The sequence below is a fragment of the Triturus cristatus genome, chromosome 12 (assembly GCF_964204655.1).
Source record: "Triturus cristatus chromosome 12, aTriCri1.1, whole genome shotgun sequence".
In the NCBI taxonomy this organism is placed as follows: Eukaryota; Metazoa; Chordata; class Amphibia; order Caudata; family Salamandridae; genus Triturus; species Triturus cristatus.
In genome coordinates, this window is record NC_140595.1 from 767,147,079 (window position 1) to 767,421,391 (window position 274,313).

The following is a 274,313-nucleotide window of genomic DNA, read 5'->3' on the forward strand; positions in this document are numbered from 1 at the left end:
CCGTGCTCGGTCCCCACATGTCTCCTTCCTGCCAGGCACCGCACCCCCTGCCCCTGTCACCACTGCTGCGGTGAGTGCGGAGTCTGTGGACATCCTGAGGCAGTTGCAGGTTGGTCAGACTGCGATGCTAAATGTCCTCCATGCCCACACCCAGGTGCTGACCCAGATGGAGGCATACATGGAGGGCATGTCGGCTGCGCAGTCTGACCAACGGCAGTTGCTGAGGTCCATAGACTCCACACTGACTGCAGCACTGGATCTCCTGCAGCGCTGCGTAACACCCCCTACCCCTGCCCCATCCACAATTCCCACTCCCGTGCCTGTCCCACGCACATCCAGACGTCAGCGTGCACGCACCCCAACAGACACAGGCACCACACCACCAGGGAAGTCGAAGCGCACACCTCCTGTCACGCACACACAGGGTGAGGAAGGCACACCCACTGGGTCGGGGGGGAAACGTAGAACACGCAGCCACAGTGGGAGTCCGCATTCCACACAACCCACTCCCTCCAAATCCACTCCCCTTAGCTCTCCTGGCCAACAGTCAGTGACAGCATCATCCACTGCGAGTGTGCCCCCCAGCCCCAGGATGACACCACCCCGCAAGCGGTGGAGGCGGGACCCGGCCAGGGGAGTTGAGTCCCCCACCCTGTCCACACCCTCCCCCAGTGGCGCTGCGACCCATCCCTTTGCCCCCCCCCCCTCCTTGGGGCCTGTGGTTGGATTGGGTACGGGGGAGTCGCTGGGGGAACTTGCCGACGTGTGCAGCGCCATTCTGTCCTCCACCTTTGGCGCTGGCACCCCCCCTGTGGCAGATTCATCCCTCCCTGCACCCACAACACCTACCCTTTCCCCTCCTGTCCCTGCGGTGCCTGTTTCCACCCTCCCCCCTGATGCCCCCTCTTCTGTGGATGAAATGGACTTGTGAACTGTGCAGGCAAGCTAGGGGACACACGTCCCGATGTGTACCCCCCCCCCGGACATTGCTGCTGGGCTGGCCCATGGCCCTTGTACATAGTGGACATTTTCTCTGATATATTTTCCTGCTGAATAAAGCCTTTTCTTTTTGTTTTGCACACTGATGCTTTCCTGGACTTGCTGTTGGTGCTGGTGCTCCCTGCGTTGGGGTGGTGATAATGTGTTAGGGGTCTGTGAAATGTTGGAGTGTGCTGCTCATGGGGTGTACCCTGCCATCTGCGTGCCATCACAAAGGTCTCTGCAAATGGTATTTGGTCATGTTTGCTCTCACTGTATGGTGACATTGTCCCAAGGTGTGTTCCGTCCTCTGTGGCCCAGGCCATTTTTCCTGCAGGGTGTCTCCCAAATGCTGTGCTGTGCTGTGTCTACATTTCCTGGATGTGTGAGGGTTGCCTTTCAATATAGCCATGCTGGCTCAGCGATGGCTCCGCCTGCATCTGGGGTATCACCCTTGTAGGTCACTGAACTTGTTGATGGGGTATATTGTCCGATGTCTGGGCACTGCTGGGAGTGATAGGTACACACCCCTCCTGTGTCTGGGCACTGCTGGGAGTGATAGGCACACACCCCTCCTGTGTCTGGGCACTGCTGGGAGGACCCTGCACCCACCCCTCCTGTGTCTGGGCACTGCTGGGAGGACCCTGCACCCACCCCTCCTGTGTCTGGGCACTGCTGGGAGTGATAGGTACACACCCCTCCTGTGTCTGGGCACTGCTGGGAGGACCCTGCACCCACCCCTCCTGTGTCTGGGCACTGCTGGGAGGACCCTGCACCCACCCCTCCTGTGTCTGGGCACTGCTGGGGGTGTTTTGCACACCCCATTCTTATAGCAGGTTCGGTGCGTACATGCACGGGTGGGGGTTTGGTGCGTACATACACGGGTGGGGGTTCGGTCCGTACATACACGGGTGGGGGTTCGGGGCGTACATACTCTGCTGGGGTGGGGGTTCGGTGCGTACATACACGGGTGGTGGTTCGGTGCGTACATACACGGCTGGGGTGGGGGTTTGGTGCGTACATACACGGCTGGTGTGGTGGTTTGGTGCGTACATACACGGGTGGGCGTTTGGTGCGTACATACACGGGTGGTGGTTTGGTGCGTACATACACGGCTGGGGTGGTGGTTTGGTGCGTACATACACGGGTGGTGGTTTGGTGCGTACATACACGGCTGGGGTGGGGGTTCGGTCCGTACATACACGGGTGGGGGTTCGGGGCGTACATACTCTGCTGGGGTGGGGGTTCGGTCCGTACATACACGGGTGGTGGTTCGGTGCGTACATACACGGCTGGGGGGGGGTTCGGTGCGTACATACACGGGTGGTGGTTCGGTGCGTACATACACGGCTGGGGTGGGGGTTTGGTGCGTACATACACGGCTGGTGTGGTGGTTTGGTGCGTACATACACGGGTGGGCGTTTGGTGCGTACATACACGGGTGGTGGTTTGGTGCGTACATACACGGCTGGGGTGGTGGTTTGGTGCGTACATACACGGGTGGTGGTTTGGTGCGTACATACACGGCTGGGGTGGGGTTTCGGTCCGTACATACACGGGTGGGGGTTTGGTGCGTACATACACGGCTGGTGGTTCGGTGCGTACATACACGGCTGGGGGGGGTTAGGGGGCGTACATACACGGGTGGTGGTTTGGTGCGTACATACACGGCTGGGGTGGGGGTTCGGTCCGTACATACACGGGTGGGGGTTCGGGGCGTACATACTCTGCTGGGGTGGGGGTTCGGGGGCGTACATACACGGGTGGTGGTTCGGTGCGTACATACACGGGTGGTGGTTCGGTGCGTACATACACGGCTGGGGTGGGGGTTTGGTGCGTACATACACGGCTGGTGTGGTGGTTTGGTGCGTACATACACGGGTGGGGGTTTGGTGCGTACATACACGGCTGGGGGTTCGGGGCGTACATACCAGGGTGGGGTGGGGGTTCGGGGCGTACATGCACGGGTGGCGCTTGGGTGCGTACATACACGGGTGGGGGTTCGGGGCGTACATACCAGGGTGGGGTGGGGGTTCGGGGCGTACATACACGGGTGGCGCTTGGGTGCGTACATACACGGGTGGCGGTTCGGGGCGTACATACACGGGTGGGGGTTCGGGGCGTACATACACGAGTGGGGGTTCGGGGCGTACATGCACGGGTGGGGGTACGGGCCGTACTTCCACGGGTGGGGGTACGGTCCGTACATACCCCTGCCCACGCTCTGCGTGCCTGGGTACGGGCCGTACCCATGCCTTTGGTGTGTGGGTACGGTGCGTCCCACCATTGTTGCGGGCCGTGGGGTCCGCACCGTACACAGGCCTTGGGGGCGTGGCTACGGGTCGTACCACGCGTACCCCTACATGACCCCAGCAATGCTGGTACGAGCTGTACCAAGGCCTTTCTGACGTGGGTACGGGCCGTACCGCTATTGTTGGAGTGACGTAGGGGGACGCGTGGTACGTTCCGTACCCACGCTCTTGCGGCCTGGGTAGGGTACGTACCGGTTCGCGTGACCATCCACTTCCGTTGTGGCGGACGCTTGCGTTGCTGGCCTTGCCCCCACCCCCTGGAAGTGACCAGGCCCTGATGGTCAGGTATGTCCAGGCCATGTGTGATTTGGTACCATGTGTTGGTGTTGTGTGTCCTGCCCCTGCCCCCCCCTTTGCCCCTGGTTGTTGTGCTGACCTTCTGCGGCGTCTGCGTCGGTTCCTGTACGCCAGGTGGACTGCTAGGAGGGCAGGGATGGCACGTAGGTTCGGGTCCATGTCTGTTCGTCGCGTCCAGCTGCTCCTTGCGTGTGTCGTCCTGATTTCCCGGCAGTTTTTGGCAGCCGGTAAATATTTTCCGTGCGGGATGACGTCGGTTCGAATCGTACTTCCTGGTTCGTGAAACGTAGGCTGGATGCGTACCGACGTCACGTCGGCTCCTTTCAGGATCGGAATTGTGTTTAGTTTCTGTTCGGTCGGTGTTTTGTTCGAATCGTACGGAAATGGTGTTTCCGTATGAATCGTACTTGCATTTTCGGATGGATTTCGCACCGGGTACGAGTCGGACGGAGAAAAGGCTCCGTCCGACGGTTCGTACCCGGTTTTTACCGGATCGGAATTGGCACCTGAGTGTATTATCTATTCCAAAAAGAAAAGTACTTGGTTCGGGAACTGAGTTTATTTTGAGCTTGTTGCTAAGCCAATGAAATATTTGCTTCTAAGATTTAATTAGAGCTGGACATGAAAAGCAAATATGAAACCAGTCCCCAATATGGCATCTACATCTGAAAAATGCTCCCGAAATAGAGGGTGCATTTTGCAGAGGCGAGATGGGGTATAATAAAGTTGCCATTTGCAAAAAAAAAACATGCGTTTGAAATTGGCCTCCCTTATGGCTTTATGTGCCCATATATTGTAAGCTTTCCATGTTTGCGTACCCAACCTACAACCTATAGAGCTTTGAATCTTATGTAGTGCTTGTGGCACAACATTATCCTGTAGTTGATCAAGTAAAATGTTGGACCTAATTCCTACCCCTCTTTCACATAATAGTTGAGACTAATCAAATTTGCTGGAGCATCTGGGGGGACTTGTAAACTACCTAAAAAATTCCGAAATTAAAAAAAGGAAAAAAGTAGTGAAGGTGGAGGTCCTGGAGTGGACAGTTTAATTTGATTCCAGGATTTCATTGCGCCTCCTTCAAGGGAATCCTTAAAGCAATATATCCCCACCTTTTCCCAAGTTTTTTGGCTTATTTAAAGACCTATCCCACTGCTATGTGAAATTAACATTTCTGGATGAAAGGCGATATACTGATTTTTGAGGTGTCTTAAATCTGCTATGCTTTGGGAGCCTAGGAATTGTGATGAATGGGACAAGCTGGGTGCCGGATTCTAAGAGCATTTGCTTCAGATAGAAATTGCTACCAAGATCACATCTAGTAATTGACCTTGTGCAGCAATTAAAAAATGCTGCCTGATAATACTTTTTAATGTGTGAGAGTACAAGACCACCCTCTAGGATAGGTAGCTGTAAAGTCTCTAGTTTTGTGTGAGGTTTCTTGCCAGACCCAAAAAAATGACGTAGCATTCGATCTACCTCATTAAAAACTTTTGAAGGGACTTTAATGAATACATTTGAAAAAATAAAACTAAATAAAGGCAGAATCGTAATTTTTATAACAGCAATTCTCCCTATCAATGAGAGATTTCCAGCCTTGAAAAACGTAGTTTCATACTTAAGCTGATATAACTGTGAAGGATCATGTGATAGATATATCCCTAAATATCTAATTGACCCAGTCATACAGACCTGATTCCGCATATCTAATGGAAGGCCATAATCTGAACAGTTAAAAAGCAACATTTCAGATATAGAATGATTAATTTTATGTCCCCCAGTTCCGAAAAGGATATGATTTTTTTTAAAACATTCAAGATATTTTGCTTCTCAGCAGGCTAATATAAAATTATGCTGTCTCCAAAAAGTTTTAGCTTAGGAGCTCCCTGCAAGGGTGCTCTAATTTGTAGATCCTGTTGTAACAAGGATACTAGAGTCTCTATGAATAACGCAAAGAGCACTGGTGACATTGGGCACTCTTGCCGAGTTCCTCATTTGATTTGTAATGATCCTACAGTTTGGACATTTATTATGTACTTCGCTTCAGCATTGCTATGAAGATTCTTTAACAAAGAGGAAATTAAATTTCAAAAGAATTGCAAACAGAATTTCCTATGGAACTAAACCAAAAGCTTTTTCAGCAACTATCATAATTATTGTAGCTTCTATCTTTTTATTCGAGTAATAATCAATCTATGAACCACTATTTGGGCAGAAATGGTTATTCTTGCTGCCATAATTTTAGTGAACAATTTGTCAGAGTTAAGTAAGCTGATTGGCTGATATGATCCCGGATTGTCTGGGGGTTTGCCTCTTTAATGAAGCTTAATATAACCACCTCAGAAAAAGTCCTAGGGACATGTCTTCCTCCTAATAACCAATAACAAGACTGGGTTTTGGCTGATGGCAGTAAAGCTAAGCCAAACATAATAAGTAACAACAGATTGCTAATACTGCAAATGACTTCGTTATTCTCAATCAATTAGGAGAAGGAATTTTGAACCAAACAAAATAAACCTTAGACAAAATACTTTGTCAAATGAATAAATCAATTCTTTAATTAAATTTTAGTTTAGTTGACCTTCCACTATTTTAATTAGTCGGAGAATTCAAGAAAACACTTAAGAGACAATACTGTGCTAAAATTAGCAAACCACCACAATCAATCCATCATCGCACTTCAACTCATTTATTCTCATTCACACATTCATTCATTCAAGAACATACAAGAGATTGATTCATCAAATATTTTCAAGAAGAATCATTCTATAAAAACCACAGAAGAAAAGACTAAACAATATTTCTCTAATATCCAACACAATTGATTAGATTTGAGTTCTTGTGGCAACAATAAGGTCTACGCGTTTCGAGTCCCCATAAATACTAGGACTCTCATCAGGACCTGTAGGCTAGAAACAAAGAAGATAGTTCAGTATAAATAGACGCCCGGACCATCTTTAAAGCAAATATACAAGTGCACATTGGTACACTGAATTTTTTACCTCTGTTCAGTAGAAAGTAGATCAGCCGATCTACATTTGAGATGATTCTAAAAAAACTAAATCAAAAGGGCTGTCAGGTGATATGTGAAAAGCAGTCATAACGTCAAACATTCAACCTTTTGTTTCAAAATTGACTTACATGGTGGATGTTGAGTCTTTTTTAGAAACCTGGATAGGGATTGAAAGGAAGTTTTAGCTACTACTTCGGTCAAATGATGAAGCTCGTTACAAGCTGTTTGATTAGCATGAACTTACTTAAAGAAGAAACATTTAAGGTCCGTGCTTCAGGGCAGTTGGCCGAACAAGTCTTTTTATGCTGCAAGAAGGAAGTACGAGCATTGTGTCTATGTCGTGCCAAAAACAAAAAGGCCAAGCGAATGGTGCAGTAAGTGTGGCATTACCTTAGTTAACGAGGGTGCGCAGGTCAATCAGAATGATTCACTTAATCTTTATCCTTATTTTCAATCAGGGTTCACTGCAAGGAAGGTGCAGTGATTTAGTGTGAGGAATAATTGGAAATATCTGGTAATAAAGTTCAAGATACGGGGAAGCAGGAGCATACCTTGAGGCGTCCAGTTGTTTGTCGCTCACTCCGTCTAACAAGTCCGGGAGTTCCGCTCACGTGACTACACCGCTTGTTATGTGAACGGAAACCAATGTGACGGAGTCATGGAAAAAAGACTATTCATTAAATGCATCTTTTTTCTTTTTAATTCCGAATAAGAACAGAAATTATGACACAAGAATTATAGAAAATTCTGGGGAGGTGAGGCGCGATGCTGTTAGACTAAACGCTGTGGTTAGTCATCCTAGTGCAACACAGTAGCAATTGCTCAGGGTATCATTGAACATTATTCAAGATACGTTGTAAATTGGTAACCCTCGATCGTATATTTGCAGCTTAAGGCCTGCATTGAATAATGTTGAATCCCGCACAACTTTATTGATTCTCATACAGCCTATTGATGAGAATTATTGCAGAAAGTCTGCATAAGTTAAGTCAGTTTAAATTATTCTGAAAGTTCATTCAGGCCATTAGTGACTGTGTTAAATTTCAAAATGAGCATCGCTTCGCGTCTTGACAGTTTAAGTTCGAGATCACCTCCTCTCTCATCTTGTTCGACTTTTGAAATAACTGTCCATATTATATCTTTGATTGAATGATTATTGGTTTTCCAGTGAGTGACCAATGGGGCTGTTTGGACGTTTTTGTTAATCCTTGATTTATGTTGGGACATTCTTATTCGGATCTCTTGACTTGTTTTTCCTATACAGCAAATTACAAGGGCATCGTATCCCGTAGATTACGAATTTGCTTTTGCAATTAGAGAAGGATTCATGTTTCCAATGGATGGAATTGTGTTTGAAGAGAGACCCTTCTTCAGTCGATGAACGAAAACACACAAGTGCCACATTTATGATGGCCGCGTAGTGGAGGAAGTCCAACATAATCACGTATAGTGTTCTGTTTTTTCTTAGGCATAGCTGCCCGGATTATTTGGTTGGCAATATTGCGATCTTTTTAAAAAATTCAGTGTACCAATGTGCACTTGTATATTTGCTTTAAAGATGGTCCGGGAGTCTATTTATACTGAACTATCTTCTTTGTTTCTAGCCTACAGGTCCTGATGAGAGTCCTAGAATTTATGGGAACTCGAAACGCGTAGACCTTATTGTTGCCACAAGAACTCAAATCTAATCAATTGTGTTGGATATTAGAGAAATATTGTTTAGTCTTTTCTTCTCTGGTTTTTATAGAATGATTCTTCTTGAAAATATTTGATGAATCAATCTCTTGTATGTTCTTGAATGAATGAATGTGTGAATGAGAATAAATGAGTTGAAGTGATTGATAGTGGTGATTTGCTAATTTTAGCACAGTATTGTCTCTTAAGTGTTTTCTTGAATTCTCCGACTAATTAAAATAGTGGAAGGTCAACTAAACTAAAATTTAATTAAAGAATTGATTTATTCATTTGACAAAGTATTTTGTCTTAGGTTTATTTTGTTTGGTTCAAAATTCCTTCTCCTAATTGATTGAGAATAACAAAGTCATTTGCAGTATTAGCATTCTGTTGTTACTTATATTCCTCCTGATAATGCATTGAATAACTTAACTAAGGTTTCTGTCAATTGGGACATAAATACCTTATAAAACTCGGCTGGGAAGCCATCACAGCCACATGCTTTCCAATTAGGGGACTCCTTGATGGCCTCCTGGACCTCTTCTTCTGTAATGGGAGCGACTATATGAGCTTGCTGAAAGTCGCTGAGTTTAGATACCTCTATAGGATTAAGAAATTAATCTATAGAGGCAGAAGAAGTAGAAGATCGAGATGAACATATTTTCTTGTGATGTGAAAGAAAAACAGCCCGATATCAGCCATTTGACCAACTACTTGATTTCTATTGTGATCAAAAAATGTTTTGTTCGAGGCTTTAGTAGTTCTCTTTTTAAAGACCACGCCAGGAACTTGCCAGCATGTTTGCTTCCTTCATAGAGTTTTTGGAAGCATGCCTGGCTTTCTCCAAATTATTTTTTGTACTTTGTAAATTGTCATTTATGTGTCTCTGGACTGTCAGGCTATACGGCCAAAGCAGTAATCCTTCTTATTTTCAATACGTTGGCTTTGTACGATATTATCTCCCCCTTATGTAAGCTTTACAAGCTTCCCAGACTGAGATACAAGAGGCAGACCCCTTATTTATTCTAAATATTCCTTGATCTTGACCTTCATATTTGTAACCTATTCTTCCTCGGTTAATAAGGTCTTATCTAAAGTCCACCAGAAATATTCTTGTCTAGCCGGATTGACCTTGATCTCTATCACTGGAACAGAATGGTCCGAAAAAGGATGTGAAAGAATATGAGCCTTGCCCCATTCCCAGTGATAAGAGATTTAAAAAAAAGTCGATTCTCGAGGCAGAGTTGAATCTTTTGTAAAAACAAGTATATTCACATCCCCGGGGATGCTGGATTCTCCAAGGATCCAGTAAAGAGAAACCATGTATTAAGGTGGCCACACCTCTTGGTACTCTGTGTTTGTTTTGATCTTTATTCTTGCACGAGGATTCGAGTTGCAAGTTCTGTATTAGATTAAAATCTCCCCCCATGATAATATAACCAGGAAGTTGGGAGAGAGCATCTTTAAGACCTTCGAGGGCATCTGTATCATGTACAATAATCCAACTAGCGCTGGGATCTTTCAAAATCTGTAATGCTGCTCCGTGGCAATGACGCGTAAACAAGATTGCAACCAGCCTTACTGTAGCCCCTACTGAGGCAAAAAAAGCTTGAGAGATGTAACTTGGTAGCCTGCAAGGGGACAAGTCTCTTTTTAAATGTGTCTCCTGAAGAAAAATAATCTGAATGTGTGCTGACACCAACCACTGAAGTGTGGATTTAAAAATGGTCTGGTTATTGACCCCATCAATATTACATGAGGCTAATCTAATTATTTGTTGTGTTGCCATTTGGGTTCAATATTGCACCAAGATGATAGAACTATATTAAAATTCAAAAAGCTTTTTTCCCTTACTACCTTCAATAACCAACATGAAATGTTTACTAACTGCAACTTTTCTCTTTTTCTCTCCAAACCCCCATACCCCTGTAAACTTCCCAGCCCCCAAGACCCCCATTTATAGGCTCTTTTTCTACATCACTGTACACAATGTTCCTTTAATCAGGAACCTTTTTGATATTAATTCAAACTTTTCTGTAATGATCAATGTATCAGAAAAACAATACCTTAATTCAGTTCCATTTGTGGATGTCTGTCATTTTCGTGGTCCTTCAATAATTTGTTGAGATTAACCTTTATACTCCTAAAACAAATGTAATAAAACAAAGTCAAGCCTTTACGGCCCAACTGAAATGCCTGACATAAAACATTCGAATTGAAAAATACCACAGCTTGATGTCCCTAACAATAAGTCAACATTCAGTACAGATTTCTCCTAATGAAAAGAGATTAAAATCACCAAAGTCTGGTACTCTTAAAGAATACAATGGACAACATTATACATCCTTAGTAATGTTTCAAAATAATCCAACGTACTCATAGGTGAACTATGTCACTTCTATGCAATGTTCCATACAGGGTGCGTGCATAGTGTATGAGCACCACAACATGCAAAAATCGAGTACAATTAAAGGGTACCTTTGAAAATATTATCCATCCTTGGTAATGTTTCTAACTAGTCTACCATACTTGAAGGTGTACTATATTATTTCCAGCAGGCGATTCATACAGCATGTGCATGGTGTATAATCACCACACCTTTCGTGATCTGCTTTTGAATATGACTAAAAAGAAGTCTCTTTGACATCTCCATGGAAAGGTTACAAATTAAAGTTGAATTTACATCCTAAACCCCACCATCTTAGACAACATTGATGATAAACAATCGTTGTGATGTTTTAAAAATCAATGCAGCGCTTACTAGTGAACAATGTTGTTCCCATCTGCCATTCCATGCGGTATTAGCATATCGTATAAAGCGCTGCACTGTTTTGGAATGTGTTTTTATACACAATTAACAGGAAATCCTCTAACATCTCAAGGGGAAATGATCTACAATTAGAAGTAGGACTACTTTCAGGGACACAACCGCCATACTTGAAAGAGAGAGGCGTTATATAAACAAGTGTGGTACAAGAACATTAGTACCCCCAAAACTACAATTGAACATTTACAGTACCTATTAATAATGACAATTTTAGCACAGTTAACTGCATTTTAATTAGTAATCAGTTGTAAACGTGAGGTCCAGGTAAAACGTAACTGCCTTTCGTCATCATTATTGTAATCAGGAGACAACTCCAGTGCTAAACGGAGTCACCCTATGTGGTGTTTCACCCCATTTTTGTAAATTCATATTTTTACTCTCAAATTGGAAGAACCCTCTGTTGCATGATATATACTATGTCTATTTTCTTTAGATTTACATTATTACTGTCAAATTAGAAGAACCTCATATAGCATGATACATAATGTATTAAGGATGTTATACCCCTATATGCTTATTCATTAGTGACAAATTCCGACAGGAGAAATCTAAGGAAATCTCCAATAACATCTGTCCTAGATATCGCATTCAGTAGACAACTCCTGTATTAGATGGTATAGCCCTCAGTGATATTGTACCATTTTCACTCATAATTTAAAGAAGCTTCATATTGCATAGTACATAATATATCTGTGGTATTAAGGATTAAGTAATACACATCAAATTCATTTGCATATGTCCCATCAAAGCAAGAATACTAAATACCACTAAATAGTTGATCCATATGCGTAGGGAGAAATTTCCCAAAACAAGTCAACAGTTTCATATATTATGAAATTTATTTTAACTAAATAAAGTATTAAGAATGCATGTGTGCATGCATGTTTACTTTATTTACCCATACTCTACAGGTGCATATGATAAGAAGTTATTTAATTCATGATTTGTATTCAGGCCAATAGTCACAGTACTGAGTCTATTTCACCTCTGCTTATTTCAGTATGGTTTACCTATTACCTCTTCTTTCATTGTGTTTGATCTGCTCTAAAGAATTAAACCAAATCCCAGAACTTTGAGGATGAACAGTCAGGATATGGGTTACCACTGGGTATCCTTCATCATGATTTTTAACTGCCCTTACACGTTCTTGTATTCATATTTTCAGATGACGTATGCTGCTACCTACACAAATCTTGTTGCAGGTGCAACCTAACTCATATAGAGTGAAAGCAGTGTTACAGTTTCTGAAGGAATTGATGGTGTATTTCTTCTTTGTGATGTAAGAAAGGTCCTTGATCCTATTATGTCCCAAAATGTCATACATTGCATTTCACATAGTTAGGACATAGGGAATTCATGACGGTCATACCCCATTTATATACCACCCAGGTGTTTTTTTTGTACAATGCCAACCAGCATTGTAGCAGCCATCAATATGTGCCAATGTTTTCTCAATAAATTATAAATTTGTCCAGTATAAGAATTGTATTGGGTGATGAAAGATTTCACTCAAATTTTCCTCTCTGTCCTATCTCAAATGTGGAGCAAAGTTTGTCTATGTTCCAATTTGAGTGCCCTATTCTCTGCATGTTGTAAGCATTTCTTATCATACCCTCAATCTATGAATCATTGTTTTATTTGGAAAAGTCTCACTTTAAAATGCATGTCTTGGATACAATTTTGTCTGGCCCGCATCATTTCCCCAGTGCAGAATTGCTTCTATTGTGGATTTCGAATGTGATCTAGACGCCTGTAAAACACTATTACATACTGTTTTCTTTTTGAACATGTCACAATGAATGCTATACCTGAAGACCAAGAAAATCAATCTCACATCTGTATGTCTGAGTGGCAATTGTGTGTTGAACCTATTAGTTTTCAAATACATGTGGTAGGCCAACAGATCATTCTCCCACTCTTTCATGTAATAAGAATGTAATCTTTGTATCTCCCATAGAAGAGGATGCTCTCTGTCCAAGAATGAGCGCCTGGGTCCCAGTTTTGCTCCCTCTCAAACAAACCTATAAAAAGTTTTGCAAAAGATGGGGCAAACCTGGAGTCCATTGCTGTACCCTGTTTTTGAAGATACCAAGCATCATCATGTAGAAAAAATATTTTGTCTGAAATAATCTTGGAAATTTCTAATAGCATTTGCTAGTGTTAAAGGTGGCTTGCACTACATTTATACAGAAAAAACCTCAATGCTTTCAAGGCACATTCCAATTTAATGCATGTACATAAGCTTGCGACATCCATTGTCACAAACATGAAGTCTTGGTCTTCCCATCTGTGGTCTCCTAATATGCACAGGATATCTTTACTGTCCGGCAGATAAGAAGGTAAATTCACAAAAAGAGGTTGAAAATGCTAGGCAGGGAAGCATTTTTAAAGCTAAGCTTCTACCGGGTGGAAGTAGACATGCCATCCCTGCTCACAGGAACACATACATGAAAGGTATCCCTGCTACCACTCGCAAGAACTTTAAAAATAATCCTGCTGGGTGGTAGCACACTTTGGTTTTCCTGAACAAACCATGCCCTGACTGGGTGAGGGTTCTACCACCCTTGTGATAGACTGGAAGTAGTAAAAGTACCTACTAGATGCAAAAATTAAATTAATCACTCCACCTCAGACGTTATGTTATGTTATTAACATTTATAAAGCGCACGATTACCATTCCGGTGTCCTGGCGCTAAGCATTAACTACCTAAGCAGATAACATACCTAAAACTGAGAAAAAAAACAAGTCTTGAGACCCTTCCTGAACACACTAATGTCAGGGGAGTTTCTTAGTGAAAAAGGAAGTTCATTCCAGATTCTGGATGCACTGGTTACAAAGCTTCTGCCTCCCCAATTAACTTTTTTGAAGCAGGGTTTTTTTTACTAGTTTTGCACCCATTGATCTAAGAGATCTAGATGGGATGTACCAGGAAAACTTGTTTCTTAAAAACTGTGGACCTGTCCCGGTCAAGGCTCTGAACACAATACATAATGCCTTGAATCTAGATCTCAGATGAGTAGGGAGCCAATGTAGCTTTTTGAGTTCTCCTTTAACTGAGACTGACCTAGGGGTCTTGGTTAACATTCTGGCTGCTGCATTCTGAATAGTTTGGAGCCCATTTTGATGTTGAGCTTGAATATTGACATAAAGACTATTACAATAGTCAAGACGTGACAATATCAATGCAGTCACCACGGTTCTTAGGTTCCCCTCCGAGAGAAAGGACCTGATTTTCCTGATCATTCTCAATATAAGCGAGCATCCAGATATTACCTTGCTGACCTGGTCTCCCATATTGAGTTTTTCATCTACCACCACACCCAAGTTTTTGGCTTTCCTACGGGGTGTGGGACAGAGACCAAGATCCGCAGGCCACCAGTCTGGTGTCCACATCAAGGGGTTATTACCAAACCTCAAGACCTCAGTTTTAGCTGAGTTCAGCTTGAGGCAATTGGCCGACATCCATCTGGAGACGGCGCCCATGCAGTCTGAGAAGCGTGCCCCTGTTTCTTATTCAGCTCCCTCCTTCACTGACAGTACAATTTGAGTGTCATCCGCGTGGGAGGTAAGCTGAAATCCAAAAGCTCTAATAATGCCAGCCAGGGGTGCCACGTAGATATTAAAGAGAGTGGGACTAAGAGATGATCCCTGCGGCACCCCGCATGGCAGTGAAAAAGGTTCGGAGGTATTACCATTGAGTTCAACGGTTTGTACCCTGTCCTTAAGAAAAGAGTTGAAGAGATCCCATGCTTGACCTCTGATTCCGATCTCTGATAGCCGATTAAGTAGTACCGTGTGATGCACGGTATCAAAGGCCGCAGATAAGTCTAAGAGAATCAGCATCGCGTTACCTCCCTTGTCCATCACCTCTCTGATCTCCTCTGTAGACTTAAGGAGCGCCAGCTCAGTACTATGGAGAGCTCTGAAGCCGTATTGTGCGGAGTCCAACAGGTAGTTGTGCTGGAGGAAGTCACTAAGTTGCCTATTTATGGCCTTTTCCAAAATTTTGGCTGGTAGTGGGAGTCTAGAGATGGGACGATAGTTTGAAGGGTCCTTAGGATCGAGAGACTGCTTTTTCAGTAGCGGAAGCACTGAAGCTTTTTTCCAGGCATTTGGGAAAAGACCAGATTGAATTATGCCATTAAGTAAGGGTGTCAGGACCCTACAGGTGGTATCGGCTAGTTGTTTAATGATCCATGTGGGGCAGGGATCACTCGGGGCCCTAGATTTAATACTATTCATAAGTTTCACGGTGTCCTCAATTTGCAAAGGAGAAAAGCAGTCCAAAGTGGTGGCAGGGGGATGAGAGATTTCCGTTTTGACATCATTAATATCAATCGAATCTGACAAAGAGATAAAGATTGACTCAACTTTAGATTGGAAGAAAGCCCCGATGCTATTGCACAAATCCGGATCACCAGAGTCACTTGGCGTTCTAGTTTTTGACAGTTTGATAACTGTTTTGAACCGCTCCTTAGTATTAGATTTAGCTTTGATAATTTGGGTACAAAAGTATTCTTTTTTAGCAGCCATCAGAGCTTGTTTATAATTGAAAATGGTTAATTTATAATCTGATTTATCCGGTATGGCATAGTTTTTCCGCCATATCCTTTCAGCCTGTTTACATAACAGTTTTTTCTCCCTAAGTTCTCCTGTGTACCAAGGGGCAGTGGGAGAGGCCCTTTTCGGTATACATTTTTTTGGAGGTGCCATTTTAAGACAGGCATCCATTATCCAACTGTTATAAGTACATGTGGCCTCTTCGATGTCCTGTGGGGCTGTATATATAGTGTCAATGAGGGAGGATTCAAGACTTTTGATATCTAATTTGCCCCAAGCTCTCGCAATAATTTCCTTTTTTGGTTTAGAGCCAGTGGGATATCTCGAGGTGCATTTTATCTCAAAATTCACTATAAAATGATCTGACCAAGTAATAGGAAGGGTAGAAATATAAGCCAGATCACTATTATTAGAGAAAATCCCATCTAAGGTATGTCCTTTATTATGGGTCGGAGACGAGACCAGTTGTGCAAGACCTCCTATGGCCATGATATTATTAAGCCTGACAGTATCTAGATCGTCAGATTTTTCTAAATGAAAGTTGAAATCGCCAAGCATTACAAATGATTTTAAGCTCAGACCTTCTTCTAGTATCCCGTTAAGGGAATCCATAAATCCCTTCCTCTCTCCTGGTGGACGATAGATTAGGATACCAGAGAAAGGTTTGTAATGTGCTGAGAAGATTTTAAAAGAGAGTGCTTCGCAGCCCTGGACACAAACAGATGAGAAATGTGGGGTGAGCGATTCATGGTAAATTACCGCGAGCCCTCCACCCCTTTTTTTGGGTGCGATCCAGGGAATGACAGTAAAAACCCAATGGGGTGACTTTTACCAGGTCCGGACCCGAAGTGCTATCAAACCAAGTTTCTGTGACAAACGCCAGCTTGATATCGTTGTCCTCCAGAAACAAGGCACATTCCGAGGCGTGTTTCACCAATGACCTAGCGTTCAGTAGAGCACATTTCAAATTGGCATCTCTTCCAATACCCCTATCCAAGACGTAATTGGAAGGACTAGGTTTAACGGGTAGGTTTAGTAACTTAGGGAGGGGGGTGAGACATTCTCTACACACGGAGCTCCCTCTGGCTACAACTGCAGCAATGTTCTTATTATAGAGGAGACACGGGGACAGTTTATGACAATGAAAGACTTTGTCCGCCTTATCTAACCTGTGCAGTTCCTCTCCTGTGTAGTGTCTTCTATCCAATGGCGAAGGACCAGGGGAACAGGCCCTGCGCCCGGCCAGAGCGCGGACGGGCGCAATATAAAGCAGATAATTTCAAACATCCTCCATCCAAGAGACATGTTCACAGCCTACTTAGTAAGGTGACATTTGGACAGATACCTAGGGGTATATTTACAAGGAGCTAGCACTGCCACAGCATGGTTTTTTTTTATTGCAGCAGTGGCACAATCAGAGCTCCTCACCTATCCATATTTACAAACTGTCAAATGGGCCCAATGCGTCAATTCACAGATGCCTGCATCACATTATACCTGCGCCAAGAATAATATATATAGTGTCGGAGTTCCCATGTTAAAAGCCACACAGAACTGGTGCACTGAAATGTACAACTTTTCACTATGCATGCTACGACTTGACTGCGTCAAAAGACCTACGCCTTCTCAAAGCAGGAATATGGATCTACATAGGGGTTTTAAAATGGGGCTAGCTTATGTGTTTTGCTGCATTGTTGGAGTTGTGTCAGTCTTACGACCAACTCCAGAAATGTGTCAGTTTAGCGCCAAAAGATGCATCAGAATTTCTGACACACCTGTGAATATTTGCGCCATGGAGCACTGCATTGCAAATATAGCACATCCATGGCATCGTTAGGGTATTTGGAGCAGGCGCAAGAAATCTGATGCATCACTGCTGATGCGTCAGTTCAAGTGTTATAGGATGCTACAGACAAAAGCAGAAATATTGCCCAGTAAATATTAAAGAATCTGTGAAATTTCTTAATATACCTTAGAGATGACTATGAGCTAATAGTTATCAACTGTGCATGTCATACTCCTTAATTATGTTGAAATTGGTTCAGTGCAGACAGAAATGAGGACCTTGTCTCCTATTTTTGTTCATTACTTCTTAAAAATCACAAATGCATCCATATCTGATGTCTAATATTAGTAGTTCCAAGATGTCTCGCTTCCAAAGTCTCAGGTTTTCTCGACTTTTTCAGTGTGTGGGAATGCAGCAGTAGATCATTAGAGCCCTTGTTAAAACTATGGGATACATCAGGACACAGAATATGCTGGCCACATCGAGGGTACATACGTTACACATAGGTTGTCAAGGACAAATGTCTGTACGGGAATACAAACTGAAATACAAGATGCAGCAAAACATAAAGGATTTGTCTATTATTCTACTAACATCTAGGACATTCAGTAGGTAACAGACAGGGCTTATCTGGAGCACTTTCCAACCCACGCTTGTAGTTAATGTTAGTATGGAAGGGATGCCAATGGCCATGCAATCCTGACACATGGGGCATGAGCATGGTCATTGTGAAGCTTTCCTTAATCTTCACCAAGAATGTTTAGATTGGATATCAGGATGCAAATGACCATGTTCAGTGATTATTGTTTTCAGCAAATCATTTCTCCTGGCTGCTGTAGTGGAGAAGAATCAAACCCTTGACTGAAGACACATAAATAGCAATCATGAAGTGTGTTTGTGGGGAAACAGCCATTAGAACGCAGCTGTAACCACACAGTACCTTTACCATGCATGAGTTACAACACATGCACTGTTACCACGCATAGCCATTACCATGCATTTTTTACAACGCATATGCCTTTACCATGCCTGCCTTGGCAACAAATTAACATTGAAAAGGTATGAATGGTAAAGACATATACGTTGCACTGGTGTTAAGGGCATATGCTGGTAACAGTGGTAAAGGCACTGGTTTGGTAAAGGCTATGGGCATCGTTAGAGGAAATAGAGAGACCCTTCCTCTTGATGAACTGTGCCCACCTCACCTCAGAAGAGCAGCCTCGTTATCCTGTAGAGGTAAGGGGGATTGGGCCTCGGGGGTACAGATTTAGGGCTTTTGACTGGGGGTGGGCTTTTTTCTTAAAAGTTCCTGGGAGGCGGGGGCCCAATTTTAAGGCTCAGGGGAGAGGTGTATTTAAAAAGGGCTGGGGGCAGGGGGGGGGGGTGCTCTAGGGTATACTTTTAGGGCTCAGGGAAGGGTTGGGTATTTTAACAAGGGCTGCGGGGTGGTGGGGTAACAGGGATGGGTTCAAGGGCAGGGCTCAGGATAAACCTTTACCATGCATAGGCCTTTAACATACATGCCTTTCATTGTAAAGGAATGCGTGGTAAAGGCATATTTGTTATAAAAAAAATGTGTGGTAAAAGTTATGCATGGTAAAGGCATTCACGTTGTAACACATGCGCGGTAAACATGTGTTGCAACTGAATGGGCTGTACCGGCATACATTTGTGCCCTTCAGGAGACATCCTGCAGTGACCCGTCCTGACAACTATAGAAAGATCAGCTGGATGATATTGGCAGTCCGATGTCACAGTGGTCCTAAGAATGGGACATTGGTCAACTCCCCTCCCAACAGTCGGAGCACAAAGGTATATTAATGACAACATAGAAGAACTTTGAAATCGTCCATGATTAGTCCAAAAGGTCAAAACACTCACAGGTTACAAACCATGAAGTGAATATGCTGAACGATGTCTGGGAATTATGTTATGTCACTGCTTCATAATCTGCCCTTACAATTCTTCACAAAAATGGGTGCCAACATGTAATTTCGTGGTACACTTTATACACCTTTACAGTGTTTATTGACTAGGCATGTCATCAATAGACCTCCAAATTTGATATAATAACGATAATATATTGCAATGAATAAGAAGTTGTGACTGTAGTATGTTATGGGATAACACATTTGATATCATATATATCAAACGTTGCCAGTGGGGGCCAATGTCTGAAACATTGATGAGGAACAGTGTTTTTGCTTAACTGCTTTATCTTCCATGTCTATTTGTGCATGTCACTCTTCCTGGATCAATCCCTTTTAAAGTCGATTCCTTCATCATGGAGAGTCTATTGCCAATATTTAATCTTCTTGCTTTACATCCTTTTCACCTTCATGCTCTTGCCTGTATCCCGCCCCATCAGATATTCCTTTGTGTTTATCTCTGATCTAAACAAGATGATGAAACATTTGGGGAAGAATAAGCAGGAAAGCAAGGATGAGCTGGAAGATAAGATAGCAAAAATCTCCATGGCCACCATGTACTTGCCTCGGGTGCTGAGATAGGCTGGAATAAATGAAAGCCATACGCTGAGGAAAGCGAGCATGCTGAAGGTGATGAATCTGGCTTCGTTGAAGCTGTCAGGCAGCTTTCTAGCCAAGAAGGCCATTATGAAACTGATAGTGGCCAGAGAACCAAGATATCCCAGCATGCACCAGAAAGCAATGGGAGATCCCTCATTGCACTCAACTATTATCATCCCAGGATGAATGTGAATGTTATATTCTGAGAAAGGAGGAGCAAAAGCCAGCCAAAGGGCACAGAGAACTACCTGAATGAGTGTGCCAGCAACTATGATAACACACGAAAGATGGGTTCCAACCCATCTTTTTAAGTTACTGTTTGGTTTGGTGGCATTGAAGGCGATGACCACCATGACAGTTTTGGCCAAAATTAAAGAGACACAAAGTGCAAAAGAAATGCCAAAGGCCGCCTGTCTCAGAAGGCATTTCATTTCTGTGGGGCAACCAATGAATATCAGTGGGCAGAGACAGCACAAGGTGAGGGACATGAGCAGGAGGAAGCTGAGGCTAGTATTATTTGCTTTCACGATGGGCGTTTTCCTGTAGTAAAAAAAGAGTGCAATAATGATAATAGGAACCACTGAAAAGAAAATGCTGCTCATTGCCAAAATAGCTCCAAAGGTTTCCTCATAGGAAAGAAAGTCTGTGTTCTTTGGAATGCATTGATCTCTGTCATCATTGGACCACTGATCCCAGGGGCATTCAAAACATTCCATGGAATCTAGAAAAGGAAACATGGAGAAGTACATAAGAGCTCTTTTCTTTACAAATATAAGACTTCAACAGGAGGTTACTCTTGTGCTGGGCCTACCTGTTTGGTTTGATATCTCCCCTAATCTGCATGGAACACATTGAAAGCAACAAACTGACTTTCCTGGTCTGATTGCTTTTCGGAATCCTTTTGGACAGCTGGGAGAGCACACAGAGACAGGGACCTGAAAGGAGAAAATAGGGCCATTTTTAACCATAATGAATATGATTGGCTGAAGCAGTGATCAATATTGTCTTTGCAGCAAAACGGAGACCTGCTTTGAAAACAAAATATAGCAAAGCTACAAAACTATGATCCCTAAGGAAAGACTGTGAGTCTTTGGTATTCATCTAAGAAAGTTCTACTTAGTTTTCCTTCTCATAATGAGGTCAAATGTATTGCAAATGGCGCTGGTTGGCCGACCATTGCAACAGGTGACAATTATTTTGATGCTGTCAGACGAGTGAAGGAAGCTGTTCCAATTGATGACAAGAAACAGGTGACAACAGGACTAAAGATGCTCAGCAGGACTAGCTTACAAAGTTCAGTCAATTTTGAAAAACATAGTTACAGAGAAATGCATCATGGTTGTCTCTTTGCTGTTTTTGCTTCACCAATCAAGCGAAGGACATTATACCGATACGGTGGTGGCTTAATACAAGTGTGAAGGCTCTCTCAAAGTCTTTCTATCACAGGCCATGACTTTCAACATGATGTTAAAGGTGGGCAGGTCAGAGCATTATGAAGCAAAGCTATGTCATGGGTCTCAATCTTCTTCTCCGAGTCAAAGTGCAGCTGCTTGGTGACCAGGTTACATTTGTTTGCACTAGGACCAAGTATAACACAAATATTTACACAATAGAGATTTAACCTGTCGAGAAATGAACTCTTAAGGGCTAAGTATATTTTGAGATGGTGGGGGATCTGCACTCAGGTAAATTGGTACTTCCCTGGCATCTCATCGATATATTAGTAGGATCCTCACCCACAGGTACTAACAGTGCTTCATCATCAGATCCTCACCCACTGAAAATAGTGTGTGTGGGTAGGCTCAACGCAGTTTGTGAGAAGAGCTCTTTGTCTGAGGAATAACCAGTGCAAGTTAAAATCACCTTCATGATCCTAAATCCTGTTTACTAGCAAGGTCCTTTGGTGAGAATAAAAGCAGTGAAATGTTTAGTGGGTATAATGATGCCTAACTTCAATGGGTTGACATGTTTCAGTCTGTATCTTGTGACACCAACACTCAATAGGCTTTCTTCAGGACCAGAGAAGTACATAGTAACCTATGACATATAGTTGGTAACTACCAACTCTGAGTAGTAGTTTATACAACCATCATGAAGCATGCACATATACTGCTCAAAGTGGTGCCTTTGCTCTAATGGCCTCTAAAACAATCAAGCACAATTATATTGCTGTTAGGGGTAATTCTGACGCCATGTTATTGTACTGTCTCTTGCTCAGGTACACATTTGTTGACATGTGCGACAAGGTTGGGGAAATGTAGTCCCGGCTCCAGTTCATGCACCAATGCTATTGGAGGTAAGGAATAAGGTAACCACTAAGCTCTTTTATTGGTGAAGGGAGAGTCACAAGGGGGGCTAGGGAGGTAGGGAACATCCCTTTGCCACCTGGTTACAAATGGCTAAATGCAGAAACTAGAGATTTGTTGTCTATTGTACATATAAGAACCCCATTGTTGAAACATACACTAAGGTGCCTTAACAATGTGCACAAAAATACTGATGAAAGTGAAACCTCACTGTGAGGTTGGCACAGTGAGAACTAACAAAAAGGGGGAGTTAAAAAGATGCAAAAGGAAAGTGGTTTAGTGCTGATTTCTCAAAACGTCTTATTGCTTAAACATGGAGTATTTTGTTCATTACAGTATATTTCACAAGGGCATTTTGTTGATTAGTTCTTTTTTATGCTTGGATAGTTTGTAAATCTAATGCTGTTCCTTCTCAAAGAGGATTTTCTTTAGGTTTCCTTTTCCTACATTAACTTGTTCTAGGGTGATCCACTTGAGATCTTTAACAGAGTGTCCAGTCAATATTTAATGATCTGCCATTTTTGTAGAGTGGTGTCTGCACCTAATATTGCTCCTGTGATCACATATCCTGATGCTTAGTCTTAGTCTTAGTCTTAGTCATGCCTATGTATTTAAGAGTGCATGGGCAGGCAATGAGGTATATCACTTGTATCATGTTACAGTTCGATGTTTTCTCAATTGCCTGGGGGAGTGTAGAGCTAAATCTATTTCTTTAGTGGGTACGGTGAAATGGCAAACACTGGCCACATGGGTAGTGAACTACTACTCCTGGGACAACACAAAAAGATGATGTACGGAATGCTGAACATTATCAGACACTTACCCCCAATTCAGAGATCTGGCGCTAAATCCGTAGGTTTTTTGTGCTCACCATTCAGTTTGGACCCAGCCATATGCAGATAAGTCTTGAGCCTGCTCCCCATGGGACCAGTCCAGCCTGAACTGCCAGGCAAGGTCCTCCCTGGACCGAAAACAAGCATCCTAGGACAAGTTCCGAAGTATCAGCCCTCATCAGCCAGGCTAGCTTGAATCCAATGGCATAGTGAGCACGAGACCCGCATCTGGGCATACCCTTACCACTTAGGGCAATTATAACAACACAAAAAGATGTTGGACCGAATACTGAAAATATGGGTGTATTTATTAACACAAAGGTGATGCAAATCGATGCAAAAAAGTTTTAGATGTAAAACCCTATTTACCTAAAAAATGTAGACAGGGTTTTACAGCAAAAAACTGCACCCTTTTACAATAGGCGCAATGAAGGACAAGTGCTTTTATTTCCCCTTTCTTTCCTGACAGAACACATGCAACGTGGGAAAAAGTTTAAAGTTAGTATAAGCATAGTAGTTTGCAATGGAAGGGTATCCTTCCAGTCAAACACCTATGCTAGACCCACGGAGACACCTTTGCACTATGTTGTAAATATGTGTCTGTGGCACATTTCTGCACCAACATTAGGGAGAGGGGAGGAGAGTGCCATTTTTCTGGAAATAGTGACTCACGCTCTTGCCTTCTCATGCAGCACAGCATTTGACGCAGCTGCACTGCGCTGCATGATAAACTAGTAAATCTTGGCCTATCTAAATATGGCTGATAAAAAATAAGATAACATAAACAGATGTATGAAATTTCCTCCTGAAATTTTCAAACTCCTACCTGTCTGTTCCTTGTTGCCCATTGAACAGCACTGTCATTGATTGTAAATGTTTTTGGTGCACTGGAGTCATAGGTGCCCACCTTCATGTGAATAATGGTCCCTTTGGGATCCCGCTGCCAGTGTATAATGTCATACTGTGCAGGGGGGTTGCCATGTTCATCAAAGAATGCTTCTGTGTGTTTGCTTCTTAACCTCACCTTCTTGATGTAGTAAAGGAGCTGTGAATAAAGCAGTGTGGAAGTGGGATTAAAGAATTCCTCTGCAATTCTTGCTCTATTAAGCATGCACTTTTGAACCACCCTTCTATTATTTCTATGATGGTATTTTTCATAAGAAATGTGAATGTTTGAGAGTAGCATAGCTTTGCATTATTTCGTAAATGAAATCTTCCTCATGGGATATTATGGAAGGCAGACATATAAGATTCAATGCACTGAGTCACAGAAATACAGCTTTCACATGTTTCACAGAATTCTTAAAACCCACTGCTTGTGAGCATAGGTAAGATGACGCAGCAAGAACAGACTCTACACACCAAGTTGCTGCCCGCTGCACAACAAAGCGGATATGGACAGAAGTGATCTGTATTTCAATTGCTTCCATGTGCCACATGAGCGTGGAAAGGGTGCGGAAGTTCAGAGTAACCGCAATGGCGCTGAAGACACAGAGACTTTTGGTGCAATCTAGTACAGTTCACCAAGGGCTAATTAAGCCTCTTGGTTTGCTAACATTTTAGGGCTTCTCAACAGCCCGCACCCCATCTTCCTGATACTTAGGCTTAACTTTGTATCCATCACAAACATCAAATCTTCTTATAGTTAAGGTGAAAGAGCTGCAGACTTTCATCAATACTCTCTGAAGAAAATTAACCACATCTCCCCAGATCATCAGAAAAATGCTGTTCATTCAATGACCATTTTGATAATTGACTTTGGATGCGCATTCCTTGAAAGTCTTCACCAATCATCACTTGCTCTGATTAAACTTGTACCACAATCCACTGTTACAAAGATTCATTCTACAAATACATTCAGCCATATTACCCCCATACTGTATGACTTTTGCTGGCTCCCTGTCTCTGCCAGTATCCACTTTAACATTTGCGTTCTTGTTCATGAAGCTAATCATGGCACATCCCCTCTGCATCGGACATACTTAAAATCTTAGGAGGTTTAAAAAAATTGCCAAACCCACTGCTTACACTGACACCAAAGTATCCTGTTACTATGGAATTGATCCCAAAATTCATAACCTCTTGGTATGAATTCAGAGAAATCATAAAACCTGAGCTGTGCCCAACAACAACACATCTGAAATGTTCTACCTTCCTCACAGACCCCGCTCCTTCCTGCAAATTCACAGACATCTGCCCCTTCTTAACACCATTCTGGATAAATTGAATTCATACTTCAATATCACAAGACATCATCCCAGATTGCCTATAAGCTGGTCAACCCATCATCCTCATGAACAAAATCAGTGGTAGGACAATTATCAACCAGTAGCAAGCCTTCTCTTCCTGGCCAAGATCCTAGAAAATTGTGTTAAAATCCAACTAAAGTTGTTAATTACCCATAAATACCTTCTTGATGATTTCCAGTCAAGTTTCAGGACAGGTTGAGGCACTGCAATCGGAATGTTTCAAACTGTGAATGATGTACTCCTCGACAAAGTGACTTCTACCTTATCACCATCCTTAATCTTGCTAGGACACTCAACACAATTATCCATCCCTCTGGCCCTAAGACTCTTCATGAGAGGATGGATCTCAGTGAATTGTTATTAAAATCATGCTTTTTATATCCGCACCACCTCTCTGAACACATAAAAGTCCTAAATAATAGCTCCAGCCTCACTTCTCCACAGCAATGGGTATCCTATCTTCTATAACCTCCACGTTCTTTGCTAGTCAGCTGTCTAGTGTCTACTCACCGCCTCGCCTTGGACCGCTATTTAATGGGCTGGGAGCAGACGGGCAGCGGGCGCGCCAATGGCGTGCCGATGACGTGCCAAAGCAAAGCCCGTCTGCGCCCATCCGCCTGCGACCAGGAGCCATGACCCCTGGTCCAACAAAGACAAAGAGACTTAGTTACTCTGCTAAACTACTACTAGAGTTCCGCCTAAATCCTCTTTCTAACTGCACAATGATTAAACTAGATGAAGCCCTTTTCAAGTGCGTACATTGCAGGTTCTCTCTTACTGGTGCAATAAATAATGCTTATAATGGTAGGGCTCGAGTGAAAAGCAGTGAATCAGGGATACAAATTTACACAGATTTACATGGGATGACTACGCTTAAAAGTACACCATTATTGATTCAGAAGTTCACATTTTACAGCATTAATTGTTGTTCACTCCAGAAACACAAAGCTGACATGTTTGACCTTCTGCTCAATAACCAGCCTCATGCTGTTACTAACAGAGACCTGGCTACACAATAGTTCAGGTCCTGACGTGGCTGCAGCACTTCCAACTAATTATTCCATCTTCAGAAGGGATAGGAAATTAAAGCTAGGGGGGCATTGCTCTTATCTATAAATGTTCTATTGAATGTAAATTTGAGGATCTACCTACTACTGATTGCGAAGCTTCATTATTTAAAATCACACTCACTCGCAAGTTCACTTTTTTGGGTTATTAGTGTATTGTCCCCCTGGTCCAGCAGGACCATGGGCATTGTCCTTCCCCGACCTAATAACCCCTTATTTTCTGAATGCCACCAAGATTACCATTCTGGGTGATCTGAGCCTCCATCTAGATGACACTGCGAGCACTAAAAGTGCTGCATTCATTGCTGATCTTGAACCAATGAATATCCAACTTCACAATTCAGGTTCAGCCCATGTAACAGGTCACCTGCTTGACCCCATTTTCTCGAATTTGCCTGATCTCTGTTACCCCCTGCTCTCCCCTTGTGCCGGTCAGATCATTTTGCTGTTACTCTTTCGATGAAAGTCGCTCACTGCCCTCCGTTAGCCTTGGCGGGACCGAAGCCTAAAGCCGAAGCCTAAAGACAGAAATTGGGCAAATCTCGATATTGGAGCTTTAAACAATTCTCTAGCTGACAGCAAACCAGCTATCAAACAGATGGCAACTGCGGATCTTGGCTCTATCTAAAGTTGGATTTTACAAGCAGTAGATACCTGCCTCCCTCTATCCAATTAACAGTTTAGCAATCATCGGCCTCAACCCCCTTGGTTCACTGAGAGGCTTAAGAATGAAAAAGCTAGATGTAAATCTCTAGAAAGACAATGGAGGAAACACTACCTGCCTGATGCCAAATTGGTCTCTAAAAATGTCATAAGGGACTACCATACTCTCTGTAAAACAGCTCGAGCTGAGTATGTTTCTTTTAAAATCTTTCAAGCTCAGAATTGCTCTAAGACCCTGTTCAAGGTGGTTAAAGAACTATCCGGGACTGAAACTCAGACTACCCCTCTTGTCCTTAATGAAATGCAATGTGAGGATCCTGCCGACTATTTTGTGAGCAAAGTCAAAAAATTATATTCTGCACTGTACAGTGACAATCTGTAAAATACCTCACACCCGGCTGATCCCAACCCTAATGCAACCAGTGTCAGGATGTTGGAGACCCATAGGAATATTACATTCATCAACAAACTAGAAGCTAGGTCTTTCCTGGAAGCTAGTTCTTTCAACCAGCTTCTGGCATGCATCAAATCTGGTTCCCCTTGTGATCTACTTCCTATCTCAGTGATGAAACAGCTTGAGTCCCCTATACATGCTTTAATTATGTATCTACTCAACACCTCCTTACAGGAGTGCTTTGTTCCTCCAGAATGGAAACATGCCATGGTACTCCCTCTTTAAAAGAAAGCCAATGCTGACCCAACTATGTCATTGAATTTTCTCTCAATCTCGTTGCTCCCGGCCTTTTCCAAAATTCTTGAAAAAAATGTTAACTCCCAGTTGTCTTCCTTTGTTGAGTCTCAGAACATCCTTCACACCTCTCAATCGGGTTTCAGAGCTGGATTCTCCAATGAATCTGCTCTGCTAGGAGTCACCGAAATGCTGCAACACCGACTGGACCTAGGTGACATGGTGGCCCTCATTTTATTAGACCTTAGTGCCGCATTTGACACGGTGTCTCACACTGTTTTGTTGAGAGCCATGCAGTCCTTGGGTCTTGAGGGCTTGTCCTTACAGTGTCTCCACTCCTTTCTAACTAACCGTACAGTTCAGGTTTTTTCTTCCACTGCCAGCTCTAAATCTCATTTGTCAACCTATGGAGTGCCCCAAGGCTCTGTGTTGAGTCCTTTGTTGTTTAATGTTTACGTTCGCCCTCTGGAAGATGTTGCTGAGGACACACAGATAATCTTTTCCATCTCTTCATCTAAGAATCTGAATCATCGGCTCTTCAGTCTGATTTGAGGAAAATTGCATCTTGGATGCAAAATAATTTACTCAAATTTCATGGAGAAAAAAATGAAGTCATGATCCTAGGGAAGAAACAAGATCTCTGGGGTCCCCAGCACTGGCCCCCTGAAATGTGTGCCTTACCCCGACCTGTATTTCAGGTTCGTAACCCTGGATTTATTATCCACAGCCAATTGTCGATGAAACAACAAGTCACTAAGGTGGCTTCAACTTGTTTCACCTTTCTAAAACGGTGAAAGAAAATTCTATGGATGGTACCCCTCTCTGCTCAGAGAACAGTAGTCCAGACCCTTGTTATATCTAGGCAGGTCTACGGTAATGTCCTCTATTTGGGCTCTAACAAAGCTGTGATACAAAGACTGCAGGTGGTGCATAATGCGCTGCCAGGCTGCTTTGTCATTTTCCAAAGACTGCACCTATCTCTGGCTTCCTCCGCAATCTTTATTGGCTAAAGGTGGAAAATCGTATCAAATTCAAAGCCTTGAGCTATATGTTAAGAATCAAAACTGGTTTGGCTTCACATTATCTGTAATCTTTAGCTGGATCCTATATATACCTCCATGTCCTCTGCGCTCTGCTGCACAGTCTTAGTTTACTATTCCCAGAATCAAACTCACGCAAATGCTTGGTCGGTCATTCTCTTACCTAGGACCTTCTCTTTGGAACACTCTCCCTATTTTGCTACGAAAGGAAACCGTTTATAGGAAATTTCTCAGAAGTTTGAAAACATGGCTGTTTAATCTGTAATGCCCTTTCTTCCTTTTTCTTACCTACCAGGCTGGCGCCGGCAAACCCTCCAGGTAGCTGTGCGCCCTATAAATTTAAATAACATAACATAACAGTATGGAATCATGCAACACCTTGCTAAACTCCAAAGTCTCCTTGCAATTTAGATTACACAGAGCTGGATCTATGAGTATCTCCCCAAATGACTGGATTCCTCACTTTAGAAATGCACAAAAATACATTATTCGATGAACAACCACCATCGCAAAGTGAATCCTTAGAAAATTGAACTCCTACTAATTTCACTACCTAACTGCTCAACACATGGGCAATCTTGACTAAATGCCCTCAATATCCTTGACTTTCAGTTCTTCATATTCCATTGAGCAGAATTATTGGACATCCAGTTAGACAAGTGTGACAGTCTTTAAACCCACATCAAACCCCTTTCAAGGTGCGTATTTACAAATAGGAATTTTTAACAGAATTAAAATCTTCCTGCCAGCCAAATACTAAGCCAAATACTAACCACATTGTCCAATTCCTGGACATCTCTAGATTGAACACAACATTCCTTGTTAACAGTTATAACAAGCCTTCACCTCTCTACACTGAAAGCTGCTCTTCATATAGCTCTGGGGCTAGTTTAAGACTCTAGGATGTTTGGCCATATTACACATGTCCATATTTCATTGAACTGGTTGACAGTTGAAAAAAGAAGTACCTTGAAAAGTGATTGATCAAAATATTGAAATAAAACATTGTGTGACCAGAATTTCATAGAAAGAATATAACAATATTGAGGATAAGATCTTTGTGCTTGTACATTTCTATGGGTAAGCAAAGTTTTACTATGCTTAACACAGATATATGCTCCTTGGTAACATATATGCATCTTCAAGAAGCATGGGTTTAGAGTTAATAAAGAATCTATACTCATATATTTGCATTTACCTTCTCAATATTCTTTTCCCCCATCTTTTGGCCACACTATATTTTTTTCCTAGATATTCTGACAGACAAACATCCTGAAATTTACCTGCATTATTCATAAATCTCTCCAGTCAAAGACACTGAAATATTTCTCTAACCAACTTTTGTTCATTGTCTGAAGAAAGAAAAAACTCCTTTAACCAATCATTCACTGGGTGGACATCATAACTGTGGAATTCAGTTTCACCAATTAACAGGAGAAACTCAATCCTTTAAATCTTTACCAGCAAACTGAAAAAAACAATTAATTAATCTATAGTGTCTTACTGAACTAATCGCCTCTCTACGCAAATGAAATTTGCTAATAAATATTCATGCCTGTGAACTGGACTTATATTTGCGATTAGATCTTACCCTAAAATGTTCCTAATGCAGTTTGCAAACAATCCAATTGTTTGAAAAGATAGTTGTCATTTAAAAATGGACAGATGCATCAATGCTCATCATACCCTTCACTGCTCTACTTCAGGTTGTAAATACCTTTTAAGACTTATTTGTATGTCATCTCATTCTTATGTCCTCTTTTTGTTTATAAATCAGAATCTCAGTGAGGTGATTTTCCTTTCCTTTGGTCTAATACATCTTAAATAAATAAATACACTTTTTTAATCGACTGTCGAAATTTCAAATCAAAGAATCTCTTCGTCCGGATCCTGGTCTTCCATCCATTGTAACTTGATTAAAGTGTTTTTTCCCCATTAGTTACTTAGCTGACCTTTAGAAGTGTAGTGGCTCTCTTTTATCACAAAGGGTAGTATGTAGAAAACAACAGTTTGATATACTAGGGCTGGTGTTTAAATATTAAAAGAACAAATGGGAAAGCTCTATGCAATGAAAATATATCCCAGTATGTTTTCGCAAAATTAGTTAGAGCTTGGAACTTGGAATGGTTATGAAGATCTACATTTTTTGGGAGAACACACTCTCTCTAAATAGGAATGTCTTTGTTCATATATTCTGCCTCCTTGTAAAGTACGCAATTGATATTCTTTGGCTCACATGCATCTTACTCCTTTTTTTTGGCTTTACAGATACTCTTACACACATACAGTGAGCTTGTTTGTTCCAAATAAAAATGTTGATAAAGTAATAGAGTTGAAAAATTCACAATGCCACTGCGTAAAGTTTTAAAGCAAATTGTTACACCTGTGTTTTAAGATCCTATTGCAGCATAGAAGTTTAAACATAGTACCAACAGTACTTCTCATTTCAGCTCCAAACTCAATGGTAACAGAAAACATCTCGATGGTGCCAGCTTTGATGGTAGTGGAATTAATATTTTCAGAGTATTTGATTGTTCATGTCCATAATCCAGCCTTTGTCACAGTCCACAAAGACATAGGTGGGACCGCCATTGTCAGCCCGTCAGTGGCAGTTCCACCGCCATCGTACTGATGTTTCCCGTCCGCCACATTATTAGGATGGGTGGCAGTCGGAGAGATCAACCACCACAGATCTGATGGGCTCAAGGAGCCCTTCAGACCATCGGAGGGATCTGCCTGGCACCACCATAGGGATTATGATGTTCCTCCCTGCCGGCCGTTTCATGTCAGTTTACCCGCCATGAAAAGGCTGGCAGAAGGGGAAGTTGTGGGCCCATAGTGGGCCCCACTTACCCCGTGGCCTACAGTTCTGGGTTTCGGGGGCCACCTATGGTGCCCCCCTACATGTCCCAGCACCATGTGGCAGGCACTGCATGGTGCCTGCAACATAGTGCAGGGATACGTACAGGGTGCATTTTGCACTGCGAGTGTGCTGCAGCACCCACCTCAATACAAAGAATACACGGTGCAACCACATTGCAGGCAATCGCATCGTAATACCTATGGCGGGAGCGTCAACTGGTAGTCGGTCGATTCCAATCCGGCCGCCATCCTAATCAGGCCCTTAGACATGATCCTATTGTTTTTTACAAAAATTGCTTCTTACCCTTTGAATACAGTATATTTTTCCCAGGGAAAAAAAAATGTCACATAGAAAATTTGCAGCAGTTAAGCTAGTAGGCATCAATTGTTTTACATCTTTGTTTAGGTCTCACAGCAAACAGGAATTGGTATTCAGATAAATATTAGCCAGATTATCTATCTGTAAATATGCCCTAATGTATACAATTCTTAAACATCTGTCACAGGTAGTTTTCTCAGAATTGTGTTGATCTCCTCAAATTTCCTCTGTAGGACATTCTGAATATTGTGCCATTCCCATATTTGAGGGCAAGGATAGCTTGTGAATTACCATGCAGCATAGTTTTTACTTGGACCAATCATACATAACAGAATCAGAGAATGGGACTCCTACACAACATCCTGAAATAAACAAGCCTTTAAAAAACATTAAAAAAGACTCCCCTTGACAGCACCAGTATACTGCCTACTGCTTATATTTAATAACCTTCCCCAGACATGTACCTTGACAATATACACATCTTTAAGGTATGCATATGTAAAGTTAATCATAGTAAATCTATACTTTTCTGTATATACTTCCATTTATGATATTTTATTAGTAGATATTTCGACCACCACATTTTTGTAGTGTAATAGTTTTATCCACAGTATTCTGACATACTAGGCTAAGCTTTCACATTGAACATTTAGAGAGATATTGGGGCAATTTAAACGAATTTGGTGCAGACTATCACCATTCAAGTTATTTGTAAAGCTGAGGAAAATAGAGTCTTTAACCAAACTCTAACAAAAAAAACACCACTCAGGTCAGATTTGTAGGAGAGATAGCGCTGTCATCTGAAACAAGCAAAGCCAATTGAATGCATTAGTTCATTAGTTACTTATACTATTGAAGTCCATGCTACTTCTGGTTGCCTGATCCCAGACTAACTAAGCAACATGTGCTCTTCACAGACAACGGGTATATAGCTGTATGCATCTTTGATAGGAGCAATGAACTGATAATAGTGGGGTTACCCTGTGCTAATTGCATAGCAGTGTAATGGATAGAGCGCTAACCAGTGGAGGGACTGTAACTGCTTTCAGCATGTTTACAGTGATATGATATATATTTTATGGCCATGAGACTGTCCAGGACTGGGTGAGAATGCCTCACAATATTAACTCACACAAACTGTATGCAATGGCAAGAGTAATCACAGAAGTAAGTACGGAAGGCCTTCATTTCCAGTGGCTGAGCTTCTGAATCAGCACCTGCCAAGGAGCCTTAGTAGCATCAAATCAGCTTATGACCAAACAGCTCAGTGGATAGCCTTCATGGGCCCCATTGGTAGTCAGGTTAAAATGCCAAAAACGTGCAGTCAGCAAAAGTGATGATTACAAAAGCTTTCTTCTTAGTGCTGTGAATGCAAACCTCTGAATGTAAATGTATGGAAATTAAAGATTTTATCCTGATGTTTCAATGTCATTGTGGAGATGTTACCTGTTGCTCTTTGTTCATAATGTATGGGTACTCATTGGGGCCATGGTCAGCAAACACATAAAGCACAATGTTTCCTGATGTGTAACTAATAAAATGGTACATATTAGTGGTTGAACTATCTGTGCTATTCCCTCTTCACTTCTTCACATAAAAAAATAGATTTCCTCATAATATGCTTAAAGTGAAAACATACCTGCCATGGGTGGAAGTCTGAGATATTTGCACAGGTCTCTTGAATGAAAGGCCCGCCACCCTTGATGCACAGCGTCAGATCCTTTAAAGCCAGTGCTGTGGCATAAACTGCTTTGTAGATATTGTAGGTGTTTCTAAAGTCCATAGTGCTACTGATTGGAAGGCTTTCTAGTTTCTCATCCCCTATGCATTTCTTGGTTTTATTGTCCTTTATCAGGAGTGTGTCCTCATCTGACCACTGACAGCCAAAGGCTTCTTCCCAGAACCTCCTCACAAATATATCCTCTGGAGTTTTAGAAGGGTTAATTCTCATGAAATACTCTTGAAAGCCCACCATCTCTCCACTGTATATTGTAAATCCTATGGTGCTGGCCAGGATTTCCAAGTATTTCTCAAATGGAAAGAGGAAAGCTGTTGACCAGGCTTCGCTGGCAATCCAGGTCTTCCCAGTTACATTTTGCCTCACCAGCTCATCTAAGAGAGGAATCAGGAATGCAACAGAGGAAAAGATCACAATGGCAGTAGCAGCTGAGTTTTTGATAACTTGGGCTATATGAAAAGCATTTTTGTCCACTCGGCTCAAACAAATGGTCTCGATGAAGGCCACACAAGCGCCATTCTTGGTTATTGCTTCTTGCACTATTTGACTCCCCAGCTGTCCATAGGTGTCATCTGTGGCTACAATGCCCACCCAAGTCCATCCAAAATATGTAACTAATTGGGCGAGTCCTCTGGACTGGAAGTCATCACTGGGGATGGTGCGGAAAAAAGAAGGAAACTGGTTCCGGTCACTTAGTAGTGGACTTGTTGAATGAGGACTGACCTTTCCCAAAGTAGAAAAAGACACCTTTTATTACAAGTTTACTTCAAATGCACACATCCTCAACAATTAACTGTCTCCTGAACCTATACTTGAACTGGATACCTTACATAAAAAAAAGCAAGACACATTGATAACAATAAATTTAAAGCTGCTACAAGTGGTAAAATCAATTAAAGATGGAGCAGGGATAATGATCAAAGCAACTGAGGAACTTCAGCTTAGGTACACATTGATGTATTTATTTGGAATCCATTATCATAAGTCAGTGGCAAATAAAAATGACAAACTGCTGATAGTGCAACAATGGAAAGTGTTACATATTGTTTGATCCAGTCGGCTCTTCAAAAGGTACTTTACAGAAGCCATTTTGTCTAACAAATTTATATAAACCTTTTTACCTATAATGCAGCACTGCAATATAATAGAAATCCCAGACAGGACTACATCTTGAAGTTTCATCACAAGCACATACATATGAAGCAATAATGTCTAATACAATTTCAGATAAAGTGAACCTCAATAGGCATTCAATATTACATCGATGGGAAATTTCTTTTTTTCAAAATGATCGGTCAATACCATTCACTATCTTAAAGACAATCAACAAAACACAGTGGTTACTTATTATCTTCATACGTTAGAAAAAATACATGACGACCTTCTGTTTTAGGTTCTTTTGGTATGATCATCTATAGAAGAAATATTAAGAAAGTCTCCATCTTTTGTAGACTTAACTCTCTGTTACCTCTTTTTGAATTTACAGTTTCTTTATGAAGTCGCACCACATTAAAAAATGTGATTCTGCTATTCAATCTTTCAGCAAAGTGGATGGCAACAGGGTGACTAGTATCCACATTTCTTATTGCTTGCATTTGTTGAAGTATTTGAACTTTCATTGGACAAATGGCTCTCCCAATATACATCTATCATTAAAGAGAAATCATAGCACAGACATCACATTCTGTCAAGCAATCAATAAAATGTATAATCTCAAAAGGTTTCACATAGACAGAATTTTAAGCTTCCTACATTTATTGATACTAAAAAGGAATCATTTTATACCTGCTTCAGACAAACATTGGTGTTCTATCATTCATCTAATCTGTATTTATTTTATTTGTCTCCATTAGATGAAGATCTCTTGTAAGAAACACACAGAAAGGCGGAAATACAATCCTTCCTATCAGGGTCAAAATCTAATATTTTTAAATATTTTTCAATCTTTACTTAATGTCTTGGATATTTCAGATCTTTATGTTGCATGTTTCTTTGGTCTGGATGAACAGGCCCCAATGCTGATCCACATTCTTCACCAGATAAGAGCTGTTTCTCTAGCTCGCCCTCGCACTCTCACACAGAGTGTAGAGCAAAATAATGCACCTGTTGTGATGGGTGACTCAGAAGTTGGGTAACTGCTTAGAAATATACACACGCATTTCTATTTTATTCTCAGATTTATAAAGCACATGGCTCCTCACAAAGGCCTCCCAGCACTAGCAAAACACATGACAACTATCCTGCAGAACTATTCAAATCGTCTAGTCTTTAGTACTTTCCTAAACTTCGCTTCTGATTCGGTTTGTCTCATATGCAGCGGGAGCGACTTCCAAAGCCTCTGGGTGGTATGAGCAAAGGAGCGACCTCTGACTCTTAATTCTTGGAACATTGATCAGTAACTGATTCGAATAACGCAGTGATCTCAAAGGCTTATCAAAGGTAGTAATCTCCTGAATCAACTAATAGCCTTTGCTGTGGATCGCTTTATGTTCCAGACATAAAGTCTTAAAATGGACTGTCTTGTCTATGGGGAGCCAATGCATGGCTGCATGTGTTGTCCTTGTTAACTGGTGTTTGACACAGTGCTTGTAGAACCTCATGGGTGAGTAGCCCTGCTTTATAAGCCCCTGGTTGATTGATTGATTGTGTATTTTTTTGATGATGCGTGCTGCAGTGTTCTGTATGACCTGCAATCTTTTCAAGACTATCTTAGAGCTTTGAAGATATAAAGAATTTCCATAGTCCAATCGAGAAATCACAAGAAATTGTACCACCAGTCTGTGTGTTAAGTCTGATAACCATTTTAGAAGTTTTCTTAAGGATCAAAGCAGGCTGCAACAGGAGGCTGTAAGCTTCTTGACCTGGACTTCTAATGCCAGTTTTTCATCCAGCCATACTCCTAAACTTTTACCTCTGTTTTGGGGATGGGCTGGTTACCCAGGGCATCTGGCCAGTTTATTTCCTTCCACCTTATGAGATTATGGCCCACAACCATCAACCATCACCTCTGTCTCATCACCATTTAGCTTTAGGCTGCTAATTGCTATGCAGTTTATAACATGTATAAGGCTGGAGTTAAGAAGAGATGAGGTCTTTTCTGTTTGATCAGATAGACTTATGATAATTTCTGTGTCGTCCTCATAGAAAATTGAGGTTATAATTTAGGATTTTATAATCTCTGCTAGCGGAGCAGCATACTAATTAAATTGGGTGGGGCTAAGGGACACACTTGAGGGAAAAAGGATTAGATTGCATCTTCTTCTCGTACTTGATAGGTAGGCTTGTGAAGAAAATAAGTTAACCATTTCATGGCTATGCCCCCAATGCCCCCTTCAAGTAGACTTTTAATTAATGCTGGGTGCGATACCATGTCAAATGCAGCACTTAGATCAAGTAAGATTAGAGCCATGGTGTCACATATATTTAAAATTGCCCTAATTTCTTTGGTAGCAGCTTGGAGAGCAGTCTCTATACTGCTCCCTGTCCTAAAGCCTGCTTAGGTGGAATTTAAAATCCTGTGGACTCTAAGAATGAGGAGCACTTGTATAAATTGCGTAGGGGGTATGGGTGGTTGGTAGATTAGTAATCCAGAGAAATTGAAAGTGGGTGTTAGCTCCCAAACAAATACTAGCCCTTCGTACCCCATTAAGTGGTATCGGTTCATTCCTTCTTTGTATAAAATAGCGGCCCAGCTTCTCTCTTGCCTCCTTCTCTATCCCTTCTATTGATGGAATTTCCATGCCTATGTCAGACATGAATTACCCCTGAAGCAAAGTTTCAGTAAGGAACATGGCATTTAGATTTTATTCCTCTATAATTGTAAATAAAACTAAACTATGTTTGAGTAGGAATCTACAATTAAGTTAATACATCTGCCTGTGAACATTTTAAAATATCCCCATGTTAGTGGGTAATTGCTCACTGAAAAATCCTATTGGACTCCATTTACTTACTTAAGGGCCCAAGCACAATCCTTCAAAGCCTCTGCAAGCATGGCTGGCCAAAGTGAAGTCTATGCAAAAAAGGAGAAAGGCGCTACGCTCACCACTCCCGGGGATTTGCAGCGGTAGACCAGCTTAAGCATTTAGGCATACTTGTGGTGCAGATGACAGAGAGCCATTGGGCAGGTGGCAGCAGAAGGACAACAAGGGGCTGCAGGGCGCATATTGAAGCAGACTGAAAGAAAATGAGTCAGTGCATCCAGTGAAGTGTTTAGTTGTCTGACAGGTAATGATGAAAAGGTTGTTTGGTTTTATAAAATCTGTTTTAAAATATAGTTTAGTCCAATTTTAGTTGTGCTATTTTATAGCATTCCTTTGTGTAGAGTGTGCATATCACCAGGAAGAGTATACTGGAGCCTGAGAAGGTGAAGTTCTGGTTTGTCTGGGACCTATTAGCAGACCCAGGTTTTCAGTTTCTTCCAAAATTGGAGGATGGAGCTTGTGGCTCTGATGTGGTCCCACTTTAATGAGTTGTTTGAATGTGTTTGTGTTGCCCAAATTGGCACAGCAAACAACTAAATGCACTTGAAATAAACCTTAACAAAAAAAAAGTTTAACAAGAGTAACGTGAAGTGGAGCAGAGAACATAGTTAGCTAGTTGGTAAGCGGGGATTGGGTGATGAGGGATTGCACCACTGTCCCAGACAGGGACCTCGGAGCATGAGATGAAGGGGGTGGTATAGCAGTTGCAGAGATGCAATAGGGCACTGGCAATTAGGGGTGGAATTCTGGTCACTCCTCGTTAATCTTTAATGCATTGCTCTGACCCAATTCCCCCAATCGCCGTGTGGCAGAATTTTTCTCCCACAATGCTCCAGAAAATATGAGCTGGTACATGCAAGCACGATTTGGCATACCTAGTGAGAATTTCTAACATGGCAGGCGGTCCTAGTCAGAGGTCTTCCATTTGAGTAGATTTGCTGCCGCTCGAGTAGATTTTCTACTTGAGAGGTAGCAAAACCAGCTCAAAGGGATACACGCTCTTGCGCAATGCATGATGCCGTGTGCGCTAATTTGTAGCGTTGCTTGAGCAACTGGTGCTGAATTGCAGCACGTGCAGCATGTGCAGCACAACCAGCGTGAGCTGCATGTTTTTTTACTCTTAACGGAACTTTGTAAAACCTCACTGAGTTTTTATATTTTGCTACGGAAATCTGTGGAAGTAAACTCCATGAGTTCCACCCACCCAAAATGGCAATGCATAGACCTGGCAACTTGCAGTGGTGTGAGTGGTGGAAAGAGGAAGAGTAACTAGCAGGTATTATACAGGAAGAATAAATGTAGAATATTGGTTATTTGTGTATCAGATCTATAATACTGTGAGATATATGCACAGCATAACATTGCAATGTTTAAAATCATTTATTATTATACAAATCTCAAATCAGTATTAGGTTCGCTGCTCTGGAGGAATTTGCACTGGCAATTGTCGAGTACCAGGCAACTTGTTGGATCAATGGTTAAAACACAATGGAGGACAGGCAGTTTTCAAATGTTTCAGATCGGCATTGCTGGTCAATGGAATCATGTTTATGAGGGGGAGAGAGATAAGGAGTGGGGCCATGGATGCATTAGCAAAGTGACTTTCAAAATTGACAGACAGGCTGATTTGCTGAGGGCAGGATAATTGGAGATCAGCAGATGAAGAATGCCAGAATATGATTTTGAGTGTCCCTATGTTTGGGCTGATATTTATATAATAATGGGACTGATGTGTTGCTGCGTATTTCACCCAAAATAACCTGTCCCCCTCATTATCATGCCTTTGAACACCAAAGTGTAATAGCTTATTTTCTACATTCTGTGTTATAAACTTTTGCTACAGGAAAAGTCTTTGGTTGTGTTAATTCACAACTAAATGTAGGTGCCCACCATAAACGGAAACATGGACCAGCACCAATGAGTACACTTGTACAACACACATCTGCAAAACACAAAGATCTATAAAGACCTGCTAATGCCCTCTCTGGCAGTGACTACAACGGATTTCATTCTACAAGGTCTGGAAGTACAGGACAGAACAGAGTCCAAATCACCTTCTGTCAATTCTGGTAGCACAAATGTCTCCAGCTAATTTGTTAGTGCTTCCATCATTTGAAATTTTCATTTTCTACAACTTGGTAAAAAAAGTGTAGGCAATTTCAAAGACTAAAGAACAAACCTCTTCCATGAGGTCCCTCAAGCCATTGCTGCTGTTTTAGACAAGGGTTCAATCAGGACTTTGAAGAATTTGTGTCACCATGCTGTGTAAAAGGCCATATTCCACCTCTGGCTTTCAATGTGGTTGGAGAGTATACCTCTGTGTTTATATGAAGAGCAAGCATACATCACCTCCAAGCTGCTTTATGAAGGGCAGAGCTCTTTCAAACCTAGCTGCAAATTTTAAGGATGAGAAGAGTCTCCTGCATATCTGCACTTCACAATATTTTTCAGACGTGCAGGCAATCGTGAAAATATGATCCTTTTAACTTAGACTATACTCAGCATTTAAGAATTTAGCATTGATGGGCGCATACAAGGACTTCGCAGGGGCATTACAATTAAATATTGACTTCATAGATTTTCAGACCATTATAATGTGGTGTTAGAATATCATAATGAAACAAATATCGTGGACCAAAAATTTCAGCGTTAAGATTTTTTTTTTTTTCAATAATTTTAAAGTTTAATATATAATATACTATAATGTTTTATTTTGTTGTTTTATAGTATTGTATTTTTCTTCATTTTGTTTTGTTTAAAAACATTATAGTAATGTATACATATATTGGGTAGGTGGGTTTATAAGGGGTTGGGTGGATAGTGTTTCTTTAAATATTATTTAATGTTAATTGATTAATATATTGATTGTTATGTATTATTATTTTTTTTTTCATGTTTAATATATGTTTTAATTATGTAATAAATTTACATTTCATGTTGCAGGGGATATTTTGGGGAATGGGTAGGTACATTTTTTGCAATACAATGTTTATAAATATGTATTCATTGAGTACTGTATTGTCATGAACATTTTGCAATTGGAAATTATTTTTAATGTTTTCATTATTTTAAATTTAAAAACTATTCATGTATATGTTTTTTAGAATTGGTTTTATGAATTCTGGATTGCATTGTGGTTTTGGTGGGTAGCATAGTTTAAAATGTATTTTAACATTTGTTAAATGTTTAATATTTATTTTTAAAATAAGATTTAAAAGTGTAATGGATAAATTGTTCTTTTACTTGTTTACATATTTTATAATTTTACAATATGCATTGTTTTGTATTTTTGGGATATTGGTCAATTGGGGAATTGGGTGGGTAGTCTTGTACCTAAAATATATATTGAGCTACATTAGTTGAGTAATCTATTATTATGTTAATTGTTGAGCGATTTCTTTAAATAAGTCTGAATTTTAAGTCTATTGCAATATGTATATGTTAATGAAAACAATAATGTTCTATTGGCAAGTTTATTGTGGAATGTAGGTCTTGGAGGCAAAAATATTTATATAATATTAGATTATTTCTCTTCTTTTAGATTTGTTGGTATAAAGGAGGTTTCAGGCATATTGTCTATTAAAAAAATAATGTATTACAATTTCTTTCAATTCTAAATTTTCTAAAGTTTTTAAATTATTTTAATGATTTTTCAAATTATGTCATCAAAATGTAGGTTCTTTACAGGTTTTTGGATCATTTCTGAAATTATTTTAATGAGCACTGATAAAATTTGGATGATGTGAACTTTTTAAATTTATTAATTTTAACCAACATTTGGAGGACTTAAATAAATCGAACTCTCCACCAAGTTAGGCCCTTTGTCCGATGTTATTTAGACTGGAACTAGAAGCCCAAATCTGACCTACCCTCCTATGTATGCATTCTCATCAATGTTTGCAGGACTGGTGTTAGAGTAGTAAATCCCCCCAATCTTACGCCAATATATGCTATATCTACTCACTGCAGCACCTTTTATAAAGCACATAAAGAAATATGATCACATCAACATAATTCTGGTGGAACTATATTGGCTTCCTTTCCCAGCCTGCATCATCTTTCAAATCAGCTGCATCATTCATAATTATCACCAGTAAACTTGCATATCTTGCTTAATCCCTATTGGTTCTAAGCAAAACCCCTGGACATCTTCAGAATGGAGACTGAGAAGTGTACAAAAGAAAAAACACAAGGCTGCTGTCTTTTTCCATCAATGCACCCAGGATCTTGAACGACACCCCTATGTCTATCAGGATCGCACCCACACTGCTCTAATGTAGGAAGGAGTGGAAGGCACACATCAATAAAGAACACTACATCACAATCCATTAACCTTCCACAAACTAGCTGCTATTACTCATTGAATGTATGCTCGCCTTGGGCCCTATACAGTGTTCTGCTGCATTTTGGCTTGCTCCAATGTATGCTGTCCCCAATATTTTCTCACCCAAAGTTAGGATGATAAATATAACCCTATCAAATATATGTACTTTCTCCTAAGTATTTTAGACTACTGTTGAAATAGTAAATCTACCCTTCCCAAACAATTTATGAGGTTTCTCCCATATTTGTTAGATCAAAGTTAGTATAGTGGATATTACTATGTCCAATGTATGCTCTGGAGTTAACATAGTAAATTTGACCTCCCACCACAATGTATGCATTTTGTTCACTGTTTTTAGGATTGTGAGTAGAACAGTGTATTTGAATTACTCTGTATTTGTTTACTTTTATATGGTTTTGGATTAGAGTTAGGTTTTAGAAATATTTAATTATTTTCAATTGTGTTTTTACAATTATTTTCTATTTTTGTTATTTTGTCATCCTTGTATTATATTTTTGAAAATATATAAAATGGTTTAGTATATTGAATAGTTGTCTTTATATATATTTTCAAAATTATTCACAATTACACATTTCTGTGTTGTTTTTATTCAATGTAATTGAAAATATTCATTTCTTTTATTTAGGAATTAGCTTTACTGCATTTAAAATGTAATAATTATTTCCTTAATTGGTAAATGTATTTTAAAGTTGCATTTAGTTTCAAGGTATATGTTTATATGTTTAAGGAATATTTTAAGGATATTAATTTACAAATACAATTTTGTAACTTTTGCAATAGTGATAATTACAGTTAACTATATATGTTTACCAGTATAATATTGATATTTTCGACCACCCAAATTTTAGTTGAGCTTTTTCTACTTTATATGTTTGTGTGTGTGTGTATGTGTGTGTGTGCGTGTATGTGTGTGTCTGTATGTGTGTAAAGTCGATATTGCAGTTGTCGATCTTGTTAAAACAACATCTTGTACCACAATATTTTTGTGGCCAAAATTGCTTCATAAATAATTTCCAGAATAGATCACATATGATAGTCATGAGTTAGCACATTTTGAGCCAAGCCTGCAATAAGGTGGAGACTAAAAACAATGGCAGGTATAGCCATGTAAGACTAATTTCATGACAAAATAAAGGTATACAATAAGGCCATTTTGGCCTCATAGTAACAGGGCTGATGCACCATTAACATATTTGACCGTTACGGAAAACAATGAACTCAAGCAGGCCTATATGACCAGACAAAGGAGGCCTGCTAAATAACACAGCTTTAATACAAAAATGCTAAAATGAAAATCAACAGGGCTACGAAGGTTGGAAAGTTATACAGCAAGCACACACACACATAAAACAAAGGTATTTATTTATTAACACACACACCCAAAAAGTAAAATACACCCCAACCAAATTTAGCAATTCAATCCAATGCCATCCATGCCCTACATGATGTTTAAATTCAACAGACACCACAGAAACATGCACCCATGGGTACCTCTGGGCCTACTGGCTGATATTTCAAAGAAAAACAACTTGGCCCCTACTGAAACTACAGGCCACCCACAACAATACATTTTAAAAAATGATGAAAATCCCCCAAAATGTAGGACAAACAAGCCCCAATCAAACAAACAAGTACACCAATTCTCCAACTTACTTATAAAATCTCTAATCCAAAAGTCCTCAAATCCAATCCAATGATATGATGCAGCAGACAGACAAAAAAAGTGACCCTTCCAGCTCCAAATCCAAATGAAAGTGAACAGCACATGGACAAAGCACTGGGAGGAGCCTTCTGGACAGGAACAGGAAGTTGGAGACTCATGGGTACTTCCTTCCTCTTGAAAAAAAAATTACAAAAAGAAAAAGGACTTCTTGCACAAAAAACTACAGCTAAATCACAATCTGAGGTGTTTTTTTAGCAAAATGATAATTTTCGAGAAGGTTTTATGATGCTCGAGACATATTCTTCGTTAGATTGTAGTTTCTGCGTGTTCGGGATCGTGATCTTACCAAGACTGCCGCCGAAAGTCAGGTCGCGGGATCGTGCGGCCGGATTCCAAATCTCGTGGCGCACGCGAACGAATAGAAAATCGAGTCAGCGAACGCAGAATCACGGTAAGTCGTTACCACGCATGCGAGAACACATATTGAGCGCGCGAAGAAGAAAAACAGCTACGTTACGTCGCAGATTGCGTAGTATTCGGTAACTACGTGTTCTACGCGAACCGCGAAGTTACCAAAACTCCGTAAACTCCGCGAGCGGAGTATAGTTCACCGCCCAGGGTTAAATTGGATACATGTATGAATAGTGCCTGGCTGATTGCATGAATGTATGAGTAGTGCCTTAGAGATTGAATGAGTGCATTAATAGTACCTGGGTGATTGCAAAACTGCAAGGGTACTGCCTGAGTGATTGGATTTGTGTATGGGTAGTGCCTGAGTGAATGCATGAGTACATGGATAATAATAATAGTAATAATAAGTACAATTTATAGAGTGCACAGCTACCTCCAACTGCACCGGGTTGCAGATTCACAGTGAGGAAGGAAAAGAGGTGAATTACGGGAGGGTAAAAAGCCAGGTTTTCAGTGATCTTCTAAAGGTTGGTTCTGACTCCTTCATGCGGAGTTGGAGAACCATAGCATTCCAGAGTCGCAGTTCTCACCGAGAATGCTCTGCTGCCTATCATAGCCTTAAAGAAGCGAGGATCCCTGAGTAGTTTCAAGTGATTAGATCTCAGAACCAGATCCTGATGGTAGTTTTGCAGTCTATGTCTCAAGTAGCGTGGGCTCCTATCTCTAGAGGCTCTATAGGCAAGGGTGAGCACCTTAAATTCGATCCTCCTATTGATAGGTAACCAGTGGAGGCTCCGCAAGTGCGGAAGATGTGATGGCGGAACGGCACCTTCCTAACTAATCTGGCCACCGCATTTTGTATTATTTTCAGCCTGCGGACCATATAGGCTGGTAATCCAAGATAAAGACTATTAGAATAGTCCAACCAGGATGTGTCCAGTGCATGGACCACTGTTTTCCTGCGATCCATCGGAAGGAAGTGAAGGAATTTTCTTAAAGCTCTCAGCTTCCAGAAGCATGAAGAGGAGACCTGGTGAATCTGGTTCTTACAGGAGAGGTCATTATCAAGTTTAAACCCCAAATGTCTGGCTGAATCAGCAGGAATTGGTGGGGGGTTCTGCTCTGAGGGCTACCAGCACCCAGACGGAGGGGGTGTTGGTTGGTTGAAGACTAGAACCTCTGTTTTCTCGGTGTTTCATTTTAAGCAATTCTCAGTCATCCAGGCCGAGATGTTAATCAGGCATTGCTTAAAGTTGACAAAGGCAGCCTCTGAGTGTTCTTTGAAAGAGAACACCAGCTGAGTGGCATCATCATAGGAGACCACTCTCACTTTAAATTTCTCGGCCAGGGTCGCAAGGCGATCAGGTAAACATGGGTAGTGCCTGATTGAGTTGATACCTGCATGAGTAGTGCCTGGGTGATTGGGTGACTGCATGGGTAGTGCTTGGGTGATTGGAGGACTGCATGGGTAGTAGCTGGGTGATTGCCTGACAGCACAGGTAATGCCTGAGTGAATGGATGAATACAAGAGTAGTGCCTTGTTGACTGCATGAGTGCAAAGGTAGTGTGGAGTTGATTCTATGACAGCAAGAATAGTGCCTGAGTGACTGGATGAGTGTAGAGGTAGTACCAGGATAATTGGATATGTGCATGAATAGTGCCTGACTAATTGCATGAGTTTATGAGTAGTGCCTGGGAGATTGTTTGACTAGTACCTGGTTGACTGCAAGAGAGTAAGAGGAGTGCCTGGTTGGTCGACAACCTTACCAACCTCGGACTCAAACAGCTCGTGACGACACCCACCCACGCCGCCAGACAAACATTAGACCCCATCTTCTCCACAAGTCCCCACGTCTCCTTCAACCACACCACCGAACCCCACTGGACCGACCACCGATGCATCCACTTCACCTTCAAGAAACCCACCACACACCACCGCACCCAACAGCCGCCAAGCCGATACTGGGGCAAAATCACCAAGGACCAAATGACCACTACCCTCAGACCACCGGCCGACTCCACCGACCCCGACACCGCCGCCACCAACCTAAAACAGTGGCTGAACAACTGCGCCGACACCCTCGCCCCTCTCAAGACCCCGGCAACAAACCACACCAACAAGAATGCCACATGGTACACCGAAGACCTCAGGACCTCCAAGCACACCTGCTGAAAACTGGAGAAGAAATGGCTCCGAGACCATGCACAAGACAGCTACACAGCCCACAAGAACGCGATCCGTAAACACCACCAACTCATCAGGACCGCCAAGATGACCGCCTTCAAAGATTGCCTAGACAACAACGCACACAACTCCAAAGAGCTCTTCAACATCGTGAGAGAACTCTCCAACCCCAGCGCCAGCACCAATGACGTCCCACCTTCACAGGACCTGTGCAACTCACTGGCCACCTTCTTTCATCGCAAGATCACCGCCATCCACGACAGCTTCAACTCCCACACCCCTTCACCCACCGCTGAGACAACCACCCCTACTACCCGCACCAGCCGCCTGACCAAATGGACCAACGTCAGCGACGAAGACACCATCAAAACCATGAAATCCATACACTCCAGATCCCCTTCTGACCCCTGCCCCCACCACGTCTTCAACAAAGCCAGCGCATCCATCGCACCCCATCTCCGGAAAACAATCAACTCCTCCTTCAGGACTGCAACCTTCCCGGATAGCTGGAAGCATGCCGAGATCAAAGCCCTACTGAAGAAACCCAAGGCGGACCCCAACGACCTCAGGAACTTCCGGCCCATCTCCCTGCTCCCCTTCCCGGTGAAGGTCGCAGAGAAGATTGTCAACAGACAACTGACCCGCTACCTCGAAGACAACAACATCCTTGACCCATCGTAGTCAGGATTTCGCAGCAACCACAGCACCGAGACTGCCCTCATCGCCGCCACCGACGACGGCAGGATCTTGATGGACAAAGGAGAAACAGCCTCCCTTATCCTTCTAGACCTTTCAGCAGCCTTCGACACGGTCTGCCACCGCACCCTAACAGCTCGCCTCCACGACACCAGAATCCAAGAGAAGGCCCTGGCCTGGACCACATCCTTCCTCACCGGCAGAACCCAGAGCGTCCGCCTCCCACCCTTCCACTCCAAGACCACCGAGATCATCTGCGGCATCCCACAGGGATCCTCCCTCAGCCCGACCCTGTTCAACATCTACATGGCACCACTCGCCCACGTTGCACGACAACATAGCCTCAACATCATCTCCTACGCAGACGACACCCAGCTGATCATATCCCTCACTGGAGACCCCATCACCGCCAAAGCCAACCTCCACAGAGGAATGAAGGCCGTCGCCGAATGGATGAAGCACAGCAGATTGAAGCTAAACTCAGACAAGACGGAGGTCCTCATCCTCGGCTCCACCCCCTCGGCCTGGGACGACTCCTGATGGCCTACTTCGCTAGGAACAGCACCTTCTCCCAACGACCACGCACGCAACCTAGGGATCGTCCTAGACTCCGCCCTCTCCATGACCAAGCAGGTCAATGCAGTCTCCGCTTCTTGCTTCAACACCCTCCGTATGCTCCGCAGAATCTTCAAATGGATCCCCCCCGACACTAGAAGGACCGTCACCCACGCCCTCATCACCAGCAGACTGGACTACGGCAACGCCCTCTATGCAGGAATAACAGCCAAGCTCCTGAAGCGGCTGCAACGCATCCAGAACGCCACATCACGATTGATCCTCAACATACCATGATGCAACCACATCACACCCCACCTGAGAGACCTGCACTGGCTCCCCGTCAACAAGAGGATCACCTTCAAGCTCCTCATACACGCACACAGAGCCCTCCACAACGCCGGACCAGCATACCTCAACCACCGGCTCAACTTCCACACCCGACCCGCTACCTCCACTCTGCCAACCTTGCCCTCACCACGTTACCACGTACCAGAAAACCCCCCACCGGCGGCAGATCCTTCTCCTACCTCGCCGCCAAGACCTGGAACACTCTCCCTACCAACTTACGACAGACCCAGGACCTGCTGGCCTTCAGAAGTCTCCTCAAGACATGGCTCTTCGATCAGTAGCAGCCCCCCCCCCCCCCCAGCGCTTCGAGACCCTCACGGGTATGTAGCGCGCTTTACAAATTATATTGTATTGTATTGTATTAGATGAGTACATGAGTACTGCCTGGGTTATGCAAAACTGCATGGATAATGCGTGAGTGACTGGATTTGTGCATGGGTATTACCTGAGTGAATAAATGAGTAGTACCTGGGTGATTGCATGTGTGTATAGGTAGTGCATGTTTGATTGCATGTGTGCATGGCTAGTGCCTAATTGAATGGATGAGTGAAATTGTAGTGCTTGGCTGATTGGGTGACGGCATGGGTACTGCTTGGGTGAATGGATGAGTGCATGGGTAGTACCTGGGTGATTTGAGGAGAGCACAGGTAGTGCCTGAGTGAATGGATGACTACAAGGATAGTGCCTGTATGATTCAATGAGTGCATGGGTAGTGCCTGGTTGATTGGATGAGTGCATGAGTAGTGCCTGGTTGATTGGTTGAGTGCATGATTAGTGCTCGGATTATTGGATGAGTGCATGGGTAGTGCCTAGGTGATTAAATGAGTTCATGGATAGTGCCTGGTGATTTTATGAGTGCATGGGTTGTCCCTGGGTGATTGCATGAGTGCATGGTTATTTCCTGGGTGATTGGATAAGTGCATGGGTGATGTCTGAGTGACTGGATGACTGCAAGAGTAGTGCCTGGGTGATTGAATGAGTGCATGGGAAGTGCCTGGTTGATTGGATGACTGCATGGGTAGCATCTGAGTGATGGGATGAGTGCACTGGCAGTGCCTGGTTGATTGGATGAGTGCATGGGTAGTACTTGGTTGATTGGATGTGTGCATGGGTAGTGCCTGGGTGAATGGATGAGTGCATGAGTAGGGCCTGGGTGAATGGATGAGTGCATGGGTAGTACCTCAGTGAATGGATGAGTGCATGGGCAGTGGCTGAGTGAAGGCATGAGTGCATGAATACTGCCTGAGTGAATGGATGATTGCAAGACTGGTGCCTGTGTGATTGGATGTGTGCATAGGTAGTGCCTGAGTGAATGGATGAGTGCATGGATAATGCCTAAGTAAATGGATGAGTGCATGGATAGTGCCTGAGTGAATGGATGAGTACAAACATAATGCCTGGGTGATTGTATGAGTACATGGATAGTGCCTGGGTGATTGCAATAATATATGAATTGTGCCTGGGTGAATGAATGAGTCCATGGGTACTGTCTGGGTGATTGGATGAGTACATCAGTAGTGCCTGTGTAAGTGGTAGTACCTCTGTGAATGGATGCGTGCATGGGTACTGTCTGGGTGAATAGATGAGTGCATGGGTAGTACCTAGGTAAATGGATGAGCAGAAGGGTAGTACCTGGGTGATTGGATGTGTGTATGGGTAGTGCCTGGGTAAATGAAGGAGTACATGGGTAGTGCCTGAGTGAATGGATGAATATACGCATAGGGTGTGAGTGAACGGATGTGTGCAGGGGTAGTACCTGGGTGATTGTTTGAGTGCATGAATAGTGCTTGGTTGATGTGATGAGCGCATGGGTAGTACGTGGGTAATTGGATGAGTGGAAGGGTAGTGCCTGAGTGATTGGATGAGTATATAGGTACTGCTTGGGTGATTGGATGAGTGCATGTGTAGTGCCTGGATGCTTGGATAAGTGTATGGATAATAGCTGGGTGAATGAATGAGTTTATGGGTAGTACCTGAGTGATTGGATGAGTGCAAGGGTAGTAGCTGGAACTTTCTATGCTTTCACAGCTTGCAAGGATCCAAACCTGGTAAAGTACTTATTTTGTGTTTTAAAGTTTGCCTTGGAAATATACATAGGAATACCCTTTAATATAGCAAATGATTGCTGTCTATACTACAAACACTACTACAATTCCATGTGTATACAGGGGCCTGACTACACCACCCTTGTACCTCTTCTGCAATAACGTCTTCTACATTTCCAGATACCATCACCTCTTTTGCTATAGGACTGCCATTCTTAATTTCATAAAATTGTGCACTTTCATCCATAGCATGAACTAATCTGTTATGCTGAAGATAGCTTTCTTCTAAAGAAAGGCTCTGTACTAGAAGTATGCATCCATTCTCCACTAAAAACTGTACAAATGTTACTTCTATTCCCTAATCTTGTCTTCTGGTTTTGTCTCTTTATGCACAACACTATTTTGTCAATAGTCTTCATTCTATTTAGAATCAAAATGAAACTCTTCCTCTTCAAAGCAAAGGCCCTATCAACTACTAATTCGACTCGTTCTTTCTGTTTCCGTGCCTCTCTCCTTCTTCTATACTTCATCATAGTTCTTTGTAGATTTATAACCACTCTACTATGAAACATTCTGGCTCTGATTTTCTTAAACTATTTATGTCTCCTGCTTGACATGGGTCCATGTCTTTTACAATCTTTTCTGTTCTTGCAATGTGCAGTTTGTCCACTCTTATTGTTTCTCATAGGCATAATTTAATTTTCTTTCTTTTGTAATCTTTGTAAATGTGTACATATACTTTTAAAAAAATGTCTTTGTTCTCTTACCAGTAGCTCTTTTTTCTTTCATCACTTTTCCTGCATTTTTCCCCTTTTGTAACTCATTTCTTCAAACATACTGTAGTTGCTTCTGTAGCTTTTTTGACTGAGCTTTAGTAGGCATTGTAACTGTATGTAGTAATGTAGCTAGTGTTCTGTAAAGAAGTATATTTACATTTTTACCTTAGCCGATCTACTTTACTAGTGACTTACACATAATACAAAAACAGTTTTCATTTTCTGTTGCAGTTTTAAATCTACAGATAAACCTAGAACTATTACTACATGCACTTACTTCAATACAAAAAACCCAGAGCAAAACACAAAACCTTAGTTATTAATTACCTTTTTACATTTTAGCACCCTCCGGTACAACACAGCTACAGTGTATCTCACTTCTCACTTATACTTGGTGAATGAACCATTTATCCCTTCTGCAGTAAATTTTACAATGAACTTCAAGGCAAGGAGGCATATTTACAAGCCTGTGCACTTTCCAGGGCATCATTTTAAGACCCCAGCACCGTAATGTGGTGCTCCATATTTACAAAGCCATGTAAAGCCACTCTGAGTAGCTTTTAGTGGCCTTATAAATAAAGGTGCTTTCCAGGCAGCACTTTCCGTGAATGAAGCATGCCAAGGGTGTTGCAACACCCATGGTTTCTACCACATATCAACATTTACATCAATTTGTAAACCTGGCAATACATCAGAATCCTACACCTCCCCAAGGGAGGTATAGGGAGATGCAACGAGGAGAAATACTTTTCTTTGCCCTCATTTTTTCCTATTTGTATGCATGCTGCATTCTACAGCACGCATACAATCTTGTGATTGTTTCTGTAGAGGAATGTGTCCTTTCCTGCACAAAAACAATCATCCCCATTACACAGGCACTCTTGCACCATGGTGCAAGGGTGCCTAAATTGTTGCATAGCAGCAAGTTCTGTGCCAGCACAGGGGACAGCATAGGGATCCATCATATTGTTGTAAATATGTCGCATCCCTGTGCTTTGAAAGTAATGCAGCATGGCACAGCCAAATGGCTTACAGCTCCACACTGCATTACTTTTTTCAAAATGTAGCCCCAAGTGTACAAGTACATACAGTGTCTCAACACTATAAATACAAAAACACATCACAAGAGCTATTGGATGCCTATCTACCACTATGTTAGTGGTCTATCTACTATCTCACTACTGTTGCACTTAAATGTATCAGATTTACATTTTTGGAAAACAGTGCATATAACAATCTGCACATTAATGTCTATCAAAGCATATACCTCACTAATTCTTCCAGCTACATCCCAACAGTATGTCACAACGTGCGTAAATAATTTACCAGATGCTTCTAAAAGACTACATATTCTTCCGTAAAGCTTATAAAAACATGTATTTGTGGTTAAATACATGAATGCTCCCTGGATGATTGAATTGGTGCACACACTGTACCTAGGTTAATCTTTGAGGATATAGGTACTGCCCAAATGATTGCCTGAGTATATCAGAACACCATTGGTAGTTCGATATCTGCACAGTTACTGCCTGCATATATGCAGGAGTATATCACTACTGTCTGGGTGTTTAGATGAGTGCATTGGTTTTGTCTGAATGATTAGATAAGTGCCTAACTAAGGCTCAATAAATCAATACATGCATAGGTATTGGTTGGATGATAAAATGAGTACAACTTCAGTGTCTGGATAATTACAGGAGTGCACAGATAGTATGTACATGATTTATAGAGTAAATGGATAGTACATACATGATTGTTTATTTACATGCATGCATAGCTCCTAGCAGATAATATGAGTACATGAGCTGTCTTTCAGTGATTGCATGACTATTTGCCTGCTGCCCATGTGTTCTTGGTTTAATAAACAGGTAGGGCTTGGGTAATACAATTAGTACATCAATAATATCTGGCTGATTACATGTGTGCATGATTAGCGTCCCACTAATTGCATGACTCCGATGTTAAACTTTGAGAGATTGGATTAAAGTAAGTATACTGCTGGGGTGATTGTATTAGTGCTAGACTATTCCCTCAGTAATTGAATGAGTACATAGCTACATGATGAATAACAAGTTTACTACAATAGTACTCTCTACGTAATTGGATGAGTGCATGAGTAGTAACTGAGTGTTTGCATAAGTTCATGTCTGTGCCTTAGTATTTTAATGACTTCATGGGTTGTAAGTGTATGCTTAGATGACTGCATAACGTCTAAGGACTAAAACGTTATTTACATACCAGTGAATTCCGTATGGAGATTATATTGTGGTTTTAGCTCTTTCTGGTTAGTTCTGACACTGTTAGCATTTGTAAAAACTAAGCACAAGAATGATACACAACTCTCATACAAAGCAACCATGAAATGGCAACCTCTTTGACTTTGTACTCTGTGATCATGAGAAAGGCAGCAAATGAAATCATGTCTTTCATTTTAGATTGCACAATCTCCACTTGTGAATGGTTAGTATCTGTTAACCCTTTCCTCCCTTTCAAAAAGAGATTTCTATCTATGGGGCCGATTACGATTATGGAAGGCCCGTAACTGACAGCCATGCAGTGGAGGTCCTTCCGCAATCATACCGTGAGTTTTCCCCGCCACATTATGATGGCAGAGGGAATCACACTCGGACTGTGGCGGACACTAAATTAGGATGCTGGCTATTACAGGCCTTTCCATGCTGGTGATGCCGCCATGGAAAGGCTGGTGGGGATTTCTTACGGGGGGCCATTGCGGGCCCCCATGTGTTGGGGGAGGTGAGGGTGCACTTGCGGGGTACCCATGGTACCCCCTACATTTCACAGAACTACGTGGCAGGCACCACATACGTGGCAGGCACCGTGTGGTGCCTGCCACGTAGTGCAGTGAAATACACAGCATGGCATTTTGACGACGCCGCGAGTGTTGCTGTCAACAGCGCCTGCCGCAATGTTAAAGAGCAAGATCCGACCGCCATGGTGTGGTCGCATCCTGATCGGGTGTGGGGGGCCGCAGCATGCATGGCTGAAGGTCCCTGTTCCTACCAGGATGGGGGACAGACTCCAGTCCGTCCGCCATCCTAATGACCCCTATGTGTGTTCGCAATGTATTCATGATGATCGCAGAAGAATCGCTGAAATAAACGGGACTCCAAACTATATATAACTTCATTTAAAAAAAATGGAAATACTACACAGCAGTTTACTACATAGTCCTGAGTTGGAAATGAAATCTTTGTAAACTCAATGCCCCACAATGCATCTGGATGTTATGGAATGTGATGCGGTATCACATGATTCCAAGCACCAATCAAGGGCAGGCGTCCTTAAAAACCAGGAAGTACAAAACGTGATCTCTATTATGTGATGAGGGATCACATGATCCCAAATACCAATCAGGAGCGTCCTTACAACCAGGAGGTAAAACACTCGAACTCGAACATGCAGGGAGACAGGGGCACTCCTCGAGGGTTGAGCGGACCGGTACCCTTGACGAATTAAGACAAAACCTGATACTTACTGAGTCTCTGATTCCAACAGAAGCATCTAAACTAGGCCTGGGCTAAAATTCTGTTCCGCTCGCGGAAATTGCGATAATTTGACATTTTTGCGTTCCGCGGAGAGCGCGAAAATGTCAAAATTTCCGCAATCCGCATTTTACCGAAAATTTTTTGCTTGCTCGCGCTGTAAAATAATACATTCTCGCGTTCTCCACAAGATGTTGGATTTTTGGTAGCCATTTGCGCTGTCTCGCGACAGTTCGCGCCCGCAGTAACGTCATTCGTCGCGCAATCGCGTCTTTCTTCTCACGATCATGCACCGCGAGACAAGTGAAAACAACATGGCCACGCCCGCGAGCAACCGCATGGGTAAGTTGGCGAGCCGCGACCACGCAGAAAATACCGCGAACGGGCAGGGAAAAAAACTTCTGATATTTCCACGTGTTTGCGGAGATTTTTAACATTTTCGCGATAATTTGCGAAAGTGAATTTCACAAATCCCGCCCACCCCTAATCTAAACTGTGAGTAAGAACATTGATATAATTATTGATGTGTCCTTTCCCCCTGGTGTGTGACTATAGGGACTGTCCATCTCTGAAATTTTCCTATGATGTCTGTAAATTGACCTAGACATGTAGGTATTTCTTACTCTATATTGCCATTTTTTGTTATCAGGTGTAAAACACCACTGTCTGTCTGCTGTTTTTAAATGTTGTGTGTCGGTCATGTGTATTAATACTAAGAAATGTCACTGGATACAACACAACAACCACTTAGCACTTATTAGGCAAAAAATTAAGTGTGCACATAAAAAATTTAAGGACGCCCAAATTTGATTATGAATTTCTCTCGTTTCAGCAGTTGACCATACAAGGAAATGGTCCTCAGTGTATGGTCTGTATGTAAATGTGCATGCTTTAAAAAAAAAGATATGATTTGTACATGCCAATTGGCTGTCTATTATAACCAGCAGGGAAAACACAGGTCCTGAAGAAAGCCAATTGACCTTTTGGGGCAGTTTGTGACTAAACATTTCAACGGATTATACACTTGGGACCATAATATCCTAATATAGTGTCATTTTTCATACTTTAAATCTACAATGGTAGACGGACTGGAGTTCATCCGCCATCATAATCAGCCCCAAATTTAACAAGAATTAAGGCTAGAACAATCCCTAACTAAAATAGGTTCTAAACTTGGTAAACAAACAAAAACAATGTACGAATGCCTACAGTACAAAACTAGACTCTACCCAAGCACCAAAGGACTAGAATATGTAGATATAATAGCCAAATCGATACTTTAAAAATAAGAGAATAGAATCAAACAACATATTTCTACTCTTTTTAAATGAATAATTATAATTATGGAATTTAATAAATAAATACATATATAAAAATATATGTCATGACATAATTAGTAAAATAAAAAAGAAGGAAGCAAACATAATGTTAACCAAAAGATTTCCCACCCATAATTATTAAAAATAACCTACAGTTCTGTAGCAGTAAATGGTCTTCAAAAATGAAAAAATCCAGAGGGGCAGATTTATGTTCCCTGGCGCATCCCTGCAAATCAGCATGGATGCGCCAGGGAAGATGCGTCACGCAAGTTTGCCCTTGCGCCACCGCAGATGCGCTGCATTTACAATGCGGTGCATCGTGGCACAAGGACAAACAGATACGTGACGCATCTGCCGGCGTAAGGTTGGCGCAGTGCTGAAGTTGTGTCGCCGCACCCAACAGCCGCCAAGCCGATACTGGGGCAAAATCACCAAGGACCAAATGACCACCACCCTCAGACCACCGGCCGACTCCACCGACCCCGACACCGCCGCCACCAACCTAAAACAGTGGCTGAACAACTGCGCCGACACCCTCGCCCCTCTCAAGACCCCGGCAACAAACCACACCAACAAGAATGCCACATGGTACACCGAAGACCTCAGGACCTCCAAGCACACCTGCTGAAAACTGGAGAAGAAATGGCTCCGAGACCATGCACAAGACAGCTACACAGCCCACAAGAACGCGATCCGTAAACACCACCAACTCATCAGGACCGCCAAGATGACCGCCTTCAAAGATTGCCTAGACAACAACGCACACAACTCCAAAGAGCTCTTCAACATCGTGAGAGAACTCTCCAACCCCAGCGCCAGCACCAATGACGTCCCACCTTCACAGGACCTGTGCAACTCACTGGCCACCTTCTTTCATCGCAAGATCACCGCCATCCACGACAGCTTCAACTCCCACACCCCTTCACCCACCGCTGAGACAACCACCCCTACTACCCGCACCAGCCGCCTGACCAAATGGACCAACGTCAGCGACGAAGACACCATCAAAACCATGAAATCCATACACTCCAGATCCCCTTCTGACCCCTGCCCCCACCACGTCTTCAACAAAGCCAGCGCATCCATCGCACCCCATCTCCGGAAAACAATCAACTCCTCCTTCAGGACTGCAACCTTCCCGGATAGCTGGAAGCATGCCGAGATCAAAGCCCTACTGAAGAAACCCAAGGCGGACCCCAACGACCTCAGGAACTTCCGGCCCATCTCCCTGCTCCCCTTCCCGGTGAAGGTCGCAGAGAAGATTGTCAACAGACAACTGACCCGCTACCTCGAAGACAACAACATCCTTGACCCATCGTAGTCAGGATTTCGCAGCAACCACAGCACCGAGACTGCCCTCATCGCCGCCACCGATGACGGCAGGATCTTGATGGACAAAGGAGAAACAGCCTCCCTTATCCTTCTAGACCTTTCAGCAGCCTTCGACACGGTCTGCCACCGCACCCTAACAGCTCACCTCCACGACACCAGAATCCAAGAGAAGGCCCTGGCCTGGACCACATCCTTCCTCACCGGCAGAACCCAGAGCGTCCGCCTCCCACCCTTCCACTCCAAGACCACCGAGATCATCTGCGGCATCCCACAGGGATCCTCCCTCAGCCCGACCCTGTTCAACATCTACATGGCACCACTCGCCCACGTTGCACGACAACATAGCCTCAACATCATCTCCTACGCAGACGACACCCAGCTGATCATATCCCTCACTGGAGACCCCATCACCGCCAAAGCCAACCTCCACAGAGGAATGAAGGCCGTCGCCGAATGGATGAAGCACAGCAGATTGAAGCTAAACTCAGACAAGACGGAGGTCCTCATCCTCGGCTCCACCCCCTCGGCCTGGGACGACTCCTGATGGCCTACTTCGCTAGGAACAGCACCTTCTCCCAACGACCACGCACGCAACCTAGGGATCGTCCTAGACTCCGCCCTCTCCATGACCAAGCAGGTCAATGCAGTCTCCGCTTCTTGCTTCAACACCCTCCGTATGCTCCGCAGAATCTTCAAATGGATCCCCCCCGACACTAGAAGGACCGTCACCCACGCCCTCATCACCAGCAGACTGGACTACGGCAACGCCCTCTATGCAGGAATAACAGCCAAGCTCCTGAAGCGGCTGCAACGCATCCAGAACGCCACATCACGATTGATCCTCAACATACCATGATGCAACCACATCACACCCCACCTGAGAGACCTGCACTGGCTCCCCGTCAACAAGAGGATCACCTTCAAGCTCCTCATACACGCACACAGTGCCCTCCACAACGCCGGACCAGCATACCTCAACCACCGGCTCAACTTCCACACCCGACCCGCTACCTCCACTCTGCCAACCTTGCCCTCACCACGTTACCACGTACCAGAAAACCCCCCACCGGCGGCAGATCCTTCTCCTACCTCGCCGCCAAGACCTGGAACACTCTCCCTACCAACTTACGACAGACCCAGGACCTGCTGGCCTTCAGAAGTCTCCTCAAGACATGGCTCTTCGATCAGTAGCAGCCCCCCCCCCCTCCAGCGCTTCGAGACCCTCACGGGTATGTAGCGCGCTTTGCAAATTATATTGTATTGTATTGTATTAGATGAGTACATGAGTACTGCCTGGGTTATGCAAAACTGCATGGATAATGCGTGAGTGACTGGATTTGTGCATGGGTATTACCTGAGTGAATAAATGAGTAGTACCTGGGTGATTGCATGTGTGTATAGGTAGTGCATGTTTGATTGCATGTGTGCATGGCTAGTGCCTAATTGAATGGATGAGTGAAATTGTAGTGCTTGGCTGATTGGGTGACGGCATGGGTACTGCTTGGGTGAATGGATGAGTGCATGGGTAGTACCTGGGTGATTTGAGGAGAGCACAGGTAGTGCCTGAGTGAATGGATGACTACAAGGATAGTGCCTGTATGATTCAATGAGTGCATGGGTAGTGCCTGGTTGATTGGATGAGTGCATGAGTAGTGCCTGGTTGATTGGTTGAGTGCATGATTAGTGCTCGGATTATTGGATGAGTGCATGGGTAGTGCCTAGGTGATTAAATGAGTTCATGGATAGTGCCTGGTGATTTTATGAGTGCATGGGTTGTCCCTGGGTGATTGCATGAGTGCATGGTTATTTCCTGGGTGATTGGATAAGTGCATGGGTGATGTCTGAGTGACTGGATGACTGCAAGAGTAGTGCCTGGGTGATTGAATGAGTGCATGGGAAGTGCCTGGTTGATTGGATGACTGCATGGGTAGCATCTGAGTGATGGGATGAGTGCACTGGCAGTGCCTGGTTGATTGGATGAGTGCATGGGTAGTACTTGGTTGATTGGATGTGTGCATGGGTAGTGCCTGGGTGAATGGATGAGTGCATGAGTAGGGCCTGGGTGAATGGATGAGTGCATGGGTAGTACCTCAGTGAATGGATGAGTGCATGGGCAGTGGCTGAGTGAAGGCATGAGTGCATGAATACTGCCTGAGTGAATGGATGATTGCAAGACTGGTGCCTGTGTGATTGGATGTGTGCATAGGTAGTGCCTGAGTGAATGGATGAGTGCATGGATAATGCCTAAGTAAATGGATGAGTGCATGGATAGTGCCTGAGTGAATGGATGAGTACAAACATAATGCCTGGGTGATTGTATGAGTACATGGATAGTGCCTGGGTGATTGCAATAATATATGAATTGTGCCTGGGTGAATGAATGAGTCCATGGGTACTGTCTGGGTGATTGGATGAGTACATCAGTAGTGCCTGTGTAAGTGGTAGTACCTCTGTGAATGGATGCGTGCATGGGTACTGTCTGGGTGAATAGATGAGTGCATGGGTAGTACCTAGGTAAATGGATGAGCAGAAGGGTAGTACCTGGGTGATTGGATGTGTGTATGGGTAGTGCCTGGGTAAATGAAGGAGTACATGGGTAGTGCCTGAGTGAATGGATGAATATACGCATAGGGTGTGAGTGAACGGATGTGTGCAGGGGTAGTACCTGGGTGATTGTTTGAGTGCATGAATAGTGCTTGGTTGATGTGATGAGCGCATGGGTAGTACGTGGGTAATTGGATGAGTGGAAGGGTAGTGCCTGAGTGATTGGATGAGTATATAGGTACTGCTTGGGTGATTGGATGAGTGCATGTGTAGTGCCTGGATGCTTGGATAAGTGTATGGATAATAGCTGGGTGAATGAATGAGTTTATGGGTAGTACCTGAGTGATTGGATGAGTGCAAGGGTAGTAGCTGGAACTTTCTATGCTTTCACAGCTTGCAAGGATCCAAACCTGGTAAAGTACTTATTTTGTGTTTTAAAGTTTGCCTTGGAAATATACATAGGAATACCCTTTAATATAGCAAATGATTGCTGTCTATACTACAAACACTACTACAATTCCATGTGTATACAGGGGCCTGACTACACCACCCTTGTACCTCTTCTGCAATAACGTCTTCTACATTTCCAGATACCATCACCTCTTTTGCTATAGGACTGCCATTCTTAATTTCATAAAATTGTGCACTTTCATCCATAGCATGAACTAATCTGTTATGCTGAAGATAGCTTTCTTCTAAAGAAAGGCTCTGTACTAGAAGTATGCATCCATTCTCCACTAAAAACTGTACAAATGTTACTTCTATTCCCTAATCTTGTCTTCTGGTTTTGTCTCTTTATGCACAACACTATTTTGTCAATAGTCTTCATTCTATTTAGAATCAAAATGAAACTCTTCCTCTTCAAAGCAAAGGCCCTATCAACTACTAATTCGACTCGTTCTTTCTGTTTCCGTGCCTCTCTCCTTCTTCTATACTTCATCATAGTTCTTTGTAGATTTATAACCACTCTACTATGAAACATTCTGGCTCTGATTTTCTTAAACTATTTATGTCTCCTGCTTGACATGGGTCCATGTCTTTTACAATCTTTTCTGTTCTTGCAATGTGCAGTTTGTCCACTCTTATTGTTTCTCATAGGCATAATTTAATTTTCTTTCTTTTGTAATCTTTGTAAATGTGTACATATACTTTTAAAAAAATGTCTTTGTTCTCTTACCAGTAGCTCTTTTTTCTTTCATCACTTTTCCTGCATTTTTCCCCTTTTGTAACTAATTTCTTCAAACATACTGTAGTTGCTTCTGTAGCTTTTTCGACTGAGCTTTAGTAGGCATTGTAACTGTGTGTAGTAATGTAGCTAGTGTTCTGTAAAGAAGTATATTTACATTTTTACCTTAGCCGATCTACTTTACTAGTGACTTACACATAATACAAAAACAGTTTTCATTTTCTGTTGCAGTTTTAAATCTACAGATAAACCTAGAACTATTACTACATGCACTTACTTCAATACAAAAAACCCAGAGCAAAACACAAAACCTTAGTTATTAATTACCTTTTTACATTTTAGCACCCTCCGGTACAACACAGCTACAGTGTATCTCACTTCTCACTTATACTTGGTGAATGAACCATTTATCCCTTCTGCAGTAAATTTTACAATGAACTTCAAGGCAAGGAGGCATATTTACAAGCCTGTGCACTTTCCAGGGCATCATTTTAAGACCCCAGCACCGTAATGTGGTGCTCCATATTTACAAAGCCATGTAAAGCCACTCTGAGTAGCTTTTAGTGGCCTTATAAATAAAGGTGCTTTCCAGGCAGCACTTTCCGTGAATGAAGCATGCCAAGGGTGTTGCAACACCCATGGTTTCTACCACATATCAACATTTACATCAATTTGTAAACCTGGCAATACATCAGAATCCTACACCTCCCCAAGGGAGGTATAGGGAGATGCAACGAGGAGAAATACTTTTCTTTGCCCTCATTTTTTCCTATTTGTATGCATGCTGCATTCTACAGCACGCATACAATCTTGTGATTGTTTCTGTAGAGGAATGTGTCCTTTCCTGCACAAAAACAATCATCCCCATTACACAGGCACTCTTGCACCATGGTGCAAGGGTGCCTAAATTGTTGCATAGCAGCAAGTTCTGTGCCAGCACAGGGGACAGCATAGGGATCCATCATATTGTTGTAAATATGTCGCATCCCTGTGCTTTGAAAGTAATGCAGCATGGCACAGCCAAATGGCTTACAGCTCCACACTGCATTACTTTTTTCAAAATGTAGCCCCAAGTGTACAAGTACATACAGTGTCTCAACACTATAAATACAAAAACACATCACAAGAGCTATTGGATGCCTATCTACCACTATGTTAGTGGTCTATCTACTATCTCACTACTGTTGCACTTAAATGTATCAGATTTACATTTTTGGAAAACAGTGCATATAACAATCTGCACATTAATGTCTATCAAAGCATATACCTCACTAATTCTTCCAGCTACATCCCAACAGTATGTCACAACGTGCGTAAATAATTTACCAGATGCTTCTAAAAGACTACATATTCTTCCGTAAAGCTTATAAAAACATGGATTTGTGGTTAAATACATGAATGCTCCCTGGATGATTGAATTGGTGCACACACTGTACCTAGGTTAATCTTTGAGGATATAGGTACTGCCCAAATGATTGCCTGAGTATATCAGAACACCATTGGTAGTTCGATATCTGCACAGTTACTGCCTGCATATATGCAGGAGTATATCACTACTGTCTGGGTGTTTAGATGAGTGCATTGGTTTTGTCTGAATGATTAGATAAGTGCCTAACTAAGGCTCAATAAATCAATACATGCATAGGTATTGGTTGGATGATAAAATGAGTGCAACTTCAGTGTCTGGATAATTACAGGAGTGCACAGATAGTATGTACATGATTTATAGAGTAAATGGATAGTACATACATGATTGTTTATTTACATGCATGCATAGCTCCTAGCAGATAATATGAGTACATGAGCTGTCTTTCAGTGATTGCATGACTATTTGCCTGCTGCCCATGTGTTCTTGGTTTAATAAACAGGTAGGGCTTGGGTAATACAATTAGTACATCAATAATATCTGGCTGATTACATGTGTGCATGATTAGCGTCCCACTAATTGCATGACTCCGATGTTAAACTTTGAGAGATTGGATTAAAGTAAGTATACTGCTGGGGTGATTGTATTAGTGCTAGACTATTCCCTCAGTAATTGAATGAGTACATAGCTACATGATGAATAACAAGTTTACTACAATAGTACTCTCTACGTAATTGGATGAGTGCATGAGTAGTAACTGAGTGTTTGCATAAGTTCATGTCTGTGCCTTAGTATTTTAATGACTTCATGGGTTGTAAGTGTATGCTTAGATGACTGCATAACGTCTAAGGACTAAAACGTTATTTACATACCAGTGAATTCCGTTTGGAGATTATATTGTGGTTTTAGCTCTTTCTGGTTAGTTCTGACACTGTTAGCATTTGTAAAAACTAAGCACAAGAATGATACACAACTCTCATACAAAGCAACCATGAAATGGCAACCTCTTTGACTTTGTACTCTGTGATCATGAGAAAGGCAGCAAATGAAATCATGTCTTTCATTTTAGATTGCACAATCTCCACTTGTGAATGGTTAGTATCTGTTAACCCTTTCCTCCCTTTCAAAAAGAGATTTCTATCTATGGGGCCGATTACGATTATGGAAGGCCCGTAACTGACAGCCATGCAGTGGAGGTCCTTCCGCAATCATACCGTGAGTTTTCCCCGCCACATTATGATGGCAGAGGGAATCACACTCGGACTGTGGCGGACACTAAATTAGGATGCTGGCTATTACAGGCCTTTCCATGCTGGTGATGCCGCCATGGAAAGGCTGGTGGGGATTTCTTACGGGGGGCCATTGCGGGCCCCCATGTGTTGGGGGAGGTGAGGGTGCACTTGCGGGGTACCCATGGTACCCCCTACATTTCACAGAACTACGTGGCAGGCACCACATACGTGGCAGGCACCGTGTGGTGCCTGCCACGTAGTGCAGTGAAATACACAGCATGGCATTTTGACGACGCCGCGAGTGTTGCTGTCAACAGCACCTGCCGCAATGTTAAAGAGCAAGATCCGACCGCCATGGTGTGGTCGCATCCTGATCGGGTGTGGGGGGCCGCAGCATGCATGGCTGAAGGTCCCTGTTCCTACCAGGATGGGGGACAGACTCCAGTCCGTCCGCCATCCTAATGACCCCTATGTGTGTTCGCAATGTATTCATGATGATCGCAGAAGAATCGCTGAAATAAACGGGACTCCAAACTATATATAACTTCATTTAAAAAAAATGGAAATACTACACAGCAGTTTACTACATAGTCCTGAGTTGGAAATGAAATCTTTGTAAACTCAATGCCCCACAATGCATCTGGATGTTATGCAATGTGATGCGGTATCACATGATTCCAAGCACCAATCAAGGGCAGGCGTCCTTAAAAACCAGGAAGTACAAAACGTGATCTCTATCATGTGATGAGGGATCACATGATCCCAAATACCAATCAGGAGCGTCCTTACAACCAGGAGGTAAAACACTCGAACTCGAACATGCAGGGAGACAGGGGCACTCCTCGAGGGTTGAGCGGACCGGTACCCTTGACGAATTAAGACAAAACCTGATACTTACTGAGTCTCTGATTCCAACAGAAGCATCTAAACTAGGCCTGGGCTAAAATTCTGTTCCGCTCGCGGAAATTGCGATAATTTGACATTTTTGCGTTCCGCGGAGAGCGCGAAAATGTCAAAATTTACGCAATCCGCATTTTACCGAAAATTTTTTGCTTGCTCGCGCTGTAAAATAATACATTCTCGCGTTCTCCACAAGATGTTGGATTTTTGGTAGCCATTTGCGCTGTCTCGCGACAGTTCGCGCCCGCAGTAACGTCATTCGTCGCGCAATCGCGTCTTTCTTCTCACGATCATGCACCGCGAGACAAGTGAAAACAACATGGCCACGCCCGCGAGCAACCGCATGGGTAAGTTGGCGAGCCGCGACCACGCAGAAAATACCGCGAACGGGCAGGGAAAAAAACTTCTGATATTTCCACGTGTTTGCGGAGATTTTTAACATTTTCGCGATAATTTGCGAAAGTGAATTTCACAAATCCCGCCCACCCCTAATCTAAACTGTGAGTAAGAACATTGATATAATTATTGATGTGTCCTTTCCCCCTGGTGTGTGACTATAGGGACTGTCCATCTCTGAAATTTTCCTATGATGTCTGTAAATTGACCTAGACATGTAGGTATTTCTTACTCTATATTGCCATTTTTTGTTATCAGGTGTAAAACACCACTGTCTGTCTGCTGTTTTTAAATGTTGTGTGTCGGTCATGTGTATTAATACTAAGAAATGTCACTGGATACAACACAACAACCACTTAGCACTTATTAGGCAAAAAATTAAGTGTGCACATAAAAAATTTAAGGACGCCCAAATTTGATTATGAATTTCTCTCGTTTCAGCAGTTGACCATACAAGGAAATGGTCCTCAGTGTATGGTCTGTATGTAAATGTGCATGCTTTAAAAAAAAAGATATGATTTGTACATGCCAATTGGCTGTCTATTATAACCAGCAGGGAAAACACAGGTCCTGAAGAAAGCCAATTGACCTTTTGGGGCAGTTTGTGACTAAACATTTCAACGGATTATACACTTGGGACCATAATATCCTAATATAGTGTCATTTTTCATACTTTAAATCTACAATGGTAGACGGACTGGAGTTCATCCGCCATCATAATCAGCCCCAAATTTAACAAGAATTAAGGCTAGAACAATCCCTAACTAAAATAGGTTCTAAACTTGGTAAACAAACAAAAACAATGTACGAATGCCTACAGTACAAAACTAGACTCTACCCAAGCACCAAAGGACTAGAATATGTAGATATAATAGCCAAATCGATACTTTAAAAATAAGAGAATAGAATCAAACAACATATTTCTACTCTTTTTAAATGAATAATTATAATTATGGAATTTAATAAATAAATACATATATAAAAATATATGTCATGACATAATTAGTAAAATAAAAAAGAAGGAAGCAAACATAATGTTAACCAAAAGATTTCCCACCCATAATTATTAAAAATAACCTACAGTTCTGTAGCAGTAAATGGTCTTCAAAAATGAAAAAATCCAGAGGGGCAGATTTATGTTCCCTGGCGCATCCCTGCAAATCAGCATGGATGCGCCAGGGAAGATGCGTCACGCAAGTTTGCCCTTGCGCCACCGCAGATGCGCTGCATTTACAATGCGGTGCATCGTGGCACAAGGACAAACAGATACGTGACGCATCTGCCGGCGTAAGGTTGGCGCAGTGCTGAAGTTGTGTCGCAAGCGCGACTCAACTCCAGCACTGTTCCAACCTACCCTATCCCTAACATGGTGTGTCAAGCCTTACGCCTGCTTCAAGCAGGCGCAGGGTTTTGACGCATCAGCGTTGAGAAAGTTACTCAGTGAAATCTTATAGATTTCACTGAGTCACTTTTCAGGTGCGTTCCTGCGACGGAACGCCCCCCCCTGAGAAGAAACGCCCACATGAAACCTGACGCAGGTTTCATGTGGCGCAGGGCTTTACACCGTGACGCATCTCCATAGATGCGTCACGATGTAAATGGGGCGCAACATGGCGCAGGGTTTACGCCGCCGCTGCGTCACAAAAGTGACGGTACGGCGGCGTAAAAGGGGCGCAAGTCCCTCATAAATCTGCCCCATAGTATTTAAAACGAAATACAAATCCATGAAAAAAGGAAAGTCCCCAAATAAATGTAAAAATACAAGTGTAGAAAAAGGCTCCAGCAATGCAATCCTCTCAATAGCGAAACCCTGAAAAACCCAAAAACTAGTTTAAAAAAAAAATACTCAAACAAACCCGAAAAATAAAAGGAAATGTAAAAAAGTCATTTGTTTCAAAGAAACTATATAAAGTTTTCCTTTTAAAAACAAAACCCATCTTCACCACCAAAGTGTATCAAAACTGGAAACCTGCAAAAATAAAAAAAACAACACCCTCCTACATAAACACATACAAACCCACACACATTTATTACAACATTTATTACAACATTACATAATTAAATATCACATAACTAGCACTATATAACACTCTACTACTCTTAAAAACTACATCAAACACATCAAACACTAAACTACCAAAACAACATCATACTACACAAAGTCAAATGTACTTTATTAGGCTAATTATAGCCATCAAAGTACATAAATCAAACAAGACAAATCAAATCTACAATCAATAAAAACCATAGAATGATTATTATTAATCTTCATAGAGTCCTGCCCCACTCAAAATTCATTATCCACAATAGGACAAAATACACTCCTTCAAATAATGCCACAGTTCATACAAAAATGGAAATACAAACCACTAACACATAATTAGGCCTGGGAATAAATAACTAAATAGAATAAATATATAAAATACAGTTAGCCCAGCATTAGTCTTATCCAACATTTTTAAAAAACAGGATTCAAAGCCGTGTCCACAGGGAGATTCATAGATAGCCTATTCCTACACCTAATTGCACCTATTATAAAACTTGCTACCCCAAAACAGACCATAGGCGAGGCCAGCATTTGTAAGTATACCAACACCCGCCTAACTTGCTCAAAGTTACATCCTTTGAGCAAGGGAATAATGAATTTTCTGCGCAGGGAGTTGTAATATGCACAGAAAAATATTATATGAAGAGTATTCTGGGCTGAGAAATTGTCGCAAGGGCAAGGATTTAATGCTCCCTCTTTGAAATACCCTCTGGGGAATGCAAGGAGCCAGGGAACCATATTCATTCTAAATCTTATCAAGACAAAAAGAAGGCGTTGTTTGTTTATAGGATAAATATGGTTGTGTCTGCCGACCCAGGCTCAATATAGCAAAACTTCTCACCATGGGTTTTTTCAGCTCATTCTCCTCCCTTAGTACTCTTCGTCTATCTAAGAACTCCTGCTTGAGGTCTCTAATGGCCGATTTACTCAGTACTGGAGGACTCAAAAATAAGTCGGGAGGGCCAAGAATTTCCATCTGGTCCTTAATGTATCTAAGCCACGGAATGTCTAACATTTTTTCCAGGGTAAGACAATCTCCAATGACCAATTGATTAAGATTTGGGGTAGCTTGTGCCCAAATTCTCAACCAACGCAATAACGGGGCAACCGCAATTTGGTCAGAAATAAAACCTGCTCCTAATTCCTCGTGTATGTTAAAAACTGGCATAGAAGCAGGGACCGAAGGCAATCTACGGAAGAACATATTTTCGACCCCCTGAATTTCTCTGACATCTGTATAACCCCAGATGTCACTCCCATAAGTCGCCATAGGGAGACACTTAACATTATAGATCTTTATAAGTGCGGGGATTGGTTTTGAGCCTATTCTTTTTGCAAAGTCTAGAGTGGTCCCCGATGCTCTAGCTAATGCATTCTTCGTGTGTGCACGCTGCCTGCACCATGAGCGCTGGTCATCAAAAAGTACCCCTTGTATGGGAACACAGGGACTTTTACTAGCTCTAGACCCTTGCAATAGAATTTGACCTTCCTTGCCCTTTTTGACCCTATGGACATAGCATGTGATTTTTTAAAATTGGTAATTAAATCCAAAGACTCCATAAAATTTGTAAAACAATTTAAAAGGGTTTGCAGCCCCCTTGCGGTCCTGGCCACTAACACAGCGTTATCAGCATACAGGAATGCGGGGAGCATTTTGGAGCCGGCTCTGGGGATATCTTTACAGCAGGAAATGAGGGAATCTCCTAGCTTATTAATATTGAGAGTAAAAAGTAAAGGGGCCAACATACACCCCTGCCGGACCCCTCTCTTTGCTGCCCATAAGTCAGTCAGGCTGCCATCTTCATTAAAGCGCACAGCCACTATTGTATTTTCATGGCTGGCTGCCAGAAAAGAAATTAAAACAGCATCTAGCCCTATATCCTGAAGGATCACCCAGAGTTTTGATCTATTAACAAGATCAAAAGCCGTGGTTAAATCCATAAAGGCCAGATGAAGATCCCCGCGTTTTACAACTGTATACTTCCCTATCACCAAATGGAGATTAAGGCATTGATCCAACGTGCCTTTCCCTTGTCTAAAACCATGTTGGAGATCGGAAATAATATTTGCTTGATCCAGCCAGTCTGTTAACCGGGCCAGGATATCTTTCCCCATGATTTTTGCCACGGAATCAAGGAGCAAAATAGGCCTATAACAGGCCGGATCATCCCTTGCTCCTTTCTTAAAAATTGGTATAATAACCGCCTTGGCCCAAGACAGGGGAAAACCAATCAGGCAAGCTGCATTAAAAACGTAAGTTAAAACCTTAGCCCATAGCTTAGGATCTGCCTTGTACAAGTCAGCCGGTACTCCATCGGGACCTGGAGCTTTCCTCCCTAAGGTTGATGTGATCGCCTTATTGACTTTGTCAATAGTAAAAACAAGAGGGTGGCATACACAATCACTTTCTGCTGACCCTGCGGGAGTTCCGGGTGTCACATCACTGTACACTTTCCCAAAGTGTTGCACCCACCTCTCAGTAGGAACTAAACAGTCTTTACTAGAGTTTGGTATATCATCAAACAATGGGCTATTAACAACAGACCAGAATCTAGAGCTGTTGGCCAGGACACTAGCCTGACTACGTTCCTCCCACGCCATCTCCCTTAATTGCCTTTTCTGTCTTTCCACTGCCAATTTATATACCCTTCTTGCATTCTTGACCCGTGAGACCTCCCTGGGTTTTTGGTTAAGTTCCCACATAAGTTCCTTATGGGTATTCTTACAACTTTCATCAAACCATTTTATACATTTTGGGGGCTCCGTCTGCAAGGAACAGTTAAGTTCAAAGCGACCTGCTTTTTAATTCGGTCAAAGGCATCAAGGATAGATAGTGGTTGGGAGTCCTGGTCTAAACAGGTCCCAAACTCCTGTGCACAGTTGGTCATTAGACTATCAATAACGCTATCAGGGGTAATCCTCTCCCACCTCACTCTACGTGCTTGATCTATGAGCACAGTATTTGTGTTAGTAAGCTGGGTCATGGTCCTATCTCTATTTACAGCATGTATATTGAGGCCCAGTGTCAGTGGATTATGGTCACTGAAACAATTTTTTGTTGCACTTAATGTGCCTAGTGTCGGCATCAGTGAAGAAGAGACCAAAATATAATCAATTATGCTGTGACGCCATGACCAACGTATGTAGGTACAGGGTCTAATCTGGCCGACTGCACAGGGCAGATCAGATTGTGAGTTGCTAAAAAACTTTCTAAAAAGGAGCTGGAAGAGGTGTGTTCAAAATGGGTTAGCCCCTGAGGGCCATAATCCTCCTCCAGACTTGCTAGGCAATTAGTAGGACAAAAATGAATATTAAAATCACCCAGGACTATAGTATCATACTGTGTTTCAGTGCTGTCTACATATTTACCCAAGAAAACAGTAAGGGCTCTAAGATGCTCTAACTCGTCATTTCTAGTGAAGGAATTGTAGAAGTTAACCACTAGAAAAGTTGACAAATTCTTCCTTGTCAGTTCTACTGCTAGGATGTGGGGAGAACTTGATTCTATCAACTTTACTATATAAGACAGTTTAAGGTTAATCATCAATAGTAGCCCCCCCCTGCTCTGCCCATAATAGTTGGTATAGCAAATTTCCCCAAAAATAAAAATCCATCCAAATAATATGTTTCCTTAGCCTCCCACGTTTCCGGAAGGGCTATAATATGATGTGTGGCAAGGAAAATTTCCCAGCTGGCGTCACCCTTTTTTGCCCTTAAACAAGCAATGTTCCATGTTAAAACTTTTATTATGCCCCCATCGGTTATTGTAGAAGTAGAACTAAGTTTTACTATACCAGTTGATGAAATCTGGTGGTTAACAGAACAGGGCACAATAGAATTCGATGAGCTAATCAAGGGAACATGTGTTGCATCATTCGATATTTCCGCCAAGTTATCTGAAACAACAGGTACTACGTTATTAACCGGCAGTCAGTCTTGAGTATCTAAATCAGAAAGTGCCTGAAACCTGTTAAACAGAGGAATGGAGGGAACAGTCAACATCGAGGTTTTCACAGAAAGGCTTATAAAAGTGTCCCAGTGGCAAGGCTCAGATGGAAGTGGCAAACATAGGGCATGGTTCCTGTGCCCTTAACAACGTCTGAACAACTGCAGGGTTTCGAAAGTTAATAACCACGCAGTCCCCCTCAAAGTTCTTTAAAGATCGACCCACCCACCCAATGCGCACCATGATAATATTGTTGCTCATGGACACCCTAAAGCCCTTGTGTTTAGATAACCAATCTACGGTTTTGTTCCGGAGTTGAATCCAAGATTCAGTTTGGTCTGCCCTAAGCCGGGGAACACCTGCCAGAACCATAACATAAGGACACGCGGCCGGGGGCAGATCTAAAACATCTACAAAGTGCTTAATATTCACAGCGTTCAGCACAGAGTGGCCTTCTCCGTGATGATTATCAGCTCTCACAATTGCCTCTGACTGATCAATAAGTAAGGGTCTCGAAGGACCCCGTGGCTGGTGCGGGGTCTGGTCAGCTGGACAGAGGGAATTAACCGTACTTCCTAACCCCGGAACTCCCGTGCCCAGATGTGCGGAATTCCCCCCAGGGGCAGATGATACACATAATGAACGAGGCGTGGCAAGACGCACATTACCAGTAAGTTCAATTCCTGCTCTATGGTCCTATTCCCTATTATTGCCCCCCCACACAGCCAGTGGCTTCTGGGACTACCGGGTCCACAGGAGCTTTAACTACCCCACGAACCACACATTGGCACCCACATAGCTCCTGAGTAACTGGGGCGTTACCAGATTTTCAAAAATGTAACAACTTTTCTTCTATCTCACCTAGTTTACTTAGAAAAGGCGCTAATAGAGTAGATATTAAAGACTCCAATTGTTTCCAGGAATCAGGATTTCTTCCAAGGTCCACCATAGTATGGGGGTCAGTGTTTGTAGAACAAGACAAATTACCATTAGATTTTGGGGGATTAATCTCATGTGTCCCTAAAACTTGGGGTTTAGGTTTAGGTTTGGTTTTAGCCTTATTCCTCAATGCCACACTTCCCCTTGTGTGTTTTGCTGGCGGCTCACCATTTCCTCCCTCACCATTCCCTCCCAGCCTTGATCTGGTAGAGCATACCACACTTTCCCCATCCCTAGTAGCCCTTTTAGATCCAGTCACAGAGTCACCTTGGGCCACACAAGGCGTAGTTGAAGTAAGTGGTGAGGATGTAACAGGGGGTACGGGCAAAACTGTTTTCTCAGGTGGAATAACCAGCAGTTCTTTTGATATACTCTGTCTTGAATTTTGAATAAATTCCAAAGTGCCTGAGTAGTCCACCTCCGGTAGCCCTGGTTTACAAACCACTCCATCCGCAAACTCCCCCACTGGGCTTATAACCATAGTATCCATGCTCAAACGATCCATAATTTGCAAAGCACCCAGGGGGGATTTGGCCAAAGTTATAGCCCCCAAAGATGATCTTTTTTGTCCTGCATACGAGCCCAGAGAGAGCCTTTTGTCAGTGAGGTGTATTTCGTGTGTTAATACTGACTCTGTCCTAGATAAGAACGCGTCCAGAGTTCCCGCTACTTCCCCAGTCCTCTGTCCTATAGCCTTACGTTTAGTGGTCATGACCAATACTTTAATATATAGTACCAACTTCTACAAACAAGACTACCACGAAAAATATAATATAAAGATATCCTTACAGTTTGTCCAATGCTCAAAATGTCTTGCACAGCAAAGGGGGGGACGGCCCAGCCCTCGGACGGGAGCCCCTGGTCACTTTTAAATGTGCCTCCTGGCAATGATGATGGCAACGGGTGTGTGACGGCGTGATTTGCTGCTGAGGAACCTGGGGAGTGTAGTTTCTCTCATGCTCTACACTCTCGGTCCTGCTTTCACCCCTGCGGCAGTAGAACAATGTCGGTGCTGGCCTGGATTCCAACTGGAGGAGAGAGCAAAGTCAAAAGGGTGTCCCCTGAAAGTATTTTGATCTGAAACTGCTGTAAACAGTGATATCCTGGTTTGGTTGTTAACCACAGGGGATTTCTTTAATTCTCTTGTAGAGATCTTGGTTCACTTGGCTTGTAATTCTCCCTTGTTGCATGATTGTTTTCTTTTTCAGACCCAGCTCCTGGCTCAGATGCTCCACAATTCCCCTCGGCAGGCTCACCTGTTTCCGATCACACCGTCCCTTCTTCCTCCACTCGCCTCTCCCTTTCAATGGCGTGTTTTGCACCAGCCACGGCTGCAGGCAGACGCGTCCCGAAAACTCCTTCCTCTTCACCGCTTTGAGCCAAGCCGTCCCTGCTCTGACGAAATTCAAACGCTGCCCCTTGTACCATCAAAGGGGGCCGCCATTAGACGCTCCGTACTTTTACTAGGGAACCACCTCTGGAGCTCCATGTTATGAACGTCAATTCACCAAACTTTCCGTGGAGGGTCACAGAAGGACATTCAAAGATTCCACCTGCCAAAAGTTGTTTAAAACCTCCATCGCAACCGCTTTTTTCATATAAATGTTACCCACATAATGGACATTTAACACTCTAACCAGTCTAACCACACTACCACAGGCTTTCCTCTGCCCTAAAATTAACTTAAAAGTAAATTTTAACAAACTTACCTTAATCGACTAAATGCAGCTCTCAACCGGGAGGTTGGATCTTCCAAAATGACCAAAAAATGGAATAGATGGACAGAAAAGTGAGCAAATAGAAAGCAAAATGGCCGCGTAATAAAAATGAAAAAATACTACCTCCCCACAGACAAGAATTGAGCATGTTTTTTTTTAATAATATATTTTTAGATTATAAAAGATAATATAAAATTATACAAAAATAAAATAAAAAATGTAAAATATATAATAAATACTACATTATCCCAAAACAGAAAATATAATATGTAATTTATATTTAGAATGTATATGTGTGTGATGTATTTAAGTTTCAGCATATAGGTGCCGATCCCAATCCTCTAAAACCCGGGTACGAATCGTCGTACGGAGCGTATTCTCCATACGACTCGTACCTGGGAAATCCACGTACAATCCAGCAAGTACGAATCGTACAGAAATACCATTTCCGTACGATTCGTAAAAAACACCGTACGGCTAAAAATACCTACTATTCTGATCCTGGACAGCGCGTACGCGACGTCCGTATGGAGTCAGGCAGCGTTTTACGGACCAGCAAGTGCGATTCGTCCCTACATCATTCCGCACAGTTATTTTTTTACGGCAGCTAAAAAACCCCGGAAACCCGAGTCCGACGCGAAAACGGAGTCCCGGTACACGACGGACAGACATGGACCCCATTCTATGTGTCATCCCGGCCCCTTAGCCTACGACCTGGTGCACCGAACCCGACGCACACGCCGCAGAAGGTGAGAACAACACCCAAGGGTCAAGGGGGGGAGGGGCAGGAAACATACCCCCTACCCAAATTAAAACCTACAATATTGAGGACATACATTACCTCCAGGGTCTGGTCACTTCGGGGGGCGTGTCCACCAATCCCTGCGTACCGCAACAACGGAAGTGGACATGTACGCATACCCCTATGGCAACACTACAATAGTGATATGCACCGTACTCACACATACTTAGCATGGGTACGGTCCGTAGCACTATATTAGTGGTGCTGTGGGGGTACGCGTGGTACAGACCGTACACACGCCCTCAAAGTGTGTGTATGGTCCGTATCACCATTGTAGTGGTGCCATAAGGGTATGCGTGGTATGGACCATACACACGCCCTCAGAGCGTGTGTACGGTCCGTAACACCATTGTAGTGGTGCCATAGGCGTATGCGTGGTACGGACCGTACACACGCCCTCAGAGCGTGTGTATGGTCCGTATCACCATTGTAGTGGTGATGTAGGGGTATGCGTGGTACGGACCGTACACACACCCTCAGAGCGTGCGTACGGTCCGTAACACCATTGTAGTGGTGCAATAGGGGTACGTGTGGAACGGACCGTACACACGCTCTCAGGGCATGTGTACGGGCCGTACCACGCGTACTCCTACAGCATCACTACTATAGTGATACGGACCGCACCCACACATACATAGCGTGGGTACGGGCCGTATCATCATTGTATTTGTGCCATAGGGGTATGCGTGGTACGGACCGTACACACTCCATGAATGCGGGGGTACGGTCCGTATCACACGTACCCCTATGGCACCAGTACATTTGGGATACAAGGCGTACACACGCCACGAATGTTGGCCTATGGCCTGGTGCAGCATATTACCTCTATATTGGTGTGTGTGTAGGCCCAGGACAGCAGTGTACTGCACCAAGGGGGTGGGTGGGTGGCTGCATAGGATTCCCAGCAGTGGACAGACATGTGAGGGGTGGGCGCAGAGGACTCCCAGCAGTGGACAGAGACATGGAGGTGGGTGCATATCACTCCCAGCAGTGGACAGACATGTGAGGGGTGGGTGCAGAGGACTCCCAGCAGTGGACAGAGACATGGGGGTGAGTGCACAGGACTCCCAGCAGTGGACAGAGACATGGGGGTGGGTGCACAGGACTCCCAGCAGTGGCCTGCAATGTGAGGAGTGGGTGCATATCACTCCCAGCAGTGGACAGACATGTGAGGGGTGGGTGCAGAGGACTCCCAGCAGTGGACAGAGATATGGGGGTGGGTGTATATCACTCCCAGCAGTGGACAGACATGTGAGGGGTGGGTGCAGAGGACTCCCATCAGTGGCCTTCAATATGAGGGGTGGGTGCATATCACTCCCAGCAGTGGACAGACATGTGAGGGGTGGGTGCAGAGGACTCCCAGCAGTGGCCTGCAATATGAGGGGTGGGTGCATATCACTCCCAGCAGTGGACATACATGTGAGGGGCGGGTGCAGAGGACTCCCAGCAGTGGACAGAGACATGGGGGTGGGTGCATATCACTCCCAGCAGTGGACAGACATGTGAGGGGTGGGTGTAGAGGACTCCCAGCAGTGGACAGAGACATGGGGGTGGGTGCAAATCACTCCCAGCAGTGGACAGACATGTGAGGGGTGGGTGCAGAGGACTCCCAGCAGTGGACAGAGACATGGGGGTGTACATCATTATCACATGACCACAACTCCATGGGTGTATGTACGCATCCCTAACTTTGGACAATGATGATAGTGCAATAACAACACATCACTGACAGCAGTGTCCCACTCCCAGGAGGATGGTTGTCACTCCCCCACTGCATGACACACCACATGTAGGTGTGAGGACAAATAACACATGCATACCCACCACTGGCGGATGCAGCACAATACACACACTGAGATCATGACACAAGACTGTATAGTCATGAAATGAAATGAAATGAAAAATTATATTTATATAGCGCGTAACTACCCGGAGGCCTCGTCGCGCTTCTGCAGATTACTATGATGAGCTCCAAGGTACATTAACACGCTTTTGCAAACAAATGAGTTTTTAGGACTTTCCTGAATGCCAGCCTATTGTTGATCTGTCTAATACTCAAAGGAAGGGAATTCCATAGTTTGGCAGCAGAGTGTGAGAAGGAGCGACCGCCCCAACGAGCTTTGATAACCTTTGTTGAAGTTACTAAGTGCAGTGAGCCGGAGCGAAGGGCTCTGGGAGGGACGTAAGGCACTACAAAGGGGAACAAGATGGCAGGGCCTGCTCGATGAAAAGATTTGTGCACAATGCACATAGCCTTAAACTGAGCTCTGGCAATCATTGGAAGCCAATGAAGCTCCTTAAGGGCTTTCTTGGCTGATTGCCAACGGGGAATATTAAACAATAGCCGGGCGGCACAGTTTTGGGTGACTTGGAGCCTTTTGGTCGCCGCTGCAGGGGCGCCTAAATATAAGGCGTTCCCGTAATCCAGGCGAGAGAGAATCAGGGCCTGAACCATGACTCTCCTCGCCTGGAAAGGGAGCAGAGGAAGAATCTTGCGGAGCATTTTCATTAACCCCGCACAGGTTGAGGCAGTTTTGGTAGCTTGGACCGAGAAGTCAAGCGCCCTGTCAAGCCAAATTCCAAGGCTCTTTATCTGGGGCTTAGGGAGGGGAGGAGTGCCAAGGCATGTAGGCCAAATGGAGGCCAAGGTGTTCGGTGAAGAGTTACCTAATAACATGATCTCCGTCTTCTCCCCATTAAGTTTAAGACAAGACGAGTGCATCCACTCATCAACAGCCTCTAGACACGGACCCAGGGTGTTAGACGATCCCTCCAAGTGGTCCAAAGAGACCACCAGTTGGGTGTCGTCTGCGTAGGTGACAATACGCACACCAAAGGGCTGGACTATATTTGCTAGGGGTTGCATATAAACATTAAAAAGAGTGGGGCTCAGGGAAGAGCCCTGCGGAACCCCACAACTAAGTGGTTGCTTAGCAGAAGTCGTCTCACCCTCGAACACCTGAAAAGAACGCTCATCCAGGAAGGAGGTCAGCCATTCCAGGGACGCGCCCGACACTCCCATGCCTTTCAAACGATGTAATAGGATGGCATGGTTGACAGTGTCGAACGCGGCACTGAGGTCGAGTAATATGATGGCTACTTTTCCTCCCTGGTCCAGCACCGCTCTAGTCTCTTCTGTTACTGCTATAAGGGCAGTTTCAGTTCCATGCTGAGGGCGAAAGCCCGTCTGAGAGGCACATAGTAGGCTATTGGATTCTAAATAGTCCACTAAGATGTTATTAATGTGTCTCTCAAGAAGTTTGCTCATCCAAGGAAGTAGGGAGATAGGGCGAAAGTTGGCCAAGTTGTTCTGATCTAAGGTGGGTTTTTTCAGAAGTGCTCTAACCATCGCACACTTCCATTGAACTGGGACAAAATTTGAAGCAATGGAAGCATTGAGGACATCCAAGATGACAGGACGGATGACGTCGATGACTTTAATAAGAGTCTGAGGAGGTGCTGGGTCGTTGGGGAAACCCGAGGTGACTTTGGAGATTATTCCATCCAATGAGGAGGAGTCTAGAAGAGGGAATTTATTCAACAGGCAAGGAGTCATCGTGTCAGGATCCATTGTGGTGGTAGGCTCCAAGTTCCCTCCAGCTATGGAGAAAGAGGAATAGATAGTTGAAATCTTCTGAGAGAAGAAGATTGCTAAGTTATTGCAACGGGTTTTTGCGCCGTCAAGTGACTGGCGCTCAGGAGGAGGGGGGGTAATTAAGGATTTAGCAATTTAAAAAATTTCCTTAGGAGAGTTGGCAGCTGAATGAATTTTTGATTCATAAAATTGAGCTTGGGCGGATTTAATTTCATTTTTATAAAGCTTTATAGCAGCTCGGTACTCCACTTTTTTGGATTGAGAATATTCTTGTCTCCAGGCTCTCTCTAGTTTGCGACAAAGTTGTTTCCTAGTCCTGAGAGCAGGCGAATACCAGGGAGCAACTTTGGGTCTATTTATTAGATGCAAAGATTCCTTTGGAAGGACTAGATCGAGGGTGCTGGAGATCCAATTGTCAAAATTGACAGTGGCTGTGTCAGAGTTAGTCGCCTCCGGGGCTGGCTGATCAATGAGGGCCAGTTTCCATTTAGCGAGTGGAAGTGAAGCCCATTTTCTTCCCCAACGCTTATTGTGGGTGTGTGGAACAGGAGAGCTGCCGGTAGACCAAGAGAAAGGAACCAGAAAGTGATCGGTCCAGGGTAATGGTATGGGTGTCTCCACAGTTAGGCTCTCTAGATTACTGTAAATGTGATCTAGAAGATGGCCCCTGATATGCGTCGGTTGAAAGCCTTTCTGAAGCAGGTCCATGGCCTGAAGATTAGATCGAAGGCTATTGGCCCCTGAGTCAAGTGGGACATCCAAGTGCAAATTCAGATCTCCTAGCAGAGTAAAATTTGCCGAAGAAAGCACTAAGTTGGCGACTGTGTCCGTTATATTGGTGACAAAATTGCTAAGGGCGCCAGGTGGTCGATAGACTAACATACCAGAAAAAGTGTTTGAGGGGGAGAATTCAAGAGTAAAGTGTAAAGTCTCACAGGCTGGCGTCGAGGATGGGGTGACACGACATCTAAAATTGTCCCTGTAAATAATGGCTAGTCCTCCCCCTCTACCTGTCTTACGGTCCAAACGTTTACAGGTATAGCCTTGGGGGGTGGCCCATGCAATTGTAGGATCGATATCTAGCTGAAGCCAAGTCTCCGTTAAAAAAAGGGCATCAGGTTTAAGATCTTCTATCAACATAGCTAGTTCAATATGGTGTTTTGGCAGGGATCGGCAATTAAGGAGAAACATCTTCCATTTGCAAGTGAGGGGATGTTTCCCTGAGTTTGGAGGTGAAGCACTCCAGTCACAGGTTTTACAGCGGGCCTTCCAGTTTACAGGCAAGACCGAGTGTAGGCAGGCAGCTTTAGGGGTAGAACGTAGTGCATGCAGCAATGGAGCACTGTAAGTAACACGGTTACCTACCATATCAGCGGAACTGGGGACGGGAACTGGAGCTGGAAGCGTCTGAACGCGGACTGGCGCAAACTGGCTTCTCTTTGGCGCCTCTTCGGCGCGTCTACGGCGCTCCCGCTGCGCGTGCCGCTGCGCGGTGCAACAGTGGATTAAATAGATTAGGCTCAGAGGAGACTGGAGCGTCAACCCCCTAAGATGGCCGCCCTGTAATGGCACCACCAGGAAGTGAACGCACTCTGTACTCCCTCCACAACAATCAGCCTAACGCTGCGGTGGACCGGGGAGTCAGAGTACAATTCAATTTAAAATGACAACAGTAGCAGCAACAAGGTAGCAAGCATAAAAACTTTTTTTAGATAAAAAAACCAATGGCTAGGCACACACGATGTTGTTAGCTGAAGCGCTAGTGCAGGAGTGACTCGAATCAAAGTTTCTCGAGCGCGTAGGTGCTGGGAGCCTAAATAGTCAAGGCTCAGAGGAGACTGGAGCGTCAACCCCCTAAGATGGCCGCCCTGTAATGGCACCACCAGGAAGTGAACGCGCTCTGTACTCCCTCCACAACAATCAGCCTAACGCTGCGGTGGACCGGGGAGTCAGAGTACAATTCAATTTAAAATTACAACAGTAGCAGCAACAAGGTAGCAAGCATAAAAACGTTTTTTTAGATAAAACACCAATGGCTAGGCACACACGATGTTGTTAGCTGAAGCGCTGAAGGGCTAGTGCAGGAGTGTCATTGCCTACTAAACTAAGAGAGCCAAAGGGAACACGCACTGTCACGCACATCCCAGGACTGATAGGAATGTCCAGGTGCTGGGCCAGCCACCAAGATGTTGTCTCTCATGGAAGGACTAGGGTGGAGTTCCCACAGATACAATGCCCACAATTGTGAGTCAGGTGCCCAAATACCCTGCAGAAAAAGTGCCATATGTGTGCTAGGCCAGGAGTACACACATGCATAGTGCTGAAAAGGGAGAATTTCTTCATGAAGGCATTTCAACCTACTCAATACACAAGTACAGTGACTAACAAGGATGGCACAGACGATGCAGCCGGAGACATTGCTGAGCAGGCATGGCCATAGTTGAAGGGATCCATCACCAACAAAGGAAATGTAGACACAGGTCATCACAACAATTGTGCAACTCTTTGCAGGGAAGATGTCAGGTGCCACAGAGGAAGGAACACTCCTTGGGACAATGTCTCAAAACCAAAATAACACACACTATCAATGTTTATTTGCAGAGACCTTGTGATGGCACGCAGAAACCATGGTCCACCTCATGACCATCAGAGTAGAACATTTCTCAGAACCATAAAACATTACCGCAACACCAACTCCAGGAGCCTCAGCACCAACATCAATACCTGAAATGCAATAGTGTGCAAAGTAAAAATAAAATGCTTTATTCAGCATAAAAAACAAATAATTAAATGATACTATATACAAAGGCCAATGGCCAGTCCACAATAGAAGTCCTTGGGGGGACACATGGGCACGCGTCTCCCCTAGCTTGCCTGCACATTAGAACCCTGAGGTTCGTCGACCGGGGGGGAGGCATCATGTGGGGAAGGACCAGGCACCGCAGGGACAGGAGGGGGAAGGGCAGGTGTGGTGGGTGCAGGGGTGGACGTCTCCAACGCAGGGGGTGGGGCAGCGGCAAAGATGGATGTGAGCACGTCGCTGCACACTGCTGCCAGGGCGTCCAGGGTAAGCCCTGCACCGGAAGAAACCCCAGGGCCAACGGAGGGGGGGTGGCCGAGGGATGTGGTGCAGCACTCGGGGGGAGGGGGTGGACAGGGGGTGGTACTTGACTACCCTACCCGGGGACTTCCTCGCCCGCTTGCGGGGTGGTGTCACAGTGGGGGTGATGGGCAGCTCATTGGGTGTCAGTTTGGCAGAGGAGCCAAGGGGAGTGCTTTTGGAGGGACTGGGTTGTGAGGCCTGCGGACTCAGACTGTGGCTGCGTGTATGTCTTTTTGCCCCAGACCCAGTGGGTGTGCCTACATCCCCCTGAGTGTGCATCACAGGAGGTGTGCGCTTGCCCTTACTTGGTGGTGTGCTGCCTGTGTCTGGTGGGGTGCGTGCTTGGGAATGTCTGGGTGTGCATGTGACAGGTATGGGAGAGGGAAGTGCAGATGGGGCTGGGGTAGGGGCGGACGAAGCGCTGCAGGAGACTCACTGCTGCCATCAGTGAAGAGTCCATGGACCGCAGAAACCTGCGTTGTTCAGACATCGATGCTGACATGCCCTCCATGAAGGACACTATCTGTGTTAGCAGTGTGGTGTGGCCATGGAGGACAGTCAGCACCAATGCCTGCCCAACCTGCAACTGCCGCAGTATGTCCACAGACTCTGCACTGAGGGCAGCAGGGGTGACAGGGGCAGGGGGTGCGGTGCCTGTCCCGAAGGAGACATGGTGGTGCCCTGCACGGACAAAAGTGACCGGAGCAACAGGGAGGGCGGTGCTGGGAATGGAGGAGGCGGGGACAGATGTTGGGCTGCTGCCAGGAGTTGTAGCAGCCTCCGCCCCCTTGATGAGGTCAGCCTCGGACCCGTCTGCGTCGTAGTTGGAATTACCACCAGACAGGTCCTCTGACTGTCTCCCCTCGCCCTCCGTGCCACTGGCTCCCGCAGACTTGCCAGCACTGGTGGCACTGGTGCTGGGTCCCTCCTCCAGGTCCGTGCAGGTGTCTCCCTCGGTTTCCAATGATGATGCTGTGGGCAAGGTGAAGATACTGTCAAACCCGATACCTGAATCTAGATTCTTCCACAGGAACCGAACGGCTGAAGTTCTTCGATGATTTTTTCCCATCTCCCCAATGCCCCTAAACCAGAATCTCTCTGATATCAGTAGCAGGGGGGAAAGGGGAATGGGACAGAAAGAGAGACTGCCACACTGGTGTCTTCGCTGGATACTACCCAAGTAGGGACTATCTGCACCTGTAACGTTTAGCACAAAATTATTACAGCTCAGAACGCCTAACAGACCCTCTAACAATTGCAATTCTAAACTTCTAGTACAGTATGGTTACCTTGTCTTGTGTGGAACCTTGCCTCTCTCTGGTAATATGTGCTTTCCAATGTAATATTTTAATATCAAAAATGTCTTTAAATGGTAACTAACGCAGTATAATTAAAATGTCTTTTTCACTTTCATTCAGCAGGAGACAATGTTCCAGAGCCGGCACTGCAGAGTTGGTGATGTCGGTAAGTATAATATATATATATTCTTGCTTACTTGTTGAGTTGAGTGCTGGTAAAACCCCAACTGCAAGAGATGAGAAGTGCTCCGGAGATTTTAAGTAAACGGTCTTCTTTAAGAATCTCAGTTGCTGCTAATGAATAGTATCTTCTCATAAACAAATGTTTCTAGTTTCTAAAAGAATAGTCTTTAGTTTTGAGTGAAAAAATAACAAGCTCCCAAAAAGAAGTAGGAACACTGGAACGATAATTCTGGAACAACTGATAGTCTTACTGGAAGAAAAAACTCAAGTGACTAACTATCGTTTGCCCACTGAAAGTTTTATCTGACCAAACTATAATGCACTAACGAGCGCTGCCTCACATAAAAGGATACATTCCCAGGAAACTGGAGCGTTGAGGGAAGCGGATACTCTCTCTCAGGAATTACAGAAAAAATACCTCACCAAAGGCGTCGCTGTATGATGCGAGCATTTGAACATCGCAGAAATACAGTTGGGAGATTCAAATGAGTCTGGAAACAAACAGGGAAAAACAGCACGTTCTGAGGAGAAAGAGAACACGTAGCAGCCGGCGAAGTTCTTCAGTTGTAGTGCGCAGGTAATCAGGTGAGCGAGCTCGATACAACTGAGCTGTCAAAACAAGGGTGCAACACTAGAGCGCTAACCCAATAACAAGGGCCGCCATGTTGGAACAGTGTGAGGTGCTTAATGTTCTCTAACTTATAATTTTGCAATTAGCCTCGCCACTAACTGAGACCAATTAATGGGTAAGTGCAACAGTGAATAACCTTGCTTAGGTTTGAATGTAGGACCCAATCGCTTAGGTTCTAAACAACCTTGACCTATCCTGACAGTACCCCCCACCAAAACCCCCTCTCTAGGTTTCTGTGGATTAGTCTTATGGAATTCTCTTATTAGTCTCGAAGCATGAACGTTTGAACTGGGCTCCCATGATCTTTCTTCCGGGCAAAAACCCTTCCAGTCAACCAAATAAAATAATTGACCCTTCTTGCATTTGGAATCTAGCATTCTCTTAACTTCAAATTCTTCTTCTGATTGTACTTGAATTGGAACTGGTGGTGACGAACATCTCAAATTAGAGGGACTTCTTTTTACTAAAGAGACATGGAAGGTCGGATGAATCTTAAACTTACTAGGAAGGCTAACCTTAACACTAACAGGATTCACCATCTTGTCTACAGGATAAGGACCCACAAATCTAGGTTGAAATTTTCTATTTCCTCTCAACCTCATATGTCGAGTAGAAATCCAGACCTGATCTCCTGGCTAAAAACTGGGCTAACCTTTCGTCGTTTGTCTGCCTGCCTCTTATGTGCATTCTTGGACTTAACTAGGTTCTCTGAAGCCTTTTGATACGCTTCTTGCAACTTCTGTATCACTTCTCCAGCTACAGGAACCTCCACCTCAACCTTACCTAGCAGCATATTTGGATGTCTCCCTGAGTTCAAATAAAAGGGCGAATAACCAGTAGAAGAATGGATTGAATTATTGTATGCAAATTCAGCTGTTCCCAGAAAATCCGGCCACTCTCCCTCCTGATCCATTAAATAGAGACGTAAATATCGCTCTAAATCCAGATTAACTCTCTCAGTTTGCCCATCAGTCTCTGGAGGAAAATTGGTGGACAAACGAGAGTCAACACCAAGCCCCTTCAGAAAGGATCTCCAAAATCGGGACGCAAATTGGGGATCCCGATCAGAAATCACAAGTTTGGGAATCCCATGGAGTTTCACTATGTTCTGAATGAACAGGTTCGCCAATTGGGAAGCATTTGGAAGGGCCTTTAGAGGAATGAAATGGCTCATTTTAGAAAAATGGTCCACAATGACCCAGATAACTGAGTAACCTTGACTGGAAGGCAGATCTACAATGAAATCCATAGACACTGTATGCCATGGGTAGGGAGCTACAGGCAAAGGCATGAGAAGACCCTGTGGAGTTTGACGATCTACCTTTCCTTTAACACATTGTTCACATGTAGCCACATGCTGCCTCACTTGAGCTTCCATGCCAGGCCAACGAAATGATCTTTTCAAGAGTTCCAAAGTCTTTTTAACACTCTTATGTCCTGCCAATGGATGGTCATGAAACAGTTGAATCACCTCTTTCTGGAGGTCCTCATTTGGCACAAAAGGTTTTCCTTGGAAAAAAGGTTTACCACCCTTTATTTCTTGCTCTGGTCCTTTCAACTTCCAAGATTCTAACTCACTAGTGGGGAGATTCTCCTTGATCCTTTCTTCAAGTTCCTCGTAGACAGTGGTGCTCACAATCTTTTTTTCGGGGATTATATGCCCTTGTTTTACTTCTTCTTTCCCATCACCAACATTCAAACGGGATAACGCATCGGCCTTTCCATTTACTGAACCCGGCTTGTAGGTCAGGACAAAGTTGTAATCAGCAAAAAAGAGTGACCACCTGAGTTGCCTTGGAGTGAGAGTTCTGGCTGATTTCAAAAACTGTAAGTTTCGATGGTCAGTGAACACTGTTATTTCATGTTTCGCCCCAAATAGGTAATGTCTCCACTCTTGAAAAGCATCCTTTACCGCCAACAATTCCTTGTCTGCAATGGAGTAGTTTATCTCTGTGGCTGATAACTTACGAGAACGATAAGCCATAGGATGGAGTTGGCCAGTATCCTTATGCCGTTGAGAGAGAACGCCTCCAATAGCCAAGTTGGAGGCATCAGCTTCCACAAAAAATGGTTCCGCCAATTTTGGATGTTGCAAAACAGGTGCCGTAATAAAGGTTTCTTTCAGTAATTGAAATGCCATTTCAGTTTCTGCATTCCACACAAACTTTTCATTCTTCTTAAGCAATCGTGTAATGGGACTGACTTTCTCAGAAAAGTTTTGAATGAATCGTCGGTAGAAATTGGCAAATCCCAGGAAACTCTGTTTCTCCTTTACTGATCATGGAGCAGGCCAATCCTTAATGGCCTTCACTTTCGTGTCATCCATGGACACTACTTCAGGCGAAAGAATGTAACCTAAAAATTCTATCCGTGTAGAATTGAAAACACATTTCTCCAACTTTACAAACAGCTGATGTTCCAGTAGACGCTCCAAAATTTCTCGGACATGCTGCACATGCTCTTTAAATTTTTGGAAAAAATGAGAATGTCATCAATATATACTACGGCAAAGCGGTCCAAAAATTCTCGTAGTATATCATTTACAAAATGCTGAAAAGCAGACGGGGCATTGCATAGGCCGAAAGGCATAACTTGATATTCGAATAGCCCAAATCGAGTTCTCAACGCTGTCTTCCACTCATTTCCTTCAGCCATACGAACCAAATGGTATGCCCCTCGTAAATCCAATTTGGTATAAACTTGAGCCTCTTTAACTTGATCCAAAAGGTCGGAGATCAAAGGTAAAGGATATCTATTCTTTTTAGTGACCAAATTTAATGCACGATAGTCAATACAAGTTCTTAAACTCCCGTCTTTCTTTGGAATAAAAAAAAGAGGGGCGGAGACCGATGACTGGGACGGACTGATGAATCCATTGGCAAGATATTGTTCTAAATAGTCTTTTAAATGCTTGTTCTCAGCTTCTGATAACGCATAAATGTGACTACAAGGTAAGGAAGCTCCCGGTTCCAATTCTATCTTGCAATCATACTCCCGATGTGGGGGTAATTTCATGGCTTCTCTTTCATTGAAAACTGCCTCCAGATCTTGATACTCTTCAGGAATACTTTGTATTTCTACGGCACAAATCATACGAGTCTGTTCCGCTAAACAAACTGATGGAGATAGTCCAGATTCAATTTTGTCGAAATCAAAACAATGCTTGACACAATATTCTGAATTCAAATCTATTGTTCTTTTTGCCCAATCAATTTTCGGATTGTGCTCTGTAAGCCAGGGAAGTCCTAGAATCAACTGGAATTGCGGGGCATCAATCAGATTGAAACTTATAATACTTCGATGTTTCTCTGGACCCAACATCGTGATCTCTTCAGTGTCATAGGTAATAGGTCCAGAAGAGAGGTTGGTGCCATCCACAGCTCTCACTGGCTCCGGTTTATCTTTTTTGACAAAATATATTCCTAAAGACTTAGCGAATTGGATATCACAGAAATTTCCAGTAGCTCCGGAATCAATCATTACCGAAACTTCCTCCACCTTGATCTCTTGAAACAAAATTTGAATGGAAATTATTAAATGAGGAGCAGACGACTGAAGGGTGTTCACTAACTGCTGAATGTTTGGAGTTGTCTCTTGTACAGCTCCCACCAGAGCAACTCCACCTACTGATGGGGCCTGTGTTTTACCCATGATGAATTCTTAGGCTTCTTTGGACACTCCTTAACAAAATGGCCCGCACCGCCACAATACATGCACGACTTCCCTTGACGTCTTTTTTCTCGTTCCTCTTTACTCAAGGGCCCACGTACCGTACCTATTTGCATAGGTTCTTCTGTAGTGCCGTGTTCACTGGTCTTTGGTGCTTCGGATTTCATCCTGTCAAATCTGGGTGGAATTTGTCGGATTTCTTTCCGCCGCTCACTCCTTCTTTCAAATTGACGCTGATCTATCTGCAGAACCAGATCAATTAATTCTGATACATTGGTGGGCCTCTTCGGAATCTGAGCAAGGCCATCCTTCAACTCATCTCTTAGACCTCTGTAAAAAATTGCAGCTCGTTTTGACTCGGGCCAATTTGTTTCTACAATTAGTTTATTAAACTGAGCCAAATAGGCCACCAACTCACGATTTCCTTGTTTCTGGTCTAACAGCTCATTGTCTGTGGTCTGAGAGATGGTTCTGCGATCAAAAATTCGTAGAAACTCAGCCTTGAAACATTCAAAATTGTAAAGAACTGGATCATTCGTATTCACCAAAGGCATGGACCAGGCAGCAGCGTCTCCACTCAAGTAAGACAGCATGAAAGCAACCTTAGATTGATCCTCTTTAAAGATGATGGGCTTACACAGAAAGTGTAATGAGCACTGTGTGAGGAAAATTTGAGCCCTATGAGGATCTCCCTGAAATCTCTCTGGAGGAGCTAGCAGTTTCCTTGGAAGACATAGCATGGATTACCTGAGTAGTTAACTCAGAAGTCGAGGAAGAAGGGGTAAATGTTGCGGGTTTCAGCTCACTGAAATTTGGACTTGGGCTAATAGCTAGTTCATCAATTCTTTGTCTTAAATAAATAGCCTCTTGATTAGATTTTCTAACCTCCTCCCTAGTTTCAGTCAATTGCTTTTGTAAGCCTTCTAATATTGATGCCAATGTCTTGACATCAAAACCTTCAGCCATTCTGTTCGGGTAGAGTGAATAGGTAGGGCACTTCAATCTGTCAAACCCGATACCTGAATCTAGATTCTTCCACAGGAACCGAACGGCTGAAGTTCCTCGATGATTTTTTCCCAACTTCCCAATGCCCCTAAACCAGAATCTCTCTGATATCAGAAGCAGGGGGGAAAGGGGAATGGGACAGAAAGAGAGACTGCCACACTGGTGTCTTCGCTGGATACTACCCAAGTAGGGACTATCTGCACCTGCAACATTTAGCACAAAATTATTACAGCTCAGAACGCCTAACAGACCCTCTAATGATTGCAATTCTAAAATTCTAGTACAGTATGGTTACCTTGTCCTGTGTGGAACCTTGCCTCTCTCTGGTAATATGTGCTTTCCAATGTAATATTTTAATATAAACAATGTTTTTAAATGGTAACCAACGCAGTATAATTAAAGTGTCTTTTTCACTTTCATTCAGCAGGAGACAATGTTCCAGAGCCGGCACTGCAGAGTTGGTGATGTCGGTAAGTATAATATATATATATATATATATATATATATATTCCTGCTTACTTGTTGAGTTGAGTGCTGGTATAACCCCAACTGCAAGAGATGAGGAGTGCTCCTGAGATTTTAAGTAAAAGGTCTTCTTTAAGAATCTCAGTTGCTGCTAATGAATAGTATCTTCTCATAAACAAATGTCTCTAGTGAGTTTCCAAAAGAATAGTCTCTAGTGAGTTTCCAAAAGAATAGTCTTTAATTTTGAGTGAAAAAATTACAAGCTCCCAAAAAGAAGTAGGAATACTGGAACGATAATTCTGGAACAACTGATAGTCTTACTGGAAGAAAAAACTCAAGTGACTAACTATCGTTTGCCCACTGAAGGTTTAATCTGACCAAACTATAATGCACTAACGAGCGCTGCCTCACATAAAAGGATACATTCCCAAGAAACTGGAGCATTGAGGGAAGCGGATACTCTCTCTCAGGAATTACAGAAAAAATACCTCACCAAAGGCGTCGCTGTATGATGCGAGCGTTTGAACCACGCAGAAATACAGTTGGGAGATTTAAATGAGTCTGGAAACAAACAGGAAAAAACGGCACGTTCTGAGGAGAAAGAGAACGCGTAGCAGCCGGCGAAGGTCTTCAGTTGAAGTGTGCCGGTAATCAGGTGAGCGCGCTCGATACAGCTGAGCTGTCAAAACAAGGGTGCAACACTAGAGTGCTAACCCAATAACAAGGGCCGCCATGTTGGAACAGTGTGAGGTGCTTAATGTTCTCTAACTTATAATTTTGCAATTAGCCTCGCCACTAACTGAGACCAATTAATGGGGGAGTGCAACAGTGAATAAGCTTGCTTAGGTTTGAATGTAGGACCCAATCACTTAGGTTCTAAACAACCTTGACCTATCCTGACCGATACAGAAAAACATCAGTCACCTGTATACATCTGACACATGAGTACAAACCAATAGGTTACAGTGCATATCAGGCAATGCATCATGAGTAACAGCTAGATTACTCCGCACATATGTAAGCCCTGTACTCCCCAGTTGGTAGACCCACCATGGCACTTGGACACAAGGAACAATAGGACACACCAGCCCAAAACTTGAATGATAAAACACTGAGGAGCTTGTGTCTGGGAACAGGTGATCACACCAATACAAGGAAGTCATGCCACCTCTTGTTTACCCTGAAAGAAACAGTAGTGGTGCACCCAAGGCAAAGTAACACACCTCAATACCAAAGGTGTCCCCACACTCAGAGACCTGTAAGTACTTTGGAACACAAAACGAAAAAAAATTGGTCCCTTGGGAATCACAATACCTGACACAATCGACATGGTCAGATTGTGGGAATGTTACATTTTGTGAACAGAACACACATGTGCCTTCATAACAGATGGCTCCCAAGGAGGTGCACACAAAACTACGTTTACCCAGTCATTGAAGAAGCTGGCAGCCTTCTTTAAAGAAGCCACTGTTAGAAAGAAATGGTGTTGCAGAAAGTACATATACATGGGCCCGCGGAGGGCTTGATGACTTGACACTCGTAAGTTGGTATCACCAACAACCAAGGACTTACCCAATTTCCACAACACTGGGGGAACATGTATATGTATAATCTGAAAAACAGTCTCATTAGAACAGTACCTTCTTTAAAATTGTGCCAGCGTTTTCCCTGAAAGTGTAAAGGTGGTTTGGTGTGCACATCCTTGGAAGACATCTGTCATGCAGGCACATTATTGTTCTTAACAACGAAACATCAAACTAAAGCATAGAAAACATGAAGACCTGTTGACAAGTGTTGTGAGTGCCAAGGTACAATACCTTGTGACTAACAACTTGAATTATGTCAGTTGTCACATGGCCATCCGTTACCTGATGACACAGTTGCCAACACATCTGAGCCACTGCCTGTTATGTGGAGTGGCACACATGTCCAAACCCAGGACAATGCATGAGCTAATGGGCCTGCTATTGTGTTGTAAAAAGGCATACCTGCACTGAGGAGACACCCCGATGGCAAGCCAGAATGTCCACACAGATGTCAACACAAAGACCAAACTATGTAGCATCTTGACCACACACTGGTACAAAAAATGAATGAGCAGGAATCATGTATTTAAACAATTGACACATGCTGCAAAGCACACACATTAAACCCTGCACAACATCACTGGGACACTACACATTGAGTCTCTGTCCAGCCAATTATCACACACAGGTCAGACCTGGCAAGGAGACATAAGGTCTGGCCATATAGGCCTCGCCCGCACAAATCCCCCATACCTGAGACAATGTGATTGAGACAGATCAACAAGTGACACCTCTTAATCAGGCTTTACTAAAATGTGCAGCAAGACTTCCCAAATGTACTCCACATCACCTCGTGAGGCTGCCATCACATATTTGTGACTAACAACCATCGACAGATAGTTGTGAATAGACACACAGGCACTGCCCAGTGTGAGTATGCACAAGCCAAATGGGCTCTCCCTGTCCAGTGGACACATGTAGCACAGTTTGGATAAATACAAATGAGGCCAGGGAACGATGCCACAGAGGCAAACATATGCTGAACACACTGAGAATGGACACAGTGTTGGATGACACACATGATTACAAGGCAAGGGTGTCTCAGGGGACTGTAGTGGGCACACTGCTCCTTGTTCCTGGAATGATCTGACTGTAACATGAGCAACCGTCCTGGCACTATGCATATCTCCCACTCATGCACATCTTGTCTGAGGCCACAACATCGGTCATGCATGCTGCAAGTGTGTTCATTTGAAACCTCACACCCCTATGTTGAGACTCATCATCAGTGCCAACAAATATGGACCCCCAACTGAGTGAACAGGACAGGGCACAGGCAAGGTACCAACACATGTCACAGACCACCCTCACACATGATGCAGAAAGCAATGCGCACTTGGATTACCTGGCAGCCTAGATGACCATGTGCAATAGTGATTACACACAGACCAGGGGACACATTTCAAGGAGGGGAAGGGATGAATAAGAGCACCGGTTGACTTTGGGGAACAGAATATGCACTGCACATATAAACCCTGGAAGTGTATCCAGGCGACAGAGCACATCCAAAAGCTGGTGACACACAACACAACAAACACACATGTACCTACCCCCTCCTTGCTGCTGTCTCTCCTGTAACTGCCTATCCAGGTCAGGGAAGACCACCGCCAGGACATGCATCATGTGGCGGGTCAGGCATCGGCGCCCGCCGTGGGGGAGTGGAGGTGAGAGCTCCCGCTGGACCCGGGCGATCCGCCGGGTCCAGCATCAGATGTCCTGCCACCGTTTTCTGACTTGGGCTAGGCGCCGACTGCGATCCCCCGCCGATCTCACGGCCCTGATGATCCGCTTCCAGATCATCCCTTTCTCATAGGCAGTTACCTGTGAGAATGACAAAGTGAGACAACATCACTACACATGCTCCATGTCACAGAGACACACATTTGAACATCTTTGATATGTTGAACAGGGCATAGGATACTTCCAAGGAATTGCATCTTTATCATATGGACATTGGCCTCTGTGGAAGCCCCAATGCACTACATGGCATTGAAAGTACACAGGTGGCATGAGGGGTGCGACACACTCTCTGATCATGGCACACACTGTGCATCACATGCAACACCAGGCTCATGGACAGCACCTCAAAGCAGTTACATGCCCCAGGCCACTGACGCAACCTCAGCAGAGTACACAGACACACTCAGGCACAGATCTATCACCTGCCATTGGCAACAGCGGATACAAACCTCACTCTGCACATGTGCCACTTGCCTGTGGGGTGTCACAGTTGTCGGGCTAGCTCAGCAAGTCAGACACACATCATGGCTTACTTCTCACATCAGATGGGTAGAGCTGTTGCCTCCTCCATGCAGCTGTGGTGCAACACTTCACTTAGACACTCACCCACATGACAAGGAACATTCACACACATCAATGTCCAGGGGGCGTACACATCACTTGGACACTCTCACTACAGCTCCACTCAACTCACACACATCTGTGGGTACAGTCACCTGTCACACCGGGGGGACCACTGAATCACCTCAGGACAATAGACCAAAAATGCTACAAAGGATTTGCCAGGCTGAATGTGTCATGCACTATGCAGTGAATGTCACAGTAAGCACAATGCAAGTGAGGAGTGCACACATGAACTACATCATGCTCTGCATGAGAGACATAAGCCTTTCCCTCCCCTGGGACCCACTCTAAACAACATTGCATGTCTGTCACACCTGGACACAATGCCAGAAGTGACAGTCACAAAAAAGGTGCACAGTCTAAGGTAGTGGAGTCAGCATTCACCTGCTCCCCTGGTCTCCCATACAGACTGGGATACTGTGGGAGGAGGACATTCAGCAAAGTCTCATTCTCCTCAAGTCTGAATGGCTGGGCCCTCTCCACAGACCTTGACATGGTGCCAGAGGAAGCACAGACATCAGCAGTGTTGTCGACAGGAAAGTTGTGCAGGCAAGTGCCCTCTCATGGGTTTTGGCTGACTGATATCTGTCATGCTGGGGGCTTTCATTTACAGGAGTACAGAGTGATTGGTCAGACTCATTTGCATCCTACGTTTCCTCCAATCCCTTTAAACATACACCAATGACACAAATTTGCATGGTTCAAATTTTGAGCATCATAGCAAGGCAAACCCCACTTTGCAACATTGTAATTTTTGGGCCAACTGACTTTTCCAGCCCACATGATGGCCACATTGCAACTGAAATCTCTGTATCCATGACAACCAGCATGCATTTTGGGCCTAATACTTGTCCCCTATGTAATTTTTGATTTAAAAAAACATGTACGGTGCGTTTCACACGTACCCGTACACGTATGGCACCACTACAATAGTGATACGGACCGTACACATGCTCTGAGAGCGTGTGTACGGTCCGTATCACTATAGCAGTGGTGCCGTAGGAGTACACGTGTGTGTACGGTCCGTACCACACGTAATCCTACGGCACCACTACTATAGTGATACGGACCGTACACACGCCCTCCGAGTGTGTGTACGGTCCGTATCACTATAGTAGTGGTGCCGTAGGAGTACGCATGTGTGTACGGTCCGTACCACACGTACTCCTACGGCACCACCACTATAGTGATACGGACTGTACACACGCCCTCCGAGCGTGTGTACGGTCCGTATCACTATAGTAGTGGTGCCATAGGAGTACGCGTGTGTGTAAGGTCCGTACCACGCATACTCCTACGGCACTACTACTATAGTGATACGGACCGTACACATGATGTGTGTACGGTCCGTACCACGCGTACTTCTACGGTAGCACTACTATAGTAATACGGACCGTACACACGACGTTTGTACGGTCCGTACTACGCGTACTCTTACGGCACCACTACAATAGTGATACGGACCGTACACACGCTCCCAGAGCGTGTGTACGGTGCGTTTCACACGCTTACACTGGTGATAGGAGGCGCACACGAAAGGAATGGAGGTCTCAGACTTGCACAAGGCTGTACATCAAGTCATTGTCATTGCAGACTTTCATATGCAGGGCCTAGGTGTGTCAGGCAGTGATATTGAACATGTCTTCTCATGTAGTTGCACAATTGATGTGTGATGACCTGTGTACACATGTCATGTGTGATGGGGCACTATGTGGCACACTTCCCCTTCACACTTTGCACATGTGTGCCTGTAGTACAAACGTGTCAAGCACAGCATCACTGGTATGGCACAGTCACCACCACCCTCAACTGTCCCCTGATGCCAGGGACAGGGACACTAACAACTGACATTTAACGATCAGCGTGCCCCGATGTGACTATGTCATGTGTGTGTCATGTGTTCCCAGGAGCTTGCTGTTGGTGTTCCGTAAACTACATCTGCTGTTGCTGCATCCAACATGTGTCTGTGTGGAGATGGGCATGGCACACATCTATGCATACCATGCCACATGTGGATTCCCACGTAAGCAGTGTCTGTGTGCATCGAACATGATATTTTGACATGAGGACATATCTGCGTCATCTCAATGTCTGTGTTTTCTGTTTTCACGTGTACCCCTTCATCGCAATGTGTGTGATCTGTACATTTGACATTCCATGTGACCTGTGCGTCTAGCTTGCCGTCAGCTGTCTGTATATGATGACATCCTTCAAATGCAGCTATGTGGATGTATGTCACTCCTGTGATGTCTCTGGCTGTTCACTCAGACTGGCCCCAAGCTTGTTTCAGGGCATGTCATGTAGACTTGCCAATCAACGGGTGTATCTGGCTTTTCGTAGGAGTATCACCAAGCTGGCATACGTGTCCTGGATGTATTGCACAGACCAGACTCTGTATTTAGCAGATGTGTTGTAGCAGTTGAGCATGTGCTCTTTTCATTGACATTGATGTTGTTATGCTCTCAATCTTCGTTATTCATTACAATTTTCTGCAGGGCACTGCCTGTCCCCCGACCAATGCCAGACTTGGGTGCCATGAGGGAACGTGCCTGCATCTGACGTTACAGATTCACTCAACAGTTGATTGAGGACTAGACCGCCAAGGTGGCACCACACCTCCAACCATGACACAGGTATCCTACTGCGCTGACCCCCAAGATGAAGGTGATGGCAGCCCTACATTTTTTTGCCACAGGTACGTTTCAATTCAACATAGCTGATGTTGGTGGCATGTCACAGACAATGTTCAGCCGTGTCCTGCGTGATGTTTTGGCAGCCATGTTGGAGCACCTGGATGAATTCATCCATTCTACAACTTCTGAGGAGTTGACAGGTGTCAAGGGTGATTTCTATGCCCTGGGAGGGATGCCCCATGTAATCGGGTCCATTGATGGGACACATGTGGCTTTGGTACCACCACAGGCACAGGAGGTAGCCTATTGCAACCGTAAACATTACCACTCTATAAATGCCCCTGTGGTGTGTCTTGCTAACATGCTGATTTCCCATGTCTGTGCACCTTTTCCAGGGTCAGCACACGATGTCTACATCATGAGGCGTAGCAGGGTGCCACAAATGATGCTGCGGCTGCGGCTGCACAACGAACGAGCATGTCTTGTTGGTGGTTATACTCTGTTTGTCCTGTGTGTTGCGGTATCTTTGGCTCTTGCGGCATCTCCTGACCCACTTATTTATATGATGTTTCCATGTAGGGTACTCTGGCTATCCCAACATGCCATGGCTGATGACGCCTCTCCGCAACCCAAGATCAGCTGCAGATCACCGGTACAACAATGCACATGGGCAGACCAGGTGAGTGATTGAGAGGACGTTTGGCCTCCTGAAGAGCCGATTCCGGTGCCTTCACAAGACAGGCGGGTCCCTCCCATATGCACTGGCGAAGGTCTGCAAAATCTTCCTCGTGTGCGGCATGCTGTACAACATGGCAGTGGAGAAGGCAGTGCAACTCATCCTGGAGCAGGATGAGCAGGAACATCCACCCGTGGAGGATGAAGGGCTTGGTCACGAGGCAAGTGAAGAGGAGGAGGAGGAGGAGGATATCCGGAGTCAGCTCATACGCAACTTCTTCTCATAATGGTGAGTCACTGGGTCTGAGTGTGCATGCTTGTAGCCTTGGGTGGCATGTGTTGCAATGTGTGTGTCCAGCTGACTGTATGGTAAGTGACTTAGATGTGTGTTCTGATGTGTCACTCGAGTGATGATGTAATTCCACACATTTTAGCTGAGACACTTTCTTTTAAATTAGCATGGGGACAACATTGTACCTGTTGAGTAAATGACCATGTATGCGGAGAAAAATCTTTTAGCTGACTTCTTGTGTGTCTGTCATTCCCAGGTTCTTGCGCAAGTTGTCTGCTCGTGTCATCGTTGTCCTCCTGCTATTCCTCATGAGTATTGCAACGTGTGCTGAAATGTCATTTCGGGTAAGGATTGCAGCAAGGCATTTTGGGTGTGGTATGTGTTTTGAATGTGTAGGGACTGCTCCTGTGCATGTTGTGTTACCATGCATACATGTCGACTCACCATGGGACACATAACATGTAGCATGACTCCCATGAATTGATAGTCACCCTTCGTGACAGTCATCTGTAATGGTTTTTGGATTCTGATGAAGGCATCAATGTGTGTAAAACTTCCCTCTGAAACATACGGGATGCTACGGGTGGACATAGTGTGGGACATCCCCATAACAGGCTCAATGGGGAATTGCAGCCTCTCCGTGTGCAGCAGGAGGTGTTTGGCTCATCCCCTTAACTTGTGTGCCAGTTCATTTGGATTTACAACATCCGTGTTGTGAAGGGGGTATCCAGCGTAGGTCCCACATGTTCAGTCAAATGACCTGTGAGTCTGTTCATATTGATGCATTTCCCTTAGTGTGAGCCTGAGTAATAAAGGTGTTCCTCACCCTCCAAAGTGCCTCATCTCTGTCAATGCAGGTCTCTTGCTACTTTACATACTTCATCTCTGGCATAGTTGTCAAAGATTGTGCATATGAGTCTATGTGTAGTTTGGCAACATGCATGCAGTTCTTCATGGATTATGATCTCTATTCTGCATGAAGTCCATGGTTGTGTATGTATTTGGGCCGGTTGATCCCCCCAATGGGCCGTCAACGCCTGCTGAGGGTGTGTCTCCTGTGCGCAGCTTGGCTTTCTGTTTCCTGATCCTGTGTCAGTCATCTTTGGAGATTGTTCATCCATTTTCTCTGGGTGTGCCATGAGAAATCGGACACTCCTTCCTTTACATACGCCTGTTGCAGTTGTCTTTTCTGACATCCTTGTCTTTGTGTGCTACTTTCGGCCTAGTATCCAGTACATGCCGCCTGCTGCTGCGGCCCCTGCAGCAAGGGCCCACCAAGTTCCCGGATTCGGCAACCCACACGCCTCCAAGATGCTCCTCCCTTCTTCCCTCCACCAATTCATTCGGCTTTCATCAGCTTGTCTGTGCCACTGTTGAGGCCACGCGGTGCCAAAGGCAGGACCGTCAGCGCATGCAACGTGCAGATTGCACGACCCTCATGTCCTTGCATGACCCACATCACACAACAGTTTCATGTTGCAGCCACCCTCCAAGCAATGTCCAACCAAAAATCAACCGCCTGCTCTCAGGCATACCCTAAGCGCACACACGACACCTTTGCATGCTGAGTGTGCAACTCCAACTGCCTACACAGCGCTGCCCTGCCTTCCAGGCCCTGTCACACCAACCAGGTCATGTCCCTCCTACTCCACACCGGCTCCGTCCACCAGCACGCCATGGGACTCTGTTACCTCCTCAACACAACAGGCCCACACATCACCTTCATGACAGTGACCTGGATGAAAGCATCCTCAGCACACAACTTCTTCATTGCCATCTCAGACGGATACAAGAGCACCCGCAGGGATGGCACTAACAATCCCGGAGGATGAATTGATATCTATTCCCAAGTACGCACTCAGGGTCACAAATCCGGTTTAGCACAAACCCCCTGCAAACCCTCAGAGTAACACTCATCTACAGATCTCCAGGGCTACATCCACAATTCCGCAAAGCCATCAACACGTCCATCGTCACGCACGCCCTCACATCCACAGGATACATGTGGCTGTGGGCCAGGAACTTCTGGCTGGATGAGAACTAGGCCTGGGCGGTAAATTTCGTTCCGCTCGCGGAATTTGCAGAATTTGGGTAATTTCACGTTCCGCGGAGAACGCAAAATTGCCCAAAATTCTGCTTTCCGCGACTTCGCGAAATTTTTTGCTTGTTCGCGTTCTGAAAATGCGCGTTCGCGAGATATTTCTCCCCGAGCACGCAAACAGCGATTGTGAACAGGAAAAAAGCATCGCGAACAAGCAATTCCGCGTGTTCGCGGAATTTCTGCGTATTCGCGGAGATTTTTTACCGTTTCACGGAGATTTGCGTAACGCGATTACGCAAATTCCGCCCACCCCTAATGAGAACCACACCAGCATCCATCATTGGTCCATCCACATTAGCATCCACGTCTCCGACGAGCAACACACCGCCACACACCCCACTACCAATCCCCCAAAGATGCTTGATGTAAGTCAACACAGACATGCTGTGTGGGACACTGGAACCAAGACCACCGCCACACCCTGCAACCTCACACACTGGATCAGCAACTGAGGCAACAATTAGGCCTGGGCGGTAAATTCCGTTCCGCTCGCGGAATTTGAGGAATACGCGAAATTTCGCGTTCCGCGGAGAACGCGAAATTACTCAAAAGTCTGCTTTCCGCAATTTCGCGACATTTTTGCTTGTTTGCGTTCTCAAAATGCGTGTTCGCGAGATATTTCTCCCCGAGCACGCAAACAGCAATTGTGAACAGGAAAAAAGCATCGCGAACAAGCAATTCCGCGTGTTCGCGGAATTTCTGCGTGTTCGCGGAGATTTTTTACCGTTTCGCGGAGATTTGCGTAGCGCAATTACGCAAATTCCGCCCACCCCTAGCAACAATCTAGCCATGTTGATGGACTTTCCTGTGATGCACATCAACAATTAAGCCACCTGGGACAAGGCAGACCTACTGGACTGATACATGTCTAGCAGGACTCTTGTGCACAGCTTGCAACACAAATAACCATCAGTGGCCATACAACCCTGGAAAACGGCACACACAGCCATCACCATATCATCAGCAAGGACAATTGGAGATCATTCAGATGGAGCTGAGGCCAAAAAAACGCCCGACATCAAGGAGCTCATCAGCATCGTGAGTGCACTGACATCAGCTCTCCATCCAAAAGACACCCCACCCTTGCAAGGCTGAGCCAATCCCTTGCAACTTTCTAACACTGCAAGCTCATGGACATACACGCAAGCCTTGGCACACAGAGGCAGAACGCACTATTATTCGCGGGACAAACCCCCCTCAGGTTTTGGACTTCCATCATCAGCAGATACAACACCCGGCTCATGTGTAACATCCCCTGGGGATCTCCATCAGGCACCTTCCCACACAACATCTCAACCACATCATTCCCCATCCTTGTAGCCCCTGTCCAGCACATCATGTATGTATCATTTGAGTTAGCCACATTCCATGGTAGATAGAGGCATGCAGTGACCCAGGCCCTTCTTAGACAATGGACGGCAGGAACGCTGGCTCTCAAGGAACATCACCGTGCTTCCATAGCCAGCTAATGTCATCAGGAAGACAGTCAATGAGCAACTGACAAACTTCCTCCACGCAAAGAGCTCCATGCAACCTGCACAAGACCGTCTTCCACAGTAATCACCCCACTGCAACCGTCATCATTGCAACCAACACCGACAACTTCGCCCTGCTCAACAATGGTGAGGCCACCCCCCTTGACCTCTCCACAGCATTATGCACGATGTGCTCACACACTGTCAGCTCACACATCTCGAACACTGGTATCCAGGGGATGGACCAGGATGAAATCACTAAGTAGCTCACCAGCAAGTCGATGGGAGTGGGACTCAAGCCTTCAGCATGTAGTATAGTGGCGTCATCTGGCACATGGTCCAGGGATCATCTCTCAGCGTGTCAATCTTCAATGTGTCCAGGACCCCCCTCTCCACCATCACATGCGCACACAACCTCATCATCATCTCGTATGCCATTGACAGCCAGCTGCTCCTCACCCTCACCAAAGACACAGCCATTGGCAGTTCCAACCTTCAAGAAGGCATGAGGTCCGTTGATGAATGGCTGAACATCAGCCACCTGAGGCTGGACTTGTACAGGACTGTGGTAATCATCTGAAGATTGTCCCCTTACAGCTGGGTCAACTCCTTGTGTCCCACCCACCAGGGCACTGCACCAGCACCCAGTGGCCACGCACACAAGATGGTGTGCATCATGGACTCGTCGCTCACAATTGCCATGCAACTCACCAGCATCTGTACCTCATGCTGCAACACCCTCGGCATGATGCACATGATACACAGATAGATCCACTCCAAGGCAAGACAGACCGTCCCCCAGGTCCATGACACCAGCCGTGTCAACTACAGCCCGCCCTCTACGGAGCAAGTACAGCCAAACTCCCGGAAAACTTTTCCACATCCAGGGTGCATCTGCACACCTCAGCTGCAACATCCCGCGCCCCAGCCACATCACCGTCCACCTGAGATAGCTGCAATGGATCACTGTCTGCTGCAGGATGACCTCCAGACTCCTCACCCACACTCAGGAGGCAGTCCACAACCCCAAACCAACCTTGGACGTCTGTCATCCGAGACCCCGTTGGGCCAACTCCGTGCATCCAACCTTGCCCTGGCCACCATTCTTCACATCCACCGATCTCCAGCATGCAGGACATAGTTCTCCCACCTTGCCAAACATACCTGGGACTTCCTTCCCGGGAACCTCCACATGAGCCATGACCTCTATGCCTTAATGATACTCTTCCAAATTTGTCTTTCCGCACAGTATTGCAAGCCCCCCCTCAGCAGCTTGAGGCCATCACGGGTGAGTATTGTGCTCCATGTCTGTATTGGATGATACATAGTGACCCATGTGTGTCCTGTACCCGACTCAGATCCCAGGGTATTGATGGCTGGAGCTAGTTCAACACTCAGGCATAGTTTGACATTTCCCAACACATATGTTGTGGACTCCTGCAAAATGACTGCAACATCTAATTAAAGAAATGTAGTTTTATTCTCGGTGGGGGCCGTGTTTGGTGGTAAAAAATAGGTGCTATACAGTGTGCATAGAATCCAAAGTTCACAGGGGGAGATGGGATCCTTGGCATTTGAAGTCATCAGAGTCCAGACCACAGTGTTTGTCATCATTGGTCAGACTGTGACCAGCAAGTCCATGTGGCAGAGAATGTCAGTGAATGAGGTGCTGCTGTTGCGCATGAAGGCCAGGTGCCAGGCCAGGTGACCTGCTGGGAGATGTGGATGGTCCGCTGCCTCTCACGGTCTTTTCCGTGGACGACCCACCTTCCTCGCGGGACCCTCAGATGCATGTCTTGACGATGCTTGGGATGCTCCGTCGGACGAATCCTCCTCCTCCTCCCTCCCTGTGGCTGGTGGTGGTCTTCGCCTGGTGGCACAGGGAGGGTTGGCCATGTTGTCGGCGATCCGATGGAGTGAATGGCTTATGTCCGTTTGCACTGCCAGGAGCTCAGCCAGTCTTGCCTCCATTCGTCATTGGTGTTGTTGTTGACTGGCAAGTTGCTCGGCCTGCTGGTTCTTAATCTCTGTGAGGGTCTCCAATACCTGGCTGATGGCCCTGGTGTCATGCCGGTATGCGTCCATGATGTTGCGTATGTGTGGCATACCAGTCCCTTCAGCTGGCTGGTCAGGTTCTCGCTTCCGCCTGCCTCCACTCCCACCACCCCTGCCCACACAAGCCTGGCCTGCCGTTGTGGGCACATCGGGTCTACGGGACCCCTGAGGGATGGCAGTTGTGGGGTTGTCTGCCACCTCCTAGGTGCCTGGAGAACCTTGTCCCTCCAGGTCAGACTGGCTCAGTTGTTCTGTGTGGGCAGGGCTCATGGGTGTCTCCTGGGATGTGGCAGTAATGGGGATGGTGGTTGGCACATATGTACCTGAAGTAGGTGCTGCAGGGGCTTGGGCACCAGAGGGTCCAGGTGGGTTGGGGTCATCCGCGGAGTGTTGAGAGGCATCGCTGCTGGTGGGATCAGGTTCCTCCCGAGCCTGGGACTGTGATTCTTCCCACCCATTGTTGGGGGGAGATCTATGATGTTGCCCTGTGTGTGAGAGAGAGACAATGTTGATGCTGTTTCATGCGACATCCATGTTTCATACATATTCAAGTTGGCACAGTTCCCCCAGGTAGTTGTATGTGCCTAGCATTCCCCTCAATGTTCACTTGTGGATGGGTATGTTGCGGGGGACAGATTGATATGTTCTCCTGAGTGTTTGACATGTATAATTTTGGCTTGGATGCTTCTTTGGATATGGAGTGATCTTGTTGTGTCACATGTCCATTGTGAGAGTGGGTAAATCCATTGCCTGCCCCGGGGGTGTGTGCTTGTGTAAGGGGTGTGTGTGACAGGGCCTGCTGGTGGGTGTAGTGTGATTTGGCATTGGGTCTCCCAGGTGATGTATCTGTCCCCTCATGGAGCATGCTGCCATGACAGTGAGTGTGAGTTCCTGTCCTAGATATCTGAGCTTGTGGTGTTGGTGTTTGAGTTTACAGTGGTGACAGGAGGGCCTTCTGCTGCCTATAGCAGGGGCAAGTGTCAGCTACCTTGTCAGTACTTAGCCAGTCCCTGTGCATTGAGCATGGTGCATGGGTATGTACCTGGGCCATATGGGCTGAGGACAATGGTGTCTGCTTCTGAGTTGAACGATGTTTTTTGTGAGTCCCACACTCCAAGCATCCCAGACATCCAGTCTTGGGTTTGTGGTTCGTGTAGCCTGGGACATGGCATGGCCTTGCTTTGTGAATGGGGCATACACATGTTAGTGGCATGAGCGTTGTTTTTGAGTGTGGTTGTGTCTGGTGAGGGCTTGGGGGTAGTTGCGTGCATTTGGTGCAGTTGGGGTGTGGATGCCATTTCCCCCATGTTACGTAAGTTGTTTGTGTACTCACCAGGCTCTGCAACTCCTTCGACTCTGTGTACTCCCACCGGCGGAAGCAGAGCCATCACCTTCTCCTCCCAGGGATGGTAATGTACCGGTCTGCGGGGCAGCCCACCTCCAGTTATGTTGCTCTGGGCGTAGTCCTCGTTCATTTTCCGCTTGACTGCCCTCCGCAGATCGTACCACCTGGCTTGGCATTCATTCCTGGTCCTTCTGATGGGCGCAACAGCATTCACCCTATCGACGATCCTCTGCCACAGGCGTGATTTTTCGGCTCTGCTGGTCTGTCTGACCAATGTTCCAAAGAGCTGTGGCTCGACTCTGATGACTTCGTTGACAAGGATGTCCAGCTCCTCCCTTGTGAACTTTGGATTCTTGTCTGTGGGCATGGTGTGGGGTGAGGGTGTGGATGGTTGTGGGTGTGTGAGTGTGAATGTGAAGGTGTGTGTGGGAATGTGAAGAGGGGGTGTGTGTGAAGGAGTATGTGTGAAGGTGTATATGTTAAGGTGTATGGGTGCAGTTATTGGGGTATGCTCTGTAGATGCAGTGAGTCTGTTGCAAAGGCTCATTGTTTGTGTGTGTGGGCCCTTTTTATTGGTCCATTAGTGGGTGTGCCTGAGTTTGAAATTTTGGTAGGTGTGTTATAAGAGGTGGTTGTGAGTTTGGGCCTGTGTGTGCCTTTTTGGATGTGCCAGGTCAGTCATTTAGATGTATTTTCTACTGTATACATGTTTTGTGGTGTTGTGTGAGTCGAATTGACCATCCTTGTGCTGTTTTAGTGTCCTGGTTCAGTACGAGTCATTTTCGCGTACGTAAGGTGCGTACATACGCGATGTTGTTGTACCGTGCTCGCATATGCAATGTTGATGTAAGGTCCGCACATACGCGATGCTGGTGGATGGTGCTGGGGTACGGTGGTGGGGTACGGTGCATCCAAGTACGGGGCTGGGGTACGGTGGTGGGGTACAGTGCGTCTAAGTACGGGGCTGGGGTACGGTGTGTATAAGTACGGGGCTGGGGTATGGTGGTGGTGTACGGTGTGTCCAAGTATGGGGCTGGGGTACGGTGGTGGGGTACGGTGCGTCCAAGGACGGGGCTGGGGTACGGTGGTGCGGTACTGTGCATACAAGTACGGGGCTGGGGTACGGTGCGACCAAGTACGGGGCTGGGGTACGGAGCGTCCACGTACAGGGCTGGGGTATGGTGGTGGGGTACGGTACATCCAAGTACGGGGCTGGGGTACAGTGGTGGGGTACGGTGCGTCCAAGTACAGGGCTGGGGTATGGTGGTGGGGTACAGTGCACACAAGTATGGGGCTGGGGTACGGTGCTGGGGTATGGTGCGTCCAAGTACCGGGCTGGGGTACGGTACGTACAAGTACGGGGCTGGGGTACGGTAGTAGGGTACGGTGCATTCAAGTACGGGGCTGGGGTGCGGTGCTGGGGTACGGTGCGTCCAAGTACGGGGCTGGGGTACGGTGCGTACAAGTATGGGGCTGGGGTACGGTGGTTGGGTACGGTGCGTACAAGTACGGGGCTGGGGTACGGTGGTGGGGTATGGTGCATACAAGTATGGGGCTGGGGTGCGGTGCTGGGGTACGGTGCGTCCAAGTACGGGGCTGGGGTACGGTGCGTACAAGTATGGGGCTGGGGTACGGTGGTTGGGTACGGTGCGTACAAGTACGGGGCTGGGGTACGGTGGTGGGGTACGGTGCGTCCAAGTACGGGGCTGGGGTACGGTGGTGGGGTACGGTGCGTCCAAGTACGGGGCTGGGGTACGGTGTTGGGGTACGGTGCATCCAAGTACGGGGCTGAGGTACGGTGCTGGGGTACGGTGCGTACAAGGACGGGGCTGGGGTACGGTGTGGACATGGGGCGGTACGGTGCTGACATACGGGGGTACATGCGGACATACGCGGGGGGAGGGGGGGCTGTACGACTCGTATCCCGGGCACAAGTTTACCCGGATACGAGTGGTACCAAGTTCACTCCGTACGGGACGTTTTCCATACGCTTGTGTATTCGGAACGGCGGTATGGATCGTACTTGTGCGCTCGTACTTCAATTTTATGATTTGTACAGAAAACTGTCCGGGTACATCTCGTAGACCTTTTCCCGAAGTGATTCGTATGTATTTTTCACATACGGATACGAGTCGTACGGGAATTTTTTTTACCCGATCGGAATCGGCACCATAAAGGGAATGTACAAAAAATACGACTATGTTTAACCCCCAAAAATATGTGATACAAAAATATATTTTTGAAAAATAGTTGTAAATTATTTAATATATCAAATATTATTCATAAAAATATAATAATATTTAATATACTAAATAATGACCAAAAAGTGTACAAACTATGAAATTGTAAAATAAATATTATATACATGTATTACAAAAATAACATTATCTAAAATGCATTAAAAAGATTTATAAAAACAAATGTTTTAAAATGTTTGTTTTTCTTTAAAATAAATGAAAAATCTCAAAACTTAAAAAGTCTATAATGAAAATATCAAAAATATACTTATTTTACTATGGCATAATTGTGTTTGGATAAAATTGTAAACTTGTAAACTTTTTCTAAATTGTAAAACAAATTATATATGTATTCAACAATATATTTTTTATGTTGTAAATATACATTCAAATTGTATGTTAAAACGTTTTATGCTTTATAATGTAATCTGATTAACATTAAAATTTGTTAATTTTTTTTTATTTATTACAAAAAATGTAAAATAAAACTGATTGAAATCAATTTAATTGTGAGCTTCTTAAATAAATACACTCTATTGTGAATAAAATTATTAACAATATAAACTCACATACATTTCCTTTTTTATATATAATTTATGTATAAACTCAGAGATAATGCTGGATAATAAAACTTAAAAAATTACTATTCCAACTACAAACTAACTTAATTTACTATTTCAATTCCAAACCAACTAAAATCAGGGAAAGTGCTGGATAATAAACCATAAAAAAATTCTATTCCAACTTCAAAACAGTTTAAATCAGGGAATGTTCTGGATAATATACCAATTAAATTTACTATTCGAATGCCAAACTAAGTAAGGGGCCCATTACGATGCCGGACGGAAAAGCGTCCATCCGCCGTGCTCGTGGAAATAATCCACCCGCATGACCCTTGGCATTCCTGTTGGTCAAATCATGATGCAATGCATGGAAATTCCTACCACGGAGGACGGAACACACAAATGACCATCCGCCATGGCCGGAAAAGTTGCAAATCCGACCGCGGCAGACGGGGAAAGCAGTTCAAGAGCCTGAAAAGGCCGTTCCTGCTGCAGAATGACCACAGGGCCAATTATGATGAAACAGCGGAGCTGGAGGACAGAGCATTGCGTTCCGATTCCCTTGCTCGCGCATAGAGCCAAATGAATGGCAGTAGTAACAAACAGAACAGCTATGCACAAAGAGTGGCTGCCCACAATCATATCACACACACCACAATGATGCACCCCAAATGTCCATTGGAAATGTAAGCGATGCCCAGCATGGAAGAAACACCTGAAGGACATCACACATGTTGACCCACCCAAATACCACTAAATAAAACCACCCCCTTCCTGGACCAGCATCCTTTGCACACCAGAAGTTGACACAGAGAGACAGGACACCATATCCACACACAGCACAACATCACATTCACCCATTCTCCACACAACACCACTCCCCACCCAAACACCTGACACACTTCACATAACTCCACCACACCCTGCACCCTGCACCTTTCCCACCTTTGCACCATGGACAAAAGGAAAATGCCCAAATTCCCCGACACTGAGTTGAAAGGGATTGTAGATGAGATAATAAGGGTACACATTTGCATGGAAGCCTGGTCCAACACACCCCACTGTTGCGCAAAACCCAGATGTGGACAACAAAGTCAATGCTGTAGGGACCAGCCTGCGTGACATCAAAAGGAGGTGGGTCGACCTCAAGGCCCGGGTCAAGCATTGGGCCCACAGGAACCATGAGGGGGCCCATACAACTGGTGGCGGCCCTCACATACCACCAGTAACCTTCACTGAATGGAAGGAGAAGGTGCTTGCCATACTGCATCCCGAGAGTTTCACAGGAATTGAGGGGAAGTGGAGGCTGGTAAGTACTAAAATAATGACCACATCCCACTGTAATGTACTGTTGTGCACAACAAGTGAGCCTCAATTGCCAGGCAAAATCAAACTCATGTAAAATGCATGCTGTCAGCATGAATGTCACATAAGGCTAGCATATCCAATCCTCTGCCACACTTAACAGGTAGGTAGCCATCTTACTTGGGAGTGGGTTGTCAGGACCTGATAGCAAGACCACAACCCCCACAAGGCCCTATGTCTTTCCTCCCAAACAGCAGGGAGCTATCTGACCACCACATCCCGCACTCTGTCAAGCTGGATAAGTTGCAGCCAATGCACACACAGAAAATACCTTCAAGAGTTCACATGAATCACAGTGTCATTGATGAATTCACATGTAACTGCAAAGCAAAACCTCCAGCCCTCACTGTCCCCACCACCACCACGACTCCCACAACAGCTGCAACAACAATGCTGACCCTTGCAGCACCGACCTGTGTGGCAGCCACCTCCACCATCACCACCGCTGCCTCCAACACTGCCCCTGTGCCAGTTGCAGTAAACACCACCAGGCAGCCTTGGGATGCTGGGGACAGTGTGCGGCAGGAGCGCCAGGCGCCGCCACAGGTCCCTGGCAGGAGGGCAGGTGGCAGGACAACTGGGGGACAGTCACAGGAGGACAATGAGACAGAGGCCCAGGCCACTGTGCAAACTGTCATTGGTGCATACCAGCAGAACCAGGGACAGATGGGCCAGGTCCTGAACTGCGAGACCTTTGCTGGCTACAGAGGTCCATGGAAACCTGTTTGGGATAGATTGCTGAATACATGGACCAGCTTGTGGATAATCAGAGAGACATGCATGCAGCACAAACAGCTGGCCACCCCCCTGTAGCCAGCTGGATGACAGTCACAAAAACTCAGCAGCGGCCACAGAGAGGGGAGAGTCACATCACGGCGAATCCTCAGACACCTCCGATCAAGCAGCAGGTTACCCTCAGGCCAACAGCATAGGAGGCGTCTGAAAAAGTCCCAGGGAGGAAATCACTTGGCAAAGCACTGTGCCGTTCCCGTTCTCTGAGCCAACGTTGATGTCACCAGTGTCACACCGAAAATTGACTTTGTTGTAAATCCGATCCCACATTGCCACAAGGCTGGGAGTGTACTGTTGGATCTTGGAATCCCACCATTGTGTGTTCTAACCGATACATCCATGTACCATCACTTTCAAGTTCAACCCTCACCTGTCACTCATTTACAAATAAACACAAAACACACCTGTATGCTTTTGTGTCAAGAGGAATATTTTTAATAGTAAGTAGCATGTTAACTCACATTGCAATGTATCATGAGTCGTGAATGCAACAATCGATTGACAGAGTAGAGTAACCTGGAAAGACACATGGAAAACACAGTGATTTGCCATATGATGGCAGTACAGGAAAAGTACTGTTCTAGGCAACACTGTACCAGATGCATAACAATTAACACAGGGCCAACACCATCAACATGGACAGAAGGGGGATGGGAGCACACAATTTCACCCACCATCCCAGTTTTCCCCTCAGCATCCTGGTAAATGCACTGCAATTGAAATGCTCACTTGTCTTTCCGAAGAAGTGAGTCACGACGGCTGGATGCAGGTCAGTGCTGTCAATCCCTAGACACATGTATGCCGCGTTATCATCCTACATCAGTAGGGGTTAGATACATTGTGATCGGTGTCTGCTGAGGGAGTGGCCACAATCCACTCTGGTCTCTGTACCTCTCCCTGCCCAACTCAGGTAAAACACTTCAGCCGAATGACAGGTAAGCCGAATGACTGAACTGCATTTACCCGAATGCTAAAGGATGAACTGTGCTGGGTGGTGAAGCAGTGTGCTCCCATCCCCCTAACAACATCAACATGGACATGACAGAAGTTGTCACAGATTACATAGCGCAGACCAATGAAATCCTTTGCAGTGTGCCCACAAGAGCCAGCATCACAACACATCCTGTCATGTGGACAATAGTGACATTGTCGCATTCACACACTCAATTACTGTTGCACATGGCTTTTCATGTGACATGTGCGATTCATGTGTGCTGAACCACATGAACACCAGTCCCTGACAACATACCCACGCTAAGGCTATGTACCAAACAAAGTTATTTTCCCCTGAATGAGCACAACTGCTGCGGTCACATGGCAGGCATCATGTATATAGGAACTGTTGCACAACGTGTTTCTTGCTGTAGCAATGTTCTCCTCACTTCCCCATATGTGATTGTGGATATTCATTTGTGGCCTCACATTCCCACAGCGAAAGCATATTTCAATCAGTGTGCAGGCACAATGGGCTTCTGTTTGGGCAAGTAGTCGCTCCCACATCAGCCTGGAGACCTTCGAATTCTTGGTATCTCTACCATCCCACGGGATTCAGTCACTCCTGAACACGGCACTCCCACTTTTTCTCGGGAAACTGACACACAAATTATTGATAGCGTCTGACACTGAAGTCCGTTGCACACTTTTTTCAAACTTGTGGGCTCTGGCCTTGTCCCTTCGTCTCATGAAATAGCTGGAGTCCTACCAGGTGTCATTCCTCCAATTTACACACTGGAGTTAGCGGTTTCAGATCATTACTTTGGCTGAACAGCTGAGCGCTGGTTCTGAGATTGCTCTCACGCCATGTCTGACTGTCCTGTGGTCCAGGCATAGCCTGGTCATTTGCAACTGTACCGTGACCACATGCAGCTTCTCTTCGAATGTGTCCTATTAGCTGTGCTACGCATCAGTTATAGACTAACCTTCCCCTATGCCTATTTCACCTGCGTGTAGCCTGTGTTCTCCTGTTGCAGATGCCCCTATCAGTGGTCCATGGATGTCTGCCTTTATAACACATCTCTTGCTGCCCTGGATCATGAGCTGTGAGTGAGTCCTTTGTTGGTCCACGACCAGGACTGCTTCGCTGATACACGTTTGAGGGATGCCTTTCAATGTATCAAGCAGGCTGACAGCAGCGCTTGTGTGTTTGCGCAATGGCTCCTGTGCCATGCCTACATCGAACCTCTCCCAGGTTGCCATGGGATGCTCCTTTCAACCTTGTGGTGAGAGGATTACATCTGTTCCTTCATACTGCTGGATTGGATGGCGGTCCTTTTTGCTGAAGATGATTTAGATCGTCTTTTGGAACTGATTGCCTTTGGAGCTGCCTGTGCCTTCTTGGATTCGCAACTACTTAACAGCAACAGGAACTGTTGGTGATAAATCTATATCTTTTTGATTTTTTCATGCCTCTGACTTTTGCCATGTCTGCATTCGCTTTGACTCTGCTGACCTCTGTGGTCTGTTTCGTTTGGTACCACAGAACTGAGCAAGGGAGGCTGTCATCTAAGCATCGTGGACATTGTAGACTGGCATGAGCCCGGCTTACATTATGCATCTGTAGCGCATGAATATTACATGGCGTAGTTGTTTTGCACATACCTTAGTATATGTCTGTTACATGAGAAGTGTCCTCAGAGCTTGTACTCTGTGTGGTCCCAGAATATTGTCTGAAAAATCTGTCTTTGGTAGAACATTGTCCCTTGTCATTCTGTTCTGGTCTGGCCTAGCAACAAATTGTCACAGCTGCTAGAGGACTCGGATGCCTTTTAGATGTCATGGAAAGGCGGGCTAGTTTCCCCACACTTGGAGAGTGATCCATCCAGTGATGAGAGCGACACAGTACATGGGATGTACATTTCACCATGTATAGGCTTAGGAATGGGGCCTGCTGACAAAGCCCAGAGACCAGGGACATTCCTGCAAGGGGTGGGGGGGGATATGCTCGTGGGTCTCCATCCAGAGGGATTATTGATATGACATCTTGCTTCATGTGATATGGATGTGTCACTATGGTAACTGTTTTTGTACTCATGCATTCTCAGCTTGTTGTGGCACGTATGTTGCATGTTTTGACACTGTAGTAAAAAAATACACATTTCAAAGCATTTCTTGTCTTCAACTTGTCTACTTGTGTACAGGCACATGAATACCTCTGAGTGAATAGGAGAGATAGTGGGGCACTATATCAATTGGTTCCTGTGCTTCTGGGTGCTTCTGGATGCTCAGTCTGTGCCTGGCCAAGTTCTCTGATCCTGCGCATAGTCCTGTATGTGTACAAAATGCCTGCAACAAATCTCAAATCCGTAAGACAACTGCAAGGCACACAGACACAGTCATAGTAGCTCATTGTTCACTTACACTCAACGGAAGTAGTTGATGATGAGCTGTTGACGCTGGTCAAGGCCTTCTTCCTCACCATTCTCATCATCACTGGGCATGTGTGGGTCGGGAGCGGGGGGCTGCTTCTGTTCATCGTCATCCAGAATCAGGGAGATTCTGCTGCACAAGGCCAAGTTCTGTAGCATGCAGCAGGTGACTATTGTCTGGAATGCCTTTTGTGGTGAGTACATAAGTGCAGCACCAGTCTTGTCCAGGCACCTAAATCTTGACTTCAGCTGTCCAGAAGTGCACTCCACCACACAATGTGTCCTCCCATGTGCATCATTCTATTGGACTACCCCCAGCGTTGTTGGATTTCGCAGTGTGGACAGCAACCACTGATGACTGGGATACCCAGAGTCAACTAGTTGTGAGACAAACAGTGTGATCTGAATATGTGAGGAGAGCAGCATGTCACACATAGATCACAGTCATTGACACAGCCCACTCACCAACAAGCCAGGTCTGCTCGGGCTGCAGATTGCCATCAATTGGGGTATGGAGCTGTTCCGCAAGATGTGGGAGTCATGTGCCGACCCAGGATACTTTGCACACACGTGTGGGATGATCTGATCCGCCTGGCATACCACTTGTTGATGGAGTGATAGTGTTTGCGATTCCTATAGATGTGTTTACTTACCTGTGGAAGAACGAGGGCAATGTGGGTACCATCAATAGCTCCCACTACATTTTGAATGCCTCCCAGGTCATAGAACTCCCCCTTCACAGCTGCCAATTCATTCCTCCTCCGGAAGTGGACATGTCTGTCCTTGTCAAGCATCAATGCTGAAGGGACTTCACACAACTCCATGCTGAACATGGGCTGTGACATCCCACTGACGCTGGCCATAGTATACTGGAAAGACCCAGAAGCGAAGAAATGCAGTGCAGCCATAACCCTCACTGTAGCAGACATTGCAGCCGGATATATTCTTTTGGGCTTCAAATGGGGATCCAAATGGGCACATAGGTTCCATAGTGTGCGGCAATCCAAACAGAATTTCCGGATGATTTCGATGTCCTCTATTGCCGTCAGGTCAGGGACAGTGTGAAAGATGGGTGGTCTCCTCCTACGTATGTCAGGGTACAGAAACATGGTCTGAGTTATAGATGAGATGTGGTGAACAACTTTCCCAGAGACTCACACAACCACAGCATTGACAAGACTCTTGGTCAAGTGAAATGCACAAGTGACCTGAATTCAGATGTTGTTTTTCTTCTCTCACTTGACATACTGACACTACGACATCCAAAGAGGTCGATGTGTATGGCATATAGTATACTGCTACATCAAGGATGAGCTTCCCTGTGGTTAGATGGCACAGCACTTGTGTTTCCCAGCATCAGTGCTGAATTGCATGTAGCTGCTGTCGCTGCACGAGAGCAAAGTGTAGTCCCACAATACGCATCAAAATTACGTCAGGAATGCGCATGCGCGGGCTCCCGCGCATGCGCAGTTCTCAGAAGAAGACGCGCTGGAAGAGGTTTGAAGCCCGGGGATGCCGCCGATCAGGTAAGGTTATTTAAACATGTATTTTTTTATGTATTTAATAGGTCGGGCGGACAACTTCCGTTATGCCCTGAGTGTGCGGAGATTTGTCCTGTTTCTCCGCCTATTACCGCGGAAGGCGGAAGGGCAAATCTCCGCTCATTCCGTGGGCGGAACGGAGTTGTCCGCCCACCCGTAATCAAGATATGAAATGCTTTCATTGTAAATCAGAAACGTTGTCAACATTATATACAAAAAGATTTGAAAAGCATGTCATTTTAATGTTAAACGTTGTAGAGCAAATTGAATAAAATTGGAAACTAAAATTAAAAATGTTGCGGCAAGTCAACTATCAATTTCAGGCAGAACTTTTAAAGCAGTGGCTATTATTTTCCATAATGGACCTACTACAACATCTGGACACTATACTGTGTATTTAAATTGCAATAAAGGATGGACACATTGCACCGATGCTCATTTGAAACTCAAATGTAGGTTGCCTTTCGAATTACGAGATTCATATCTGATATTTTTGATGCCAACGTTTTTAAAACATCATTCGGCCTATTGGTAAGATGTGAACACGAATAAACAAGTTTATTTTGGATAATTTCATGCACATGGATTTGGAAACATTATACAGCCTATTGGGAAGTTGTCAACAGTTACTGTTTGGATTATTGTTTGTGCTAATTCTTATTGCATTTGCAAAATTGTGTTTAAAAAAACTAGTTTATTTTTTTGATCTTCATATTATAAGTGATGTAAATGAGAGTGTATATTTTAGAAAATGCACGTCAGAGAAATAAATGATTTAATGTAGTTCAAGAATGTAAATTAGGAACTGTTCATAGGTAAACTGATAGTTGAACTTGTAAATATTTTCAATGCAGGTTTGTTTGTTTTTTACAATCTCATTGATTGTATTTTTTACCCCGCTGTTGTATGATGATCTACATTGAAATCAGTATATGGTGAAATTCAGTAGAATCTGAGAACAGCAAAAAAGGGAAACTGAATATTTTATGTAATTCAAAAATTATGTTGTGTTCTTCAAACTATAATTTTATACGCAAAAACAGTTTTTCTTCTTTTTTTCCAGAAGATAATACAAAAGTTTGAAAAGATTTTAAATTCAGATTACAACAAAACTACTGTAAAATAGTTCCACTATGTTTTGTATCTACATTAGTAAAAAAGGTAAGAACAGATAATGTAATAAGCATGATAATATGAACTAATGTTTACAGTCGCTTTTACTGCACTCATCCATTTTTTCAAATACTACCCGTGCACTCATCTCTACAGTTAGGCACTATTCCCACACTCCTCCAATCACCCATGCACTATCTATGCACTTCTGCAATCCCGTAGCCAATACCCATACAATTATAATATCACCCAGACACTACCTATGTACTCCTCCAATCACCCAGGCACTATGTGTACACTCATGCAATCAGCTAAAAATTACACGTACACTCTTCCAGTCACCCAGGTATTACCTATATACTTGTCCAATCCCCTAGACATTACCCCTACACTCATACAATTACCCAGGCATCCCCTATACATTTCTTTAAGCTTCAGACATTATGCTTGCACTCATGCAATCACTCAGATATTACCCATGCAGTCATGCAATCACACAGACATTACTCATGCACTCCTCCAAACCTTTACACATTATCCCTGCACTCATGCTATCACCCAGGCATTACCCATGCACTCCTTCAATCACTCAGGCAGTATCAATGTACTTCTCCAATCACCCAGGCACTACCCTTGTACTCATGCAATAACCCAGGCATTAACCCTGCACTCCTTGAATCATTCAGGCAGTGCCTATGCACTCCACCAATCACCCTGACCTTACCCCTGCACTCATGCAACTACCCAGGCACTACCCATGCAGTTGTTCAATAGCTCAGGGAGTACCCATGCACTCCTCCAAACACTTACACATTATCCTTACACTCATGCAATCACCCAGGTATTACCCATGCCCTCCTTTAATCACACAGGCAGCAGTACCCATGCACTCCTCCAATCACCCAAGCACGACCAATGCACACATGCAATAACCCAGGCATTACCCATGCACTGCTTGAATCATTCAGGCAGTACCTATGCACTCCACCAATCACCCAGACATTACCCCTGCACTCATGCATTCACGCAGGCACTACCCATGCACTTCTTCAATCACTCAGGCAGCACACATGTACTCCTCTAATCAACCAGGCACTACCCATGCACTCATGCAATCAATCAGGCATTACCCATGCACTCATGCAATCACCCAGGCATTACCCATGCACTCCTATAATCACCCAGGCATTACCTCTGCACTCATGTAATCACCCAGGCATTACCCATGCACTTACGAAATCACCCAGGCATTACCCATGCACTTATAAAATCACCCAGGCATTACCCATGCACTCCGTAAATCACTCAGGCAGTACCCATGCACTCCTCCAATGACCTCGACATTACTCCTGCAATCTTGCAATCACCTGGGCATTACCCATGCATTCCTTCAATCATTCAGACAGTACCTATGCACTCCTTCAATCACCCAGACATTACTCATGCATTCTTGCAATCACCAAGGCACTACCCATGCACTCCTCCAATCACCCAGACATTACTCCTGCACTCATGGAATCACCCAGGCATTACTCATGTACTACTTTAATCACTCAGGCAGTACCCATGCACTCCTCCAATCACCCAGACACTACCCATGCACTCATTTAATCACTCATGCAATAACTGAGGTACTACCCATGTACTCCTTCAATCACTCAGGCAGTACCCATGCACTCCTCCAATCACCCTGGCACTGCTCATGCACTCATGCAATAACCCAGGCACTACCCATGCACTCCTCCAATTACCCAGCCAATACCCATGCACTCATGCAATCACCCAGGGATTACCCATGCACTCATGCAATCACCCAGGCATTACCCATGCACTCCTTTAATCACTCAGGCAGTACCCATACACTCCTCTAACCACCCAGGCACTACCTATGCACTTATGCAATAACCCAGGCACTACCTATACACTCCTTCAATCCCTCAGGCAATACCCATGCACTCCTCCAATCACTCAGACATTTCCCCTGCACTCATGCAATCACGCAGGCACTACCCATGCACATATTCAATCACTCAGGCAGTACCCATGCACTCCTCCAATCACTCAGGCAGTATCCATGCACTCCTCCAATGGCCTAAACATTACTCCTGCAATCTTGAGGTCACCCAGACATTAACCATGCAATCCTCCAATCAACCAGACATTACCTCTGCACTCATGCAATCACATCACCCAGGCATTATCCATGCTCTTACAAAATCACCCAGACATTACCCATGCACTTCTTCCATCACCCAGGCATTACCCACGCACTCCTTCAATCACTCAGGCAGTGCCCATGCACTCCTCCAATCACCCAGGCACTACCGATGCACTCACGCAATCACACATGCACTACCCATGTACTTCTCCATATATTTCACTTGCCGCAATTTATACAAAACAGAGAAATTTGTCTTTTTATTTAACCAAATAGTCGGTTCTAACAGGAACCATTTTTTTCCTTTTTTTTGTTTTATCATTTTTTTTTTAAACTCTTTTCTCTATTTTTTGGGTGTTTCTAAAAAAAAGGAGAAAAAAACAGATTAAACTGAGAAAACTTTCTATAACCTTTTGCAATTAAAAAATCATTTAAAAAAATTAACAATGGTGACTTTTTGCCACGAAAACAATTCCATCAAGTGATTGCTCACCATACAAATAACTTGCTTGCATTTGATACACCTTTGTTCAAGACCAGGAAAGTCTGGTCTAATTTCAGGTCTTCTGTTTTAACTTGATGTACCGGCTGAGGTGCCAGGTCCTGTGTAGTGATCACCTTGCTGGGCTTGTCGTTCTAGCTCACATTGATGTTCTTCTCATGCTAGCCGTCGAGGGTGCATGGTTTGTAGGAGTTTTCACATCGCCGAAGTACTGCATGAGTATTTTTTTCTCGGAGCCCAAGATATGATTCGTTCACACACACTCTGCAGGTCACCTTTCTCACGTTGAGCTTCTTTTCACCAGGTCGAAAGGTAAAGAAGGCCCAGACGATACTCTCTTTTTGTTGCTTTCTTGGTTTCTACAAGTCATCTTCTTCACCAAGGATGTTTTTCTGGTGGATTTAAAGATGCCATTGTACTTGTTTTTAACAAAAAAAAACCAAAAAATACAAAAAGAGTAGTAAACACAAAAGGTGTGTCTCCTGACAATATTTTTGGAGGAATAAGGAATTTGGGTAGGGTGCTGTTAGTTCTAGAATAAAAAGCTTCTTAACCAATTAAATGTTTTCTTTTGAAGTTACATGGATGCGCTCACCTGGCGCGGAACCAGGGCACACCCATTGTGATTCCCCAAAAATATATTTAACAATAATATATCTTTATTCCAAATACAAATATATGATATTTACAATTATGTTAAATAAACTCTTGGTATAATATAAATATTAAAGTTAGATACATATACTTTTAAAACTTAAAAATATGCGGTGGATTTGCCCATCTGACGTGAGACCTGGAAATACGTATATGACGAAACGCAGAGCCGAGAACAGTAAACCCTTTGCATACCGATCAAGCATCGTACACTACTTAACTAATTCAATTCAATAATACTTTATTTGGTTACACAAGAAATATAACCATAAAAGCACATACAAAATCATTTATACATTAAAATGCATGATAAAAAACTACATAAAAGACAAATAAGTACATATGTAGGCTTAATTTCATTTGCTTATTATCACATTAGAATCGATTTCCTAGATCTAAAAACATTTTTTTTAAAAGTCATTACAGAGGCTACAATAAAAACTGTCTCTAATTGTTGGAGTGCCAAAATAGCTGGGCGACAGGACCTCATACCCAATTCTTTTAGAACAGGGACAGTCCATATTTTTCTCTGCAGGATATAGAATTTACAAAAGAATAGCACGTGTATTGTAGACTGGTCAGAGGTGTCATCACACGGGCATTTGCAGAGCTGTTTAGACCAGTCATTAGCAGCAGAGAGAGTTATTAGTCTATAGAAAGTACTCAGGCGAAAACGCACAAGTAAAAATCGATCATAGTCACTCATAAACAGGCGTAGGTATGGTTGGAGACTAAAAGTTGTTAAAATGAGATTGTGTGCCTGAACCAAGGATTTATTCAGCTCAGTACTCAGTCTCTGTTCTGACTGGTAATTCAAACAGGTATTCTTTAAATCTTTCCTGCTCGTCCCGACCATAGTTAGCGGTTTATCATAAAATTCATGGAGTCCTATACTGTATAAAAATGATTTAACATATGCCAACCATCCAATCCTTAATGCCCCATCAAGGCCCCTACAATCTTCTAAAACGCTCCTATTAAAATTTGTCTCCTCTGTTATCCATATACTGTGCCCCAATAGGACTGGTTGAATCCTTATAATATCTTCCAAATATAAAAGTCCTAGTTCAGTGTGGCAAACAAAGGAGGAAGTACTATTCGGGACCATCAATAAGAATTTCAGAAACATATTTTCAACTACCTGGAATGAGCCCACGTCCGCGTATCCCCATATGCCTGCTCCATACATAGCAACGCTAATGCATTTCGCTTTATAAATATCTAAAAGTTCCACCGTTGGGCGTGTACCCAATTTCCTGTTGAAATTAGATAGAGCAGATAGGGTCTTAATGTATAGCAGTCTCCTTGCTTTGACAGCCTGCACCCATGAACCCGTACGATCAAACAATATCCCCAGAAAGGAAAATATCTTTGTAGTTTCTATCCGTTTTTTATCTATATAAATAGATTTTGTCTTTATGCACCCTGTCCCACAATTCATTATAAAAGTCTTAGAAGAATTAATTGTGAGACCTCTCTCAGACATAAAATTAGCAAAGCTGGAAACCACCCTTTGCAATCCCAACAGGGTGCGTGCCATTAAGACCGCATCATCTGCGTATAATAATGCGGGAAAGGGGCGCTTACCAACCTCAGGTATGTCTTTACATTCTTGGACTAAAACCTTTTCAATATCGTTTATATACAGAGTAAAAAGAAACGGTGCAAGGACGCACCCCTGCCTAACACCATGTTTCACATTAAAGTGTCCCGTGCATTCTCCACCCGTCCCAAGCCGTACCCGTGCCCTCGCCCTTAAATAAAACTCTCTTATAAAGGAAATTAAAACTAATTCGAAGCCCGATTCCTCTAAAACTAGCCACAGCTTATTATGGTTTACACAATCAAATGCCGATGATAAGTTGACAAAGGCCAAATACAAGGGCCCCTTTTTTGCCTTAATGTACTTATTCAATAAAATATTTAAGTTTAAGCCCTGCTCAATAGTACCTAATTTTCTACGAGAACCAAATTGTAAGTCGCTTATCACCGACCACTCTTCTGCCCAATCCTGGAGCCTGTTCAATATGACCCGGCCTACTATTTTTACTGTTGAATCTAACAACGATATTGGTCGATAACCGGCTGGGTCGTTCCTATCCCCTTTTTTAAATATTGGGACAAGAATGGACTCATACCATGTTGGAATAAAACCATTCGAACTTGATGCATTAAATACTTGTGTCAATAGAGGGCCCCATAAGGCAATACTAGCTTTATAAATATCGACAGGGACGCCATCCGGCCCCGCTGCCTTACCTCCCGAACTTGCAGCAATGGCCCGTATTACCTCATTAAGCTCAAAAGACATTACTTTCCCAGGGTCCCTAGGCAGTAAGCCTTGGTCCTCCGTAATGTCCCTTAATACTGTGTCACAGTCACCCTCAATACTCCCCATTTCATGTGACTGTGGGGTTGTTACATCATAAAAAAGCGAGAAGTGCTCTAGCCATCTGTTCTCAGGGATAGCCACCTCAATAGTAGATACCGCCTTCTCTTTGAGAAAGGGGGCATTAACTGCTCGCCAGAATGCACAAGGATCTTTAGCAATTGATGCTTCACGGAGGGCTGTTCATGCTTCTATTTTCAAATTATCTTTTCTACCTTTTAGAGCCTGCTTATACTCTTTCCGTGCCTCTCTAATTTTGTCCCTATCTTTAACTTCTTTATGCAGGACATGTTTGAGGTTTCTATAGGCCAGAGTACAGTTTGGATCAAACCAGCCCTTTCTCGCTTTACAGTGATTCCTACGCTTTATATTAGTAGTAAGCACCTTTTTAATGTAATCTATGATTATAATAAAACTATCCATAATATCCTTAGGTGCAGCTATCACCCCAGCCATAAAATCTGAGTGTACCACTTTCTCCCAGCTCAGGGTGTAACCATTTTGGCTAGTTAAAATAATATTTTCTAGAATAGCATTTGGACTGTTAGCCTTACCTATATTGTGTCTAAATAGGGATAAACCCACGCTCTGAGCAAAATAGTCGCTCAGTGCGATCTGGTGTTGGGAGAAATTGTCAATAATTGAGCCATAGCGATTAGAAATCAATATAAAGTCAATCGTAGAGAAGGATCCATGTACATTAAACATAGGGCCGAGAGTCACGGAAGGATTACTTAAAATATTTGCAAAGCCCAAATCAAACTCGAATACTAATTCATTCAAACATTCACCATGCATTGTATGCGGGAAGTATGGGAGAAAAGTCTCCATATCATATGTGAATCCACAGTTCCCATTATCCGAGTGTAGGCATAAAGCAGTATTAAAATCTCCCCCCATATCAAAATCAAATCTTTACTCGCTGATTCCTGCAACTTATATACTTGGGGAATATTATTGTAATAGTTCACAAGTATTACTAAACAATTTATATCAACCTTCAGTCTGATAATTTGATAAAAACAATCCTCCCATACCAGATCTACCTTTTCAAAATTAACTAAATTCGAAATGTACGTACACAGCCCCCCTTTTGCTCTACCATGTTTGGAAACTAAAGCATTGGTATGAAAGGTTCTTTAACCATTAATATGTAATGGTTCTATCACCCATGTTTCCTGTAAACTGAAAACTTCAAATTGCTGTACAAAATCATACCACAATACATTATTCACTTTAAATTTTAAACCTGCTATATTCCAAAACATGGAGTTACATCTACCCATAACACTTGGGGCTCTGTCTAATAACAGACTTTCTACTATACCAGGCTCTGGGTTAATATCCATTATTGTCTTAAAGATATCATCAGTAATTACAGAAATCCCAGGCTTAACACTCAATGCTAAATCAGCAGCAGTTATATTCCGATGTTTTATAATTTTATGTGTACCCATAGATGTCAAGTCCCCCAGGCCAACATCGACCATTCAGTTCATTTGCACTCTATCCCTACCAGGTACGCTAGATATCTTAGGTACTTCATTTATACAGATGTTATCGGGGCCGTTTTGTCAATCCACTTCTTCCAGATCCTGTAACATATTAAAGCGATTAGAAGTGGGAATTCCATAACTTGTACCATGAATTGTTGATCGAACAACTTTTCTCTGAGTGACATAACCAAAGTTGTTGGGTTTATAAAAATATCCTAGTGGCACAATATTGATCTGATCTTCCCAATTTGGACTATTATGCACCCTGCCCAAAATTGTCTAAGTCAGGTGTGGGGTTTTAAAATTCAAAATCACACAATCTCCTTCCTTGTCTTTTTGTCCCCTTCCTATCCATCCCACCCTTCTGGCCATTTTAAACTCGTTAAATAGTCTATCTGTTAAGCCTATTCTACCCCCCAGCCAGGATAAAAATGTATTTCTTAAACTTTTACATGTCTCCTCAGTCCCTTTACGCAACCTTGGTACATTGGTTAGTACCACAGTATAAGGAGTTACAGCTGGGGATAGATCTATGTATGGAACTTGTTTCTCAAACTCTAGGCCTCTAGTTACATTTAACTTTCTATTCATACTTTGCTCCTCATACTGATTAGTAATACATCCATTATATATAGATGGTCTGGGGCTGTTCCCCGCATTTCTAGTTCCACTCCCAGGCATTGGTTGTGAACTTTGATTATGCACTTGTATAGATGAGGAAGGATCTAGGAGAGTAATATCGTTTTTTGCATATTGTACAGCCTTAGGATGTATTAAAAACTCGCACTTATTGCAGGGTTTATTCAAAGCATCTTCTATTACTCCCAATCTTCCATTCAGTTTTCCTAGAATATCCCTAAGGTAAGTATCAAGAGCTTCCAATTTATTCCTCATAATTATAAGTTCAAACTGTATCCGTACATCAGAACTAGCTGAGGCTTTGGCTCATCCACTGGTTTTATTATTTGCCGGTGTTCTAACCCTTTTTATTACTTTTTTTTGTTTTGAATTTATCGTAACTGGAGCCTTTAGACTGCCTTCCATATTCTGCTTAAGAGAGTTATCAGGATTGCGAGATTGTTTCAAAGGTGGCTGAATATCACTCTCTGAGTCAGTGTCGGCTATATGGTCGGAGATATCTACCACACAGCAATTTCTAATTTCTGGACCATCTGGACTATTGGGCCTCTCAATTTGTGGGTCCATTTGGGGGTCAATTGTTATATTAGTTTGCTTTCTAACAATAATGGGTGCAGTAGGGGCCTCTGTGCTGTAAGATTTATCTGAGATTATAGCCTCTTCCACTTTTGAAATTAGCTTTTCAATAGCAACCATTGCACCAGTCAAATAATTCAATAAAGATAGACAAGGCCCTTCCCCCGGTTTTGTCTGCTTCTTCTTGGGCAGGGCAGTTGATATTTTTCGTTTCCCCATACTGAATTTGATTATGCAGGGACAAGTTATAACAGTTAATACCAACAGTTAGGCCCACTCGGGTCTAGACAAAACAAGGGCCTCCAATACACTTAGTCCACACATATAGAACTTATATACCCAGCACCTTCATGAAAATAATTAGAACTGACCAGCCAAGAGCCATGGCCCAGCCCAGCCTCTCCCGGTCAATTACAGGTAAGGATGGGCTCGCCCTTGGCCCGGGCGAGCCCCCGCGCGTCCCGTGCCGCGGGAGCCGGCAAATGAATTTGTAGACCAGCTGACTGTAGACCTCACACGAGACCGCACTGCCCTCTGGGAAGTGTAGCCCCAGGCAGTCCGTGGTCCGCTCCCGGTGGCAGATACAATTATAGGCAATGTCCAGTGTTGAATAGCGCGATATCCCTGCGCAGACCCAGGCAGTGAGACAAAGAGCAAGGAGCAACACAGCAGATGCAGGCAGATAGAGGCGTCCCGCGCCGCGGGAGCCGGCAAATTAATTTGTAGACCAGCTGACTGTAGACCTCACGCGAGACCGCACTGCCCCCTGGGAAGTGTAGTCCCAGGCAGTCCGCGGTCCGCTCCCGGTGGCAGATACAATTGTAGGCAATGTCCAGTGTTGAATAGCGCAATATCCCTGCGCAGACCCAGGCAGTGAGACAAAGAGCAAGGAGCAACACAGCAGATGCGGGCAGATAGAGGCGACTTAACCAATATGGCAGCTAAATTCTTGGATTTGCGCACCCTCCGTGACTGGTACACGATCAGTACGGGAATCCACTTTAAAAAAAAATAATTATAATAATAAAATAAATACAAATGTAAATTCATATTTTAGAAAGGAGAAAAGATCACATTATTTTTATAAAAAATTAAAAATTAAGAACAATTATGTTTCAGACATTATAGTTACAAATTTGTATTTTTAAAAACCTTTGAATTTCACTAAAAAAATAGGTTTCAAGGAGATTATAGTTAGAAATTAGCATTTAAAAAACCTTTGAAATTCACTGAAAAAAACCATAGGTTTCATGGACGTTAGAGTTAGAAATTAGCATTTAAAAAACCTTAGAAATTCACTGAAAAAACTACAGGCTTCAGGGATGGTATAGTTCATTGAAAATTTCAGTCATACGAAACCAGAGAAATTTGGCCATTATAGTTAGTTGAGGTAACTATAACTCACACCCCCGCAATGCACTGCTGATGATGTCACATATTACATCACTCATGACATGGTCAGTGACATCACTGATGACATCTCAAATGACATCACTCATGACATCACTGAAGACATCATCCACGTGATAATCTGATGCACCTCCTCACAACCTAATATAACCTTTGATACACCCACTCTAAAATACAGACAACCATTTTTGAAACCAAAGACAAACCAATTCCAGTCATTTCATACCCACTCACTGGTTCCTAAGTCTACACACACATCTAGTCAGTCACCCATACAGTCACTCATACATGCAGTCATTCATCAATACAGCACTATCATATGCACTCATACATCTATACAGACACTCACACATCGCCACTCACCCTTAGAGTTACTCACACACATAGTCAGTCATGCAAAGAATCAATCACACATTACTCACATATACAATCATTTACACACCACCTCAATTATTCAAACAGATACTAACACATACTTACTCTCTTATACAATCACAGACACAAGCACACACTCATCCATACAGCCACTCTCACAATCACTCACTCTCACATATAGTCATTTATATAGTCCAACACTCACATATACTGCCTTTCACATATGTAGTTACTCATACATGTACCTCTGAGACATCTAAACACTCACAAACACATCCATACACACACACACCCATACAGCCCTTCACAGATGCACTCTTGAACCCATACACCCAGTGAATCACCCAGTCTCACATCTATGCAGTCGAACACCCCCCACCCACCCACATAGACACTCAGGCACCCATAGAGATACTCAGACAATCAATCAATAACCCATATAGACACTCATGTAGCTACTCACCAACCCATGCAGCTGCTTACACACCAACTAACAGACTGATACAGACATTCACACAGTTTATTCACTAACCCATGCATTCACTAAGACACATTTAATCACTCACTTATACAGCCAGTCAAGCACGTACTAAATCATCCATACAGACACTCATACACCAATTCATTCTTCAAAACACCTTGGCATATAAATATACAAAACATATTTAAACTTTTTAGAAATACTCAGTCACTGGATGATGTAATCAGTGATGTCATCAGTGATGTCATTTGAGATGTCATCAGTGATGTCATTGACCATGTCAGGAGTGATGTAATATGTGACATCATCAGCAGCGCATTGCGGGGGTGCGATTTATAGTTACCTCAACAAATTATAACGGCCGGATTGCTCAGGTTTTGTACGACTGAAATGTCCAACTAACTATAACGTCCCTGAAACCTGTGTTTTTTTAGTAAATTTTTAAGGTTTTCTAAAATGTTAATTTCTAACTATCATGTCCCTGAAACCTATGTTTTTTTCAGTGAATTTCAAAGGTTTTTTAAATGCTAATTTCTAACTATAACGTCTATATATATATATATATATACACATATACACATACATACATACATACAGATATGCACATATATATATATATTAACGCCCTGCTGCTGCTCTTTGCCCTCTGACCACTGGTGACCTGCCTTTGATTTTAACTGTTCGCCGGACCCGCTTCGCGGGTCCCGCTTCACCAGTATTACCTTTGGGAGAACTGCGCTGTGTCCGTGAGGCTTGTGGTGCTCTGGGGTACTGGGCAGGGCTGTGAGCGTTTCAGCAGGGACTCCGTGTCCCAGGAGTCCCTGCCTGGCTGATTGAAAACACCTGCCCCGCTCTCCTTGTCAGCCCCGCCCCCTGCACACGGTTTGTGAAAAGGAGTCTGCCTGCCTTTCCTCACTGGGACGCTTTGTTGAAGAGGAAGCCCTGCTGCTGCTCTTTGCCCTCTGACCACTGGTGACCTGCCTTTGATTTTAACTGTTCCCCGGACCCGCTTTGCGGGTCCCACTTCACCAGTATTACCTTTGGGAGAACTGTGCTGTGTCCGTGAGGCTTGTGGTGCTCTGGGGTACTGGCAGGGCTGCGAGTGCTTCAGCAGGGACTCCGTGTCCCAGGAGTCCCTGCCTGGCCGATTGAAAACACCTGGCCCGCTCTCCTTGTCGGCCCCGCCCCCTGCACACGGTTTGTGAAAAGGAGTCTGCCTGCCTTTCCTCACTGGGACGCTTTGTTGAAGAGGAAGCCCTGCTGCTGCTCTTTGCCCTCTGACCTGCCTTTGATTTTAACTGTTCGCCGGACCCGCTTCGCGGGTCCCGCTTCACCAGTATTACCTTTGGGAGAACTGCGCTGTGTCCGTGAGGCTTGTGGTGCTCTGGGGTACTGGGCAGGCCTGCGAGAGCGTTAAGCAGGGACTCCGTGTCCCAGGAGTCCCTGCCTGGCCGATTGAAAACACCTGGCCCGCTCTCCTTGTCAGCCCCGCCCCCTGCACGTCACACTAATTATATCTTTGATATCCCTCCCCGCTGCGCGGGAGCGCGCGGGGGAGCGCCTGGGGCTAAGCCCGGGCAAAGGGCGGGCCGTTTGAGGCCGTTCGAGGACGGTGGAGGCTGGGACCGGGCCACCCCCCCTTCATTTGTCCTGTCTTGCTGGACCCCCCTGGGGTTCGTACACCTGCTCCCTATATATTCATCGGCAAGCCATTTATCCCACCTTCTACTGCAATCTCCACAGCTATCCTCGCAAGTTACGCCAGAAGAAACAAGAAGAGATAGAGGGAGAAGGGAGGGCGCCGTGAGGAAAAAGAAGTTGGACATAAATCAGCCTTCTCTAGTTCCCAAAACACTAGTTTTTAATAAATCAGTTTCTAGGCCTAGTTCAACTGAGTACTTACACCCGAGAAAGGTACAAGTAGTTCACTCCGCGATAGCACATCTCTCAGCACACGATAGTTCAGACCCCATTTTTGTGGCCTCATTGACTGATGTCCCTAGCGGTGGAGAACCACTCCGGTCTGATAATTTACAGATGTCATCAAACAGTATAGCGGATCTATTGAAAACTTTACTCACCCCAATAGAACGTAGATTAACAAATATAGAAAATAAATTGATCAATCTTTTAAATCTGTATAAGACTAAGCAGGTATCAGAGACACAAATTCCACGAGTAAAAAACCAGATTCAGAACCCAGCCAAATCAGCACTTCCACAAAACTGTATATCTACTCCTACTGCCCCATTACTAAAATTAATTCCATCCACTAACTCAAAAACTAACAGTTCAGCAAAACCGCCCCTAAAAATACCGCCACCTTAACAGTGGCAAGTTCTTTGCCTCAAAAAATAATGGTACAAAATGCTCAAGCCTCAAAAAACTTGACCCGGCCACTACCAGCTTCAAAAACAGCACCCCCAGTTTCTGACACAGGTGGTATGAGGGTAGGTCAACAGGCTAGACTTCCTGTTGACTTGCCCCTGGAAGCCTACCCCCTTTTGGTGGTAATGACGGGTGTCCCTGAACTCTTGGATTATAATTCAGAACCCACAGGGTCACTTAAGTACAAAGTGCAATTCTGGCTCAATACTAATTGCCCTGTTCCACCGACAAGGTCCTACAGGATCCTTATGGTACGTAGAACTACCTGGGTGGGCCATGGCAGGAAATCACTGCCAGGCGACTGCATCGTGGTAACCTTTGATGATCCTGGAGCAGCCGACCATATCTGCGCATGGGAAAATTCATGTGAAAGTGGAGGAATAAGCATTAAACGGCTTTCCTTTTTTTATCCTCCAAGGTCCTCAAACATCCAAGAGCCATCCTGGCAATCGATGGGTCCCCACTACTTCGACTATGACAGCCACAGGCAGACAATGGGTCCCTGTCATCTCCAACACGACAATCCCTGGCAAATAGTGGGGCATCGACATCTGGGTAGAGACTGGGACAGGTGGGGTGGGACACATACGTTGAGGGCGGTTAATCACGAGCGCACTCGCCGGGCTCCCTGGTCCGGTATTTCCACACATAACCGATTCAGCGGCTTAGAAATGGTCGATTGACCACTAACATTGATTGACCCCTTTAACTCAAAGTCTACTATGGGTAATGTTAATACACTTGATTTAAATAACTCAGTTATATTTGGCGAAACAGAGGTGTTTGGGGTAATAAGGACACAGGCGTTTGATGGTGCAAGCACAACTAACAGGGAATGTAGGCTTTCTTCCTCCACCGTGACTCCTCAGCTATTAACGACACAACATTTACCCAGCGACATCAGCTTTAGTATAAGATCTAGTGTAGCAAACACGGAAGTTAGGCCGAGTTTTTCATCCTACAGCCTGATTACGTGGAATGTGGCAGGTTTGAGTAAAAAGGTCCACCAGCAAGCATGGCTGGATGTTATTAATAAACACACTATAGCCTGTTTGCAGGAAACCTGGACGACCGAGGAAATCCATATTATAGGATTCCAAACCTTTCATTCGCCCGCACTTATTAGTAAGCAGGGTAGGAAAAAAGGAGGCCTTTGTACTTATGTGGCTACAACGGCGGAACTTAGGGCCATCAAGTGTCTTAACGCAGAGTTTTATCAGGTCTTGGTCTTTAAAGGGCCGCGCTCTATCAATGTAATTCTAATTAATTTTTATAATAACGTACTATCTATCCACACAGAGCATGTTCTTTACAATCTTCTCAATAGCATAACATCTCTAATAGATAATCTTGCAGGTGAGAAGGTGCTAATCTGGGTAGGGGACTTTAATTGTACTGTCTGTCCCCTTTCTGCAACTGGCTTGTGCGGTCTAGCAGATTATGGGGAAGACTGCCCTACCCATTTCACCCACTCAAAATTAGGCAACTCCTTAAATAATATGATGTTCTATTTGAATTTGTCCTTTGTAAATGAACTGTGCAGCCCGATTATTCCGTTTCAACCAACTTTTAACGGACGAGGGTGTAACTCCACCATAGATTTCACCTTAATGTCCCCGGCCCATCCGGGTTGCACAATCCTCTGGGAGACTGGAAAGGCTCTCTTCGGAGATCATTACCCCATATCATTCTCAGTAAAAACAATGGGAGAATGTAGTTAACTTAAGAAGAACCCTAATTATGCTCCCAAGGTTAATCTGGGTGCTATAAATGGGTATGTTATCAAATGGGATAAAGTTGAGCCAACTGGCTTCTTAAAGAGCTTGGTTTCGACGTCTCTCGAGGATATTCACGTATGTCTAACAGCTGCCATGGAGCCTGATAAAGTCGTGGCTGCCTTTTCTAATATCCAACGGTCAGTAAAAGATCTTTTATTTAGAGAACATAGGCAAACAGCTAAGCGCCCACAGGGTTGGTTTGACAATAAATGCACCAAAGCTTTGACTTCTCTCAAAAAGGCCCTACATACCAAACCAAAAAACCAAGACCTGACCCGTCAAGCCAGAGGAGCTTACAAACTGACCATTAAAACGAGAAAAGCCACCCTTAAGCGGGAGGCGTGGGCGACCTTACGTGAGGCCTCGCAACAACGCGAAAGTGCACTATTTTGGAAAGTGGTTAATGCCCCATACCTGCAAAGCAGAGCGGAAGACATCTTAGACATGGCTATCCCAGGGGACACCTGGGTGAACCATTTTAAGCAGTTATATAATAATCCTACTGTAGGGCACTGTCCTCCTTCGCTAACTGTCAGTTTGACGGACCTCGGCGGATCAGGCGAGCGAAATGCTTTTCCGCTGAATATCACTTTCAGTCTCCAAGAGTTCATTAAAGCTATTAAGGACAGCCCATCCGGTAAGGCTCCGGGTCCCGATGGTGTCCCAATCAACGTCTATAAGGCAGAGTTGGATCTATGGGCACCCTTACTTACCAATGTTTTAAACAAGTCTAATCAACAGGGATTTGTGGCATCTTGGCCTGACGCTACTGTCGTGCCAATATTTTAGAAGGGTGACAGAAACGGCCCAAATTGTTATAGGCCAATCTCTCTTCTGGATGCACTGATGAAGGTCGCCGGTAGGATCATCCTAAATCGGATCCAGAGCTGGGAGGCCGAAAACCAGGCCATCTCTAACTTACAATATGGCTTTAGGACGGGCAAGGGAACGGTTGAGCAGTGCTTGAACTTGGCCTTAATTATTGCAAAGTACACTCAAGCGAAGCGCGAAAAGTTATATATTTCCTTCATTGACGTAAGCTCAGCGTTCGATTGTGTGAATCATGAACTCCTTTGGAACACACTTTCTTTCTTGGGCCTTGATGCCCAAATCATCACGTTTATTCGCGAACTTTACAGGGACGCAGGGGCAAGGGTCAGATTCGGACGTCTGGGGGAATGCTCAGACAAATTCACTATCTCGCGGGGGGTCAGACAGGGGTGCATATTGGCTCCCCTGTTGTTCACCATCTATATTAACTCTATTGGAGAACACCTAAGTAATTTTCAATATGACTACCCCGCTATAAAGGGTACCTCAGTGCCCCTATTACTCTATGGTGATGACGCGGCAATAATGTCGCGTACTAGGTTAGGTCTACAGCGGGCGGTGGTCCAATTTTCCTCCTATATGAGGGATAGGGAATTAAAGGTGAATACTTCTAAAACTTATAACATGGTCTGCGGCAGGGGCCTTAGAAGTGCACCTTGTCCTATTTACTTGGACGCCCAAAAAATTGAAACCACTGAGAAATTCTGTTATCTAGGTGTGACTTTTGATAGGAGGGGGAGCTGGAAGCCGGCAATAGCAACAAGGAAATTAGACTTTTTAACGTTCTGCGGGTGCCCTGAACAATTTTTCTGCAAAAATCGGGGGGAAGCCTGCTAGGGAACTAATACAAATCTATAAGGCCAAAGTGGTTTCCTCAGCCACCTATGGGGCAGGGCTCTGGGGGATAGAAAATGCGCAGACGTTACAAAGCTGTGAGAATCAGTTTATCTGTCACTTACTAGGAGTCTCTAAATTTTCATCTACTTACATGACCCATATAGAAGTAGGCCTTCCCTACATTAGTGATATTGTTAACATCTCCCCTCTTTTATTGTGGCACAAGGTCTGGGTGACAGAAGAGACAACCTTAAATAGGGAAGTAATCACCAACTGTCTCACAATGAATGGAATGGCCAATATTAGGTGGCTCTCCTACGTGAAAAATCTTTGTGTAAGGATAGGACATCCAGAATTCTTTGATAACCCGCTCAGTTTGGATGGGCTATCGAGAGCCGCCTTGAAAAAGTTGGCTCTTGATCACCTGGTAACGGAAAGATGGACAAGGAGAAAATGAAACCTACTGTACTTCGGTTTCAGGAAATTACTCAGTGCGAGGGTCTCCAATATTATCTAAGCTTAGAATTAAGCCCATATGCACGCACACTGCTGACCCGCCTCAGATTAGGCATGTTTTTTCACTTAGTCACCTTCCCCCTTTGTAATGACTGGTCCACTGAAATCCCTCTGTGCCCATGTGATGATATTTCCAGACAATCGGACATACATTGTGTCTTTTGTTGTGTATTTTACAAAGTCCCGCGTAGAGCTCTTCTGTTACGTGTTCTTAGGGCCTGGGGGATTCGTACCTGTAAATTAGCATACATGAAATTATTGCTATTAGAAGATGATTCCCTTATTCATGCAGTTTCAAGTTTTTTAAAACTAGTAATTAAATCTAAAAAATCTATGTAATCCTCATGTTCCTAATTTGTTCCGAATTATTATGCTCTGAATCTTTTTAATGATATTTTACCATGATTCTATGATCGAATAAGCTTATGTTGTTGACTCTGTTTTATTAAAAAAAAATGTTTGTATTATGTGCTTTTATGATTTTATCTTAAAATCGAATAAAGCTTGAAATGGTGAATGGTAAAACTCCCCTTCAATCCTGCTCGTCCCTGGGGTCCAACTAGCCAACCAGATACCTCCAGTAAGCGCCACAGAGCTGCATTGCAGAGAGGTGTAAAAAGGGGCATGGCCTGGACCACCTCTCTGCAATGCAGCGCAGTGGCACTTACTGGAAGCACCTTGTTGGCTAGTTGGTCACCAGGTGCCCTCAGGATTGAAGGGGAATTGATTCCCCAACAGAAAACGCACCACAGGGTGTGTTTGCACACATGTCACTTCAGGACCCGCCCTCTTCCTTCACCACTGTGCAAACGCGCCCCGTGGCACGTTTTAATTTGAGGGATTAAGTCCCCTTGAATCCTGAGGGCCACTAGAGGTCTAGCTAGCCCACCAGGTACCTCCAGTAAGTGCCACAGAGCTACATTGCAGAGAGGTATAAAAAGGGGCGTGGTTGGACCACATCTCTGCAACGCAGCCCTGTGACACTTACAGGAAGTACCTGGTGGCCTAGTTGCCCCCCAGGGACACTCAGAATTGAAGAAAAATTAATTCCACAACTTGAAACGACCCACAGGGTGTGTTTGCACACATGTCACCTCAGGCCCCGCCCCCTCCCTTCACCACTGTGCAAACGTGTTCCGTGGCACGTTTTAAATTGTGGGATTAAGTCCTTGCTTGCTGAAAGAGGAGCTGAATTTCTTTTGGACAGAGGGAGCTGCATGATCATCAGCAGGGAGCCAGCAGGGGCCACGGGGGCCTTTTGGTTACCCCCGCAGCCCGCAGCAAAAATTACTGGGTTCCCTGGGTGGGACCAGGGCACCCAGTATAGAGACCAGGTCCCTGGGGATGGGGTCCCCTTGGCTAAAATTGGCCCAATATGGGTGCCGCATGGCCCCCCTCTCTTTTTAGAAAATCCATAAATTTAAAAAAAAGACATGTCCCGAAGGATAGGGTCCCCAAGGTGAAATTGGCCAAGGAGTGGGCCACTTGGCCCTCATCATTCCAAAAATGCCTGGTCCCTGGGGATGGAGTACCTGGGACTGAAATCGGCCCAGGTTTTAAAACAAATTATATATCTGAACTGTAACCATCCAGTAACCTTTGGTTATTTAAGTGAATTTCTAAGGTTTTCTAAATGCTCATTCCTAACTATTACATCCCGATACATAATACAGCTGAACAGCAAACATCCTTATGGACTGAATAGGGATAAAGAGCTAGTAGTACACATATGAATAAACTGAAAGGATCGGTTAGGACTGAATGTACAAATTTCCCCATAGTGTATGTGATCTGAGACCGGGGATTATTCATTTACCTCCTATTAATTTTGTCCTTATCTTCACGCTTCTAAAAATACCTTTTTAATATACACTTCACTAGCATACTCAAACTGAAATGCATTACCTTAAAGGTTTAAAGTCATTGTTGAGAACTTGATCTGACCTGCTCTGGCTAACTGAGTCCCGGCTGCTGTTTGGGAGCCCTGGCCACAGTTCCTTTTTTTTTTTTTTTTTTTTTTTTTTTAATTTTATTTATAAGTTTATGAAGTTATACACAGGGCACAACACATTTGAAATAAAATATTATACAAAACAATACACAGGAAAATAATATTATTGCAATACACAATGTCTTTATAAAATACCCTCACTACTTGAAAACTTCAGTAGGGAGTCAGGTAGGATCCTCTTTCCATTTCTTTAATGGGTCCCAGATTTTTCTTCCTAATATTCTCCCTCTTTTCCCTTTTCTAGCATATATAGCATTCTCTAGATTATATGTTGCCAATAATCGAGAAAACCATTGATGATACGATGGGGATATAGGATCTAGCCAGGCTGAAGTTATGCATAGTCTTAATACTGCCATTGCAACAAATAAAAAGTATCCCCCCTTCATGTGTATATCATTATGATTAACCCCAAGGAGAATTATCGACGGAGATAAAGTTATTTCTACAGCTAATACTCTAAATAGAAATTCCTCGATATTCTTTTGGATGGACTGCAAATGGGTACATGCTGCAAGCATGTGAGTCAAATCAGCCTCTAAGCTTCCACATCTCGGGCATCTAATTCCCGAGATTCCTCCCCACTGAGCAATTCTCGCTGGAGTGTGATAAAAATGGTAAATAGTTTTATAATGTTGCGCCTGTAGGGGTGCCGAACATAAAATATTCTGACCCAACTCTAGAGACACATGAAAACACTCTTCTATTATATCCAGCTTCCTCCCCCATTTCTGCGCCATTCTATCTTTATCGTCTTGTTTGGCCTTTATCAATTCTGAGTAAAACCTCCGAATCGTGCAGTCAGACCTTGCTTGTGCTAAATCCATAATTGGAATCCTAGAAAACCCAGCTGGGCCTCCCCGCTTTGTTTCAACATAGCTTCTTATTTGCAGAAACTTAAAAAAATGTCTCGTCTCAATTCCATAGTTTGACTGTATCTCCGAAAATTGGAGGACCCCTTGTGCAGTCCTGATGTCTCCCAGCATCCTTATCCCCTTTCTTCCCCATTCTCCAAAAACCCAACCTGAAAAAATATCTACTGGGAAAGTAGGGTTCATACTCATTCTAGTGTATGCATTATATTTGCCTAGGCCAAAACTTTTTGAAAATGCTTTCCAAATATTATAAGCTGCTAGAATCGTCTTAAATCGTGTCCTTTTAAAGTAACAAAAATCGGTTTGCTTTAAAAATATATTCTCAGCTTCAACCCCCAAACATAAGCCATAAATTGCCAATGTACCCGCCTTATCTTGTCCTTCGACCTCTGCCCCTCCTATCAGACCCAGCATGTTTTGTAGGGCCGCTGCCCAATAATATAGTTTTAAATCCGGAAGAGACCAACCTCCCCTATCACGAGGCAGTGCCATAAATCTAAGTGCTCTCCTTGTTTTTCCCTTTGCCCAGATAAATCTATTGATCATATGTTCACATTCCTTAAACCATTTTGTTTCGAATAATAATGGTATTGCCCTAAAAAGATATAAAAACTTCGGTAAAATCAACATCTTTATAATATTAGTGCGCCCCACAAGGGAAAGATGAAGATTCTCAAACCTATCTAGATCCCTTTTTGCCTTGAGAAAAACTGGAGTTGTATTTTTCTCTACCAATGTATCTAAATCAGAAGAAATAGTTACCCCCAAATACACCGCATCCTGCACCACCCGATGATCAGGGCAGTCTACATACTTGTTCTTAATTATCTGAGTCTTATTGGCATTCATTTTGTAACCCGATATTTGTCCAAATCTGGTGGCCTCAGTTTCAACCTGCGCTATAGCTTCTATGGGATTAGATGTGATCACTGCCACGTCATCCGCATATGCAAGGACCTTACTATATCCCATGGGCGTGCATACTGGGCGAATCATATCACAGCTCTCGAGTCTTCGGACCAGGGGGTCAATATACATCGCAAATAAAAGCGGAGAGCAAGGGCAGCCCTGCCTGGTACCTCTCTTAATTTGAAAAGACTTAGTTAAACCCGAATTAATCCGGATCACAGCACTTGGGTCTCTATATAGCACTTGAATTGCCTTAATATAACCATCTTTGAGCCCTACTCTTCTCAGGGTATACCACAAATAATTCCAGGAGACCCGATCAAATGCTTTTTCTGCATCTAATAACATTACGGCCATCGGGTCTCCTGAAACCTCCGTGGCATCAAAAAGTGTAATAACCTTACGAGTGTGGTGAGTCGTACCCCTCCCTGGGATAAATCCATGTTGATTAGTGCTCACAAGCGAATCAATTATTTGTGCAAACCTTGTAGCTAATATTTTAGAGAAAATTTTTGCGTCAGTATTCATGAGTGTGATCGGCCTATATGATGATGGCATGGTGGGTGGTTTTCCTTTCTTCAAAATTACCACTATTTCAGCACCACCCCATGACTCTGGTACAGAGACCCCAGATTGTGCTTTCTGTATCATTATGACGAAGTCTTGTGAAAGAGCATCCCAAAATATCTTATAAAATTCGATTGGAATTTGATCAGGACCTGATGCTTTACCCGAAGGGAGATTCGCTATAGCGTTCTTTATCTCTTGTAAGTCCAATGGACCTTCCAACCCCTCTACTACTTCCTCTTCTATTCGCACCACTGGGATATCTTCCATATATTTCCCCATCTGATCCAGGTCATACCCATTTTGCTCGTCATAGAGGGAAGCATAGAATTTCCTAAATACCTCTCTTATTCCATCTTGACTCGTGCACAAATTACCTTCTGAATCTATAATTTCTCTGACCTCACCTGAAGCGATTCTTTGTCTTGTGCGAATAGCTAATGTCCTCCCAACTGCTTCGCTAAATTCGTGGGCCCTTTCTCTATTAGTAAGATATATCTTAGCTGCCTTATTTGCAATAACCTCTTCAGCATCCATCTTTGCCTTTGTTAGTTTTAAAAGGGCCTGGTCTAGGGGAGCCCCTGCTAAGACGCAGCGTTGCAATTCTTCCTCCGCCTCCAAGACTGCCCCAGTTAACTCTCCTATTCTAGATTGTTCCTGCTTGCGTTTAAAAGTATTAAAACTAAAAGTTTCCCCGCGTACCCCTGCCTTAAAGGCATCCCAGACTATCCCTATCTCTGCGCTATCTCTATTATATTCAAAAAACTCTTTTATCCAAAGAGTCATATGCTGGATATATTTCTGGTCTTGGAGAAGCCCACGCTCAAATGTCCATGTTCTGACTTTCCTAGATCGAATAGGGATATTTAAACTCATAATCAAAGGGTTATGATCACTAAATATGCGGGGGAGTCTTTCTATCTTTGTGTAGGGCAGCATTGTATTAGAAGCAAAAAAGTAGTCTAATCTTACACAGATCTGGTGAGGGGCAGAATAATACGTAAAACCGCTATCTCCTTTTTTTAACTTCCCCCAAATATCAGACAACATATTATTCCTTACAAGCTCTCCTAATGCTCGATATACTCTTTTCTTTCTTCCCTGATACCTCCCGTATGAGCCTGTCTCTACGCCTAAGCCATCCGCACCATTTATATTAAAGTCTCCTCCTAGTATTATCTGAGGTGACCAAGAGGATAATTCTGCATCTAGGAATTTTAAGCTCTCTGGGTCATCCTCCGTTGACCCATAGATGACCCCGAGGGTATACCACTCTCCCTCAATAAAACATTCCACTAGTGCCCACCTGCCCCATTGATCTTCCAATTTTCTTTTAATATTCAAGCTTCTATACTTTGATAGTATTGCGACCCCCCTATGTTTAGAGCCTTGCTTTGAGTATGCTAATACTTGGAAGCCCAACTGGTCCAGAAGATAAACCTGTGAAACCATAATATGCGTTTCTTGGATAAATATAAAATCGGCATTCATTTGTTTTAATGACATGGCAATTTTTTGTCTTTTTTGGCGATCGTTCAAACCACTAACATTCCACGTCGCTATTCTAATCACCATTGTATCTCAAGTGAAAACAATATTCTTGAAAGAAAAAATAGTAAGAAAAAAAAGAAATCATGGGAACTTTGCTTCTGAAGTATCACTACCATGCTACCAATAATATTTTCAGATTTTCGTGCAGCCTGCTCTCCCTGTTTATTTAAGATACATAACATACATAACAATACTAATACTAATCCTCCTATTAATTGCTTATCTTCAATTGTGCGATTCTTAGTTTGTTGTGCCCTGTCCCCCCTCCCCGCAACTCCCCCCCCACCCAGTGTCCCCCCTGCAACCCCACCCCCCCTTACTGGCAAATAGGTCAGCCTTGACCTATGTATGGCTACCTTAACCCTGAGATGACCATCTCCTCCCTCCCCCACCCAACCACTACACTATCCTTTTCTACTTTTATCCCATACACTACTGATTCATTCCCTCAGTACTCCCCTCTTGTACTTATATCGCCACAGAGATTATATTATGGGAATTCCTGTTATTCATCATATTCCTCTTACTGATCAAATTATATCTGAAATAGTTAGTTAACTCTTCTGACCCCTTTTATCCTTCAATTCCACCAGGTATTCCTGAGCAAGTATTTCAGAAGAGAACACCCTATGCTGACCGTTAGCTATCACTTTTAAGCGAGACGGGAACATCAAGTACACTTCGCAGCCAGCATTTTGAAAAGGAGTTATTAATTGTCTCATCCGCCATCTTCTTTCCACGGTAGTGTGGCAGAAGTCTGGCCGAGCGAAGAAATGTATATCTTTATAAGACCTCTTTGTCGCTGGCTTTGCCTTACTCATAATCTCTTCTTTCGCCAAAAAGTTTCCAACGTAGACAAGGATCGCCCTTGGGTTACCCTCTGTATCTCCTCTTCTCTGGTTTAATGGGAATCGGTGGGCCCGCTGAATTTCATTATCCCAGTTCCATTTAGTGATTTTGGGAAAGGCCCCTTTAAACAGGTCCACCACAAAGGCCCGGACATCCTGGCCCTCTTTACCTTCTTCCACACCAAGAAGCCTTATATTATTCCGCCTTTGTCTATTCTCAAACTCCTCAAGCTTCCAGAGGACATCAGTCGCTGTCTTCTCTTGTAGACACTTATCTTCCTGAAGCTTGGCGACTACATCCTCTAGCTTCCCAGTCCTTTCCTCTACCTCTGTAACTCTTCCAGCCATATCTGCATATAGTTTATTTACTTTGCGCAGTGATCCTTCTATTTTTTTATTGGCCTGTCTAGCTCTCCGGCCTTCTGCCCTTGCTTCACTCTGCATTTGTTTTAATGTTCCAAGTAGTAAATCAAAATTAGAGTTAGAGCTAGAGCTCTGAGCTGTGGCATGCTCCGGATAACCATGCTGAGTAGATTGCTGGGGTTGCTGGGGATGAGGGTGTACAGTTCCCTCTTGATAGATCTGCGACGTAGCTGAATAATCCCAATCTAGCTTCTTAGCTACCTCCTGCTGCGTAGGGCTCGCTAGATTCTGTGGTAGGCCATGCCCTTTTCCATATGACCTCTCTCTGACGCTCTTCGACCTACGGCCTCTGAGGTCTCTACTCCCGATTGTTCTTTTTGATTCTACTTCTGAGGTCTCGATTTCAACCTCAGATTTTCTGCGCTGGTGTCCTGAAGATAATGAAAATGAGGAGGACCCTGAGGCTGAGGCTGAATCCAAATCTGAGTCCGAATCTGAATCAAATCTATTGCTTAACCCCGAGGCTGAATCCGTAGCAAAGTCCAAATGGGAAGGACCTTTGTCCTTACCCTTGCCCTTGTTTTTACCCGCCTGGTCCTCCTCGTCATCGTCCACTGAATAAAAACAATCATCAGTTGGCGAGCCTGGGATAGCTACCCCCTGCCCTGTTTTTAGGGGCTGTAATATTGGTTTGCCGCTAGTAATAGCTTGAACAGTTTCAGTTTCAGTCTGGAATTCAACCGAGCATTGACTATCACCTGGATCTCCCATAGCAGTGGGTTGTATGTCTAATTTGGTCTCAGATTGGAGGTCAGGCTCAGATACTGCAACTTCAGAGAGTGGGCCAGTATCATTCTTTTCATTCTTTTCATTCTTTTCACTTTCCACAATTACCACCTGTATAGTCTTATTCTGGCCCAACTGTATAATCTTATCCTGGCCCCCCCCCTCTGGCTGTGTCTGTACCTGTACCGGAGTTTTCCTGGGAGCGCCGAGGAGGTCAGTGTCAACGTCGTCCTTCTCCTGCCACAGTTCCACTGTGTGATTGCTCCTCTCATTCAGAAAGTTTCACCTAACCTGGAGAGAGGGCTGAGTAGAGCTCAGAGTACCTCAAACTTGCCATGGCCTTGTTGGGTATTTGGCAGGACGCTGGTGCCGGGTGCAGCATGCAGCGTACACCTCCAAACTGGCCCTTTAAGCAATCTGGCTTTCTAAGTCCTCCAAGGTGCTCAGGGGACCAGCTGCGGGTTGCTTGTAAGCTACTGTGATGTTTCTGGGATTGGGCAGTGCCATCCTGCCTGGACAAGATAGAGCATGGCATTATACAATGCACTGCATGACACGGCACAGAAGGCCAACATGCAACAAAGAAGTACATTGTAAAATTTGGGCCCAGCTCTAATTTTCAGGGAAACTACAGTCACCGCTTTTCTTCAATCTGCTCACACTGGCTGGGGACATTAAAAGACATGACCACTAAGGCTGGTGCTGGTTTCACACATGCTGCAGTGAGAGGAAAGCACCTTGAACAATGAAGGGGTGCAGCTACTTATACATGGCAATGCATTGTTGTGCAGTGATGCAAGACATGCACTAATGTACATTAGACGAACCCTCAATGTGCGCCACTGGACAGGGGTGCTACAGCATTTGAGTGCTTAGTCTGGACTCAAAGCATGCAGAGTCTCTGTATGCTCCATACTGTTTAGAATTAGTCTTTCTGCTCCAGGACCCAGAGGTTGGGACAAGCACAATTAGAATATATTTCTTGAATCTCTCTGCTCTACTTATTCCAGGATTAGAACTTTGAGTCACCTAGAACTCATAATCTAGTTTTTTAACACTATCATATCTTGAACAATAGTGTTATTTTTTCATAAAGGCATTGTTTATTGTTATGACATAAGTTCACTTCTGAATGAATCAGTTTAAATGATGCGCAATAATGTCAAAGTCTTACCTGTGGATATCTGTATAGGCCCAGTATGCGTGCAAGACTAATTGAGTTTGTGGATCCAGAGTCACCAATGATAACTGCTGATGTCAAACTCCGCCTGCACCGAAAGTTTGGAATCGGCTCCTCATGTCCCGATAACATCCATAGAGTCCCCTTCAGTGATCGCTGGAGCACTGTACAAGTGTCATAGATCTGAAATCCCAGGGTAATGTTGGGTAAAAGGTTTGGGTTGTTGTTAATTTCTTCAGCAGCAAACAGCATAGCCTGCACCATCTGGTAATTATGAAGTCCAAACCTGGAATATGCAGAGGCATGTGTTTACTAGCATGTCATATAATCAGCAGTTATTAAATGCCAAAATACCCTAGATAAGGGCTTTGTTAAAATAATTTCGAGCTCCTATTTCTTAGCCATGTCTACAATATCAATATATATTATAAAGGAAAGCAAGCTAGTAAGAAGGATAACTGTTTCTTCTGCTTAAGCAGCATAGAGAAATGTACTCACTATTTTTCTTAAATGTTCTTCATATACAGTAGCCAAAAGAAGCTAACAGATTTTTTTTCACAATCAAAAAAACATGCTCTCACGGATTACTCTAATTGCTAACTTGTCGGGCTTATTCATGCATGATACTGTATATCATTTGGCCGATGGAGCCTTCTTGGCATCAGGAGTCATCTTTTAAGTGAATATGTTCTGGGAATGGCCAAGGAGACAATCAAGGCAGACATGTAAGCAGGGGGCTCCCATTCTATCTGATAATTATCTTCAGCACCTGTTCCAAAATTGATGGCTTCAGTGTGAAGCCCCACAGCAAAGATTTCCTGGATGGTGGGATTCCCATAGTGGTTTTCATTGATCGCCTTTGTGACTGGACACAATGGATTGCCACAATGCCACTCCCTGAGGAGTCCTTGTGGCATGAGCTTACCGGAGTGGACAACACGTAGGGGATCACACCAGCTACCACTTCTGCACCAGGTCAGACTCTGCCTGTTTTAAATGTCCTACTCTGAAGCCGATTTCTGCAACAGTCATAGACTGTGGGCCAGTGTAAGAAACTGGATTATTCTTTGAGGGGGGCGAAACCCTACTCAAGGAACAACTACAATGTTTGTCAGAGTAACCACAAAACTCACTAAACTAACCTGTGCCTAACCCTCTGGTAGTTTAGCACAAAAGCCATCAGCCTTAACGTAGTGGTATGGGTTAAATATTGATGCAGCACACAAATAATAATTAAGTGAAAATACAAAACAAGAAAAAACCCAAACCAATTTAGGAACATTTAGAACGTTTTTATAAATAAAATGACATCAACACAAATTAAATCTAACCAGTGAAAAATTGAGCCTAACAGATCAAAGCCCTAATCATGGGCATTAAGTCATGCAAAACTGTGTCAAAGTCAAAAGTTATGGCCTACTGTGAAGGAGGGTGGTTCAGATATATGAGGTGGATTGGGCCTGATCTTGGCTTACCTTCAGTCTTAAAAGAAACGTCAAAGAAAAGTTCCTGAGAAGGTTAAGTTCCACAGGGAAAGGCAGCCGGTGGTCTCTAAGGAGGATACATCATTGTCGGGGAGACGCTGGACTGTTGTAGTGAAGATTTGTGCACTCTGACTTTGTCACTTTTTTGAAGGTTGAAAAATCTCCATCAGAATGGGGCTGCAGGCTGTAGCTGATGAGGGGTCCACTAGGCTGGATACCTTTGTTGAGGGGTCACGCTGAACAGGATTTGCTGCTACAGAGAAGATCGTAGAGGAAGCTACCACAAAATCAGGCTGACCGGCTATGCACCTCGGGTGGATTGGCAAGCAGATAAGTCTGGGTCGCCTGTCGGTTCTCGGGCCACTTTTTAGTGACATTTTTTAAGTCCCAATTGTTGTCAGGATGAGCACCTCTAAGGCATATGGAGCTTGTTATATCCCTGTAGCTCACAGAAGAGGCCAGGGTACTAGCCCTTGGAGTTACTCTGATAGTTCTGTGTTCAAGAAGCAAGGCAGGCCTCAACACACAGGGCAATCCTCGCAGAGAGTACCAGGCAAGCTTGAAGCAGCAGGGGAGCCCTCTGGTAGCAGTTGGACAGTCCTCTGAGATACAAGGCAGGCCTCAAGCAGCAAGGCGGTCCTCTGAAGTATAAGGTAGTATTTCTAGGGGTTCTCCAGAGGTCAAGGAGTATACTAAAGAACTGGTCGAAGGGTTGAATATTTGAACCTGGTGCCACCCTTTGAAGTTGGGAATACTTCTATGCCTCCCCACGTCTGCATCAGGGAAGTTCCTTCTTTCCCATGCCAAGGCACCTAGAAGCCTGGGGTGATAAAATGCTGGTATCAATTTCCTTTGTGTGTGTGCTAGACAAAGCCCTGTGAAATCTATTTGGAGCTTGGAACAGCTCTGCTCCACCCATCCTAGTAGGCTGGCCCATCCTCCCAACATCTAGTCCACATTTTTCTCACTGTCGATACAGAGACTGCAGGAATCAAACGGTTAGGACAAGAAAATGCTAACTTTGTAAAAGTTACATGAAGGAACAGGGGTTGGGCCAATAATGCGTGAGCAAGGCTAGGCCACTAGAAACTAAGACAAAACTGCAATTGCCAGTGCTGGCGATCCATTCACCCATTCAATTTTACTCTTCATAATCATGCAAATGATTTCCTGCTACCACTGTTTATCTTCTCTATATTCAAGAAACATTCAATCATTTTACCAAAACAAAACCATAGACAGTTGACCAACAAACATGGAAACCATTACATAAAATTCTTTATTGCGGGTCACCTACATAAGACTTAACAAAGCATATGACTGCTACATAAAAAATGTACAGACAAAAACACTTAAATGTGTATATAGACAACAACACGTATCATGGCTCTGAATTTGATCAACCACTGGGACGTAAATCTATTGTTTTAACACTGTTGGCTTGAACCAGAGTTGCGAGTGCAATTTATATAAAAACAGGCTATTGACAGGGAGGTATCTTTTATGCCATTCTTTCTCCTTATCTCCTGTGCACATTGATGTCTCTACACAAAGTCGATGTATTTTGAACCAAATGGTATTTAAGGGTTCTCCTCAGGCCTCAGAACTACTGGACACTCAATGTGAACTCTTGAACGGATCACTGGATCTTGTGATTAACCCTTGTGTATGTAAATTCTGACAAAATGTATTCCTAATGGCTGCATACCCACTGCCATCACTGTGGAATCCTTCTTTCTCTGCAAACCGGGAGCATAATGATTTCTCCTTAAAAACTTTCACAGTAAACTCTCAATTTAACTGTGCATTCCACTCAGTTGGATTCGTTACAGGTGGTAAATCTGTGTTATTTAATGAAGCCTTTCGCCGGAGAACGATGGGTTAAACTGAGTGAACGGCACTCTATTGAGTTCACTTCAGCTGGATCTTCCCTTCTTTGAAAACTTTCAAAGAGCCTATCACCTCTGAGTACAGAGCATGAGCAAATCAACGAGGTAAGGCGTGCACAGTCAAATTAAATGTGTGAAAGGATTGTCAGAACTGGCAATTGCAGTTTTGTTTTAACTTTCTAAAAGTGACATTTTCAGAATTGTGACTTAAATTTGGCTTTACCGTCAATCAGTCAATCAATCAAGGCTTTGTAAAGCTCACTACTCTCCCATGAGGGTCTCAAGGCACTAGGGGAGGGGGCAATTCCGAAACAGTCTCTGCCTCGGATCCCTCAAAGAGCCAGGCCTTGAGGTCCTTCCTGAAGGTTTGCAGGATTGGAGAGCGTCTGATGTGCTCGAGGAACTTGTTCCAGGTCTTTGCTGAGATGTAGGAGAAGCCTCTCCCACCTGTTCTAGTTCTGCGGTTGCGGGGGACTTTTGCCAGGGCGAGGTCAGCATAGTGGAGGTTCCTTTTGGGTACGTGGAAGGAGACTCTCTCGTTGAGGTATTTGGGTCTGATGTTGTTGAGGGATTTGTAGGCATTGGTGAGGAGCTTGAAGGTGACCCTCTTCTCGACGGGGAGCCAGTGGAGTTCTCGCAGGTGTTGGGTCATGTGTTTGTGGCGCAGAGTCCCGAGAATGAGTCTGGCGGCGGCGTTGTGGATCGTCTGGAATCTGCGTATAAAACCTCTGTTGTTTCTGGCGTATAAGGCTTTGTCGTAGTTCAATCTGTTGGTTATGAGTACATGGGTGACGGTCTTTCTGCAGTCGGGGGATCCATTTGAGGGTCTTGCAGAGGATGCACAGGCAGTTGAAGCTGGTGGAAGCGACGGCGTTGATCTGGCAGTTCATGGAGAGGGAGGAGTCAAGGATGATGCTGAAGTTTCGTGCGTGGTCCGTGGGGATAGGGGCTTTCCTGTGGGCCACCAAGTGGTGTCCCAGGCAGACATGCAGGGTCAGAGGATGAGGGGGCCATGTAGATATTGAAGAGCGTGGGGCTGAGCGATGATCCTTGGGGTACTCCTCTGTTGATATCAGTGGGTTCGGAAAGGAAGGGAGGGAGTCTGATCCTCTGGTTCAACCGGCGAGAAAGGATTGGATCCAGTTGAGGGCAGTTCCTTGTATCCCAGTGTCGTGAAGTCTGGCTGCGAGTATGCGGTGGGAGATGGTGTCGAAAGCTGCAGAGAGGTCTAGGAGGATGAGGGCTGTGATCTGACCCTAGTCGAGTATCATGCCAATGTTGTCGGTGGCGGCGAGAAGGGCGGTCTTGGTGCTGTGGTTGCTGCGGAATCCAGACTGGGAGGCGTCAAGGATGGAGTGCTCTTCAATGAAGGTCGTCGGTTGAGTGTTCACGAGCATCTCGGTGACCTTGGCTGCGAAAGGGAGGAGAGAGATGGGCCGGTAGTTTTTCAGGTCAGTTGGGTCAGCCATTAAAGACAATTTTAACTGACAATGACTTGTCTGCCTGTTCCCAATAAAACATTTTTGCTTAATAAGTGTTATAAGAGAACCCAAAGTTATCTTACAGGAGAGGAAGGTCATGCAGTAGTGAAAAACTCATTTAAAAGTTTTTTCACTACCAGGACATACAAAACTTAAAAGTATATGTCCACCTTTTTAAAGATACTGCACCGTGCCATATGGGCTGTTTATGGCTTACCGTATGGTTAACTTAGGCATTATAAAGGACGTTTTAGGCTTGGCAAAAGGGTTAATTTGTCATGTTGAAATGACATTTTAGAACTGCAATGGCAGACCTGAGACTTGTTTTAAAGAGCTACTTAAATGGATGGCACAATAAATAAAACAGGCCCACTAGTAGCATTTGATTTACAGGCTATGATACATGTTGTACCACTTTACTAGGGACTTAGTAAATTGAATGTGCCAATCCGGAGTAGGACAATTTTACCTTGTTTTAAGAAGTGAGCACAAACACTTTACAGTGGTTAGCAGAGGTAAAGTGAACAGAGTCCAAAAACCAACAAAAACAAATTTTAGCCAACAGGAGGGGAGAAGGAACAAAGTGTGGGGGATGGAAGCTGAAAGTACAGACCATTAAAAAGAAAACATCAGAGACCTCTGTAGACAGTCAGTTACTAGTGATTGGGACACCCTTTGGCTGTAATTAGAGCTAAGTCCCAGAGAGGATTACTGTTACACAACTTATCAACTTCGTTGCATCCAGCCCCCCAACTACATCTTATCAAGGTAGATTTTCAGGGGTGATCCTATCACCCCCTCTACATATATCAATCTTGCATACAATGCATTACCCCTTTGGCTCTCCACTTCCCCAGATCATAACTCTGATTTTATAGGCCTTAACTCACCAGAATGCTCTTGTGCTCTATGCTTTAGCTCACTGTTAAGTATGCCTCCAGACATGTAATGTTTGAAACATGCTATTGCTGTTTGTACAATATGGCAAAGACTAGATATAACATGACCCTACTACTGTTTTATATCACTGTATTATATTGTCCTAATTGGTGTATTTATGTATTTATGTATAGGTCATTTCTATAGCGCAATCCTAGCCAAAAGGTAGTGAAGCACTGTAACGAGTCAACGACACACATAAATTCAAGAGGGGTATGAGGAGTAGCTGTGCTGTGGAAGGTGAATGAATTGAGATGTAGTGTTCTTTAAAGAGGAGCGCCTTCAACTCTTTCCTAAATTGGAGCAGTTTTACATTGGTGTTGAAGGAGATAGGGATGCTGTTACAGATCCTAGCTACATAAGTGCCAACTTTCTCTATAGTCACAAAAATCCCTGGATTGTGGGGCATAGTAACAACCCCCAATACAGGCACGCTTAATATTCTGGTTCTACATAGCCATTACAGGCTCGATGCAGACATGGTGCTGCAACAATTTTCCGAGTGAGAATGCTGCCATCAATGATACATCACTGAAGTCGTAGAGATTGTGGAAAATACAAGCATCAAACAAAGAACAAGTGCAGTAAATAAGCTATATCCATTATGCATGAGAGTGACATAAGTATAGTGTGTAGCTCGTAGTGCATTTAGGAGCACACAATCGCAAATATATTATTAAAGAATGGTGTGTTGGTGCACTGTTGTTTACAGAAATCACTTTTTAATTTACAATACACAAACAATATGTGGGAATAGGATTTTCAACAAATATTCATCATTTTTCATTCACCAAGAAATGTGTCTTGATTTGTTTAGATCCTATTAAAATCTTTGCTTCCATCACAATTTAGAGTTACACAAAATGTGTATGGTCTCCTAATGGCTCATATATTTTGAAATATGTGTGCAGCTCATTTACAGGTATTTAAATGTTTAAAATAAAATTGCCATCCTACAGACTTTTCTTTCACACTCCCCCTACTCCAGCAAGATTGTCACATTGTTCCCTTTACAAAATCTTCCCTCTTTGTAGTCAGAGAAAGAAAAGAAAAGTAAACATGAATAACCAAGTTAAGAGAATCAGAGGCAATTTGTCAGAAGACATGTGAAACGCTACAGATGTGGCAAGATAACAACCAAATTTAAAGACCTCTTTATTGCTCATTCGCCTTCTGGAATACAGCATGGTTATTTTGGGAGTGCTTCACCCCCCCCCCCCCCCCCCCCATCCCTACTTTCAGGGTGCTGTAGTCTGGTGTGACTGTTACACAGATTTGAATCAGAAATTAATTTTAAATGTATATTCAGTATAAAAATAATTTGACCTAAAACATACCTACATTTTTTACCCATGCCATTAATTCTCATGAGTCTTTGCACATGGAGGTACCTGAAATTTCAACACAGTTTGCTAATTTATTGCAGAAAAGTTTAGATCTGTCTCCTCTTGTTCTACTCAACATTCCCATGAGCTTAGCTGAGAACAAAATGTTTCTCCTCAAGTACCAGGGTATGGTCCTCTACGGCAGGATCTATAGGAGTTAATATTAGGCTCCCACTTCAGGTGCCACCTTCAGGCACTTAATATTTCTCTTTTGCCAGTAGAATGGATGGCAAAATACCCATTAGTCCACAACTCGAGAAAGACAGTCCCAAACAATCTCCTTATCCATTGTGCCCTAGTCACCTCACATTTTAATCACTGCATGTTGTACAATGTGGCTACGAGGAAGGTCTGAAAGGGGGATAAGATAGTATTTAAATACTGTCTCTATTTTCTATGGTCCACACAACTCATAGAGGTTGTCATAATTAACATTATTCTTTAGCTCTGTCTGGTGACTTATGACACCTGCAGCAGGGATGGTTGGAAGCCAGTTTGACAGCAAATGGACAATGGCTGTAGAGTTGCATATTGATAACTGCCCTCTAGGGGGCTGGAGCAGAATCCAACTTTTTACTATTCTTTGTGCTTATTAGCTATTAAAGCCAGCATTTGGAGGGAAATTATTTATTTTGAACATAAGCCGGAAAACCTTAAGCAATACGCTGTATTTCATACATGACTGCATGATCAAGTTATGACTGGCCTTTGTTGTTTTGGTGGTGCTTTTCTTACACACTATTACACTTCTAAAGGTAACAACCAGCAATCAAACCATACATATTGTTGGGGCACTGCTTGCTGTGGCAGCCTCCTACATGTACCAGTGACAGCGATGGTTGTCTAGTTAAATTGATATCTTTTTTTCAAGCTGTGCTAATTAGGTGCTAATATAAGTACGCAGCATAGAGAGTCCTACATAAACCCTGGCTTATCCAGAGTTTTGGGATTTCACACTTCTCTACAGATTTTCAGCAGAAAGCATACAAGCCCAGCACACAAGAGACAATGTTAATAAGGCACTAATGTGGGACAAAACACTGTTACTGTGCTGCATCCTTTAACAAACATCCTCACAGATGTGCACTGGCTGCCTGCAGGAAAAATGATGTTTTCACAGGAATGTAAACACAGTGACCAAACCACATAGAGCATTCTTGCGCAAGTGCAGTGTTTGAGAAACACTGATTCTCCCAGACTAAATGGGTTCATGAATAAGGAAGTAATGCCATAAGTTGTAATGGCAATGATTAGTAATTGAATATACACCCTTACAATACAACTGGAGTAAACAAACTTCGGTGAAGGGTGTTTCCTTAGCTAAATTTGAGTTGTATTAGAGAGGCAGAAATATTACATTTTGGAATGTGAAATGCTAGGAATATTTAACAAAATACAACATGATAGAGCATCACACCTCAACATGAAAAAGTAAGTATTAACAGAGGAAAAATACCAAGAAATCAATATTCATGTTTAATTGCAAATTTAATATATGTGCCATTCTAGGTGAATTTCACATCAGCAGACTTTGTAACTAAGGACTGTTGTGTCAGAGAACTTGTGTCAGTAGTCAGCAGTGCTGTTTTACATTCACAACAGCTGACCATGCACAGTACTAGGTCCATGCACCAAAATCTTACAATGTTACTGTCACTCTTGTTATTTGTCAGAACACTGATGGCTTTAGGGCTTCTGGTGTTCAGTTGAAACAAGTATGCACACACTTTGCTCACTAGTGAGTAGTAATTGACTTACATCTGGCACTGGTCTGGCTCAGGTTCTTCTTGGAAGTTGATCTCTTTCTGCACCACAGAAAAGTGGACCCAAAGAATCCCACCAATCAAGATGTCTCCATTTCTTGAAAATCCACTTGCTCTGCCTCTCTTGAGTTGGCACCCAGGCACCATGCTGTGCACAACTGGCACTGGCATCAAGCAGCAGCACAAGAGGAGGTACACAACTGTGCAAAAGCCCAGATGATTGTTGATGAAGGACATCAATGTCATATCTCTGCATGTGGGCACAGATGTCTTGTCTTTTGCCTTCATTAAATGAAAAAACACTGCTAAATTAGAAGTGTGTTTGTGGCAGTAAAGGTGGGGTGCTAGTTTTATATCTTCCTATAAATGTGTGCCTGCTCATATCACGTTATTGCATCATCACATTCAACGCATGGTAATTCTCATACAATGTTATTACCAAACGAGAGACAATATACCTTACAAATGAACTGAAATGTTTGTTAATATAAGAAGTATGTGAGTGTATGTCGTTGTGTGTGTGTGTTTGTATGTGTGTTTATTATTAATACTAGGAGTGTCTTTATGTGAGAATTCATGTGTGTTTATTAATTATTTCCAGTAAATTATATTTTCTTCAGTGGGGGTACTGTCATATAGAAGCTGCAAATATCAATGCAAAGCTGTCACTCTCTAACAAGTTTACATTTTAAAAAGTATTTTCCTAATACTGTGTAGTGTTCTGCCTCACTAAGAGGTCATTTGTTTCTCTATAAAGGTGCTTTACACTCTTTTATACCCTCCAGTGCTTCCAATACAGAGACGGGAGGGTCCACAGAGGATGGGGGTAATTGCGTTTAATTGCACAAGATCTTTGATTGTTGTTAAAGCTCAGGTGAAGAGGTGTTTATTGAACAAACTGGAGTTGTGACATGGACCGGTGGCCTGGGAGATGACAAGCAGATAATAAGCATTAGCTCCCCATAGTCTGTAATAGGTTCTATCACTATTGTACACACATACCTTCTTTGACATGCACTCATTTATTCAACTGATTTTAAATGTAGAGAAAGCACCAGAGTTAACAGTGATGAGGCGTTGCTTTCCTAGTCAGCCATATTTCTTTTGAAGATCTCCTCTCTGACTGCAGAGTCTCCCTACAGTAAAGCATAGGGAAAATTAAAAAAATGTATTTAAGTCAAAAACTAAAAAAAAATTGCTATTGTAAATTAAATGTGTATAATTACTTTAAGTGTACAGCAAAGAAATGCTTCAGCACAATTAAATTAATTTTGAAACAAAATGTTAATGAAAGGAATTATATTAAATTCAATGAAAATAGTTTTTCTGAAGTTTAAATTAAAAAAGTAAATTCCTACCCAAAGAATAAAATATGTTTAAAGTGGATTAATAATTATTAAACATGATATGTAATGTTGATTGAAATTAATGTAATTATGTTTAATAAAATATATTGTCACATTATTTTTTCATTTCAAAATAGGTTATCGATATATTTAATATCTAAATATTAAACATGTACTCTTCACTCGTACAAAACCAGAGAAATTCGGCCACTATAGTTAGTTCAGCTAACTAGAACTTGTGCCCCCGCAATGCACTGCTGATGATGTCACATACTACATCATTCATGACGTGGTCAGTGACATCACTGATGACATCACTGATGACATCTCAAATAACATCACTGATGACATCATTCAGTGACTGTGTGTTTCTATAAAGTTTATTTTTTATATTGAGGAATGTGTGGGTGTATCAGTGTCTGGATGGAGGATTTAGTAGGTGTGTGACTGACTATAAAAGTGAGTGATTAAATGTATCTTACTGAACGAATGGGTTAGTGACTAAACTGTGTGAATGTCTGTATCAGTCTGTATGTGTTGTGTACGCTGCTGCATGGGTTGGTCAGTAGCTACATGAGTGTCTTTATGGGTTATTGATTGGTTGCCTGAGTATTTGTATGGGTGCCTGAGTGTGTGTGTGGGTGGGTGGGAGGTGTGTGACTCTGTGCATAGATGTGTAAGTGGTTGATTCACTGGGTGTATGGGTTCAAGAGTGCATGTGGAAACAGCTGAATGGGTGGGTGAGTGTGTGTATGGGTGTGTTGGTGAGTGAATGGATGTCTTAGTGGTACATGTGCAAGTAACTACATATGTAAAAGGCAGTGTATGTGAGAGTTGGAGTATATAAATGACTATACGTGAGGGTCAGTGACTGTGAGAGTGGCTGTATGGATGAGTGTTTACTTATATCAGTGATTATATAAGAGAGTAAGTATGCATTAGTTTCTGTATGAATAAGTGATGTGATGTGTGTATAACTGTATAGGTGAGTAAAAGGAAGAGTGAGTGATTCGTTGCATGACTGACTAGGTGTGTGAGTAACTCTGGATGAGTGGTGGTGTGTGACTGTCTGTATAGGTGTAAGAGTGCATATGATAATGTTGTATTGATGAGTGACTGCATGTATGAGTGATTGTATGGGTGAATGAGTGGATGGGTGTGTAGACCTAGTAATCAGTGTGTGCATATGTAGTAAATGGTATTGGTGTGTCTATGGTTCTGAAAATGGTAGTCTGTATTTTACAGTGGGTGTATCAAAGGTTATATTAGGGTGTGAGGAGGTGCATCAGATTTTCACATGGGTGAGGTCATCAGTGTTTTTTTTTTTATTATAGGAGACCCCATCCCACGGGGCCTGGCCTCTCAGTTGGGGACCGTGGGGGGAGCCCCAATGCTCCCACAATCCCTGCCGACTCCCCGCCTCCTGCGGGAGTCGGCATTGCTTTTGAGCAAGGGAAGCTGATAACTTGCAGTTCCTCTTGCCAAAAGCAATCCTGCTTTGCTTAATTGAAGCAAGAGCAGGTTTCCGGCTCTCGCTTTGAAGCAAAGCAGGAGGTTGCTATGGCAGGGCGGGAGCCGTTCTCCCGGCCTGTCATAGCAAACAGCAATGTCCCGGGGGTGGGCTCCCCGGGACATTGCAGGAGCCGGCCCTCGGTGGTGGCGGTCCTTAGGGCCATCAAGGGCTCCAGGAGGGGGGCCACCAGCCCCCACCCCATGTTTGCAAAGCACCGGGGAGGTGGTGGTCCCCGGGGCTGGGGGTTCGTTACGGGCCCCCAAATTTGAATATTTGGTGCCCCGGGGCATGTTGGGAGGCTCGAGCCCCCCACGCACATTTAAAAAAATAAAATAAACAGAGCCCTGGGGAGGTGGCAGTCCCCGGGACTCCGGGGAAGCCGCGTGCCCCGTTTTTAACTAACAAAGCCCCGGGGAGGTGGTGGTTAAAAATAAGAGCCCTGGGGAGGTGGTGGTCCCTGGGGCTGCGGGGGGCAACGTGCCTCCCCTGCAAAACATCAATAAATCCCGTGGGAGGTGGTGGTCTCCGGGGCTGTGGGGGGCCCCCACAGGCCCCTGCAATATAATTTGGGAAAGCCCCCGGGCCCTGGTCCACCCGGGCGCTTAACAGTAACGAAGCTAGGGAGCACCCGCTTCATTTTTTAAAAATTTTCTCCGCCGGATTTGTGACCTCAGCGCGAATTCGGCTGATTATTTTTTTCTTTAAATGCTTTTTTTGTGCCTGGGGTCCTTGTGGGACCCCCAGAGCAGGCCTAGAGGGTCAGGGTGTTTCCACCCTGCCCCCTTTTCTTGTTTTTTATCTTTTTTTTACTCTTTTCTTGTGACTCAGTTACCGAGTCACAAGATGGCTGCCAACACTTCCTGGTTTGGAGTGTTTGTAGCCAATCAGAGTGAAGCTCATGCCTGGGAGATATCGATATATTTCTTTTTTTAAATCCTCAGTAACTATTGAACGGATTTACACCATTTAAGAAAAAGGTTTCTTTCTGAACTAAGGGCTAACTTTTTGCCAAATTTGGTGTAATTCTTTCCAGCAGTTCAGGCTGAATCACCCCCAAACTTTCAAGACAGGAGCTGACCGGAGCGCCACATTAGTTTTGAAACTTTCTCAAAGATTCGTCAAGCGGCGCCAAAGTTATTGGCAAATCAAAAAACACTTTTGCTATGGAAACAAGGATCTAACTATAACTACCTACTGTCGACTGCCAGTAGGAAAGATACATGTATATATATATATATATATATATATATATATATATATATATATATATATATATATATAAATATATAGCCCAGGGCCCGCAGCAGGGCAGTTTTCACGACTGCCAGCGCAGGATCTGTGTTTCCCGAGCAAGAAATGCCTTGCCCAGAAGTCCGGTGCCTTCTGGTGACTGGGCACTGCGGATGGCCTATGCTGATGCGGTGGGGGTATGTTTGGCGAATTCAACTTTTGTTCACCAGTCTCCCTCAATCCCCAATTTGTGCCCAGTTTGATCTGAATTTATCATGCTGTTTCATCAATTTGGACATTGAGACTTTTTAGTCCCTTCCATTTAACAAACTTTTGGCATGAACTTGAACTCTAAAATCCGGTTTAATCTTCAAGTTTTCCTATGCTTTGCCTCGTGTGTCTCCCTTATTTCAATTTGTGGATATGTTGCATTACGGGATATGCAGTTTTGGTTGAGGTCAAAGCATGCGCTGGGAAGTTGATTTACCGAGCAATGCTCACATTATGTGTTTCATTGCATTCCCGGGGAAGCTGCTGCCTCATATTCTATCCCGATGCCTGAGATTTAAAATTATTGTGACCGGAGATCACAGGAACGGAGCTGAAGTGAACTTTTGCTCTTAAAATACAGGTCAGAGGTGATTTACTGACGGAGCGGTTTCCGGTGTTTTCTCACATTAACTGCATTGTATGTTTTGCCAAGGGACTTTGGAGAGGACATTTACAAGCATGAATTTTTTTAATGTGCATACATCGGTTTGCATTTCATAAAGGGCAGCATGTTTTGAGAGTTTTGGCATCATATTAGTAAAACATACCAGTGCTCTACGAATTGTCACTAGGACATGCTTCATCTAAGGGTGGACGATACATGCATTTTCAGTGCATGCATATTTCGGAAGATTTGCGCACTATGCTGTTAGTTGTATTTAGTTATTTATTTTTTATATTTGCATAGTCAATATATGTTGTAATAAGCAGAACTTACCGACCAAACTTTTAAAAAATGGAGAGTCTGTCTTCTATGTCTACCCAGATTCTATTGAAGGGGAGGGCTATATAACTCACTTTTGTATGGCGCCATTTAGATTGACGCGTCTCTGTTTTTTACTATGGGATTGAGGCTGATCTGATTCAATAAAACAGATGCAGTATCCTAACTGCCTGGAGTTCGTGTCTCCTTCCATGGTTCACTCTGTGGGAGTTGGTTGCTTGTTTTCATATATATATATATATATATATTCACTGAAAAAACCATAGGTTTCACACATGTTATAGTTAGTGGAAATTTTACTGATAAAAAACCAATGAAATTGCCCCGTTATAGTTAGCGCAGGCAACTATAACTCACGCGACCGCAATCCTCTGCTGATGCTAATACTGTATTTAGACACTTATTTGCCCATGTCTTCTTCCATACATTTTTAGCTATACATATATTACAAATATTTTTTTTTCATAAAGACACATATGTCATCAGCAGAGGATTGCGGTCGCGTGAGTTATAGTTGCCTGCGCTAACTATAACGGGGCAATTTCATTGGTTTTTTATCAGTAAAATTTCCACTAACTATAACATGTGTGAAACCTATGGTTTTTTCAGTGAATTTGCAAGGTTTTTTAAATGCTAATTCCTAACTATAACGTGTGTGAAACCTATGGTTTTTTCAGTGAATTAGTACGGTTTTTTAAATGCTAAGTTTTTTTCCCTTATAATAAGCCCTGTACATTTGGTGGCCTACGGCCACCAAAAGCACAGGGGGTGGGGTAAGTGTGGATAGTGTTTTTTTCCATTGTAATAAGCCCAGCACATTTGGTGGCCTTCGGCCACCAAAAGCACAGGGGGTGGGGTAAGTGTGGATAGTGTTTTTTTTATTTTTATTTTTTTACCGTACGCTTACCGTAAGCGTACGGTAAGCGTACCCCGCGAAATTGCCGAAAAAAAAATAAAACCGTTTTTGCACTTGGGGGATGTTTGGGGACTCCCTCAACATGACTATGTGGGAGGGAGTTGTCAAAACAGCCCCTTTACATGTTTTTGGGCTTCCGATTTTAAAAATCTCTCTCAGTGCGAGAGACAAAATGGCGGCCGCCGCTTCCTGGTTTCGGCCGATTCGAATGTTTACTAAGATCTAAGAGCCAATCAGAATCGCGCTCGCGCACGCCACCGTACGCTTACCGTAAGCGTACGGTAAGCGTACCGTAAGCTGGCTCAGATATATATATTGATTTAAAGGCTATTTTCTCAGAATCTACTGAACAGATTTACACCAAACCTACAAAAGGCACTTCCTTGACCTAGGGACTACCTCTCTGCCAAATTTTGAGTAATTCTGTTCAGCCATTCGGGCTGTAGCTCGTTCTAAAGGTCCTATGGAAAAATGCATGGGAAAAACGCGTTTTGGGACCCCCCTTTTATCTCAGCCCCCGCTTGACGAATCCCCCCGAGACTTTCAGGGTAGGAGCGGAGCGTAGCGCCCCACCTATTTTGAGAAATTCGCGAGGATTCGTCGACCGGCGCCAAAGTTATTCAAAATAGAATGTTGAGGTTTTCCTATGGAAACGTGGTCCTAACTATAACTACCTACTGGCTATCGCCAGTAGGTAATATATATATATATATATATATATATATATATATATATTTCACTGAAAAAAACATAGGTTTCAGGGGTGTTATAGTTAGCTGGACTTTTCACTTGTACAAAACCATTGAAATTCCCCCGTTATAATTAGTTCAGCTAACTATAACTCACGCGCCCGCAATGCACTGCTGATGACGTCACATATTACATCACTCATGACAAGGTCAGTGACATCACTCATGACATCACTGATGACATCTAAAATGACATCACTGATGACATCATCCAGTGAATGTGTGTTTTTCTGAAAATTAAATATGTTTTATATATGTATATCTCAAGGTCGATGGAAGAATAAATGGGTATATAAGTGTCTAAATGGATGATTTGTTTTTGAAAAATTGATTGTGTAACTGACTGATTAAGTGTATCATAGTGAATACATGGCTTAGTGAGTAATGTTTAAATATGTAAATATCTGTATCAGTCTCTCACTTTGTGTATAAGTGGCTGCATGGGTTGGTGAGTAGCTACATGGGTGTCTATATAGGTTATTAGTTGGTTTTTTGAGTATCAGTCTGAGTGTCTGCATGGTTCGGTGGGGGATATTACGTAGTGCATAGGTGCATGAATGAGTGACTCACTGTTTGTATGTGTTGAAGGCAGCATGTGTGCAGGACTGTATGGGTGGATGAGTGTGTGTATGGGTGTGTTAGTGAGTGAATGACTGTCTCAATAGTGTCTTTATGAGTAACTACATATGTTTTAAACTAGTATATGTGACTATTGGTGTATATAAGTGAGTATATGTGAGAGTGAGAGATTGAAAGATTTCCTGTATGAATAAGTATGTGTTTCTATAAGCGATTGTTTAAAAGACTAAGTATGTGCAAGTTTCCGTAGAAGTAAGTGTGGTGGTGTGTGTATAACTGTATATGCAAGTAAATGTATGTTTGATTCTTTATTAGCATGAGTGACTATGTGTGTGAGTAACTCTATGGATGAGTGGCATTGTGTAACAGGATGTACAGGTGTATGAGTACATATGATGAGTGAGTACATGTATGAGTGACTGTATAGGACTGTTGGTGAATGAGTGCATGTGTATGTGGATCTTAGAATTACTGACGAGGTTGTTGTAACTGGTATTGGTATGTCCATTGTTTTGAAAAGTTTAGTCTCTATTTTTGAATGCGTGTATCATAGGTTATATTAGGGTGAGAGGAGGTCTGCCACTCTATCACAAGGATGATGTCATCAGTGATGTCATCAGTGATGTCATTTGAGATGTCATCAGTGATGTCATGAGTGATGTCACTGACCATGTCATGAGTGATGTAATATGTGACGTCATCAGCAGTGCATTGCGGGCGCACAAGTTATAGTTAGCTGAACTAACTATAACGGGGGAATTTCAATGGTTTTGTACAAGTGAAAAGTCCAGCTAACTATAACACCCCTGAAACCTATGGTTTTTTCAGTGAATTTCTGAGGTTTTTTAAATGCTAATTCCTAACTATAACGTGCCTGAAACCTATGGTTTTCTCTGTGAATTTCAAAGGTTTTTTAAATGCTAATTTCTAACTATGCCTACAGAGATAGGACATGTGAAGAAAGAAGAAAAAATGCACAGAAAGAAAAAAAAGAAGTGCAGAAAGAAGCAACAGAAGTCCTCAAAGACGAAGAAAAGTGCAGGAAGAAGGATAACGTGCAGAAAGAACAAACAGAAGAGCAGAAAGAAGCCTTGTTGCAAAATCATCCTGTACCCTCAACTTTTTCAGACGGTTACTGGTGGTAACTGAGTCTGACGAATACAGTGAAAACACCTACATACACTATGGAACATTATGCGTTGGGGTCCCCCTGTGATTAGCATGACCTCCTCTGTAAGCCCCTAGTATATAATAGGGCAGGGGGATTAAAACTACCTCTTAAAACAGGCCACAGGGCGTTTTTGCACACGTTACCTCAGGCCCTGTCCCCTCCCTTCACCACTGTGTAAACACGCCCTGTGTCCGTTTTTAGTTGGGAGATTAAGTTCATTTGAATCCTGAGGGTCCCTAGGGTCCAACTAGCCCACTAGGTACCTCCAGTAAGTGCCACAGAGCTGCGTTGCAGAGAGGTGTAAAAAGTGGCACGGCCTGGACCACCTCTCTGCAATGCAGCTCAGTGGCGCTTACTGGAAGCACTTGGTGGGCTAGTTACCCCCCAGGGGCCCTCAGTATTGAAGGAAAATTATATCCCCAATTTAAAACGTGCCATAGTGCGTGTTTGCACACGTCACCTCAGGCCCCGTCCCCTCCCTTCACCACTGTGTAAACGCACCCAGTGGCTGTTCTAAGTTGAGAGATTAAGTCCCCTTGAATCCTAGTGGTCCCTAGGGTCAAACTAGACCACTAGGTACCTCCAGTAAGCGCCACAGAGCTGCGTTGCAGAGAGGTGTAAAAAGGGGCTTGGCCTCAGAACACCTGTTTTTAATTTTTTAAGAAGGGGGGCTGTTTGGTTCCCCTTCTTATTCTAATTTATTGGCCCTGATGACCCCATCCCCCAGGGCCTGTCTCCTAATTATATTTTTTTGACCCCAATCCCCACGGCCGGCCACTGTTTTTTATTATTTTTAAAAAATATATATTTATAGACACACCTAGGACATGCTGGACAAACCGTACGTACCTATCACCATGACGATTTGCGTGATATTCATTAAAAGGCGACTATGCATACAATGAATCCATGTGGAATGTATTTACACCACTAGTGAAGCTCTGACATGTCTGATGCCCTACCGTGCCTAATCCCGGTAGACACCCTTGTCGTCTATTTATACAAACATGGGTAGATATTGACGGGCACATTTAATACACATGCACACCAAGCCATTCAAAGGGGATTCGACAAAAATTCAACCAAAACTATGCAAGAAACCCCCCTCACGGTTAATAAAACACACATCCACTGCCGGATGTGTAATACTTTTTATTTTACTCTCTGGAAAGGGGACGAACATCACTTGAGAGTCACAGCGCGCTCCTGGCAGAGCCCAATGCTGTGTTACACCCACCATTGCCTGCTGAGTGCCACACACCTCTGTGTTGTATTCCACTAGCTAGTGCATATGCTATGACACTCTCTAGCCCATGTGCACTGTAACACCACCCCGTGAATATGTCATGCCACAGAGCTGAGTACTACACTTGAGAGTGTTGGAGAAGCTGCTGCGTGTATGCCAAGAGTGTGTTTCTGAAGACTGTGTATTGTCTGGTGCAAGACAGATGAGCAAAGAGACTTCCAGAACTGCATGAAGACTGCAGGGATGTATGTAACAGTGCATGTGTGCTAAGGGTTATTTTCAGTTTTGAACATATGGCATCTACATGTGCCTTTGCTATTTTGAAAGGGAAATCTACCCTGTTGGTTTCAAATTTTTTAGCTTTTGCCTCCAATTTGCGATTAACTGATTTCTGCTGAGTGCTAACCACCACATTTGAAGAAAACAAGCTGTCCCTTTCCTGCAAGTGCATGTTTTACAAAACAACTGCAACACAAAATACATCTCTGGCCACAATTCCTATATTCACACAGGCTCATTCTGTGTTGGTAGGCACAAAACACAGGCTGTCCCTTTCCTGGGTCTGCAATCCTTACAGAACAACAACTTCACAAATTAAATCTCAGACAACAATTCCTATATGCACACAGACTCATACTGTGTTGGTAGGCACAAAACACAGGCTGCCCCTTTCCTGGGTCACCAATTCTTACAGAACTAATGCTAATTTCAAATGTGCTGCCATTTCCTCTCTTTTCTTTCAAAGTGATTTCTGCTAAATCCTAACCATCACAATGAAAAACAAGCTGTCCTTTTCTTTCAACTGCAAGACTTACTTTTCAACAGCAACACAAATTAAATCTCTGTCAACAATTCTTCTCTGCACACAGACTCATGGTTTGATGGTAGGCACAAAACAGTATTCCTCATTGTTACCAGTACACATTAACTTATGGTGAAAACATAGTCCTTAATATCTTACAAGTTCAAGACAGTTAAATATCTCCCAAACCTCAAAATGTAAAACATACCTTTTGTAGAAGATTCACAATTCTAATATTTATCTAAAAAATCACCACATACTTTCCCTCTCAAACTCATAACTCACCTTTAAAATTAGTTAGTTGTTAGAAATGTGCCACTCAAACAGCAGACTATCAGAGTCAGAATATCAGAGCTCTACACCTCTCTCCTCTCTGCAGAACCAGTAAATGGCAATGTTTCCCTCTCTTTTTTCACACATATACATGTTAATTTCAAATCTCAGTGCTTCCCCCTTTTTTTCAAATGAAATCACACATTTCTATTGGTTGAAAACTTGAACCCCTTTCCAAATGTACCCTTCCCCCTTCTTGTCTCCTGCCTGCTACCATAGCAACAGCTCATGGAACACTGCTGTGAGGAGAGAGGTCAGAAGTTCAGCATACAATGTTTCATATCCAAAGAGCAAGAGTGCTTGACTTTTCAAACCTAACAGCAAATCCATAGTAATGTTCTGTGGTAACACATTTTTCTGAACCAATACAAAACATGCTTTTAAAAATTTAAACATACAGACTAGTTTTAACTGTAAAATGGTTTGAATCTGCCAATGAGTTCTTTTTATAAAAAAAAGTATGTTTGCCTCCATTTTACAACTGTCTTTCATTTCATATTGCCTTTCTACTGAAAGACACCTCCTGAGTGCATCCAGATCTCCTTGGAAGATGTTCACAGTGTGGATTGTAGGTCACAGCTATGTCTTTTGGAGTGAAAAATTTGCAGAAAAAAGAGGTATGGTGAGAGACCTTGCTTTGCCAAATGTAGACATTAAATGGATTGGTCAGAGAGGATTAAAGTGGCACCAATTAATGCCTTTGGTGAAAACCTTTCTACATCTCCCACAGCCTAACCTTATTATTGTGCACTGTGGTGGAAATGACCTAGGCACTTTAACTGGGGTAGGTCTGGAAATGCTTATTAAGGACACCTTTGTGCAATTGATGTCACTTTTTCCACAAACTGCCTTTGTATATTCTAACATATGCCAAAGGCAAAAGTGGAACTGGTCCAACCATCATTGTCCGCAGATTGACAAAGCAAGGAAGCACGTCAACAAATCTATTTCTGCTTTCCTCAGAGACTTTGGTATGGGTTCTATATACCACAACAACTTGCGTTACAACATGCAAGACATTTATAGAGGAGATGGTGTACACTTCACTGATGAAGGCAACAGAGTCTTCCTCTTGAACTTTAGACTCTGCATCAGTACTTACTTGTAGGTACCGAAAAACACACAATAAACACAAGGGCTCTTTTTAGAGCCACCTTATATCTTTTCACTTAATTGCAATTTTTTATTATTGAAAAAAAAAAAACAAATTCGGGTGCACGCTGGGTGCGCGCACTCGGCGATATTTTTTTTCAAAATATTATTATTTTTTTTTGCCCTACAAGGTCCTACTGTGACCCCCTTACAATGCCTAGTGGGTCAATATCTCCCCACTCTGCCCCCTTTTCACGTTCTCCCCCTTTGTTTCTCACCCCCTCTTTATGCGAGAGACAAAATGGCGGCCGCCGCTTCCTGATTTCCACCGATTCGAATGTTTACTGACATCTAACAACCAATCAGAAGTGCGCTCGCGCACGGCAGGGTGCGCGCACAGGGCTTGCTCAGTGCGCGCACGCTGCGCGCGTATAGATATATATTGATTTAAATGCTAATTTCTCAGGAAATACTGAACAGATTTACACCAAACCTGCAAAAGGCACTTCATGGACCTTATGGCTACCTCTCTGCCAAATTTCACATAATTCTGTTCAGCCGTTCGGGCTGTAGCTGCGACTAAAGTCCCTATGGAAAAATGCATGGGGAAAACGCGTTTTGGGACCCCCCTTTTTTCTCGGCCCCTGCTTCACGAATCACCCGAAACTTTCAGGGTAGGAGCGGAGCGGAGCGCCCCATTAGTTTTGAAAATTTCGCGAAGATTCGTTCGTCAACCGGCGCCAAAGTTATTCAAAATAGAATTTTGAGATTTCCTATGGAAACTCGTTCCTAACTATAACTACCTACTGGCGACCGGCAGTAGGTAATATATATATATATATATATTCACTTAAAAAACCATAGGTTTCACACATGTTATAGTTAGGTGGATATTTCACTCGTAAAAAAACTATGAAATTCCCCCGTTATAGTTAGTTCAAATAACTATAACTCGTGCGCCCGCAATCCACTGCTCATGACGTCACATATTACATCACTCATGACATGGTCAGTGGCAACACTCATGACATCACTGATGACATCATCCTTGTGATAGAGTGGCGGTCGCGCGAGTTATAGTTATCTGAACTAACTATAACGGGGGAATTTCATTGTTTTTTTACGAGTGAAATATCCACCTAACTATAACATGTGTGAAACCTATGTTTTTTTAAGTGAATTTGCAAGGTTTTTTAAATGCTAATTCCTAACTATAACGTGTGTGAAACCTATGGTTTTTCCAGTGAATTTGTACGGTTTTTTAAATGCTAATTTATTTATGTATTATTATTTTTTTTATATATTTTTTTTAGAATAAACTACGTATTAAAAAAGTATTTTTTATTTTTTTGGTTTTTCACCGTGCGCGCACGGTGCGCGCACCCCCGCGATTTTTAAATTTTTTTTTTTAAAAAACAATTTCGGCCTTCGGGGTCCTTCAGGGACCCCCTGACAAAGGCTAGGGGGTCAGGAACTCTCTACCCTGCCCCCCTGTTCACGTTCGCCACCTTCCTATTTCACTCTCGCACTGAAAACAAACAAAATGGCGTCCGACACTTCCTAATTTCGACCGATTCGAACGTTGACTAACATGTAACCACCAATCAGAATTAAGCTCGCGCACGTTAGGGTGCTCGCACGGTGCTCGCACGGTGCGCGCACGGTGCGAGCTTATAGATATTCATATGCTTTTAAATGCTATTTTCTCAGGAACTACTGAACAGATTGACACCAGACCTGCAAAAGGCACTTCCCTGACCTGAGGACTACCTCTCTGCCAAATTTCAAGTAATTCTGTTCAGCCGTTCGGGCTGTACCTTCGACTAAAGGTCCTATGGAAAAATGCATGGGGAAAACGCGTTTTGTGACCCCCCTTTTTTCTCGGCCCCCGCTTGACGAATCACCCCGAGACTTTCAGGGTAGGAGCTGAACGGAGCGCCCCATTAGTTTTGAAAATTTCGCGAGGATTCGTCAACTGGCGCCAAAGGTATTCAAAATAGAATTTTCAGATTTCCTATGGGAACTCGGTCCTAACTATAACTATCTACTGGCGACTGCCAGTAGATAATATATATATATATATATATTCACAGAAAAAACCATAGGTTTCAGGCACGTTATAGTTAGGAATTAGCATTTAAACAACCTCAGAAATTCACTAAAAAAACATAGGTTTCAGGGGTGTTATACTTAGCTGGACTTTTCACTTGTACAAAACCATTGAAATTCCCCCATTATAGTTAGTTCAGCTAACTAAAACTCGCGCGCCCGCAATGCACTGCTGATGACGTCACATATTACATCACTCATGACATGCTCAGTGACATCACTCATGACATCACTGATGACATCTCAAATGACATCACTGAGGATATCATCCTTGTGATAGAGTGGCAGACCTCCTCTCCCCCTAATATAACCTTTGATAGACACATTCAAAAATAGAAACTAAAATTTTCAAAACAATGGACATACCAATATCAGTTACAACAACCTATTCAGTAATTCTAAGATCCACATACACATCCACTCATTCACCAACAATCCTATACAGTCACTCATACATGTACTCACTCATCATATGTACTCATACACCTGAACATCCTGTTACACAACGCCACTCATCCATAGAGTTACTCACACACATAGTCACTCATGCTATTAAATAATCAAACATCCATTTACTTGCATATACAGTTATACACACACCACCACACTTACTTCTACAGAAACTTACACATACTTAGGGCCATATGTAGGTAGCAACACATTTACCGATTCATAAATACCGAATTTTACCGATTCGGTATTTATGAATCGGTAAATGTGATGTAGGTAATGATTCAGTAAATTTTACCGAATCGGAAAAATTCGGTAAATATGAATCGGTATTTACCGATTCGGTAATGGGGCATACCTCCCCATTGATTCCTATGGGCCTGGAGGCCCATAGGAATCAATGGGAAGCCAGTCACCATTACCGATTCGGTAAATACCGAATCCGTAATGGGGGGAGCATATACAAGGGTGGCAGGGTGTCACATTGACACACTGTTGCACCCCTGATTCTTGCATGTGTGCACATGTGGCGCACATACATGCCCTAAGGGCATGTATGTCTGCCACATGGCACTCTTACATCTGCAAAATATTGCGTTTTGCAAGGTATTCGTTATTTATCACCAACCTGTATTTGGTGGTAAATAACGAATTCTTAATTCTAATTTGCACTCTTTAGAGTGCTCCCTACATTCAGGATTCGGTATTTACCGATTCGGTATTTTACCGATTCGGTAATTTACCGAATCCTAAATTATGCCTCCTACATCCCAAATAGCTAAATACCGGTCGGTAACGCGATATTTACCGAATTTTGGCAGTTACCGACCGGTATTTAGCTACCTACATGAGGCCCTAAGTCTTATAAACGATCGCTTATAGAAACACATACTTATTCATACAGGAACTCTTTCAATCTCTCACTTTCACATATACTCACTTATATACACCAATAGTCACATATACTAGTTTAAAACATATGTAGTTACTCATAAAGACACTATTGAGATGGTCATTCACTCACTAACACACCCATGCACACACTCATCCACCCATACAGTCCTGCACACATGCTGTCTTCAACACATACAAACAGTGAGTCACTCATTCATGCACTTATGCACTACGTAATACCCCCCACCGAACCATACAGACACTCAGACACTCATACTGATACTCAAAAAACAACTAATAACCTATATAGACACTCATGTAGCTACTCACCAACCTATGCAGCCACTTATACACAAAGTGAGAGACTGATACAGATATTTACATATTTAAACATTACTCACTAACCCATGTATTCACTAAGATACACTTAATCAGTCAGTTATTCAATCAATTTTTCAACAACAAATCATCCATTTAGACACTTATATACCCATTTATTCTTCCATCGACCTTGAGATATACATATATAAAACATATGTAATTTTCAGAAAAACACACATTCACTGGATGATGTCATCAGTGATGTCATCAGTGATGTCATTTGAGATGTCATCAGTGATGTCATCAGTGATGTCACTGACCATGTCATGAGTGATGTAATATGTGACGTCATCAGCAGTGCATTGCGGGCGCACGAGTTATAGTTAGCTGAACTAACTATAACGTGGGAATTGCAATGGTTTTGTACGAGTGAAAAGTCCAGCTAACTATAACACCCCTGAAACCTATGGTTTTTTCAGTGAATATATATAGGTATATTCATACATATATAAACATATCTATAATCTGCATATCTATATAAATACAAATATAAATGCATGCATACATATACATATATACATACATATGCATGTTATGTACATGAAAGTTTGAAAAACACTAATACAAGCAAAGCTAAAAAGCCACCTAATTACAACCAGAATTGCTTTAACTTAAACGAGGGCAAGACCTATTGCATTTTCAATGCTTATTTACTTTGGTTTCATCAAGAAGGCATTCAGATGTGTCACACATTTGCCATAAATTCTGAATGGTAGCACTCTAGTTGCTCTTTAGATCACTGTAGTAAAGCTGCTGCTCACCAGGGAAGTCTGCTGCTGGTAAAGTGCACGTTTCAGTCTACATGTCAGAATTTTTTAATGAAATAGAAGAGGATTTAAGAAGTAAAAATGTGCCCTAATTTTTCTTTCTGCAGCACTAATCATAATTTCTATGGCAAGTAATACTGTTAGCACTCTAGTTGTTCTTTAGAACACTCTGGGACATTCTGTCATTTGGCTATACTTGGGCTACATCTGGGTGATATCTGTGCTACATTTGGGCTCTTTTGTCTCTGGTGGCCATCTGGGGAGACTTATTTGTTCTGAAATTTCCTAATTTCCTCATTTATGATGGTCTCCTCAGTAGGAAATACTTTCAGGTTTTTCACTTTGATTCCATCAAGAAGGCATTTAGATGTGTCACACATTTGCCATAAATTTGGAATGTTAGCACTCTAGTTGCTTATTAGATCACCGTTTTAAAGCTACTGCTCACCAGGGAAGTCTGCTGCTGGTATTGAAAGTGCATGTTTCAGTCTGCATGTCAGAATTGTTTTAATGAAATAGAAGAGGATTTGAGAAGTCACTCAAAATGTGCCCTAATTTTTCTTTTTTCAGCACTAATCATAATTTCTATGGCAAAATGAACCCCCTCATTGTGTTCCTTTTAAATTAAACTACTCACTCTCTACTACTCACTCACTACTACTATCTACTACTCACTCTCTACTACTCTCTACTACTATTCTTTACTACTCACTCTCTACTACTCTCTACTACTTTCCCTCTACTACTCCCTCTCTACTACTCTCTACTACTCACTCTCTACTACTCTCTCTCTACTACTCACTCTCTACTACTCACTCTCTACTACTCACTCTCTACTACTCGCTCTCTACTACTCTCTACTACTCACTCTCCACTACTCACACTCTACTACTCTCTCTCTACTACTCTCTACTACTCACTCCCTACTACTCACTCTCTACTACTCTCTACTACTCTCTCTACTACTCACTCTCTACTACTCACTCTCTACTAATCACTCTCTAAAACTCTACTACTCTCTACTACTCTCTCTACTATTCACTCTCTACTACTCACTCTACTACTCTCTTCTACTCTCTACCACTCACTCTCTACTACTCACTCTCTACTACTCTCTACTACTCTCTCTCTCTACTAATCACTCTCTACTACTCTCTCTGTACTACTCACTCTCCAGTACTCTCTACTACTCACTCTCTATTACCCACTCTCTGCTACTCTCTACTACTCCCTCTCTACTACTCTCTACTACTCACTCTCTACTGCTCACTCTCTACAAATCACTCTCTAAAACTCTACTACTCTCTACTACTCTCTCTACTATTCACTCTCTACTACTCACTCTACTACTCTCTTCTACTCTCTACCACTCACTCTCTACTACTCACTCTCTACTACTCTCTACTACTCTCTCTCTCTACTAATCACTCTCTACTACTCTCTCTGTACTACTCACTCTCCAGTACTCTCTACTACTCACTCTCTATTATCCACTCTCTGCTACTCTCTACTACTCCCTCTCTACTACTCTCTACTACTCACTCTCTACTGCTCACTCTCTACTACTCACTCTACTACTCTCTACTAGTCACTCTGTGCTACTCTCTCTACTACTCTCTACTAATCACTCTCTACTCTCTAGTCTCTATTACTCATCCTCTACTCTCTACCTCTCTACCTCTCTCTACCTCTCTCTCTACTACTCTCTACCTCTCTACCTCTACCGCTCTACCTCTACCTCTCTACCTCTACACCTCTACCTCTCTACCTCTCTGCATGCACACATATGCACATATATATACGCATATATATGCATATGCATTTATATATATATGTATTCACTGAAAAAACCATAGGTTTCACACATGTTATAGTTAGCGGAAATTTTACTGATAAAAAACCAATGAAATTGCCCCGTTATAGTTAGTGCTGGCAACTATAACTCACGCGACCGCAATCCTCTGCTGATGCTAATACTGTATTTAGACACTTATTTGCCCATGTCTTCTTCCATACATTTTTAGCTATACATATATTACAAATATTTTTTTTTATAAAGACACATATGTCATCAGCAGAAGATTGCGGTCGCGTGAGTTATAGTTGCCAGCACTAACTATAACGGGGCAATTTCATTGGTTTTTTATCAGTAAAATTTCCGCTAACTATAACATGTGTGAAACCTATGGTTTTTTCAGTGAATTTGCAAGGTTTTTTAAATGCTAATTCCTAACTATAACGTGTGTGAAACCTATGGTTTTTTCAGTGAATTTGTACGGTTTTTTAAATGCTAAGTTACTTTACGCCATTCGAGGCGTGCGCGCCCACTTAACGCAGTGCGTTCCGTGCACGGTTTTTATCAACTTTAATAAGCCCTGTACATTTGGTGGCCTTCGGCCACCAAAAGCACAGGGGGTGGGGTCAATGTGGATAGTGTTTTTTTTATTTCGATTTTATAATTTCATGTTGCCAAAATATAGTTTTTTTACTGATGTAATAAGCCCTGCACATTTGGTGGCATACGGCCACCAAAAGCGCAGGGGGTGGGGTAAGTGTGGATAGTGTTTTTTTTATTTCTATTTTTTACCGTACGCTTACGGTAAGCGTACGGTAAGCGTACTCGGCGAAATTGCCGAAAAAAAAAAAAAAACGTTTTTGCTCTTGGGGGATGTTTGGGGACTCCCTCAACATGACTATGTGGGAGGGAGTTGTCAAAACAGCCCCGTAACATGTTTTTGGGCATCATGTTTGATAAATAACACTCAGTGCGAGAGACAAAATGGCGGACGCCGCTTCCTGGTTTCGGCCGATTCGAATGTTTACTAAGATCTAAGAGCCAATCAGAATCGCGCTCGCGCACGCCACCGTACGCGTACGGTAAGCGTACGGTAAGCGTACCGTAAGCGGGCTCAGATATATATATTGATTTAAAGGCTATTTTCTCAGAATCTACTGAACAGATTTACACCAAACCTACAAAAGGCACTTCCTTGACATAGGGACTACCTCTCTGCCAAATTTCTAGTAATTCTGTTCAGCCGTTCGGGCTGTAGCTCTGTCTAAAGGTCCTATGGAAAAATGCATGGGAAAAACGCGTTTTGGGACCCCCCTTTTATCTCAGCCCCCGCTTGACGAATCCCCCCGAGACTTTCAGGGTAGGAGCGGAGCGTAGCGCCCCACCTATTTTGAGAAATTCGCGAGGATTCATCGACCGGCGCCAAAGTTATTCAAAATAGAATGTTGCGGATTTCCTATGGAAAGGGGGTCCTAACTATAACTACCTACTGGCGACCACCAGTAGGTAATATATATATATATATATATATAAAAAAAAGCCAGGGTGTCCCCATAGAGACATCACGCGTAGAAAGGTTACCGCTCAGCATATCCAGCGGTAGCAGCCACAGCGAGCCCTTGCATCCTCCTGTTTGCATATGCCAAACACTTTTCAAGCCGTAAGCCCTTTATCAATGGCATGCAAGTAACAAAGTGAAGCACCCAAGTAGCTTCGGAACACTTTATTGGTTTATTAGAGTCCCGCCCATGTGGGCGTGCGCAGGCATGGCATTGTGGTAACTGAAGTCCATCTGCATACAACTCACGTTCCTGATACCCAAGTGGATTGGGAGCCTCACAAAGTGAATAATGTCAGCCCGATTGGGTGGAGGCAGGCAAGAGAAAACGCTGTGTTGCTCCCAATACGACTCTGGAATGAGGCCCTTTCCACTCCCAAAGCGTACTAGTAATAACCAGCACCAGGAACTGCCAAAAATTAGCGGCAGGACATCTCAGCGGCCGGACCAGCCGCAATACACAAAAAAAAAGCCAGGGTGTCCCCATAGAGACATCACGCGTAGAAAGGTTACCGCTCAGCATATCCAGCGGTAGCAACCACAGCGAGCCCTTGCATCCTTCTGTTTGCATATGCCAAACGCGTTTCAAGCCGTAAGCCCTTTATCAATGGCATGCAAGTAACAAAGTGAAGCACCCAAGTAGCTTCGGAACACTTTATTGGTTTATTAGAGTCCCGCCCATGTGGGCGTGCGCAGGCATGGCATTGTGGTAACTGAAGTCCATCTGCATACAACTCATGTTCCTGATACCCAAGTGGATTGGGAGCCTCGCAAAGTGAATAATGTCAGCCCGATTGGGTGGAGGCAGGCAAGAGAAAATGCTGTGTCGCTCCCAATACGACCCTGGAATGAGGCCCTTTCCACTCCCAAAGCGTACTAGTAATAACCAGCACCAGGAACCGCCAAAAATTCGCGGCAGGACATCTCAGCGGCCGGACCAGCCGCAATACACAAAAAAAAAGCCAGGGTGTCCCCATAGAGACATCACGCGTAGAAAGGTTACCGCTCAGCATATCCAGCGGTAGCAACCACAGCGAGGCCTTGCATCCTCCTGTTTGCATATGCCAAACGCGTTTCAAGCCGTAAGCCCTTTATCAATGGCATGCAAGTAACAAAGTGAAGCACCCAAGTAGCTTCGGAACACTTTATTGGTTTATTAGAGTCCCGCCCATGTGGGCGTGCGCAGGCATGGCATTGTGGTAACTGAAGTCCATCTGCATACAACTCACGTTCCTGATACCCAAGTGGATTGGGAGCCTCACAAAGTGAATAATGTCAGCCCGATTGGGTGGAGGCAGGCAAGAGAAAACGCTGTGTTGCTCCCAATACGACCCTGGAATGAGGCCCTTTCCACTCCCAAAGCGTACTAGTAATAACCAGCACCAGGAACCGCCAAAAATTAGCGGCAGGACATCTCAGCGGCCGGACCAGCCGCAATACACAAAAAAAGCCAGGGTTTCCCCATAGAGACATCACGCGTAGAAAGGTTACCGCTCAGCATATCCAGCAGTAGCAGCCACAGCGAGCCCTTGCATCCTCCTGTTTGCATATGCCAAACGCGTTTCAAGCCATAAGCCCTTTATCAATGGCATGCAAGTAACAAAGTGAAGCACCCAAGTAGCTTCGGAACACTTTATTGGTTTATTAGAGTCCCGCCCATGTGGGCGTGCGCAGGCATGGCATTGTGGTAACTGAAGTCCATCTGCATACAACTCACGTTCCTGATACCCAAGTGGATTGGGAGCCTCACAAAGTTAATAATGTCAGCCCGATTGGGTGGAGGCAGGTTGTGCAGGTTAAAAATAGACCTTACTTTAGTGTTGGTCCACCAAAGCTAGCAGCCTGGCAATCCTAAGTGGGTGACACTTTGACTGTGTGGGGGAGAGGAAGGTCACTGTTGCAATTTGGGAAAAAGACTCATGTCATTTACATAGTCTCCCAGGATGTGTAGATGTTATCTGTATCTGCCAAAGGCAAATAGGATATTCGGCAACATTTTACTGTGTTACTCAGTGCCCTTGTATTAATTTTTTTTTAAATGTAAAGGACCTGTAATTTATGAATGAAATTGGTATATAAAGGTAAACTGACAGGAAGTGAAGATCCATTCCTGGGTTTCCTTGCACAGCCATGCCTGAGAAAAAGATGCGTCTTAGTAGCTCAAATATTAAGCCAACAGCAATATTCCTAGCATAAACTTGGCATAAACTGAATGAACAGTGATCTTTTAGTATACATTTTAAATAAAGTTACTGTCACAAACCAAACACTGCATATGGTGGAGCAGTCATTCAGGATACATCTCATCCATGGTTACTACATCAGTGCAGTGTATACAGGACACCCGACACCCACTGCAATTCCATACCCAAGAGCTTTTCAAAGAATCTGAGATGCAGCATCAGCACTGTCCAAGATATATTTTGGGGTCCCTGTTTAAACAATCTTGAAAATCTCTGCCCATTTTCAGCTGATTCAAACCCTGGTTCTGGTGGGGATTCGTTCAGCGTTTTCCAGTGATATCAGTACCTTAAAAAACAGTGGTTATCAGTGGATATACACCATTAAGTTAACAGAAACATTGTTTTTCCAGTGTTTATGGAATGTTTTGCATTTATGATTTCTTGCTTTCTGCTCAGAGAGTGCATGGTATATAGACATTGTATCTACAGTGCATATGAGGTCCAAATACATTTTTACTAATCAAACTTATTGTAGTATGTATTGTAGTACACCATAACACATTTCTTGAGTGAGTCTTTGGTCATGCGTGCTTGCTCTTCCTTCCCATGTAAACTTTTATCTGTGAAATGTCACTCTCAACATTGGCACTTGAGATAGACAATGCCAAAATAGCAAGTACACAAATTGCTAACTCTGGCCACTGACATAGCTTTCCATGCAAATACAGGTGCACCTGAAGACTGTGATTCTTTGGGACAGTATCTGCAAAATATACATTGAACTGGGGGCAGAGTCATTAAAGTGGTCAAAAACGAAGCAGTACCTTTCAAAAGTACGGCGAAAATTCCCCTTTATCGAAATGATCTAGACATTGCGCAGTGAGGCTTCATTGACTTCAAATGCCATGGTTGGTGAAGGGACATTTCTATGCATTATTGCAAACCATTTCTCATGCATTGTAAAATAAACTTTTCTGAATGGCTCCTCAACGTTTCTTTGCTTACTAAGTGGCAAGCATTCTAACATGGAACATCACATAAAGTGCACCCAACTTACCTTTAAGGAGATGTTTCACATCTACACCAATTACGCTGAACACTTGGTAGACAAGGGTATTTTCAGACTCTAGTTTTTTTATTATGTCCACTACTGAGTCATGTTTTCCTGTTAAAATCCAAGAATTCAGTAGAATGTAGTTTTTCACATCACTATCAATATGCAACTGAAGAGCCTCACATGTCTTGCCTTTGGCATCATCACTAAGCACAAATTCTGTAAACAGTCACTGCATGGATAATTCATAATTCATGGCCTCTGGGACTGATACCACTGGCTAAATGACTCAGTTGGGATTACTCTTTATTTGATGCCACACGAAGCACACAATTAGAAATATTTGCCTTTTACTTCCTGCACATATTGAAACAGTGCCCCAGAATGGACTACAAAATCAATAGCATTCTTCATTAACTCTGAATATTGTAAAGATGCTTTCTACATGCCACCTAACAAGCGGCAAGGATCTCTTAAAGGGAAGCACTTTAGCTCAGGTATCGATTTTGCAGGTCATCACCCAACTTTTTCATGTAGGTAGCTGAATCACTGCAAATACAAACAATGTCACTCCAAACTTTGTGGAAATTGGTAAGGATGTTTGCAGCAGCATTCCAAATGACACTGCATTTGATCTTTTCCAAACCTATGGGGTCATGTTTCACTACTATCCTTGATGCTTGGTGACACGTATTCCTGTCATTACACCTTGAGTTTAATGTTTAATGCCTGGGGTGTTTGACAAGCCACATACTATCAATACTGACTCGCTAGAAAAGGGTGCTGATGTATCAAATGGTTTCACCCATCCTCTGTTTGTGGGTAAATATGATGGTGCATATTGATAAAGATTCTTATGAAACCAGTCATTTTACCTATTAGCGAAAGAATCAAACATAGACAAAAATATGATTTAGATTTTTCCTGATTCTCTGCAGTTTATAAAATAATCAAATAAGAGCTAAACATGCTTCTAAACTCTGCATCCTTAAACCAAAGATGACAAAACTGAAAAAAGCAAAAGGAAGGAGAAACAATCTTTTAGTGACATCCCTAAACAACAAAACTGAAGCAGAATAATGGTAGCACCGTCTTTCTGGCGGATACCTTTTATAGCAAAGTTAAATTCTATTGGCCCCTTCAAGAAGAAGTGAAAATTACTCTTTCACTCTCCTTTTCCTTTCTTTGAATGACATTCAGTTTGTGGTTGCACAGGTGTTTAACAGTATTTATCTGTTTACACTGGTGGGGACTATTTCCCTTTTGGTGGGGTTTTGTCAGTTATTATAAATGGGTTTAAAACTAAAACAGATAATAATACAATACGACATATTGCCATATGACTTGAATTAGTAGCTTTAATTGATGGATATTCATAATCACAAATAAAGCCCCTTTTACAAATGACATTCTGATTGCTACCGTGACCATCAAATCAATGCCTTGAGGATTACCATTCCATCACGTAAAATCTGGTAATTGTAACCTTATTTCTCTCCCCCTGCCTTGCCTCTTATTTTCTCTTCCAATATCTACAATATTCTTGCTAGAATTGGCCTTTGACTCTACTGAGCCAGTGAAATGGGAGGTGCTGTAGAAAGGAGTAGAACAGAGAGGTAAAGAAAACAATATTGAGATGTAAAAGAGAGGAAAGGGTCGTATAGATAAAGATTAGGTAGAGGGAGATAGGTGAGGGAGGTAAGGTAAAGAGAAAAAGATGAGGTAACTCGAAAGAAAGATACAGAGAGTTATAAAAGGAATATGTAGTAAAAGAAAGAGAGGTAGAAAGATTGGTAAGGTTAGAATGAGTTAAAGAGAGCTAGAGATAGGGATAAGAGAAGGTGGGGGAGAGAGAATGTTAGTGGAGTGGTAGAGAGAGGTAAGGTAGAATGTGAGATGAGTTAGAGACACATAAAGGCAGAGAGAGGCAGACATATAGGGCCTTATGTAGGTAGCCTAACATTTACCACTTCATAAATACCGAATTTTACCGATTCGGTATTTATGAAGTGGTAAATGCTATGTAGGTAATCAGTCGGTAAAAATTACCGAATCGGAATTGGTCGGTAATTTAGAATCGGTATTTACCGATTCGGTAATGGTAACTGGCTTCCCATTGATTCCTATGGGCCAGGAGGCCCCTAGGAATCAATGGGAAGCCACTTACCATTACTGAATCGGTAAATACCGATTTGGTAATGGGGGGAGCACAATCAAGGGTGGCAGGGTGTCACAGTGACACCCTGTGGCACCCCTGATTCCTGCATGTGTGCACATGTGGCACACCTACATGCCCTAAGGGCATGTATGTCTGCCACGTTGCACACTTCTAAGTGCCAAAAAATTCGTCATTTACCACCAACTTTTAGTTGGTGGTAAATAACGAATCCACACAACACCCACACACTCCCCCTACATCTCATTTCAGGATTCGGTATTTACCGAATCGGTAAAATTACCGATTCAGTAATTTTACCGATTCGGTAAATTACCGAATCCTGAAATGTCCCCCCTACATACCAAAAGCCTGAATACTGGTCGGTAACGGGATTTTTACCGAAAATTGGCCGTTACCGACCGGTATTAGGCTACCTACATATGGCCCTTAGTGTGGTGAGGTAGTGGAAGAAGCATAGAAAATGCTACCTAGTGATAGAGAGTGGTGAGGAAAAATGAGGAGTGATATCAAAGGTCAGTGAGTGGGAGAGAGAGCAGTCATGAGAGAGAGATAGAAAACGGTATATTTAGAGAGATGTGGGGTAGACATAGGCAAGATAAATATGAAGGGATATGTAGAAAGAGATTTGAAGACAAAAAGAAACAAAAAGAGAGGGGTAAGGCAGAAGCGGTAAGGTAAAATAACAAATGAGACATAAAGATTATTTTTAATTTAATTTCCCCCTGTGTAAGAGAGCTGGACATAGATTATATTGGGCAGGCCAAGTATGCCTAGCTCCCAAATTAAATATTACACTTTATGTACACAGTTATGGTGAAAGAAATTCTAAGCTTCTTAGAAGGTGCGGGTCATTGGTGGTAGTCCACCCTCCCCATGCTCTAAAATTGCTCTGTATGGACAAACTATTCTAAGGCTTTGAAACAGTTTGTGCCTAATTATGACAGTATATTTGTATATGAATCAACCCATCAGTTGGCTCAATGGAAAAAAATCAGTACTTGGCTCCTTACTTAAATTATAGTGTACAGGTATCCTTGTGTGTGTGTTTGTGTGTGGGTGTCTATGTAACAGCATTCATCTATTTATGTGTGAGCGGAGGACACAGCTTTATAAAAACACTGCAGAATATGGAGAAAATGCAGTTGGGGAGCATATGTGCCACAATTGTGTACAGGATGATTAATTCTGATTAAATCCATTGAACTGTGGGTGACAATGACTACAAAAAATCAAAAGCGGGAGAATGGACCACTTGTTCTGTGTAACCAGGGTCTTGGTTATGTGGGAGCCGTCATAAAAAACCCTCATAAACATACACAGGCGATAGGCGGTATATCTTGATTCTCCGCCTTAGAGTACTGTTACTAGTTGTGAAAAACAATTGGTCCTTCAAGCAAATATAAGTAAAAAACAATGAATATAGACCAGAATCAGTACTATATTGAGTTAAGTTGTCCAGCCGGACGTTTGGATTTAATAAATTCAAAAGCGATTGTTTGCGATAAATCAGAACGTAATTGAGTGGGACACAGTCCTGTATCCTTCAAGAACAAACCATAAAGACATTCACAAATAAACACACATTTTTTTCAGGCAAAACAAAAGAGCTTTTCGCCAATGCAAAATAGCGAAGGCAAGCTTTTTAGAAGTAAACAGTAATGCACTTGCTTTAACAAATGAGTTTAACGTGCATGCTGTTTAAAGAGTCGATGACGTTTCGATTTAAAACTAGATACATAGATCATCATCAGGACAAGAGTGTTTAGCAAGCCTGAAATTACGCTGCCTGCAAAGAGAAATGAAATGGGGAGGGAGGCAGTAAAAAAATATTACAAATCTTTCAAGGAGCGAGAGTAAAATGACACGTGACCTCCAGAAGTTTAACCACACTGTAAATCAGGTGAAAATACAAAAAGCGACGATGTAAACATTGATCTATTGACAAGGAGGTGTATGTGGATTACAGTGAACCAACAGACTCGAGTGAGTGACAATACAGAGAATTTGCGAGCGCACATGCAGCCTGATGGACGCTTGTTCAAAAGGAGGGAGCCAGAGTGATACCGTGTACCGGGAGTTTCCAGATGCGGGGAACTTGGTTAAAATTAGCAGGCAATCTATGTTTGTGACGGTCTCAGATTACGATAGTGAAGCGGTGAAAACTAATGCAGTTTACGAGATAGTGAGCCGGTTGCTAACCTGCCGTGGTGAGAGCGTGCGGAGGGTTCTTCAAATTAAAGGAAAAATGGGCTAGCGGCGAAGAACTGGAGTGTTCCGTGAGATGGGTGAAGAAGTGAAGAATAGCGGTGTGCAAAAGGTCCTTGATTGTAAAAGGCTTAAAAGGCGACGAGCTGGAGCGTTCTGTGAGATAAGTGAGGAAGTGAAGAATAGCGGTGTGCGTAAGGTCCTTGATTGTAAAAGACGCGTATGGGCCGTGGACAAGCAACAAGGGACTGGGGCATTACAATTGGATGGGCATACAGGTAGTGGTGTAGGGACTCACCTGAATGGCGAATTTCATTCTTGCTTCTATGGATAGCCTTGGTAATAGACACAGTTGTTTTTTGTAGACGGACATAGTCTATCTGTAGGATCGCAATCTGTTTTCAATGGGATGAAAAATTACTAGTTCATAAGGTGGTACCAAAATCAAGGTGAGAAATAAGAAGTGAGTATGCTGTAGTTTAGATGTGGGCACTGATGAGTAGATGAATGATCCTTTTTAAGAAAGTGAAGGTGCAAATTGGCTGCTTCGGCTATGTTACTGATCCAGGAATAAAGCACAGTGATGAAGCGACTGAAGGGGAAAGACCTTTTACCTTAAGTTTATGGATGAATAAAGTATCACAGTGTTTTTTATGTCTGGTTGTGATGACTCGGAGCCTACTTTGTTTGTGAATTTAACATCAGGAAATTGTTCAACATCCATGTTTGAAGCTTATCCAGCACGAGCAAATGATGAGTGTAGTATTGATTTAAGAGGGTTTTGTGCCATCCACATGTTAATAAATAGTAAGAGCTTCCTGATAGAACAGAGCACTTGGTGTTGAAAAGTTGGGTGATAGGACTGAGCCCTTTACAACACTACATGGTATCCAAGTTATGTCAGAGATTAATATTTCAGTTTTTCTCACCTTACGACAATTTGATATAAATGATACAAAACAGCACTTGTCCTCGAAAACCTTTTTTAATGTTGATATTAGTCAGTTGCGATTGATTTGTCAAAGGCCAGCAACTGAGTTTGAGAAGGACCAGGAGACAGTCATTGGCTTCTTCCTGAATGTAGTGTAAGTCCTGTAGCATTTATAGGATGGTCCTCTTAACATCACTGACAGCATGAGAGTCAAATCGATAATCTTCTGGGAGATGTTCTTTGTTGATAAAGGAGGGTAATAATTAGTGACACATCTTACAGTTGTTGTTGCAAGTTATGGTATTTTACAAATTGGATGTAAGTTAAAGAGTCATTTCTGACTGATGCTTGAGCTTTTAGGAATGGGAGTTGGCTTGACCTTTTTGAAAACATCCGGGAACATTCTATGGATAAACAAAGGGTTGATTATGTCCCACCAGGCATTTTAAACAGGGTGAAAGATTCCTTTTATGATGGTGTCTGGTAGGATATCAGTGTAGTGATCGGTGGGTTTTAGGTGGCATATAACTATGGTCAATTTGCCATTGCTGATGTGGAGAAGATATTGTATGTGTTCTTGACTTTGCAGAAAGTATGTCATAGGAGGTCAAGTTGAGGCAGAAATCTTCCCATGAATTTGATTTTTTGTGCAAAGCACAAGAGCATTGTTTTGTATTTGAAGGATCAAGGGTTAACTAGGTTTCATGCGAAGATCCAGATACTGTTGAATAATCTTCAAGTGTTTTTGGGAATTGTTTGTTTGTTCTTGTTAGTAGTTGGGTTTAGTGCTAGTAACTAAATGCTTATACTCTCTTACTGCTTTCAGATTGGTGTGGCATTCAAGTAGCTACTAAGTTAGATGTGTCTCGTTCTTCAGGTATAGAGCTTCTATGAAGCAGCATTGTTACTTTTTTTGTGTGTCTGTATGATATATCAAATCCTGTTTAAAAGCATAAGATCACAAAATCTTTATGTTGTCAAAAATATCATTACTTCAATTTTTAAGATACACTGGATGGCTTTATACACAGACAATGCAAATGCTGCTTTTATTTGCAAAAACCCAATAGTGATGTACTGTCCATGTATTGCCAGATAGTAGGAGGCATACCGTGCATGCATTCTCAGATATATCTCAGTGCATAGCAAGCGCCATCCTAGGGCAAAACAATGTGTTTCTTAGCTTCATACATTGAAGCATAATGACTGCCACCTAGCATGGTGACCACTAGGAAGCAGATGAAACAGTAGAACATTCAAGTACTTTGACTTGCACAGGTACAAGTGCACACACACATTAATCACTGCACTCAAATTCTCAATTGTCTAACTACATACAAAGGGCTTCTTTGCTGCATTTCAAACCACTTATCAAGCTATTGCAGGTGGAGACCTCACACCAGTAGAAAGGAGAGGAAAGTTGAAGATTGCAACTGGGAGGCAAAGAATCATCTGGACCAGGTTATCATTTATGGAAAATATTATGTTATAAGGCAAGGCTAGAGCTGCCTGCACTGGGTGTGTTGCCATTTTTTAAAGAATTTCTAAAAAGTGGGAGCAGTGTGTGTGGCACTGATGGATGCACCACAATGACAGGCTTAGAGTTTGTATTTAATAAAGTGTGAGCGATGTATGGCAATATGGTAAATACAAGCTGTTTGTGACTTTGCTCATTCTATTGGCGGGAGTGGGACAGCTAGTGCACAGACAGTGCATACGTAGACCCTCCACAAAATAAGCCCTGTGCAAGGTGCAGTGGACTGGGCATACCGATTCTCCTGCAACACCAAACCACCCACGGTACACCACCAACTGCCGTACTAATGCCAACCAGGATGTTTAATGGGGATTCTCAGAGCTGCTTACTTTCTTGAACATATGTGGTGTGTGGCATTTGGCATCCATGATTATCAAATTAACTTTATCGCAATCTAGAACAGCAAATGGAAGCCAGACAGATACTGCTGTTAAATTTTTAGCTTTGAGAGTTCCAAGTGTTTGGTTTCCTATACAAAAAGCATCAGCATTCCTTAGATTTAGTCTCAAGGAAGTCCTCACAGACTTGCGACTTCCAGCGCACAGTCGGTCGTAACCCTCACCACCACTGACACCACTCTTGTTTCATTTCAGAGTTGGTCCCCCTGCCAGCAACTGGGACCACCTTGTGCTGCTGACTGTCCTCCGTACCAATGAACCACGTAAGTGAATCAGCCCCCGCAGTACATGCAGCCCCTCTGTACCTTTCCACATTCGTTTTTTTTAAACTCCCACCTTTCTGGTTATGGACATTTAATTCCTCCTGATCCCGTTGCTAAAATAACAAGAGCAGCCACCGGAGTTCCACTGAAGGTTTGCTCTCTACTCATGAGTGATCCCCACCCACTCTTCAACGTGTGTGCTAAAAATCACCATCCTCGAGTGAGTAATGCACCACACTCCATTCCTTACGGTTCTGTTCCTTTCAATTAAAAAAGTCTGCTGCCTTCCACCCACTCATCTGCGCCCCTAATACACCTGGGTTCCCCCCCTTACAAATAAAGGACTTCTATGTACACACCAATTGTGTGACAATTATTAACTCTCCCTTCCACCTGACAAGTAGATTAATTGTTTATTACTAACCAGGCAACCCGGGGTCCCTCTGTCTGACCCTTCTCTTTCTCTCCTTTCTCTAAAGATACTTAGTGCTCACTCACCTGTTCTGATGATGATCTCGACTGAATGAAAACTTACAAGTGGAGCTTAGTATCTTGTCCCTTAAAATGAAAATGCATGTTTTAATGTTTTTCACCCACTAGAGCACTTTTATTTCCCTTTTTGTGTGAGCACTGGATCGTTATAACTTAAAAAATGAAAAAACAAGTTGATATGTAGCAATTAATGAAATGATTGCATCTAAATCACTATATGTTGTCCTGCACCATACTTACCTTGCTAACTAAACTATTTCATTTAGATTCTAAATGTAATTTTTTAATAAAATAAGAGACTTTTCAACAAGAGCGTGTATAGGACTCACTGTCCTCAGTGCACCAGTGTTTCTTGAATAACATAAATAATTGAGACAGTTGGCATTTTAAAGACCTTGCAAAATTAAAATGTATGTAACTGTTTCTAAGGGCACCAGTGTGTGTGTGTGTGTCGCCAAGTCTGTGTGCATGTGTGTAACTGAGAATATGATTGAAGTCTGTTAGAAAATTAGAAATAGATCTATTATAGCATGGAATCGGAATTTGCCTAGTACCATGACGGTAAGTTCCAATTCTATTAAGGACACGGAGGCGAGGATTATGCTTATATTCTCTCTTCGCTTTATTCTTATGAAAACACACAGCAGCCAGCGAGATTTCGCAATAATCATTGAACAATAAACATAAAAAACTACAACTCCCTACAACCAGGGAGGCACACTGTAATATAGTCCATCATCTGTTTTCATAACTCATCATCTAAAGTCCTCTGTCAGCTTTCTCCCCGCCTCTTTCTTCGCGCAAGTCAAGCCATCTCATCATTGGTCCTGTTTGGATCCGTCATTCCCTAAAAATAAAAACAAGCAAGGAGGTGAGAACTGTGGTAACGTCTGAGCATGCGACGTAACAGCAACATATCACAGAATCGTCAGACGAAGAAGCAAAAAACGTTTAGCAAACCATTAATAAAGAAAAGTGATTACTTACACCCCTACGGGGGGTTCGTACCAAAGGTGCCCCGGGCGGGATAATCCTTGCCTCCGTGTCCTTAATAGAATTGGAACTTACCGTCATGGTACTAGGCAAATTCCGATTCTATGTCATTACCGGAGGCTTCGGATTAAGCTAGTTCAAAACTTACTTACCACTAACTGTGCCACATTAAGAACTGGTTTAAAATAAAACCTCTTGAAGGTAGAGTCCGAAGACTAGTCCGCCGCACGCATTAAATCCTCTAAACGCGCACCCAGCGCAAAAGCTTTCGAGGCCATAGCACCTCTGACAGAATGGGCACCAAATTGCTTCGTGTCAATGCCAGCCTCTTGCATAACCCATCGCACCCACCTGGCGATGGTGGGGGAAGAGACCGCTTTGTGTGGCTTCTTGAGAGCTATCAAGAGTTGCTGTTCGCCCGGAGGGCAGATTTCCTGTGTCAAGTCCTTGTATGCCTTTAGGCAGTCGACCACACATAATTTTGAAGAGTCCCGGAAAGCCGGGTACGTAATTGTTCGTGTATGTGACTTAGTCCTGCGACCTATCGTAAAAACAACCCCATCCGGGGAAAAAATCCCCGCCGAGATGTCCAGGGCGCGAACATCTGAAACTCTCCTGCAGGAGATCAAGCATAAAAGCATAGCGAGCTTGGAAGACAATTCTTTCAAGGGAAGATATCTATTAGGTTGCCAAGAAAGAAACAAATTCAAGACCCTGTTGACGTCCCAAAGGACGGAGTAATGAGGCTCCGGGGGTAACGATAATCGTATATCCCGCAGAAGTCTGCAAACCATTGGATGTTCCCCAATAGGCGCTCCGTCCAAAGGCTCGTGACCGGCCGAAACCGCAGACCTGATTGCATTAATGGAGCGATATGCTAGACCGTCCGACGCCAAATCGGCGAAGAAGTTTAAGAGGGGAATGATTCCTGCGACCACGGGATCCAGACCCCGTCGAAGACACCAACGAACCCATCGCGAAAGAATCCGCTAGCAGTTCTAAGCAATTGATATGAAAATCCTGCTCGTCTGTTGACCAAACACCTCCGGTGGAAAAATCCCCGCATCGAGTGCCCCAACCCAGTCTGCTGGCGTCGGACTGGATGACCAAATCCGGAACGGAGCCAAAAATTGCACGGCCGTTCCATGCCTCTATATGGGTGAGCCACCAAAGAATTTCCTCCTTGGCCTCTGCCGAGAGCGGCACCACATGATCGTACGACCGACCTCTTCTGAGATGGTAGGCCTTGGGACGTTGCAGGGCCCGATAGTGTAAGGGACAAATCGCCTGGATCGAGGATGACAGAAGGCCCACAATTCTGGCCAAGTGACGGAGGGAGATAGTTGGCTTGGACACCGTCCGGCGGAGTTCGTGACGAATTTTCGCCATCTTCCGAGACGGAAGACTCAGAGTACGGAAGACTCGGAGTCGCTTGAACGGAGTCCACCACAATACCAAAAAAGGTGACTGACTGCGAAGGTTGAAGAATTGACTTTGCTGTGTTGATAACAAACCCTAGGCCCTGTAGAAGAGACATGGTCTGCTGGAGTTGCAGCAAGAGGAGTTGAGGAGACTGGGCCATCAGAAGAAGATCATCCAAATAGACGATCATGCGAATACCCCGCGCCCGGAGAAACTCCACCTCAGGGTGAAGCACCTTGGTGAAACACCACTGTGCTGAGGAAAGTCCAAATGGAAGGGCCGTGAACTCGTACACCAGACCCCCCCAACAAAACTGTAGGAACCATCGGTGGGGCGGATGAATGGGAATTACCAAGTAGGCGTCTTTTAAATCTAGACGTGCCATCCAATCGAAAGGTCGCAGCAGATCGCGTAACAGATGGATTCCCTCCATCTTGAAATGGCGATACACTACCCAAGCGTTGAATTCCTTGAGATTGATTACGGGACGATAACCTCAGTCGGCTTTGTCTACCAGGAGTATATTGCTGAGAAAACCGTGAGGATGCAGAGTTGAGCGACAAATGGCTCCCTTGCGAAGCAAGTCGGGGACCTCCTCGTCGATCAACCGAGCGTCTTGAGGGCTGAACTGCAGCGGGCGCGGCCACGTCTCTTGACGAGGGTTGTCCAGAAATTCTACATGAAAGCCTCGAACAGTCTGAAGGACCCATGCATCGGAAGTTAGCGCCGCCCAAGCATCTTGGAAGCACACCAGTTGCCCCCCCTATACGGATCTGATCTGCGGGAAGGACACTTACGGTTTGAATTTCCGCTTCCGGAATTGGATTTGAAACCTCCACGGCCTCTGAAACGCTGTCCTCACGTTGGATAAAAGTTGGTGTAGTTTTGGTCTAATTATATTGGCCACGGCCAGAGCCTTGTCCCCTTGAAGGGTTTTGCTGGAACCCATGGCCGGACGAGTGGCCCCTGCCTCGACCGGCCCTGTGGAAAACCCGGTGGGTAAACACTCTTTTAATACCGGATTGGGCCTTGTCCAATGAGGTAAAAGTAGACACAAATTTCCCCAGTTCCTTAACAAATGGCTCACTGAAAAGGCCCTATTGGGCCACAGCCCCAGCTTCCGAAGAAGCTAGGTCCCCAAGTTTGGGGTCTAACGTGATCAATGAGGAGCGGCGACGCTCAGTTGAAAGAGCGCAATTCGCGTTCCCCATGAAAATGATGGCACGTTGGGCCCAATTAGATAAGACTTCAGGAGAAATTGTCGAACCTGTTACTTTAGCCTCCTCCGCCATGTCCAAGATTTTTGCCATTGGACCGACGGTGTCAAGGAGTTTGTCTTGACAGGACCGCCAAGACCTATCAATGCCCTTCCGGGGATCTTTCACAAATCTCACCAAAATAGTGGCCATTTTGGAATCTAACTCTGGCGTAAATGCGATCTTATCTGGCAAGGAGGGTCGTGGGCACTCCGCTCTCAAACAACTCCGCGCCTCCTTCTCCAGAGGTTTGCGGAGACGGTTCGCAAGGAACCGAACGACCTTATCCCCCGGGACCAAATCTGAAGACCGGGGATGCATGATATCGTCTGCGTTCAGCATATCTGCATCATCCTCCGGCGCCGCCGAAGAGGCAGTCGGAGTCGGCCACCAAGGACGGGATGAACCCGCTTCCTCATCAGTATCCCCCTGGGTATCATTGTTGGTTGCCGGGGATGGGGTGTCCGGGATATCTTAGGGCTGACCCTCCGATGGAATAATGGGGACACATGGGGCCGCCTTTGCTAAAAACGCTGTCTTAAGGCACGCAAAGGAATCCACATCCACACTATCCGGATGCTTCTTGGGGGGTGGAGGGGTTCCCTCAGGAACTTCCCTGGGGGCCGGCGCCGTGCCCCCACGTGCCACCACTAACCAGTTACTATTCTATCCGAGAGGTGTTGCTCCATAGGCCCCACTACCTCGTTAACCACCCGATAAATTGAGTCATCAACTGCATCAAAGAAATCATCACTAAACGGTAGGTATTCCTGAACTTCTTCTTGATAATACTCTGACTGACTAGCCATTGCGACACAGGTGAGTACCTCAAGGGAACTACAAGGTCAAAAATGTCTGATAACACAAACTCGCAGGTAAAAGGAGTTTTGTGCAGGCCGGAGGCTGCAGGAATTAGGGTAGCACAAAGGGTTACAACTAGGGCTGCACCACACCCACAACGCGCACAAACCCTCAGGAAATAACCTGACCGGGTGTCTGCCCCCCTAGCGCGTTGAAATAAATTATTTTATGCCCAGAATCATGCAAAAGATTGCCCGCGCGATGCGTGGGACTTGGCAAGGTGCTACGGCACTTCTGCAACAAGCTCGTCAAACGCGGTTACAATACCGCACTACGGACCCCCGCCGGGGCGTTAAACGGGTAACACCCATTACAACGATGGTAATTTCACGCTGTGTCATCGCAACGCAACTTTGACATCATAGGAGTCACTGCATCGCATGCATTTACAAAACATGCTAGAACTGCGCATTGACATTTACATCGCTAGCAATTAGAACGCATGTCACCCATGCAAGATGACAGATGCGGAAGGTGACATTGATGGAATATTCATATTTATTTACATAATAGCCATAGCCACAATAGCCACAGAAGGTGACATTAAGCCAGTATGAAGGTAATGTAATTATATCAATTATGAAATATTAGCCACGGAAGATGACAGATGACATTGATGAAATTACACGCATGATTTAGGCATATTTAGAACGCATGATTTATTCATATTTATATAATAGCCATAGCCACAATAGCCACGGAAGGTATATGAATATGATATAATAACCACGGAAGGAAGATGACATAATAGTCACGGAAGTAGACAGATGCGTGCTTTGCCACGGGAGATGACAGATGCGTGCTGCTCCACGGAAGATATGTCACCCATGATTTATTCATATTTAGAACGCGACTGGTTTCTTCATATTTACATAATATTTGCAGGGATTGTCGGTGGTATGTTTAAATCTGAGATAGATGGGATTGTTTATGGTAGTGTCTCAATAATCCAAGTTTTATTGATAGTTTAAAAGTGTACAGAATTGCGTGTTCCTACTCCAAAAAAAGCGCTTAACCTTCTAACAACAATACACAGGTTATAATTGTAATACCTGAGTCATTTTTTGAAGTACTCAATTGGTGATCGTATGTTAGCATTTTTTCTTACAGTACCCCACCCTAAAACCCCAGGATTAAAGACATCACGGCCCAGAGAGTTAATAGACTCAGAAAAAAAAACGATGTAACAGGAGGCGATTTAGTGAACTGCGTTGTAATATCACAAAACAGCAGAGACACTACAATCGCGTGGCAATGGCATGCGCAGTAAATGCGTACGATGTAATGGCTTTTACGATGTCACAACAGCATTGTAATTACTTGCGTTGTTCCGGTGTGCGATGAATCATCATACATCCGCGTTAAACAATAGCAGTGATACAGTCCGCGATGCGGACGTTCTCGGTGAGGCAGAGCAGGGGCAAGGCTCATTGACCGTTACTCTCACGGCGCGTTCCTCATCTGAAGAGGCGTGACATGAGAGCAACAAGAAGGACGAGTCGCCCTAGCGGCATCAAAGGACGCCGCACCAGCAGGAAAGCCGGCCGCGTAAGGAGCGAGAAACGTTCCCGCGGCCGGCAAGGGCTCTGAAAAAGAAAACGGCAAAGTACAAAGCAAGTATTTAACACAGGGAAAATCAAGCACAATGACAATAGTATTTCCTAAAATAAAGTAGCAAACATGACAAGAGAAAAACCAAGAGCACTTAACTGGCTGCGCAGCAGCGAAGAAAGAGGAGGGGAGAAAGCTGACAGGGGACTTTAGATGATGAGTTATGAAAACAGATGATGGACTATATTACAGTGTGCCTCCCTGGTTGTAGGGAGTTGTAGTTTTTTATTGTTATTGTTCAATGATTATTGCGAAATCTCTCTGGTTGCTGTGTGTTTTCATAAGAATAAAGCGAAGCGAGAATATAAGCATAATCCGAAGCCTCCGGTCCTGACATAGAATTACTATATACTGACTCCCTGCAAGGGTGTGGGGGAGAGTCTGCTTGTAGTGATGCTGCTTCTTAATTTGTTGACAATAAAGACTGGAAGAAAAACATTATGAAGTAGAGCAACCAAGTAATTCAGCTGCCAAAACTAGAGTACAAGTGCAAGCCATGTCCAATCATGATACAAATACCAGTGCATGGGTAATGCACACGAGGACTTCATGTATCCCTATCTTTATAAAGTTGTGCCATACTGCACAGATGAGATGAATGTACAAGATAAACAGTACATTCTAAGTGCTGCTTACATTTCTTTTTCTCCTACACATAGATTTTACATTGGGACTTATACAACTATGTTACTACCCCGTTAATAATTAAAGTATTTGCTCTTTGACATAGGTCCAGTCACTTTGATGTACTGGAGCACCAATGTATATTGAGTTTTGAAAAAAATTGTGACAGTCTGAGAGAAATACGTGTCAGCTGCTGCAGCTGAAGAATCTGGATTCTGGCAGAAGCATTGCAATCCTTGCAATCGATCTGGATCTAATTTCTGTTGCTTATCAGTACTCGCACAGTATCTTAGTATAGGAGCAATACCCAGAAGTCATTTTGTTCTGCACCCATAATCTCATAACCCATCCAATGCTTCAGGAGTATTGTGTACCTGTTGGACATGAGCCAATTCCCTTTGCTTAATATCCTTTGCACATTTGCAAATTGGTCTTTGACATATATAGTGTCCCTAGAAGTGAGAGGATAATCATTCTTTCGCGTATAGGTTTTCACCATTGGTGAAAACATTACTTGCATGTTATGAGTTGCAGAGTATTCCTTTATGTAGCACACTTTATACCAGTGTAGCCTGCTTGATTTCCACATAGTTTGCCACAGTCTGTGCCTTGTCAGACCTGACCTGGGAGGTTGGTGGGTTTATGTAAGATTGCACAGCAGGTACCTGATCAATCCATAGTGATCCAAATTCACTGCACTGACCCTATTTCTATAAAGTTAGATGACAGTGTGACACAATGAGCACTGAAACAATTATAACTGTATAGTTTGAACAAGTGTTCAATGATGATACACCAAGAGTACACGATAACCATAAATCTAAAGATATGGTAAGAAAATGCATTAATGGATTTCTAGGTGTGAATTGATATTCGCTAGCAGTCTGGAAGTCGAGTTTGTCTTACTGCTTCCACACATAAAACATTGAAAGGACAGCTTGTACTCTGCCCTGCAATATCCTCTTACCTTCTTTTGGGGGAACCCAGAACGCTGGTGGTTTGTTTGCCTTGACCCTGGATGACTTCACAGACTACAAATCCATTGCCTCGCAAAGGGGGGCTTGGCCACAGCCGCCGCCTGAAGCTCTTAAAACACCACAAAGACTACCACAGCACAGGACACATGCAGGCCATGCCCAGCCTGGGTCAAGGGTGGGCCCGTCCTGTGCCCATCAGAGCCACGAAGAAGTGGGGTGAGGCCATTCCCCTTGGCTCTGCTGCTGTTTGTTTTTTTATCCTTACTGCCTCGGTGGCTGGATGCTTTTGACTTTGGAGGCCTGACCTTTCTCTCTTTTTTGATACATATGCCCCATAAATTTCATTCTCGTGGCACATGTTCTTGAGAGCAACTTTGATGTTTCCACTGTTGATAATGCTAGTGCCACTTTGGTTTTATTATAGACACTGCACCCTCTAGTGGTTTTAAACCCAGATCCTGATTCAATCCGAATATGGACATTACAATATAGATATAATTAGTGAACTTGACAGACCACTGAGATTCCCAGGCATGATAATCTCGCAGCGCATTGCCATGATAACGTGGGTCCATGCAGCCTTGAAAAGGAGGGCTTTCATGGGATAAAAAAGGCTGCTGAAAATAATAAATAAATAAAACAGCAAAAGACATTTAATGGCACCGCTCACTGGAGAGCTTAATTGAACTGTTTGGAACCACTCGTCCCAGAATGCAGCATAAGTGTAAACCCAATTGGGTGGCCCTCTCAATGTCCAAAAGCATTTCAAAAGCAAATTTCATTAGTGCTGCCAACAGCATTGATGGATTGCCATATCACCTGCGAACAAGGTCATTCATGACTGAAATGCGTTGCCACAGAGTATTACTGGTTTTAAAACAATAAAAGTTGTGATGACCATTTTGGGAGTGCAAATCATCTCTCTTTGGAAAAGAGCATATTACAGCCTCTATGTCACAGGACATTTGCAGTGCACCCTGGAACTAAGGCAGTGTGCCTAAGACAAGATCTGCAGAATGTCTTTTGCAAATCTCCTGGAGAGATGGGAGAACAGTGAGAAATGCACTGAAAGTTCTGCTATCATTGTTTCAAGTACTTTCCATAAGCCCAGTTCTTAAATGTCCCTGTCCTGATCACTGCGTTGATCCGTTCTTCATGATAATCCAATGGAAGTCTCTCAAAATTGAGAACTCCAAGCCCACCTTTTCCACACATCCTAAAAAAGATGTCTGAACTTCTCTGTTCTACCAGGCTCTTTATGAATTTCATCGACTCATTGCTGGGGCTGGTTATGTTTTAGTAAACAGGTGTTATCATTGTTTTCACAAATTGTGACCTCCCACCCAGGGTACACATAGACTTCAATGGAATGGAAATGGAAATGAAGCACACTTCTTGATTGGTTCATGGTCCAATTATTTACATTTTTATGAGCTGTACAAAATAATTCACCAGATTATTTGCCTGATCATTTTGACATATCATACATTAAGACAGGCAGCCAACTTGTGTTTTGTTCAGGGACTTATGCCTAGGAGTTTTCTCTGGGCCAGAGGTCTCCAACCTTTTCGGTAATAAGAGCTACTTATGTTCAGTGGAAACTATCATAAGCTACTAATAATATTAGTGTTGCAATAGTGCTCACATCACACAAGATTACGTTGGTGGCAACCAAATGCAAGATTTCCAGATGTGGTCCCATCAGTGCATCGAGCATGGTTGCAAATAGTAATGTAAACAATGCTTTATCAAATGTGGAATACCTCCACATAGATAATACATGAATGAAGCAGCCAATGATGCATTGCACCGGCACCAAGTTAATAATATTACTGATAATTCTACTTGTTTTTCATTTTGAAGGCGTGGCTTGACATCCAAAGAAGATGGCAGCTAGCGAATAAAGATTTGGAGGGGGGAGGAGCCTTTCAAGCAATGGCGGCAGCTCTTCCCTTTGTCATTTGCTATTTCTCTTTGAGAGACAATGTGAATTACCTGAGCATGGTTCTATGCCATTTTCATGTCAAGCAGGGCTCTCCTTCTCCATAAATAATCTATGCATTTCTCTCCCTTACGGCGGCCACCATTTTCCTCATCAATGGCTTTGGTGCGCTGAGAACAGTAATTTGAAGCAAACTATCGGGCATATATTTACTGGCAGCCCAGTTTGACACCAACTCCTCCAGAATGTGAGTTCCTTAGGCAAATGCATCTTTTTCCATAATTTTGAACAGTATAGGCAAGGAGTAGTTTATTCACTCTACACAGCCTTGTTTTTGTTGCATGTTAAAAAATGCAATTTTTCCTTCATTTTTCTTCCTTAAAACTTGCAGCTTTACTGGTCGTTTTTTTACCTGGGACTAACGGTTTTATTGTATGGGCAGATTGAAGTTTTTTTCCAAATCTCACTTTTAAACCTCCCTTTGACCTCTCAAGTAAGGCTGTTTCACCTCAATCTTATCATTCAATAAGATTAGAAATGGAGGAGCCTTGCTCTTTTGAGTCTTGCGGCTCACATTCATCTTTTGTTACAACTTTCCAAGTCTCAACAGCCACTTAATCCTCCACAAAGATATTGAAAGAAAAGGCCCTCCATCTCCCACAAAGCCAAATCCTATGACCTCAATGGACTTTTTATTAGAAAAAAGTAGGCTATCACACCCTTGTATGTAGGAAACTAAAAACCAAACTTCAATCTCTTGATGGCAGGTGGTCCAGAATGTAGAGAGAGATTTTGTGGAACAGCATATTTTATCCTTCAGTACCAAAACTCATGCAGATAACGAGCTTTAATCCCAGTTCTCCTTGCTTCAAAAACAAGTCAAGGATTTGGAAAACAGAAATAGAAGGAATTATGGTTTGCCAAAGGGTTCTGAAGGATCTGAAACTATTTCATTTTCAAATAATTTCTTTCTAAGCTTCTTCATGTACCAGAATCTCTAAATATACAGGGAGCCCATAGACTGGTTCATGTAGCGAATATTGCTTCTACCTCGAGAAAGCCAAGAGGCGCATTCCTTTATTTCCTTGAGTCTACTGACCTTCTTAAGGTTTTTTTAGCAGTCAAGGCATTAAAAAAGCCCACTTGGTCCAGTAACAATATTTATTTCTCACAGGATTTTGCTAAATCCACAGCAGACAGATGAAAAGATGTTCTATCTTATCTATGAGACTAGTTCTTCATTCTCTCAGCACTCGTTTTGGTCTTTTCCATCCATGACTGTTTAAAGTTACTGATAAGAAGGACTCCCTGTTTTCTGTTTTCACCGAGTTTTAAATATAAATACAGAGAGGTTACACTGTGCTGGCTGTCAGTATCTATTTTGGAAAACTGAAAAATACGGATAATTTGGCTTCTATTAAGTGACTCTCCATGCTGAGATTAATGACTTTAAGGCCCATAGCTATACATATTCACTACATGGGGAGTTACTAAGATTAATGAGATGTGTTTAAATTACTGCATATATCAACATGTATTTGTGCTATCATGCTATTTTTTTAATGAGGGTTTATTATTTTATCAGTTTTTGCTGTGTAATGTGCTAAACCCTGAAATGCCTCAAAGTATGAGTGCATGATTATTTTTTAAATAAATGTGAAAATATACAACCTCATCTGTTCACTAAACACAAAATAAATATGAATAAATACCAATAAACTAGTTAAAAATAAATATGGATAAATACAGATGGAAATGCTCAAAAAATAGATACCATAAAACTTGGAGCCCTAATTATAAGAACAAGACAACCACTTACGATCATCTGTCTCATCTGAGGACATTTCTTCAGGAATGCAGAATTGAATCTATGGACACTTCCAGACCTGCCTAATCTCGACCTCTTTTTTTTCAATTTAATGCACAGTATTTTTTCTTGTTCTCTTTTATAATGTAACACACTTTGCATATGTTATATAAAATGTAATTCTTGATCTTTTAGTTAGAGCGGATATCCATTTGTTTAATGCTAATATTATTTTTCCTTCCACAGGTTGTGTTTTCCTTGTTTGAATTGGGCCGCCTGTCATCTACTCTTGTTTTACAAGTTTGTCTCTGTGTTCTCCATGGATCCCTGACGTTGTGACTTCTTCTCTGTGGCCTCATCATCCCCATCCTCCTTTGTTCATATTTTTAGGAATGTTTTACCTTCCTTATGTGTTTTACATGATGTTTCTAAATCTCATTTTCTATGCTGTCCTTAACTATTTTGTCCCTTTATTTCCTCTCTCCTCTGCTTTTTTCTTGTTGTCATATCCTTTTTCTTTACATATTCATTCATATGTGGTATGTGCTACTTATGCCTATCATACTATTGGATTATTGGATATTTTACCCAGCTTTTCATTCACATGTCTATAAAAATGATATCTTGGAACGTTAAGGTATGAGGCTTACTTATTAAGCACCAGCATTTTTTAACTCATCTTTCTCAACTTAATGCTGATATTGTTATTTTGCAAAAGTCTTACTGAAACAGAATTCATGAAATCAAAACGAGGATGGGCTGGCGATGTTTTCTTCTCAACTGGTAACTGTAAAAGAAATGGGGTTAAAACTTTATGTCATAAGTCTATTAATGTTCAGTTGATTCCACAGGAAACTGATACTGAAGGCCATTGGTGGCTTACTCATTTATTGATAGATAATTTGCCAATTTCTATTTTTAACCTATAAGGTCTAACTAACGCTGAATTTCATTTTTGGTTAGATGTTTCCTGGAAAATATCACAATGTTCAGAGGATAATTTCATCCTTGCAGGATTTTGCAACCAGATATTTGACCCATTTATTGATAGAAACTCTGCTTCACGTTATGTACCTAATAAGTCTCAGAAATCATTTGTCCAAGCTCTCAAACATTGTGCACTAATTGATGCATGGAGGCTTCTAATACCCCTTTACACATATATACTTATTTTTCCACAGCACATCACACACAATCATTAATTGATTATATATGTATTTCTCATGCCTTACCACAAACTCTTTACTCTGCTTATATAGGTTCTATTTTACTATCTGGCCATGCCCCTGTTATATTTCCATTGGACATTCTCCCTAATACCTTTCAACCTACAAGGAGGAGATTTAACAACTCACTCCATTGAACACCATTCACATCTGCATTTACCACATTTTTCATGAATTTCTTCAACTAAACCATACAGACAAACTTGCTTTTCACACAATATGGGATGTTTTTAATGCATCAGCTCAAGATTTTGTTATGAAGTTTGTCTCCAATAAAAAGAAAGCCTTTGCCATCAAGACTGAAGAAATTTTTGTACAAATTAAAATACTGGAACACAAATATTATACCTACAAATCTAAAGATTGTCAGTGCTAAACATTAATTTGATCAATTTTCTACAAATAGCACATCTTTGTTTCTTTTAAAATCTAGCTCTAAGTACTATGGTGGTAAAAATAAAACAGGTAAAATGTCAGTGAATTATCTTAAAATTATGAAGAACAGAAATAAAATAAAATCTATCACAGATAGTCACTCAAACTTGTTACACAAAGATGCAGACATCTTAGGAAAAGTTGCTCAATTCAATAAGACATTATATACCCAGGAGCACATCACGTCAGCATCTGACATCTTGAAGTTTTTTTCATCAACACAAAAAACCCCTAATAGTCATTTAGACTTTCAGCATTTGGAGGTGGACATTACTTTTACAGAACTGCGGACGGTTTTATCTTGTCTTAAATCTGATAAAGCTCCTGGCTCTGATGGCGTACTATAGCATTTTCTCAACACTTTTCCAAATTGTTCCTTCCTAAATATTTTTTTCCACTTGATTCTTTTTCAAAAGAGGGTAATTCGGCTGGATCGTTTTCACAGGCACTTATATGCTGATTATGGGGTTTTTTAAAAAGCTCTAGCCCTTTGCCTAGAATCCTTCTTACCTCCACTTCTGGAACAAAAAAAAATCTGGTTTTGTTAAAGAGAGATATAGCTCTGGTAACATCTGTTTAATGTATTATCTAAATTGGCACATTTGACTGATCTGTTAGCAGTAATCACATTAGATGCAAAAAAGGCTTTAGTTTTGATCGGATTTAATGGCCCTTTATTAATTATACTCTTCATTGGTGTGGTTTTGTTCCAAAAATAATTAAACTTATCTTTTCTTTATAAACTGCTCCTCAGGCAGCTATTTTTGCAAATGGAATTACCCTGGTCTTATTTCAATTTGAGCACAGAAGTTCAATAAGGATGTCCTCTCTCTCCCTTTCTCTTTAACCTAGCCTTAGAGCCTTTCATATCAGAATTAGGACTCATCCCAACATACAACGTTTCTCTTGGAAAGGTCAGCAGATTAAAATGGCAGTTTATGCTGATGACATTCTTTTATTATTTTCACAATCCCAAGAATCAATCCCAGCCTTTCTCCAGAAAGGTGCTTCTTATTCTCTTGTTTCCAGTTACAAATTAAACAATGATAAATGTGAAATCTTACCGCTTAATAAGTTTACTTTTTAGTCAGGTTTTCTAATGACTACATGTTCTTGGAATGAAACAAAAATCAAATATTTAGGATTATAGTTCTCCTCCTCAATCAAAGCTTCTGTTTCATTAAGCTTAGAAGAATGCATAAACAAGTTAACATCATTGGTTAGCTGATGGCATTCTATTGATCTCTCTGGGTGGGGTTGCCTCAATACCATAAAAATGATGTTGGTTCCTATTGTTTTTTTCACTATTCTCAACTTTCTGCCATCTATCCCCTCGAACTTTTCTAAAGAATGAATTCCATAATTTCTTTTAATGGAACAAGAATAAATCTGTAATTTGAAATTAAGATGTCAGATGTCAGATGGTGGTGTTTCCTGACTTTTCTAAATGTCATTCAGATCTCCTCTTAAAACAATCCATCAATTGAATCTCAGAACCTTCTAAATATTCTCCCCAAGGGCTGATTTGGAGAAATGTTTTCTATTATCTTTTTTTTTTTGGGAATATATAGCATTTATTAGAAAACCTCAATCACTCTCTGCACTGCTTTTTAAACACTTATATAAATTACTAGAACCTTCTTTACCTACTAAACCTAAGGATATTGATTATTTTCTTCATTCTACAATTTGGCATAATACTTCCTTATTGCATAATAATAAACCATTGTTATTGGAACTTCTGGAGGAAATCCAGACTCATATGGGTTTCTCCAGCTTTTTATTGGTAATTCCTTTCTAACTGTCCCGCAAGCCCAACATCTTTTTTGTTTACCCTCCTCATGTTATAATGCATTTCAAATCTTTAAGGCCATTAAACTTCCTGCTACTATCATAATCAATCTTGCATCATCCAACCCACTTTATCCTCTTCTATGTTGCATACTTCTCTTCTGTAAAATCCAAAAGCCTAATTCTTACAACAAAATTGCATAGATAGATCAAAAATTGACACTGAATTAACCTGGGATCATGATTTAGAAGTAGGTTGGCCTGTTTCAACTCGGAGATCCATTTGGTTAAAATTATGGAAAACTTCTTGAGTTTCCAATACTACACAACACTATTTTATTTTTACAACAGACTCCTTTTTCTTCTAGCATACTTCATCATATATACCCTGACACATCGGACAGTTATTGGTCCTGTCATTTTCATCCTGAATACATCAAACATCTATTATTTAATTGTCCCTTTGTACATATTTTTCAGATGCAGGTCTGGAACGAAAAAAACTCAATCTTCAAAACCTCATTGCCCTTTTCCATTTTCTTCGGAAGTGTAGCAGTTTGTTAGATTGTGGTTCCCACTTGTATAAAAATCATAGATCTATTATTAGCTTTGGCATTCCAATAAATAATGAAAAATTGGAAGGATTTCTCCCTACTATCCTTTTAGGCTTGGTGCTATGCAGTTTGTCATAGCCATAGACATGACACATCATATCGTAATCACCTATCATTGACCCTTAAACGCTCTATTTTGTGGTGCCCAATCACAAATTTCTGGACAAACAAGCTTGCCTCTTTTCACATCATCAATCCACTGCAGAAGATGTTTTAAAGCCACCTTGGTGTTCCTTTGTTTTTGAATTGATGATAATGTATTGTTTATGTATAATACATTTTAATGAACATTATCATTTTAGGTTATCCTCAAATTGTAATTGGATTGACCATGTATGATTATCTTGTATTAGTTTCCCTCTTTTCCCTTCCTTTCCTATTTGCCTTCTAGTATATCGTTTTCATTATTTTGAATGCCTAATTATGCTGTACTTTGTTTGTTTACTTCTAGTTAACCAGTTTTGAAAACTAGGTAATAATTCTACTCCACCTGATTTATCACTCCAATATCTGCATTAAACGTATTTTGGACATTCAACCATTTTTCTCCAAGCGTCAGGTTAGGAGTTCTGAAAACACACATATCTTTGTTTCGAATGCCCAATTTTGTTATACATGTATTAGTCAACCAAGCAAAAGATTCTAATTCAGTAGGCTGGGCTGCTCACGGGAGAGCTACTTCCAAATAGGTGAAGAGCTGTCAGTAGCTCATCAGCTACTCATTGGAGAAGCCTGCTCTAGTCTAATAGTTTACATTTATAAGTTTAAAATGGTGGACAATTTATCTTTGTCACAATTACTGTGTGGAACTTATCTCGGTTATGATATACGTCATCAAAGACGTTCAGCTACTCATTTCTATTGTCTTTATTTCTTAATCATTTTTGCTAGACTAAGTAAATCATTTAAAAAATCCTTATGAAATGCCCTCTTTCATAGCTCAACTCCTCCTCCATCACCCACACCCAAAACACAATTCTTCGATAGAAAAATGAGAGGACATCTGCTGCACTCAGTGTCTCATTATGTATTTTCTTGACATGCATGCATGCTATCTGGAGTAAAATCAGAACCCAATGGGCCTCCCAAACAACTTTAATTGCCAGGCAAGTGAAGCATGTGCAGGGACCACAGTGTGTGACATATTTTACTGGGATCACTGACATAATATCGACTCCACAAATATCAAGTCACACATATATCATCTCAAAAAAATCATTGACAGAAATATTGGTTTCCCTATACTATAAAGATAAGTACAAAAATATCCCATAAATATATAATTTACACTAACATAGGAAACAATAAGACAACAAATCCTTTTTCAATAGATACAGTTTAAAATTGTGAATGTTAAATAGTTTAATACATAACATTAATATAATGTATATTAAATAATAACAAATGACATTTAATATTGAAAATAAATATATACTTATATAAATACACATACACACAAGTATGAATGCATATATATATATATATATATATATATATATATATATATATATATATATATATATATATATAAGGAAAAAAAGGGTCCACAAGTGTCCAAAACAGAGCGCACTCCTCATCGGGTAACCAAAGTTAAATATGATGGCAGGTAAGTCTAAGTGCGTACTGTCACAATCTCAATGTGATGCCCAACGCGTTTCAAGCTGTAAAAGCCCTTGGTCACGGGCAAGCGGCAGCGGAAATAAAGAGTGCGAGGTTGCTTGTCAGCCTTGTATTCACAGTTTTAATTCCCCACAGGTGAGTTGAAAATTCAAAAAATTGCACCATGGGACTGGTAGTCCAATCGTAACACTCATAATATCATGCCACTTCAAATAATTACAATCTTGCCTAAAATAGGCTAACAGTTTCAACACCAGCTTTTCCTGCAAATAAACATCTCCCAATGTTCCCCGGTGCCTCGCTGTTACGAAGCCAGGGATCCGCCGTACAATCAGGGCGGTGGTGCAGCTCCAACGGCTGGACTGCCGTTATACAAAAGGGTCCACAAGTGTCCAAAACAGAGCGCACTCCTCATCGGGTAACCAAAGTTAAATATGATGGCAGGTAAGTCTAAGTGCGTACTGTCACAATCTCAATGTGATGCCCAACGCGTTTCAAGCTGTAAAAGCCCTTGGTCACGGGCAAGCGGCAGCGGAAATAAAGAGTGCGAGGTTGCTTGTCAGCCTTGTATTCACAGTTTTAATTCCCCACAGGTGAGTTGAAAATTCAAAAAATTGCACCATGGGACTGGTAGTCCAATCGTAACACTCATAATATCATGCCACTTCAAATAATTACAATCTTGCCTAAAATAGGCTAACAGTTTCAACACCAGCTTTTCCTGCAAATAAACATCTCCCAATGTTCCCCGGTGCCTCGCTGTTACGAAGCCAGGGATCCGCCGTACAATCAGGGCGGTGGTGCAGCTCCAACGGCTGGACTGCCGTTATACAAAAGGGTCCACAAGTGTCCAAAACAGAGCGCACTCCTCATCGGGTAACCAAAGTTAAATATGATGGCAGGTAAGTCTAAGTGCGTACTGTCACAATCTCAATGTGATGCCCAACGCGTTTCAAGCTGTAAAAGCCCTTGGTCACGGGCAAGCGGCAGCGGAAATAAAGAGTGCGAGGTTGCTTGTCAGCCTTGTATTCACACAGTTTTAATTCCCCACAGGTGAGTTGAAAATTCAAAAAATTGCACCATGGGACTGGTAGTCCAATCGTAACACTCATAATATCATGCCACTTCAAATAATTACAATCTTGCCTAAAATAGGCTAACAGTTTCAACACCAGCTTTTCCTGCAAATAAACATCTCCCAATGTTCCCCGGTGCCTCGCTGTTACGAAGCCAGGGATCCGCCGTACAATCAGGGCGGTGGTGCAGCTCCAACGGCTGGACTGCCGTTATACAAAAGGGTCCACAAGTGTCCAAAACAGAGCGCACTCCTCATCGGGTAACCAAAGTTAAATATGATGGCAGGTAAGTCTAAGTGCGTACTGTCACAATCTCAATGTGATGCCCAACGCGTTTCAAGCTGTAAAAGCCCTTGGTCACGGGCAAGCGGCAGCGGAAATAAAGAGTGCGAGGTTGCTTGTCAGCCTTGTATTCACAGTTTTAATTCCCCACAGGTGAGTTGAAAATTCAAAAAATTGCACCATGGGACTGGTAGTCCAATCGTAACACTCATAATATCATGCCACTTCAAATAATTACAATCTTGCCTAAAATAGGCTAACAGTTTCAACACCAGCTTTTCCTGCAAATAAACATCTCCCAATGTTCCCCGGTGCCTCGCTGTTACGAAGCCAGCAACCTCGCACTCTTTATTTCCGCTGCCGCTTGCCCGTGACCAAGGGCTTTTACAGCTTGAAACGCGTTGGGCATCACATTGAGATTGTGACAGTACGCACTTAGACTTACCTGCCATCATATTTAACTTTGGTTACCCGATGAGGAGTGCGCTCTGTTTTGGACACTTGTGGACCCTTTTGTATAACGGCAGTCCAGCCGTTGGAGCTGCACCACCGCCCTGATTGTACGGCGGATCCCTGGCTTCGTAACAGCGAGGCACCGGGGAACATTGGGAGATGTTTATTTGCAGGAAAAGCTGGTGTTGAAACTGTTAGCCTATTTTAGGCAAGATTGTAATTATTTGAAGTGGCATGATATTATGAGTGTTACGATTGGACTACCAGTCCCATGGTGCAATTTTTTGAATTTTCAACTCACCTGTGGGGAATTAAAACTGTGAATACAAGGCTGACAAGCAACCTCGCACTCTTTATTTCCGCTGCCGCTTGCCCGTGACCAAGGGCTTTTACAGCTTGAAACGCGTTGGGCATCACATTGAGATTGTGACAGTACGCACTTAGACTTACCTGCCATCATATTTAACTTTGGTTACCCGATGAGGAGTGCGCTCTGTTTTGGACACTTGTGGACCCTTTTGTATAACGGCAGTCCAGCCGTTGGAGCTGCACCACCGCCCTGATTGTACGGCGGATCCCTGGCTTCGTAACAGCGAGGCACCGGGGAACATTGGGAGATGTTTATTTGCAGGAAAAGCTGGTGTTGAAACTGTTAGCCTATTTTAGGCAAGATTGTAATTATTTGAAGTGGCATGATATTATGAGTGTTACGATTGGACTACCAGTCCCATGGTGCAATTTTTTGAATTTTCAACTCACCTGTGGGGAATTAAAACTGTGAATACAAGGCTGACAAGCAACCTCGCACTCTTTATTTCCGCTGCCGCTTGCCCGTGACCAAGGGCTTTTACAGCTTGAAACGCGTTGGGCATCACATTGAGATTGTGACAGTACGCACTTAGACTTACCTGCCATCATATTTAACTTTGGTTACCCGATGAGGAGTGCGCTCTGTTTTGGACACTTGTGGACCCTTTTGTATAATGGCAGTCCAGCCGTTGGAGCTGCACCACCGCCCTGATTGTACGGCGGATCCCTGGCTTCGTAACAGCGAGGCACCGGGGAACATTGGGAGATGTTTATTTGCAGGAAAAGCTGGTGTTGAAACTGTTAGCCTATTTTAGGCAAGATTGTAATTATTTGAAGTGGCATGATATTATGAGTGTTACGATTGGACTACCAGTCCCATGGTGCAATTTTTTGAATTTTCAACTCACCTGTGGGGAATTAAAACTGTGAATACAAGGCTGACAAGCAACCTCGCACTCTTTATTTCCGCTGCCGCTTGCCCGTGACCAAGGGCTTTTACAGCTTGAAACGCGTTGGGCATCACATTGAGATTGTGACAGTACGCACTTAGACTTACCTGCCATCATATTTAACTTTGGTTACCCGATGAGGAGTGCGCTCTGTTTTGGACACTTGTGGACCCTTTTGTATAACGGCAGTCCAGCCGTTGGAGCTGCACCACCGCCCTGATTGTACGGCGGATCCCTGGCTTCGTAACAGCGAGGCACCGGGGAACATTGGGAGATGTTTATTTGCAGGAAAAGCTGGTGTTGAAACTGTTAGCCTATTTTAGGCAAGATTGTAATTATTTGAAGTGGCATGATATTATGAGTGTTACGATTGGACTACCAGTCCCATGGTGCAATTTTTTGAATTTTCAACTCACCTGTGGGGAATTAAAACTGTGAATACAAGGCTGACAAGCAACCTCGCACTCTTTATTTCCGCTGCCGCTTGCCCGTGACCAAGGGCTTTTACAGCTTGAAACGCGTTGGGCATCACATTGAGATTGTGACAGTACGCACTTAGACTTACCTGCCATCATATTTAACTTTGGTTACCCGATGAGGAGTGCGCTCTGTTTTGGACACTTGTGGACCCTTTTATATATATATATATATATATATATTACCTACTGGCGGTCGCCAGTAGGTAGTTATAGTTAGGACCCTGTTTCCATAGGAAATCCTCCGCAACATTCTATTTGGAATAACTTTGGCGCCGGTCGACGAATGCTCGCGAAATTTTCAAAACTAATGGGGCGCTCCGCTCCGCTCCTACCCTGAAAGTCTCGGGGGGATTCGTCAAGCGGGGGCTGAGAAAAAAGGGGGGTCCCAAAACGCGTTTTCCCCATGCATTTTTCCATAGGACCTTTAGACACAGCTACAGCCCGAACGGCTGAACAGAATTACTTGAAATTTGGCAGAGAGGTAGTCCTCAGGTCAAGGAAGTGCCTTTTGTAGATCTGGTGTAAATCTGTTCAGTAGGTCCTGAGAAAATAGCATTTAAATCAATATATATATCTGTAAGCGCGCTCCGTGCGCTTACCGTAAGCTTACCGTACGCGTACGGTGCCGTGCGCGAGCTCAATTCTGATTGGTGGTTACATGACTGTAAACATTCGAATCGGTCGAAATCAGGAAGTGTCGGCCGCCATTTTATGTCTCTCGCACTGAGAAAGAAAGGTGGGGAACGTGAAACGGGGGCAACGAAGAGAGTTGCAGACCCCCTAGTGTTTGTCAGGGGGTCCAAGAAGGACCCAAAAGTACGAAAAATACATTAAAAAAATGTTTTTAAAAAAATCGCGGGGCACGGCAAAAAAAAATAAAAAAATAAAATAAAGAAGTAACAATCACATTTATTAAATAAATTAAAGGACCCACAAGGGAGAAAAAAACAAATGTTACTGCGTAAAAAAATGCGAGGGGCGCACGGCATGGACTGCGCGCAGGGTGTGCGCATAGTGAAAAACCAGGAAAAAAAATAAAAAATAAATACATAACTTAGCATTTAAAAAACCGTACAAATTCACTGAAAAAACCATAGGTTTCACACACGTTATAGTTAGGAATTATCATTTACAAAACCTTGCAAATTCACTTAAAAAACCATAGGTTTCACACATGTTATAGTTAGCTGTACATTTCACTCGTAAAAAACCAATGATATTCCACGTTATAGTTAGATCAGGTAACTATGACTTGCGCGACCGCAATCCACAATGTGTAATTTCAGATGTCATCATTGATGTCATGAGTGATGTCACTGACCATGTCATGAGTGATGTACTATGTGACGTCATCAGCAGTTTATTGTGGGCGCGCAAGTTATAGTTACCTGATCTAACTATAACGTGGAATTTCATTGTTTTTTTACGAGTGAAATCTACAGCTAACTATAACATGTGTGAAACCAATGGTTTTTTAAGGGAATATATATATATATATACACCTGTGTGTGAGCAAGGCAGAAATGATGAAACGCGTTAAAGCAAAATAACCAAAAACGTGAGAAATTGGAAAAACCAAGAACTCGTGTCGGTGTCTGGTTTCGTTTGCGGAATTGGAGTTGGTGTATATATATATATATATATATATATATATATATATATATATATTATCTACTGGCGGTCACCAGTAGATAGTTATAGTTAGGACCGTGTTTCCATAGGAAATCTCAAAATTCTATTTTGAATAACTTTGGCGCCGGTTGACGAATCTTCGCGAAATTTTCAAAACTAATGGGGCACTCCGCTCAGCTCCTACCCTGAAAGTCTCGGGCGATTCGTCAAGCGGGGGCCGAGAAAAAAGGGGGGTCCCAAACACGTTTTCCCCATGCATTTTCCCATAGGACCTTTAGTCGAAGGTACAGCCCGAACGCCTGAACAGAATTACTTGAAATTTGGCAGAGAGGTAGTCCTCAGGTCAGGGATGTGCCTTTTGCATATATGGAGTCAATCTGTTCAGTAGTTCCTGAGAAAATTGCAGTTAAAAGCACATACATATCTATAGCTGCGCACCGTGCGCGGACCGTGCGCGCACCGTGAGCGCACCCTAACGGGCTTAAGCGTAATTCTGATTGGTTGTTACATGTCAGTCAACGTTCGAATTAGTCGAAATCAGGAAGTGTCGGCGGCCATTTTGTTTGTTTTCAGTGTGAGAGTGGAAAAGGAAGGTGGCGAACGTGAAAAGGGGGCAGGGTAGAGAGTTCCTGACCCCCTAGCCTTGGTCAGGGGGTCCCTGAAGGACCCCGAAGGCAGAAAAAAACATTACATTTTTTTTTTTTTTAAATCGCGCGATAACTATAACTCGCGCGACCACCACTCTATCACAAGGACGATGTCATCAGTGATGTCATGAGTGATGCCACTGACCATGTCATGAGTGATGTAATATGTGATGTCATGAGCAGAGGATTGCCGGCATGCGAGTTATAGTTATCTCAACTAACTATAACGGGGGAATTTCATTGGTTTTTTAGGAGTGAAATATCCACCTAACTATAACATGTGTGAAACCTATGGTTTTTTAAGTGAATTTGCAAGGTTTTTTAAATGCTAATTCCTAACTATAACGTGTGTGAAACCTATGGTTTTTTCAGTGAATTTATATATATACATATATATATATATTCCAACAAAAGGCTGCCCACTCGGAAAGATCCTTCACAGGTAGTAAACTTTTCCTTTTACTGTAGGTGCAACCGGCAAAGCATAACAGCATGAAACCTTCAAGTGAAGCCTAACGCATTTCAGGCGCACTCGCCCTGATCACAGGCTAAACCGGCAATTCAGACAGTCAGGTTTTGCACCGTCACTAATTTCATTGCTGCCGATGCCACACACCCCAAAGGGGCCCCTAGGCATCATGGTATTTGTAGTGCTGTGCATGTCTTGCCCCAGTGGGTCCCTCTGTCGATTGCAATTGCAGCAAAGTTGAAATCCCCAAGTGGGTAGGTGTCCATCTGCCATGTTGCATGTTGCCAATACTTGTCCTACAACAGGAAACACTACTTCCACAATAAAAGGAAAAGTTTACTACCTGTGAAGGCTCTTTTCGAGTGGGCAAGCCTTTTGTTGGAATTAATTACAGTCCGTCTGGCCGTGGAAAGAGCCCGCCGCAAAGGAGTAGCGAATCCGCTGATGGCACGGTGTTATCAGCCTGGGCGTGGCAGTAGTGTGTCCTGTTGTAAGACAGTATTGGCAACGAGCAACATGTAGATATTCTTTTTCTTTAATTCTTCTGTCATCTCATGGTTAACAAATGTAGATATGAGGCACATGTAGTCAAGCACAGAACAGTCAACACGTGTTTCATCTTGCGGTGAAATGCCATTGACTTCCTCAGGGCTGCAAAGTGTTACCGTATGAAAAGAATACAAGAGGAGCCAGTGTGCCAGCCTTAGTATGGATCACCAGTTTTCACCTGCAGTCTTCTTTAGTACACCACAGGTTATAACCGTATATTAATACCAGGTTTGCCAGTTCTGGTTTACAAATAATGTCTGTATTTTAAGTAACACGTGTCAGAGAGCACCTCAAACACAAAGTAACACCAAGTAACAGTTTACACCAACCTGGTTGTAACCTGTGGTGTCTACTTCTGATGACCACGAGATGAAAAAGGAATACAAAAAATGATGTTATACATTTCAACAGTGATGATTGACTTTTTGAGTGCTCAGGACTTTTTCTTTTTTTCATAAACTAAAACATAATTTATTCAAAAAATAAAAAAAAAATTCTAATCCAACCTGATAAAATGCATATTCTTTTTTGTATACTCCAAATATAAAACAATTTCTGGAAAATGGAAATCCAAATTCAAGAAGAGTAGACTGGGAATTTCTGCACAAACCAAGAACAAGAAGACATAGATTAAAGTATGAAAAGCAAAATGGTAAAAAGTATTTGTCATAATCTTATATACTTACAGAATTAAATGTATTTTGTTCACATTTCTCATATTTAGATAATTGTCTATATCATATATTAATGTCCAATGCAGCTATGTGCATAGTTTCACAAAAAAGGAAACCCTTACTAGGTCAATAATGTAATTTTTCGGTAAAGAAGCTCCTTTTAAACCGGTGCAGAAGACAATGGAGAATTTCAAGAGACACAAATTAAAGAAAGCATGGAATCTAATAAAACATGGCCACTAAAAGTTCAGAGTTCACCTACCATGAGTTACTGCAAAGAACGGGCAACAAGGAAACCATTTGAAAAAAAAATAAAAAAGACCAACCCCTAAGACACAAGTAGGGCACTCATGTGCGCCAGCCTGCCTGGTTGCTGCTGCTATTTCAGGAATGCAGGTAGTCTCTCTGAGTGTAGCTAAGAATCAGCTATAAATAAACCATATGGGAGGAGGGAGGAGAGGCCATCACATGCTATACAGTGTGATGGCCAACAAAAACATTCTCTGAGTGAAATTGCGAGCGAGGGAACTCAGCAGACAAAGCAGGGACATTTCCACAAATGCACCAATAATAAGCCAGCATTTTTAAATGCCATACACAACAACCAACAGCAACCAGGAGGTGTGCCAGAGCCCATAAAAGAGGATACAACAGGTCAAAAAGCATAGGTGGTTGTATGGGAATGCCCACGTACCACCCATAAAAAGGCACTCTTGATGCAAGTATCTTTGTTTTTAGGCAGCTTTTAAGTACAAAACAGACAAAGGAACTCTACATGCAATGCAAGACAGAGCCAACTCCTGCACAGCTCCTTAAGTACCTATTGAAACAGCAAATAATTTACATGAATATGATACCAGTATAGCCATGATGGATTGATAAAAGAAACATGAAGAAGAAGAATGGCTGCCATCTTGGATTGGACAAAAATCAGGCAGTCATTTAAGATATTAAAGTAACAGAGAAGCTTCTGGCAAACCGTCAGAGCGTTCCTTGTTATTCTCAAATTCTTTAGTTTCTTTAATAAAGTTGAAAACCACACATTTCCAAGCCCCGAAGACATCTTCTCCAAGGGAGCACTGTGGAAGGCACAGTCCTGCAGCCCTAGCTGCTGAGGGGCCAGCTGAATCACATGTTTGTGCACAACTAGGAGAACAGATGCAGGCAGGATGCCATGCTAAGCAAAACACTCAATGCATGGTAAGTCTGCACCCTCTTGAGCTACTGTCATGTTGGTGTTGACATGACACCGTGCATATGCTCTAACAACATAGGTTACAAACAATTACGACATATTACTGGAATCACCACTCTATCAAGCAAATGGCAAAAATGAACACCCTTCTTAGACTATTTTGTTTTGGGCCGTTAAGGGAATGAGCGCCAACCCATGTCCCATATTCCCTCGTGGAATGTGTACAGCTAAACATTATCCTAGGAAGCTCAAAGCTATTAACAACATTAAATGATTGCATAAATCCTTCCAAGCCACTCTTGGAAGGCTCTGCCTTGCAGTATTCCAATTCATAGAAAACCTAGAAAAAAGAATAGCAATCAAGAACTATGCCAAGACAAGTAGTGACACAACAATTATGGCCTACAATATCCAATGGACTCACTAAATACATGACATGCTAACTAGTACGTCCTTATTTTCCCAAACAACCAAGAACTACACTACCAGAAAAGGAATACTCAAATCTTACTAGAATCTACTCCTCCACACATACATAAGAAAAATCTTTACTAAGCAAACTAGTATAACAAGCCATAAACAATTCCTATATAATTATAATCAAAATATTTGTTAATAATTCTATAAAATAACTTTGGGCCTGATTTACAAAAGTAATCTGGGACAAAATCTTAACTTTACGAGTTTCGGTATTCAAAAAGGGCATTTAAGAGTAGTAAAGTTAGGAATCCTAACTTTACTACTCTTAATGCCCTGTGTGAATACTGAAAGTCATAAAGTGTAAACCTAACACCAAAACACAAGTTTAACTGAGACAAAATCCTAACTTTATGACTTTCAGTAATCACAAAAGGCATTTAGGAGTAGTGTAGTTAGGAATCCTAACTTTACTACCCCTAAATGACCTTTGTGAATACCGAAAGTCGTAAAGTTATGATTTTGTCTCAGATTACTTTTGTGAATCTGTCCCTATTTTAATAAAACTCAAGCTTAAAAACCAGAATAATATAAAGCAAATTAATATTATAACGCAATAGAAACCCCACATAATACTTTTAGAACATTATTAAACATAATATACTCATTTAATTAAACCAAAATAAAACAATAAACAAACAAAACTACTTTAGCATAGCAAAAAAGAAGGAATAACACATTTACATAAAGTACTAAGGGGCATATGTACAAGGACTGGTGATAACTATCGCTAACGCTAGTTAGCGTTAGTATTTATCGCCGTTTACAGTTGTTAACTATCGCTGTGTTAGCTGCTAAATGACGATAGTTTCTCTTACCGGGTGAACTTTACCGCACAGTGATAAAAATCCTCACACTAACGTGAAAAAAGTGGCGATAGACCGATTCGCGGCCAGAAACTGCACGCTAATTAGCGTGATGCCACTTTTTTTCACGTTTCGGCTGCAAAATCACTATAAAACGCCAGCTTTGCAGCCCAAACCCACACAAAAAAAAAACTACTGAAGAACCATGGAGGAAGCGGGACCCAGTACTGAAGCAAACAACAACCCCCCAAACAACCAGGCAGAGACCCAGGGGAAGGGCAAGGAGAAGATGAAGACCTGGTTCAGTCAGCAGGAATACCAGGTCCTGATCGCGGAGGTGACAGATAAATAACAACAGCTTTTTAACAGCTCCACAGTGTCATTAGCAACCAAAAATGCAATATGGCAGTCCATCACAGCCAAGGTGAATGCTGTCGGAGAGGTGAGGAGGACAGTGGTGAATTGCAAAAAGCGCTGGCATGATGCTAAGCGCAAGACCAAGGTGAAACATGCAGCCAATCTCAAAGCAGCAATGCAGACTAGAGGTGGGAGTCCAGTGCTACAGGAGGAGCCGGATGCGTTGGAGGAACAGGTGTCCCAAGTCATCAGCGAGGAGACGGTGGTCGGAGTTCAGGGACAGGATACTGCTGAACAGGACCAGACACATCAGCAACAGGGTGAGTAACAACCAGGGACTGGGGGGATGGGGTGGATGGGTCCAATGGCACTCATGCACAATGAAATATCTCTCAGTGTACACCCACAATGCCTGCGGATCATGGCCCAGATACCGTTGTCCCTGGTGGCATAGACACATGTCACCATACTCAACCAATAAATTGCAAGACAAATATTGGTGGGCTCACAGACTTGGAAATGTGCACAGAAAAGTAACGCAAATATTGTCCAAGATACACATCAGACCACAAAACAATGGCAGCATGAAATAGCAAAGAGGCACATTGACTGTAGATGCGGCAGGGTGTCAAAATGTCCCCCTTGCCTCAACACCACAAACATGCATGTGCACGTGTGTCTGAGTTGTGTGCCAGAATGTGCATGTTCATCTAGGGGGACCTTACTTCACATGCACAATCTTGCACACAACTCAGACACATGGGCACAATGGTACATGAGTAATGACATTGGTGGTGGCATTCCTACTTATGCACATGATCAGTCACATTCACAGTGCATCCTCATGTTGGTGTCAGAGAGATGTGGCCTTGTGCATACAAATTGTATATGCGTGGTGTTGAGGCAAGGGGGACATTTTGACATCCTGCTGCATCTACAGTCAATGTGCCCCATTGCTTGTTCATGAGATACAGTCTTGTGTACACCAAGTGAGAAAGCATATAGTGAGTCTGCATACCATAAACACATGTATTGTCACAACAAAGTGATCATGTAGCCATCTGTCTAAAAGGTGCATATCCCACAATGCACACATTCAGCAGACTTGAATCGAAATGTGATGTTATACTATGATCAGGGGGGATATGCCTACAACACTACAGTGCATGGACTATGCATATCAGGAATGTGTCACCCAAATATGTACTACATGACTTGTCTGTGTGCCATACTCACAAAACAACTATGTCCCTGTAAAGAAGGATGACATCCTAAGTATGACAACAAGCAAGAATAGCAAAGTAGCACCAAATAATGACAAGTAGCTAAATGGCACCATCACCCCTTAGGTCAAAATCCACTCCTCCAATCACAAGTGTACACATGTGCCATACAGAAAACAGCATTCCACGTCAATCCTGGTGTGAGTTGCCCAATACACTATGATGCGCATGTAAACATGTCTGTTTGTCAAGTCTACAGTTTCAGTGAAAAAATATGCAGTCATGTCTGTCATCATCCACACGAAAACACCGGCATTCAATAATCTGAACCAAGACAGCATGTATCATCCATGTTACTATCTGCGTGGCAAAAACACAAACTAGCCCTGCGCGGTGAACTTTGCTTCGTTCGTGGAGTTTGTGGAGTTTTCTGCACTCCGCACTCCGCGGAGCTCGTGGAGTGCAGTAAACTCTACTTCGCAATATGCAGCGGAGTTTTTTCCCTGCTCGTGATCGCGAATAGTAAGTTCGCAAGCTGCCACTTTGGTAGAATTTCTACCCGAGCGGCAGGAATACCAGCACAAACTGCAGTTCGCACTGCACTCCGCCACTTGCGGAACTTCGCAGAGTTTTTTTGTAACTTTGCGGAGTTCCGTCTAGCAAAACTCTGCGAACTATGCCCAGGCCTGACACAAACACACATCAGCCTGCCATTTGCATCTGATGGGAGGGGTGGGGGGGTGATAGGGCCTCAGCAACACTAATACACCTTTGGAAATCCACATCCATCAAATCTAGGCCCACATACAAACCACACGTGGGGCCAACATTGAGAGTAATGGGTGTTGTCACTGTCTGTTCAGCCTGTAACAACAATAGAAACTCACGCTGCACCATACTCGCAATGGGTAAGCCAACAGGAGCGCAACAAACATGACTGACGACATGCACACAAGAGAAATCACAAGAGCCTAAGCTACCTGGATGTACATGTGTACTGCATTGTGAAGCACACATAGAAACAGCAACTATCCCATCATTGCCAATCTACCTAAAGGTGTCCCTCCTCACACATAACCATTCTCGCACCAAACCCATGCACATGTGCACTACCCAGCAAAGCTGACTGTCTGTGAGCCACACTGACAAGGCAAGTGACAGCGCATGATGAATTGCATTCCTGCACCCTGAACATTTTAACATTTTAACATGGTGCAGGCCATGGTCACTGAAGTGGCTGAGTGTGGAGTTCATCCTTAAAGGAACAGGCCACACTCTGACACTTCCTTGTGTACATATAATCTCTGATGTAAAGAAGACATCTGCTGCCAAAGAATACACAAGTGTCCCAACTCTATCCAAGACCCATATTTACTCCTGCTTGCAACATCTCATCGCTGTAAATGCACATAAGTGAAAGGCTCAATGGCTGAAAGGGATAAGGGGCAGTACAACCAACGCTGCAGGGGGTTCTCTCCCACAGTGCAGTGCACAGACACATAATCTGAGCTAATCAACATTGACTACAATGTGGTACAAACTGCATCACTTTCACTACTGAACAGAGGAACAACTAGTGCTGCTTGTGTATAGAAATTGTCCATTCACATTTGTCATAGCTGTAAACTGTGAGAGGATAATGTACAACTACAACGTCACATCTGTGATGTTGTACAAATAATCACTATCCGGCATCTGGTTGGCATCTCCTCCTAAACAGTCAGAATGGACATTGTCAAGAAGTCTGCCTGTAAACTCATCCAATGCATGATCATACTTGAAACACACACTTAACTGCATCGCCCCTTTACATTGCAAAGGGAGAAAAATCACCTCCTGTACAACAGCTTGTCCCACTCTTCACTGATGAAGATGAGGAATTCACCACCATCAACCAGGATACCATTCAACAGCTGCTAGACTCATTTAGCACCGCTTCCCCGGAAGCAGGGCTATCCACCTGCATTGTGGAAACTCCACCCCTGCACAAACCACCCACCAGCAAGCACCTACCACCACAGTGTCTCCCAGGACCTTGAAGACCCACTTCTGGCATTTCAACACCGTACGGTAGAGGTCCAGCAGGAGATGGCTGATCAGGTACGGGTGGGGTTTGACAGCCTGGCGGCCAAACTCGTTGCTGCACGTGGGTGTTTGAGTGCCATTCGGGACAGCCACAGAACATCACAGACACCCACAGTCCACTCCATGCTCTCCGACATTCCATGGCTGGCATCGCTGGAGTCATGACTCAGAGACAAGAACAACTGTCTAGTCAGAGTGGCTCCAGCAATGCCAGCCAGGAGTTGTCATGCATGCAAATGATAATGGAGAACATGTTGCGGATGCAAGCGGAACAAATGGCTGCCATGGCTGCACACCAACGAGATGTCATTGGAATCTTCCATGCCCTGCAGCTGATTATCACTGCATTTCTGCATCAAGGTTTGGCACAGATGACTGCTGCTGCTGCTTCAACATCAACATCTCCACCCCCTGATGTGTCAGTGCCTCACAGTGCTGCAGCCAATATACCACCACGCACATGTGAGGCACACGACACATCAGAGGAAGAAGATGTGGATGATTCTGCATTATTGCAAAGAAGAAAGCGGTAGCATCCATCTGTGCCAAATTGACTGTTTTGCCTTGGATCAGTGCTTAGCACTATGCCCGGAACATCAGCTTTCACTATCCCCAGATCCACTCTTCGACACTCACCTTGGACCTCAGTATGGACTGCCATGATTTGTATGGTTCTCAATGACACTACAATCAGCCTGCTGACTGAACTCAACTTCATCCTCTGGGCATGTCACCCCTGAAAAGCTCTGTCAGGCCCTCCACTGTGGATCTCTGGAATGTGGGGCTAGTTAGAGCCAAGTACTGGCCCAGTCTCCAACAAAGACATCGCCCAATAAAATAAATCAATATTTCAGCTACACAGGTGTGTGTTGTCTATGACCATTCAAGTATAGAAGTCTGTACAAATGTTGGTCCAGTGAATCCATCAAAATGTACACCAAGGGACATATTAGAAATGTCCATGTTTAATTGTGTCCCAGATAATCAGTGAGATGACCGGGTATGTGTGAACTAGCCGTGCCGCTATTGCTCAAATACAACATTCTAGCAAGATTCCAACTTAGCCCTACGTACATGATTGAAATAGACATGTGTGTAAATATGTTCAAGTCAGTCACCTGCCACAAGTAGTGTCTCCCTATACTATTGCTACAAAGTCTCACTTTGCAGATCTACTCACACTCTACGGGGTGAACAAAACTTGTTGTGATGGGGCTGATTGCATGTCACATTCAAAGATGGAGCACACCATATATTCACCTAGATGAAGAATAATTAGGGCACATGTCTACCAGCAGCTATTGGAACCACAATGTCTGCTACAGTGAAGTTGTGTTGGCAATAGGGACTTATCCCAAAGTGCAAGTCCACAGTCAGGCCCTTCCTGTGGCCTAACAATGCCTTACAATTAAGGAACCCTCTCATGCTGTGACCACTGTGAGCGGATAGGGCAATGTGTCTAGGGATGTGTAGTGCACTGCAGTTATCATATAGTCAAATGCTGTACCACCATTTCATGGTTGGCATCACTATGAGCCAATGCCAAAAGTAGCATCTGGGAGAAGTGGCTATGACACTATCACTACAGGGAGCAATGCTACATTTCGCCTCATGTGTGCAGCAGAACTGTGGGCCCGATTCACAAAAGTGATCTGAGACAAAATACTGATATTACAACTTTTGGTATTCACAAAAGGCAGTTAGGAGTAGTAAAGTTAGGATTTCTAAGTTTCCTTCTCCAAAAAGCCTTTTTGTGAATACCGAAATTCATAAAGTTAGGATTTTGTCTCACATCACATTTGTGAATCTGGCCCACAGTTCTGCCATATGCCGTGCACATTTGATCCGCAAAATCACAACATTCAACATGGGCATGATTTTGTGCCTACATGCACATGAACATCAAATTCAAATGATGCTGACACACTTGCACTATGCAGCAAGTGTGCTGATGTCTGTGCATGGAAGATGGACTCTGCGCCAGGCTCATGTGATATGCAGGGGGTGGATGGAATCTGTGGTACCTTGTGCATACATCCATTTTCATGATGGATAAGAGTTGTAATGTCAGTATCTGCTCAAACACGTCACTAAGTTGTGTTGTAAATGGGCAACAATGTGCTGTCCAATTCCGTGATTCACACTTAAGGTGTTAAACTTCACAAAAGAGTGTCCCTAGTTTAGGCCATAACTCCTACTTGCCACCATTTTATCCATGCACGTTTACTGTGCTCATAACTAAAGTATCATGACACTATCCGTGCAGCTAAATTACATGTTATGACCACACATATACATTCCAATTATTGTCATGTGATAGAAAAAGTTGCATACAAGGTAAAAAGCAACACTCCACGAATTCTGCCCTGACATAAGTGCAACCAGAATTCCAAAGTAGTAACCATTTATTATGAAATTACAAAAAAACCTACCCTACCCTACCCTAAACTAACACTAAGCACTAATACAACTAACCTAGTCTAAATTAACTGGGAAAAAATTAATGATAACCTAAACTATCTACCATAACTAATCCTAAACACTCAAAAACATATCTAAGAGTTCAACCCCCCTCCCTCACTTAAAGCACATCATGAGACTGAACAAAGACATCTAAGCTATACATAAACTAACTACACAGTTATCCTGCACAAATATATATATATTTATTTTTTATATAACAACAAAGACATCAACCCCCCACCCAAAGGAAAAGGAAACTTATCCCCAAATATATATCTAAAACTACCTTAAAATCTAACACTAACTATACGTACACTACAACTACACTACCTAACACTTTAAATACTTACCTATCACTAACTAAGAACAATAAAGAACATTGGAGGAAGGGAGAAGAGGGGGATGGGGCTAAATATGTCCAGTCAATATGGGAGACCCAGGGCTGCCTTCATGTACTTCAAGTGCCTGGTATGTTCCGCCATTTCCCTCCAAATTTCTACCAACAAAACATTGTTGTCCATGTTTTTACACAGGTCCCGCACAGTGAACGGCACCACCTAATCTGCTGGGGCAGGTGACATTGTCCATTGTGTGTGAGGTGTTGAAGGGGGATGTGTTGCTGCCTGTCCAAGCTTGAAGCCACACCTGTCACCAGAGGGGCCTGGGATGGCCTGTGTGGCACTGCGCCTACTGGGGGGCAATACCTCGGGCACCGACTTCCAAAGCCCAGCTGCCCGGTCTTCTTGGTACCTCCGTGCCTTGTTGCGATATCCCTTGGAGAGCCTGCAGATATGGAGGTACCAGTCCTTCCTCACCTTGAAGGCATGTGACTCCTCTGGCGACATGTTATCTATCAAATAAGAGCAATGACAAATTGTGAGTCATGATGATTATGTAAATGTTCTCAATTGAACTCAGAAACACAAGGTCAGTGAAACATGGAAGCCTACACTCTAACGTAACATTGTGAAGTTAGAAAGAGACCTGGACAATGAAATGTTGAATCCAGGATCAGTAACAACATGCAGGGGAGACTGACATGACAGTACATGGTATGTGACATGTAGTATCACAACCAAATAAGACTGTCAGTGTCAAATGATGGTGCTGTGACATACCCTATCTTAGGGTGACATGTACAAGGAATTTGAGGAGTGAGGCATTGGCCCTCCGGGTGTAGCGCCTCGCTCATCCTCTTCTGTAACACACTGCTGCATCATATGTACTATAATCAGGTGAAGCCCTGCATGTTCGCCAGCGACGGTGTGAAGTTCATCAACTCATCGCCAACACAGGCACACTTGCACAAGAGTACAAGGGTGTCTGTGTGCATGGGAGGCTTACTTATGTGTATGGAGGTTACCCTTCCTGCACACGAGAAATCCTGGAACAGCCCTACTTACACTTACATTTGTGCTGCATCAAGCAGCACACATGAAAACAAGTTAGGTGGCTGAACACTGACTTGTACATGAGGTACAGTCCCTCTCTCCAACACAAATTCACAATAGGTGACGCGGTGCTGCAAGAGGGGGAAACCAATGTTCCCCACTTTTATAAATCATGTCTTTAATCCACCATTTTTACTCAAATGGCAATTTCACAAAGCAGGGCTTCACAACACAAACTGTTAAAATGCATTCCCCTAAGTAACGGGCCTCTGGAGTCATAATGGTAATTATGTTAGAATGTGGAATGCGTTTTAACCGATACTGTAGTCGAGGCTTGCGTTGTAAAATATATTGTGCAGAATTTACTGCAGAGCAAAAGCATACGTGGTAAATGCATGCGGAGTAATGTCACACATTTATTGTGAGTGGCTACATTTTCCCCTAAGTCTACCAGGGTAATGAACTCAAGGAGACAGCTTGGCAACACCATTGCATGGGCAAAACATGCCAATGAGATACATAGGGAAATCTCAGCTAGGTGTTTGTGGAACGTGCCATTGATATCCTTGGCTTAAGTCTTCAACCTAATACTTCTGTGAAGCTCGTATGCAGCATACCTACAAGAAGACTGTGCAGACCTGTGTCTGACCATGCACGGCCTGAAAACAAATACATCTTGAGCATGATCGGGCACCCTTGCACAGTCATCTTAGTTAAGGATGTACATGCATTCCATGTCTGGTCACACTTATCAGCAACACCACTCACATGTCTCCTCTCATATCTGTACGCTCTGTAATCCACATGCATGTTCTGTAGTATCTGAACCCATGTCTATCACGTGCATGTGTATCACTGACTAGGGATGTGCAAACTTACATCTTGAAGACATATGCATTCCTCCATCTTCACTTACTGAATTGTACACACTTCACACTTCCCCAAAACATCATCACACTGGAGACAGGGTACATGTGATGCACACCCATACTGCATACTGCAAGGTCAATGATTTCACACAGACATTCATCACATCTCACAATGTCTATAGTTATTTGCTAAACTCACCAGTGGCGTGGGGATCCTTGAAGGTGTTGATATCCCCCTGTGTGATGAGTTGTCTTCCAGCTGTGAGACATAAAAAGAAATGTATGTTGGTATCAGACGTAAAATCACACGTGTCGTATTCATCATGCAATTCATCACCATCACTGACAATGCTCTGTGACCGTACTGGTGCAGTCCATGTTAAGTACATGATTGCGCAACTTTGCCTATCATTCCCACAAGATCGGAGAATGCTGAGTCAGGCCAACAAGACAATGATGCTGTAAAATGTGCACATAATACTTGGGTGACACATTCCCAGGCCCCATTTCTCCACACAAACCGATCTTATATGTGCTCTGTGGATGATAGCATTGCTGCAGATCGCACAAGGCTGTATCACAACTGTTGGTGGTCTATGACACTCTGGAGATGTCCTATTTCAATAGAACAATTGTTCTTATACCAACCATAGTAACACAAAGCCTATGTACAAGGGCAGCACACCTAAATTAGCAAAACAATCCGGGATGCATACTTACTGTTCCTTTTGTGCATCACACATGTCCAAAAAGAAATGTTTTAGATTTTTTTATGTACAGTCACCCTGCCTGTACATGAACAAACTTTGCCCTGTACGCACTATGGTGCAGGGGTGCCATCGTTGGCACTACAGTGCTAAGTGTTGCGCCAGCACAGGGGGACACGCAAGCCTGCACCCTATGCTTATACAAATGGTGCAGCATTGCGTTTCTTATGTGGCAACGTTAGGCGTGAAGGCATGACGTCTAACACCTTACTCTGCCACATTTGTGCACATATACTCCATGTGTCACACACCGCATTTTTGCATTTTCGTATGAGTGTTCATATATCAACTTTGAGGTTGAACTTACCACACTGTAGGCCAATGATGATTCTAAGGTGGTCCAACAGGTCACCCTCCGACGCAATCCTGCCATTGGGGCTTCCATTGGCGGACAGTCCTGTTCACACCAAAGACACGCAGCATCTGTGCTCTCACATGCTCCCACCTTATCTTCCATGCATGGACGGCATATCCAGAAAGGATACGACCACCACTCTCCACCAACAATGGCAGGTAAAATTTGGCTAGCCAGAGGAAGCCCCTTAATTCCCCCTTTGACATCCTGCCCTCCCTACCCACACCCACCATCTCCCAGCACACACCTAAACCCACTCCTACGAGAACCCAAATATATGCCCCAAAAATGATTAATTGTTTAAACTACCCCTTAGACAAACACCTGACAAGTTTGAGGACAAGACACAAAAAACATGTAAAAACAAGTACACAACACTTCACCGAGACACTATCGACAGTACACAGGACACAGCAACACTCTCTCAATCCAAAATCTGCAGCACCCAACACCAAACACCTCCAACACTCTCCACAATCACCAGCAATGTGCTCAAAAGAGAAAGTGAAAGTGCACAACACTCCTCCAGTAAGCATGCAGACATCACTTTTTGTTTGTTTTTGGCCCGTATTTTGACTATGCATTGAAAATCTGCATGCTAATTGGCTTAGAGGTAATATTTTGTGTAGTTCAATGTGTGTAGCAATAGATTTTTCATCGCGATTATGGAAAAAACATTGCGTTAACATTAATGCGGCCATATTTTGCATGCTCAAGTTGTTGTACAGATAAACAGCTTTTCCTGATCTTGAAAACATAGAGGGTGCACCAGGAAGAAAGTCACACTCTGTCAAGCAAGTCCTTTTACATTTCTTCTATTCTTCTTTGTAGAAAAAAGCGAAAGGGCATCAGCCAACGCGTTTCATTTCTATCAAAGGAACTTCATCAGGGCTGAAAGCAATTGACATAAGACAGCACATAAATAACCACAATACACAAACAAACTACAATAATTAAACATACAAAAATAGACAGATACATACACTTATCACATAAAATATCATCACAAATATATAAATACACTATTCTTTTAACATTCTAACTAAAAATAACAACATATAACCCAAGACACATTTACAGAAAATAGTAATTTTTTCTTCACAAACATCGCACTGTACACAATCCCACAACAAAGATAATATCACTAACATATAAAAACCACAAATACTTATATACATTATAAAAGTATATTGATTTTGCTTTTCAAATTATTGCTTTCTTTATTTATTTGATTTTTTAATTTTTAAGATTTGCACTACTCTATCTAATATGGGAAAGGAGAAGAGTGAAAATAGGAATAAGAATGAACACAAATAAAAAAGAGTCTGAAGAAAATTGCTGAAAATGAATAATACGCATAAACCAGAATTTTTATTGTTATAAATAGGTGACACCCAGAGAAACAGAAAAATAACAAAAGAAAGAGGGAAACCAAGGAGACAAACTAATCAAGGAAAATAATATAAAGAAAGGCAAAGCAAATGCAGTCAAATCTACGGTTGCAGAACACAAAATATATACAAACAAATAATCTCACCTAAATGTTTTAGGTGAAACTGTCAAAAGCATCCAGTATATCCACAATAAACATCCAAAATATAAAAAGAAGAGCCCCACGATAGGGGTTCAAAGTAATCAACTCCAGCCACGATGGTCTGTAAGATAACATCACAAAACTCCCATTGTAAATTGTGACCAAGGATCTTTATCAATAAATAATCATCTCCATGTAAAACTACTCCACTACACATCCTTATTTAGTGGTTTTCAATTCATATAACGGCCAGCGGTTGAAGATCTACATGGTAGTCTGAGTCCATGCCAAAAAGACACGAGTGAGGCATACAGAGAATATGAAAGTAGAATAGGAAGTCATTTGTTCGTGCCATATTGCCAGAAGAGGTAAAGTTAAACAGGAAGATATTCAAAGAAATCACAATTCGAGCATAGCATTACAAGTCTCCATCATGAAGTGGAACCTAAATCATACTATCAGCTAAGTATGGAAAAAATAATAAACGGACACCTCTGCACTGCAAAAGCCTAGCGTCAGTGTGGTCGGTATTAGACATACATAAAATGGGGGAAAGGAGAAACTCATGTAATTAATCCCTCCACTTGCACACCAATACATAATCATAATCATGGAAGGAGACGATATTGCGTCCCCTTTTTCTACACGTATTTTGGTGAGGAACTATTAATGCTTCTGCTCTGGCCCATCGTATTTGACTGTGATGGGATGTTTTGGTGCCTGTGGACACATTTTTGGGGAATCCGATACATACCTCCATGATCTGGTATTGTGTACTCACTAAAAACTGAACACGGGGATCCACTTGTCCATTCCACGCCAATACTCTTAGACTGACCTTTCTTTATACGTAAGGACATCTTGGCATTATATATCAAGGAGCGCCTTACCAATGCCCTGAAGAAGTCTAATTTCTTTGGGTGAAACACGTTGCTTGATCGACTTGAAAACGTTTTTTATGTCTAGGATAATGTAAAGACCAACTCTGGACACAGTTTCTATATTTGTGTGATATTGTTTGTAAGGTCGTGCACCACTCTGTTTTTTGTCCGACATTGTAAAGTTCAGTTGTTTGGACTGCACCACGGCAGTGGGTGCTTGCAGTGTGTGCACACAACTCTGGGATATTTCCCATCCCTTATATGAATTTGGTGATAGTAGGTTAGGTGCTAGTCCTCACAGGGTTTCATTGTCAATGATTGTATATTATACAGATAAACAGTATTAGATGCAAAAAGCATATCTGACCCCAAATGACACCCTAACATGCATATCTGACCCGCAAATGACACCCTAAAATGCATATCCGATCACAAATGACACCCTAAAAAGCATATCTGACCACAAAAGACATACACACACTCAAAATTACAATTATACCGTACTTCATGCAAAATGTTTGACTTTCACTTGTCTGAGAGGTGTACTTATGAAGAGGATAAACATGCAAACAAGGTATGTGTGTTGTGTTGTTTTATTGCACAAACTGTGCATTTTGCACATTAATTATGCACAGGACTGTCACATTGTGACGTTCTCAGGTGAAGAAATTGTTTATGATTCTGTTCCTTCGGGCACTTCCTGCAGCAGAAACTGTGGGGTGTGAAGCACCACCCTCATCTTCTTCATCATCCTCAGCATCATCCGGTGCATCTGCCACTTGGATTCATGGGGCATTGGTGCATACACATATATTGGGCAACACACAACATGCTATGATTATCTTGCACTCCATTTCCGGGCTGTACTACAATCTGCCACCTGTGATGTCAAGGCACCGGAAACGTGAGTTTAGAACGCCAAAAGTTTGCTCCACAATGGCCCTGGTGCGTCCCAGGGCCAAATGATGCTGCCTCTGCGCTGGGTGGTTTTGGCTTGGAGGGGTGTCATCAGCCACGGGGAGAGTGCATATCCTTATCACCTGAAACATGTAATGGAGAGATGTGTTCATTAGTTGTTGTGCATGCTGTGTTTGCAGCGTTCATATTTTGTGATGTGTGAATTGTGCTACTTTGGATTACAGGTTAGCCATGTGTAGCTTTAGACAATTAACGAGCATCAATGCAAACTACATTGCCTCACACCTGCTCGTCCCTACCCCGAGCATATTTTTTTGTGGGTGCTGGGCGTTTGCTTCAATGGCACTCCAATGGCGCGCAAAAGCCAATCCCTTCTGCGCCCGTCCGCAAGCCAAACGCAAACAACAGCAGGGACCCAGATCTCCTGGCGTCTAGCACTACGACTGACCCGCTCTCCTCAAAGTGAATGCTAGGATAACGTACAACTGCCAATAGGCCACACCAGACACAACTCAAGTCCAGTTCTCCTGCTGCCGCTGATGCAAGACCTTCACCACTGCACAACACCAGCACTTCCAGATCCAGACCAGCCACAAAGCAACACTCTGCGGCACAATCACCTGCAGAGTCCCTGGAGGCCGGGACCGCTTCGGCCACACCATCAACATCATCACACACCATGCCATCTACTCCATGGACTACGTATTCATTTCCGAGCTGAGCTTCCACCTCACAAACCACAACAACTCCAACTCAAGTGCCCTCTGGCCAAAGCTCGCAAACATCAGTCTGACCCAACTCTTCACCACAGTGTCCCACAAGGCAGGACACACCCTCAAACCTATCTTCACATGTGGGAACAGTGTCCACTTCATCCACACCACTCAACCCACATGGAGTGATCACCACTGCGTACACTACTTCATGAAAACAAGCAAGCCACCCAAGCCCACAGCCCGCCCCACACTAAGGAAATTGAGCTGAGTCACCAAGGAGCTGCTCCACTCCACCATCAATGGTAACACCCACACTGCTGCAGCCAATGGTGCTGCCAGGGATTTTCACACATGGATCTAAAATGTGCATACAAACTTGCCCCGCTATGTAACTCTGACTTACAACGTGCAAGAAAAGCCGCATCGGTTACAACCAACCTCCATGATGTCAGATAAATCTGCAAATGCATGGAGAAGAACTGGAGCAATATCAAGACACACAAAAGACTTCATCACCTACAAGGACACCCAGCTCCTACTCTCCCTCACCAAGGCGCACACACCCACCAAACTGGGCTTCAAGGAAGGATTGAAGGAAGTTGTGACATGGATGATCAACAGCTGCCTGGTACTCAACGCGGAGGAGACATAAGTCCTCATCTTCATAAACATCCCATCAGCATGTGACAACACCTGGTGGGCCACCGCTTTCGGCAACCCACCGCCAACATCCCCAGGCACCTAGGCATCGTACTCAACTCCTTCCTCTCCATTAACCAACAGGTCTACGCCGTGGCCTCCAGCTGCTTCAACAACCTCTGCATCCTCAAGAAGACCATCAAATGGATTCCCCACATGTCAAGAAAGAAAGTCACCCACAAAGACATTACCAACAGACTGGAGTACAGAAACGCCATATATATGCACACAAAGACAAGTCTGTGCTCTGCAAGCTCCAGGCTGTACAGGACACCGCCGCAAGACTTGGCCTTGTGTTTAGGCCTGGGCTAAAATTCTGTTCCGCTCGCGGAAATTGCGATAATTTGACATTTTCACGTTCTGCGGAGAGCGTGAAAATGTCAAAAATTTCCGCAATCCGCATTTTACCGGAAATGTTTTGCTTGCTCGCGCTGTAAAATAATACATTCTCGCATACGCGCAATCGCCTTACCTGAGTCCCCGCGTTCGCCGGCAAGTTTTCCCGATCCGGTCACGTTCTCCACAAGATGTTGGATTGTTGTTAGCCAATTGTGCTGTCTCGTGACAGTTTGCGTCTGCAGTAACGTCATTCGTCGCGCGATTACGTCTTTCTTCTCACGATCATGCACCGCGAGACAAGTGAAAACAAGATGTCCGCGCCTGCCAGCAACCGCATGGGTAAGTTGGCGAGCTGCGACCACGAAGAAAATACCGCCAACGGGCGGGAAAAAAACTTCCGCATCTTCGCGATATTTCCACGTGTTTGCGGAGATTTTTAACATTTTCGCGATAATTTGCGAAAGTGAATTTCGCAAATTCCGCCCACCCCTACTTGTGTTCATACTTTCCTCATGGGTCCAGACCCTCCATCGCACCTACTTGCTTCCCACCTCTCCCAGCATTTGCAAATATGTGGCGGAGGGTCTGTGCCTTTGGGGATAGTTTGTCTACAAGGCTAACCCCAGTAACCACAGTCACTTAGGTTGTTGTGTATGGTGGGTGGATATGTCACTAAGCATGAGCATGTTGTATGAAACTAGCTACATGTGCATTTTAGGCACATCTTTTCTTTGGGTGGAGCATCTTTAGAAAGAGTTAGCACTTTTGACTATTTGGGTATTCGCCTTTCCGATACAATGCAATGGAAACCCCACATCAATAAGATGCTTTTGAATCATAGGCGTGTGACTGGGGCGATAGGTAGGGAACATCGTTGCTCATGTAGCAGACCTGTTGCCCCAGCGCTCACGATCTATGCAGCAAGGGCAGTAAGTTCCGACCTGTATGGTGCGGAACTTTGGGGGTTTGACAATATGCAAGAGATCAGCAGTTCGGAACATAAGTTCTTGCAATGTTCCACTCAAGCCCTTGATGAGCGATATGGGAAGACGTTCTTTTAAAGACATTGCTAGATTAAGGCCATTGCTTTTTTGGGCCCGTTTGTTACGAACCCCTGAACTTGCTTGCTATACCACCGCACTTAAGGAGGTAATTGGCCTGGATTGAAATCATAGGGTCAGCTGGATCAACAACGTCAAAAAACTTGTGTTCACTCTGGGTCTCAGAAGCTGTTGGGAAGGCCAGAACCCGCCTAGTAAGGATGAGCTCAAAAAGGCATACTGGCTTTGGGTTGATATGCAGGAACTTAACAATCCAAAGCTGGGGAGGATGGCAGATGAATTCTACCAGTTCAAACAACATATTTCCCTAGAGCCGTACCTTGATTTTATCAAAATCCCAAGAGATAGGGCACTCTATATACAGTTTAGAGTAGGCTCTCTTTTGGTACGTGAGCTTACTGCAAAATGGAATCCCCCGCGCCAGACAATTGCGGACTGCCCTTGTTGCGAGGCACCAAAAGAGAGTGTGGCTCACCTCATGTTTGTGTGTCCAGCGTATTCAAGAGCTAGATCAAAGTGGCTCAAACCAATTTGTAGACAACTGGGCACTACAGCTCAAACCTCTGCCCTGCGGATTTTGAAATCAGACTCTAGAGCTCTCTTTGTATGTGGTGTGGCGAAGTATCTTGGTAGTATTTGGTTTATCAGATCCAAATTTCTGCGCAGGGAGGTGTAAAATGAAATTGGAAATGTGATTGTGCTCCTTATGTTGGCTTTTCCCATATTTATATTCTTTTAAATGACATCTAATAGCTGTAAATGAAGTACGTCTTTTTTATTCTCATTTTAACCAAATTTATTTATTATAATCTGTTAAAAATTGTTAAGTATATAAATGGCATTTTTCTGCGTATGACATTGTTACTTTACTAACAAAACAATTACATCCTTTTAAACTCCTTTTGGATCCATTGTATATAATTGTTCCACTTTTATCGTCTTAATGATAATTCTGCTTTTATGATATTTGTTTATCAAAATAAAGCTATTGAATACTGAATACATGTGCATTGTCACATTTGTGAGTTCCATGATTGTGTACTTGAGGTGTGTGGTGTGTTCAGTTAGTACTTACCAACAAGCAGTGCATTTCCATATGTGACATCCTGTTACCGCTGGTTGATGATGGACTGGCGGAAGATGCAGTAATCATGCACACTCCCTGGGAACTTGGGTACGACATTGGTGAACAAGCCCCGGTGGTCCAAATTGCCTGCACATTGATGGAATGAGTGTGCTTCCTGTTGCGGTATATGTGTGCAGTGTCCGCAGGAGGTACAAGTAGGACATGTGTGCAGTCAATTGCCCCAACACCTGCGGGAAGCCAGCAATGGCATAAAAGCCTTGCTTGGTCTCAAGCTGTTCTTACGCAGTGTTGGGAAAGCGTAGGTGCTGGGGTGTCAGGCTGATGATGCCATCCAAGACAGTTGTGAGGAACCTTGATAGGGCAGACTGTGAGAGTCCCCCAACTCTGGCAGTTGTTGGTTGGAAGGTACCAGAAGCCAACATGTCCATCACTGCCAGCAGCTTTTCTGCAGAGGGATGTTGGTTCTCTGCTCTGTTGGTGCCTGCAGCCTGTGGGCTATCTGTGTCAGGATGCTGGGGGATGGATGACCTTTTGAGCCTTTAGTGAGCAATCACATCCTCTGGCATTCGGTCTGTGAGGGTGAGGCGTGGGCGATGGACCCGCTGTCTGCTTTGGCTCTGCCTCTGTGGTGGTCCTGGGGGCGGTGGCAGTGGTGGTGGTTGTTGTGGCCTTCTTGGTGCTCCAAGCTGCATGAGTAGTACCTCCATGGCATCAGTGGGGATTCAAATGAGGCTCTAGGCTAGTCTCCCTTCTTTTTCACCATTTTTAAGACCACCTTTTTTCTGGTCTTAAGTCCCAACCGCTAACGCACTTTAGCGGGTATTTTCCGAACGTATCGCGGGCCCAAGCGATCATTGTAAATATAGCAAAGTGGGGTTAGCGTGCATTTTTGCACGGGAACGCCTATCTTGAATATCATTAGCTATAGTTATCGCTAACATAAGGGGCGATGAGAAAAAAAGATGTTTTCACAAGAAATCTGTCGCTAATGGCTGTTAGCGACAGCTTGTTAATAGGGCGATAACATTATCGCCGATTTAGCGGGAGAAAAGTGCCGCTAACGCAGCGTTATCTCCTTGTACATATGCCTCTAAATTTCATAATTTAAACCTAACCCACACAACATTTGATTTTTAGTAAAATATTTAAAAAGTACTTGCAGTGTAGAAGCTGGAGACATTTCAAGCAGAAATCCAATCTATAAGTAGAAATCCACAGCTAGCAACTCCCCAAAAATGCAACTATATACTTCTTCAAAATAATCCATAGAACAATTATTTTAATATCTACAAAACTCAAAACAAATATTTTAAAAAGTAACCTTTCAGGAATGCAAAATATATATATGTATATATATTTTGATACACAACAAAAATCCAACCCATTTTCTTTCCAAAATAAAAAATAAACCCTGGGTCAAAAATAAAACACCCATTCACACTCACAAAAGAAAGAATTCCTATAGTAATAAACACGATAACTTTAAATAACCCCCACTATATAAGTACAAAAATCTATCTAGAAAGCAACAATTTAAAGATTAATTGGATGAAACTCTAAGAGCTCTCCCACTTCACCAACGAAGTATAATGATCTCTTAAACCTAATTAGCCAAACCATTTAACTAAACAAACTATCGAACACTGGCCTAACTTCAGAACTACAACGTACCACTATCACTTAAAAATCATAAAATAAATGTCTTTAGCTAAACCACACAGCTGCATGCCCATAACCACAAACAAAGTCTGAACGACAAAAAATATACAGTTGGCAGTAACAAAAATGGCAGCACAATTGCAATGATAAAAATTACTACTGTTACATTGATCCAAGTTTAAATATCATTAGACAATTGTTTTTTTATTAAAGCTGTTCTATATGTTATACATTTAAAAAGAATAAAAACATGATTACAAATAAAACAAAAAAAGATCAGTAATTTGTAAACAAATATTGATTGATAAATGAGTAAGTAATTTATTAACAGCATTTAATATGATATAAACACAAGCGCAAGAGGACTACATATCCCAGCCTGCCACAGGGCAAGGAGGAAGCTCCTTTCCCATTGGTTGCACCTGGGCCACATAGGGGTGCTATAAAGTGCATTTCAGAGCCCAGCTGTGTGGAGGACAAGCACAGCAGAACTACAAGACCCAACCTGTCATGGGGACAGGCAGATGCCCCTTTTCACCATTGCTTGCACCTGAAATGAAATGAAATGAAAATGTGACTTGTAGAGCGCTACAGTTGCCCTGAGGCGTCCAGGCGCTAAAAACAGATGGAGCCCTCTTGAGGTTACTTTATTAGGCATTAAACAGCAGGGTTTTTAGCTGTTTGCGAAAAGTAGTCAGATTGGGGTTGTTCCTCAACTGCAGGGGGAGAGAGTTCCAAAGTTTGGAAACATTATACGAGAAGGAGCGTCCTCCCGCTCTAGCTCTGCGAATTCTGGGGATCTCGGCCAGGGATGCTGTAGAAGAGCGGAGGGATTTATTAGGCCTGTAGGGAGAAATCAGGGGCCGATTGATGTCTGGGCCCATTTCCCAGAAAGTCTGGTGGGCAATGCAGAGCGATTTGAATTTTACTCTGTCCCTGACATGTAACCAGTGTAGGGTCTTGAAGCTGGTTCTCACTGAGGTCCTCCGGGGGATGCCCAGCAGCGCTCTGGCAGCACAGTTCTGGGTGCGTTGGAGCTTTTGTAGGGTGTAATCCGGGGCTCCCAGGTATAGGGCGTTATTAAAGTCTAGACGGGATTGGATAAGGCCCTGTATAATTATCTGTTTAGCCTCGAAGCAGAGGAGGGGAAGGACTTTCTTGATCACTCTAAGGAGGCCAAAGCAGGTGGCTGAGATCTTAGTGGCCTGTGTGTTAAGGCTCAGAGACTTGTCAAGCCAGACCCCTAAGCTTTTGATGTTGTCTCTGGGGGGTGGGGCCACTCCCATGCTTGATGGCCAGATCGACTCTATGGAGACGGGGAAGGCTGTGCCCAGGATCATCAGCTCAGTTTTATCGTCATTCAACTTTAAGCATGAGCTCATCATCCACTTCTTTACATCCTCCAGACAAGCTGCTAGGTCTGGTGGCTCCTGGAGGCCGCTCTTCTCTGCCAGGGAGGCCACAGAGAGCCGTAAAGCACATTTCAGGGCCCCTCTGCGTGGGACACATGTGGGTCTTGCATGGGCAATGCCTGTCCCAAGGGCAGGCCCACCCTGCACCCATCAGCGACAGGAAGAGGCAGGGTATGGCCATCCCCCTTAAGAGTCTCATGTTTATTGTTTGGGCCTAAAGAAGACTGTCTCAATGTCATCAAACACTCAGCAAAAAAGTAGGCCAGATTGATCTACTGCTCCTCTCCCTGCTTGCCTGATGGTATTATTCCCCTCTGTTTCTTCTCCATCTTTCAGTGTTTGCTTCTAAAGCCATGGGGAAACTCAAGACCGCAGCGCAGCGACAACTCTGGGTGGATATCTACAGCTTTCGATTGTCGTTATTTGGAAGGAAATCAAGCTGGTGGAATGCCACCTGTCACTCTCCTTGCCTCCAAATGGCCACTAATACCAGCCCCGGCTTCGAAGACCGTCAAAAACTGTGGTATAAATAACAAACCCAGCCGCCCAGATGACGAGCTAAGCCAGAGACGGCACTGGCCGCACCGCCTAGCAACTCCATGTCCACACTGTCTTTGGGTGAGCTATCAAATTCCAAAAGAGGGTAGGAGGATAACTGGGGTTCAGTCAGGCAAAAGTATAAGGTCAGCAGTAAGTTCTAAATCTAAAAGGCCTGGCACTATAACTAAGGGTGGGCGTAGTTCGCGAAGTAGCACTTCGCGAAGCTACGCAAAGTGAAGTTCGCACTACGCGAGCTACGCGTAGCACTTCGCGAACTGCGAAGTAACATGTTCGCACTGTGCAAGATGTTGTTTTCAATGATTGCACAGTGCGGACAAGCAACCGGCACTGTGCAATCATTGAAAATGGCATCTTGCACAGTGCGAGCTGTAGTTTTCTGCTGCTCGAGTAGATTTTTACTCGAGCTGCAGCTTTCTCAACGCGAACTGGTAGTTTCTCATCGCGAGCGGTCGCGAGCATACGCGACCCTTCGCAATGAGAAACCTGACCTTCTCGCGTTGGGAATCTCGCCGGGAGGTTTATTTTCCATGCTCGCGATCGCGAACAAGGAAAAAGTCTCGCCAGGATGTCATTTTGCTTGCTCGCGGTCGCCAACTTGACGTTGAGGACCGCGAGCAAGCAAAAAATGACCGCAGCACTACGCAACACTACGCTACGCGTGTTCGCACTGTGCTACGTGCAGTTCGCGTAGCGCGAAGTAGCGCGAACTTCGCAAACTACGCGAGCGTAGCGTAGTGCTTCGCCCAGGCCTAACTATAACCCTGACCCCAAAGTCTGATAAGAAGCAGGAAGAAGTGGACGCTTATTCTAGAGGATTAAATGTGTCCTTATTGACACTTTATTACATTTCATAGCAAGTACATTTTAGCCCATTTCTGCTTGCTCGGGGGCCGTTGAAGCCAAACTAAGTAATTCCCTCCCAAAATGTAATACAGCAAATAGAGGTGCCATCAAACTCTGCATGTCAGTTGGCAAGGTCGGGGTGTCTCCATCTGCAACCAAAAACTGACAAATTATGAATCTAGCAGGACCCACTGCTTCCCCATCGAATACTTTGAATACCCACCCAAGGGTTCCAAGGGAGAGTCAGAAGGGAACAGGGCTCCCAGCAAAGACTAGACTAAGTGAGTCTGTTAGGTACGGACCAAGATGTGAAAATGTAAAACTCATATTTTCCCTCAACTTCCACCTGAATGAACCCCTAATGTCTTGGTTTTGAAAAAAATTCCATCAATCTATACCAATTCATGAGGATTTTGTGGGCCTGGCTCAAAATTAAGGTGGGGTGTATGCCGGCCGTATATTCTGCTTGATTGTTAACTTCAGAACACAGATGGTGAAAATCAACTCCTCCCACCAGGCTCCATCCAGGTGCTGTCTTTGGGATATTTGTATAGACAATCTACATTGCCCAAGGCAAACAGTGCTGAGGCCAAAGATCGCTTCATTCTAATTAGACATAGGTTTAATATATCCACTAGTAATGCATTTGAACCTCTGGCTGCATTGGAAGACATTGATTGGCTGCATTGGAAGACATTGATTGGCTGCATTGGAAGACATTGATTGACGCCATATCAAACTGGCTCCTGTTGATGGGAAAGCAGACCCCTTACCCTTGTTTCAGGTAATATTTTACCACTTGGTTAAAGGGAACACACACACTACTCAGAATCATTATTCTGAGCCCGGCCTCTGCAATCCTGGCTTGCTACATCCTGAGGTAACTTCTTTGGAAAATCATACAAAAAGCCCAGCTGAGAATGTTTTCAGCATTGCTTTGTGAAACTTTTCGGGAGCACATACGAAAACCTTTAACCTCTTCAGCGCTGCGCGGATTCCCGCGCAGTGCTGAAAGATCTGAGCGCGGGCGGGGCCATGACGGAACGGTTCCGTCATAAGCACAGCCCAACCGGCGTGCATGACGGAACCGTTCCGTCATCGGCATCAAAGAGGTTAATCCAAACTATATTAGTCTCATAAATGCACATGAAAATATATACTGCCAAGAAAACTTGGATGACAGCAGATTTTTACATCAATGGGTATTATGCCTTTTTCCAAACCATAATACCTCCCAAGGTGGGCAGGGCGAGTGAGGGACTTGCTAGTTTCTTTTCTGTTAAAGTCACTGACATCAAAATAATGAAATGCTGGGCTTCCCCTGATTTTCTTGTTCTTGTCTCCCTTCTATCATTCCCTGCTGAACCTGATATTTTGATGATTAACCTTTATTATAATAATTTTAATCAATCAGTTATGGACATTTTTGTTCAACTTAATGAACTTTTAGAGGACTTTAAAAAAATTCTATTGTCTATATTATTTGGGTCGAAGGTTTTAACAATATTACATGTCAGTTTTCGGTTATACGGGTCTGAGTTTTTAGTAACAATCAAATTCATAATGCAATTTTTTCTCATTCTGTTTATGGTGAGGTGTTGAATCAATTGCTGTTACAGTATAACTAAGGGCACAATTACGAGCTTGGCAGTCCTGGAATGGGCCACCATGCATCTGGGGCTGTATTAAGCATTATGATTGTTTGTGCCCGGCACACCTTTTAAAAGGTGTGCCGGGTGCAAACAATCATAATATGCCCCATCATGGTGTATGTGATGCCCCCAGGGCAGCGCATTCTGTGAAAACACGGAGCAGCTGCTCTGTGTTTTTACAGTGCAGGCGGCACCTGTTTACCCCCTGCAGAGGGCTGCTCTCAGGGGGCGCACTGACAGTGCACCACATTTTAAATGGTGCACTGGTAGTGCGCCTTCTGAGGGCTTCTTTGACTCTGCCCCCGCGTCTGTAATATGCCCGGGCACAGAGTCAAAGGAATTCCCTCATTTGCATAGGGCACGCCCCCATGCAAATAAAGGAACAGCCTCTGTAGGTAGCGCTGGTGCATTAAGTGCAACAGCGCTATTGGTATTGAAGAAGGGGCCGCACAAACGTCTGCGTCCACTTCTTTAATACCAAAGTTCCCTGAGGGTGAGCAAAGTGGGCGCAAATGCCCGTTGCTCCCCCGGGGCAACTTATGTAATATGACCCCAGATTATCTGCATTTTTGTAGTTGGGAAGATGGTCATTCGGCGTTACCACGGCAATGCCTTTCAAATAGGCACTGCAATGGGAACGTCAAAACCCGTTCCTGCGTGGCATGGACTGTCACATCCATGCTGTGCAGGAAAGCGGGTGCATGCACATAGGGGGGCAGGCCATGTGGCCCCCCATATGCAACCCATGGGCCTGAAGCAACAGGGGGACCTCTAAGGCTCCCTTGGTTTTCTCACCACCAGCATTTTCATGGCGGGCTCACCACCATGAAACTGCTGGCAGGGAGGAAACTCGTAATATGCTTGGCGGTGCGACAGCGGTACTGCAAGGTGCATTGCGGCCTCAAGCCCACCGCGCCACCACCAGGGATTGCAATTGCAGTGGTCTCACAACTGGTCTCACAACTGTCCAACTGCTGTAGCTCTAATAAAGCGATTGGGCAACTGGTGCAGCTGTCCCTGACTGCCACCATACCTCCACCACAGGTTCGGAGGTCCCATGGACCACCAAACTCATAATCAGAGCCTTAGTCATTTGAAGTGATATATGTGATGTAAGAAATGCATGTGTCCCAAAATTCATAGAGAATTAAGAAGGAAGTACCATAGATTAGATACTCTTATCAATTGATCTATCCTCCCATCTAACTGGTTGCCAAAACCCAAATGATCTAATAATATATATATCTCTGGGACTAAAGGATTCAAATTAAAATGGTTGAAGGTCCTTACCTGATATCTAAAACGCCGCCATCGCCGCCATCGCCAGGAGTCACATCGACCAGAAGGTTGTGCCGCCACCGCCAAGAGTCATATCCAGCCAGTTACAGCGTCGCCGCACAACGGGACTACGAATCCCGGCAGCACCAGCGGCGGCGCACAGCACGCATGTCACAACAGCGCCAGGAGGCGCATATAAGCAGTGCAAGGCCGGCGGAGCGGGGGGACCTTACCTGATATCTAAAACGCCGCCATCGCCAGGAGTCACATCGACCAGAAGGTTGTGCCGCCACCGCCAAGAGTCATTTCCAGCCAGTTACAGCGTCACCGCACAACGGGACTACGAATCCCGGCAGAACCAGCGGCGGCGCACAGCACGCACGTCACAACAGCGCCGGGAGGCGCATATAAGCAGTGCAAGGCAGGCGGAGCGGGGGGACCTTACCTGATATCTAAAACACCGCCATCGCCAGGAGTCACATCGACCAGAAGGTTGTGCCGCCACCGCCAAGAGTCATTTCCAGCCAGTTACAGCGTCACCGCACAACGGGACTACGAATCCCGGCAGCACCAGCGGCGGCGCACAGCACGCACGTCACAACAGCGCCAGGAGGCGCATATAAGCAGTGCAAGGCTGGCGGAGCGGGGGGACCTTCCCTGATATCTAAAACGCCGCCATCGCCAGGAGTCACATCGACCAGAAGGTTGTGCCGCCACCGCCAAGAGTCATTTCCAGCCAGTTACAGCGTCGCCGCACAACGGGACTACGAATCCCGGCAGCACCAGCGGCGGCGCACAGCACGCACGTCACAACAGCGCCAGGAGGCGCATATAAGCAGTGCAAGGCCCGCTACGCGGGACGCGTGCGGGCGGGTGCCGGGCTAAGCCCGGGCAAAGGGTGGGCCGTCTGTGGCCGTCCGGGGCTGACCGCGGCTGGGCTGGGCCACCTTTGTTGGCTGCTATTACAGGTATTGTGCTGAAAGTTGAACTCAAGGAGTTCTCCATATATATTGAACGTACGGTGGCTGTTAAGAATGGGCAAAACTACGCCAATGGCTACTCGTTCAACTGCAAAAACTAAAGCTCCACCGAAAACCCCTCTCCCAAGTTTGACAGCAATAGATAGGATGCTGCAAAAAACGATAGGGGTAGTCGTCAACGCTATTGAGAGCACGGAGAGGCGGCTATCACTACCCCCTAGTCTTTGTTTGCAAGCGCACCAGAACCAAGACTCTGAAGCTCACCCTAATACTGCGTTGAGCATGGCATATTCACAAGAATCCATTCTTATGGCTTCGTATGCGGACTTTCCGGTTAAAGACCCTAACTGTGTTATAATTTCGCAAACTACACCTCCTGATGACTTTATGATCCGGGAAAACAGGTTGTCTCTTACTCCCAGATTAGGGCTAAGCGAGGGTCAACCTAACACTAATAATGTGTCTAATTATATGGAGGAGATAATTATCTGTGAAAATGAAGATACAAATACAGTGGAAGCAATACATAGTGCTATCCCCCTACAAGGTACACAAGGGAATCGCCCAAAAACAAAAGTTGGGCAGAACTCACGTAAGAAAGGGAAACCAAAAGGTAAAAATAAGAAAACTGTACCAATCCCATTACAAGATAAAGGGGAGAAAAGAAAGTCACAAAGGAGTATTGAACCCCTTAACCAACATGATAAGCCCATTATTCAAGAAGGAATTACATTGACAGATTTGGTAGACTTCATGATAAAAATTGAGCAGGTAATGAAGTCTCTGATACTGCCAATAGTAGGAAGATTAAAAACTCTTGCTGAAAAAATTGAGGGCTTAGAAAAGCAAGGGGCAGGTAATTTAGAAACACTGGAAAATCTTAGTACATTAATTAGACCTATAGCTGTATCTAATACCAACAAATCAGATAATGTTGCCATCAGTGTCTCGCATTCATTAGAACCCGCAACTTTACCTGCAAGCTGTGAGAAGGATAATGTACCCCTTATTCCATCTATGGGGGTAAATATGGTGAACCAAAGGGATTCTGGTCGTAAAAGATTTGAAAGAGAAATAGGCAAGGGACTTGAGGGGAAGGAGGAAATGGCAGATTCGAATGTGCATAATGTAAATAAGGATGCAAATAATTATGATAAGGATAAAAAGATACATATTGACCTCCCCCCACAGTCAATTCCCTATACAGTAGTGTTGGCAGGGGCACCAGAGCTGAGCAATGGAAAAGCAGAAAATTATCAGGAACTCAAGAATAAGGTAATACATTGGCTAAATTATAATAGGCCTTTACCTGGACAAACACGTGTGGAAATTCTAAATGTTAGGAGAGTACATTGGATTGGACAGAGGCATAAGGATATACAAGGAGATTGTATTATTGTAAACTTGAGAGATAGAAGAGCGGTGAGTTTTATATGTCATTGGAAACCTAATTACAATATAGGTAGAATTCGAACTGTAGACCTAACCTATTTTTATCCATCAATGGATTTAAGGAGTGATAATACTTGGTATCATGGGGAGCATAGGCTTAGATATAGAGGCAATGTCAGCCCAAGTTTCAACATCCCTTTAGTACACAGATTTCAAATCTTGCAGGGGTTAGAAGATATTGACTGACTTAAGGGGAATAACAAACCCACTGATTTGATCACTAGTGAAAGGAGTGAGCTTAAGGACCAAGGGCTTCAAAGCACCATCACTGAATTAAAGACAGCTAAGGTGGTTCATGTTAGTGAGAGCCCACAAATTGAGGAATCTTGTGGTAGAAAAATATCTCTCAACAGTGATACTGATCTAGTGGTTGACCAATTTAGTGGGGAGGTATGGTCTTTTCTGAGCTGGAATATTGCAGGGTTGAGATCTAAACTGGGTAACGAAAACTGGGAAAAATTGCTAGGTGATTATGATGTTATTAGTCTCCAGGAAACATGGACAACTGAACCCCTACATATTAATGGATTTAAAACATATTTCTCCCCAGCAGTAAGCTCACCTTATGGTAGGGCCAAAGGAGGTCTGTGTACCTATGTTTCAAATCTGTTAGCAGGAATTAAAACTGAGTTAGTTTTTAATAATGTGTACTATCACATTATAAGGATCACAATTAACAAAGGGTTTTCTTTAGTGTTGATTAATTTTTATGATAATATTCAAAGAGAAGACCAAGTGGATGTCCTCAGACTATTAGGTAGTAATATCACTTCGGCTATAGGGAGGAGGACCGAGGACACCTGTATTATCTGGGTAGGAGATTTTAACTGCCAAATATGCAGGATTGCAGAGAGTGGGTTATGTGGGGTAAAATTAGATAGAGACATTGGCTTTAGTCACTTTGAACATTCTGGACGAGGGGATTATTTAAATGAATTAATATTTGAGAATGACGTGGACTTTGTAAACAGGTTGATTAGTCCAGAAGTCCCCTTTTTACCAACGTTCAATGGTAGAGGGGCAAACACAACCATTGATTATGCTTTAATGACTTCCAGTCACAGGGATATGTTACAGAGCTATAGCACTCTGGATTGCCTGCTTAGCGACCATTTTCCTTTTAAGTTTTAAAATTAGTATGAGATCTAACAAACATCGTGGTAGGGCCAAATCTAAAGTTATAATAGATAATATCACCATGGCCCGTAAAAATGGGTATGCTCTAAAGTGGACAAACATTTGCCCAGTTGACTTCCAGGAGAAACTAATAAAAAGTATGTTGCCCCAATTTTATGTATGTACAGATGAGAACGCCAATGACTCTGCTATCATTACAAATCTTTTACTGATTATTGCCCAAACAAGAAAGTTATTGTGGGTTGGTACTAGTGGTGGGAATACAAGGCAGAAGGGGTGGTTTGATTCAGAATGTACTAAGGCATATAAAAGTCTAAAACATGCTATACATGCTACAGAGAAAGATATGGATTTAATTAGAAACTGTAGGAATGTCTATAAGCAAACCCTTAAAAATAGGAAAAATGCTTTAAAGTTTGAAGCATGGGATGCTTTATGTGACGCCTCTTTAAGTAAAGACTCTGCCTGTTAGACCTGTCAGCCCTTTGGGTGGTCCCTCCTCATCATTATTTATTTTGTCCCACTTTTGCCTCAAACCCTGTTAGAATTTTTCCTTTTTGGGAACCACCAGACTTTTTAGTGTTGATGCAGATTCAGGGAGCCATTTTATCTACCCCTGGAACTTCTGTCTGAGGGCCTGGAGCACAAAATGGTGGCCACCTGTGACATCATCAGAACCCACTGGAACCTACTAGAACCTTCTGCAACATTCTGGAGCCCTGTGACAGTTGGAGGCGGTTTAGAATGTTGGGAAGCTAAGACAGAGAGTTGGCAGTTGGAGCTGGCAGTTGGCACCTGACTGGTGAAGGGAGAGCAGCAGAAACCTGAAGGAGGAAGGAGTGAGGCAGCAGGGGTGGAAACTTGTGCCTGGAGTGGGGTCCATAAACCCACCCTTGATACTAGTCCCTACTGACTGAGCCCAGCCTGGAGCCCTGTGTGGGACAAAGCAAGAAAAACCATCTTAAGGACCTGGACAGCAGGAACAGGCCTTAGAAGCAAAGAACAGAAAAGTCCTGACCTGATTATTGGTTTTCCTGGAGACCGACGTCAAGAAGCCTAGAGACCCGGAGCCCGAGGTGGAGAAGCGGCGCTGACTGGAAAAGCAGACGTCGTACCCGGAGCCGCCAGAGGTCGAGAGAGGGCGCCGACGGAGGTCGTAGAAAGTACCAGAGGTCGAGGAGGAAGTCACCCGAGGTCGAGTGAGCGGCGTCGACGGGGGAGTGAAGTCCGCCCTCCGGAGTCGCCGGAGACCGAGGTGAAGCGTGCCGGAGGTCGGGAGTGGAGATCGCACTCCGGAGTCGCCGGAACCTGAGAGAATCGTGCCGGAGGTCGGGAGTGGAGGTCGCACTCCGGAGTCGCCGAAACCTGAGGAGAGGAGCACCGGAGGTCGGGAGTGGAGATCGCACTCCGGAGCCACCGGAAGTCGACATCGAGCCAAGGCCGGCCGACGTCATCGAAACTGAAGTCGCCATCGGACCGGAGCCGCCCGAAGTCGACATCGAGCCAAGTCCGCCCGCCGTCATCGAACCGGAGGTCGAGATCGAGCCGAGGCCGCCGACATCGAACCGGAACCGCCTACCGGCGTCGTCAAGAACTGACATTGTGCCGAGGCCGCCGACATCGAACCGGAACCGCCTCACGGCGTCGACACGACTCCAGCGGCGTCGGAGCTTCAGAAAAAGGGCAGTAAGTGGAATAGAGGGCGCCTAAGGCCCTGTGGAATCCTGAGAGACTACTCTAGGGGCTAGAGAGGTGCTGGAACCAGCTTGATTGCGCCAGGGGTGAGCTGAGACTAATTCAGAGGGGTTGTGTAGAGTGGGAGAGCCAGATCTCTAGAATTCCCCCCTTGATCTACCTCAGTTTAGGCCTCAGCCTTGTCCAAGCCAGGGAGTAGACACCCTCAAGCCATCCATCTAACCACAAGCTGTGACTGGGCCAAATCAGCCTATAGAAATCTAAATGTGATCTGATTCTATGAGTGTCACTGTCAGCTTTTAATTATTTATTGAGAGCACTGTATTTATTGTATTTAACCTATTTATTGCTTCACTGTATTTATTGTTCCACAGTATTTATTGTCGCACAATATTTATTGGTTTGCAGTATTTATTGCCTCAGAATATTTAATCGCCTGTGTGTATTGCACTTATATTTATGCCTTAACTATTTATGATCACCCCTATTTATTGAATCATTAAGACAGTATTTATTTGACCTGCACTACTTAAAAAGCCTTGTATATTGTGATTGTGTTATTAGTTATCTAATTAGCAACTAAGAGAAAAAGAAGATAAAGAGAGATATTTTCATAATTTTTACGGTGTAGAGTCGTTTTTGGAACGGATGCACGCATGGTTATTGTATGGGTATGACGTATGCTTAGCACGGTGCCTGATTCCTGACCACTCGAGCCAAGCTACCACTGTGTATGTCCTGGAAAGACCCCGTTACCACCAACCTCTTCAGGAGTGGGAGTGGGGGATTTCCAACATAATTGGTGGCAGCGGTGGGATAGAGCTGTGCCTACGTATACTCAACAATAACTGTGGGTAGTCCATAGGCCTACACCGGGAGTTTTCTCAAAGCGGCCTTCCTAATTGTGAGTTTTTGTTTTTTCCAAATTTACTCTGGTGGTGGGAGGAGGTATTATATAAGGTACCCCCCTGCATAGTTACTGCAAATAACTGTCCTCTGACCTGAGTGGGCAAGATGGAGTTTGTACTGGAGAATTTAGAAACGTAGACTGTGGCCCAACTCAGGGAGTTTTGTCAGCGGGAGGGGGTGTATTGTCCCCCAGGAGCAAAGAAGGGTGCACTCCAAACCAGCTTAAGGGCTTGGGGGGAGGCACGCCGAGAAAGCAAGGCTGAGGAGGAGGACAGGGATAGAGAGCCCGACAGTGAGGGAGCTGGTTTGTACCAACCTGAGGTGGGGAACCTGTTAGCGGGGCCCAGGACACTTTCCGGGAAGGGCAGCAGTGCCTCTAGCAGTGGCTTGTCTGAAGTGGAGTTAACAGACCGGAGGGAGAAAAGACAGCTCACATGGGACTTAGCAAGGCTGGAGAAAGAGAAGGAGGAACAGAGGATGGCTCAAGAGATAAGGCTGAAAGAGATAGATCTTCAGATCCTGAGAATCGGGGCACACCCTGTACCTAACGGTAGCAGCGAAGAACGAGAGTACACCAGGGAACCCAAACCCTACCTGCCAAAGGACATAGTAGCTAGCTATGGGGTGGGTGACGATATCGCCAAGTGGCTAGCGGCCTATGAGGTCTCGTTAAGGGCCCATGGGGTTCCAGAGAAGTACTGGGGAGGGGGATTGTACAAGTACATGCCTCCAGCTGGTAGGGATGCATTATTGGCCCTCGAGGAGGATGAGCAGACCCACTACCCCACCATGAAACTGGCGCTCATAAGAAAGTTTGGACTAACACCCGAAAAGTATAGACAGAAGTTCAGGGGTAGTCACAAACTGGGCACACAGAATTGGGTGGACTTCCTGGACTATGCAAAGAAGGCACTAGAGGGTTGGATTCAGGGCAGTGAAGTGAGGAACTACGAGGGGTTGTTTGATCTAGTACTGAAGGAACACCTGCTCGAGAAATGTTTCCCTGAACTGCGTCAACACCTGGTGGATAGCAAGCTGACCAGTCCCCGGAAGCTTGCTGAGGAGGCGGACATTTGGGCTAGTACCCGGGTGTCCACAAGGGGGACTGGAGGGGATACTCAAAAGGCCGGACAGGGCGCCCCCCAGAAGAAAGAGGGAGGGGAAAAGAAAAAGGAGTTCTCCAAAGGCCCCCAAAATAACTTCCAAGGGAAGGGAACAGGATTCACCCCTAGGGCTAACCCACCCAGAAACCCTAATCCTGGCCAGAGTCAGCAGCCAAGGGTTGTCCATTGCTACGAGTGCGGTGGCGTTGGACACTATAAGGGAGATCCGAAGTGCCTGAAACGACCACCCCCTCCCATTGGAGGAAAGACCCCCGGAGTAGCTAGTGCAGTGCTCGGGGAGGAGATGCCCTTAACTAAGGGAAGGGAGTGGGCGGGTGTCACTTTAGTGTCCCTGGGAGAACGGGAGTAGGTTCCTAAGATCCAGGTGCCCGCAAATACTGTAAAGTATGGGCAGTGGGTCACCATCAACGGCCAAAGAGGGGAGGCTCTGAGAGACACAGGAGCCAGTATGACTATGGTACGTAGCCAACTGGTGTCTCCAGAGCAGGTAATTCCCGATGTACTCCACCCAGCCGCGATGGCTGACGGCAGAACAGGCCACTATCCGGTGGCCGAGGTTCACTTTGAATGGGGGGGGGGTTGCAGGTTCACTTCGAGTTGCCGTAAGCCCTGCCGTGCCAGTTGATTGTCTGCTGGGGAATGACATGGAGCACAACGCTTGGAAGGAGGTGGAATACCGGACTCATACTGAGATGCTGGGTACACCTGACTGGGCCTGTGTGAGCACAAGGTCCGCGACTACCCGGAGAGGGAGTTCGTTTTGGCTGGAGCCTGGAACAAAGGCCCAGCCAGCTGCCAGTCAAGGGAAGAACCGAGGACAGGAGGAGCCTGCCTCGGCGTCCACACCCCGTAGGACGGATAGGCCACCGGAGGTGGTGGACCAGGAGTCTGCGGTGGGGGATGTTACCAACCTGGAGGACCTACCCATCCCGGCCGAGTGGCACGTGGAGGGAGGCCCGTCCAGGGAGGAATTCTGCCAGGGCCAGAGGGAGTGCCCTACCCTTGAGGGGCTGAGGCGACAGGCCGAAGCCCAGGCAGCAGGGAACGTTGAAGGGAACTACAGTGTTTACTGGGAGGATGGCCTCCTCTACAGTGAACCCAAGGCACCCCTACATGGATCGTCACGAACCTTGGTAGTCCCTCAACGTTATCGAGCCTTCCTTCTGGAGTTGGCTCACGAGATCCCCTTGGCAGGACACCTGGGGCAAGACAAGACCTTCGCCCGTCTTGTCCCACACTTTTATTGGCCTCAAATGAAAGTGTCGTCCGATACCTACTGCCGGACATGTGTGTCTTGCCAAGCCAGTGGGAAAACAGGGGTGAAGCTAAAAGCTCCCCTGGAACCACTTCCTGTCATTAGCACCCCCTTTGAAAGGGTGGGCATCGACATTGTGGGTCCATTAGATCCGCCGACTACAGCTGGTCACAGGTTTATCCTGGTTCTGGTGGATCATGCCACACGGTACCCAGAGGCAATACCTCTGAGGACCATAACGGCACCTGTTGTGGCTAGGGCCCTGATGGGAATCTTTACCCGAGTGGGTTTTCCCAAGGAAGTTGTGTCCGACAGGGGGACCAACTTCATGTCAGCATACATGCGGGCCATGTGGAAGGAGTGTGGAGTGACCTACCGGTTCACAACTCCTTACCACCCCCAGACCAATGGTCTGGTGGAGAGGTTTAACAAAACCTTGAAAGGCATGATCAGAAGTCTGCCTGAAAGCCTGCGGAGGAAATGGGACGTCCTCCTACCCTGTTTACTCTTTTCCTACAGGGAAGTGCCACAGAAGGGAGTGGGCTTCAGCCCCTTCGAGCTTCTGTATTGGCACCCTGTACGTGGACCTCTCAACCTGGTGAGAGACGGATGGGAAAGAACTCCCAGAAAGCTTCCCCAGGACGTGGTGAGCTACATGCTGGCCTTCCGGAGCCAAATGGCTAAGTTGTGGAAGCAAGCTTCTGACAACTTGGAGGCCAGCCAAGCAGTAATGAAGGCGTGGTATGACCACAACGCTCACCCGGTGGAGTTGGAGCCTGGCCAGAAGGTGTGGGTGATCGAACCGGGAGAGCTTAGCGCCCTCCAGGATCGCTGGTCAGGACCCTTTGAGGTGTTGGAGAAGAAGGGTAAGGCTACCTACTTGGTGGACCTTAAAACCCCTCGTCAGCCCCTATGGGTGCTGCATGCCAACCGCCTCAAACCCCACCACGAGAGGCCCGAAGTCATCTTGATGATGGTGACTGACGGAGCAGAGGACGCGGAAAGCGAGCCTCTCCCCGATTTGTTTGCGTCTCAAGAAAAGGATGGGTCGGTGGAGGGAGTGATTCTCTCCCCATCTCTAACTCCTGAACAGCAGGAGGACTGCCGCCAGGTCCTGGGGCAGTACTCTTCGTTGTTCTCCCTTGTCCCGGGTAGGACTCACCTGTGCGTCCATGACGTGGACACAGGAGACAGCCCACCTGTGAAGTCCAAGATCTACCGGATGTCAGACAAGGTGAAGGCCAGCATTCATAGTGAAGTCACTAAGATGCTGGAGCTAGGAGTGATCGAACCTTCTAGCAGCCCCTGGTCCAGCCCGGTGGTGTTAGTACCAAAAGCTGCACCACCGGGTGCCCAACCGGAACTGAGGTTCTGTGTGGACTACCGGGGACTGAATTCAGTGACCAAAACTGATGCTCATCCGATCCCTAGGGCGGATGAATTGATTGACCGGCTGGGAGCTGCCCAATATCTAAGTACCTTTGACCTTACTTCTGGGTACTGGCAGATCTCTTTGACTGATGGAGCAAGGGAAAGGTCAGCCTTCTCCACGCCCAATGGCCACTACCAGTTCTGTGTGATGCCCTTTGGGCTCAAGAACGCACCTGCCACGTTTCAGCGCCTGGTAAACCAGATCCTCACCGGAATGGAGAGTTTCTCTGCTGCTTATCTGGATGACATAGCCGTCTTCAGTAACAGCTGGGAGGATCACTTGCGTCACCTGCAAGCTGTTCTCCAGGCCCTGAGACAAGCTGGATTGACGATCAAGGCCAGCAAGTGCCAGATCGGGCAGGGGTCGGTAGTGTACCTTGGACACTTGATGGGTAGGGGAGCGGTGCAACCCCTCCAGGCGAAGATCGAGGCCATCATGGCCTGGGAACCCCCCAAGACACAGACTGAGGTCCGAGCTTTTCTGGGCCTCACGGGATACTACCGCCGCTTCGTGAAGGGGTACGGTACCATCGTAGCCCCCCTCACGGAGCTCACGTCCAAGAAACAACCTCGGCGGGTAGTCTGGACGGAGGCTTGTCAGCAGGCCTTTGTGAAGCTGAAGCAAGCCATGTGCGAGGCCCCGGTCTTAAGGGCCCCAGACTTTTCCAAGGAGTTCATTGTCCAGACGGATGCATCAGAACATGGCATTGGGGCAGTGTTATCGCAACTCAATGAAGAGGGTCTGGATCAACCCGTGGTCTTCCTATCCCGGAGACTACTTCCCAGGGAACAGAAGTGGAGTGCAATAGAGCGTGAAGCCTTTGCAGTGGTATGGGCTCTGAAGAAGTTGCGGCCATACCTGTTTGGCTCGCACTTCCTGGTTCAGACCGACCACAGACCCCTTCGTTGGCTGATGCAGATAAAGGGGGAGAATCCCAAGTTGTTGAGGTGGTCTATTTCCCTACAGGGAATGGACTTTCAGGTGGAACATCGGCCTGGAGTGGACCACGCCAATGCAGACGGTCTCTCAAGGTATTTCCGCCTTAGTGATGAGAACTCCCAAGGGGTTGGGTAGCTCTCCCCACTTTCAGCTGGGGGGGACGCGTGTTAGACCTGTCAGCCCTATGGGTGGTCCCTCCTCATCATTATTTATTTTGTCCCACTTTTGCCTCAAACCCTGTTAGAATTTTTCCTTTTTGGGAACCACCAGACTTTTTAGTGTTGATGCAGATTCAGGGAGCCATTTTATCTACCCCTGGAACTTCTGTCTGAGGGCCTGGAGCACAAAATGGTGGCCACCTGTGACATCATCAGAACCCACTGGAACCTACTAGAACCTTCTGCAACATTCTGGAGCCCTGTGACAGTTGGAGGCGGTTTAGAATGTTGGGAAGCTAAGACAGAGAGTTGGCAGTTGGAGCTGGCAGTTGGCACCTGACTGGTGAAGGGAGAGCAGCAGAAACCTGAAGGAGGAAGGAGTGAGGCAGCAGGGGTGGTAACTTGTGCCTGGAGTGGGGTCCATAAACCCACCCTTGATACTAGTCCCTACTGACTGAGCCCAGCCTGGAGCCCTGTGTGGGACAAAGCAAGAAAAACCATCTTAAGGACCTGGACAGCAGGAACAGGCCTTAGAAGCAAAGAACAGCAAAGTCCTGACCTGATTATTGGTTTTCCTGGAGACCGACGTCGAGAAGCCTAGAGACCCGGAGCCCGAGGTGGAGAAGCGGCGCTGACTGGAAAAGCAGACGTCGTACCCGGAGCCGCCAGAGGTCGAGAGAGGGCGCCGACGGAGGTCGTAGAAAGTACCAGAGGTCGAGGAGGAAGTCACCCGAGTTCGAGTGAGCGGCGTCGACGGGGGAGTGAAGTCCGCCCTCCGGAGTCGCCGGAGACCGAGGTGAAGCGTGCCGGAGGTCGGGAGTGGAGATCGCACTCCGGAGTCGCCGGAACCTGAGAGAATCGTGCCGGAGGTCGGGAGTGGAGGTCGCACTCCGGAGTCGCCGAAACCTGAGGAGAGGAGCACCGGAGGTCGGGAGTGGAGATCGCACTCCGGAACCACCGGAAGTCGACATCGAGCCAAGGCCGGCCGACGTCATCGAAACTGAAGTCGCCATCGGACCGGAGCCGCCCGAAGTCGACATCGAGCCAAGTCCGCCCGCCGTCATCGAACCGGAGGTCGAGATCGAGCCGAGGCCGCCGACATCGAACCGGAACCGCCTACCGGCGTCGTCAAGAACTGACATTGCGCCGAGGCCGCCGACATCGAACCGGAACCGCCTCACGGCGTCGACACGACTCCAGCGGCGTCGGAGCTTCAGAAAAAGGGCAGTAAGTGGAATAGAGGGCGCCTAAGGCCCTGTGGAATCCTGAGAGACTACTCTAGGGGCTAGAGAGGTGCTGGAACCAGCTTGATTGCGCCAGGGGTGAGCTGAGACTAATTCAGAGGGGTTGTGTAGAGTGGGAGAGCCAGATCTCTAGAATTCCCCCCTTGATCTACCTCAGTTTAGGCCTCAGCCTTGTCCAAGCCAGGGAGTAGACACCCTCAAGCCATCCATCTAACCACAAGCTGTGACTGGGCCAAATCAGCCTATAGAAATCTAAATGTGATCTGATTCTATGAGTGTCACTGTCAGCTTTTAATTATTTATTGAGAGCACTGTATTTATTGTATTTAACCTATTTATTGCTTCACTGTATTTATTGTTCCACAGTATTTATTGTCGCACAATATTTATTGGTTTGCAGTATTTATTGCCTCAGAATATTTAATCGCCTGTGTGTATTGCACTTATATTTATGCCTTAACTATTTATGATCACCCCTATTTATTGAATCATTAAGACAGTATTTATTTGACCTGCACTACTTAAAAAGCCTTGTATATTGTGATTGTGTTATTAGTTATCTAATCAGCAACTAAGAGAAAAAGAAGATAAAGAGAGATATTTTCATAATTTTTACGGTGTAGAGTCGTTTTTGGAACGGATGCACGCATGGTTATTGTATGGGTATGACGTATGCTTAGCACGGTGCCTGATTCCTGACCACTCGAGCCAAGCTACCACTGTGTATGTCCTGGAAAGACCCCGTTACCACCAACCTCTTCAGGAGTGGGAGTGGGGGATTTCCAACATAATTGGTGGCAGCGGTGGGATAGAGCTGTGCCTACGTATACTCAACAATAACTGTGGGTAGTCCATAGGCCTACACCGGGAGTTTTCTCAAAGCGGCCTTCCTAATTGTGAGTTTTTGTTTTTTCCAAATTTACTCTGGTGGTGGGAGGAGGTATTATATAAGGTACCCCCCTGCATAGTTACTGCAAATAACTGTCCTCTGACCTGAGTGGGCAAGATGGAGTTTGTACTGGAGAATTTAGAAACGTAGACTGTGGCCCAACTCAGGGAGTTTTGTCAGCGGGAGGGGGTGTATTGTCCCCCAGGAGCAAAGAAGGGTGCACTCCAAACCAGCTTAAGGGCTTGGGGGGAGGCACGCCGAGAAAGCAAGGCTGAGGAGGAGGACAGGGATAGAGAGCCCGACAGTGAGGGAGCTGGTTTGTACCAACCTGAGGTGGGGAACCTGTTAGCGGGGCCCAGGACACTTTCCGGGAAGGGCAGCAGTGCCTCTAGCAGTGGCTTGTCTGAAGTGGAGTTAACAGACCGGAGGGAGAAAAGACAGCTCACATGGGACTTAGCAAGGCTGGAGAAAGAGAAGGAGGAACAGAGGATGGCTCAAGAGATAAGGCTGAAAGAGATAGATCTTCAGATCCTGAGAATCGGGGCACACCCTGTACCTAACGGTGGCAGCGAAGAACGAGAGTACACCAGGGAACCCAAACCCTACCTGCCAAAGGACATAGTAGCTAGCTATGGGGTGGGTGACGATATCGCCAAGTGGCTAGCGGCCTATGAGGTCTCGTTAAGGGCCCATGGGGTTCCAGAGAAGTACTGGGGAGGGGGATTGTACAAGTACATGCCTCCAGCTGGTAGGGATGCATTATTGGCCCTCGAGGAGGATGAGCAGACCCACTACCCCACCATGAAACTGGCGCTCATAAGAAAGTTTGGACTAACACCCGAAAAGTATAGACAGAAGTTCAGGGGTAGTCACAAACTGGGCACACAGAATTGGGTGGACTTCCTGGACTATGCAAAGAAGGCACTAGAGGGTTGGATTCAGGGCAGTGAAGTGAGGAACTACGAGGGGTTGTTTGATCTAGTACTGAAGGAACACCTGCTCGAGAAATGTTTCCCTGAACTGCGTCAACACCTGGTGGATAGCAAGCTGACCAGTCCCCGGAAGCTTGCTGAGGAGGCGGACATTTGGGCTAGTACCCGGGTGTCCACAAGGGGGACTGGAGGGGATACTCAAAAGGCCGGACAGGGCGCCCCCCAGAAGAAAGAGGGAGGGGAAAAGAAAAAGGAGTTCTCCAAAGGCCCCCAAAATAACTTCCAAGGGAAGGGAACAGGATTCACCCCTAGGGCTAACCCACCCAGAAACCCTAATCCTGGCCAGAGTCAGCAGCCAAGGGTTGTCCATTGCTACGAGTGCGGTGGCGTTGGACACTATAAGGGAGATCCGAAGTGCCTGAAACGACCACCCCCTCCCATTGGAGGAAAGACCCCCGGAGTAGCTAGTGCAGTGCTCGGGGAGGAGATGCCCTTAACTAAGGGAAGGGAGTGGGCGGGTGTCACTTTAGTGTCCCTGGGAGAACGGGAGATGGTTCCTAAGATCCAGGTGCCCGCAAATACTGTAAAGTATGGGCAGTGGGTCACCATCAACGGCCAAAGAGGGGAGGCTCTGAGAGACACAGGAGCCAGTATGACTATGGTACGTAGCCAACTGGTGTCTCCAGAGCAGGTAATTCCCGATGTACTCCACCCAGCCGCGATGGCTGACGGCAGAACAGGCCACTATCCGGTGGCCGAGGTTCACTTTGAATGGGGGGGGGTTGCAGGTTCACTTCGAGTTGCCGTAAGCCCTGCCGTGCCAGTTGATTGTCTGCTGGGGAATGACATGGAGCACAACGCTTGGAAGGAGGTGGAATACCGGACTCATACTGAGATGCTGGGTACACCTGACTGGGCCTGTGTGAGCACAAGGTCCGCGACTACCCGGAGAGGGAGTTCGTTTTGGCTGGAGCCTGGAACAAAGGCCCAGCCAGCTGCCAGTCAAGGGAAGAACCGAGGACAGGAGGAGCCTGCCTCGGCGTCCACACCCCGTAGGACGGATAGGCCACCGGAGGTGGTGGACCAGGAGTCTGCGGTGGGGGATGTTACCAACCTGGAGGACCTACCCATCCCGGCCGAGTGGCACGTGGAGGGAGGCCCGTCCAGGGAGGAATTCTGCCAGGGCCAGAGGGAGTGCCCTACCCTTGAGGGGCTGAGGCGACAGGCCGAAGCCCAGGCAGCAGGGAACGTTGAAGGGAACTACAGTGTTTACTGGGAGGATGGCCTCCTCTACAGTGAACCCAAGGCACCCCTACATGGATCGTCACGAGCCTTGGTAGTCCCTCAACGTTATCGAGCCTTCCTTCTGGAGTTGGCTCACGAGATCCCCTTGGCAGGACACCTGGGGCAAGACAAGACCTTCGCCCGTCTTGTCCCACACTTTTATTGGCCTCAAATGAAAGTGTCGTCCGATACCTACTGCCGGACATGTGTGTCTTGCCAAGCCAGTGGGAAAACAGGGGTGAAGCTAAAAGCTCCCCTGGAACCACTTCCTGTCGTTAGCACCCCCTTTGAAAGGGTGGGCATCGACATTGTGGGTCCATTAGATCCGCCGACTACAGCTGGTCACAGGTTTATCCTGGTTCTGGTGGATCATGCCACACGGTACCCAGAGGCAATACCTCTGAGGACCATAACGGCACCTGTTGTGGCTAGGGCCCTGATGGGAATCTTTACCCGAGTGGGTTTTCCCAAGGAAGTTGTGTCCGACAGGGGGACCAACTTCATGTCAGCGTACATGCGGGCCATGTGGAAGGAGTGTGGAGTGACCTACCGGTTCACAACTCCTTACCACCCCCAGACCAATGGTCTGGTGGAGAGGTTTAACAAAACCTTGAAAGGCATGATCAGAAGTCTGCCTGAAAGCCTGCGGAGGAAATGGGACGTCCTCCTACCCTGTTTACTCTTTTCCTACAGGGAAGTGCCACAGAAGGGAGTGGGCTTCAGCCCCTTCGAGCTTCTGTATTGGCACCCTGTACGTGGACCTCTCAACCTGGTGAGAGACGGATGGGAAAGAACTCCCAGAAAGCTTCCCCAGGACGTGGTGAGCTACATGCTGGCCTTCCGGAGCCAAATGGCTAAGTTGTGGAAGCAAGCTTCTGACAACTTGGAGGCCAGCCAAGCAGTAATGAAGGCGTGGTATGACCACAACGCTCACCCGGTGGAGTTGGAGCCTGGCCAGAAGGTGTGGGTGATCGAACCGGGAGAGCTTAGCGCCCTCCAGGATCGCTGGTCAGGACCCTTTGAGGTGTTGGAGAAGAAGGGTAAGGCTACCTACTTGGTGGACCTTAAAACCCCTCGTCAGCCCCTATGGGTGCTGCATGCCAACCGCCTCAAACCCCACCACGAGAGGCCCGAAGTCATCTTGATGATGGTGACTGACGGAGCAGAGGACGCGGAAAGCGAGCCTCTCCCCGATTTGTTTGCGTCTCAAGAAAAGGATGGGTCGGTGGAGGGAGTGATTCTCTCCCCATCTCTAACTCCTGAACAGCAGGAGGACTGCCGCCAGGTCCTGGGGCAGTACTCTTCGTTGTTCTCCCTTGTCCCGGGTAGGACTCACCTGTGCGTCCATGACGTGGACACAGGAGACAGCCCACCTGTGAAGTCCAAGATCTACCGGATGTCAGACAAGGTGAAGGCCAGCATTCATAGTGAAGTCACTAAGATGCTGGAGCTAGGAGTGATCGAACCTTCTAGCAGCCCCTGGTCCAGCCCGGTGGTGTTAGTACCAAAAGCTGCACCACCGGGTGCCCAACCGGAACTGAGGTTCTGTGTGGACTACCGGGGACTGAATTCAGTGACCAAAACTGATGCTCATCCGATCCCTAGGGCGGATGAATTGATTGACCGGCTGGGAGCTGCCCAATATCTAAGTACCTTTGACCTTACTTCTGGGTACTGGCAGATCTCTTTGACTGATGGAGCAAGGGAAAGGTCAGCCTTCTCCACGCCCAATGGCCACTACCAGTTCTGTGTGATGCCCTTTGGGCTCAAGAACGCACCTGCCACGTTTCAGCGCCTGGTAAACCAGATCCTCACCGGAATGGAGAGTTTCTCTGCTGCTTATCTGGATGACATAGCCGTCTTCAGTAACAGCTGGGAGGATCACTTGCGTCACCTGCAAGCTGTTCTCCAGGCCCTGAGACAAGCTGGATTGACGATCAAGGCCAGCAAGTGCCAGATCGGGCAGGGGTCGGTAGTGTACCTTGGACACTTGATGGGTAGGGGAGCGGTGCAACCCCTCCAGGCGAAGATTGAGGCCATCATGGCCTGGGAACCCCCCAAGACACAGACTGAGGTCCGAGCTTTTCTGGGCCTCACGGGATACTACCGCCGCTTCGTGAAGGGGTACGGTACCATCGTAGCCCCCCTCACGGAGCTCACGTCCAAGAAACAACCTCGACGGGTAGTCTGGACGGAGGCTTGTCAGCAGGCCTTTGTGAAGCTGAAGCAAGCCATGTGCGAGGCCCCGGTCTTAAGGGCCCCAGACTTTTCCAAGGAGTTCATTGTCCAGACGGATGCATCAGAACATGGCATTGGGGCAGTGTTATCGCAACTCAATGAAGAGGGTCTGGATCAACCCGTGGTCTTCCTATCCCGGAGACTACTTCCCAGGGAACAGAAGTGGAGTGCAATAGAGCGTGAAGCCTTTGCAGTGGTATGGGCTCTGAAGAAGTTGCGGCCATACCTGTTTGGCTCGCACTTCCTGGTTCAGACCGACCACAGACCCCTTCGTTGGCTGATGCAGATAAAGGGGGAGAATCCCAAGTTGTTGAGGTGGTCTATTTCCCTACAGGGAATGGACTTTCAGGTGGAACATCGGCCTGGAGTGGACCACGCCAATGCAGACGGTCTCTCAAGGTATTTCCGCCTTAGTGATGAGAACTCCCAAGGGGTTGGGTAGCTCTCCCCACTTTCAGCTGGGGGGGACGCGTGTTAGACCTGTCAGCCCTTTGGGTGGTCCCTCCTCATCATTATTTATTTTGTCCCACTTTTGCCTCAAACCCTGTTAGAATTTTTCCTTTTTGGGAACTACCAGACTTTTTAGTGTTGATGCAGATTCAGGGAGCCATTTTATCTACCCCTGGAACTTCTGTCTGAGGGCCTGGAGCACAAAATGGTGGCCACCTGTGACATCATCAGAACCCACTGGAACCTACTAGAACCTTCTGCAACATTCTGGAGCCCTGTGACAGTTGGAGGCGGTTTAGAATGTTGGGAAGCTAAGACAGAGAGTTGGCAGTTGGAGCTGGCAGTTGGCACCTGACTGGTGAAGGGAGAGCAGCAGAAACCTGAAGGAGGAAGGAGTGAGGCAGCAGGGGTGGAAACTTGTGCCTGGAGTGGGGTCCATAAACCCACCTTTGATACTAGTCCCTACTGACTGAGCCCAGCCTGGAGCCCTGTGTGGGACAAAGCAAGAAAAACTATCTTAAGGACCTGGACAGCAGGAACAGGCCTTAGAAGCAAAGAACAGCAAAGTCCTGACCTGATTATTGGTTTTCCTGGAGACCGACGTCGAGAAGCCTAGAGACCCGGAGCCCGAGGTGGAGAAGCGGCGCTGACTGGAAAAGCAGACGTCGTACCCGGAGCCGCCAGAGGTCGAGAGAGGGCGCCGACGGAGGTCGTAGAAAGTACCAGAGGTCGAGGAGGAAGTCACCCGAGGTCGAGTGAGCGGCGTCGACGGGGGAGTGAAGTCCGCCCTCCGGAGTCGCCGGAGACCGAGGTGAAGCGTGCCGGAGGTCGGGAGTGGAGATCGCACTCCGGAGTCGCCGGAACCTGAGAGAATCGTGCCGGAGGTCGGGAGTGGAGGTCGCACTCCGGAGTCGCCGAAACCTGAGGAGAGGAGCACCGGAGGTCGGGAGTGGAGATCGCACTCTGGACCCACCGGAAGTCGACATCGAGCCAAGGCCGGCCGACGTCATCGAAACTGAAGTCGCCATCGGACCGGAGCCGCCCGAAGTCGACATCGAGCCAAGTCCGCCCGCCGTCATCGAACCGGAGGTCGAGATCGAGCCGAGGCCGCCGACATCGAACCGGAACCGCCTACCGGCGTCGTCAAGAACTGACATTGCGCCGAGGCCGCCGACATCGAACCGGAACCGCCTCACGGCGTCGAAACGACTCCAGCGGCGTCGGAGCTTCAGAAAAAGGGCAGTAAGTGGAATAGAGGGCGCCTAAGGCCCTGTGGAATCCTGAGAGACTACTCTAGGGGCTAGAGAGGTGCTGGAACCAGCTTGATTGCGCCAGGGGTGAGCTGAGACTAATTCAGAGGGGTTGTGTAGAGTGGGAGAGCCAGATCTCTAGAATTCCCCCCTTGATCTACCTCAGTTTAGGCCTCAGCCTTGTCCAAGCCAGGGAGTAGACACCCTCAAGCCATCCATCTAACCACAAGCTGTGACTGGGCCAAATCAGCCTATAGAAATCTAAATGTGATCTGATTCTATGAGTGTCACTGTCAGCTTTTAATTATTTATTGAGAGCACTGTATTTATTGTATTTAACCTATTTATTGCTTCACTGTATTTATTGTTCCACAGTATTTATTGTCGCACAATATTTATTGGTTTGCAGTATTTATTGCCTCAGAATATTTAATCGCCTGTGTGTATTGCACTTATATTTATGCCTTAACTATTTATGATCACCCCTATTTATTGAATCATTAAGACAGTATTTATTTGACCTGCACTACTTAAAAAGCCTTGTATATTGTGATTGTGTTATTAGTTATCTAATCAGCAACTAAGAGAAAAAGAAGATAAAGAGAGATATTTTCATAATTTTTACGGTGTAGAGTCGTTTTTGGAACGGATGCACGCATGGTTATTGTATGGGTATGACGTATGCTTAGCACGGTGCCTGATTCCTGACCACTCGAGCCAAGCTACCACTGTGTATGTCCTGGAAAGACCCCGTTACCACCAACCTCTTCAGGAGTGGGAGTGGGGGATTTCCAACACTGCCTTATTCTGGAAAGTTGTCAATGCCCCTTTTTTAAATTTTAGTCATGCAGACCCATTGGAGGTGGCAATTACAGAGTGTGAGTGGGCTGAATATTTTGCCCAGCTGTATTCCATTGTACAAGATAAGACAGTATGTATTAATGATAACACCCAAATGAGAGACTGTAATCAGATTAGTAGCCCATTCGAACCCGAAATAACAGTAATAGAAGTGCAAAATTGTATTGATGCATGTCCGGCGGGGAAAGCACCCGGCCCTGATGGGGTTCCTGTTGATCTATTTAAAAACAACAGGGAACTATGGGCCCCAATTCTTGCACGTCTATTTAATGCTACTTTGGATAAAGACCTCCCTCCATCGTGGTGTGAATCCCTGATAGTCCCTATTTTTAAAAAGGGCGATCGTGAAAATTGTCAGTGTTATCGCCCAATATCACTCCTGGATTCTACTATTAAAATTCTAGGAAGGATAATTTTAAATAGATTACATGTATGGGCAGACGAAGCTAATATTTTAAGCGACTTACAGTATGGTTTTAGGAAAGGGCTCGGAACTATAGAACAGTGTTTGAATTTGCATATCTTAACTGAAAAATATACCAAAGCTAAAGAGGGACGAATGTTTTTAACTTTTGTGGACCTTACCTCTGCATTCGACTCTGTAACACATTGTAAACTTTGGTTAGTTATGAATAATTTGGGAGTAGACAAACAAATTATCAATTTTCTTAGAGATCTCTATGCAGGAGCATCGGCCAGAGTTAGATACGGAAAAAATGGTGAATGTACTAGATCTTTTGCAATCAAAAGGGGTGTACGACAGGGCTGTGTCCTGGCACCGTTCCTATTTACTCTCTATATTAATAATGTGGAAAAAACTTTGATAACTGAGTGTAGGGACGTACCGATGTTAGGAAGAAGATCAATCCCAATTCTGCTATATGCAGACGACGCGGTCCTGATGGCTAGAACACCGCAGGCCATGCAAAGAGTAGTTACATCCTTTGCTGATTTTATGAACCAGCTTGATTTAAGTATAAATTGCTCTAAGACATTTACCATGCACTGTGGGACGGGTGCTCAGAGAAAGAAAAAAATAATTTGTATTGGATCTACCCCAGTAGAGGATACTTTAACATTCCCCTATTTAGGGGTTTTAATTAATAGTACGGGCCTATGGAACAATACAATCAAGACTAGGAAATTGTTGTACTGTAAATCTATTATGGCTTTAAAAAATTTTAGTCGAAAAATAGGGAGGAAGCCAATTAAAGAAATGTTGACTGTTTACAAAGCGACTTGTGTGGCCATTGTTACTTATGGTGCAGGCCTGTGGGGGCATGCAAACGTCAGTACTCTACAAGTGGTTGAAAATAATTTTATGAAATATCTCCTAGGGGTCCCACAGAGTGTCTCGACATATGTTTGCCATGTAGAACTTGGGGAGCCATATTTGGAAGATATAATAAAAACTGCACCAGTTCTACTATGGCATAGAATATGGACTGCAGATGAGTCTGGTTTAAACCGATTGATTATGAAAGATGCAATGGGTCTAGAGAAGTGTGAAAAAATTAGATGGTTGAACTATATTAATTATTTTCTCACACTATTAGGGTTGGGGAATTATTACACAGATCCATCTACTCTATGTAATATATCTAGGAAATGTCTAAAAGAAAGATGTATGACCTATTTGCATGAGACCAGAACCAAAATAGAGATTAAGAAAACCACGGTGGTAGCCCATGAGCAAATTGTTTTCTGCAAGTATTTACAGCCATATTTAAAGTTAGTAAGAGTGATTATGAAAGGTTTTTTGCTAACACGCTTTAGATTTAACTTATTATTCAGATCACTCAGCTTTCCAGCAATGAATAATTGGTCAAAAATTTTGAGTAAATGTCCCTGTGATGATTTATCAGTTCAATCTGACTTGCATATACTTTTTTTCTGTAAGTTTTATACTAGACCTAGGCGAATGTATGTTGTTCCTTTGCTAAAAATCATGGAAATTAATCGCTGCCGCCCGGCTTTTTTAGCTGTACAGAAATTGGATAGTATTTTAACAGTCGTATTTATTTCCTCATTCCTTAAAAAAAAATTTAAACTACGGAAAACAATTGAGATCTGAACTTATGCCGTTTTTTCTATGTGTGGTGCCAATGACTGTTATTTTTATATATGTAATTTTTGTTTTTTGTACTTTTATGGTTATTTTGTCTTAATAACCGAATAAAGTTTATGAATCTGAATCTGATATATGTGATATAAGAAATGCATGTGTCCCAAAATTCATAGAGAATTAAGAAGGAAGTACCATAGATTAGATACTCTTATCAATTGATCTATCCTCCCATCTAACTGGTTGCCAAAACCCAAATGATCTAATAATATATATCTCTGGGAATAAAGGATTCAAATTAAAATGGTTGAAGGTCAATCCAGTTGATTTTAACCAAACCGTTGTTGAAGATTCCATTGTTTCCATTATGGCCTGCTTAACCAATGAATTAGGGCCCGCCGAGATTCAATCTGAATTTATTAATATTTGCAGGTCCATTTAGAATATTCTTACGCCTCATGTTTTTCAGTGAGAAGTCACTCTTCTGTTGGTTTAATGCATCATGTTTGGCTGCCCTTAGGAAACTTATGGAAACCCAAAAAGCGCCACACAGGTAGCATGTGAGGTCAAAGATGCTAGGAAGAGTTATACGCAGGTCCTTGAAGAAAGGAAATCCAAGATTAGGATCAAATCAGGGAATATCTCATTAATGGGAGGGAAATTGAGGGACAGTTTTAAATTCCTGGAAGTGGTTAACAGGTCTTTTTTTTTAAGTAGTCAGATGTCCCTGGTACTGATAATGTAATATTGATGGATGAAGGGGTTTCTCATTTCACAAACGTTTTTTCACCAGTACATACATCCATGTCACAAGGGCCTACCTATGTTTCAGCTATTGAGCCCCCCTGTGACCATCAAAATTAGATCAAAGTTCATAAGGTAATTGAAGCTATAAAATAGTTCATCTCAGGAAAGGGTTGAGGACCGGAGGCTGTCCCAGCTGATCTTTGCTAATTAAATAGCTATTTGCAGGCCCCTCTACTCACTAACGTGTTTAGCTCAATAGTCTGGGTCCCATTCCTGAGTTCTGGAAACCTGTCCCTATAGTTTAAAAAAGGGGACCGGCCTCAGCTAACTTGTTATCGGCCGATCTCCTTAATGGATTCCAGCCAAGATCCTAGGTAGAATACTACTGTCCCACATTGAAGATTGGGCCCTGACTAATAATGTTCTGTCTGATGTACAATTTGGGTTAATACCTGGTATAAAGACAATCGAACAATGCCTACATCTTTATTTAATAGTGGGGAAGTATGTCAAGGCATAAAAGGATTCTGTGCACTTGGATTTTATTGACCTATCAAGTGCCTTCGACCTTGTGAATTGCTCTAAGCTGTGGGAATTGATGAATAAAATTAGAGTATAAATTGAACTCCCAACTCTTAGTTGGAGATTACACAAAATTCCCTTATGGCCACTCTACCAGGGCTGTTAGGCAGGGGTGCATCCTGGTCTCATTTCTCTGCTTACTCTATATTAATGAGATTAACAATCAATTGGTGTGAAATAAAATGATACGTCACTTACAGGGAATAGGATTATCCCCATTTTATCATAAACAGATGATGTTGTTTTTAGCAAAGATGAAAGACATTATCATCACATAAATTACTCAGACTCGTATATAACGACATGTGGTTGCCCAAGCATTAAGTCATTTAAAATGGGGATTGTAATGTAGCAAGGGTGAAGAATTTTAATTATATAGGGATTCTTTTTAATCAATAGCTTAATCTTAATGCTTAGGCTTCAGACTTTCAGCAGGAACATTGAGGCCATATTAAAATTTGCGCATAAGCTAAAAAAAACACCGATTATATAAATGCTGAGTTTGTATAGAAGTACGTGTATCGCAGTGGGAACATATAGTGCTGGTTTATTTGGCTACAACAAAGTTGGTACCCTCCAACAAGTAGAAAACCACTTTATGCATAGGTTACTCTCAGATTTGTGGGGTACAGCCACTCGAATATGTCATGAGGAACTGTGGATGTCATATTTGAATGATGTGATCGGGCTAGCCTCTCTACTACTCTCGGTCAAAATCTAGGGATCACCAGAGGCTGGCCTGACCAAAACCTGTATCACCAACTGCCTGTCATTTGACGGAGCAGACCAAATATCATGGTTCCCATAGCTGAAGGAATCATTTAAGAATTTAGGATTACTGAATTTATATGAAGCCCCCCCCCCCCCCCCATAATCAGGCAAGAACATAAGCTACGTGTAGAACGATATCTGGAATTTTGTATGGAAATTCACTTAGGAAATGGCTTATGTAAAAAAAAACGATTGTTAAATATGCCCAAGTGTCAACAACACACAATATATAGCCTTATTTAGAATGGATTACAAACCCATACATCGCTATTGGCTCACTCTTTTTAGACTGTGTAAACTGCAATTTAAATGAGCTTTTCCTACAACAGGGGGCCTGGAAACAAGACATTGTGGGTATGATAATATTTAAACCCAATACACTATCCACTTTATACTGTTTTGCACTTTGTACTCCGGGCTGAAATGCTCCTTCTTGGGTTTGATAATGCATAAGTCAAATTTGAGACATTGCAAGGAAGAATAAATATTCCTGCAGTCTGTAGGAACTCTAGAAACCTGCTATGCAAAATAACATTTTATTGAATCAGCTTTCTATATTAAGAAAAGGTATAAATTTCAAAAAGGTATAATTTAATGGATGATTTTCAGTTTTATATGGGTACCTGAAACATGCTATGTGATATTACATTTTATAAAATCGGCTTTTTATGGGCAACATATGAATCCAAATACAGTCTAATCTAATAAATGATTTTGCGATATAAATCTGTACCTTTTGTCTAATGAATTAACCCTTCATATTTCTGGTTTGGCTTCTTTGGTTGTCAAAAGAATTCTTGTTTTAACTTTCCTGTGACAATTATTTCCCCAAAATTTCTTTGTTTATTAATATTGGAATTTTAATGTATAGTGTTTTTATTGCTTTTTTGTGCTTTTGTGGCACCAGCCGAACAAAAACTTGTTTGACTGACTAAGCCCATATGTTATGTTAATAACAATCTACAATCTACAAAACATGTTCTGTAACATTTTTAAAAACTATGTCTTTCTTAAACGTTTAATAAGAGTCTCAGAAAATAATGTTATAAAACGTGTATTAAAAATATTTAATAAATAATTTACAATAGAATGGCTGAGGCAAGTAAAACATCAACTATTACTGATTGGTAACAAGTACACAATATGGAAGGGTATATGAGTATGGGGAACCAGCCACCATTAACCCCTTATTGGGGCATATTATGGAAACGCAGCACTCCAGAGAAAAGTATTTTCAAAATAATGCAACTCTATCAATAGTATACATCAAATGTCCAAGCTTCCATATAATGCAATTCAGGAAGTCACGTTATTGTTCACTCCTTTATTGTTGATCCTCTAATAAAAACATTTTTGATTGTAGCCATAGCCAACACTATTCATCCCTCTTGGGACTTCATCAGGGACAATAAAAGATATATTATATTTATAATTTGTCCATATATAATTAAAACCAGCATGCATACAAAAACATCTTAAATACCAAAACATGTAGCTCATCTTTGATAAATTCATCTATTAATCATGAGCATGAAACTGCATAGGATAAATCCACAGGCATGAACAGCAGTTCTAATTTATGATACACCATTCAGGGACCACTCAGCACAGCATTACCAACAGCGTCATATTATCATCAATATTGTTAGGCTTATCTAATGGTCAAGTGGAATTACTTGAATTTACTACCAACCGATTAACCATAATGTCATCTTGTGTGACATATTAGATGTATCAGATAAGGTATCACACAATTAGCCAATGGAAATCAAATTCACTTTCAATAAAAATAGTTTTACAACTGATTCGATCCCATTAAAGACTCTTCCCTAAACCTCCTTTTCTACATTACTGTACAAAATGTTCCTTTAATAAGGAACCTTTGCCTCACACTTTTCTGTAATTATCAATGTATCAGAAAAACAATACCTTAATTCAGTTCCATTCGTGGATGTCTGTCCTTTTTGTGGCCCTCCAAATTTGTAGGGATTAACCTTTATAATTCTGCACCAAACGTAATAAACCTGTATGGCCCGAGCAAATGCCTGACATAATATATTCTAATTGAAAAATGCCTCAGCTGAATGTCCCTAACAATAGTTCAACAATCAGAACAGATAACCCCTAAATGAAAAGAGATTAAAATTGCCAATGTCAGGTACTCTTCAAGAATACCATGGACAAAATTATACATCCTTAGTAATGTTTAAAAATAATCTAACATACTCATGAGTGAACTATGTTACTTCTATTCAATGTTCCAAACAGCATTCTGTATGGGAGAAATGGTGCGGGCCAGATGAAATATGAGCCAAGACATGCATTTTAAAGAGAGACTATCCCATACATAACAGGCATTCAAAGATTGAGGTTATGTCGAGAAATATTTACAATGTGCGGAGAATAGGGCACTTAAATTGTACGTAGACAAATTTTACTCCACAATCAAGATAGGACAGACAGACAAATTGGAAAGATATCTTTCATCACCTAATATAATTCTTATAGTGGACCAATTTACAATTTAAGAGGAAAAATTGGTATATACTCAAGCCTGTTATGGTGCCAGATGGCATTGTACCCAAAGAGACCTGGGTAGTGAACCTATTTCCTAGCAATGTGAAAGGCACAAGTTCAGACAATACCAATAGCAGTTGGATTCCAACAAACCCTGATGGATTCTATGTATGTGGAAACTGCAATGCATGCCATTTGGGACATATTAAGATCAAATACTTTTGTTACAACATAAAGAAGGTCTACACCATCAATACTTTCATAAACTGTAACACTACTTTCACTGTATATGACTTAGGTGCACTTGAAACAAAGTTTATATAGGAAACAGCATATGTCCACTGAAAAAGGCTCTCGGGCAGCGCACTGCTAAGTCCCACACTCCATCCTCAAACATCACCAAACTGCTTTTATTTGTCCTCGGTGGCACATAGCCATACTGGTTGAGGTTGAATAAGGTATTACCTCCATGCGTGGCAGAGTATTACACACAGCAGATGGGTGTTTCACATAGTTCAGCCCTGATATGCGGTATCATTCCGCTCAAATCCTCCACAAATTGCACCAACATCAGAGCAGCTGTTGCAAGACAATTTGTCCACTTTAAAGCACGAGGTACAGGCTCTTTTGGACAAAGGAGACATTTAGAGTGCCCTGATATCTCAAGAATAGAGGCTGGTTGTTACTTCCATTATATTCTGGTGCAGAAAAAAGATGAAGTCCCTTGTCCCATATTAGATCTTCATCCTCTAACTGGCTTCCTGAGAAATTACGTATTGAAGATGCTTGCTTTGGCCCAAGTTCTCCCTACCCTACGTCCAAAAGATTGTATGGTAGTCCTGGACCTGCTGGACACCTATTTTCACATTCCTGTGCTCCATGCTTCTCTATGCCCATAATGTTCCCTGGAAATTCACAAAATTGATATCAGTGAATGCAGTGCATCTTCTTAGGTTGAGGATACCGTCCTTCCCCTACCTCAGTGACTACTTGCTGAAGGAGGGCTCACCACAGTCAGTCATAGACCACCTCCAGATAAAGGCTAACCTCCTCATATCTTTCTGGTTCTCAATCAAAGATCCAAAGCGAAATGTGTCTCCTTCAAAGAAGCTCCTATTCATGGGAGCCATCCTGGACATAGTTCACTTTTAATATTTCTCTCCATTTTAACTAGTCCAGGATATTTGGGCTGTGATCCCTATGTTTCAGTCTTGACCCTGGGTCTCAGTGAGGGTGGTTCTGAGACTTCCTGGCCTATCGGCTTCTATATCCTGATTTTTGATGTTATCAGGTGGCATGTGAAGGGCTATCTGACGTCTCAGTGAGCTAAACACCAAGGGAATCTGTTGGATTCCATCTTGGTTTTGAAGGAGACTTCAAAAGACTTACAGTGGTAGCTGTTCAACTGCAAATGGACCACTGGCAGATACCTCTACTAACCTAATGTAGAGATGCACAGTGATGACGGATGTGTCCCTGTTGGGTTTGAAAGTTCATCTGGGAAATCTGCAGGATTTGCAAGCCAAGTATTTAACTTTGAAGGAATTCCTACTGTCCATCACAAGAAGCCGTTCTATGTCCTCGTGGACAACACTACTGCTATATTGTACTGCAATAATATGGTACTGTTACAAATAGGGCACAGTGGTATGTTGGGCCCTATGCCAGGTGTACCTGCGCCTCTGGAGCTGGCTGAATTGGCAGAGCAAATCTGTGGTTGTGAACCAGCTAATGGGATCTTTAAATGCCAGGGCAGATGAGCTCAGTCGATGATGCCTAGAGGATCACAAATGGCAGCCAAACCTGGAAGTGATGCAGGCTGTTGTAAGGAATCTGCCTATTTCGGCATGGACAACCCAGATTCACCACCTTTTTTATTGATCCTATTTTTGCTGGTTTTAGATATTGTGCACGTAAACCTGCGAAAAAGGAGTAACGTGATTGTGCTTCTTTCAAACATGATTAAATTGGCTAGGCTCAAATTGGCATTATCTCTAGTCAAACTGCACCTGGAACATAGAACAGTCAAAGAATATTGCATACTCTTTAAAATATAACTTTTTACCTGTACTAGCTACTGACTGAATTTGATCATTTATTTTTTATACTGAATTACATCCAATGTAATGGTTAAAACTGATTTTTATAAAAACAAAATAGGGGAAATGCAACTTTTAGAAACTTAGCTTTTCCCTTCCTGCAACTGCTGGAGGCCAATTTTTATTAGCTCTCCAACTTCGGTCCATCTGGTGCTTGGCCTGATTAAGATGTGAAAGAGGAGTGAAAACTGCTCCCAGAGCAGAGACAGTAGCCTGGGAGTAAGAAGGTGTTTACCTGCTTCCTTGGCAGGAAGACCAGATGGGGTATGTAAAGAAACCTGATTTACTTCAAATGGACCTTCCTTGTCAGATGTAGATGTTTGGTGACCCCTAGAAACACCACAGCTTGTGTTATCCACTCAGTGGCAAGCTATCCCCAATCCGCTTTGAGTGACCACAGTCAAGGAGACTGCTCGTTACCCTGGACACACCTCTGGGTGGGCACATGGGGAGAAGGAGTTCCCCACCTTGGATTTTGAGAGTGCGGGACACAGTGGGATTGTTTGCAGTAGGATAAACAGGACTTACTGAAAAGGTGGGTAGGGTTGCCCCCAGGAACGTTACCCCATTGGTTATGGAGGAATATAACCCTTCACATCGCGGATTTTACTCTGTGATGCATTCACAAGGCGGTTGTTACAACAAGTGCGTTGTCACAATGCAGTGCCATTACAACACAAGTCGTTACAACGACTTGCGCTAGATGGCGTGCTGGACTTAGCAATAGTATGATTTACTATTCCAACTCCAGTGTGTGCAACACTAGGGATTGGTTGATCTGCTGTATCAGGGACACCCCAGCTGCAAGAGCCATTTTACTGGAAACTCCCAGGTAAGCAGTGAAAAGTGGAATTTGGATTGGAGCTTGCTGGAGACCTCTGCCTGACATCCTGAGGACCTTGAAGTGCCCCCGATGTCCTGGTGGCTTGAAAGTATACTTGTGTGTTTGTTTGAGGATCAAGAAAAACTTTGCAAACTTTTGAAAACTTTTATTCTGGAGCTTCAGAGTCAAGGGGAACTACCACAAGAAGAATCTGACCAGATTCACCATCTTACTGAATTTCACATTTGTTTCCCTGAAAAGGGTTAGCTCTTTTGAGTCCCATTTTGTGTTAGTCCTTCAAAAGGTTTTTGACCTGAAATATCAAAAGCTGCAGAGTCAGTGAGATCAACCCACTTCGAGTATCTGACCTTCAGTTCTGTTGCATTAGTTACAAATTTAGCCTGATACCATTCTTTAAAAAACTGCAAAGTCCTTTTTAAAAGTTTTGATTTTCAGACTTTCACCACACCAATCTACTTGGTATAACTGACTAGATAGCCTCAAATCACATCTAGATCTACCACAGCCATGGACTACCATTGGTGCTTTCTGCTTTTTGGCACTATTTTCACTTAAATCCTCAAAAAAATCATAAATGTGGTTTCCCTTATTGAATATTTGGCATACTGGTGTCAGTTTGTTGATCACATTTTTCGCTATATTTCATATTTTGTTTAGGATTTTTGTTTCTTTGTGTTTTGACTTTAATATTGTTTTGTTACTGCATAAATACTTGATACATTGCCCTAAGTAAATCATGGCTATATGTTCCATAGCTACCAGGGTTGGTTAGGTTACTTTTATTGTACAGTTATTTAAAACATTACAATTGTAGCCAAAAAGATTAAAATAAAATTATGTTAAAAGAAAGCATTCAACTGTTTACCTATTGTGCCATAAAAAAAATTAACTGAGGAAATCAGTTCATGTGAAAAGAGTTCTCCATTGGTTACTGATTCTGTCCAGATGTGGGTATGCCAAGAGATCTAAATACTCTGGTCAATGTGGCTTACTTATATGCAGTTTTCTAGGTTAAACTGCTCTGTGCTATGTCAGATAACCAAGTTCTGCATGGTTCTGTTTTACCCTCGTCAGGTTGGCTTCAGAGTTCCCATCACAGGTTTTATGTTCATTCACCTGCTTTGCAGTCACAACTTATTTAAGAATCGCACAAAGCAGCAGTTTAATTGTATTGAGTTTTGATCCAAACAGGCCAATACCTCTCATCTGCAGGTTCGGATGCCTCTATGATTGGAGAAGGGATGAAGCATTGATCGTTGCTTCTCCAAAGGTTTTGTGCAAATAACAACTATATGCAGAAGGTCTGTGTGCCTGGTCCCACATAAGCGGCAGGAGGACTTTGTTTTGTTCCGCTTCCAAGGTGGTAAATGTGGGAGCAGAAGTAGCATGCCCAAACAATATTTAAAAAAAGTCTTTATTTTGGTTGAAACCTATGCCAAAATATGGTTGCAGCCTTTCTGTGGCATACATGTTCAGTACAAGCCAGCCGTGAGACCTGGCTGCTAGTGCTGTCTTATCCTCTATTAATGAGGTTGTTTTGATGATTTTTGTGATGAGTTTTTTTTAAGCTGATGTGAGTTGCTGTGAACTCTCATAAAGCCTGTAGTCCTAGCTGAGCTATAGATTTGTGAAGATATATCCTAGCTTGGGATCTTTCTTGTGACATTACTTCCACCAAGAGCTGATAGTTTAATGTGTTCTGTTGAGCACCCCTTACCTTGTGCCAGCATTTGATGTGCGCCCCCCTTCTGGCCATGGATTGTCTTTGAAGGGCAAATTCAAACCTTATTTTTGCAAGGGAGTAGTACTTTGGGGGGCCAACGATCACCCTAAAAGATCACCCTATGTGCCCCAGGATGGATGCGTCTCTCTCACGCAGTGGCTCATACGTGTATGTTATTATTGGCAGGAGTTTCACTTGGTGTGCCTGGATTAAAGGAGTTAAGGTGGGGCCTACCAATTTCTTCTTCAAAGATATCAAGGCCAATGTTACAGTGATACCTCTTCTTCTTAGGGCACCTTTCTGAGGCGTAAAGGATCCCTTTTCATCTATGATGACTCCTAAGTATTTTTATTCTGCCACAGTTTCCAACCGATGTCTGCCCAGATACCAATTTTGTTTCCAGGCTAATTTGCATGACATTTTCCAGCAAATACTCTTCGGTTGCATCAAGTAGATGCTCTAATCCAACTGGTGTGCAGCTGAGTAGCATCAACTCGTCCACATAGAGAAGACTTGAGAGGACCATATTGCCCAGTTTTGGAGCATGTGAAAAGAAATTATCCAGTCTCGTTGTCAGGTGGGCTATGAAGAGTTTGAACAGAGTGGGGTAATGATGAACCCCTGTTTAGCCCTTTGGTGGTGGGGATTCGTCTTGAGAGGTGCATCCCAGCCCCCAGCTTGAATCAGATATCCATATGCAGTATGACTAAATGCTTTTTTGAGGGCTGGGGGAATGCTCCAGTTCCTCAGCTTCTCCCACAATTTCCTTCCGTTGATGCGATTGAAGGAAGAGCATAAAGACAATTGTTGCTTTGTTTCTTTGGCTGCTTCGACCAGCAGGGATAGGGCCATTATGTTGGTGGTGGTTCCTAAATGCTTACGAAAGTGTGTTTGATTTAATGGTATGGAGTTATTTACAGCCCAGGATATTAATTCTTCCAGAATAGTTCCTGCATGGTGTTTTGCATCATTATCGATCAAGGAGATATTTTTTTTGCTTTACTCTTGACACCCTGCTTGTAGAAGGGGGATATTATGCTGCGGATATTTGGCTCTCGTTAAAGACCTATGATTGGGATATGATGTTTATTACGGAAACTTGGCTGAGAGAGAGCTCAAATCCAGATATTTTTCTATCCATCCCCATAGGCTATAGAATAGCTAAGATCGATAGGGCAGATAACAGGCTAGGTGGTGGCCTGGCCATAATTATAAGGGAAGGTTGGGAAATTTCACATAACAAAATTGAACACATTGGGCCCATAGAGGCCATGTCTTTTTGTATCAAATTTTCCATAACCTCCTCTATGGCAGGGCTCTTGGTCTATAGACCCCCCAACACTGTGTCCACCTACTGGCCGAAACTGTATGACTGTATCGCCAACCTTTCCTTGAGGTATTCTATTTTCACCGTTCTTGGTGATTTTAATGTCCATATGGACAATGTGAACTGCCCTTTAGCCGTTCAATTAGGAGATACCCTTAAAGTGCTAAACCTGACTCAAAAGGTATCGCGTCCTACTCATGTAGCTGGCCATATTTTAGACCTTCTTTTTACTAATGACCCCGTCATTCATGTGGAGGAGCCCTTACCGTTGACCTGGTCGGACCACATGTTGGTCATGTTCGGGCTGACTTGGAGGGTCTGTGATAGCCATATGAGGTCTATCACGGAGAACAGGAGGAACTGGAGGAAGGTCACACCTGAATCTATGGGTGGTGAATTACATAACACTTCCCCCGAACTCTCCGGCAATCCTAATCTCGATGCTCCTCTTTTTAACGCTTGGGTCAATTCAGCCCTTGACAAACTGGCCCCTATTAGGTCGGTTAAATTGTCTAGGAACAAACCCTCGGCTCCCTGGTTTAACACGGAGCTCCGTATGGAGAAAAGCCTGTGTAAGAGGTTCGAGCGTGTCTGGAGAAGAAATTATGAACCTTCAGCCAAGTGTGAATACAAGCCAGCACAGAGGAAATTCCATAGTTTGAAGCATAGGATCATTAGGGAATATGTGGCGAAGCAGATTAAGGACTCTGATAATTACCCTAACAACATTTTTAAGATAGTGGAAGGCTTTATGAAACCTCAGGCCTTGAAGACCACGATTCCCTCATCTGTGGCTCGCTGTGAGGAACTAGCTGGTTTTTTTCAAAATAAAATTTCAACCATTTACTCTGACTTTCCTGTATCGGGAATGTCTGATATTGCAACTCATGTTACATCAGATAAATGGTCAGCCTTTTGTCCATTTGAGATGGAGGCGACACTGAAGGAAGCCAGATTTTTTAAGCTATTAGCACCTTGGCTTAATGGTATCCTGAATCCAATCTGGAATACCTCCTTGGAGACTGGGATTTTTCCAACTAGCTGGAAAAAGGCCTTTGTTCAGTCTATCCTCAAGAAAGTGGATGCTGATCCAGCAGAGCCCCAAAATTTTAGGCCTATCTCTCTCCTGCCGGCACCTGCCAAAATTTTAGAAAAAGAAGTCCAGAGACAACTTTCGGACTTCTTGGAATCAAAGAGCCATCTTCACGATTCTCAGTCTGGGTTTAGGACAGGATTCAGTACGGAGACAGCCCTTCTGGAGGTGGCAGAATCGATTTGAGAAACCTTAGACCAGGGAAGCTGTGCAATGTTGGTGCTGCTGGATTTGTCCGCAGCCTTTGACACGGTTTCCCATAGGATCCTCCTGAATAGATTATATCATTTAGGAGTAACAGGAACTGGCTTGACATGGTTTCGCTCATTTCTTGAAGGACGTTCGAAACAAGTATTTATGCACCCTATGTCTCCAGCTCTGGCCCTATGCCTTATGGGGTTCCTCAGGGTTCTCCTTTAAGCCCCACACTTTTTAATGTCTATTTGACTCCCCTTGCGGCAATTGTAGAAAAATGGGGGGTGAAGGTTGTCTCGTACGCAGATGATACTCAACTTTTGTTCTCCTTTAAACAACACAGCGAGACAGCATTCGTCAATTTTAGACAGTGTCTCTTAAATATTTCATCATGGATGATGGACAGCTGCCTAAAGTTGAACACTGATAATACAGAGGTCTTATTTTTTAATCAACCGATTCTTCCGTGCACTGCGCTATGGTGGCCAGCCGAGTTAAATCCGCCCCCGCTACCTGTGTCCTCGGCTAGGAATTTGGGTTTCAGGTTTGATTCCCAACTCACAGGCAAGGCACAATTTACACATGTCCTCTCAATGCTTTTGGAAACTCAAGGCTCTGTGCAGATTTATTCACTTCCTGCCGATGGATTGCAGGAAGTCAGTGGTGTATGCCTTAATTACCTCTCAACTCGACTATGCCAACAGCCTTTATATTGGTCTTCCGGAGTATCTGATGAGGAGACTACAGCTCATTCAAAATGCGGCAGCCAGGCTGATCAGGAATGTGCCACTGTGACATCATATTACCCCCATCTACGCAGCCTACATTGGCTACCAGTTAGGAGAGGAGTACAGTTTAAAGCTCTAGTATTGGCACATAGAGCAATAAGAGGGGTGGGTCCTCATTATCTGAAGCGGAGACTCCAGAAATACCACCAAGCTAGGGCACTCAGATCTAACAGCTGTAACGTTTTGGTCATTCCTTGCTTTAGGAAGGCAATGACTGGCGGCCGTGCGTTCTCTGTTAAAACATGCCCAATCATCTGAGAAATATAGATGCGGAAATCCCCTTTAGGAGAGCTCTTAAGACCTGGCTTTTTGGCTTGCCCTAGATACAGTGGTCCTCCCTGGTCTCTTCTTCTCTTAGATAGGATGCTAGCGCCGGGACACTTCCGTTGGAGGTAGCCGTGTGCTCTACAAGCTTTAATAATAATAATAATGGATCCCTTCTATGAGGCCGAGATCAATTCTTCTATCCAAATCTGTTTTAATATGGGTTCCACGATTTCAGACTAGTGTGAAGGATCTAGCTTTAATAAGGCTGGAGGCATCCTATTGAGTTCAGGGGCTCCCACCCACCTCCCTTTGGCTACCTGCCTCTTTATTTGCTGTACTCTTGTACTGAGGCAGGCTCTCCAAGTGGTTTGTAGAGTAATGGTCTTGGGATACCGTGGCAGTTGCTCTAATCTAATTTGCTAGGAACACCTCCATTATTGGGTTTACATCAAGGGCTGTGTACTTTCCCACTGCTCAGCACTGTTGAAATGCCCGAACAAGAACTCGCCCATGTTTACTCTGAGAGATGAGAGTTTATTCCTAAATTGGCCTGGCGTTGAAGGAAGTTAATTATTCACCTGAACCATGCACTGTCATTGTATTTTGTGTTATGAAGTGGCTCTTCCCATATAGATTCATTTTCCTCTTTTTTTAAGGACCAGTTAAGCTTTTTTATGGAGGCTTTGAGATATATCAGTTTGCACTGCAGCATAAAATCCCAGCCTGCAGGGTGCATTTGCTAGTTGTATTGATGGCAAATATAATGTTTAAGGTCTTGGTAAAAGTCTCCCATAAAGCGATGGGATTCATGGAATTGGCTTGCTTCTGTTGAAATAAATTTCTGCCCGATTCCATATGATTGTACATGCAAGAGGAAGTGCACTTGACCTACCTGTTGTTGGTGGTAAATACTAAATTGGTGGTTTAGGTCGCAGAACTGAGAGATGTGGTTAAGTCTTTGAAAGTAACCTCTTGTGGGAGATGATCACTCAAGTCTGTCATTCCCAGATTGAAAGAGATGATTTGTGAAACGTGGGGAGAGTGACAAACGTGTAATCAATAACTGAGCTGGAGAAAGCTGAATGATATTGGTGCAGGCGGTTTATTATCCTGAAATCGTCCATTCAATGCCTGTAGGGTAAGATGCTCTAGTTCCTTTAAGAGTTGCATAGCTATCTTGGTGTGCTTGCCTCCTTTGCTTGACCCCTGTTCCGGGATGTTCCATTGCGCTTACTGGGGAAGCATCAATTCTGCATATGTTGTTGTTCCCAAGAGGTGGAGATTGAAGTCCAATGTTAATATGACGTTATTAGTTTCCTCTTCTTCTAAAAACCTTAATTGTACACTGATAAGTTGCTTTTAGACTTTGGCCCTGTCTCTGAGATGCAGGTAAACGTTGACTATCATTACCCTCCTTTCATCTTGGCGGCTTCTGAGTGTCATTCTTACCGCTAGCATTTGACCTGGTACTATGGGGTTCACCTTCAACTACTTAGCAGAGCTATTAGCTGCTATTACGATGCATATTTGAGAGGACACCCATTTAATGTCCATATCTGGCTCCTTTCTGTGTGGGAAGATGGTGGTTCGTAAAGCTCTGTATGTGGAGGGGTTGTTAAAGACAGGTTTCCTGTAGAAGTATGCATTTGAATGTTTGAATGTAGAGCAGGAGTTGTGAGTTGGATATTGTATTTGCTAATCCATTGATGTTCCATGAATATAAGCATATTGGTCTTGATTTGGGTGAAGCGGACCTATTATTTTGGATTTTTTTTTTGTGGGTGTTATTGGCACAATTTATTGTGCAAGTCATCTCATTTCAATTCTGGAGCTACCAGGGGGTTGAGCTCAGTTTACCATAGTGACTTCAATGGTTTACCCTTACAAGAGTTGGGATTTCTCAACGCAGTGGACAGGCACCCACCCAAAATAATAATCTAATTTCTAACAGGTGTCTTCCAACAATGGGGAGAACCGCGCACAACATGCAGTGCCAACATTTTTGTGAGTTGGAGTTACCAAGTAGGTTCTCTGGAGACACATTTTGCATAATGCCTCTTTCATCTTTAGTTCTGAAGAAGATCAGAAATTACCATGCTTAAGTCATTCATGTGGCTCTGGATAGAGTATGGGCTGCATAAGGAGGATCTTCTATAACAGCAGCAGGGCACAGTCCTACAGCCTGTGCTTGCACAATGCATACTCCATGAATGGGGATTGAGCAGCAATAGTTGACTGCCGTCAACTTCCCTTCCAAAGTAATAGATGAGATTCTAGCAGCAAGGTGTCCCTCTATGGTTGGATTTTATAGAGGATGGATGTAAGGAAATGTTTGTTGTCTGTGTGGTGTTTTAGGGTAGTGTCAGTGTTTTAGGGTTTAATGTAGTGTTGTAGTGTTTGTGTAGTGTAGTGTATTAGGGTAGTGTCAGTGTGTTAGGGTTTAGTGTAGTGTTGTAGTGTTTGTGTAGTGTAGTGTTTTAGGATAGTGTCAGTGTTTTAGGGTTTAGTGTAGTGTTGTAGTGTTTGTGTGGTGTAGTGTATTAGAGTACTGTCAGTGTGTTAGAGTTTAGTGTTGTGTTGTAGTGTTTGTGTAGTGTAGTGTTTTAGGGTAGTGTCAGTGTTTTAGGGTTTAGTGCAGTGTTGTACTGTTTGTGTAGTGTAGTGTTTTAGGGTAGTGTTGTAGTGTTTGTGTAGTGTAGTGTTTTAGGGGTTAGGGTAGTGTTTGTGTAGTGTTTTAGGGTTTAGGGTAGTATTGTAGTGTTTGAGTAGTGTAGCGCATTAGGGTTTAGGGTAGTGTTGTAGTGTTTGTGTAATGTTTTAGGGTAGTGTCAGTGTTTTAGGATTTACTGTAGTGTTGTAGTGTTTGTTTAGTGTTTTAGGGTTTAGGGTAGTGTTGTAGTGTTTGTGTAGTGTAGTGTTTTAGGGTTTAGGGTAGTGTTATAGTGTTTGTGTAGTTTAGTGTTTTAGGGTTTAGGTTAGTGTTGTAGTGTTTGTGTAGAGATTTTGGGTTTAGGGTAGTGTTGTAGTGTTGGTGTAGTGTCATGTTTTAGGGTATAGGGTACTGTTGTAGTGTTTGTGTAATGAAGTGCATTAGGGTTTAGGGTAGTGTTGTAGTGTTTGTGTAGTGTTTTAGGGTTTAGGGTAGTATTGTAGTGTTTGAGTAGTGTAGCGCATTAGGGTTTAGGGTAGTGTTGTAGTGTTTTTGTAGTGTTTTAGGGTAGTGTCAGTGTTTTAGGATTTAGTGTAGTGTTGCAGTGTTTGTGTAGTGTTGTGTTTTAGGGTAGTGTTGTAGTGTTTGTGTAGTGTTTTAGGGTTTAGGGTAGTGTTGTAGTGTTTGTGTAGTGTAGTGTTTTAGAGTTTAGGTTAGTGTTGTAGTGTGTGTGTAGTGTTTTAGGGTTTAGGGTAGTGTTGTTGTGTTTGTGTAGTGTAGTGTTTTAGGGTTTAGGGTAGTGTTGTAGTTTTTGTGTAGGTTAGTGTTTTAGGGTTTAGGGTAATGTTGTAGTGTTTGTGTAGTGATTTTGGGTTTAGGTTAGTGTTGTAGTGTTTGTGTAGTGTAATGTTTTAGTGTATAGGGTACTGTTGTAGTGTTTGTGTAATGTATTGCATTAGGGTTTAGAGTAGTGTTGTAGTGTGTGTGTAGTGTAGTGTTTTAGGGTTGTACCGGGGGTCTTGCAGGTAGTGTAGTGTTATTGTAGGAAGAGGACTGGGGGCGGGGAAGGGTTGTGTAGGGGTAGGTAGTCACTTACCTTGCAAACTTTAACCACGAGTATAGCTTTACCACGCATGCCTTTGAGTTGTAATGACATGCGTGGTAGAGGCATAGTCGTGGTAATAGTTTGCGATGTAATGGCATGTCGTTGTCATTGACGTCGCGTATTAATACCCACGTTCTAATGGCATGCGTGGTATTAGTATGCAATGTAATGACATACATTTTGCTTATATATGGCTCTAATGTCACTTACAGGTCAGTATGAAGCCGGCACAGAGCAGCATGATGCCACCTACCAGTGTGCAGGAGCAATGCAATTAAAAATGTCCAGATCCAGCCTGACAGTCAGTTGGAGTATGCAGCAGAAAAGCATTACCAAAGTTACTAATTGTGAGCAACTAAGGGCCAAATTAAGATTGTGGCAGTCTTACAGCCGATCCGCCATGGCAGCTGTCCCAAGTATTCTGTCGAGTTGGCACTGGTCTGCCTGCTGTATTTCGATGTTGTGACTGGAGACAGAAGCTAGCTGCCGCTGCAGTCTTCTCTACTGGCTAGCAGTACTCCATCCCCATCAGGCCAGTGGTATTGCGCCAACCTTATTTAGATTTTCCTACTGGGTTGGTGGTCTACAAGTGACCGTTTCTAGGTGGAGTGAGGTCCTGCTATAGTGAAGACAGGTATGTACAACTTATTTATGGGTCTAAATACATAGGTGTCATGTTAGCATGCAATGCATGTGTAGGCAATGTGGTAAATCCCTTTGTGTCACATTTCCAATGCCATTCGCACATCATTTACACACCACTGAATGATCCCCGTATGATACATAGGAGAAATGTATCAGTGGCTTTCCTTTAATCCCAGTGACAACTGACTCATTTGGTGTTGTGGTGGCGCAGGTGCAGCAATGGAAGGACTTGAACACAGACCTAGATGAACAAAACGGAAGGGGGAAGCAGGAAGTAGGTAAGTTATTGTTTCCACCACCTGCAAGTTGGAGATCTTCCCATCACATGCAATAACATCATAAACTTTTCCAGATATTCAGCTGGTCATCTTGCCCTGCCCTACGGTAAAACAAAAGGGAAGGAATGCACCGTATCTACCAGATACAGCGCATTCCTATCCTTTTCCCCTGCGCCAGTGCACAATGGGCTGCCAAGCGTCAACACAGACACCTTTGCACCCTGGTGCAAGGACATCTGCATTGCGGGAATGATTATTTTTGTGCAGGAAGGAACATTCAGAAGAGGCTTTTTCCTCTTTCTATGTGTGCTGCAGAATGCAGCACACATTGAAAAAGGAAAAAGGAGGAGAAATATAGACATTTCACCTCGTTGTTCCTCCCTTATGCCTCCCCTGGGGAGGCATATGCTTTTGGTGCTGCCTCAGATTTACGATATCTCCTAAATCTGGGTCAGTGTCAAAAAGCTATGTATGTTGTTGTGAACGCACCCAGCAACACCCATTGCACACCCCTTTAACGCAGAAAACGGTGTTAAAGGGAACCATGCTTATGAGGCAGCATTAAGCCAAAAAGAAAATGACTTAGTGCTGCCTCGTAAATATGGACTAGGCTCCTGCTCCACTGTAGCGTCACAAAAAGTGATGTTCTGGCAGCGCAATCTGAATTTTGAAGGCAGGAGAGTTGGTTTGTGAGCCATCTTTTCATTTTCTGACACATATTATATTGCACTTCCTTGGATAAATGTGACTACATGCTGATCCATATTCACTGCAACAGATGCTGTCTTGGCATGTGCTTACCATCTATAACATCCACTTGTTCAATCCATTAGATATGTGTTTCCATTCTATTTCTTGTAGCATCTCATTTTTCTCCAGATGGGGAGTGGTGGCAAAATCTAAAAACATATTTATTCAAAAGTGGGTGAGGTTAAAGGAAATTTAAGGAATCGTATGGAACGGACATGGTAATGCAAAAGAGCAAGATCATTGCAGCTCACAAAATATCCTTCTGAAGTTTCTACAGGGCTAATTGTGCCAAAACATGCTCAAATGTAGTCCAGCCTAGCCTTGCAGTAAGTAAGGCACTACATTAAACTATCACCACAGAGGAACTATTGCTATATTAATTAAATGAAAAAAATAATATATTATCTTTTCACTTTGGCGTTGTCTGATGAATCATTATGAAACATCCCAAAGAAAATGTTTGTCCACCAAAGCTCTCTCAGCAAAACAACACTAAATTTGTCAGAAAGCTAGATCTTGGTCCAGAAAGTGTCCTTTTTATGATTTGGTGTAAATCCATTCAGTAGTTTTTGAGAAATTAGGGTAAAGAAATATTTGTATATCTGGACGGTTGGGTTTCAGGGACTCTCGCAAGACTCCCTCATACCCAATTCTAGAAAATATAGCATTTATGATTGACCTAAGGGGCCTTTTTTCCCTTGGGACTATAAGCGAGTGCTCTGATTGTCTGTCTGCAATGTGAAAAAAAATATTGCAGGCAGCCATTTCAGGACTTAAGGACTTAGTCCCCTATACTGCATTTTATAGTAAAAGTAAGGGGGCAGGGTAGGGATACCCTGCCCCCTAGGGCTTTTAGGGGTGTCCCAGAGCCCCCTCCACCCAAAATATTAAACGCTGTGACTTCTGTGGGAGTCCTGTGGGATCCCAGGTTTTTTTTAAACGGGAAAGTGCCTATAGGCATTTTATATATGAAGAAACTGACCCCTAGGGTTTGCCACGGTCTGGGGGTCTTATCCATAATATATATTTGGGGAGTGGGCCTGAGCGGTGGATCCACTCCAGAAGCCAGTCAGGGCCCCTGGACCCTATCACCTAGGGCTCAATGTTCCAAAAAAGGGGCGGGGTGTGTGGCCCACCTCCCCTTTGGGCAGTGAATATTATAGTATCCAATATAAAAATAATTCTACAAAGAGCTGCAGTTCAACTAGTGGTTACTAGATGTCCCTCACAAGTCAAATGTAAAAGCATTGAAAATATTATTACATCAAGCTGCAGTTCCACTAGTCGTTACTAGACGTCCCTCACGAGTCAAATGCAAAAGGCTAAGCATTGAAACCCTTTCATGAAGCTTTTGCATTTGACTTGTGAGGGACATCTAGTAACGACTAGTTGAACTGCAGCTCTTTGTAGAATTATTTTGATATTGGATACTATAATATTCACTGCGCACTGCTAATCTCGTCCCATAATGCTTTGCAGGGCCTTTGATTGGGATTGTATTTTTGCCAATAACGGTGCTTGGGGTGGTCCTAAGAGGATCGGACCACCACCAAATTGTTCAAGAAGATGTGCTTTTTGTTTTCAAGGCATCCTAGGTTAGGGAGGACCCCAAAATCATCACCTCTTTCACTGCTTGCTAATTTATCATTTTCACTTTTGTGAAATGACTATTTGGATTTTAGCCTATAAAGACAGATATTTGTTTTATCATTACTTGAACTGTGCAAGATGCTGCTTGCAATTATTGCACAGAGCAGACAAGCACACAGTGCCAACAGCTACGCACTACGTGAGCGTAGTTCAAAGTGTACTTTGCGTATCTACGTGTAGTGCTACTACGCAAACTACGCCCAGGGTTATTTATAAAACAGTTAATTGTAAAGGCATGCGTGGTAAAGGAATATTCGTTATAAAAAAATGTGTGGTAAAGGTTATACATGGTAAAGGAATTCACGTTGTAACGCATGTGCGGTGAACATGCGTTGCATCTGAATGCATCGTACCATCATACATTCGTGTTTGTGCACTTCAGGAGACAGCCCGCAATGACCCATCCTGACAACTAAACAAAGATCAGCTGGATGATATTGACAGTCCGATGTCAGAGTGGTCCCAAGAATGGAACATTTGTCAACTTCCCTCCCAACAGTCTGAGCACAAAGGAATATTGAACAACATTGGACAACTTGGAACTTGTCCATGATTAGGCCAAATGATAAAAACACTCACAGGTTACAAATCTCGTAATGAATAGGGTGAAAGATGTCTGGGTACTATGTTATGTCACTGCTTCATCATCTGTCCTTGCAAATTCTTCAAAAACAATAGGTGCCAAGATGTAATTTTGTGGTAGAATTTATACACATATACAGTGTTTAATTGACTAGGCATGACATCAATAAACCTCCAAATATGATATAATAACAATGAAATATTACAACAAATAAGAAGTTGTAACTGTAGTATGTTATGGGATAACACATTTTATATCATATTGATGCCACCTGCCTCGTACTTATTAAATACTCTTAGAGTTTTCTATATGGTCCCACCTAAAAAATGGCATATATTATTCCACAAAACAAATCAGAAACAGGAGCCAAGCACTGGGGAGGGTGACCATGTCGCAGGTAATTAATTTAGACGTCATT

The 274,313-nt window shown here is 43.8% G+C and overlaps 1 protein-coding gene across 1 annotated transcript; it reads right to left on the reverse strand.

Annotated features, from left to right (window-relative positions):
- Positions 1-19,768: 19,768 nt before the first annotated feature.
- On the reverse strand, positions 19,769-148,739 carry LOC146782770 (extracellular calcium-sensing receptor-like). Its single transcript, XM_085637242.1, has 6 exons — positions 148,489-148,739; positions 139,547-139,838; positions 33,643-34,464; positions 23,942-24,160; positions 20,788-20,911; positions 19,769-20,697 (listed from the first exon to the last, which is right to left on the reverse strand). The coding sequence occupies exons 1-6, from the start codon at positions 148,737-148,739 to the stop codon at positions 19,769-19,771; spliced, it is 2,637 nt and encodes an 878-aa protein (XP_085493368.1).
- Between the last annotated feature and the right edge of the window lie 125,574 nt (positions 148,740-274,313).

What these genes read in the sequence shown, in the direction of transcription:
- LOC146782770 (XM_085637242.1), bottom strand. Translation starts at nt 148,739, where the DNA reads ATGACATTGATGTCCTTCATCAACAATCATCTGGGCTTTTGCACAGTT. An exon ending in GCCTATACAGATATCCACAG is followed by an intron (nt 34,465 to 139,546) that starts GTAAGACTTTGA and finishes ACTTTGGGAAAG; the next exon opens with GTCAGTCCTCATTCAACAAG. An exon ending in GGGCAACAAGGAACAGACAG is followed by an intron (nt 20,912 to 23,941) that starts GTAGGAGTTTGA and finishes TTCTCCTTTCAG; the next exon opens with GTCCCTGTCTCTGTGTGCTC.